We start from the raw sequence: 218,796 nt of genomic DNA, 5'->3' as shown, positions 1-218,796 counted from the left end.
CTGCCTATGTCTCTGCCTCTCTCTCGGTGTCTCCCATGAATAAAGAAATAAAATCTTAAAAAAAAAAAACTCACCCACCCAATACATGTTTGTTTATTGAACGCATATAGTGTGCTATACCCTGTAGCAGGCACTGTAGTTCTAAAAATGGAAAGTCTGAACTGAGTTACCAATCCATTCACAATGTACAGGTGACTCAGCCCTGTAAACAAATTATCACAAAGTTGTACCTGGGAAGGACAAAAAGAATAAGGTTCAAAGGCACACAGGGAGGGAGGGAGTGATTAATTTAGCCAGGTTGGCCGGCAAGTCAGAGAAGAGAGGAAAGTGATTCCGGAAGGACCAGGGCAGAGACAGCATCTCAGAAAGAAGTTTCCTAGAATATATGGAACAGAGACTAAAACACTGCAGCACAATGTGGAAACTACCAGCCACCCCCACCCCACCCCTGGGGGGTAGGGGACCTAGTGAGGGTTTTAAGCTGGAGAGGGACATGTTCACTTGGGCCATTTTAGAAGTTTACCCTGCTAGATGTGCAGAGATGGAGAGGAGAGGATGAAATGGGAAGCAGAGCGGAGAGAGGAGCAGCTATCTAAGCCAAAAATCAAAGGGGATCTGGGACCAGGACAGATACAGTGACGGTAGAAAGGAGAAACTAATTAGGACTGGTCTCCTCAGAGCTTGAGGCTTGGATGTGAGGGACACAGGCCAGAGAGGAATGTAGAGATGGCAGCTGGTGGCAGGAAGGAGAGAGTCAGGGAACCAAGGGCCAAAGAGATATTCAGACCTACTGTGGTTCCTCTCTAAGGCTGGAAGACAGTCCTCTCTCCTCCCTTATGCTTGCTGCTGCCCAAATAAACCAAGTTTTATAAACTGAGAAAGGAAGAACTGTTGGGCAGCAGGTGTAGGAAATATTGGCTCTGTGATGGGCTTGACGCGTCCTTGCCGGTGTCTCTCTTGATCCTCAAGCAACCCGACCGCCTTGCAGCACTGGGAGGAGTACTTAGACCTGCAAGTAGCAGAATGTGTGAGTCACACTGGCCTTAAGCCATGAAGACATTTGAAAATCTGACATAACAAGAGTCCTGGAGAAAGGAGGTGCCCCTGTTAGCTGCGGTAGCTCAAGGATGTCAACTAAGGATCCAGTTGTTTTGTGGCTTCCTAATCCCCATCCTCGGCCCAGTGGCTTTTCACCCTTAAGCTGGTCAGTGCACAGTGCTTTCCTCTCTTGGCTTTTATTTTTTACTTTTTTATATTTATTTTTTAATTTTTATTTATTTATTTGAGAGAGAGAATGAATGGGGTGCGGGGAGGCACAGAGAGAGAGGGAGCTCTCCGCTGAGCAAGAAGCCTGATGGTAGACTGGATCCCAGGACCCTGAGATCATGACCTGAGCTTAACCAACCAAGTCACCCAGATGCCCCTAGATTTATTTTTTTATTTTTAAGTCATCTCTACACACAACCTGGGGCTCGAACTCACAACCTCAAGATCAAGAGTCGCCTACTCCACTGACTGAGCCACCCAGGGGCCCCATCTTGGCTTTTGTCTTTAACTGGGCTGCAAAGTCCTTCCCAAGAGCCTGCTCCCAGACTTATTCCATGCCAAACTGGTTGCGTGCTCATTTTAGAACCAAATACGGTTTTTCTCTGAGGCTCTGTCCCTTCCTTGTAGTTGTTGCTGCCCAAATAAAATCAGGTCTTACAGAGAAGAAAGAAGAGGTAAGAGGTAGATAGTGGTCTTAAGTCATATTTCCTGCCTTCAAGACACAGGCAGAGAGGATGGGGGCAAAAAAAAAAAAAAAAAAAAAAAGAAATGACCCAAGTCAGCTTCCTCCTAAATAGCTCTTGATATCGTTTACCATGAGAAAGAAAACAAAAAGGCCTTATCTATGCAAGGCACTTGCCAGGATATAACTGGTCTGTTTAAGTTCCTTATGGAAAACCTGCTGGGAATGGATCCCTTCGTGGGGCTTTGGCCTACGGGTCGAGTATCAGCTGTGTCATTACCGGAGTATAAAATGAAGCTGTTTCCTGACCCCTTTGTGTAAGCACAGCCCCACGTGCAGCCCTCAGAGAGCACTGATGTTCATTGTGGGCCAGGGTGCAGCTTTATGTGATGAGGAAGGATCTGGAGCTACCTGGGGCATCCCAGACTTCTTCATGTCTCAAGTCTCAAAGTCTCACATATCTTTGGAATTACTAGGAAAGGACAACATTGGACAAGATCTCTGATTTCTTGGGAGTCTGATGGAAGAATCCTGATTTTTGTGTTATCTCAGGTGGGTAAACTGCAATGCGATTATCTTTATTTGACAGATGAAGAAGTGGCAGCTTGCCCACACTCACCTAGTGAGCAATGAGCCCACCAGGCCAGGAAACAGGGCTCAGGGACTTGCGGCCAGAGCATGCTGCTGACTGGTTGGCATTACCCATTACCCAAGATAGGGGTGTCAGCACATGGCCTCCCTCGTCTCTGAACAGTTTTATGACATACAGAACATAATTCTGTTGCATTCTGGTATCAATCTATCTATTGAGGCCAAAGGCTAATATCAAACAGCAGAACATTCTTTCTACTTAATTGCCAGGATTTCAGCTGGATTTTCTTTCTTTTTTTTTTTTTTAACCAAGCAGCAGCAATATACCATAAATATCCAGTTGAAGATATCTTTTCTGTTGGGGAGCATACTTAAATATTTGTGGGGACCAGGAAAAAGTGTCAGTAGCAATGGGGACATTGAAGTCACCAGAGAGAAAAGAGATACCACAATGAGATTGGGACGGGATGGGGACGCCTGGGTGGCTCAGCAGTTGAGTGTCTGCCTTCAGCCCAGGGCGTGATCCTGGAGTTCCGGGATCGAGTCCCGCGTAGGGCTCCCTGCATGGAGCCTGCTTCTCCCTCTGCCTGTGTCTCTGCCTCTCTCCTTCTGTGTGTCTCATGAATAAGTAAATAAAATCTTAAAAAAAAAAAAAGATTGGGAGGGAATGAACGTGAGAGCAAAGGGAAAAATCAGCCTCATAAAGTTTAGTTTCAGAGGCAGAAGGGAAAATAAGAAGCAGACCTACTTAGAACTGGATTAATCCAGTTTCTGTTGCTGGGAAATGAGTAGAGATGGGCAAAGTTAAATGAAATGTGTTCACATCAGCAGCCTGGTCTATATTTACTTTCCTGTAACCAGAGAGGCAGCATGTCCTAGGGATGTGGACTCTGAAACCCAGCCTGCTGTTTTGAATCACATTTCTAGACATGACATGCTTTTTCGTGGAAGGTCATATTTAGATCCCTGCAGCAGAGTTGCAGCAACTGCTCAGTCTCAGTGGCTTCTTTCAGAGGCTCCGAACATGTGGGGCAGATCATTCCAGCTCCTGACTATCCTTGGATCCCTAATACTATTTTTATGAACATGACAACAGCCTTGATAATGGGGTGTAAACTAGACTAATTTTGGTTATTTGTCTTATTCCTGATTGCATCAGAATAGGATGTGAGCCAGCTAATAATGAGAGTACAACTGGACGGTTAAAATAGAGTGAAAAGGGGAAAAAGTCGCAAATGTGGCAAAAATCTAAAAACTGTTTAACTTCCTCAGCATCCAGGGATGGAGACTTGAGGAGGTTCGCTGCTCTGCCAGGAGTCGTCTCCTCCCTCTCCCTCTGCCCCTACCACTACTGAGCTCGACATGTCTTTCTCTCCTCTCTATCAAATAGGTAAACAAAAACTTTTTAAAAAAGTGAATAAAAATAAAAACTGTTTAAGCTCCACCGTAATTATAGGAATGTAAATCTAATTTGAAAAATGAGGCACCATTTATTAAATAATCAAAAGTGAAGTCAAATTATCAAATTTATGAGAGGTAGACTTCAGGAAAATAGCAATACAGAAAGTGCCAGTAAATATTTAAGTTGGTTCAGTTCTCTGAGTAATTGCTAACATTTACTGAGCATTTGCTCCGTATCAGGCACTGTTTCGATGAGTATTCATCTAATCTTCACTTAACTCTCGGAGGTAGATTATGTCCCTATTGGCATCTCGATTTTCCAGATAAGGAAACTTTGTCCCAATAAACAAATGGAAGAGTTCAGCAAATTGTCCAAGGTCTTGAAACAAGGAAGTGACCAAGCTGTGATTCAAACCAGGCAGATGGATTTCAAAGGCCCTGTTCTTAACTAATACTCTCTACCAGCAGGACTCCTTTACATTCTTTCAGATTAGTGAGCCTTTCATGATAAAAACACTCAACAAACCCAAAGCTAATATGCTCAACAATAAGAGAGGAAAAACTTTACCCCTAAAATCAGGAACAAGGTAAGGATGCCTACTTTCACCACTTGTTAGTCAACAACACTGTATAGGAAGTCCTAGCCAGAGCAATTATGGAAGAAAAAGAAGCAAAGGGGGATCCCTGGGTGGCGCAGCGGTTTGGCGCCTGCCTTTGGCCCAGGGCACGATCCTGGAGACCCGGGATCGAATCCCACGTCGGGCTCCCGGTGCATGGAGCCTGCTTCTCCCTCTGCCTGTGTCTCTGCTCTGCCTCTCTCTCTCTCTCTGTGACTATCATAAATTAAAAAAAAAAAAAAAAAAAAAAAGAAGCAAAGGCATCCAAATTAGAAAAGAGGAAGGAAAAAAAAAAAAGGAATAAAAGCAAAAGAGGAAGTAAATTATATATATATTTTAAGATTTATTTATTTATTTATTTTAGAGAGAAACAGACAGAGTGTGTGCAAGGGGGTGAGGGGCAGAGGGAGAGAGATTCTCAGGCAGACTCCATGCTGAGCACGGAGCCTGACGCAGGGCTCCATCTCACAACCTTGAGATCACTACCCTGAGCCAAAACCAAGAGTCAGACGCTAAACTGGACTGTGCAGCCCAGGTGCCCCAGTGAAATTATCTTTATTAACAGATAGCATCATATATAGAATATCCCAAAGAAGACACACACAAAAACCTATTAGAGCTAATTAATGGATTTAGCAAAATCATCATATAGAAGATCAACACGTAGAAATCAGTTGTATTTCTATGTATTGGCGATGAACAATCTGAAAATAAAATTTTTCAAAAAAACAATTCCAGTAATAACAGCACCAGAAAGAATAAAATACTTGGGAATAAATTCAGCCAAGTTGGTGTAATACTTATGCACCGAACACCACAAAATGTTGCTGAAAGAAAATTAAGATCTAAATATATGGAAAAGACATTCTGGGTTCATGGATTACAAGACTTAATACTGTTAAAATGGTAAGGCTGCCCATTGTAATCTACAGATTCATTGCAAGCTCTGGGAAAATCCTAATGCTCTTTTCTGCAGAAATTGACCAGGTGATTGTAAAATTGATACAGAATTGCAAGGGGCTCTGAATAGCCAAAACAATCTTGAAAAGGAAAAACAAAGCTGGAGGACTCCTATTTCCCAATTTCAAAGCTATGGGAATCAAGACAGTGTGGTACTGGAATAAGGACAGATATATATATAGAGAGAGAGATCATTGGAATAGTACTGAGAGAGTCCAGAAAGAAGTCCAAAGATCTCTGGTCAATTGACTTTCAACAAAGTGCCAAGACCATTCAGTGGAGAAAAGAAGTTTCTTTTACAAATGGTGCTGGTAGAACTGGGTATCCACATGCAAAAGGGTGAAGTTAGACCCCTACCTCACACAATATACAAAAAGTAACTCAAAATGGCTAATAGATCTAAATATGAAAGCTAAAACTAAAAACTCTCAGAAGAAAACATAGGGGCAAATCTTCATAAGTTTGGATTTGGCAAGATATTCCTAGAAATGATACCAAAAACACAAGTGACAAAAGAGAAACCAAACCAATGGACTTAATCAAAATTAAAACTTCTGTACATCAAAAAACACTACCAGGGACACCTGGGTGGCTCAGCTGTTGAGCGTCTGCTTTTGGCTCAGGGTGTGATCCCGGGATCTGGGATCAAGTCCCACATCGGGCTCCCTGCATGGAGCCTGCTTCTCCTGCTTGTGTCTCTGCCTCTCTCTTTCTGTCTTTCATGAATAAATAAATAAATAAAATATTAAAAGAAAGACTATCAAGAAAGATGACAACCTACAAAATTGGAGAAAATATTTGTAAATCATCTATCTATCTGATAAAGGTCTGGTATCTGGAATATAGAAAACTATTAAAACTCTGTAACAAAAAGATAATCCAACTCTGAAATGAAAGGCAACCCAATTTAAAAATGAGCAGAGAATTTGAATAGACATTTCTGGAAAGAAGACATACAAATGGCCAGTAAGCACATAAAAAGATGCTCATCACTAATCAGTAGGGAAATGCAAATCAAAACCACAAATGAGATGCCACTTCACACCCAGTAGAATGACAATAATAAAAAAAAAAAAGGGAAAAAAAAAAAGGGAGACAACCAGTGTGGAAGACAAGGAGAAATTGGAACCATCCTACATTACAGGTAAGAATGTTAGATGATGCAGCTGCTCTGGAAAAGTTTGTCAGTTCCCTCCAAAATTAAACATAAAGGGGCACCTGGGTGGCTTGATTTAAGCTCAAGTCAAGATCTCAGGGTCCTGAGATGGAGCCCTGCATCCAGCTCCACCCTGGGTGTGAAGCTTGCTTAAGATTTTCTCACTCTCCCTCTCTTCTGCACCCCACCTCCAGCTCATATATGCAGTCTCTCTCTAAACAAACAAACAAAAAAATTAAATGTAGAATTATCATATGATCCACTAATTCTAGGTTTCATAGTCCAAAGAACTCAAAACACACATTCCAACAAATCCTTGCATACAAATGTTCATAACATTACTATTCACAGGGATGGAAAAAACCCCAATCCATCTACTGATGAATGGATAAACAAAATGTGGTATATTGGTCGTACAACAGAATATAAAAAGGAATGAAGTACTGATTCATGCTACCTTGTGGGTAAACCCCAAAAACATTGTGCTAAGTGAAAGAAGGCAGATGCTTTTTTTTTTTTAAGAATTTATTTATTCATGAGAGACACATTTTTTTTTTTAAACATTTCTTTTTTTTTTAATTTTTTAAATTTATTTATGATAGTCACACAGAGAGAGAGGCAGAGACACAGGCAGAGGGAGAAGCAGGCTCCATGCACCGGAAGCCCGACGTGGGATTCGATCCCGGGTCTCCAGGATCACGCCCTGGGCCAAAGGCAGGCGCTAAACCGCTGCGCCACCCAGGGATCCCCATGAGAGACACATTAAGAGAGGCAGAGACACAGGTAGAGGGACAAGCAGGCTCCTTGCGGGAGCCTGATGTGAGACTCCTTCCCAGGACCCCGGGATAATGACCTGAGCCGAAGACAGTCGCTCAACTGCTGAACCACCCAGACGTCCTCCTTAACCTCAATTTTTAAAATGTGTTCATTTAAGGAAGTACTGAGGATGCGCATCAGCTCTTATTTACACGGATTATATCTATCAATTTTTGTTGTGTTAGGAATCAAAACTGGGAAATGTAAAATATCTTTAGGTATTCATTTTAAAATAAAAACGAAAACAAAAACAAAACAAAGCAAAAAACAAAAACGAATATGTAGAAATAAATATGGAAAAATTTAAAATAACAGCAAAATGATTTTATGGAAAATAGCTACATTTTCCACAACAGAGATTAGTGAAAAGAGTAATATTGCTTTACATTTTTAAAAACCTCTTGAATGCCTGGCTTAATGGAAGACAGCAGGATTCTCTCTTCTGCTTTCAACCTATTAAAATACCCCACTGTGGTCGATGATGAGCTGGCATGTATTCTGAATCTGAAGTTGATGATTACTCCTTCAGCTCTAGAATTACTCTGAGACCTGAGAAATACCCGAATCTTTACAGGAGCTTCAGGGCTTACGTTCCTTCGAGGCAGATAAAGTGGCGACTTTTAAACAGAAAGTTGGTGTGTGGCAAGATGGGATCCGAGTGAAAAAAGTTCAGATGTATATGGGGATGTGCACCGGGGCCAAACATTAAAAGAGGAAAAGTTAAAAAAATAAAATAAAATAAAATACTCCACTGTCAGGCAACTTTATATTTTTTTTTCTTTTTAAGAATATTTTATTTACTTATTCATGAGAGATACACAGAGAGAGGCAGAAGGAGAAGCAGGCTCCAAGCAGGGAGTCTGATCCTGGGATGGCGGGATTATGACCTGAGCCAAAGGCAGAAGCTCAACTGCTGAGCCACTCAGGCGTCCCAGACATTATCCTAACTTCTGTTCTACTGCCGTGCCAGCCTGGCAAACCTGAGTCTAGATCGACCCAAGGATACCTCTTTTCCAAGCCTTCCTTGGGTTAGCTGCACTCTTTCCTTTGCAGACATCACATTTCTAATGATGACCCATCTCTCCTATACCTCTCCTTTGTCAGGCAACTTTAGAAGAACCTCAGCGTGTGCTCCTGAGGCAATGAATAATAAATGTGAAGAAGGTAAATTATGTCTTTGCCTTACTGTGAAAGTAGTTTTGACCTCACAGAACCCCTGGAAGGGTCCCCCAAGAACCCCAGGGGCCCCAATCATATTTTAAAACCTGCCGCTGAATGCTGTATAGGAAGGGACAACTTCACAGGCATGGGACCAGCACAATCACACAGGGACCTTATGCTTGGACCAATCACACAGCCCTAAATTTGGGGTTTTATGTTCTACGATCCTCATCTTTAAATTCCTAAGAATTTTTTTTTAAGATTTTATTTATTTATTCATGAGAGACACAGAGAGAGAGAGGCAGAGACACAGGCAGAGGGAGAACCAGGCTCCATGCAGGGAGCCCAACTTGGGACTCAATCCCAGGTCTCTAGGATCACGCCCTGGGCTGAAGGCAGCACTAAACCACTGAGCTACCCAGGCTGCCCAAATTCCTAAGAATTTTATCTTTGATTTATGTTTTGTAGGTGAAGACCAATGGGACAATGGGGCATTGCACTGAGATTCAGAGCCTTGGCTCATGCACTGCCCCACCTCCTGCTGCCTCCCTGCTTCCCAGGGACCAACTCAAGCCACCTGTTCCTCACCCCCTGATGCCCCGGGCTTTACCTGGCCTCCCCTCCCTGCTTCTGCCCAGCAACCACTGTCACCCTCATCCATGGTGGGGGCCTTGGCTTAGAATGGAAAGGATCCCAGTCAGGCACATACACCCTATGGTGATTCAGGGGAAGGCCTGGTGGCAGCTGACCCCACCCAAGAGTGGAAATGCTGTGTTGCATTAAGCAGACAATTCACAAGGCAAATCCCTCACCCATCCCCAGACGTATTACCTACCAAGTCCTGGCATGAAGGCTGCAGTGCCTTTGAGTGCCCATCTCTGTGGCTTGGGGAGCAGATCTATGGGAGGGGAACATCCCTGGCATCACTCAGGGGCCTGGCTGGAAGGAAAATGCCAGCAGCTGGTATGGTCCTTATATATTGCCAGGGGATGGGCCCTGGGGGCACCGGGAGGGGGGCACTCAGCCTGTTTGTATCCCTGTGTCTAGAGGATAGGCAAATTAAATAGTAAATAGAAAACAGCAGGACAGGTGGAGAGGGGATAAAAGGGAAAGACAAGAAAAATTTTTAAAGTTTTTAATATTAGTAACTTAGTGGTTTTTGGACCAGGGCCTGCATTTTCATTTTTTAGGGGGCTATAAATCATGCAGCTGGTCCTGTATAGAGTCTCTGAGGAAATAATTAAGAAGACACCAGAGTGTTCCTGTCCATGTCCTAATAAACCTACAAAAGTAAATCATCCTAAGCAAATTCATTGAGAGGGAGAAAAAAACTACAAATAAAGGTATGTAGATATATTTCTTATTATAATAAAAAATACCATCTAAATGATTAGTAATAGACAAATCACTGAGAAAAGTTAGTTTTTCCTTTACCTTCCAAAATCTGCTCCTCTCCTGAGTTTCTTTCTTTCATCTCTGTCCACTGAGGGGAACTAGAAATAGTAACCAACCCAGAATAAATGAGCTTCCTTAGAGGACAGATTCTGGTTTCTAAATATATTTCTCCTAAAGGGAACTGAGGTTCCTTAGAGAAAAGGCTGATTCCAGTTCTGGGACAGCAGATGTACATCTTGACATACTACAAAGCAAGGAAGCTCTCAAAGACTACTGCCCTTGTGTCCTACGATTCAGAAACCCAGTGCTTTGAGCAATGACTGACAATGAAAATGCCTAGACACCAAAACCAAAAACAAGTCCATGGAGATAGATGGAAAGGTGACCATGGAGCAGTGTTCATTGTCTGCATACTTTCTGTACTTGAAACTTGATGGCAAGGACTGTGATTCATCTTCTAAAATTTATTTATTTATTTTAGAGAGAGAGAGTAGGGAGGAGGAGCAGAGGGAGAGTCTTTTTTTTTTTTTCAGAGGGAGAGTCTTAAGCAGACTCTGAGCTAAGCATGGAGCCCAATGTGGGGCTCTATCTCACAACCTTGAGATCATGACCTGAGCTAAAACCAAGAGTTGAACACTTAATCGAATGTGTCACCCAGGCGCCCCAAGACTACTATTCATCTTCTAGATCGAAACCTTGTGGAACACCTGGGTGGCTCGGCGGTTGGGCGTCTGCCTTCGGCTCGGCATTATCCCGGGATCCAGGATTGAGTCCCACATTGGTTTCCTTGCAGGGAGCCTGCTTCTCCTTCTGCCTGTGTCTCTGCCTCTCTCTGTGTGTCTCTCGTGAATAAATAAATAAGATCTTTAAAAACAAACAAACAAACAAACAAAACTTGCACATGATTATTGATGGCTGGATGATGAATAAATTGACAAAGTAAGAGAAACAATTAAATTGTTATACTCATGAATAAAGGGATGATGGTGGGGAGTTGCAATGTCAGGAGGTTTCTTCTCAAATTCTATTCAAATACTTAGAAAAATTCCTAAAACTAACTCTTTTCAGCAGCAATGAAAGCTTACAAGTTGGAAAAAGTGAAGAAAAATAAACAAAAGAGAGGAAGAGAGCTGCAAATTTATTCATACTATCATCAGAAGTGCTGAAGAAATACAGCTCCTTTATTTATTTTTAAGTGATTTGGTCTTTCCAGATCCCACTGATCAGATGACAAGGAAACAAATGTGTTCTAGTCTCTTCCAGGACAATTAGTCCAAGCCAGGAATGTGACCGATCCCCCTAAGTCAGGCTGCCTCAGAGGCAAAATGACTCAGTTCATCACCCACCCACCTCTCCAGATTATGTCTAGTAGCATTTGGGTTCAAGGAAGGGGCCCCATGTAACCTCAAGGTATTGTTGCCTCATACTGGCCCTTCAATATGTGTGAGCCGGTGACCACTGAAGTGCAACTAGCCTGGGCCCTGGCTTCTGGTGCCCATAGCTGAACCCTGTGCTTGTTGTAACCTAGAGTCCAGTCTTACTTCTCTTGGTTAGAGCCTGAGGGTTGCTCTCCAGCTGGCTCCGCCTCGTCTTGGTTTTCACTGACCTGTGGGCTCCACTGAATCACTACCACATTGTCCACCTGGCCCCTGACCAGGAGATCTAGGCAGTGGGGTCACCTTACCCTCATCCCTTTAGATCCATGGCAGGGCTGTTGGCTCTCAATCTTGCATTCCTGGGGGCTAAAAGAAGCTCGGGAGTGAACACCACATCTTCTCCCTAGCCACACTAATTTTAAATCATTCACCTTGATAAAGAGGCCAAACATTCACCCTTTCCTGCTCTGGGAAGATAAGCTTCCTGTTTTAGAGAGAGAAGGCTTGTAGCCATTATGTAAGAGGGAAATAAAACACCACCATTTATTGTGTGCAAAACCTTGTCACCAATACTCAGGCAAACAAAAACTAATCTAAGAAAAATGACAGTGAAAAGCAGGAAGAGCCTGAGGAAAATTTCTTGACAAAACCATCCTGAAGAAATGCAAGAATTTGGAGAATAAATATCCAATATTTTTTGGAAAATTCTAATGGAGTCCAGTCGTCACTGGAACCTGCACAAATCCTAAGTATATTGTTCAGTGAATTTTCTTTTTTTTTTTTTAAAGATTTTATTTATTTTATTCATGACAGAGAGAAAGAGAGAGAGAGAGGCAGAGACACAGGCAGAGGGAAAAGCAGGCTCTGTGCAGGAAGCCGGACGTGGGACTTGATCCCAGGTCTCCAGGATCACACCCTGGGCCAAAGGCGGCACTAAAACACTGACCCGCCCCCCCCCCGGGCTGTCCCAGTGAATTTTCAAAATGGGTTCTACACCCCTTTAGTTACACCTAGACCTAGAAACAGAATAACAACAGCCCCCAGAAGCCCACCCCATATCATTTCCATTGCTTGGCTTCTCACACCAAAGATTCATTTCTTGGTTCTGATCTTTACATATGCAGGATTATACATCACATACTCTTCGGGGTCTGGCTCTTTTTATTCATATTATGTTTGTGAAATGCATCTATTCTGTAACATGTATTGATTTATTTTGTGTATATTTTCATTGTATTAATATGCCATAATTCATATTTCTGTTCTACTGAAGATGAACACTAGCCTCTAGCTTTTATTACAAATAATACTCCTCTGAATATTTTTGGGCATGTCTTTTGGTAAACGTGTACATATCTCCATTGGAATTATCCCTAGGAGTCAAATCTCTAGGTCATAGATTATAGGTGTGTTCATCTTTGAGAAATAATGTCAAACTCTTTTCCAAAATGATTGCATCAGGGATCCCTGGGTGGCGCAGCGGTTTAGTGCCTGCCTTTGGTCCAGGGCAAGATCCTGGAGACCTGAAATCGAATCCCACATCGGGATCCCGGTGCATGGAGCCTGCTTCTCCATCTGCCTATGTCTCTGCCCCCCTCTCTCTCTCTCTCTCTCTCTGTGACTATCATAAATAAATAAAAATTAAAAAAAAAACAAAAAAAACAAAATGATTGCATCAATTTACATTCCCATCAGGACAGTATGAGCATTCTAATTGTTCTACGTCCTTGCCAACACTTGTTATCAGCCATTTAATTTTTTGCCACTATGGTCCCGGTGTAGTTTTAGTTTACATTTGTAGTTTTAATTTACATTTCTCTAGTTATGGTGATGTTGAAAAACTTTGCATGCGTTTTTGACATTTTGCATTACCTTATTAATGAAGTGCCTATTCAAATATGTTGCCCATTTTGTATTCATTTGGCCCTTTCTCTTATCAATTTACACATTTGGGTTGGTAGTCCTTTGTCAGATATACATAGTGTAAATATATTTTCCTAATCCATGGCTTACTTTTTATTCTCTTTATTGCCATCTTTGATAAACAGGGTTTCTTCATTTTAATATAATCCAATTTATTAATTTTTCTTTGGTGAGTGAAATGCTCTTTATTTCCTTTTTGCAACATTTTTGTCTGTTCCAGTATGTACTCCTATGTTGTTGGTTTTTTTAAAGATTTTATTTATTTATTTGACAGATAGAGAGCACAAGCAGGAGGAGCAGCAGACCAAGGGAAAGGGAGAAGCAGGTTCCCCACTCGCTGAGCAGGGAGCCCAATGCAGGGCTTGATCCCAGGATCCCAAGATCATGACCTAATCCAGAGGCAGACACATCACCAACTGAGTCACCCAGGCACTCCTCCTATGTTTTTGACTTAGGATTTTTTGGAGGGAGCCTTTTACACTTATATCTGGAATAGATTTTTTGTATCATGTGAGGGCCACCATTTGTAAAAGAAAAAAGAGGACTTGTATCTAAGAACAATAGCCCAGGGTTTAAAAAAAAATTATAAAAAGTTCATAGGGGCGCCCAGTTGGCTCAATTGGTTAAGCATCTGCCATCAGCTAGAGTCATGGCCTCAGGTCCTGGGATCAAGCCCCACGTCAGTCTCCTTGCTCAGTGGGGTGTCTGTTTTCCCTCTCCCTCTGTTCCTCCTGCCCCCTGCTCCTGCTCTCTTTCTGTCAAATAAATAAATAAATCTTTTTTTAAAAAATGAAAAGTTCAAAGGGATCCCTGGGTGGCGCAGCGGTTTGGTGCCTGCCTTTGGCCCAGGGCGCGATCCTGGAGACCCGGGATCGAATCCCACATCGGGCTCCCGGTGCATGGAGCCTGCTTCTCCCTCTGCCTGTGTCTCTGCCTCTCTCTCTCTCTCTCTCTCTCTGTGACTATCATAAATAAATAAAAATTAAAAAAAATTAAAAAAAAAAAAAAATGAAAAGTTCAAAAAATAAAAAATGAAAAGTTCCTAAAAGATGTATGAAGTCTTCATCAGAAAAATTATTACAGCATATAAATAAGCTGTCCTCAGAATGCCCTGACTTGGATTTCTACTTGATTAACAACTCTAGCTTCCCTGTACGCTCTTCTTTATTGAACAAGCCCCTGTACATTAGTCAACTAAAAACCTAATTTGGTTCTGTTCTACTGGCCCAGGATAATGCGTGCTCTAATGGGGTCAGAGAAAGGGGGTGACATTTTGACATAAGATGATGGACTCAGGGAGTCCATGAGAGTTTTGCAGGATCTGGGGTTCCTAAAAAAAATGGTGGGAGGGACTCCTAGGTGGCTCAGGGGTTTAGTGCCTGCCTTTGGCCCAGGATGTGATCCTGGGGTCCCTGGATCAAGTCCCATATCGGCCTCCCTTCATGGAGCCTGCTTCTCCCTCTGTGTCTCTGCCTCTCTCTGTGTGTGTCTCTCATGAATAAATACATAAAATCTTTAAAAGAAAAGAAAAGAAAAATGGTGGGAAAGCAATAAAGATAAACCATGTGTTGGGCCCTGAAGACAGATGTTGAAATTAAGAAACCAGGGCTATTTGAAGTTACACCCATCAGCTTTCCCGTTATTCATCTCCCAGAAACCTGGATTAAGGGAATGTTCCTGCCTGTGGGGACCTACGAGACAGGAGAGGTCCACAGGTAAGGGGCAGACATCATCTCCTATTCTCACCCAGGAGCCAGAAACGTCAGTGCCAGGAATCTGCTCAGGAGCGAGTGGACCCAGGTGGGGACACAGTAACAGTGTGTATGGGTCATTCAGCAATCAGTGAGGTCCAGAAGAATGGCTGGGAGGCCACGTAGGGAAGAAAACTTTCCTTCTACAAGAAAACGAGGCGTGTCTGAGGAAGAGCTGTGGTCTCTCTCTCCTCTTCCCCAAGAGGGTTTGGCCTCCAGGGACGGAGCACAGATGTAGAGGAAAGGGCATGGATCCATGGAGCCTCCAGGTGGCCCACCACCGCTCGGAGCCTCAGACCCAGGTGCCCAGGGAAACATCCTGTTGGATGGAGTCTGAGACCCAGGAGCGGAAGGGACAGAGGGGGAGGATGGGAGCTGAGCAGCCCTGGTCTGTGCGGAAAGCAGAACGTGGCAGATCTGGGACAGAGGAGGTCAGCATGGTGAGGGCCCAGGTGTGGAAAGATGGTAGAAAAAAGCCAGCTGCTTGGGGCCAGGGGGGTCCCTCTCTCTCTCTGCTCCCTAATTCCTGGAGGCATGCCTCCAGGAACACCTCAGAAGCCAGCAACCCTAAATGGGGAGGGCGACCTCCTGTAGGTTTTTAGGGCCTGGGCCAAGCACGCCTCTGAAATGTGTTGATATGCAATTGGAAACAGGTGAAGTGTAGGAAGAAAGTCACTGGGTCATCTCAGAGATCTTCAAACTGATTCTCTGCTCTGTGTTCGGGCTATTGTGAAGTTTGGTGAAGGTTGGAACCGGTTTGAAATTTGCAAGAGGGACAACTTCCGGTCCTTCTGACTCTTACCCACCCCGCTTCTTCCCTGGAGCTCAAACTCCGGTCACAGGCATAGTTACAGCCTTCTGAGCCCAGGGTATGATTTCACATGCTTATCAGCCTCTGCAGGACACGTGAATCTTTTTCTGCCTTTAGCTTCTTGACCTTAGCTTCTATTTATACCTATAATGCTCATCCTTTCAAATAGAGGGTAATCCAATAGCAGCTACGTTTTTGTGCTCTCCTGGAATATAAAAATGCAAAGGACATAATAATTGCCTTTTATATTTTTTAAATGTCTTCTTTTTCTTGGCATTAAATTAATCTCCAAAATAGATCTCTTCCTCCTTCTTTCTCCTGCCTGCCTTTCTAGAGTTTTACTATTTTTTTTTTTTTTTTGCCAATAGGTCTTTTTCTTATAAGTCCTCACATTTGTTCTAATTATAAACTAGCACACATGGTGACATATATTACTTTCCTAGGCTGAATTCCAGAAAGCAATGACAAGCAAAGAAAGAAGAGCTCCATAAGTAAGCTGAATTTAGTCTTGGGCATGGCAAATTGCCTTTGCTGCTGCATTTTTTTTTTTAATCCAAAAAAGAAATGTTGTTTCTAGCTGAGCAGGTCCTAGTGGGTTTCCCCCTCCTACTAAATTATTAGCTTCTTTGGGGCAAGTAAAACCTTCTAATCATCTTTACAATCTCATGTTTAGTGCCTTACACCTAGGGGCATGTCTGAGTGTGGAAGTGAATTGAGTTACATTTAGTCGAATAAATGGTGATACCTAATAGCAGCTCAGAAAAAATCAAAGAAATAAACCACCTTATGGTATGGACAGGCTATTGTCCTTGCCATAGCTTACTGGTTAGCTAACTCAAAAATTGTATGTAGTCAAATCTCATATTTTTGCTTAAAAAACAACAACAGGGATCCCTGGGTGGCGCAGCGGTTTGGCGCCTGCCTTTGGCCCAGGGCGCGATCCTGGAGACCCGGGATCGAATCCCACATCGGGCATCCCGGTGCATGGAGCCTGCTTATCCCTCTGCCTGTGTCTCTGCCTCTCTCTCTCTCTCTCTCTCTATCATAAATAAATGAAAATTGAAAAAAAAAAAAAAAACCAACAACAAATGACACTTTCTTACTCTCAAATAAAAAGGTAAGGCACCCACCTGGGTGCCTCAGTGGATGAGTGTCTGCCTTTGCCTCAGGTCGTGATCCTGGGGTCCTGGGATTGAGTCCTACATCGGGCTCCCCATAGGGAACCTGCTTCTCTCTCTGCCTATGTCTCTGCCTCTCTCTGTGTCTCTCATGAATAAATAAATTAAATGTTTTTTTTTTTTTTAAGTAGGGAGAAAAATCACTCACACTGAAAAATACCACATTAATAACAGTGTTTTGTAAACTTTTGGTCTTTTAAATACATAATGCTGAAATTTAAACAAGATGGTGCACTCTGAGCTCATAGGGCAAGATGGGATGCTACACACCTTGTTCTGGAACCTGCTTTGGCACTCAGCATTACGGGTTGAGAACATTCTCTCATATCAGTAAATACTCTTCAATAGGCATTTATTACTCCATTACATGATTGATTGTTCAGTAATTTACCTAACCAATTATCCATCTAGGTTGTTTTCATTTTTTACAAGTATAATGTTTTGATATCCTTGTTGTTGATTTAAATTCTGTTACCCGGCTCTTCTTTCTTCAGGATATGTTACCATATGTAAAATTGCTAAAACAAGAGATACGGAGATTTTAAACTGTAGACACACATTTCTGAATCACTCTTTTTTTTTAAGTTTATTTTTTTTTATTTGAGAGAGAGCATGGGGGGGCGGTGGAGGGGAAACAGAGAGACTCACTGAGGAGTCTGCTTCTGGGGCTCAATCCCAGGACCTTGAGATGAGGACCAGATATAAAGGATTCTTTATATCTGAAGGATACTTCCCTTTTCATAAAATCATAAATTATACAATCATTTTTCTTTGTCTTTTTACTTCTATGGATATTATGTTTTATTTGTAGATGAACAGAACTTTAACATTATTATGCCAGTGTTTTTATTTTATGGATTTAGTCTTTGGTGTTCTATTTGGAAAGGCATTCCCCACCTCAAAACCAGATCATTTCACTTGTGCTTTATTCTGGTTCTTTTATGTCTTACTGTTGTTCTTTCTCTTCTTTGTTATTGTCATCTTTTATGCAGAGATTTATTCTTTTCAGGTACAAAGTGAAATACAATCTAGCTCCAATAGGATATATATATATATATATATATATATATATATATATATATATATAATTGAGCCTGTTTCTGGACTTCTTAGTGTGCTGTATTTTTTATTTCTGTATCAGTGATGTATACTAGATAATATTTATTGAGCACTTACCTTCTTACCAGGCTGTTCTAAATGTTTTCCATATATTAATTCAGTTAACTGTCACGTTGAGTCCATGCAGAGGCAGATTTATCATGAAACTAATGAAGTTTAAGCTTTAGGGCCCTTCAATTGCACCAACCTCTTCCAAGACCCCAGGAGGGGCTCTAGCAAAATATTCACACAATGTTGTATTTTTATAAAATTTGCAGAGTAATATATTGCAATGACAATTGGTTAAGACTGCTGTTTCTGACAAATCTTCCATCAGAATCCCCCTGTATTGCTAGGAAGCACTGGAGTGGCCTCTGGCATTAAGGAGAAGCTGAGTCAGGAATACATTCAGTTAGGTTTAGTAGGATTTCCTCATATGGTTACCAGTCACTTTTGCTTGGTGCCCACTATGGAAATAGCTTCCACAAATACTCCTCCTGCCTGTTGTGCTAACTTACCCAGCATCACGATACAAAAGTATTGAGCCAGAACTCTTGTTCTTTTTTTTTTTTTTAAGATTTTATTTTTGGGGCACCTGGGTGGTTCAGGGGTTGAGTGTCTGCCTTTGCCTCAGGTCGTGATCCTGGGGTCCTGCGATTGAGTCCTGCATCTGGCTCCTTCTCCCTCTGCCTGTGTCTCTGCCTCTCTCTTTGTGTCTCTCATGAATAAATAAATAAAACATTAAAAAAAAAGACTTTATTTTTAAGTAATCTCTACACCCAACGTGGTGCTATTACAATATAAATGGATCCCACTAGGACCCATCTCCAGAAGTATATGGGTAGTGGAGGGAAACAAGGTTAAAAATATATAGTGATAGAAACTAGTGTGTGCAATATTTTCTAGTCCATCAAAGTGTAAAATTTGGTTCCTATGAACACATGGTCAAAAAAAGAAGTCCTCTCCTCAAAAATAGTCTTGATAATTCATCATTACACTTACAGATAATCATACTCTTTTGAAACAGGAATCACACAAAATAACATTTATTGGAATGCCTGTGTTTGTGGGGCACAACACTGTTGCAATACTATTTAAGGGTGGATTGTAGCTTGTACAGAAAAGCAACACCACAGAGGGTTAAAAGGGTTTCCCACATTTCACAATAACCCTGAAAATGTGCATATTTTCATCAATAAGTTCTGAAAATCAAGAAACTTTGCTAAACAGCCAATAATAGATTTTTTTGCTCCTGCTGGGGGGAAAAACACAAGTAGTTTTTCTGTTTTTTCTCTAGAAAATGACATACCAAAATCATTCTCATGTGAAGAGATCATCAAAGAGTATGAAGCCATAATGAGGGGGGTAGTATTATAGAAATATTTTAGCAGTTACCTGATTTAAAAAAAAAAGATTATGTTATTTTCTGGGTTTGTGCTGTTTGTGATATTTTTCAGCTTTTATTTATTTATTTGTTTGTTTATTTTTAAAGATTTTATTTATTTATTCATGAGAGACACACACAGAGAGAGAGAGAGAGAGAGGCAGAGACACAGGCAGAGCGAGAAGCAGGCTCCATGCAGGGAGCCTGATGTGGGAATTGATCCTGGGACTCCAGAATCAGGCCCTGGGCCGAAGGCAGGTGCTCAACCACTGAGCCACCTCATCATCTGCCCTGCTGTAATTTGCTATTAAACACAAATTATTTAGCTATTAATTTGTTCATAGTATTTTTTCAGGTCCAGAACCTCCATTTGTCCCCTTTTCATGGATTCTGATTCTCTGGTGAGATTCTCCATCTTCTATTTTCCTCATCAATATCAAGCATGGTTTGTTTGCTTTTTAAGATTTTATATATATATATATATATATATATATATATATATATATATATATATGCCTCATAACTTTTATTTTTTCCCTAACAACATTGTAGAAGAAAAAACTTGTTGAGTCTCTGGATGATATATCTTGATTAATATGATTTAGTCTTCTTATGGCGCTTGTACAGAGCACCTTAAACATGTCAAAGGTTGGTTGTAGTTAATTCATTTTTCTTTTTTTTCAAAGGTTTTATTTATTTATTCATGAGAGACACAGAGAGAGAGAGGCAGAGACACAGGCAGATAGAGAAGCAGGCTCCCTGCAGGGAGCCTGAGGTGGGACTCTATCTCGGATCCCGGGACTACGCCCTGAGCCAAAGGCAGATACTCAACCACTGAGCCACCCAGGCATCCTGCTAATTCATTTTTCTCTTACTAACTACTGTGTCATCCTTACTTCTAGGGCATGGCCCTTTGAGATCTCAACCAAAAGTCCCTTGTGTTTACTAAGGCTCCTCCCTCTTGGTGGCACTTGAACTACAAGCTCAGATCCCCTGACGATGTGCAGCCTATGTGAAGCCTCTAGGTCTCTCTTAGCATCCTGATGTGGTTGTTTCTCTGTGTACATGTCCCACTTAGAAGCTATCCAATAGCATGACATTCATTTGTAGGAAGATTTGGAGGTTCACTTCTCTGTAGTTCTCTTCTTTTTTTTTTTTTTTAAGATTTTATTTATTTATTTGATGAGGAGAGAGAGGACAAGCAGGGGGAGGGCAGAGGGAGAGGAAAAGGGAGAAGCAGGCTCCCTGTGGAGCAGGGAGCCTGACGTGGGGCTAAATCATAGGACCCCGGGTATCATGACCAGAGCCAAAGGAAGATGCTTCACCAATGGAACCACACAGGCACCCCTCTGTGGTTCCCTTCTTTCCAGGACTTTGCCCAACTACTTCTGGCAGCTTCCTACTCCATCACCCAGGGTTGTTTCTGATTGAGAACAAGCAATGAATCAGAGATTGTCCTCAGGGACATAGCAGGAGTCAATCTCACGAGTTTCCCTGAAGGAAGATATTTTCAGGTTTTGCCTGTGTTATTTTTTAATACTGACAAAGACTGCACTTGCCCAAACCTTAGGCTTTCTTCTGAGTGTTCTTCTCGACTGGGCCTCGGCTTGGGCTCCAGGCCTTTCTTGGGTTTGCCTGACTCATCTCAGCAAGAATCTTGTGAAGTTAGATTAGTGACAATACCCTCACCCTTTTTCTGCTTACTCTCCATATCTGATCATGTTCCTTCTCCCCCACCCTTGGTATCTGAACATGTTGGCTTGCCTTCATCAAGAATCCTGAATTTGGGGGACACCCGGGTGGCTCAGTGGTTGAGTGGCTGCCTTCAGCTCAGGTCGAGATCCTGGGGTCCTGGGATAGAATCCCACATCAGGCTCCCTATAGGGAGCCTACTTCTCTCTCTGCTTATGTCTCTGCCTCTCTCTGTGTGTCTCTCATGAATAAATAAATAACATAGTTTTTTAAAAAAATCCTGAATTCGCTGAACATGAATGCCCCCACCGTGATGTCTCCTCTTGGCCACTTCCCATCTACTGCTCCTCCTGCCTACCACCTGCTGCACTTTGCTGGTTGGTTGCAAATCCCCAGCTGTTATTGGCACCCTGGGTGTGGAGCCTGATTACTCTCCCCTATTGCAACAGACTTGAATGAAGTCTAACCATTTTATACAAGTGTTAAAAAAAAAAAAAGTTTTTGTTCTGTATTTCTAAGAATTTCCCATTTCATTTAGGTAATCCAATTTTGGGGCCATATGATTGTTCATATTACTATTTTTTTATATACCATAATTTATTTTTTACTTTTTAAAATTTAAATTGAATTAATTAACATATAGTATATTACTAGGTTCAGAGGTAGAATTCAGTGTTGATTCTTCAGTTGCCTGTAACACCCAGTGCTCATCACATCATGTGCCCTCCTGAACGCCCATCCTTCCACCCTCCTCTCCTCCAGCGACCCTCAGTTTCCTATAGTTCAGACTGTCTTAGGGTTTGTCCATAGTACTCTCTTTAACCCTTTTATAACTTCTGTAACATGGGTAATAACATCCCTGCTTTCATTTCTGATTTAGTAATTCAAACCTTCTCTCTTTTAGTCCCTCTAGCTAAAGGTTTATCAATTTTGTTGATCTTTTCAAAGAACCAACCTTTGGTTTTATTGATTTTCCGTACTGTTTTCCTATTCTCTGTTTCATTTTTTTTTCTCTTTTCTCTGTTTCATTTATCAGTGCTCCAACTTTAGTATTTCCTTCCTTCTGCTAGCTTTAAGCTTAATTTCTTCTTCTAGTTCTGTAATTGTAAAGTTGGGTTGTTGATTTGAAATTGCTCATTTTTTTTTAACTGTACCCATTTATGGCTGTAAATTTCTCCCTTAGCACTTGCTTTCACCGTGTCCCATAAGTTTTGTCATATTGTGTTTTCATCTTCATTTGTCTCTAAGTATTTTCTAATTTCCCTGGTGATTTTTCCTTTGACCCATTGGTTGTTTAAAAGTATGTTGTTTCATTTCCACAATTTTGAGGGTCTTCCAGTTTTCCTTTTGATTTCTAACTTCATCGTGTTGGGGCCCCAGGAGATGTTTTATATAACATCTATTTAAATCTCCTGGGACTTAATCTCTGTTCTAACCTATGGTCTATCCTGGAAAATGTCCCATGTGCCCTTGGTAAGAATGTGTATGCTATTGTCGCGTAGAGAGTGCTATTATGTTTGTAGGACCTTGGTGGTCTGTTGCATTAAGTCCTCTAGTTCCTTATTTATCTTCTGTTTGTCCTATCCATTATTATGCATAGGATATTTAAATCTTCAACCATTGTTGTAGAACTATTTCCTCCTTCATTTCCATCAGTTTTTGGTTTGTAAGTTTTCAGCTATTATTTCTTCAAATATTCTCTCTGCTGCTTTCTCTCTTTCATCTTCCAGGGCCCCCACAATGTGTAGGTTGGTCTGTTTTAGGGTGTCTGGTATCTCCTTTAGGCTCTGTTTGCTTTTCCTCTCTTTCTTCATTCTGTTCTCTACCTCAATAATTTCTATGGTCTCATCTTCAAGTTTGCAGATTCTTTCTTCCTTCTGCTCAAATTTGCCTTTGAATACCTCTAGGGCATTTTTCACGTAGTTATTGTACTTTTCAGCTCCAGAAATTGTGGGGTGTTTTTTGTTTGTTTCTTTTTAGGTTTTCTATCTTTTCATTGACATTTCCATTCTGTTCATACATCATTTTCTTGGTCTCTTCCATATTTTCCTTAAATTCTCTGAACAACTGTCAGACAGTTATTTTAGGGGCACCTGGGTGGCTCAGTGGGTTATCATAATACCAGGGTCCTGGCATGGAGCCCCATCATTGGCATGGGCATTGGCATTGGGGAGCCTGCTTCTCCCTCTCCCTCTGCCCCTCCCTCTACTTGTGGTCCCTGTCAAATAAATAAAATCTTAAAAAAAGTGGGGGGGACAGTTATTTTAAAGTTTGCCTTGTATATCTGCTGATGAAGTTTTGGAATATAGGTGAAGTCTGGAGCTGATGGCCAAGAATTCTTGAGACGTCTTTGGTGCAAAATGGTGGCTTTATTAAAGCACAGGGACAGGATCTATGGACAGACAGATCAATCAAGAGTTGCCACCCCAGGTCTATGAGGGGTGATTGATTATATACCTGGAAGTTGGGAGGGTTTTGGGGATAGCGTACTAAGGAATTTTGGAAGCAAGTTTTCCAGGACCTTGAGGAGGTTAGCTATTGTTGGGGAAAGGTCACTTATTACTGGCTAATAAGACCTGAGTCATGAGACCCTTCAGATGTGTATCGGGGTGCGCTATGTGCTTGGGGGATGATCACCAACACATATCCTGGTGGGTAGAGATAAAGGAAATTTCTAAAGGAATTTTTATATGTTAAAGTAGACTTACAGGCTCCTGGGGGTTGGGCTAAGATTGCCTTCTGCCCTTAGCAGAGTATGAACATCGAGGCAGTTGAGTCCGTTGAGGGATGTCCCTTGCCTAAATTGTCAAGGAATTGTCAATGTGCTGCCCCAAGCTAAATAAAGCCTTGTCCTCAGCTTGCCCTGTGTTCCCCTATCATCTGCCACTAGATCTTCTTCAAGGACTGTTTCTGCTTATTTTTTCCCTTTGAATGGACCATACTTTCCTGTTTCTTTGTATGCCTTGCAACTTTTTGTTGAACATGGGACATTTAAATCTAGTAATATGGTAACTCTGGAAATCAGATTCTCCTGCTTCCCTGGGGTTTGCTGCTTTTTTGTTATTGTTTTGTTTTTTTTATTGCTGTAGGATTATTTTCTCTATGCCAAGGATCAGCCTGAGGTGTAAATTTAAGGTCTTCACTCAGCCTTTCCTTGGGTATGGATGATCATTTTCTAATTTGCCCCAATATGCAGCTTTTTTTAAAAAAAATATTTTATTTATTTATTCACAAGAGACACAGAGGAGAGGCAGAGACATAAACAGAGGGAGAGGCGGGCTCCCGGCATGGAGCCCAATGTGGGACTTGATCCCGGGACCAGGGGACCACAATCACACCCTGAGCCAAAAACAGATGCTCAACTGCTGAGCCACCCAAGCGTCTGCAGTTGTTTTTCTATTGCAGTAGTTTTTAATGTCTGACTCCCAAAAGGGGAAAACGTAAGAAAATGGAGGGTGAATTGGGTGCTGGTCCTTTAAATACAGTGGAAGTCATTTCTGCTGGAGGAAGGAAGTGCTTGCAACAAAGGAAGAAATGCAAAGACGACCTGCTGCCTGCCTCTTTGGATTGTGATTGCAAGCAAGAATCCACGCCCAGAGCCCGGATATTCTGAGAACAGGTTCCTTTTGCCCACTGTGGCTCCTCCAGACGGTGTGCTTGGTGCTCCATGAACATGGGTGCAGCTGCCTGCCTTCCATGTGGCTGGGGATGAGGGATGGGTAGCTGCTTCTGTGCAAAGATCTGAAATTGACAGAAATTGACAGTGACGTACTGTCCAAATCTTCCCCTAGAAGTTACTGCTTTCAACAGGCTCCAGGCCTCCAAAATAGCCCCACCACACAGATCCCGCCAGCAGCTGCTATCTAGGAGGGGAGCTAGATTCCCGGGTGCTTCCTCCTCTGCCACCTTCCCAGAATCCTCTACTTCATTTAATTTTTACTATTTCCAGTTGCGCAGAAAGAGTGGCTTGGGCTATACTTTAGCCTTGAACTCAGCTTTCGTTGCATTCCGCAAGTTTTGAAACGCCGTGTCCTCAGATTTCCTGCGATTAAATTATGATCATTGCTCAGTACCAGATAATATAGCCTCTATTTTTGCTCTGGTACACTTGAGTGGTTGTGGGGTTTTTTGTTGTTGTTGTTTTGTTTTTAGATTTAAGATACTGTTAATTTTTAGCAATGGATTATAAGACATTTTAAAAAAGATTCCATGAGTCCACAGTGATACAGAGACAACAGAGAGGAAGAATGGGGGCTGCTGAGCAGAGAGGAGTCCAAGCTCTGCTACCCTGCGGAGGAGGGGACATTATAAGGGAAGGGGGGGGAAATCCTGTCGTCCCCTCCCCCGTGCTCCTGTGGCCAAGTCCTCGGCGCCCCCCCCCCCCCCCCCGCCCGTTTGCAGGCGGGGAAAGTCCTGGAGGGACAGCCTAGGGACCTGCCCCTGGGACACGTGGGAGGCACTGCAGCTGATGAGGGCAGGCTGTGGGTCGGGGTGCGCAGGGGCGTGCACAGGGCCTCGGGAACCCCCGCCCACCGCTCAGGGCTTCGAGCTTCGGGGGCTCGGCTCCGGCGGTCGCGCGCGCGCCGGGCAGCCGTGGGCGGGGCGGAGCGGAGCGGGGCGGGGCCAGAGAGGCGCGCGCCGGGCAGCCGTGGGCGGGGCGGGGCGGGGCGCGGCCGCCGGAAGCGCCTTTCCCGGAAGGCACCCAGGCGGCGCCGGCCTCCGGGGCGGCCTCGGTGATGGCTGCTGGGCGGCGGGAGCTCTCTGCCTAGCCCGAGTTGCCGCGCCGCTGGAGGATGGCCTCGCTCGGGCCGGCCGCTGCGGGCGAGCAGGTCCCGGGGGCCGAGGCGGAACCGGGCGCCGCGGGGCCTCCGCCGCCGCCGCCGCCGCCGCCGCCGTCCTCTCTGGGGCCCCTGCTCCCCCTGCAGCGGGAGCCGCTGTACAACTGGCAGGCGACCAAGGCGTCGCTGAAGGAGCGCTTCGCCTTCCTCTTCAACTCGGAGCTGCTGAGCGATGTGCGCTTCGTGCTGGGCAAGGGCCGCGGCGCGGCGGCGGCCGGGGGCCCGCAGCGCATCCCCGCGCACCGCTTCGTGCTGGCGGCCGGCAGCGCCGTCTTCGACGCCATGTTCAACGGCGGCATGGCCACCACGTCGGCCGAGATCGAGCTGCCCGACGTGGAGCCCGCCGCCTTCCTGGCGCTGCTGAGGTGAGCGGCCCCCCGCGGCCCTCTCCCGCGGGTCCGGGCCTCAGTTTCCTCCCGGCGGCCGGGCACCGTCCCGTGTCCGCGTCCGCTGGGCGAGCGCCCTCCTGGTCGGGTCCGGCCCCCGACTGTCGCCGACCTTCGGGATCGGAGCACCGGTGGGCTGCGGTGTGGACCAGCTTGTCCCGAGGGCCCATTCGCCAAGTTTTACTTGTCCTTTTCTTGGGGACCGGCGGGGGGTGGGGGTCGGGGAGCGGAGAACTCTCGTAGGACCCATTTTTTGCGTTATAAATTCCGACTCCTTTTTCGTTAGCCTCTGCCTCGGTTGTCAGGACCCAGGGAGGCAGGACCAAAACAGGTAGGTGTGGCCTTTCTGCAGACAAGGTCACATCTGCTTAAAAACAAACCCAGCCGCCAGTGTTGAGGAGTTTGCTTTTGGCTCATCGGAGAATGCTACACGGGCTTCTGATTCATTCTAGTTCACGGAAGGGAGCTAATCGTTTGGCATTATTAGCTTGCATTCACAGAAGTCCGGTTGGGGAAGTGTAGGTATTGTTTTTTTATACTTCCCCATTTGGGATTGGGGTCCAGAAAAGTCAAGCGACTGGCCAAGGTAACAGCAGCCTCGGAAGGAAGACCGTGAGTGCTTCATTCCATCTAGAGGGTGCCTGACAACAGTGTCTTCCTAAACTAGCAGAGTCTTGGGTGGTGCTGAGCCAAAAAAACAGGTCGTGAACAGATACCTAGTCCGTCCACAGCTCGATCAGGAAGATTAGTGGGAAACAATACAAAGATAAAAGAAGTAGAAAAGGAATACTAAAGTCCCATAAGGGATCCCTGGGTGGCGCAGCGGTTTGGCGCCTGCCTTTGGCCCAGGGCGCGATCCTGGAGACCCGGGATCGAATCCCACGTCGGGCTCCTGGTGCATGGAGCCTGCTTCTCCCTCTGCCTATGTCTCTGCCTCTCTCTCTCTCTCTCTCTCTGTGACTACCATAAATAAATAAAAAATATTAAAAAAAAAAGTTTAAAGTCCCATAAAAAGTGGGCAAAAGGCAGGGTAGATAACTCACTTAAAGAAAAGATAGAGCTGGGCAGCCCGGGTGGCTCAGCGGTTTAGCGGCCCAGGGCTTGATCCTGGAGACCCTGGATCGAGTCGCACGTCGGGCTCCCTGCATGGAGCTTGCTTCTCCCTCTGCCTGTGTCTCTGCCTCTCTCTCTGTGTCTCATGAATAAAAAAAAAAAAGATACAGCCGATTAACAAAGAATGTTTAACCTCAGTGAGTAAAGAAATAGAAATTAAAAGCAAACCCTTTCCTCCCAGTATTTTAAAGATAATATTGGAAAAGCTAAGATAATATTGGAAAAGCCTTCTCTGATAAAGGTGGTGGCAGAACAGTTTGGCACTATAGATGCCCTGCCTCCCCCCCCCCCCCCCCCCCCCCGTGTTCAGGTACTGAAAAAAATGTGTATAAAAATATTTACAGCTGGGTTATTTATAGTAGTAAGGAAGCAGTTAGCTGGAGGGAATGGTTAGATAAACAATGATAGTACTTTAGATGCAGTATAATGCTACTGAGCAGGAGACTGATGAGGACGAGGTAATATTAACATGGGAAATGTGTATAATAGCCCTGGAAACTGTGCTGTGGATAAAATTGTGAAGAGTAAGGGAACAAACATATACCTAGAGATGTGGATAGGAGAAAGTATACCAAAATGCTAACCAGAGCTTTATTGGAGTGGTGAGATGATACTGCCTTTTTCTTCCTCTTTTCTCTTTGTTTCCCATAATCTATGCAATTTAGTTAAATTACATTTATAAAGAGAGAGGGAAAAAAAAGGCTCAAAAGCTAGGATCGAGGTCATTCTCATTTTGGTTTGAGGTCATTGACAGGAGGATTGGTTATAGCTTGTTTAGATTTTCTAGACTGTATTTTAAAGCGATTGTTGGTGTACCTGCATTGTAATATCCTTGAGTGCTTGTTAAATTTATAGATCCCTTCCTCCCTCTTTGAAATATTGTAATGTTTGGAGATGGGACCTTGAGAGCGTTTTTAATACTCTCTGTAAATACTAGTACCGACTAAATATGAGAGCCACTGATCTAAAAATACTGTCCAGTTTTTTCCTTTAAAATTAGGGATTGGGGGATCCCTGGGTGGCACAGCGGTTTGGCGCCTGCCTTTGGCCCAGAGCGCGATCCTGGAGACCCGGGATCGAATCCCACGTCGGGCTCCCAGTGCATGGAGCCTGCTTCTCCCTCTGCCTATGTCTCTGCCTCTCTCTCTCTCTGTGACTATCATAAATAAATTTAAAAAAATTAAAAAAAAATAAAATTAGGGATTGGGGACACCAGGTTGTGATCTCTGGGTCCTGGGATCAAGCCCTACATGGGGCTCCCTGCTCGGGGGGAGGGGGGGGACTGCTTCTCCCTCTGCCTCCCACTTGTGCTCTCTCGCTCACTGTCTCTCAAAAAAAAAATCTTAAAAAAAATAAAAACAGATTGGTAGAATAAGAATGCAGAGGGAAAAATGCTTAGTAGATATTTTTACTGAAGCTGTTAATCAGTCAATGCTTTCTATCAATAGAAAATAAGTAGGTTAATTTTAAAGTCTTTGAAATTTTTCTATGTTCAGTGTGGTCATTGTATTTGTCCTTCCTCAGATTCCAGTCATTGTTCTGTTCTGAAATGATATCTGGACTGATTGTTACATGATATCTGGACCAAAAGGTATTGGTGGCCGGGAAAGCATAGATGCTGTCCTTACTTATTCTTGTGTGACAAACAGATGTCTCATAGTTAGTACTTGCTGAGTGGGGAAAACTGGTTAGCTTGGGCCTATTTTCATTATGTTTACAAATCGAGTCAGTTAGCGTTATAAAAAAATGCTTGTTTTGATCTGCCTGACCTTAAAGTGATGTTCTTCAGTTCATTTGAGAAACACCGTGCATGCCTTCCTTGTGCCAGCCACTGTTTTAGATGTTGGATACAGCAGTGAAGAAGAAAAAGTCCCTGCCCTCATGTAGTTTAAAATCTAGTAAGGAAAAACAAAGATATAATGTCAAGTATTGATAAGTATTTTATTTGTTTATTTATTTTTATTTATTTTAAAAAAGATTTTATTTACTGATTCATGAGAGACACAGAGAGAGGCAGAGACACAGCAGAGGGAGAAGCAGGCTCCCTGTGGGGATCCCGATGTGGGACTCAATCCCAGGACCCCGGGATCTTGACCTGAATCAAAGGCAGATGGTCAACCTCTGAGCCACTCAGGTGTCTCTGATAAGTATTTTAAAGAAAAATGATCACGCTGTGAGGGAAGGAGCATTCTCACCAAGGCAAAGCGTGTCTAAGGTCCTTAATTTCTCCTGTTGAATGAACTGCAAGAGTAAAGCAGTGTGATTTGAGCAGAATGAATAAGGGGGGAAGTGGTGGAAGAGGTCAGAAAGACAGGCTGGACAAGGTTGTACAGGGCTGGATAGCCTGTGGAGAGACTGATATATGGTGGGAAGCATTTGGAAAGTTTTCAGTGGGGAGGTGATAGGATCTGATTTACATTTTTAAAAACTCATTCTGGCAGTTTGGAGATTAGACTGCAGAGGAAGTAAAATGAGGAGCAGCAAGTTGAATTAACAGGCTTTTGCAGTAGTCCAGGCAAGAAAAATGATAGTGGGTTATATATACCAGAATGGGAGTGACTGGGATAAAAGGTGATCACATTGTGAATATATGATTGACCTTTGAACGACATGAGTTTGAACCACATGGGCACACATACATGTGGATTTTTTCCAACAAGTACAGTACAGTAAATATTTTCCTTTATGATTTTCTTAATAACATTTTCTTTTTTCTAGCTCACTCAATTGTAAGAATACAGTATATAATAATACAACATACAAAATAATGTATTAATTGACTATGTTATCAGTATGTCTTCTGGTCAACAGTAGGCTATTAGTAAAGTTTTTGGGGAGTCAAAAGTTATATGCAGGTTTTCACCTTTGTGGAGGGAGGGGGATAGGGAGTGGAGGCCATGTCCCTAATCCCTGTGCTATTCAAAGGTCAACTGTATTTTGTAAAGGTAGAACCAAGATGTCTAAGATGTTCAAGGAGGGCTGTAGAGTACAGCCATAAATATGAACCCGGAGTTTAGGGAAGAGAACATAGATTTGAGAGCTAAAAGTGGATGATTTTTAAAACATGAGACCAAATGAGATTATCTGGGGAGGGAATGCAGATTGTGAACAGAGGCACCAGGATGAGCCCTGGGGGCCTCCACCAAGGGGAGATGTAGAAGGGGAACAGAATAAAATGAGACTGAGACACAGCTGGCAGTGCAATTAATAGAAGCAAGGAGACTGGGATCTTGAAAGTCAAGGTGAAGAAAGTGTTTCAACCGAGGGGGAGCTGTCAGCTGTGTTAAATGCTGCTGAGAGTTGGGTGAAATGAGGCTATTGGTAACCCTGGCAAGAGTGGCAAATGGATTGGAGTAGATTGGGGATGGAATAGGACGTGAGGCGGGGAGGGGGGGGGGCAGCTAGTGTAAACAATCATCTCTGCAGCAGATGTATTGCAGAAAGGAAGAGAAATGGAGTGGTGGCTGGAAGGGACATGATTAACTGTTCCTCAGGATTCTGTCTTCAGCTGCCTTCTTCCTTTCTCCTATTAACTCATGGCCTTACATACTTCCCTAGCTATATTGCCAGACTTCCACTCAGTTTTGTCTTATTTTTTAAAAAACATTATTTGAGAGAGAGACAACACGCAGTGATGGAGCGGGCAAGGGAGAGGGAGAAGCAGACTCCCTGCTAAGCAGGGAGCCTGACGGGGGGTGAAGGTGGGGGTGGTGGTGCTCCAATCCAGGACCCTGGGATCATGATGTGAACTGAAGGCAGACCCTCAACCATCTGAGCCACTCAGGTGCTCCTCTACTCAGTTTTAGAACCCTACTTCCAATCTGACATTCACAAAATGAAAGTCTAATATCCATACACATGAACATATAAATAAAAATAAGGTGACATTTAACAGGTATTTACTGTTCCTAAGTACCTTCTGTGCTCTTAAATTCCCACAGTCTCAGGGACGCCTGGGTGGGTCAAAGGTTGCGAATCTGCCTTCAACCCAGGGTGTGATGCTGGAGTCCTGGGATCGAGTCCCACATCAGGCTCCCTGCATGGAGCCTGCTTCTCCCTCTGCCTCTCTCTGTGTCTCTCATGAATAAATAAATAAAATCTTAAAAAAAAAAAAAATTCCCACAGTCTCTGAGCAGGTACTCATTTATTTATTTATTTAAATTTTATTTTTAAGTCATCTCTATACCAAAGTGGGGCTCAAATTCATAATCCTGGGATCAAGAGTCCCCTGCTCCACCGACTCAGCCAGCCAAGCATCCTGAACAGGCACTCTTATTATTACACTCATTTTCAATCAGCTTTTGCCACAGTAATGCTATAAAGTGCCCCAAAATTTGGGGACTTAGGAAACAATCATTTATTCTTGCTAGTGACTATTCTTAGTGCATCAGTTGGGTGACTGACAAGCTGTGACTCCAAGCTGTAGTGTCCTTCCTGTCCTGTTCTGTGTGTTTCTTATCCTTCGTGGACTATTTGTGAGGGTTCTCCCTCTTCTTAATTTGCTTTCCTGCATGGCTTCAACCAAACTGTGCCTTTACTCTCAGCTCTCCTCATTTTACACTTTGCTAGCCAGTTCTCTTTCTGATGGTGTCCCTTCTGCCACGTTCTTTGAGTTAGAGGGAGTCACACAGGGCCAACCCAGTTGATTATGGGGCAGGTTTCTATAAGGCCATGGACAGGGATCCCTGGGTGGCGCAGCGGTTTGGCGCCTGCCTTTGGCCCAGGGCACGATCCTGGAGACCCAGGATCGAATCCCACATCAGGCTCCCGGTGCATGGAGCCTGCTTCTCCCTCTGCCTGTGTCTCTGCCTCTCTCTCTTTCTCTCTGTGACTATCATAAATAAATAAAAAATTAAAAAAAAAAAAAAAAGGCCATGGACAATAGAAGGCATGATTTACTGGGGCCATCTTCAGAGATGAGTTATCATACTGTGCCTGATATATAATTCTGTTATAATTGTAACATTTTAATCATTTCATTGCTAACCCTGTGGGCAGAGCTATCTTACCCATGTTTGTATTTCTCAGACCTGTCACAGTGCCCAGTATTTTTTTTTTTTTTTAAGGATTTTATTTATTTATTCATGAGAGAGACAGAGAGGAAGAGGCAAAGACACAGGCAGAGGGAGAAACAGGGCCCACGCAGGGAGCCTGATGTGGGACTTGATCCTGGGACTCTGGGATCACGTCCTGAGCCGAAGGCAGATGCTCAACCGCTGAGCCACCCAGGCATCCCAGTGCCCGGTATTATATAGTTGCTCAGTACATGTTTTTGAGTAAAATGAATGAGTCAGTAGTGATAAAAAGGTTCTTATGTGTGATCTTGTGGCTTTTCTTATTTAAAGTGAAGTTTTCACCATAGCTTTTTAAAATTTTTGCTTAATTATAATCTAAATTTTATCTTTTAGAAAACCATTAGTCTTTGGTGTGAGGGGAATAGGAATAGTTTAATGGCATAATTTCTCTTGTGCTCCTGTCCTTAAATGTAGTAAATGAAGGCTGAAATGTGCATTTTAAAATGCAAAGAATTGGGGTGCCTGGGTGGCTCAGTTGGTTAAGCACCTGCCTCTTGATTTTAGCTCAGGTTGTGTGATCTCAGGGTCTTGGGATCAGCTCGTGCTTTGGGCTCCACGCTCGGTGGGGAGTCTGCTTGGGGTTCTCTATCTCCATCTTCCTCTGCTTCTCCAGGCCACACACACTCTCTCTCCCCCTCTCTTAAATTAATGCATAAACCTTAAAAAAAAAAAGAATTATGGTAATATGATTGATTTTTAGTTATATTTTGTAAACTTTGGCTTATTTTTTATTCTAGAAATTTTAATAGAATGTAAGAAAACATATAAGTAAAATATGAACCAAGATGGTTCCTGGATTTTTAAGTAGTCTATTTCCACATTAAAAGTGAATGTGGGGGGCACCTGGGTGGCTCAGTCAGTTAAGTCTTTGCCTCTGGCTCAGGTCATGATCCCAGGGTCCTGGGATCGAGTCCTGTATCGGGCTCCCTGCGGGGTACCTACTTCTCCCTCTGCCTATGTCTCTGCCTTTCTCTGCCACTCATGAATAAATAAATAAAATCTTTAGAAAAATCCCTTGATATAAACCAAAGGTATATTACCAAAGTGTAGCTTAATAACAGCAGTTTGAATGGGGGTGTGTGTGTGTGTGTGTCTATCTCAAATATAATAATCTAAAAACCCATTCTCTCTTGTTCCTGGCATTTTCTTCCCACTCTCTTGTCATTGTTTAGTCGTATTTTAAGAAGAAATTTCTCTAGGACGTTTTTGCAGATCTCTCTGACAAACCTCCCAGATACTTGTAGAACCACATACTTCAACTTTGTGGTGCTTGCCTTCTCGTCTACTCACGTACAAAGGCAAATGGTGATAAAGGCCCCACATTTCTGCTCTTTATTTTATAACTCTAGTGATTTTTACCTGAAAAAAAATGAAGGCAGATATAAAGATTCTTCCTACTTTGCCCTTTAAATGAAGATGTCACAGGTTTCTAATTCAAGAAGGGACCTGAGCATGCAGTAAGCCTTCTTTCCCAATTTAAGTGACTAAGAAAATACAAAAGAATAAATCCAAAAGAATGAAGGGGGAAAGGGAGATGGGCACAAAGCCAGCAGTGTGAAAGAGGGATAGAGTCCCTGAGAGTGTTGATGATGGGAGGGAGGGGATGATGGCAGGGGTGGGTGGGGGGGTGAGAGGGACAGAATCCAGGGCTCCGTGAACATGAACCGTGAACCGTAGTGGAGGTGGGAGCTGTCTTCCCTGGAAGAAACCCCTGCCCCTCAGGTTCTAGGCCAGGCTTGTAGGGAGGTGGGTGAGATGAGAAGGTGGAGCTAAAACGTGGGAATTAAAAGCTTGCTTTTAGATTGCATCCTCACCCAGCTCTTGCAGACTAACTCTCATGACTTCCTCCTGACAGGCTCCTCTTTGAATAAGCTGAACAAACTGTCTGGGAGAGCTTAGGGACTATAGTGTCATGGCATTAAGGGTCCCTAACCTAGAGGGTGGTTTCCTATTCTCACCCTAGGTACCAGTCAGCAAGCCTCCCACATACACAGAGCTCCCAGCCAGCCTGTCCATTTTAGGGATGGTTTAGCTGGAAAACAGGCCCATCTACACAGCGGCAAAGAAAACCAAGACCAGCTACTGGAATAATGAACTGGAGACAACCATTGATCATTTAGCATATGAGGGGAATGGGAACTTGAAGACAAAGACCAAGAGTAGCTGGTCCTGGAGGAAACAGATAATTCAGGGAAAAGAAAGGAACCTTAAAAACTTGGTTAATATCATCTTGGAGACTTGAGAACATTTTTTTGCACCCATGAAACTGAGACATGGTGCTGCGGAGAAAAAAAAGGAATGACTAAGAAAGCAACAAGAATTCTTAGAAATGTGCGCATGTGTTGCTGGGGGGGGGGGGGCGGGGTGGGAATAGAAGGCCAGAAGATGACAGCACAGACATCTGAAACATAGAGGAAAATAGGAAAAAATGAAGCAATATAAAAATAAGCAGCTAACACTTGCTGAGGCTAAGTATTTGTCAGGCGCTATTTCAGTTTATGCTAATCTCCAAGAGAGCATGATGGAGATACTGTTACTGTCGTTTCAGAAAGGAATATAAGGATGATAGCTTGTTTAAAGTCACAGAGCTGGCAGTGAGGGGACAGACTCAAACTTGAGCCATCTTTTCCTGAGACCACAGAGGTGAAAACAGCTCTCACCTGGCTGGCTTGCCAGGCTAGCCCTGGATGCAGGCCCAGGCCCAGAAATGGTGTGTTCCATGGTAGTCAGCTTTGTGTCTTTCCCACCACCTTCATGCAGGTAACAGCATCTGCCTTCCTCATGGGAAGATTAAATGGATTGGCGTCTCACAGGGTATGCACTCAACAAACGCTGATTTTTCTCTCTCTCCTTTTTGTTCATCTCCCTCCCCCTGACTACAAGTGACTGTGCCTTACTTGGTTTTTAATTCCCTGTACTCATCACAAAGTGTGGCATATAACTTTAGGGTAAATATTGTGAGGGCAATACAGATGGTTGACTTAGGTTTCTAAAAGGTTTTGGGGAAAAAAAAGTTTTAAAACGGTGTGATCCTGAAAATCAGCAAGCCTCACGTCAAAGGCTAAGCTAAAGAGGAGAATGATAATGAGCATTCTCCACTAGAGAGAGTTGTAAGCTCGGTGATGTTATTCGAGGAGCACAGGCTTCTGGTTAGGGCAACAGGTTGGGGGATGTAATGGGCCAGGGTTTCTTGTGTGGTGATAATGAACACAGGAATGAGAGAAGAGGAAGTTGAAAGGTAGAGGGTAGCAACAGGAAATAGAACTTCTTTCTTCACTCCCTTCAGTGTAAAAAAGGATTTGAAAGATGTTAATGGGTTTTCTTATTTTATGACTTGGGTCCTAGGAATATACATATAATAAGTAGTGTTTTTAGTATCACAAAAACGCCATTTTTAGAAAGATTTATTTATTTTAGAGAGTGTGTGCATTAGCAGGGGGAGGGGCAGACAGAGAGCCAGAATCCCAAGCAGACTCCCTTCTGAGCACAGAGCCCAGTGCAGGGCTGGATCTCACGACCCTGAGATCAGGATCTGAGCTGAAATCAGAGAGGGATGCTCAACCAACTGAGCCACCTAGGTGCCAAGCAGAATGCGATTCATGTTCTTCATGCCATTCACCCCCCTTGGCTTTCCTGCATATAGTTGAGAACTGAGCAGTACACACAGGGTCTCTGAAGAGCCACAAAAAAGGCCTAGAATTGATATGCAGAAGCTCCAGGATAATTCAACTAGAACTGCCCAGGCTTTCCCTGAAGCATCTTATACCTCATTTGCAGTAGAACTGCAATCAGATAGAACTGCTATCAGATAGAACTGCTGATCTATCTAGTGATCCACAGTTAGAAGCAGCTCACTGGGAGGAGGCAGTATTGGATGGGTTCTGAGGGAAAATTGGACCGAAATACCCAAAAAGCACAAAACCTAAATACCCAAAAAGCACATGGGTCATTTAAGATATTATTAAATTGTTTTATTCCTCCAAAGACCCAGTTTGCTAGTCTTTGGGTATTATGCTAATTTGAGAATAACAATGAAAGGTTAAAAGATGCCCAGAATACCATTATCAGCAAATAATGACTGTTTTGACATCTAGAAATGGAAACTTCAGCTCTCTGTAGATTTGTTTAAATGAACATTCTTTGAAGGAGAAGTAAGTGAATCACTGCTGTCCTAAGCTGCTGTTGGGTGCCGAAAGACCTCTGAAAATTTTGCTTAAGAGAGATGGGTCTGTCTTGTGGTCTTCAGTTCTGTCGGTAAAATGGGGACACTACCCATCTCTCAGGATTGAGTAAGCATAAATATGAAATGATATATATGTGCAAATGCCCTGTAGCCCTGCAAAGTCTGATATCAATTTCAGGTGGTTTTTCAGTTTGCTCATTATCTTTTAAAATATTTCTCAGAGGTTTCACTCTGATGGATTGCTTATCTAAATTATTAACGGCTATTTCTATACTTTCCCATTTGCTTTCCAGATTTCTATATTCTGATGAAGTTCAAATTGGCCCAGAGACCGTTATGACCACTCTTTACACTGCTAAAAAATATGCAGTCCCAGCCCTGGAAGCACATTGTGTGGAATTTCTCACGAAACATCTTAGGGCAGATAATGCCTTTATGTTACTTACTCAGGTAAGTAAATATAGCTAAGGTGTGTATCATCGTAGTTTTAAAAATTGCATATAACTACATATGAGTATTAACATATTCCCTGGAGAATTGTACATCATTAAAGTGTGTGTAATTATTTTTATAGTACCATTCAGGGAAATATATTAGATTCATATGCTTTTAGAACAGAAAAGCAAATTAGAGTTAATACATTACCATATAGGTGAAAAAAGTGAAGCCTTATGTAAGTAGGCTGTTCTGACACAGAGCTATACAGTTGTGTACAATTGGAGTTGGAATTAGGATCCAGTGTTGTGCCTGGTAGGATTTGAGAGTATGATAGCATGAGATTTTCTAGACATCTTTGATCTCAATTTTTGTTGGGTCTGGAATAAAGATTGAGGTTTCAAGTCCAGAAGAGTTGTAACATATACTATCTTTGGAAGCTTGGAGGAGTGAGAATTTAAGGTTTATATGGAATGTTCTTTCTCTAATATTTAAAAGTTTTCACTAAATACAGTGTATGTATAGAGAAGTACACATTATCGTAAGTACACAATCTGATGGATTTTTACAAACTGAACACATCTATGGAACCATTAGGCAGTCTTTACCATATTACTTGGCATTTATTAAATGCCTGTAATCTGAGCTTTGTACTTTGGATATAAATAAATCACTATTTTTCTTTTTAGACAAAGTTATAATGCCCTTATACGAATTGTTTTAAAAATTCTAAGCTAGGGCAGCCCCAGTGGGGTAGTGGGATGTGATCCTGGGGTGTGATCCTGGAGTCCCAGGATCGAGTCCCACATCAGGCTCCCTGCATGGAGCCTGCTTCTCCCTCTGCCTGTGTCTCTGCCTCTCTCTCTCTCTCTCTCTCTCTCTCTCTCTCTCTCTGTGTCTCTATGAATAAATAAATAAAATCTTAAAAAAAAAATTTCTAAGCTAGCCTATAGCCATGTGTTAAGGGTTGAATTGTGTCTCCAAAATGTATGTGTTAAAATCCTAATTCCCAGTACGTCAGACTGTGATCTTATTTGGAGATAGGGTCTATACAGAGGTAAGCAAGTTAAAATGAGGAGAAGAAAAAGTTCTAAGGCTGATAATGTGGAATCCTATTGACTGTTTGTTCTGGAACCAGTCACAGATGTCCCCTAGCTCAACCCTTTCATTTTCCAAGTGGTAAGACTAAAACCTGGGCTGACGAACTACCTGCATAAAGGCTTACAACAGGCTAGCTGGGGCCAGAGCCCAGAGCTCAGGTTTTCCGCCCTGCGTCTGTTCTGTCAGACGGAGAATGTCTGATGGCACTTTGTGTTGTTGAGGTTTTTTTCCCCCATCTTTTGCCATCATCCATCTTTTGCCATTTGTAGTAATGGGAGAAAAACATGCTAATGTCACCTCTTGGACATAATCACAGAACCCCATGTCTGCATATAGTATGCCTGACGCTAAGCTAGTCGCTTTGCATGTATTACCAACATTTACTCTGCATTACAACTCTGGGATGTTATTTACTGTTATACCTGTTTTAAAGATGAGGAAATGGAAGCTTAGGGAAATACCTTACTTAATGTTAGACAGCAAGTGGTAAAACTAAGATCCCAATGTTCAACCAGTTGTTGTTAAGGTGTGGTGCTACTGATGGTGGTGATAATAGCAGAATGTACTGAGTGATGATTATGTGCCAGCACTTTGTGTTTATTCGTTCATTTAATCTTCTGTAGTAACTTTGGGAGGCATAAGTGTTCTGGGTGAAAGTTTTCTTATTGTCCCCATTTTATAGATAAGGAGATAGAAGTAGAGAAACGTGAAATAATTTGACCAAGGTCCTAGAACTATTTAGGCAGTGTCTTTCTGCATTTTTTCCTCTTTTGAATTTGTGATGAAAATCTAATATGGAAATTGATATTAAAAGATTCTTTATTGTCCAACAGTTTTAAGGTATGTGGAGAGGATCACTTAATTACTTTAATTTAAAAGTTTATTGAAAAATTTGGAAACCAATAAATTAAACTATGATAAAGTACAAACAGTTCAGCAGGTCCAAGGTGTGGCCTGAAAGTGTACATTTCTCATGGGCTTTCAGATGATGCCAGTGCTTCTGGACCACACTTTGAGTAGTAAGGGTTAACAGATGTCACCATGAGAACAAAAAGGAACCTTTTAGTGCCTTGTTGGTCAGGGAACCCAGTATTATTTTACATTTTTCCATTGGTGGGGTCATGTGAATCAGCCCACAGATTGTCATGTGAACCACTTATTCCTGCCAAGTGAGTCATTTGAACTGAACATGTTCATTTACTTGAGAGGACCGATGCCAGCCTCACACTAAAACAAAAGGCTAGTATGCTGTACCATCATGAATTATACAGGGAAAAAACACATTTTATGAAGTAATACAATCATGGTGATATTTTTTCAGAGATAATGCCAGACTCAAACTAAATTTTGAGAAAAATGTATTTTATTTTACTCTAAGTAGCAGCAATAGATTTCATAGGAAACTTGATATTGCCTGTGTAATCTGAGGAGGAGTACCTGAGATATTGTATTCTGAATAATTAACAATTTTTATAAAAACTGTTTTTCCTGGAATGAAAAAATACAGTTTTGTGTGAACACTAAAAATATAATTGAGTTGGCCCATTAAAATACTTACTGATATTAGAATTTCACTTGATGAAAGTGTACTTTTCATATTTTAAAAATGCATGAACTATGATCCTAGATTGGATCCTGTTCCAAAAGGAAATGTATTACAAAAAACACCGAGTCCACGGTTGCCTGGGTGGTGCAGTTAGTTAAGTGACTGACTCTTGGTTTTTGGCTCAGGTCATGATCTCAGGGTCATGAAATTGAGTGCCAGGTCAGCTCTGCTCTCAGCGTGGAATCTGCTTAGGTTTGTTTCTCTCTCTCCCTTTACCCCACCTCCCTGTTTGTGTGCACGTGCATGTTTGTTCACTCTCTCTTTTTATTTTTTATTTTTTAAAATATTTTATTTATTCGAGAGAGAGAGAGAGAGAAAGAGAGAGAGAGAGGCACAGGCACAGGCAGAGGGAGAAGCAGGCTCCATGCAGGGAGCCCGATGTGGGACTTGATCCCGGGTCTCCAGGGTCAGGCCCTGGGCTGAAGGCGGCACCAACCCACTGAGCCACCTGGGCTGCCCTCACTCTTTTTAAAGATTTTTAAATTTTTATTTATTCATGAGAGACACAGAGAGGCAGAGACATAGGCAGAGGGAGAAGCAGACTCCCCATGGGAAGCGTGATGTAGGACTTGATCCCGGGACTCAGGGATCACTCCCTGAGCCGAAAGTAGATGCTCAACCACTTAGCCACCCAGGCGTCCCTATTTCTGCCTCAAACAACGTTGGGTCAGTTGGCAAAATTGAAATATAGTAGATTAGATAAAAATATTATATGGTTATTTAATAAAGTTAATTACTGTGGGTTATAAGAATATTCTGATTCTTAGGAAATACATACTGAGGTATTTAAGAGTAAGGACAACGATGTGTGTAATATATTACTGAATAGTTTACTTCAAATACACAGACACTATACGTTACCTATTTTCTTACATGTCATTATCCCTTTCATAAATATATATATAAAAAACGTGTGTGTGTGCCTCTATTATGTATATAGAGAGAGTGCACATGATAAAATAGAGGCAAAATATTAGATAAATAATATTTAGGTGGGTAAATCTGGGTAAAGGAGATATGGGTGTTCTTTTCACTTGCAGCTTTTCTGTAAATTTGAAATTCTTTTTTTTTGAAATTATTTCTCAATTTTAAAAATTTAAAATTACAAGGAATAGAGTTAATTTTAGCCTACTAAATACAGGTGATATATTTTTTGTGGAAAAATTTGACTAAACAAATTAATATAAGCCCAATGTATAGAGATTCCTGGGTGGCTCAGCGGTTTAGCGCCTGCCTTTGGCCCAGGGCGTGATCCTGGAGACCCGGGATCGAATCCCACATCGGGCTCCCGGTGCATGGAGCCTGCTTCTCCCTCTGCCTGTGTCTCTGCCTCTCTCTCTCTCTCTCTCTCTGTGACTATCATAAATAAATAAATTAAAAAAAAAAAAAAAGCCCAATGTATAATCTAAGAAGAGCATTTTCAAACATAATTTTAAGAAATACTGACTTAAAATACATATTTTATGTATGTAAGTATATATCATGTATAATATATATCTTTTATTTATTATTTAAAAGATTATTTGAGAGAGAGCAGAGTTAGCTAGAGAGAGAACATGAGTGGGGAGGGGAGGGAAGAGGGAGAAGCAGACTCTCAGTTGAGCAGGGAGCCTGATGTAGGACTCAATCCCAGAACCCATGACCTGAGCTGAAGGCAGACACTTCACCGACTGAGCCAGCCAGGCATTCCTATTTTATTTTTTTTATAAAGATTTTATTTATTTATTTTAGAGGGACAGAGCAAGCAGGAGGGTGGTGGCAGAGGAAGATGAATCTCAGGCAGACTCCCCACTGAGTGTGGAGCTTGATGTGGGGCATGATCTCACAATCTTGAGATCATGACCTGAGCCAAAGTCAAGTCAGATATTTAACTGACCGAATCACCCAGGTGCCCCTATATATATCTGTTTTAAATTTAATCTGGTGTGTTTATTGCCCTCATCTCTCCCCCATAATACACAAGATAACTGTATAGTTTAGGGACATTTATTATTTGTTCAGTAGCATCTGAGTTACTGAATCCCTTGCAAATGAATTTTACTTCACAAGTAAATGAAGAGTCATCAGCCAGGCCAAGTAATGGTTAATTAATTGATAGTATTCTCAGCAGGTTTCTGTATGACGTAGTGTGAATACTTTGTGCATTTTGTCTTTGTCCATACTATTAAATGGAAATAGACCTGATCCTAGGCCAGTGTGAAAGCTTGGTCATTGGCATACCTATCATTGCATGTTTTTTCAGCGTGTTACAGGTATTTATTTATTTATTTATTTATTTATTTATTTATTTATCTATCTATCTATCTATCTATCTATCTATCTATCTATCTTTCTATCAAGGTTTTATTTACTTCTTTGATAGAGAGCACAAGCAGGGGGAACAGCAGAGGGAAAGGGAGGAGCAGACCTCCTTGAGCAAAGAGCCTGAAAAAGGGCACCATCCCAAAACACTGGGATCGTGACTTGAGCTGAAGACAGACACTCAACTGACTAAGCCACCCAGGCACCCCCAGTGTTATGGTTTTTTAAATCTCATTTGAAGTTGGGTTCTCTACCCCTTTCCTCCATGCCTGGGTTTAAACTTGTTTTTGTTTATTTTGAAGAATGAGTGAACCAGGGCACTGGTTCATTGATTGGGCAGTGGGATAGGGAGAGAGAGAATCTTAAGCAGGCTCCATGCCCAGCATGGAGTGCACTGTGGGACTCAGTCTCACAACCCTGATAACATGTCTTATGCCAGAATCAAGAGTCAGACACTTAACTGACTGAGCCACCCAGTTGCCCCTAAACTTTTTTTTAAAAAAAATTATAGTATGCATCCTAATTAATCACATATTATAAGCTTACTTCTGACTTCTTAAAGCCTAGATTAGCTTTATTGCAATCCTACGGTATATTTTTGCTCAATTTCTACTATGGTTTTTGCTTATCACGTGAGATTCATTCATATTATTGTGTATGGTTGTAGATCACTCTCATTGTAGAATATTCTGTCCTGTGACTATTTGCTTTTCTAGTTTTTACTAGAAATTGGGCCTAGTTTTTACTTAGGTACTCAGAACTTTCATACTCTAAAATTCTTTTTTTTTTTTTTTAATTTTTATTTATTTATGATAGTCACACAGAGAGAGAGAGAGGCAGAGACACAGGCAGAGGGAGAAGCAGGCTCCATGCACCGGGAGCCCGACGTGGGATTTGATCCCGGGTCTCCAGGATCACGCCCTGGGCCAAAGGCAGGCGCCAAACTGCTGCGCCACCCAGGGATCCCCATACTCTAAAATTCTTGTACATCATTCTCTCCCTCTAGTCAAGACAGAAAATGGAAAAAAAAAATCTAATGTTTGTACTGGTATGTTTGACAATTGATATCGTTTAGTGAAAATATCCTAAAACTTGCATTTAAGTAATGGCTTCACAACACAACTAGTTAGATCACGTTAGGCAAGTCAGCACACCTTTCTGGAAAATGGGATAATAATGTCTGCCTTATCTAACCTAGAGTGTTTGTTAAGGATCAAAATAATGTATAAGAAACCAGGCTCTGTGTGTGTGTGTGTGTGTATGAGCATATGGTAAGAAAAATAACAAAGTTATCAGTGGTAATGTGAATTTGTTGTTAGCAGGACATCTGTGCTTTTACCTTTTCATTTCTGATGTGGAATGGAGAATATATACACATTAAAATGGTTAAGTAGGTGTTTTTACATGATTAGCAATTATAACTCTTTACAGTATTAACTTTGAATATGTATAGTCTGAAAGTAAAATAACTATGAAAGTAAAATAACTGTCTTTTTGTATGTTTAGGCTCGATTGTTTGATGAACCTCAGCTTGCTAGTCTTTGTCTAGACACAATAGACAAAAGCACAATGGATGCAATAAGCGCAGAGGGCTTTACCGACATTGATATAGGTAAGTCCACCATTGTTCAGGTCATGCCACCTAAGTGCAGTAATGCCTTACTAGTCAGCCTTTCTGCTGGACAGGCTGTTATTATAAAGTGGTGGCTTTTCCAAATTTGGTAAGTCTATCTCTAAGAGTTTTGCTTTCTTTATTTTGGTGACATATTCCTAAAAGTCATAACTACTTTATCACCTTTTAAAAAATGTCAAATCAAATTCATTGATTATATACCATGTGCATGGATAGGAGGGTCTTTTAAGAAATACAGAGAGTAAGATGTGATTTTTCTTTTTTTTTTTTTTTTAAACATTTTATTTAATTTTTATTTATTTATGATAGTCACAGAGAGAGAGAGAGGCAGAGACATAGGCAGAGTGAGAAGGAGGTTCCATGCACCAAGAGCCCGACGTGGGATTCGATCCTGGGTCTCCAGTATCGCGCCCTGGGCCAAAGGCAGGCGCCAAACTGCTGCGCCATCCAGGGATCCCAGATGTGATTTTTCTTAAGGAAACTATAATCTTATTAGAGAATCAAGGAACACATATTGAAAGTTAAATGTTAAGACACTAATAGAAAATTCTGGATAGCATACAGCAAAATGTGATTTTGCTTTTTTTGAGCTAAATATATAGAAAATAATTACTATGCAAATCCAAAACATGGAAATATTACCTCAGATTGAGTAGCATTAAGAAAGTCTTGACAGGGCAGCCCGGGTGGCTCAGCGGTTTAGTGCCGCCTTCGGCCCAGGGTGTGATCCTGGAGACCCGGGATCGAGTCCCACATCAGGCTTCCTGCATGAAGCCTGCTTCTCCCTCTGCCTGTGTCTCTGCCTCTCTCTCTCTCTCTCTCTCTCTCTCTGTGTGTGTGTGTGTGTGTGTGTCTCTCTCATGAATAAATAAAGTCTTTAAAAAAAAAAAAGTCTTGACAAGGGAGATTCTGATCTGGGCTGTAAAGAATGGGTAGTATTTGGATAACGAAGAGGGGAGGGCATGAGAAGCAGGTGGATCCCAGGAAGAAGTGGGTGTAAGAGGTGGGGGTGTGCGCAGGTTAAAGCCTGGCTGCACAGGACCGGCTGAGGACAGGCTGAGGAGTCTGACTTTTATTATTGGAGGAGAGTAGGGAGAGCTGACCTAGGCCTGTGACCTTAAGTATCTCTTCGTCATGATGAACACAAAATGTATATTAGATATCTATGATTATTTCTTATCATCTCTCTTGCTGGCAGACAGGAAAGAGTATGGCAGGGAAAACACCCCCATTTTGAGAGCTTTGGCCTTGAAGTGGCACCCGCTTTTCGCTCTTTACTGTCTTGAATTCAGTCACATGATCCCACGTACCTTCAGAGGAGTACCTTCAGAGGATGGTCATGAGGAAGAAAAGCAGCACTCACTGCGTCCTCTGTCTATACCTGACCTAGTCCCCTGCCCTCCTCCTTGTCAATCCCTGCTCTTCACACACACTGGCCAGGGTTATTTATCTTTAAGCCTTTGTGTTTACTGTTCCCCTGAATCTGCATGTGTCTTCCTCCTCTTAATTATTCTGATACCAAGTTAAATGAGACTTGAGACAGGCCATCTCGGACCTTAAAAGTAGATACCATAAAAGTAGATACCATGTTCCCCTAAATATCCCTGTGCTGTTACTCTGATTTCCTCATAATACCTTTCACTATTTGAAATTCCTTTTTTTTTTTTTTAATTTTTATTTATGATAGGCACACAGTGAGAGAGAGAGAGGCAGAGACAGAGGCAGAGGGAGAAGCAGGCTCTATGCACCGGGAGCCTGACGTGGGATTTGATCCCGGGTCTCCAGGATCGCACCCTGGGCCAAAGGCAGGCGCTAAACCGCTGCGCCACCCAGGGATCCCTATTTGAAATTCTTTTTTTTTTTTTTTTTTGAAATTCTTAAATAGGTGTTTGTCTATGTGTGTTTATGATGATTGTCTACCTCCCCCACCTAGACTGTAAAATTTTTTTAAGACTTTATTTCTCAGTAATCTCTACACCCATCATGGGGCTTGAACTACAACCCCAAGATCCAGAGTCCTGTGATTACTAACGGAGCCAGCCAGGCACTCCTGATTGTAAATTCTTTGAAGGCAGGGACTTTGTCTTGTTTACCACTGTATCTCTAGCACTGAAGACAATAGAACCTAGTACCTGTTCAGTTAATATTTGCTGACCAACTGGACTGTGTCTAGAATGTTGCCTTTCCTTTCCACCTTGGCTAGTTCTCCTTCAGTCTTAACATCTTGGCTCAAATTATACTTCTGCAGTGACTCCTTTCTTAAGAACTGACGTCCCACCCTCTTCCTTGATGTTTAGCATTTTCTGTCATAACATCTCATAGTGTGCCTGTCTGTTGCACAGTATGTGGGGAAGGATTTATACTCATTCTGCATTAATGATCCTGAAGGGCAGGGGCTGGATTCCTCCCCAGTGTACATAACAGGCCATTGACTGGATGTTTGAGAGCCCAAGCACTGCCCACATTGCTAAGGAAACAGTACTTAATCCTAATTTTCTCCCCCTTAAGGGGTTACCAGGTACTCCATTTGTGCTTCAGTTTGTGTTTGAAATACTGCTTGTAGGTAGATGACTTTCTCCTGGAAACTGTTTTGTAAATGGCCCCCAGGTCAGGCATGGTGCCTTTGGAACCTGGGATTCTTGAGGTAGGTGCCTAGTACAGGGTCAGTGCTCTCCAAATATTTGTTGATTTGACTCACAGTTACTTATGTTAAAATCTTCACAAAACATAATCTTAGAGGTTTTTATGATCTTTATTGAGCTCTCAGCTGCCAATAGGAGACCTATGTGTGTTTTCCACATCACAGTCTAGTTTGCCTCAAATGCACTTGTTGGGGTGCTTGGGTGCCTCAGCGGTTGAGCGTCTGCCTTCAGTTCAGGACGTGATCCTGGGTCCAGGGATTGAGTTCTGCATCAGGTTTCCTATAAGGAGCCTGCTTCTCCCTCCATATCTCTGTGTCTCTGTGCCTCTTATGAATAAATAAAAACATTTTTTTTATGTGCTTATTAAAAATTGGGGTTGAGGGGGATCCCTGGGTGGCTCGGCGGTTTGGCGCCTGCCTTCGGCCCAGGGCATGATCCTGGAGTCCTGGAATCGAGTCCGACGCCGGGCTCCCTGCAGGGAGCCTGCTTCTCCTCTGTCTGTGTCTCTGCCTCTCTCTCTCTGTCTCTCATGGATAAATAAATAAAATCTTAACAAAAAAAAATTGGGGTTGAAAGAGAAGTCCAAGAGTTGAGAGAAAGCTGGGCCAGGCTTCAGGAGCCCTTACAGATTTATAGTTTTAGATTTTGGGGAAGTTTTTTTCTCCTCTGGGATTTGAATATATGTTCTGGATGGATGTGCTTACTATTCTTCCAAGCAGAAATACACAGTTTCTCTCTCAGAGCTTTTTTGCTAAAGGAAGAAGATAATATGTCATGATGATAGGAAAACGAATTTACATTATGCCAAAGGTAGTATAATAAGCTTTTTATATCCCCTGCTGATATTTTAAGTTTGTGTTTATCTTTAGCAAAGTTTATTAGCATATAGAATAGAGATGTGTAGATCCAAGGTTGTCTGTTTTTCCATTGAATGATTAATTTTGGTCAGTGGATAGTCCTAATCCTCCTACAAGTATTAAGGCATATTGGTTTACATTCATTTACCTATGAAAAAGTTTTCGGAGCCTTAGTTTATATTCATTTGCTCAGCTACAAGAGAAGGAAGAAAGTGATTTAAAAAATCATGTATAATATTTCATTTTTAACATATTGTTGAGCCTCTACTGTGTTCTGAGGACTGAGACATCTTTGCTGGAATGATAGCTGTGGTTTGATATTGTCCAAATATTTGGCTGTAGTATGAATGTATAGACCATTATGGAATACAAATTTTTTTAAATAAAATTTTCTTAGGGGCACCTGAGTGTCTCAGTGGTTGACTGTCTGCCTTTGACTCAGGTCATGATCCCGGGATTCTGGGATTGAGTCCTGCATTGGGCTGTCTGCAAGTAGTCTGCTTCTATCTCTGCCTGGGTCTCTGTCTCTATCTCTCATGAATAAATAAAATCTTAAGTAAATAAATAAAATTTTCTTAGATGTGTAATACTGGGTAATTTAAGTATATTTAATGTCTTCATTGATTTCTGCTGTATATAAGTATGGCATCCTTATTTTTATTTGAATCTTAGAATTATTAGTGCTCATTATTATGACTATCAGTTATGGTATAGTGAAGCCCTCAGGCCTCTAAAGTGGTTTTTTTTGTATGGTTTTTTGTTTTGTTTTTAAAGATTGATTTATTTTGGATGGAGGTGGGAGGCAAGAGCAGAGAGGAGGGGTAGAGGGAGACCGGGGTTGGGGGGTTCCTCAGGCTGACTCCCTCCTGAGTGCAGAGCCTGACTCAGTGCTGGATCCCTTGAACCTGAGATCATGACTTGAGCTGAAACCAAGGGTCGGAACTCAACTGACTGAGCCACCCAGGCACCCCTGTGTGTTTATTTTTTAATCTTCCTCTTTGTGTAAAAGACTCTTGACTATAGTGCTTTTCAGGCATCTCCATCTACTTTTCACAGATTTCCTCTCTTCTCTGCTTCTGTTTGGTTGCAGCCTGTCTTTTTATTCTAGTCTGTTCGCCTATAAGGCCACCTCTCTGGACTTCTGGTTCTGGTCTACTATAGAAGCTGAGCTGATTTTAATTTTGCCTTCTGGTAAAAGAAGGACTCTGAGTGAGGGCCTGAGTTTCGGGCATGACATTTATACTTGGGATGTCAGAGAGTTCAAACTTAAGATGTCCCAAATTTAACTCCAGATCTCACCTCTCACCATCCCCCAGAACCTCCTCCGTAGGCTTTCCTGTCTCAGTTGATTGACACCACTGTCATCCATCCATTGCTTAGACTAGAAGCCCAGGAATTACCCTTGACCCGCAACACCCCCCTTCTGCCCCCGTCACCCTCTATATTCAGTCTCTGAGGACATCAGAGTGAGTCATCCTTTAGAACGTATCCTGAAGCTGAGTGTTTATCACCTCATCCTTCTGGTCCCAGCCATCTTCACCTCTGACTTGGATCAGAGCAGGAGCCTGCTCAGTCTCCTCTCTACTCTTACCTCTGGTAGGCTCTCTTCTCAACACAGCTGCCAGTGTGATCGTTTTACAACATAAAATGTCACAGCCCCACATCTTCCACAGGTTTGTTCCCCTTTCCACTCAGAGTAGAAGGCAAATGATCTATAGGGTACTATAGGATTATATGCCGTTTCCCCAACCATTTCTGGCCTCATCACCTACCACTTTCCCTCTTGCTCACTGCACTCTAGCCATACTGGCCTCCCTCTTGCACACTGCACTGTAGCCACACTGGCTGGTCCTCAGAGTTGCCAGGCACACTTTCGTGTGAGGGCCTTCACATGGTCGGTCCTGGAGCACTGCCTCTCGCGAGGCCTCTGTTTGGCTGATGGCCCCCCACCCCCACCCCAAACAAGTCTTAGCTCAGATGAGCCACCAAAACTGCATTTATGACTCCTTATCCTGCTATTTGTTCTATACTTATTTTCTAACGTACTAAATTTATTTATGTTTAATGTTCTCCCCCCATTAGAATATAAGCTCCATGAAGGCAAGGAATTTTTAACTTTTTGTTCAGTGATATATCTTCAGCATCTAAAATGGTGACTGACCCATAAAGAGTGCTTAATGAAGGGGGCATCTGAGTGTCTGCCTTTGGCTCAGGTCATGATCCTGGGATTGAGTCCTGCATTGGACTCCCCGCAGGAAGTCTGGTTCTTCCTCTGCCTATGTCTCTCTTTCTCTGTGTCTCTCATGAATAAATGAATAAAATCTTTATTTTTAAAAAAGTACTTAATAAGGAATATTTAGGGAATGAATGCATGGTTATCTGTAGACTTTATACATTTATATTACTAATTTGAAGCCGCTTTCTCTGACAGTTACTATTAATCTTACTCTGGATATTTGAGTTTGCTTAATAAATGGCATGAATATACAAGGAGATGCTATACCTAAGTTTCCATGTATAATAAGGAATAAGTTGAATGTTAACCTTATAGCAATTTTTTTAAATAAAACTGCCATTTAATTCTTTTCATTCTTTAATATTTTTAAGTATAGAGTTTTAAGTATCTAGCCTGTTTTTTGTTGAAATTTGAAAACTTAATATAAACTTGTTTGTGTTTTTTGTTAAAGAGCAAAATATTCCTAATTTGATTTATTTTTGTATTTTACTTGTAGACACACTCTGTGCGGTTCTAGAAAGAGACACACTTAGTATTAGAGAAAGTCGACTTTTTGGAGCTGTTGTACGATGGGCAGAAGCAGAATGTCAAAGACAACAATTACCTGTGACTTTTGGAAACAAACAGAAAGTTCTGGGAAAAGCACTGTCCTTGATCCGGTTTCCACTGATGACTATTGAGGAGTTTGCAGCAGGTAAGGCTATAACCTGACCAAAATCTGTGTAAAACAAATAGGCAGTCAGCTAGCCTCCCTGTGCAGGAGGAGAAGCAGCTGGTATTCATTGCGTTCTAGTTACACAATATATGAATGTGGGTATGTGCATGTAATTTCATTTATGTCTCCTGGTAGCCCTTCAGGATAACATTATAGGATATTTATTTCGATATGTGTATTAGGTTCTTTTTGTTGGTTTGTTTGAGTAGAGGCACACACAGGTTACATTAGTTTCAGGTGTACAACATGGTGATTCTGTTCTATAAGGTTATGTGCTCACCACCAGTGTAGCCACCACCTGTCACCATACAAGGCTGTTACAGTATCATTGACTGTATTCCCTGTGCTGTGCCTTTTTATTCCTGTGAATTAACTCATCCCTGGAAGTCTGGACCTCCCACACCCCTTCACCCATTTTGCCTATCCTCCCCTCTGGCAACCACCAGTTTCTGTGTTTGTGGGTCTGATCCTACCTTTTGTTTGTTTATTCTTTTGTTTTTATTTTGTTTTTTTAGATTTCCACACATATGAGTGAACATAGGTTATATTTTTAAAATACCATGTATATTTTGTATAGTTTGTATAACTATACAAAAATCATGTATTTTGGGACATCTGGCTAGTTCAGCAATTGAGTGCCTGCCTTCGGTCCAGGGTGTGATCCTGGAGTCCCAGGATGGAGTCCCACATCAAGCTCCCTGCATGGAGCCTGCTTCTCCCTCTGCCTGTGTCTCTGCCTCTCTCTCTGTGTCTCTCATGAATAAATAAATAAAATCTTTAAAAATCTTTTAGCCATTTTGACAGATGTGAGTGATGTTGAGCATCTTTTCATGTGTCTGTTGGCCATCTGGATGTCATTTTTGGAGAAATGTTCATGTCTTCTGTTTTTGAACGTATATAAAGGAAATTATATGTACAGTATGTGTTCTTTTGTGTATGGCTTTTTTCTCTTAACATGTCTTAGATTCATCCCAGTGGTTGTGTGTGACAGTAGCTCATTCTTTTTCATTGTTGTATAATCTGTTGTATGAATGTGCCATGATTCATTTATGCATTTAACTCTTGCTGAACATCTGGGTTATTTCTGTTTGGGGGCCATTAAGAACATTCTTATACATGTCACTTAGGGTGCATATGTAAACATTTCTGTTGAGTATTATACAAGTGGAATCGTTATGTCATAGAGTGTGCATGTAGTCAACATTAGATCTTACCAAATAGTTACCCAAAGTGATTATATCAGTTCATGCTCAACTGCCAAGTTAAGAGAGTTAAGAGTACATTCTAGTTGTCCCACATCCTCTGCAAAACTTGGTATTGTCAGTTTTTGTAGTTTTAGTCATATAGTAGGATGAGGACATACTTTATTGTGGTTTTAATTTTTTGTGTTTCTGACAATTAATGATGCTGATTGTGCCAATAACTGGATATCCTCCTTCATGAGATAATTTTTCTTTTAAAAAAATTATTATGGAAGTATAGTAGATATACAGTGCTATCCTAGTTTGAGGTGTATGACATAGTGTTTCAACTATTCTGTAAAAGTATAGTCACCATCTATCACCAATTAATGTTGTTATAATATTATTGGGTATATTCTCTATGCCGTTCTTCTCATCTCCATGACTTATTTTATAACTGAAAGTTTGTACTTCTTAATCCCCTCTACCTACTTTGCTCATCCCCCTCAACGACTTCCCCTCTGGCAACAGTTTGTTCTCTGTATTTAAGAGCTTGTTTATTTTGTTTGTTTGTTCATTAGTTTTTTAGTTTCCACATATATATGAAACCATATGGTATATGTCTTTCACTGTTTGACTTCACTTTAACATAATATCCTCTAGCTCTATCCATGTTGTTTCAAATGGCAAGATCTCATTCTTTTTTATGAATAATATTCCATTGTAATGTGTACCACATTTTCTTTATCTTTTTGTGTATTGATGGACACTTGGGTTGCTTCTATATCTTGGCTTTTGATAAAAAGAAAATCTTAATTTTAATGAAGTTACTTTTTTTTATTTTTATTTTTTTTTATTTTTTTTATTTTTTTTTTTTATTGGTGTTCAATTTACTAACATACAGAATAACACCCAGTGCCCGTCACCCATTCACTCCCACCCCCCGCCCTCCTCCCCTTCTACCACCCCTAGTTCGTTTCCCAGAGTTAGCAGTCTTTATGTTCTGTCTCCCTTTCTGATATTTCCCACCCATTTCTTCTCCCTTCCCTTATTTTCCCTTTCACTATTATTTATATTCCCCAAATGAATGAGAACATATAATGTTTGTCCTTCTCCGACTGACTTACTTCACTCAGCATAATACCCTCCAGTTCCATCCACGTTGAAGCAAATGGTGGGTATTTGTCATTTCTAATAGCTGAGTAATATTCCATTGTATACATAAACCACATCTTCTTTATCCATTCATCTTTCGTTGGACACCGAGGCTCCTTCCACAGTTTGGCTATAGTGGCCATTGCTGCTAGAAACATCGGGGTGCAGGTGTCCCGGCGTTTCATTGCATTTGTATCTTTGGGGTAAATCCCCAACAGTGCAATTGCTGGGTCGTAGGGCAGGTCTATTTTTAACTGTTTGAGGAACCTCCACACAGTTTTCCAGAGTGGCTGCACCAGTTCACATTCCCACCAACAGTGTAAGAGGGTTCCCTTTTCTCCGCATCCTCTCCAACATTTGTTGTTTCCTGCCTTGTTAATTTTCCCCATTCTCACTGGTGTGAGGTAGTATCTCATTGTAGTTTTGATTTGTATTTCCCTGATGGCAAGTGATGCAGAGCATTTTCTCATATGCATGTTGGCCATGTCTATGTCTTCCTCTGTGAGATTTCTGTTCATGTCTTTTGCCCATTTCATGATTGGATTGTTTGTTTCTTTGGTGTTGAGTTTAATAAGTTCTTTATAGATCTTGGAAACTAGCCCTTTATCTGATATGTCATTTGCAAATATCTTCTCCCATTCTGTAGGTTGTCTTTGAGTTTTGTTGACTGTATCCTTTGCTGTGCAAAAGCTTCTTATCTTGATGAAGTCCCAATAGTTCATTTTTGCTTTTGTTTCTTTTGCCTTCGTGGATGTATCTTGCAAGAAGTTACTATGGCCGAGTTCAAAAAGGGTGTTGCCTGTGTTCTTCTCTAGGATTTTGATGGAATCTTGTCTCACATTTAGATCTTTCATCCATTTTGAGTTTATCTTTGTGTATGGTGAAAGAGAGTGGTCTAGTTTCATTCTTCTGCATGTGGATGTCCAATTTTCCCAGCACCATTTATTGAAGAGACTGTCTTTCTTCCAATGGATAGTCTTTCCTCCTTTATCGAATATTAGTTGCCCATAAAGTTCAGGGTCCACTTCTGGATTCTCTATTCTGTTCCACTGATCTATGTGTCTGTTTTTGTGCCAGTACCACACTGCCTTGATGACCACAGCTTTGTAGTACAACCTGAAATCTGGCATTGTGATGCCCCCAGATATGGTTTTCTTTTTTAAAATTCCCCTGGCTATTCGGGGTCTTTTCTGATTCCACACAAATCTTAAAATAATTTGTTCTGACTCTCTGAAGAAAGTCCATGGTATTTTGATAGGGATTGCATTAAACGTGTATATTGCCCTGGGTAACATTGACATTTTCACAATATTAATTCTGCCAATCCATGAGCATGGAATATTTTTCCATCTCTTTGTGTCTTCCTCAATTTCTTTCAGAAGTGTTCTATAGTTTTGAGGGTATAGATCCTTTACATCTTTGGTGAGGTTTATTCCTAGGTATCTTATGCTTTTGGGTGCAATTGTAAATGGGATTGACTCCTTAATTTCTCTTTCTTCAGTCTCATTGTTTGTGTATAGAAATGCCACTGACTTCTGGGCATTGATTTTGTATCCTGCCACGCTACCGAATTGCTGTATGAGTTCTAGCAATCTTGGGGTGGAGACTTTTGGGTTTTCTATGTAGAGTATCATGTCATCGGCGAAGAGGGTGAAGTTACTTTATCAATCTTTTTCTTTAGTAAGGCGAAGGCTTTCTGTGCCCCCCCCCTTTTTTTTCTCTTTCTGTGTCCTCTTTAAGAAGCTTGACATCCTCAAAATGATTAAGATATTGTCTTAGGTTCTCTTCAAGGAGTTTTATTGATTTACATTTAATGTTTAGATCTATAAACCAACTGTATTTTTGTTTTCTATATTGTTTTCTCACACATATATATGGTGTGAGGTAGAGGTTAAGGTTCATTTTTTTTTCCCCATATAGCTACATATTAAAAAACTATCCTTGCCCTGTACATTGCTGGACAAATTTTTTGTAAATCAGGTCATTTTGTTTGAATGAATATGTTTCTGGAGTTCTGTTCTATTCCAATGTTATATTTATTTATTCTTTTACCAATTCTGCATAACTTCACACTAAATCTTGGTATCTGGTAGTAAAAATTCTCCAGCTTTGTTCTTCTTCAAAATTATGTAGGCTAATTTTGGTCTTTTTGCATTTTTCGTATAAATAAAATTTGTATTCAGCTTCTCAGTTTTTACCTTCCAAAATCATGAGATTTTGATAGGGATTGCATTGAATCTATAGATTGGTGAGGAGATAATTGACATTTTGATGGTATTGAGTCTTCCAAACCATGAAACACTTATTTAAGTCCTTTAAAATTTCTCTCAGTAATATTTTGAGTTTTCTGGTAGCAGTCTTGTATGCTTCTTAGTAGGTTTATTGCCTAGGTATTTGATTTTTAAATGCTACTATAAGTTATTGGTTTTTTATCTTTGTTTTTTAAAAGATTTTATTTATTTGAGAGAGATAGAGAGAACACAAGTAGGGGGAGAGGGAGAAGCAGACTCCCCACTGAGCAGGGAGCCTGATGTGGGGCTCCATCCCAGGACCGTGGGATCATGACCTAAGCCAAAGGCAGACATTTAACTGGCTGAGCCATCCAGGCACCCCATGATTGTTTTTTTTTTTTATTTTTTATTTATTTATGATAGTCACAGAGAGAGAGAGAGAGAGAGGCAGAGACATAGGCAGAGGGATAAGCAGGCTCCATGCACCGGGAGCCTGATGTGGGATTCGATCCTGGGTCTCCAGGATCGCGCCCTGGGCCAAAGGCAGGCGCCAAACCGCTGCGCCACCCAGGGATCCCCCATGATTGTTTTTTTAAATGTCTGTGTTGGAACTGGTGGTGGATAAAAATACAGTTGATTTTCCTATATTGACCTTGTATCTAGTGACCTTGCTAAATTCACTAATTCTAATAATTTATTTGTAGATCACTGTACATAGTACACATGTACAATCATGCCATCTGCAAACAATAATAATTGTACTTCCTTTCTAATCTTTAGACATTTTATTTCTTTTTCTTGCCTTATTATATGGTCTAGGACCTCTGGCATATTGGTGAATAGAAGTACTGATAGTGAACATCTTTGTTTCATTCCAGTCTTACACAGAAACAGAAAGCTCTAAGTATTTCCTCACAGAGTATGTTTGCTGTGAATATTTTGTAGATACCTTTTATTAGATTAAGGATGCTTCCTTCTATTACTAGTCTGCTGAGGGTTTTATCATTAACTTTATCAATTACTTCTCTTATTTTCAGATAGTGATACAGTAATTTTCCCCTTTATTTTCTTTTTTAAAATATGTAATTGATTTTATTAAGGAATGCATGAATTGGGCAGCATCCCATCTAGCAAGTAGAGAGATGCTCTTTGTTTTGTTTTCCTAATATGGTGAACAACACTGATTTTCCAAATTAAACCTATTTTGGATTCCTTATATAAGCCAGACTTAGTTGTCTTGCTTTATCCTATGTAACCAAATCCAATTTGCTGAATTTATAAAAATATTTTTATGACTACTACATGAGAGAAATTAGCCTATAATTTTTCCTTTCTTGTAATGAAATTGTGAGATTTTGATTACCAAGTTTATGCTGGTCTCATACAAAAGTTAATGTTTCTTTTTTTAGCGTTCAAGAGTTTAAGATTGGTGTTGTTTTTTCCTGAAATGTTTAGGAAAATTAACCAGCGAGGTTATCTGAATCTGAAGTTTTCTTTGTTGAGGATTTTGTTCGTTTGTGGTTGTTTTTTAAAGATTGATTGATTTGAGAGAGAGCACTATTAACACTTACGTTCTGTTAGATTAACATCAAATGGATTTAGAAATCTTTAAAATTAAATACATACTAAAATTTTTCTGCCTCATTGTTACTTTACATTTTCTGGATTTGAATTCACATGATTATGTGGAGTATTACCAAATGTTGTATTGAAATCAAGGTGCTTTTCCTAGGTTATATTTTTATTTCTGCAGGTCCCGCTCAGTCTGGAATTTTGTCCGATCGTGAGGTGGTAAATCTCTTTCTTCATTTTACTGTCAACCCTAAACCACGAGTTGAATATATCGATCGGCCCCGATGCTGCCTGCGGGGGAAAGAGTGCTGCATCAACAGGTTCCAGCAGGTGGAGAGCCGCTGGGGTTACAGTGGCACAAGCGACCGCATCAGGTAGCTTCTTCACCACAAGTGCGGGCTCCCTTCTCTGTATTGCAGAAGATCTTTGACCACATTTTAGTTTCAACTTTGTTTAATACATCTCTGAGTTACTACAACAGTCAAGAGTCAGGGAGGTACAGCTATCTCCTCACTGGACCATGAGTGAGAGGACCTCTCAGGAAACAAGTGAAGGTAGAAGGGCTGGGGGGGTGGTTTCCTACGGCCTGGGTTCTGTTTGGACTGCCACCGCTGGCCAGTGGGCTCTGCACCTTGAATCAAACACTTGCTATTATAGCGTTTAACTTGAGCTTTTTCTTTGCATGGGATACTGCACAGGGGATATAGCTCCATGTATGCTACGAAAGCTGAAATGGCTAAAAAAAAAATCCAAGAATTTTGAAAGATGCATGGATATAATCCTGTTGAGCAATTTATCTTTGCTCTACTGTGTTTTCTTTAGGTTAAATGTAAAAATAAAATAAGTACCAGTTTTCATAAAATAGACCTTTTGGATTTTTACTTACTTAATGGCACTTTAGCATCAAACTAGGAACTTAATAAAACAAATTTGTTAAAAAAAACAATTCTGAGGGGGAGGACTTATAAATGACTGGGTGAAAATGGAAATAAATGCATTTGTGGACTATTTGATAATCAGTCACAATGAGAATGTTTTATATGTAAACTTATGAGATGAGGCCAAAGTATCACACAAAAGAACAGTAATAATCTAGTTTTAATAGAGTAGAAATAAATGATTTAAGCATTGAACTCAAATAGCTGGAAAATGAATAGCGAAAGAACAATAGAAATGAGAAGAAAAATTAGATAAATGTAGGAATTAATGAATTTAAAACAGTAGAATTAAACGCATAAGCTGTTTCCTTAAAATAATCAACAAAATAAATAAACCTCAAAGATAGTAAAGGAAAAAAACATACATTTAGAAATAATAATTGGAATAAATCATTCACTAAGGCAATTTTTTTTTAATTCTGAGCTTACCCTGTGCTAATAAATTGAACATCTTGATGGAATGGATCATTTTATAGGCAAATATAAATTATCAAAATTGACTGAAGAAGAAAGCCTGAATAGACCAATGGAAGGAATTAAAAGTTATCAAAGAACTGTCCCTTCACAAGGTGGTTTTTACAGGTGAGTTTTATCAAAACTTCAAGGAACAAGTCATTTCCTTGAGCATTAAAAGAAGAAAATACTTTTGGTTAATTATTGAAAGAAGCATAACCCTTATACAGCAGTCTGATGAGACCAAAACTTTTCTAGGTCTGTCTCTTTGATCCAGAAGAACTTCGACATAAGATATCAGTGTCTTGAATCTAGCAGTACCTCAGAAAAATAGTACTATGTGAGCAAACTGGGTTTATTTGAAGATTGAAAAAAAATGACTTAGTTTTAGGAAATGTATTAATATCTATTCATCACAGTAGCAGATCAAAGAAGAAAAGGAATTTGATTGGTTCAATAGTTGTCAGGAAGACTTGATAAAAATTTCACTTTCATTCCAGATATAACTGTTAATAGATGGGGTCTAGAAAAATTCTTTCACGTGATAGACTATCAAAACCTCAAATAATGAGGCTGGCCAACCTTGCTGTGTTTCAGGAGTATTCTTATGATTCTGGGTGATGTGATTTGTTTATGTTTGTCATAAAAGATAAGGAAATTCGAGCCTTGAATACTGGAAAGGAAGATGTCTTTCATTATTTTTGCAGATAACATTATCTACATTAGTACCAGTTTTCTCTTTTTTATAATAAAATATTTTGTATTCCCTCTTTACCTGATGAAATTCATAGATCATATACTTCACACATTATTTTTAATCAACATGATGACCTAGTTGTAATGTAATGAAGCAGTGTTACTGAGATAAAATACATACTTCAAATGTAGGCACTTGGGCAGGACCACACTAGAAGATAGTCTGTGTACACACCAGCATGCTGAGACAGCCATCGTGGCAGGGGACAGGTGTATCATATTAATGTGTCAAAAACCAGGAGCATTGGTGCTGCCAATCGTGTCATTTTTTTAAAGGTTTCAAATAAAACAAAGTACAGTCAGTCATATTTATTATTTTCCAGATTTGCGACTCACCTATTCACTAAAATTTATTTGTACTCTCAAAATCGATACTTGCAGGGCTTTCTTAAGTCATAGGAAAGATTATAGTTGCCTGGGAAGTATTTTCCGACTTGAGATCACAAGAAGATACTCTCTGCCTTATTTCAGCTTTCCTGTAGAAATGGGGACAGTTGAGGGCCATGCAATATAGGGCAGGACACTGGCCCTGGGGTCATTTGGGCAATGTGAATCCTAACTCTCCACCATTGGTGGGGGGCCTCAGGCAAAGTCACTTAACACTTCTGAACCTTTGTTTTCTCTTTTGTAAAATAAAGATAATGGAATTTACTAGGATAGAGTTGTTTTTAGGATTTAAGATTATAATCTCTGTGAGGTTGTGCGTGTGTGTGTGTGTGTGTGTGTGTGTGTGAGAGAGAGAGAGAGAGAGAGAGAGAGAGAGAGAGAGATTGAGAGAGAGAGATAATACACACATGTTCCCCCCCTAGGAGCAGTGGTTTAGTATTTGTGGCAACTTTATAGAATATAATTGCTACAAATAACAAGAATTCACTATAAAATACTTTCTATTTATATGGTAATCACCTCTTGTAAAGGTCAGTGAATATTAAAATTGCCTTAAAAAATCTTTGGTTTATGCTGAAACAGTGTGTGATGTTTGAGATTTGAAGAACCCCCTGCTCTGCAGAGAACAGAGTTGGATCTAATCCCCTGATTTCTTTCTGTGCAGAGACATAAGATACATCCTCTGTAGAAGTAATCTTGCTTTATAACAACAACAAAAATCTTTGGTTTGTACATAAAGTAGAATTAGGTTGAACTCTTGTAGTTTTTCACCTATGTGAATTCTGATAGGATATTTGAAAGTTGCTTTGGATCCTTTGTTTTGGGAGACTGTCATAATCATTGCAGTAAATCTGGTGCCCCTGGCTCCCTGCCAGTAGTGCCCCTAAACCTTTGTGAAAACAGAGCATGGTCTTCTTTTTTTTTTTTTTTAATTTTTTATTTATTTATGATAGTCACAGAGAGAGAGAGGCGCAGAGACACAGGCAGAGGGAGAAACAGGCTCCATGCACCGGGAGCCCGACGTGGGATTCGATCCCGGGTCTCCAGGATCACGCTCTGGGCCAAAGGCAGGCGCCAAACCGCTGCGCCACCCAAGGATCCCGAGCATGGTCTTCTTGAGGATAGAATTCCTTTTGAGAACAATGGATTCATCTGGATAACCTCAGGATTAATAAAAATCTGTTAGAACCAATAAAAGAGAATAGTGGCCACTTGTGAAATGTATATGCAAAGACCAGTGATGTTCCCATGTGTCATCAGAATTCAGTTATAGGAACACCTGGGTGACTCAGTGGTTGAGTGTCTGCCTTTGGCTCAGGGCATGATCCCAGTCCCGGGATCAAGTTCCAATCAGGCTCCTTTGGGGAGCCTCCTTCTCCCTCTGCCTGTGTCTCTGCCTCTCTCTGTGTGTCTCTCATGAACAAATGGATGAAATCTTAAAAAAAGAATTTAGTTACAGAGATGGATGATGGCGAGGGTTGAAAGTCCTCAATTCCACTGAACTGCACACTTAATAATGATTAAGTTGGTTGTACATTTTGTTGTATATTTTGCCACAATAAAAAGATAAAATTTTAAAATGTTTAGATTTTCAGTTATAATATTAAATAAAAAAGATCCCATTTATTGTTGTGACAATGTAAAGGAGCAGGAATAAATCCAGTAAGAAACACAGACTTAGGGCATCCCAGGTGGCTCAGTGGTTTAGCACCGCCTTCAGCACAGTGCGTGATCTTGGAGATCCAGGATCGAGTCCCGTGTCGGGCTTCTTACATGGAGCCTGCTTCTCCCTCTGCCTCTGCCTCTGCCTCTCTCTGTGTCTTATCATGAATAAATAAATAAAATCTTAAAAAAAAAAAGAAAGAAAGAAAAGAAACACAGACTCATACCTTTATGAAGAACTAGAGAACTTTGGAATCAATCTTTCCAGGCTAACTGGGTATGTTATGCAGTTCCTTTCCAAAGTCACTTGTGTTTGGTACGGAGGAGCGGCTTGGGAAAATTATTCTAAAATTAATCTGGAAGACTAAATGTTTCTCTTTTTAGAAGAGCAGTATGGGGGCGCCTGGGTGGCTCAGTCAGTTGAGCATCTGCCTTCACATTCAGGTCATGACCTGATCCCCAGGTCCTGGGATTGAGCCCTGAGTCGGGGCTCCCTGCTCAGCGGGGAGCCTGGTTCTTTCTCCCCTGTGTATATTCTCTCTCTCTCTCTGTGTCAAATAAATAAAATCTTTAAAAAAAAAAAAAAGTATGGATTGAATGTGAAAAGTATTATAAAGTTAAAATAAGTGTTGCATGGAACATGCTACAGAGTTCAGAAACCAGTCTAACATAAATGAGCATTTAAAATATAAGGGAAGGAATTTAGAAGGCGAAAAAAGGATTAACTGCTGGGAAAATAAGGTTAGATCCTTTTTTATCCCATCTACCAATATTTGTATAAAGTTAAATTTTAACATTAAAAAAATGAAATCATGAGAATGCTAGAGGAGGTGAATGTTACGATGTGGGTGAGATAGGTCTCTTTAAATTTTGCAGAGATCATAATTTGACTGTAGATAATCCAAAATTTTTATTTGCAAAGCCACCATAAAGTTGATAAATAAATGACAAACAGGATGCTTTCTGTAGTGAATATTTAATGACAAAGCACAGCTGTATAACATGGCCTTTCAAATCCACATGAAAAAGACATCAGCAGAGAAAAATGGGAAAAGAACATGAGTATTTCTTATTAAAGAGAAAATCCAGTAGACAGTAAGCATATGAGCAAATGTTTTAACTCCCTGGTAATCAAAGAAACGTAAATAGAATTTGTCAGTCATCAGTTTCTTGGTGGCACAAAGAAATGAAAATACTCAGGATTACTGAGTGTGACATAGAGTCGATCTTTGTTTCCTGTGGGATGGAAAGTGTGCTAGTCTTTGCGGAAAGCAATTTGATAATGTTTATCTAAAGCCTTAAGAACATGCCTTTCATTTTTCTCAGCAATTGTACTTCTAGGAATTTATTCTAAGGACATAATTGAGGCCCTACAAGATTGTTCATATGGCAATATTGTATAACAAAAACTGCAAATAACCTAGATTATCCAACAACGAGGAATTAAATACAGTAATTGTTTACCTTTTAAAATTAAAAGGAAGTTGCAAATATATATATACATTTTTTGAGATGATTTTTAAAATAACATGGTCATAGAAAATAACTCTTCTTTTCCCATTGTTAAAAAGTAGAACTAAAAGTCTGAAAAGAGAATGCACCAAAAGATAAATGGGGGCTATCTTTGGATTTAGAAATGCTTTAAAATTACTTTGTTTGCTTAGCTGCATTTTCTAAATTTTTTTTTACAGAGAATATATTAACTTTTTAAAATAAACTGTAAATGATATATTTTAAAAATTTTAAGGTGGTCCTTGGACTGTACTGAGAGGTTGACATAGTATTAAGAGCATTGGCTTTTTGATCCAAGCAGTCCTGTACTTGTGTCCCAGACTTTTTGATATAGGCAAGTTTATTTCTCTTAAACCTCAGTTTCTTTTTTTTTTTTTTTAAACCTCGGTTTCTTGAACTATAACTGAAGATAATAAACACAATACTGTTACTTAGTTTATAGAGCTGTTATGATGATTAAAGGAAATAATTCACTTAAAAACCCAAAGCCCAGCACCCGGGACAGGAAGTAACTGGTGTGGTAGTGAGAACAATGATCACTCAAGTTGCTACAGAAGACGATTAGAGTCCCTGCTTTACGTTCACAGATCATCTCTGATCAGTCTCCCAGGGCTGTTTGTACTTACTGTCAGTTTTATACATTCATAAAATGGAGTGAGGTGGGTCTGTTTCTTGACTTGCCCATTGTTTTTGTGCGAAACCTCATCCTGATCCACCTGCATAAATTAGGTCCTGGCCACAGCACTGCACCACCAGTGTTCTGTGTGGCAGCCTGCTTTCTTCCCTGCTCCAATCACTGCCCGTAATTACTGATGGAGTCCTTTGCTCACTTGCCTGTTACTAGTGTCCTCCATTAGGCTATGGGTGCAGTGTGGGCAGACTGGCCTGTTGACCATTATTTCCCTGGTGCCAGGCCCACTACCTGAACCTGACAGGCTCTGAGTTAGGTATGCCTCAAGCTGTTAAGTTGTAGTTTGGGCTGTTGGGCTTTGGGCCTAATGATGGACACGTTTGTGTTCATGAAGATATGCAAACATATTTAGACTAATATACCATTAAAATTACCAATATAACAAAAATGGGTATTTAGGTTAAATTTTCTTTGACTCTCAAGAATTATAGTAGAGAAAAATTCTATTTAAAAGTGTTAGCATTAAGTTAAATTTACTAGAGTTTTGGTAAACAGAGGACACCTCCAAGGATGTCACATTTATGACAGTTCTCCTTTTTATGGGCAAAATTAGATATTCCAGGTAACACTTAAAAAAGTTTTATAAGCCTTCAGACTATGAATACTTACTGAATTATGTGTATTATTTTGTATTTGGCTTCATTCTCTCAGGTTCACAGTTAATAGAAGAATCTCTATAGTCGGATTTGGTTTATATGGATCTATTCATGGTCCCACGGATTATCAAGTGAATATACAGGTACACTTTCTTCCTCACTATATATCATCTCGAAATATAACCAATGTGATATTACAATAAGATCTCATTTTAACAAAATCCAGGTTTCAGTAGAATTATCAAAGCCATCAGAAAGCCAGAACATTTTTGTTTTATAGCCGATCAAAGAGGAGTTTTAAGGGAATTGGGGTCCTTCACAGAAGCATTAGCATATAAAGAGCTCTCCTTTCTCCAGGAATACTTCTGCCGGGCATTCCTGTTGTGCATTGGCTGTCTTAAAACATCCACCTGCTGTTTTTCACAGCACTTGGAACTTTAGCCCTTGAAACTGTCTAATTTCTCAAAACTAAACACCTTCTGATTTCTGGTTGTTGGACTCTGCCCTGCCTCATTCTTGAGATGTGTTCCACCTCAGTTAGGTACCTCTCATTCCCTTCCAGTAAACCAGTGTTCTTCCACTATCGTGATTACACACCCAATTAGTAAAATCGTATTTGAAACACATCTATGAAGTGGACTTGTATTTACAAACTATGCACATGCAATGCAATACTGAATTTTGATAATTTTGCATAAGAAAACAATAGAAATGAGAAGAGGAAGTAAACAGTGTTTGAAAACTTTTATTAAAATAACTGCCTGGGATCCCTGGGTGGCGCAGCGGTTTGGCACCTGCCTTTGGCCCAGGGCGCGGTCCTGGAGACCCGGGATCGAATCCCACGTCGGGCTCCCGGTGCATGGAGCCTGCTTCTCCCTCTGCCTGTGTCTCTGCCCCTCTCTCTGTGTGTATGACTATCATAAATAAATAAAAATTAAAAAAAAATAACTGCCTTCCCTAAAATGTTATTAATACATTAGTTTTAATAGTGAAAACCTTGGTGACCTTTGTGTTCAGAATGCATCATTAGTTTTCCAAATATGGAACGATTCAGAGGTCTGATTGGATGATAGCTGAAAAAGATTCCTCACCACCTCACAAAGACACCTTGCTACGAATGTAAGAACCACATTATTGGCTTTGCTCGTGACATGCTCATAGTCTAATCCTGTTTGCTACAGTTATAGCGGAACTCGGTTGGGGTACCTGGGAGGTGCAGTCAGACCCCCAACTCTTGGTTTTGGCTCGGGTCGTGACATGGAGTCCATCCCATGTTGGGCTCAGTGCAGAGTCTGCTTGAGAGTCTTCCTCTCTGCCCTTGCCGCTCAGGCTCTCAAATAAATCTTAAAAAAAATTCAGCTGATGGGTGCCTATCTGGCTCTGTCAGAAGAGTATGCAACTCTCGATCTCGAGGTTGTGACTTTGAGCCCCTCCTTGGGCATAGAGATTATTTGAATAAATATTTTTTGAATAAGAAATCAGCTGATAAATTTACATCACTGATGTAAATTTGTTACTCTTACAAACCAGTTAATGACATTTTAAATATTTTTAACAAATTGAGGTTCAAAACCCACTGAAATTATTTATTTGAAAGATTTCAATGGTTAGAAAATTTTATTTTTCTTGTGTTAAGTACAGTAAAGCCATAGCAAACCTCTGAGGGGTATAAAGGCTTTTCATGAGCACTCCCCATTTCACTTTATAAGTAGTGTTAAGATCCTATCCCAGGAGGATCCGTGAACCCACTTAAGCAGGCTGTATAATCTGCAGACCCAAGAGAGGGCATCAGGGATATAGGTATATTGAAATGGTAGAATAATAAAAACTGAGTAAAATGAGTAGAAATAGGACTTGTGTTTATTTTCTTCCCCCAGTGGCTAGCGTCACGCCCCCTCCAGATCCACCACCAGGCAGATCCTCCTCGGTTTGAGTCTCAGCTCCACCACCTCGAGCTGCGATCGTGGGCAAATAATGTAGTGTGTCTCAGCCTCAGTTTCCTTGTCTGCTGTGGCAGCCGTGGTGCCCACCGTATAGCTTTGTGATGGGATGCACTTGAAGTGTTTGCAACATGATCTGCCACTGGTGTTGCTGGAGTTTCTAATAGGTGCTCAATTGGGCAGCAAAATTGGAGTTTCTAATGGGATTCCTACAGCCGCCTTAGGAGGAAGGCAAAGCAGGGTTTCCACCAAATGAAACAACTGGGGCTCAGGGAAGTGTGGCAGTTTGCTGTGGATTATACTGCCACAGCCAGAACCTGGGGCTTACTACTTTACCCCAGGACACCAGCATGCTGGGTCTTTAAGTTTTTTATGGATCTGTGATCTATGTATAGAAAAGTGCACGTATTTCTAAGCAGTACGTGTGTTTCACTTTTCACAAACTGAACACACTTGTGCAGCCAGCAGCCAGATCAAGGAACAAGATGTTTGAGCGCCCTGGGAGTCTCCCTGTGATCTCTTCTGGTCACTATCCCTGCAGAGATGACCACTGTCCTCACCTCACACAGCATCTACTGGTTTGGTCTTTTTTACCATTCCTGTTTTTATCTGATGTATGCAAAAAAGGCAGGTCTGTGAGCCTCCGCCTCTGCACCTGCTGCCCCCTCAAATGGACCTTTGTAACCCGGGGTGGGCTCTAACTGGAGCTTTTAAAGCTCTCCTCTGTGCGGCCTAACCCCTTCCTGACAAGATAAAATTCTCCTCCACTGAACTGCTTGACCTTATGCATAGCCCTTACTACAAATGCTGTACTGAGTTGTCACTGTACATAGGTCTAGTGGCTGGAAGTTCCTTGAGGGTGAGTCCTTCAGTGCCTGGCACAGATGATGGAACAAAATTGAAAACACAAGGTTTTCACATTTTTGATATATGCATACTTGAATACTGCATTTCAGGTCATTTTAATTCAGTAAATAACATTTAGACATAGGAAATGGCTCTGCAAATTTTCTAGCGGCAAGACTAGCAAGGCGCAAAGGCCCATTTTCCACAGTATCTAAAATCCAAGCGTTCTAAAACCAGTTCCCCGAACTGTGTGTCTTCCGCCGAGCTCATGAGCTAGCATCCTCCCCACTCCTGACTGCCTGTTAGAGCTGTCTCTGGGGGTGAGAAGAATTACACGGCAGAGACACAGCCGCTGTTTTAAGGGCTCTGTATTTTCTGAAACTTTAGTTACATCAACTGAAGTGTATCTTCTCTTTGAAACATTTCAGATCATCGAATATGAAAAAAAACAGACCCTGGGACAAAACGATACTGGATTCAGTTGCGATGGAACTGCTAACACATTCAGGGTGATGTTCAAAGAACCTATAGAGATCCTGCCCAACGTGTGCTACACAGCATGCGCAACACTCAAAGTAAGGGTCTTCCAGGATGTTCCAGGGGGTGAACTGGTGGGTTTCTTCTTGCATGTCACAGCAATTTTCCACAGAAGCTGAGAGTCACTGACAGTAAAACCTTTAGGATGAGGAGAAAGACGGAAGCTGGGAGCTAAGACATAGCCCTTTGAGCAGGAGATTAATGTTTGACAGGAGATAATTATTAAAACCATTTCACAGGATGCCTGGGTGGCTCAGCAGTTAACCGTCTGCCTTTGGCTCAGGGTGTGATCCTGGAATCCCAGGATCAAATCCCACATCAGGCTCCCTGCATGGAGCCTGCTTCTCCCTCTGCCTGCGTCTCTGCCTCTCTCTGTGTCTCTCATGAATAGGTAAATAAAATCTTTAAAAAAATAAAACCATTTCACTCTTGTCTAAAAGCTGACCTCTACAGTCAGTATTTTTAATCATTAACTGGCTTTAATGATTTTAAATGATTTAAAATTTAATGATTTAATGATTTTCTGCTACTTTAAAGTAGCAGAAACTTTATTTTCCATTAAATGGCTTAACATAAAATTTCATATAAGAACTATAATGAAATATAATAGATCATTAATCTAATTAAAACACATTAAATTGCTTATTAAGTGAAAATGACTAATGAACCTTTTGTTCTCATTTAGGGTCCAGATTCCCACTATGGCACAAAAGGATTGAAGAAAGTCGTGCATGAGACACCTGCTGCTAGCAAGACTGTTTTTTTCTTTTTCAGCTCCCCTGGCAATAATAATGGCACTTCAATAGAAGATGGACAAATACCAGAAATAATATTTTATACATAATTTAGCATTCTCATACATCTTGGCTAAATAGTACCATACTGTCTAATCTCAAAGGCATAAAAAACTGGCCACAAAAAAATAGTTTGAGCGTCATGAATATTTATAATTGTAAGATAAGAAACATTTTAGTTTCTTAGAGGAGATGAAGAATGTTGATTTAAATCTCTGCATGGTTTAAAAGCAGAATTTCCATTTTCTTATAACCTTAAGGGAAAAGAGAACTGGATTCTCTTTTTAAAGAGAACTTAAAAAAAAAAACCATGCGGTTCTTTCAGCTTTATCTTGTATAATTTTGTAGATAGCTGACTCACGGTCTTTCAACAGTTTATAGAAAGATCCTTGTTTCAGACAGCTGGTAGTGTTGTTGCCTTAACTGTTGTGAAGATCAGAGGAGTTGGACTTACCGGCTTATGTATTCTGAAGGTTACATGAGCTGAGATGGGTCAGTGTTCCTGCAGAATTCTCATTAATTCCCATAACTAATTTCAGAAAATTAAGAAAATTGACTTTATATTTGGAGTTTTGAAGTAATCAGTTGTTAGCATTTGGAATATTGCTAAAGTTGGCCTAATAAAATGCCCAAGAAAATTTTCCATGTATTTACAAAAAAGGATATTTTATAATAGTATATAGTCATGTGTTACATAGTACGGTTTTAAAATATAAATGGAGTTTGTATAGATTCACAATAATATGGCATAAACAGAGAATATAAAGGTATAGTCTAGACTGGATTCTGTATCACTAAAGTGCAGCACTGTACTTGTATATCTGTATGGGGGATGCTCCTGAGAATGCCCAAGATTGAGATGGCGCTGGTGGTGGTGGCCAGGCGATAATATTACAGAACAAGAAACAATAAAATACTGACCTTTCTAACAGCTACTTTGAAATTTTAAAGATATCCAACAGAATCACTCCTGCTGAAAGTATACTTTCTGTCACCTACACAGTTCTACCTGAGGGAAGATGAGTTTCATATTTATGGCCTCTCGTGTCACAGGTGCAGCTGTATTAGGAGGGGATAGGAAGTATGCCTGGTAGAATAACATTTACGTACTTTTTTATAAAGCAGAATTTTTATATAAATACTTTTTTCCCTTGAAAGTGATTATCTTGTAAAAAAATAAAACTTATGTGTAATGAAGTTGTATCAAATAGTTTGGTGAGATTGTTAAAAATCACAGTTCTTTTAAGTAACAATGTAAAAAGAATTGAGGTTTTCTAAATAATAGTAATTAGGACAAAAAAATTCTCATCCAAAATCGTACTTCCTTTTATATTTTCAAGAAGGTAGTGAGGTGTGTTGGTGGCAGAGGTCTCAGAATAGCTGAAGAAGGGGCATTTTTCTCTGGTAACATCGTCTTAGGGCTCTAAACCTCAGTTAACTGGAACATCTATGGGGTGTGTGGCTCTGGTTAACTAAAGATTAACCAGCAAACACTCTGTAGTAACTTATGGGAAGTACTCGTACCTTACAAAGTATGGTGTGCCCTGGGTCAGTTCATGTGTTTTTGACATTCGAAGCCTTTTGGATGCTTCTCATGTGTGTTGTACTGAAGGATGATTGTAACTGAAGGTAGCTGTAGAGGGTGTAAGGACTGGAACTGTTGACTGATGTGGACATCCCCTGGAATTTGAAAAAAAATAAATACCTATTATCCTTTTATTTTATTATTATTATTTTTTGTCATTGTCTTTTCTTCTGAAAGCTGAGTGTAAGACACCGTTTTGGAATAAGGGTTCTAGTTAAGTGAGGTTTAATTTTACATTTAGGAAGTACTGCCACACAAATGATGCCTGGCTGCTGCCTTAGGGCCATAGAGCAGGAACCTCTGCTGCTTGATCTCTTTTGGGGCCTCAGGTTTTCCCCCTTGTGCTGCCCTCAGGAGGGCGAAGGGAGACTACTCCGGTCTTGACTCTGCGACCAGTGTTCCTAACAGCCTGAGTGTCGCCGCGTGAGGCGCCGACGCGGCCGGGATGAGGTACGTGGTTAGGAGGCCCACCTCCCAGGCAGATTCCGTGGTCGAGAAGGTGCGTCTTGGGGAGCAGGGCTGAGCCCCGGGCTCGCTCCCCGGCTGCACTCCCGAAGGTCCCGGAGATGATGGCTCTGGCCCCCGCCCTCATGCCCCACGTCGGCGGCGGGCGCCCACCTCCGGCCCCACCGGCCGCGCCGCAACACACGGGGCTGCCCGCCTCCAGCTTCGTCTCCTGCCGTTCCGCACGTCAGAATGGCACTTCCTGTCCTGGACAGCGGGCGGCCCTCGGCGCCGGCACCGGGCGGGGGCTCCTGGCCCTGGGCTAGCCGCGCCGCTCACTGCGACCCTTTACTCGCGAGAGCAGAGAAGACCAGCGGTAGCACGGCCTTCCTCCCGGCTGGGTGCGGCGAGGGGTGCGGTAGGGGTAGGGCCGTCACTGCCCGGACGGATCCCGGCCCAGCTCTCCAGCCTTCCGGGACGAGCCGCCACGCTCCCGCCGGCCGCGGGGTCGCCCTCGAGCCGGAGCGGGGGCGCGAGGCTGCCAGGCCGCTCCCGCCCGCCGCGTGCGCAGGCGCAGAGGGCTCTTCCGGCGCCGCTCCGCCGCCGCCCGGCTCCCCCGCGGGGATGCTGCGGCTGGGCCGCGGGCTGAGGCGGCTCCTGTCGGCACGCGGGGCGCGAGCCTCCGCGGGGCTCCCCCTGGGCGCCGAGATGCCCAAGAAGGCTGGTGCGACGAACAAGGCCAGTGCGAGCCCCGTGGCAGGGGGAGGGGGGGAGGCGCGCGGGAGAGAGGCGGGGCGCGGGGGCTGCTGCGGCCTTCCGCCGCCCTCTGGCCGGTGACTGGAGCCGGCGGCTGTGGCACGGCTCCCGTCCCCTCCGCTCCCCCGGACGCACACCTCCGGCCCGGTGGCTCGCGGCGTTGGTCAGCGCGTGCTGCGGAGGTGCGAGGACGGGGAGCCCGGGCCGATCGGGCGGATCGGAGGGCTTCGTGGAGAACTGATTCCCAACGCTTGGGAAACCTCTCCCGGTGGCCAGAAATCCCCGCGCGCGACTGGCTCGTCTTGGTTAACGCGAAAGGGAGCCACACGTGTGGGAAGGTATCCTCTAGCCCGTCAAGTTGTCGAGTGGTGGTTGTCGTTCTAGGGGAAGAGCCAGGAGCCAGAGAGACCACCTCCTTCCTTAGGCCCTGTGACGGTGGATCCCAGAGGTAGTGTCACCATAGCCATCCGCGCCAAGCCAGGGTCCAAACAAAACGCTGTGACAGGTATATGTGGACATGAGGTGGGAGTCACGGGGGCCCCCTCCATCCTCCCTCTGCCTGGGGTAGCTCAGAGTTGATCCGTCCAGTTGGTCTACTTCTCGCACGTGGGATTAGACGCTTCCCCATTTTAAAATTCTAGATTCTAATGTAAAGGTGTAAATCCAGTGTCAAAAGTGAACATACGATGCTGAAAGCATACCAAGTATGCTTTCTAAAATACGGTATTTTAGAAAGAGCACATGTAGACAGATGGGTAGCCTAGAATTAACTAGTTTGTCCTATTTCAGAGCTAGAGGCATTGGCCAGAGAAAGAGAGAAGAGACAATTGGTTGAGTTTAATGACCATCGACCCAAGGAGGAAGGGAAAACCTGGTATCTGAGAGCTCTGGTCTGGGCCCAGTTCTCTCTGTGGGGTGGGGTACTGGACTAAGAGGCTTTCAGTCCGTTCCCTGGAGCCCAAAGGTGCCTCAGAGATCTCTTAGGTGGGACGCCGGTCGGTCAACAGGCAGGGCTCCAGAGGAGCTGTGTTTCCATCTATTGTACATGTTGGGAGTCCAAGGGAACTTGTGTGGGGGTGGGGTTGGGGATGGTATTCTAGGTGGGGAAAGAAGTTTGAGGACCATTGATCTGAATTGTTGTGAGGGTCTTTCTCTTTTCTCTTTTTATACTTTGAAAACAAGACCTGAGAATTCTCAGGATTGCGGTGTTGGGCCTCATTTGTGCTAGTGGCCATATTAGCTTGGCTGTGTGTGGGCTGCACCCACCGTGGCCAGCGTTTTCTGAGGAGTCCCAGTGAACAGTCTGCTTTCGGCATATGTCATGTGTCATTAAATCCCAGGTGCCATCAGCCAGGAGGTACACAAGTATTTTGTGTACTGGCAAGACAATCCACATGAATGCTTTCTTCCCACCTATTGAGAGACACAGTAGGTGCATTTGAAAGGTACTGAAGTGTGGAAAATGGGGACATCTTAGAACTGGAATTGGTGACAGGACAGGAGGTAGGCTGTTGTGCCACCTAGTGCTTGTGTATTCTGTGGCCGCGTCATTCAGGTGGACAGGGTGTAAGTTTGTGAAAATGGCTGTGTGACCCCACATGGGGACCAGCTTATGCTCACTTGCAAGCTCCTTTGAGTACATATTTCTCTTTCTCCAGAATAACCATGGAGAACTAGAACTAGGTTGTGCCAAGTGCTATGTAAATGTTTAAATGCTGTATTATAAAAGCATTAAGAAGCATTCCACATAAGCTCAATCTAGCTCAGTACTCCTTTTCCTGATGACAGAACCTGTGAATTTGCCCATTCACACCCAGCTCCTGGTCCTGCCTTGGGGCTCTCTCTTCCTATCAATTGGGCAATTTCTAGTTGCCTAAGGCACGGGACACTAGGCCTGTCTTGGTCCACAGGGCAGGGTAAATGTCGGTTTTCTCTGGCTTTGTTTCCTGAAATGGTGGAGGCATATTTATCATGTTTATGTTCCCTCAAGTGGGAGTAGTTTACTTGCTCATTTCTTCATGCAGTAGTTATCAGTGAAAAACCCACTCTGTGCCAGGCAACTGCAAACCCTTTTACAAAATATCCTTGCTCCTTAAGGATACAGTCCTCACTGATTTCATTCCAGACGTGACAGCAGAAGCCGTGAGCGTGGCCATCGCAGCTCCCCCATCAGAAGGAGAGGCTAATGCCGAGCTCTGTCGGTACCTTTCCAAGGTCCTGGAGCTCAGGAAGAGTGATGTGGTTTTGGATAAGGTAGGTCTCTCTCTCTGGAAACAGCTTCGATAATTACACATTAGCCATTCTTTTATAAAAATGGATTCTTTTCCAAGTAGTTGAAAAATTAGGTTTTTTTTTAAACTCTCATTTAATCACTAAAATGTGTGAGTTTTGTGTAGTCTTCATTCCTGATGCCCTGATCCTTACTTGGACTGACCATGTTCTGTACGTGTTCTTTAGCTACCGTTTCGAGCATTTTCTTTCTACATGTATCCCTGTACCTGCTGTCAGATTGATCTTGCTTGTCTCTTCCTTCAAGTCATCACTATACTGACAAATCTGAAAGGGTTCCTTTAGGAAGAGAGAAAGCCAGATGAAATCATTAGTATTACGAATTTTCTGTAAGTGTGGGTATCAGAATCACCTGGGAATGATGTCTGAAACACACATTCCTGGGCATCACTCTAGACTTACTGAAACATTATTTGCAGGAGTGAGATCCAACTATGCTTCTAGAGATACACTCTTTAGATCAGGTTCCAGTGGGCATTCAGAGTCTTTGGTTAAAAGGCTGCATCTAAAAATTTCTCCCATTGGGCCACTTCCCTCAATATATCTCCCGCCTGTGGCAGGTCATTTCTGATTCTCTGTCGGTGCACACACTCTGACATTTGCCTGAAAGGCACTTCCCACTCTTCTACCCCTATAGATAATCCTTGCTCAGATCTTACCTCCTTTAAAGGATGTTTTAAAATGAAACCCTAGGCTCAGTTGGTTGTGGAATTACAGCATTTGTGCTTTTTTTTTTTTTTTTTTGGAGTTTTCAGAAATATGTAACAGAACAGCAATTTGTTCTATATTTGGAATTATTTTTATACAAAGTTTATATAAAACCCCAGTGTTTGGTAATTTACAAATAATTTTTCACTTTTAATTTAAACAAAGAAGTACTTAAAAATACAATATTCTACATCTGGACTCTCTTCATTTTGAAATTTTAATGCCAGTTTTTATTACAGAAATCTATGTATGAAGGTAAAAACCCTGCAGAGTTGTACACATTAGTAGTAAGGTGGAATCTAAGAGAATCTTCAGTTAGACCAGAAATCCAGAAATGACCGAGAGAAAGCAATAGCTTAGTCCACCTGTGGCAGCCCCCTAAAGACACAGCTGTGATGGATGCAGCTGAGCTCTGCTGTCTCTAATAGCACTAAAATGTTCAGTGGGTCATCCTGACACCATTTTTTCCTTTTGGTCCAGGGTGGTAAATCTCGTGAAAAAGTGGTGAAGCTATTAGCATCCACAACTGCTGAAGAGATCTTGGAGAAATTAAAGCAACAAGTCGAGAAGAAATAAAAGCAAGTTATGAGAAATACATTCTTGAGAAGCTTTTTAAATTGCTATTAGTGAAGAGGCTGTTAAGTAGGAAAATATATTTCAGTGCATGGAAGAATATGAAAAAAAATTAAGAATAGGACTCAAAAAAGAAGCAGGAATTTTAAAAGTACTTCTGTTCAATTCAGGTTCTAACATCCCTGACCCCAGAGAGGTTGGAACATTAGTCCAATCTCATCGCGCTACACAGGAACAGCTGGAAGGGATCTTTAAGCCCCTTTCATCCTGTGGTGGGGCTTCCAGAAGTTGAGAGACTTGTTCAGGATCACATCGTACAGGATGGCAGCTAGAACCAAGACCCTTTGACTCCTGGCTGAATGCAGTTTATCCTGATTGTAAATGAAGATTATTTCCACAGCACTTCCAGTGTTCTGAGGATTCCCTTCTCTAGAGTTTACAAGTGACAGAAGAAAACCCGTCACACTGTTTTGTGGTCTTACTTTATATTTTAAAAGGCTTATCTAAATACAAAAATGCTTTTTTTGTCTTTTTAAAACTCTATGGAGCATTTTGTGAAAAAGTAAATAGTAATCAGGACTTATAATTTAATGTTAAGTATTTTGGGGAAGTCACTGAATTTTCATCCTCATTGGATTGTAACTTACAGTCTTCAAACTGGTAGTTCTTATGAATCTCCAAAGATCCTTAAAAGAAGCAGGCCTGGAAGCTACTTTCAGTATTTGTAAAGGCCTATCAGAAATCATATCTACAAAAAAAAATTTTTTTAAATCATATCTACATTAAAGCTTCAGAAGCTAATAATAAATACTTTGTTTTTAAATATCCAATGCAAATTATAGTGACTTGGGCAGATAAATAAGTTCATTATCTTTGCTGATCAGAATCAAAGCTGATGTGTGCTTTTGTCTAAGTATGTGAGAAAATGTACTGGTAGACAAAATGTTTAAAAATACAAAATCTCAAAAAAATAAAAATACAAAATCTCCAAGAAGGACCAATAATAAAAACTACTGATGGTGAAAGAGCTGGGAAACAGTCATCTAGTACAAGTCTTACTCTGTTGATAGGAACCAAGGACAAGAGTCACCTGGATTACCCAAGATCACAGCCAACACTAACGACAGAACATGAGTTATGCTCACTGCCTTCTTTTCTAACCATCAAGCCATACCGCCTCCAAATGTGCTTCTGTAGTACCTGGTCTTGGCTTCAAAACTTTTCCTACTCTTTCCCTATACATTCCAATGTGTTAGCTCTAAAGGCATTTTACTTATGTTTTTTGGATCACGGTTAAGATGCTTTCCTTGACAAGAGAAACCCAGCTCTATCTGGCTTATACAATAAAGGAATTTGCCCAATACCTGGCAAGTTCAGAGGTAGGGTTTACTTAGGGATTAGTCTGATGCAGCAGCTCAGTAATGTCATAAAGGATCCCTTTCTTTCCTTCCCCTGACTCACTAGCTTGCAATGCCAGTTTCATCCTTAGGTCCCACTTCCTTCACAGAGGCAAAAAGGCAACAGCTCTAGGCTTCATGTCCACGTTACCCCCTCCAGCAGGAAAAGAGGCCACTCAGAAAAGCTCTGCTATTTTCCAAAAGCTCTCAGCTTCTCCCCACTCCTTTGGTGTCTAGGGGGTGGGGAGAAGCAGATGTAGGTGGCAACTTTGCAATGTTTAAAGTTCCAACAGCTAAAAACTTAGACTTCAGGAGGCAGTTCTCTGGGCTGTGGGCTGCCAGCATACCCTCCCTCCCCCTTTTATAGATTCCAGGGATTTGGTTAAGTAGTTTCCTGAGCTGTAATACAGAATATAAATTTAAAAACCCATTGTGACCCCAACTACAGATTTTTATTTTTTTGATTTTATTTTTTAAAGATTTTGTTTACCTATTCATGAAAGATACAGAGAGGCAGAGACAAAGGCAGAGGGAGAAGCAGGCTCCCTGTGGGGAGCTGGACGTGGGACTCATTCCCAAGACCCTGGGATCACAACATGAGCCGAAGGCAGATGCTCAACCACTGAGACACCCAGATGTCCCCCAACTATAGGTTTTTAAAATGTAACTAGAGACTAAAATTTTTAAGAAGCTAGATTTTCAATTTACATCCAAGAGGTGGCACCATAACGCAACAGCAGAAAGCCACACAATTTGAAGGGACTAACCAGTTCCTTTTGAAGTGAGTAGTACTAGTAGGAAATGTCTTCTGTAGTACCTACCAGTGTCACAGATCCTTCTTGTCTGGTCTTGGAGACATTTCTTAGGCTTATCCCCTCATTCCTTGAGTTCAGTGTGGGCCAGTGAGGTGGTAAACACCCTGGGTACTTGGAGGTCCCAGCTCAGTACCTCAGTGGAGTCAGCATGGCCCCGAATGTCTCCTTTCATTCTGCAGCTTTCAGAAATCCCATTTAGTTGGTGTTTTTGAAAATGCAATCAGGCTGAAAAATTGGCAAGGGATTTATTTCTAAACACAATGCCAGGTTATTAATTCGAGTGAAGGACACACCTGCCAAATAGACTGTATAGTGGGATCCTCTAGTGAGTACATTCTGTTGCTTTGGGAAATCTCTTCAAGAAGCCAGTCATCATTTGAAGATGCTTGGATTCAGAACCCAGGAAATTAGGGGGTGGGGCAGAGGAGCTATGACCATCTGAGATAGACTCTATCTCATCATCCCTTCTCCTGGGATAACACTGGATGTGGACACTTCCTGGCACAGGAGCTCCCCTTCTCTAGGCTTGGGAAAGACCACCAACTTCTGCCCACACATGTGTTCCTCTGACAGTCTTTCTTATTCAATTGATAGTTTTCAGCATTTTGTAATCCTTTTCTAGCTGTGTGCCCCAGGGCCCAGCCAATCCCCTTGTATGGGCAAACAGTCTGGGCACACTTGGCAGCACAGTTTATAAACTCAGTGGTCATTTCTACATGAAACTCCTCCAGAAGTGGTTTTACTATCACATTGGCTTTCCGATTGTTTCAGAGCCTTCCGTTTCCCTAGAGATACGTTGGGGGGTTGGAGAACTGTGGAGAATAAGGGAGTCAAGTCAACAGAACTCCAGGCCTTTAGTCCTCTTCCCAAACTGTGCTGTCATTATGGTAGCTGCTAGGCACATGTGGTTACTGAGCACTTGAAATGTGGCTACTCAAACTTTTAAAAAAATAAAAAGCATAATGGAAATAAAGGCCATGTTGCAAACAACAAAGAAGAAGCTGAAAATATGACAATCTGGAGGCCAGGATAGAGAAAGGTGAGCAAAGAAAGAAAATGACAAGGCTAAGTCAGGCAAAGGGAAGTCAACACAGACATAATTGAGATTCTGAAAAAGAACCCCCAAAACTGAACAAAGATTACAAGATATAATCAAGAAAATACTGAAAAAAAAAAAAAAAGATTTTAAAGAATAAGAAGTGCAGTGTCCCGGGGCGGGGGTGGGGGGGAACACTGACAAAGAATGATTGACAAGGAGATAAAACCTAGTAAAGGTCTCTGATTTCAAAAGCAAAAAAGCCCATGGCCATCTAGACAAACAGCTGACGTCCTAGGAAGGAAGAGGGGAGACAGGTACATGTACATTCGTATGTTACTAATGGGAATGTGAATTACTAAGTGTTAGTTAGAAAATATGACAATAAAAATACAGGGTTTTTGTGTGTGTGTGTGTTTAAAGATTTTATTTATGAGAGAGAGAGAGGGCAAGTAGTGGGCAGGGGCAGAGGGAGAGAGAGAGAAGCAGACTCCCTGAGGAGCAAGAAGCTTGATGCTGGAGCTTGAACCCAAGATCCCAGGATCATGACCAGAGCCAAAGGCAGTCACTTAATTGACTGAGCTACCCAGTGGCCCCAAAATACAGATGTTTTAACCTAATACTACTTTGGAGAATACCTCATAGAACACATAAAAATGTGAAAAAGGCAAAAAAGGGAACACTAATTGTCTACCTATAGAAGAACAGAAAATCCATTCTATAGAGTATTAGGCTGTTAATTTTTCATCTATAGTTACTGACCTGGAGTGATGTCTATTATATTATGAGCAAAAAATAATATATGTGTGTGTATATATTTATATGTACAATCTCACTTTAGTAAAAAAGGAAAAATACAAATGTATATAAAGTTTACAGTTCTTTGTGTTGGCATGGTAAAAGAGAAGCATGCACAACAGGCTATAATTGCAGGGTGAGTGCAGATTCTTCCTACTGGTGGTGCTTCACTTTTATAATGTTCATTATTTTGTATGCACACCAAACATACATTTTAAAATGAGCAAACACTCAAGTGAAAAAGCTCTGGGCTTTAGCAATTAGAGCAGCTTTATTTATGTAATTCAGACAAAGGCTGGAGATCCTTTAGGGAGTTAAAGGCACTGGCAGTGGAAAAAAACCATGAGATCATCATCACATCATCCCCTGAAGCTGTCTCAGGAGAAGTCACTGAAACCCAGAGAAACTGGTTTTTAATACATGGTTTTAATACTGGTTTTTCTAACTGGTAATTAATACATGGGGCTTTGTGTGTCCCTTAGGGACAGGAATGAAAACACCAACTAACCCATCAGCCCATGGAGACACTGGGGAAGGACCTGTGAGCTGCATTTCTTGTACCCAAGTCAGCCCAGAGGTCCCCCCACATCCCACTCTACTTCTGGAGGCACAGCTGATACCCATGATGCATACTTTCTGTAAATGCTTTCACTTAATTCTGCAAGGGGCAGTCAGATTAGATGTTAGCAGTTTTGGCGGAAAACCTGTCCTCTTCATTAACCTGTTCTCCCATACCATCCTATAAATCTTAAAATATGGGGGGTATTACCCACAGCTTATCTTCACTTTCCCAGTCTGAGGGCATTGGTAACCAATTCCTCAGATAAGAATGTTTCTCAGGCACCTGGCAGCCTCAGCAGTGGTACAGGAATTGAAGCTATGTAGCCCTACTGATGAGCCCAGCTAGCCAGCAGGACCCAGGCCATTCTTTCCCAGAAAGACCATGGGTTCAGGGATCTCTGCTACTGTCCTTATTTTCCTCAAAAGCTGGTCCTAGTAGAGGTCTAGACTTCTGGAAAGGAGGAGATGCTTGCTCAAGGCTACCTTGGAGTCCAGTGGTATAATCTATTTGAATCTACTTGTTGGGGATACAAAAACTAGAAGGCAAAGGCCAGGGGCATAGGTTTCCTTAACAGCCAAAACTGTGTTTGGGTTGAATGAATCAAACAGGATAGGTCTAGGAAAAATTTTTAAGGAGTTAAAATAACGGTCTTCAGAAACAGTGTGGTGCTTTTATTAGAATCCAGAATTAATGTTATCAGTAGTATTCAGGGCAGAAGATCATTTCCTTCCATTTTAGTATTCTAAACTAAAAGCTGATATTTCATAACTCTTAATTCTATCATCAAGTTCTAGATTTTCCTTTAGGCACCAATTAGCAAAGGGAAAATTACATCCTGTCTGTTGAGCATTATAAGGAATGCAAATTTGAAAACCAAAATCATTCTAGAAATCTCACAAGATGTCTTTTTCCTGTCTGGTTTCAAGAGTTCAAACTATCCTTAGAGCTGTGACCCATGGTTATGAATACTTTAGATAACCTCAAATCCTTCTAGCACTCAAGAAAGAAAAAAAACAAACCCTTCTATCTTAAGTCTCAAAAGGATATTAACCTGGCTATTAACATCATCAGCATTTGACATTTTTAAATCAGTGCCAATTTCCAAACAGCAAATGCTACTAATTTTAGCTCAATATTTACATAAATTTTCTTTGATATTTGAAATGTTATATTTTGAAGGATATAGTTTCTTCTTTTGCTAATTCATATACTAATTCATGTAAGAATCACAAATCTTTACTCTCAAAGTCTCCTGCCCTACCTTATCTTCTATCAGTTACTCGACATCCTTTAGATCTACACTGTGCTTTACAATTTAGAAATTCCCTCTCATTGGTCAACAGATGTTTATATGGTACCAGTTATGTGCCACTGGGGGGTTAATAGTCAGAAACTCTAGTTTCTATCGTAAGCACTTGTATGTTTGGTCACTTACGTTTATCAGGACCCTGTGAAGACTGGCAGGGTGAGTATTAGCCTCATTTTTACAGGAGAGCAAATAAGCTCCTGTTTAACTAATTTTTCTCAAGGTCATACACTTAGTAAGGACAGGAGTGGAAGCCAGGACTCCTTATGCTTAATGCTTTAGGCTATTACAACAGACTATTTGAGGTTAGTTACATTTGACACTATTTTAACTTTCTTTTAAATTATCCTTAATTTTTTAAAAATGTTACTTTGTCTTTCCCACATAAAGCAGAAACCATGACTTTTACTTCCTCTCAGTTTTTAGCATATAGGGGTGAGTCTAATGGTGACTTTTTTTTTTTTTTTTTTTTTTTTATGATAGTCACACAGAGAGAGAGAGAGGCAGAGACACAGGCAGAGGGAGAAGCAGGCTCCATGCACCGGGAGCCTGACGTGGGATTTGATCCTGGGTCTCCAGGATCACGCCCTGGGCCAAAGGCAGGCACCAAACCGCTGCGCCACCCAGGGATCCCAATGGTGACTATTTAAAAACCAACAAAAAACCACCACCACAGAGGCTACTCATGCAGAATGCAGAAATAATTCATACTCAAAGGACTCTTATATTTTCAAGTAGGGCTGATACTCAAGCCATCTGTGATCATACTGTATCAGGATTAAAATATTTAAATACTGCAGGAAAATAACCTTTCCTTGAGGCTTCCTGAGACCCATCCCTCACTCCAACCCTGCCCCATGTACCCATGGGTCCCCCTAATTAGTGCGAGTAGCTGGCACAGCAGAGGACCTTCAGGATCCTGTTCTGAAGCTGTGGCCAGCTACTATCCCAGCAAGTCAGTACTGTGCTTTATTGGTTGACAAGATATTTTTAAGATCTTGGGGTACAGTGAAGCCATTCTTAATTCTCTAGGCTATCTATAGTATCAAGATAAAGATGTAACAGCACTATGCCTACTGATGTAATTAGAGGGGTACAGGGAAAACCCTTATCTTACTGTTAAAATTTTATGTACCTCTTAGTGTGAAGACCTGATTTATTAGATCCTTTCCAATCAAACAACTACCTGAAAGGATTGCTCTTCAGGAAGGGGAGTGGAGAGGAGAGCTGGATCCCAAGCATGGAAAAGTAGTGCCTGGAGAAGTCAACCTCAAGGCTTAGAGTGGAGTGCTAAGAGAGAAGGCAGCAGAAGGCAGATTTAGGAAGTTGCCTTTATATTCTTTTTCCCTATGATGACATTTCTACTCTTAATACTACTCTTAAGCCAAATAAGCCTTTTCAACAGATTTGAAGGAAAAGTGCAAAAAAAAAAAAAAAAAAAAAAAAAAGCCAGAAGGTTCATCATATTAATGGATGCTCTAACTGCCAAAACTCGAGAAATTGCTTAATCTTGTATTTTATTTGAATTACACCATTATAATGGCCATTAAAGTGATCTGGAATAAAATGATCAGTCTACAAGGAAGTTATAGCATCACTATACTTATACAAGAGGAAGCAGCAAAAGTGCACATTTGGAAGTGAATATAATACCGTACAATCAAGTCATTGGTACATTAAATACCAGAAAAATCAGTAGTCAGAATGCAGCATTATATACATACTACAGGAAAGGAAGGGGCAACATTTACACAGACTTTTGTATAACATGTGAATTCTGATCTGCTTCGTTTAAGTTAGCAAAAGCCTTACAGTTTGCAATGAAATGACTGTGTGCCCCAATCTCACCACCACTAGACACTGAAACTGAGGAGGGTCCCTTCCTCAGTTTACCGCTTTGTTCTTGATATCCCTCTAAAAAAGAGAACAAAGCGATTGTGGAGCTGACTCATACCTGGAATAAGTAATGATAAAGTACCATGGTCATGACAACAAAAGCCAAAAGAAGCATCTACAACTGTTTTACCTTTAACTGCTGATGTTACGTACAATACAAGTAAGCATAGTTGTACATTCATGAGTTGACTGTACCAACCTCTGTAAAAATTTAGGAATGAGCACATCTGAGTATATGGATACTTCCTTACCTTACGAAGTAGAATCAAGCATTTTCTACTTCAAAGTTTTTATTTCTGTGTAAAACAAAGAACTCCTGGAGGTCAAACAAGGAAAACAGACACCAAATTCAAAGCACTATTAAGCCAGGAAACAGAAGAATCTGAGGTAGAAGTCAGGCAATATAATCCACAACCTTTTAGGGGCATACTGAACCATCACATCTCCGGTAAGATTTCATTTTTTTTTTTTAAAGTCACAAGTCCCAAAAAGTTAATAATCCATTCTCTGAAATCATGTAAAACTATGACCAACAGAAGATACAAACTTTTGTCATGTTAACAGAGGAAATGGTTTTACTAAGAGCGGCTGACATTCCATCAATAGTAACCATAGGGAGGCCGCTGGTTGTAACCATAGTGTCCATACTGGTGGGGGTAGTAAGGTTCTTGTCTGTGCTGTGGGTAATTGCTACCCCAGGATCGTCCATGCCACTGATTGGATCGATTGTCACTTGGCCACCCCCGTCTGCTATCCCTACCTCGAAACTGTCTGTTATCTTGCAACCTATAACAAAAAACAAAGAGATTTTTATACTTCTTCTTTAAGTAACACAAATGACAAATCTATTCCAGTGCATTTTATTTCTCAGTCTAATACTCTGTAAATAAGAGAGTAAAAAACATTTTTCTCTGCAGAATGTTATATACAGCCCCAGTTGTTCAAAACTTCCCTAAGATTTAAATCATTCTTCCAGTATTATACTGGATACACTTTGCAGAGAAATAGGAAGATCACAACACAAAACTCACAAAATGATAGTTTTGAATCAAACAATTCTATTGGATTATACAAAAACAGTATGGTCATTTATTCCTTTTATCTACTTTGAATTATTAAGTAGATGAAATTTCCGTTGTATAACTTTCTAAAGTAAAACCAAAGATAATGCCTTCTTTATGGAATCCAGCACAAGTTTTGTAGAAGATTCTAGGTTTGTATAGCATATTTGCAGAGAAAATAAAATGTTAGTCCACAGAAGGAACATTTTAAGAAAGAACATTAAAACACATACACAATTGAACAAGGGAAAAAATAAACAGTGCTGACAAAATATTAAAGCAAAATGTATCAGCCACTCACTGTGTGTAGGCAGGTACCAGGCACGAGGTATACTATACTTAACAGAAACACTGGTCCCTGCCCTCACTGGCCTTATGGGCTCACAGATTAAAGCTGTCCTCTCCCACATCAGGTATCTGCATGTCTCCTGAAGTAATACATACCGATTGCCTCTGTTTCTCTGGTTCCCACCAGCTCTGCTATTCCATTCCTCAATGATTGGAGGGGACTCAGGAGGGCGTTTCAGGTATTCCTGGTACTCTTTGTCATCTTCTGTGAATCTACTGGCAAACATCTCTTCAAAATTGGGAACAGCTTCAGAAGTGTCTGTCATTCTGAAATTCTGTACAGTTTTTAATGTTTTTGTGAGAATTCTTAAAAAAAAAAAAAAAAAAAAAGACTGTGTCACCAGACAGTGAAAAACTAAGAAATGACTAATTTTAGGCAAGGTATTCATAAAAGTCTTTGTATACTTTTAAACCATTTTAAGTTTTAAACATTCAATTCTGTAATATATGCATTGTGCTAACTGGTGCCTGAGATACAAAGATGAACAATAGGTCATGGTCTCAAAAAAAAAAAAAAAAAAAAAAAGGTCATGGTCTCTATCCCCAAAGAGCTCTCAGTCTAGTCTGAGACAGATGCGGTATAAATACGAAGAGAGAAACAGTGAATGTCAAGAAACAAAGCTGGAGGGCAGCCCGGGTGGCTTAGCGGTTTAGCGCTGCCTTCCGCCCAGGGCGTGATCCTGGAGACCCGGGATTGAGTCCCGTCTCCCTGCGTGGAGCCTGCTTCTCCCTCTGCCTGTATCTCTGCCTCTCTCTTTCTATCTCTCTTTCTCTGTGTGTCTTATGAATGCATAAATAAAATCTTAAAAAAAAATAAACAAAGCTGGAAAAATAGGCAGGGACTGAACTGTGAAAAACTGTGTTCAATGTAAACAACTCTGCACTTATCCTGGTAGGAAAGGGGGAGTCCTAAACCTAAGTGGTTTAAGCAGAGAAACCTAAAGAGCAAACTATCAGGAAGGACCACTTTTCTAACAGGTAGAGAAGAGATTAGTGAGGACAGACCAAAGGCAGATTACTGTGGTACTGGAGGGCTCAATCTGCGGCAATAACCCTGAGCACAGTTTTCTAAGAACTCCAGGAAACATTAATTCGATATTGGGAGAAGAGAGGAGAATAAAGGATAACTTCCAGGCTTCTAGCCAAATAACTGGATGTGCTGCGGTGCCATAGGTACCACAGAAAGAAGCGTGGGTGAGGATACTGTCTGAAGTTAGTTATGGTCTGTCCATCCACATGGAGGGCCAACTCCAAGTTACCTATCTGGAACTGAGGACTCAGGTGATGATAAATGTGGGCGACATCGGCAATTTGTTGGTGGCTAATGCTATAAGAATGGATGAGATTCCTCAGGAAGAATGTGGAATGAGAAGAGTATGAAGGAACAGAATCCTCAACACGGACCTATGAGGAAGCTGGAGATAAAGAAGGGGGAAAACAACACACACAAATAAGAACCAGGAGAGCTCCCCACAGAAGGCAAGAGGATAGTATGGTCCTCTGTGTTAAATGGCACAATGATAGAACCAAGAAGAGAAAATTAGAGTTAGCCATTAGGAGGTGATTATTTTAGAGTACTAGGGATTGAAGCAGGACTGTAGTTCATTAAGAAGTAACTGGAAGGTAAGAAGTAGAAATCTACAGATTACAGACTAGGCTTTCAAGAAGCTTTGCTGAACATGAGGGAAAAAAAAGGGCAGGAGCCAAGGGGTTGCTGGGAGATTATCTCCAGTTTTTCCCAGGACAGTGTACCTGAGGTTGTTTATAGAAAAAGAAAACCAGTAAAAAAGACTGAAAATACAGGAGAGACATGAAAATGGAAAGGCAAATAGACATTTAAATGAACAGCTACTAGCTACTGAAGTTGAGGGTACTTTAAAGGCATCCAGTGTACTCTGCTCTGTAACAAAATGAAAAATATATAACTATATAACTATAGATACTGTCTAAGGGCCAAAAACACCCTGAAACCTGTTCTCAGCTGGGTTCCCCAGGCCAAGTATGGATTCATTCAGGTAGTATTTCTGCACCCACATCCTGAGAGAGAAATATGTGGCTTAGGCTACAAGAGGGCTCATCCTTGAGAAGCCAGGGAACAGAGAGTTCACTCACTTCGTCTTTATCTAGGACCTGGAAGCCCGCTCAACCAGGACTCTGTAGGCAGGCCCCCCCACCCCCTTGTCTGCCCTGGCCAAGCAGCCGTCAGTGCTCCCATCCCTGCCTCTCCTAACTCAAACTTCATCTTTCTGCTCTCTGCCTCAAGACTCCTAAAGCCTATGTTCTGATTTGGGACATATGTATCATCACACTAAAACTTTAAAACCAAATCTTTCCCTCCTGTCTGACATCCTAAAATCATTTTTCTTCCCATATTACTTCAATTTACAGTAAAAGCCTTTGACAAAGACACATGATGGCCAAAGACAGCTTCTTCATTAGTTTTTCCTCCAAATTCCTCAAAACATAGGCCAATATTTATACTCTTGCCCTCGTCCCAACAAAACTAAACCAGGAGTATTGTGTGGATGCAAGAAGCACTACCCAGAAATTTTCTCCTTGAGGCTACTGCCCTCAGGCTTTCAGGATGTCCAGGATCGGCAAACTGATGTCAAACCCTCAAAGCCAAGAGATGATGGGTCATAAATTCAGCTAAGGAAGATCATGCCAGGATCTAGAAGAATCCCAGGAATCTGCACAAGGACGACCCATATCCTCCCACCCCCGACGGGGAACGAAGAGTATAAGGCACACAACAATGCTCCTCTGTTGTTACATGTTCTCCGCGATGCCGTCCCGCAAGTGGACAGACACCTTCATCAGCTCATCAGTGAGAATGAGATTTAAACAGAATTCTGGCGCATCTGAGCTTTACTCACCCCAGCAATCTGAGGCAGCTGCAACGTGTAATGTTTATGTTGTTTCGATCTGTGGGAGAGAAAAAAAACCCACTTGATTCCCTTGAAGAAAACCCTCAATAGGTGTGTGTGTGGGGGGGGGCGGTGGCTGGATCTCGGTGCCCCGCGGGGCCTCCCAAACCAGCACGCCCCTCGGAGCGCGGAGGGGAACCGGGCACGTTCTCTCTGTGGAAGGGGAGGAGGAAGGGCTCAGCCCTCCGGACTCGTCCCGCAGCACTTCTAGTTTATAAGTTATATCGCACGCAACTCCGGTGCGGGGGACCGACGCCGGACACCGCTGCTCTGGAGACGCCCCAGGCCGCCCCCAGGGCCCGGCCCGGCTGCTCCCTCCCGGAGCGCCTCCGCGCCCCAGACGCCAGGGCAGGCGCAGGCCGAGGGGTCCCCTCTCCGTGCGGCCCTTCGGCTCCTCGCTCCCCGAGGCCCCCCTCGGGCAGCAGGCCCGCCGCACACGCAGGAGCACCCACCTCTGGCCCACACCGCGGCCAAAGGATCCGCCACTACTTCAGCTCTCCAAGGAAACGGAGCCACCCCGGCGGCAGGCCGACATTCGCCCGACTTCCGCTTCCGGCGGGCAAGCGCGGGGGCGGGCCTGCCGGGTCTCGCGAGATGACGGGCGCGCAGTGCGAGTCCCTCCGCGTCTTTGGAGGGCCGGAGGGGGCTGCGTGCGGAGTGTGGCTGGCGGCTCGCGGCTCGCGGCTCGCGGGACGGGCGATGCCCTGTGTGCGCCCTCAGCCCGCGCGCCCCGGGCGGGACACGGCGTCGGGGTGTGTGTGTATGTGTGTGTGTGTGCGCGGTGCCCCCTGGCTGGGCGCCGGGGACCGGTGGGGACGAGTGGGGAGCGTTCAGGAAGAGGGCGGCGGTGGCGGCGGGCACGAGCGCGGGGCTTCCAGCCCGGCCGGCCGCGGAGGAGCGTGTCGGAGGGAGCGGTCGGCGCTCAGCTGCCCCTGGGCGGGCGCACCGCGCGGGATCCCCAAACGGTGCGCCCCCTCTTGTTGGCACGCCCGCCAGCCCCCCTGGAAGCCGGAGGCCCGTAATTGATGCCATTCCACCCCTCTCCGTTTACTGCCCACCCCCCCCACCCCCCACCCGTGGTCAAGTTCTGTCGAGTCCGCCTGTGCGGGAATCTGGCGTCCGTGCCCTCTGCGTACCCGCTGCCCGCACCTCCCCCAGGCGGTTCTCAGCATCCCCTGAACAGAGCAGGCGCGCTGCTTTCCGCTCAGATGTCCTTCCTGCAGCATCCCCGGCTTGCCAGCTGCCAGCGCAGCGGTGATCAGAAATCTGCACCTGTAGGCTCACGGCCACATTGATAACTTGGATTCAAAACTCTTTTTTTTCTGCTGTCCCCCTTCCTCCCTTCCCGTGGGGTGGCCAGACCGTGTGAAGCACCTCCTGCACGAGTTACCGTTCCCTTCCTAGAGCGTGCTCCTCCTTTCTCTTTGGAGTTGCCTTCCCGCCCCATCTTCTTAAGATGTTAAAAATCTGTCCTTTAAAGTCAGATCAAGTGGCCTCTCCATCTAGAAATAAGTTGTCTTTCCTACCGAATGTCCATTATACTTTTCTGGGCCATTCTTCATGCATTCATTCATTCGGTTAGTACTGCTTTCTATTTTTGAACTAAAATTGTGTACAACTCTTCCCCCAATAGACTGTAAGCAGACCTTCATCATTTCTGCATCCTAGAATGTGTCACATCATGCTTTCCACAAAGGGAGAACTCGGTGAATATGGAATCGATGTGGAGCTGTGGACATTCCAAGCCATGTTTTAGAAACACTGACCCAGCCAAGGCGAATAGGACAGTAGGGAGGAGGAGCTCTGGTAGTCTCCATGTTGGATAGTAAAGGTGAGAAGGTAAACAGCAAGGTTACAATAACTGAGTAGCACACTCCTTAGTAACAGAGTGGATGGTGGGGGGAAAAGGATTAGAAGGAATCAGGGAAGACTGCAGCCCTGTAAGCCTGGGAAATTGGAACTGAGATGGGATAGCCATAGCGTGAGTTGGTTTTATTTATTTAAAGTTTTTTTTAAAGATTTTATTTATTCATTCATGAGACACACACACACACACACACACAGAGGAAGAGACACAGGCAGAGGGAGAAGCAGACTCCATGCAGGGAGCCTGATGTGGGACCCGTCCCGGGTCTCCAGGATCACACCCTGGGCTGAAGGCAGCACTAAACCGCTGAGCCACCCAGGCTGCCCTAAAGATTTATTTATTTGGGCACCTGGGTGGCTCAGTAGTCGAACATTTGCCTTTGGCTCAGGTGGTGATCCTGGAGTCCTGGGATTGAGTCCCTGCATCCCTCTGCCTATGTCTCTGCCTCTCTTGAATAAATAAATAAAATCTTTTAAAAAATTTATTTACTTGGGAGAGAGAAAGTGCAAATGGGGGAGGGGCAGAGAGAGAGAGACAGAGACAGAGAATCCCAAGCCAACTCCGTCAAGCACGGAGCTGACAGCTGGATCCAACAACCCTGAGATCAGGACCTGAGCAGAAACCAAGAGTAGGAGGCTTAAACCACTGAGCCACCCGTGCGCCCCCTAGGGCGAATTGATTTTGAAGCAGAAATGAACTCCATGCTCCAAAAGATCTGTAGAATTTGAAAGGGTATATTAGGAATACAGGACTAAAGCTGGAGAAAAGAGAGGTTATGCCTAAATATGTAAATGTATGAGTCATCCGTGAAGAAACAACAGTTGAAACCATCAGTGTATATGATCTACCCAAAGGAGAAAGTATTTATAGAGAAGAGCAGAAGGCCAAGGCCTACGCCTCAGGAAATACCCATATTTAGGAGGCAGGAATAGGAAATACAAACTTGAAGAGATTAAATACATGGCAGCAGTGTAACACTTGAAAAACTCATAAGACTGCTTCCCCACCTGGTATGAGGAGTCAGGGGGGATAGCTGGAAAAGAGGATGGTTGAAGACCAGTTTGCTGGCTTCCTTATGAGTTTCTTATGGCTTTATTTCCAGGTGATGAGGAATTGCATAGGAAAGAGTTTACTTCTTTAATATCATAAGTACTTAGGAGCTCCTATGCTTCTGAGAGTTTCTGTGAACTCTAGGTATTTGGGTTTTTTGTGGGTTTTTTTTTTTAAGATTTATTTATTTATGATAAACCTAGAGAAAGAGAGAGAGAGAGGCAGAGACACAGGAGGAGGGAGAAGCAGGCTCCATGCCAGGAGCCCGACGTGGGACTCGATCCCGGGACTCCAGGATCGTGCCCCCGGCCAAAGGCAGGCACCAAACTGCTGAGCCACCCAGGGATCCCCAACTCTAGGTATTTGAACCAATTTTCATTTTTTTTTTTTTTTTTTTTTTTTTATTTATTTTTTTTTATTTTATTTTTTTTATTGGTGTTCAATTTACTAACATACAGAATAATACCCAGTGCCCGTCACCCATTCACTCCCACCCCCCGCCCTCCTCCCCTTCTACCACCCCTAGTTCGTTTCCCAGAGTTAGCAGTCTTTACGTTCTGTCTCCCTTTCTGATATTTCCCACACATTTCTTCTCCCTTCCCTTATTTTCCCTTTCACTATTATTTATATTCCCCAAATGAATGAGAACATATAATGTTTGTCCTTCTCCGACTGACTTACTTCACTCAGCATAATACCCTCCAGTTCCATCCACGTTGAAGCAAATGGTGGGTATTTGTCATTTCTAATAGCTGAGTAATATTCCATTGTATACATAAACCACATCTTCTTTATCCATTCATCTTTCGTTGGACACCGAGGCTCCTTCCACAGTTTGGCTATAGTGGCCATTGCTGCTAGAAACATCGGGGTGCAGGTGTCCCGGCGTTTCATTGCATTTGTATCTTTGGGGTAAATCCCCAACAGTGCAATTGCTGGGTCGTAGGGCAGGTATATTTTTAACTGTTTGAGGAACCTCCACACAGTTTTCCAGAGTGGCTGCACCAGTTCACATTCCCACCAACAGTGTAAGAGGGTTCCCTTTTCTCCGCATCCTCTCCAACATTTGTGGTTTCCTGCCTTGTTAATTTTCCCCATTCTCACTGGTGTGAGGTGGTATCTCATTGTAGTTTTGATTTGTATTTCCCTGATGGCAAGTGATGCAGAGCATTTTCTCATATGCATGTTGGCCGTATCTATGTCTTCCTCTGTGAGATTTCTGTTCATGTCTTTTGCCCATTTCATGATTGGATTGTTTGTTTCTTTGGTGTTGAGTTTAATAAGTTCTTTATAGATCTTGGAAACTAGCCCTTTATCTGATATGTCATTTGCAAATATCTTCTCCCATTCTGTAGGTTGTCTTTGAGTTTTGTTGACTGTATCCTTTGCTGTACAAAAGCTTCTTATCTTGATGAAGTCCCAATAGTTCATTTTTGCTTTTGTTTCTTTTGCCTTTGTGGATGTATCTTGCAAGAAGTTACTATGGCCGAGTTCAAAAAGGGTGTTGCCTGTGTTCTTCTCTAGGGTTTTGATGGAATCTTGTCTCACATTTAGATCTTTCATCCATTTTGAGTTTATCTTTGTGTATGGTGAAAGAGAGTGGTCTAGTTTCATTCTTCTGCATGTGGATGTCCAATTTTCCCAGCACCATTTATTGAAGAGACTGTCTTTCTTCCAATGGATAGTCTTTCCTCCTTTATCGAATATTAGTTGCCCATAAAGTTCAGGGTCCACTTCTGGATTCTCTATTCTGTTCCACTGATCTATGTGTCTGTTTTTGTGCCAGTACCACACTGTCTTGATGACCACAGCTTTGTAGTACAATCTGAAATCTGGCATTGTGATGCCCCCAGATATGGTTTTCTTTTTTAAAATTCCCCTGGCTATTCGGGGTCTTTTCTGATTCCACACAAATCTTAAAATAATTTGTTCTAACTCTCTGAAGAAAGTCCATGGTATTTTGATAGGGATTGCATTAAACGTGTATATTGCCCTGGGTAACATTGACATTTTCACAATATTAATTCTGCCAATCCATGAGCATGGAATATTTTTCCATCTCTTTGTGTCTTCCTCAATTTCTTTCAGAAGTGTTCTATAGTTTTGAGGGTATAGATCCTTTACATCTTTGGTGAGGTTTATTCCTAGGTATCTTATGCTTTTGGGTGCAATTGTAAATGGGATTGACTCCTTAATTTCTCTTTCTTCAGTCTCATTGTTAGTGTATAGAAATGCCACTGACTTCTGGGCATTGATTTTGTATCCTGCCACGCTACCGAATTGCTGTATGAGTTCTAGCAATCTTGGGGTGGAGACTTTTGGGTTTTCTATGTAGAGTATCATGTCATCGGCGAAGAGAGAGAGTTTGACTTCTTCTTTGCCAATTTGAATGCCTTTAATGTCTTTTTGTTGTCTGATTGCTGAGGCTAGGACTTCCAGTACTATGTTGAATAGCAGTGGTGAGAGTGGACATCCCTGTCTTGTTCCTGATCTTAGGGGAAAGGCTCCCAGTGCTTCCCCATTGAGAATGATATTTGCTGTGGGCTTTTCATAGATGGCTTTTAAGATGTCGAGGAATGTTCCCTCTATCCCTACCCTCTGAAGAGTTTTAATCAGGAATGGATGCTGTATTTTGTCAAATGCTTTCTCTGCATCCAATGAGAGGATCATATGGTTCTTGGTTTTTCTCTTGCTGATATGATGAATCACATTGATTGTTTTACGGGTGTTGAACCAGCCTTGTGTCCCAGGGATAAATCCTACTTGGTCATGGTGAATAATTTTCTTAATGTACTGTTGGATCCTATTGGCCAGTATCTTGTTGAGAATTTTTGCATCCATGTTCATCAGGGATATTGGTCTGTAATTCTCCTTTTTGGCGGGGTCTTTGTCTGGCTTTGGAATTAAGGTGATGCTGGCTTCATAGAACGAATTTGGAAGTACTCCATCTCTTTCTATCTTTCCAAACAGCTTTAGGAGAATAGGTATGATTTCTTCTTTAAACGTTTGATAAAATTCTCCTGGGAAGCCATCTGGCCCTGGACTCTTGTGTCTTGGGAGGTTTTTGATGACTGCTTCAATTTCCTCCCTGGTTATTGGCCTGTTCAGGTTTTCTATTTCTTCCTGTTCCAGTTTTGGTAGTTTGTGGCTTTCCAGGAATGCGTCCATTTCTTCTAGATTGCCTAATTTATTGGCGTATAGCTGTTCATAATATGTTTTTAAAATCGTTTGTATTTCCTTGGTGTTGGTAGTGATCTCTCCTTTCTCATTCATGATTTTATTAATTTGAGTCTTCTCTCTCTTCTTTTTAATAAGGCTGGCTAATGGTTTATCTATCTTATTAATTCTTTCAAAGAACCAACTCCTGGTTCTGTTGATCTGTTCCACAGTTCTTCTGGTCTCGATTTCGTTGAGTTCTGCTCGAATCTTTATTAACTCCCTTCTTCTCTTGGGTGTAGGATCTATTTGCTGTTTTTTCTCTAGCTCCTTTATGTGTAAGGTTAGCTTTTGTATTTGAGTTCTTTCCAGTTTTTGAATGGATGCTTGTATTGCGATGTATTTCCCCCTTAGGACTGCTTTTGCTGCATCCCAAAGATTTTGAACGGTTGTATCTTCATTCTCATTAGTTTCCATGAATCTTTTTAATTCTTCCTTAATTTCCTGGTTGACCCTTTTATCTTTTAGCAGGATGGTCCTTAACCTCCATGTGTTTGAGGTCCTTCCAAACTTCTTGTTGTGATTTAGTTCTAATTTCAAGGCATTATGGTCCGAGAATATGCAGGGGACAATCCCAATCTTTTGGTATCGGTTCAGACCCGATTTGTGACCCAATATGTGGTCTATTCTGGAGAAAGTTCCGTGTGCGCTTGAGAAGAATGTGTATTCAGTTGAGTTTGGATGTAAAGTTCTGTAGATATCTGTGAAATCCATCTGGTCCAGTGTATCATTTAAAGCTCTCGTTTCTTTGGAGATGTTTTGCTTAGAAGACCTATCGAGTATAGAAAGAGCTAGATTGAAGTCACCAAGTATAAGTGTATTATTATCTAAGTATTTCTTCACTTTGGTTAATAATTGATTTATATATTTGGCAGCTCCCACATTCGGAGCATATATATTGAGGATTGTTAAGTCCTCTTGTTGAATAGATCCTTTAAGTATGATATAGTGTCCCTCTTCATCTCTCACTACAGTCTTTGGGGTAAATTTTAGTTTATCTGATATAAGGATGGCTACCCCTGCTTTCTTTTGAGGACCATTCGAATGGTAAATGGTTCTCCAACCTTTTATTTTCAGGCTGTAGGTGTCCTTCTGTCTAAAATGAGTCTCTTGTAGACAGCAAATAGATGGGTCCTGCTTTTTTATCCAGTCTGAAACCCTGCGCCTTTTGATGGGGTCATTAAGCCCGTTCACATTCAGCGTTACTATTGAGAGATATGAGTTTAGTGTCATCATGATATCTATTCAGTGTTTGTTTTTGTGGACTGTTCCACTGAACTTCTTCTTAAAGGGGAATTTTAAGAGTCCCCCTTAAAATTTCTTGCAGAGCTGGTTTGGAGGTCACATATTCTTTTAGTTGCTGCCTGTCTTGGAAGCTCTTTATCTCTCCTTCCATTTTGAATGAGAGCCTTGCTGGATAAAGTATTCTTGGTTGCATGTTCTTCTCATTTAGGACCCTGAATATATCCTGCCAGCCCTTTCTGGCCTGCCAGGTCTCTGTGGAGAGGTCTGCTGTTACCCTAATACTCCTCCCCATAAAAGTCAGGGATTTCTTGTCTCTTGCTGCTTTAAGGATCTTCTCCTTATCTTTGGAATTTGCAAGCTTCACAATTAAATGTCGAGGTGTTGAACGGTTTTTATTGATTTTAGGGGGGGATCTCTCTATTTCCTGGATCTGAATGCCTGTTTCCCTTCCCAGATTAGGAAAGTTTTCAGCTAGAATTTGTTCAAATACATATTCTGGCCCTCTGTCCCTTTCGGCGCCCTCGGGAACCCCAATTAAACGTAGGTTTTTCTTCCTCAGGCTGTCGTTTATTTCCCTTAATCTATCTTCATGGTCTTTTAATTGTTTGTCTCTTTTTTCCTCAGTTTCCCTCTTTGCTATCAACTTGTCTTCTAGGTCACTCACTCGTTCTTCCACCTCGTTAACCCTCGTCGTTAGGACTTCTAGTTTGGATTGCATCTCATTCAATTGATTTTTAATTTCTGCCTGATTAGCTCTAAATTCTGCAGTCATGAAGTCTCTTGAGTCCTTTATACTTTTTTCTAGAGCCACCAGTAGCTGTATAATAGTGCTTCTGAATTGGCTTTCTGACATTGAATTGTAATCCAGATTTTGTAACTCTGTGGGAGAGAGGACTGTTTCTGATTCTTTCTTTTGAGGTGAGGTTTTCCTTCTAGTCATTTTGCTCAGTGCAGAGTGGCCAAAAGCAAATTGTATTGGGAAAAAGAGAAAAAGAGAGGAGAGAAAGAAGGAAAGAAAAGAGAAAGAGAAAAAAAAAAAGGAAGAAAAAGAAAAAAAAAACGAAAAAAAAAAAAAAAAGAAGAAAAAGAGAAAGAAAAAGAAAGGAGAAAAAAGGGGGTGGGGGAAGGAAACAAATCAAAAAGCAAAACAAAACAAAAACAACAACAACAACAACAAAAAAAAAGAACCACCGGGGAGTATCTTCTGATTCTGTGTTCTTTAAGTCCCTTGGCTTCTCCTGGAAGTTGTCCGTCTAGCTGGTCTTCTGGGGGAGGGGCCTGCTGTGCTGATTTTCAGGTGTTAGCAGTTGGAGCTGCTGTGCCCCTGCCTGGTGCAGGGCTCAGTGGGGGTTGTTTACCCCGTGAGGCCGCAGGAGGAACAGCCCCAGTGGCGGGGCAGCTCTGGAAACCTGGATTCAGCTCCGGCAGGAACTCCGTCTGCAGGGCCTGGAGGCTCCGGGCGGGGCCGCTGATCTGCTCAGCTGGGGCAGGAGCGTCCTCGCTGTCCTGGGCCCTCCCGGCCTCTGCCTGTCCCGGGGGAGGCGGGATCCTGGGCTGTGTCCCGGCGCCCTGTGCTCCGGAGCCTGCGCTGTTGGATTCGCGCTCCCGGGCCGCGCAGCCCCTGGAACCGCGCAGGCCCCTCCGCACGGAGCCTCTTCCTCTGCCCGAGCCCCTCCGAGCTGCTCCCGGGGCCGCGCAGCCCCCTCCGCGGAGCCGCCGCCCGAGCCCCTTCAGCTGCTCCGGGTCCCGCCGGGTCCCGCCGGGTCCCGCCGTGCGCGCTGCAGCCCTTAGGGAGCTCGGCGCACTCTCCTGGGCGCGCAGTTGCTGTTACTATCCCCGGGAGCCCGAGGGCATCCCCGCCCTCCTGGGTCCTGCTCCAACTCCCCGCGAGCCCCTTTCCCCCGGGAAGGTCGGTGCAGCTCCTGCTCCTCCGGGACGGGGCTCTCCTGTCCTGGGGACACTCGCCCCAGCCTCAGCCCGGCTCCTCGCGGGGCCCCTCCCCCTTGGAGGCCTTTGTTCCTTTATGTCTTTTTCCCCGTCTTCCTACCTGGATAGAAGCGCGAACTCTTCTCACTGTAGCATTCCAGCTGGTCTCTCTTTAAATCTCAGGCCGAATTCATAGATTTTCAGGATAATTTGAAGGTTTTCTAGGTAGTTTGGTGGAGACAGGTGATTTGGAGACCCTACTCTTCCGCCATCTTGCTCCTCCCCCCCATATTTTATAATCTGAACCAATTTTCAAATGAAACTTTCTGCCCATTAGCTTTTTTATATTCTTTTTTTTGTCTTTTTTTTTTTTTTTTTTTTTTTTAAGATTTATTGGGGCACCTGAGTGGCTCAGTTGGTGATGTGTCCAGTTGGTGAAGTGTCTGCCTTTGGCTCAGGTCATGATCTCAGGGTTCTGGGCTACAGTCCCAGGTTGGGCTCCCTGCTCAGTGGGGAGTCTGCTTCTCCTTCTTACTACCATGCCCCAGCTTGTGCTTTTTCTCTTGCTATCTCTCTCAAATAAAATCTTTAAAAAAATTATTTTTTAAAAGATTTATTTACCCTCCCTAGAGAAAGAGAGAGAGTGGATGGGTTGGGTGGGGAGACGGAGAGAATCTCAAGCAGACTCCCCACTGAGCACAGAGCCTAATGCAGGGCTACTAGATCCCACCACCAGGATATCACAACCTGAGTTGAAACCAAGAATCAGCTGAATAGTAATGTCCTTGGGCCTGTGGATACGTCTGGAAAAGATTGCCTTGTGTTAGTTGACTTTTTTTCTCTTACTGGTGTTATATCTCAGTGTTTTATCTTCAACCAACTCTGTAAATTAAACTAATTTTACCCATAATTTCAAGGCTCACATCAACCAAGTGATCTAGAGGCAAAACATAGCAACAGACGTCCCGGGCTAATCCTAGAAGCTAAAGACTCCTACTTTCAGCAGCTGTGAGTGACCTTGGATAAAGACCACTTTCAAGATGGTGAAACTGGGGTTCAAGAGGTTATGCAATTGTTTCAAGGGCCCAGCTGGTAAGTGGCAGCAGGGTTTGGATCAAGGCTGTGATATTCACAAAGCCTCGCTCTTCTCCACAGTGGAACACATTTTCCTCTTTCCCTTCCATACTCCACAAATCCTGCCGCACAACACAGACTCCCCACATCTGGGGACTCCGCTCCTGCAGCCTCCCCACCAAAAAATGCAACCAGGACAACATACCTATTGCCTCACATTCCTTGCCGTTTAAAGAATTTCTTGAAGGTGTATCTCACAGGCAGGACCTGCATCTTAGGGCTGGTTCCCAACTGAAAGGAAGGCTGGGTAAGTGAGCTTTTAGTTTCCTTTTGATAGAGACAGGACTCAAGATGGTAAATCCTCTAAACAGAAGAAGGATATTCAAAAGATGCTGGCAGACAAGGAATAGTGAGTTATCCACTGCACTCTGATTTATGACATCCCATTTTGCCTTGTGTTATGGCTCCTAGCATACATAAAATCAATATTGATGTACTGAAAAGGATTATCTGGTTGAATGCTTTTTTACTTTATTTTTTTATTTTTATTATTTTTTAAAGATTTTGTTTTTTTATTTGAGAGACAGATAGAGCGTGAGTAGGGGGAGAGGGGCAAAGGGAGAAGCAAACTCCTGCTGAGCAGGGAGCCCAATGCAGGGACTCCATCCCAGGAACCTGGGATCACGACCTGAGCTGAAGGCAGACGCCTCATTGACTGGGCCACCCAGGTAGGTGCCCCTACTTTTTTTTTTTTTTCTTTAAACTAATGCTGTGGGAGAGGAAATGACTTCTCTAAGATCACAGAATTGGTCAATGGCAGAACTGGAACTAGAACCTTCAGACACACTTCACTGATTTAACCGATGTCTTTTGAAAAACCTCTTAGGTGCCAGGCACTGTTTTAAACCCTGAAAACATCAGGGAATAAGGATGAAAGCTCCTGGCCTCTTCCTCAGCCATGCAGCATTCATCCTGTCCACCATTCCCACGGCCTAAGCTGCTCTCAGGGACGCAGCCTGCAGACAGGGAGACCTGGAGATCATCTGCCCTGAATGTGTGACTGAACCCCACTGAAGCCTTCAGCAAACTTCTGAGAGCCGGCAGGCAGTGTGCAAATCCACTTGTCTTGTGGCCTCCCAGGACCAGCCTCAGATGGAAGCTCCCATGTATATTAAATGTGCCCCCCAGCCATGATATGGAGCAGCCCCCCTCTTCCGTTGGTCCCTCCCTGCCTTCAGTGCTAGGGGGCTGGGGGCGGGGCAGTTTGTGAACCAGTGGTCGTCCTGCAAGTCACCATGTCCCCAGGCGTACTTTCCTTGCCTTGTTCTCTGTTCCACTGATGAAGCTGACACTTGGGCCTCCATTCCCTGGACTTCTCACTCCCAGACCTACAGTGTGCCTGTGCCCCCACTTCCCCCTTGGGTATTCCAGGGTCTTAGGGCCATTGTATCTTTGGTCAGCGCACACCCTGCTCTTCTGGCCTGTGCTCCTGCCGTCATTCCTTGCATCTCCTCCATTTGCAAACTCACCCCCACCCCTGCCACGGAAACTTGCTCAAGTTTCTCAGTTTCAGAACAAAACTGATACCTTGCCCTCTGGCCTGTGTCCTCTGAACACCTCAGATCTGCTGTCCCCACCCAGTGGACCGTTCACCCATGTGAGACTGCACGGCCCCATCTTCTGCCCCCAGACAGGCCGCTGAACCCCTGTCTGGCTCAGACTCAACCCCCACTGGCTGAAACTGCCCTGGCAGAGTTTGACCTGGGGCCAAATGCCTAAGACCTTTGGTGATTTATTCTATATCCATGCAGTGTTTGACGCTGTTGTCTCCTTGCTCCTCCTTTGTTTCTAGGTTTCTCATGATGCTCTTGGCCCCAGGTCACTGTCTCTCCTCTACTCCATCTCCTTGGCCAACTCCTCTGTCTCCTGCTCGTCCCTAAATGTTAGGGTCCAGTGGCCCCGTCTGTACCCTCCTAGTGCCACTCACGCACTCTGTTACTCTATGGCTCCAGCTCTGTGCTGATGACTCAGAGGTGGGTATCTCTAGCCAGCCTTCCTATCTAAGCTCGAGACTCATGAATACCCCTGCCTATTAGAAATTTCTATCTGCTGGTCTGGCCGACATCTCCAGCACATGTCCCCAGGTGCATTCATCTTCCTTTCTGCGCCCATTCATCTGCTCTGTCTCTGTTTTAGAGAATGCATCCTCCCAGTTACCCACACAGAAGCTGGTGGTCATCCTGGACTCCTCTCCCTCTCTCACCCCACCCACGTCCCGTGGACCCAGCTCCTGCCTATCTCTTCAAACAGAGAGCCTCCTCTTCCCTTCTGCCATGATTCTGACCTTCATCCCTTCCCAGGCAGCCCAGGTGACAGCCTCTAACTGGTCCCCCCAGACACTTCTCCACCCTACTAGTAAGTGTTCTTCTTTGTTATGAAACATACAGAAAAGAATTGATGATAATATAACCAATTCTTGTGAGCCAGTCAGCTCAGAGTAGATTCTTTCTAAAACCCAAGCCTGATTATACCTGTCCCTTGGTGGATCCACCTTTCAGGGGTTCCTAATTACTTCTAGCATACACTCTAGGAATTGCTGCCTTGGCAAGACTTAGTTCTGTCCTACCTGTCCAGCCCCATCTCCTGCCAGTCTCTCTAAGAGAACTAAACACCCGGCCATATCAAACTACTTCAAGTTCCCAAAGACTTTGTGTTGTGTTGTACACATGCTGTTCCTTGTGTTTGCAGTGCCCTCCCTTCTTTGGTCTACTTGGTAAACCTAAGCCTATTATGTCACCTTCGGGTGGCCTTTCAGTGATACACCTCCTCTCTTTCTCTGCCTCCAAGGACAACTGATGACTTCTCCCTGTATATCTCTAAAATATAGAGCCACGTCTGCCTAAATTATAAATTCCTTGAGGGCAAGGCTTTCTCTGTCACATCTTTGGCAATTGACTCTGGTGACCTGATATAATAGTGCTCAGTAAATGTTTACTGATCTGACCCCTACCTTCCTCTTCTGTTTTCTATTTGAGTAATCTTTTCCCATTTACTTTCTCCCCTGATCCATAAACCCAGACTCCTCCTGCCCCACTCTTGTGCACAGCATGTGGGTTCCTCGGACACACCTTTATCCTGGTACTCACCTCACTTGGTAGAACCTACCCATTTTCCCTGCTAGAGTGTGGGTGCTGGGAGCCCCGGGACCCTCTGTGTTAACTCTGCCTCCTGAATACCTAAGCACCAGAGCCAATGCTCAAGGCAAGGAAGGAGACGTTTGTGAACCCACAAGTAAAGGAATGAGGCTTGCTGGCTTCTATCTAAGTCCTCCAACTCCAAAACCGTATGACTTGAGCTTCCGAAAATGGTGACATAATCTGGACGTCTCCTCCCAGCAGATGGTCAGAACAGTTGAAACACCAATTCAAACAGCTGGCAGATAGAAAGGTAAACATTTAAGATAGTGGGTAAGAACGAAGGTGAATTCTCCAGCAGGATCGGGAACATTGGCCAAACAGTGTCTCCGTGGGGTCACAGGCACCCCTTCGCACCCGGTGGTGAGCTTCATATGTTCTGTCCAGTGATCCACGTGCCTCAAGAGCTTCTCAGAAAGGTGTTTGACAGCTTTGCTATGACTCAACCCCCACTGGCTAGAAATGAGCTAGAAGGCACATTATTTCTAGGGAGCATTTGGTTTGCTTTCACTTTGGTTTGCTCATTTTTGTGAACTCTAACACAAAGTTTTAGTTATTTAACGTTTTATTTCTGTTCAGTTAGAACTCTAGAAAAAAAAACCCTCTACTTTCTTAGGGCTCGTAACCTTGCTTAATTTTCCCCCTCCATAAGCATTTATCCTTATGCAGCACATTTCTAGCCTAAATGTTGGGGGGAATGGACAGAAGTGAAAAAATGCGGAACACAAATCTTAGGATCTAAGCAAAGAGTCAAGCAGATGATAGTCAGGATGTGGCATATGCATTATGTAGAACAGCACAAGGTAATCCTGTGGAGTGCAGGGAAAGGTCATTCCAGCTAGATTACCTAAGGGTAGACAGACTCTAGGGTGAGGAAAAACTCAGAGCAAAGTGAGCTTAACCAGAATAAATTTAGGGGAAGGTGTGCGTGCTCACATGCACATACCCCATGTATGGATTGCCAGATGTGAGACCCTGTGAGGGATCTGGTTTTGGGTGTGGAGGGTGGAGACTGGCCACTCTAGGTTGAATACTTTTCAGAGAAAGACTCCAAGACTGTTCTGCTTCCCTTCCACTCCCCAAATCACAGAGCTCTTTACTACTCTCTTTCCCAAGACTCCTGAGACTGCTGCATAACGTCACTCCTGTTATATTTGGGATGTGAGTTGTGATCTCTGCTGACTTGGGACAATGCTTGTCTCTCTTTGACTTCAGCATATTCCAATTAGATGTTGTTGACTCTGTTCTCCCTCCTGGCAGGTAAGAGTCTGAGCCCTCCCATGGGTGGGTGGAGAGCTGTTGCTCTATGGGGATCTTGAGCATTTTTAGGTAGAAAGAGCATTGGCTTTCCGTGTAGGCCAGCCAGAGTGCCTTTAGCCAATAATGAGGCTTGGTTTCCTTATTTCTAAAATGAGACGATAATGATTATTATCCTCCACTGCCAAGATTACAAGGATGGAGAAATGTTAGCTGGTCTCTCCTCTCCTTCCCCACTGTTTTCCAAACCAAAGCGAGACATTCTGACTTGGCTGGTTTGAGCAGGGAGAGGTTCTGATGCAAACATTTTGCAATAGCCCTGTGAAAACAGTCATGTCAAAATCATGTCAAAATACTATCGCTGTCAACTGAGCACTGGCTACACGCCGGGAACCATGCTTTCTATCTACATTATCTCATTTATGCTCATGATAACCCACCTTGGTACATAACCCCCTTGTATAAACAAGCCTTGGATATGAGAGACAACTTGCCCAAGGTTACATAAGCAAGCAGAAGTGAGATCTGAATCCACTTTCTCCTCCCAGAGACCTGAAGGACAACACATCTGAGCTGGAGTTTTGAGAAATAGCTATATGACAGGCCAGTTGTGATGGCCCTCTGTGGTTGAGAAATGAGAATCCAGATGTTTGTGGCATTGGCGAAGCAAGCACTATTTGCTTTCACATGAAATATTGCTTGAGCCAGAACGTGGAGTCTGTCGAGTATCAAGGGGCAGCTGAGATTCAATTCATAGTTACTCTTACTGTGGTTTATCTCTGAAGCAGGGATAAAGCAATGCCAGAGACATAGATGAGGCAAGGAGTCCAGGGGGCTTCCTGATGCTTGCCTCTTCTGTATCCCATGGAGATGTGCCCACACATGGTGAGGTGTCCACCAGGTCCAAAGCATATAGAACTGTGTGTACTGCTTATCACCTAGGAACAACCTGTGCCTGCACATAAAGCCAACAGTCTGCTGCTCAGAAGCCCACATCACCTGGGCCTGAGAGCCACATCCCAGGCTGTGAACTTCCACGGTGCTTCCATGGTGCTAGAACGTACCATCTCCCTTTCCCTGCAAGACCTAACAATTTTCCGTTTATGTCTACTGAGTTTCTTTCTGTGGGCAGGCCTGGCCATGACCTACTGCAGACACACAAATACGGTTTCATTCTGTTGTAAAATCTGAAGAATCCAATTTGTATTCTTACCTAGAGGGCCACCCCATCTTTAGGTAGAAGTGCAAGAATCTGGGGATGCCTACACCCAAAATCATGTCCAACAAAGAGGCTCGGATAGAGACAGAGAGCAAACCCGTGATTGCTGGGGTTTGGGTGGGAGAGAGGGACAGATTATAAATAACCACGAAGGAGCTTTTGGAGGCCAGGGGCAACAGAAATGTCCTAAACTCAGTTAGTGGTGGTGATGGCTACACAACTCCATAACTTGGCTAAAAATCATGAGCCATTTGTGGACAATGGGTGCATTTTAGGTTATGCAAGTTATACAAGAGAGAGAGGTTGAAAGAGAGAACAAACAGCAGCTCTATCTGCTTGAATAGACAGCAAGCACTTCAGTGAAACCCCAGTATTTTGGACCACAGACCATAGAAGAGAAGATTCTGACCTAGAAAGAGTTAAGGGCAGGAGTAAATCATTAGAATCTTTGTGTCAAACATCCGACCTTGAGTAGTCTGCTTACTAATGTGTCCTCTTGGAAAGATGACAATTGTAATGTATTTTTAAAACAATTTATTTATTTTAGAGAGAGAGCAGGAGAGCATGAACAGGGGAGGGGCAGAGGGAGATGGAGAGGGAGGGTCTCAAGCAGACTCCCCACTGATGTAGAGCCCGATGGGCTCAATCCCATGACCCTGAGATCATGCCCTGAGCCAAAATGAAGATGCGGACGCTTAACTGACTGAGCCACCCAGGCGCCCCAACAATCATAATATTAATAATGCCTCTGGCAGAAATGGCTGGTTCCCTCCCGTCCCCCCCCCCCCCCCCCCCCCCGCCCTCAGCTCTCTCCTTCCACAGAGAAGGGAGGGTTTTGAGGCCCTGGTCCAGAAGCAAACTGACCTTAGCAGAGTCAGAGATTAATAGCAAGAGCCACAGTTTCTTGCTTCCAGGAATCATTTAAAAGCCATTTGAGTTTTGAAATAAATTCTCCATGGTAAGAGCTGTTGCATCTGAAGAGAAATGTCAGAGTGCGACATTCTAAGTGCCACAATCACTAAAATTTGAGAAGGGTGTCAAAGCAAAAAAAAAAAAAAAAAAAAAAAAAAAAATATATATATATATATATATATATATATATATATATATATATCGTTAGTGGCTCTGCCTCCCCAACAGCATCTGTCCATCTCCTTCTGTGTGTCTGTCCAGCTCTCTCCACCTCTACTCACCCCTCCATCCCATGCCTTTGACCTCCACCTGTTCCCCCATCTGGTGCAGATCTGAGAAAAGAGCTGGAGTCTCAGGGTTGGGGAGAAGCACTGGCCAGTGCACGCTGGAGAGCTGGGGCTACAGAAGGAGTGCATCAGCATCCCCTACATGAGCCTCCTCTACCCACCCCCGACCCCCTAATCCCCATGATCTTAATTATGCACACCTGTGGCATGATCCAGAGCCCAGGCCTCAGCTGAAAATATCCAGAAATCAGAGTTGCTTTGTTACTGAGAACTGGCTTATGCCAACCAAGCTTGTATGATCACACTAGCATGCCGATTTCTCAGTAAACCAAATGTCAGTTTATTGTTTTTTTAAGATTTTGTTTATTTATTCATGAGAGACACACACACACACACACAGAGAAACATAGGCAGAAAGAGAAGCAGGCTCCCTTTGGGGAGCCTGATGCAGGACTCCATACCAGGACCCTGGCTGGGATTACCACCTGAGCCAACGGCAGATGCTCAACCACTGAGCCACCCAGGTGTCCCCAGATGTCAGTTTATTAATTTACAATGAGAAATACATCTTCTTTCTGAATGGACCACTTCTTTCCCGTTGATTACTTAGAGCACCTGGTGCTTTTTCCTGGTGTCCGGGGATCTGAGTGCAGCTAGAGGGCCATGGGTGGTGGCCATCCACCTCTGCATCCCTGGAACACAGCTGGTACTTGATAAATATTTGCCAAACTGAGCTGAACTTTGCCAGGGGTAAGAGTTGTTCATCTTTAGCCATTTTTGGTCAAACAGGAGCTGGACCTGTTTTATTTAACTATTTTTCTGAGTCCAGTCCAGTTTGTAACCCATGAGGATCCTTGCCAATGCTGTATGGCCAGATTTACGAAGTGGCCGTTTGTTCGGGTTTGTCCTTCCACACAGCTGACTTCATTATAAAGCAAATTCATCTCAGAGGACTTACCTAGCCAGATAGCACTCTACTTCCCTCTGTGTTTTCTCTTTTCCTTTAAGTTGGAAATGAATACTGTGAAAGGAGTAGGTAATAATAGCACAGACGGCTATGAACTGTGCACTGCCCATCCCTGAAATAGATTCTTCTGTAAAAGAACAACAGTGTTGTCATTTACTGAGTTGGATGGAAAGCAGAGTTCGGAACTGAAGGCATAAAAAGACTTATGAGTCACTGGAGTCCAATTTAGCCTTGGTAGTAGTGTGAGGCCTATTATTAGGTCCATTTTCAGGGAAAACTATTGTTAGGGAAGGAAGAGTCCTGTCTATTTGTCAGAGCTCTTCTCGGGCCCTAAAACAGTTCTCCTCTCTGCCCCCCTCTCCCCTGTCAAATCCCCTGCGGATCTAGACCCCCAGAAAGGTCCCTAAGCCCTCCTGACAGCTCTGTCCACCACTCCTGCCACCTCCCCACCCCCCCGCCGGGCGAAGTGGGAAGGGTTTCTGGTGTGGGGTCTTGCTCAGAGCTCTGGGCTGCTGGAACATTCACTACTCTCTCCGCAGCCTGGGGCTCTATCCTTGACCTCCATTCATCCTCCAAGCCCTTCACAGGAATTGTGTCTATTCCTGTGGCTTCCACTACCACTTCTATGCCGGAGCCTTTGCCCGTCCAGTTATGGTGTGGGGCCCTGATGTGTGGGCTGGACATGAGTGCTCTCCCTCGAATTGCAAGTGCTATGCCCTTCTGCTGCAGGCTCCGTCCAACCCAGCAAACACTTATCTTGTATGCTCCCACACTTCTTCTGTAGTTCCTGAGGATACAGAGTTCTATTCTATTTAAATAAATGTGCAGGGTTTAATTTGTAGGGTTTTTAGTTTTATTTCACTATCCAGTGACTGTTGGAGTCCTGTTCACTGTCAGCATCTTTTCTCCTCTTCCTACCCCTGTGTTCTCCCTGAGAGGATTCATTAGTATGGTTTCTGTTTCACAGAGATAATTTTCAAATATACATATCTGGTTCCAACTGTATTACCTGTTTCATTTGGTGTATGAACTTAGACATTTCTCTGTCTCCTTAAAATAAACAGCTGTTAAGGCTTTGGTTCCTGCATCTTTATAAAGCAGAAGTGGATGCAGAGATAATTTAGTAAGTTATGGTGTATCAATGCAATGCATTTTTTTAAAAGATTTTATTTATTTATACATGAGAGACACACAGAGAGAGGCAGAGACAGACAGAGGGAGAAGGAGTCTCCCTGCAGGGAGCCCAGTGTGGGACTTGATCCTAGGATCCTGGGATCACGCTGTGAGCTGAAGGCAGATGTTCAACCACTGAGCCACTCAGGTCCCCCAATCCTGTTGAATGTTTTAATGATAAAAAAATAAAATTTAAATTAAAATCTATGTTGAATTTATTGAAAATATCCAGAATAAGTAAATTTGTAGAAACAGAAAGCAGATTAGTAGTAGCCAGGGGCTAAGAGTAAGAGGGAATAGGGGGAGTAACTGTTTAATAGGCTTTGGAGTTTCCTTTCAGGGTGATAGAAATATCCTGAAACTGGATGGTGGTGATAGTCACACAAGATTGTGAATGTACAAAATGCCACTGGGTTGTACGCTTCATTTTTTATTGAGGTATAATTGACATAATGCACTCTTGAAAGTAGTTAGGATGGTGAATTTTGTGTTATATGAATTTTACCATAATTATACATATATAATTTTACATATTATACATGATTGTATTTTGGAGTGAGTAAATGAGTGAATGAATAAAATGCCTATTTTATTTACAGACTTACATTAGATGGCCTCTCTGCATAATGAGATGTCTCCACTTTGTAGAGTTCTTTTTTTTAATTAAAAACTTTTTTAAGTCGTCTCTACTTGTAAGGCTCAAACTCATGACCTCAAGATTAGGAGTCTCAAGCTCTACCAACTGAACCAGCCAGGTGCCCCTGCTTTGTTTTAATGGGAAATTCCAAACACACACAATAGTAGAACAGTGTAGTGAGCCCCACTTACCTCTCAGCTTCAAAAATTAGCAATTCATGTCCAATCCAACTCCACTTATACACTGATCCTCTTCTCCTCTATACCTACTAGATTACTTTGAAGCAAAATATAGCTCCTGCAGTGTGGATCTCTAATAGCTAAGGACTCTATTTTAAAAATGTATTTATAATGCATTATTATCTCTAAAAAATTGGGTCATTCCTTAATATCATCAAAGGGCAGTATTCAAATACCCCAGATTGCCTCAGAGATGGCCTTTTTAGAGTTGGATTCATTGCTTTGTGGTTTTAGAGAGACCAAACTGCTTTTCCCAGAACTGACCTGGTAAGTTCATTCTCAGCCATAATGAAATCTTAAGGAAGTTAAAGTTTCTTATCTGAGGATGGCTAAAGTTGGACAGGATGCTCTTATTTTTTTAAAAGATTTTATTTATTTATTTATTCATGAGAGACACACACACACAGGGAGAGAGAGAGACAGAGAGACAGAGAGACAGAGACACAGCCAGAGGGAGAAGCAGCAGGCTCCATGCAGGGACCCCGATGCGGGACTCGATCCCGGGACCCCAGGATCACGCCCAGGGCCAAAGGCAGTTGCTAAACCACTGAGCACCCAGGGATCCCCGACAGGATGCTCTTAAAGTTCCACTTCTGCTCAGATGTTTTCTGAGGAACCCCTTTGCCTGCTGTGGCCCATGTTGCTGTATGGTGATGGATGTCAATCCTGAAATGCCAGTGAAATGATTGAAATCCTAATTTGAGAGGCCACAGTTTATCACTGGAACTCACCAGCAAGAGCGTCCCCATTCTCCCTCTTGGTTATTAGCAGAGTAGCCATGCCTCTTTGTCCAACGGGGGCATGTTCCGAGCCCCCCTGTGAATGTCTAGAACTACACAGAGCACCCAACCCCATGCATACAATGTGTTTTCCAGCACATGCATACCTGTGATCATGCACACCTGTGATCATGTATACCTGTGATCATGCATATCTATGATCATACCTATCTATGTATAAGTTAGACACAGCAGGAGATTAACAATAGCTCAGTAAAATAGAAGAATTATGACAATGTACTATAACAAAAGTTACATGAGTAACTGTCCTTCTGTCAAAATACCTTATTGTGATATTTCTTCTTTCTGCAAGGATGTGAGATGGTGAAGTGCCTACGGGAGGAGATGACATGAGGTGGGTGACATGGGCATGTGTCTGTGACCTCCTGTTAAGCTGCTGGTGACCTGGGGATGTGTCAGGAGGAGGATCATCTGCCTCTGGACCTCGAGTTGACCACAGATAACTGAAACCCCAGAAAGTGAATTGTGGGAGGGTGGGGGGGAAAGTACTGTATCTTAACCTCTCCTCATCTTTGCTTACCATGGTTCTGCATGACCATCTTCCTGACTCTGGGGCCTCCTCAGTGGCACTCGCTGACCCAAGTTGCCCACCAAGGTTGACTTGTTCTTTCCTGTTCCTCGTTCTGCACGTTTTAGTGGCCCTTCCCTTCATCCTGGGCCTGTGGCCCTGGCCAGCACCTCCGTATTGCTTCCAGATGCTCTGAGTTTTAGCACGACAGCCCTCTTGGATTCATTTTCACCCCCTCACTTACCCCTCAATTCTACTCTTCTCCCACATGTGTGGTGCCTTCCAAAGTGACTGCTAGCTTATCTGCGGGACCATCAAGCCCAGCAATGCGTGGAAGACCTCCTCCTTCAGGAGACAACACCTCTATAGCTGGATGGCAATGGCTCAGGGCATGGCTTTGTCTGTTCCTCCCCACCGCATTCTCCAGATGACAAAGCTGAGGCATCAGAGGTCAGATAACACTCCTGAGCCTAATAAGTGGGGGAGCCCAGGTAAGAATCCAGATAGCCTGCTTACTTATCTACCATTCTCTGTTGCTTAAATCTAAAAAGTGATTTTTGTGGTTACAGAAGAGGGTACATCAGAGGGAGGAGGTGTTCATCTGAGAGCAAACACAGTAGCAACTGCTTATTTCTTATACGTCAAGTTGGCTCTGGGCGATAGTATCCTTTGTTTCAGCATTTCCCAAAACATGTCCTCTGGAAAACTTAAGGTTTTGTTGTTAATAAATTAATTCAATTTAGAAAAGATAGTACATCGCATTCACTTCTTGGAGTTTCCTATCTATACTGACATAGTACTGGTGTTAGAGAGAGACAGAGGGAGAAGCCAGTAAAGAAACCTATTTCCCTGAGTTTTGTCCAAACCTATGGAGGACAGAGACTTTTCCCTTTGCTTAACACCTGTTGACATACCACGGAAACACTGCTTTATGTAAACTTTCTGGAGTGAAGATAAACACGGAGCTGTTTCAGAAATTTTGTTGTCATTTCTCTAATTTGTTTGAAAACAAAGCCTTCCTGGCATTATTAAAAGGAAGACACTCCTGAATTTCCAGCTTGCTTTGCCATAACCCACTCTGACCCATTGTACCCTGGAATGGTTGTGGGAGAGGGCGGTCATGTTTCTGTGGTGCTCAGAGGTGTGGGGGCCCCACTGGAACAACCTGAATGCAGATCAGTCTCCCGGGCCATTCAGTTGGCTTGTATCAGAAGGGCCCCAGAGTGAAATTTCAGCTGTGATGATATGGTTGGTGTCCAGTGTCTCCTCCTGTAAACAGTGACCTCAGATTTGGTAGCTATAAGCTTCCAGACTTATTTCCATGTAACGACCCAGCTGGATCTAAAGGTAGGGTATGATGTCACCAACTATCTGTAGTCATTCCCTAATTAATACCTGGCCATGACTACCTGGCTCTTTTGTTCTAAATTAAGACTATATCTCATTGTCATCCCTCAACTACGGGGAGCCAAGCCAGGGGATAGGGCTGCCAGAATTTGGGTTCATCCAGGGCCTTCGGCACAGAGGAAGAATGAGAGGCAACGTATGGGCCCTGAGGGCAGGATGGCGGATGAGGAAGGGCCAAGTGTGCGGGAGGCAGCAGGCCTGAGGGAGTCTTGGGGCCCAGGAGGCTGGGGAGGGTTTGGGAAAGTAGCCCACAGGTCTGAGTCACTCTTGGGAACATAAAGTAAGTCGGCCTGTGAGCCTTTATCTTCAAAACCCTAGGCGGCTAGGTTGGCCCCACCTTGCTGATGGAACGTTCTAGTTCATTCTTTCCCAAATTTGTCTTTCATAAGAATCACTCCAGGTGCTTATTAATATGCAGAATCCCATACCCCACCCCAGAATATACTGATTCCATCTGTTTAATGAATGCTCTCAGAGATCTGTGTGATGAGCCAAGTTTGGGGAAATATTCCTCTAGTTGTTCAAGGGATCTTACTCAGGAGTAATGGGCTTGGTCCATTCCTCCAAGTGCTTTTGTGTGTTGTCAGCTCCAGTTGTTTGGCTGGAGTTGGAACTCTCACAGAAGAGAGGACAGGGCTTCATCCTCCTCATCCTCGTCTTCTTCCAGGGTCTTAGACACCTAGCCCCTCTGGCCAGGGCCAGCTGATAGCCAGATATCAGGCCCCATCTAGAATAAGTTTCTGTTTTCTCTCTCTTTGGGGGTCAGTCTTCTCCCTCTTGTTTTATTTATTTATTTATTTATTTGTTTGTTTATTTTTTATATATTTTTAAAGATTTTATTTATTTATTCATGAGAGACACAGAGAGAGGCAGAGACATAGGCAGAGGGAGAAGCAGGCTCCCTGTGGGGAGCCTGATGCAGGACTCCATCCCAGGACCCCATCCCAGGACCCCAGGATCACACCCTGAGCCAAAGGCAGACACTCAACCACTGAGCCACCCAGGTGTCCCCTCCCCTTTGGTTTAATAAGAAGTAATTTTAGAAGAGGTGATTTGATGAGCTATTGGTGCCTGTTTGGTATCTTTTTTATTACATGTCTTGTCTGCTTTAGATAGTCAAGAGTATTTATAGGGCACATATTATGTGTAGAACAAGGAATAAAGAATAGGTTAAACATGTCCCTTTTCTCTGGGCATTAAAAGATTTGTTTGGATTTGGAATAATGAAAAAGTTCTGGAGATGGCATGACACTTGAATGTACTTAATTTCATGGAAACTGTACACTTAAAAATGATTAAAATGATAAATTTCATCTTACATATATTTTGCCACAATTAGGAAACAAACCAAAACCAACTTGTTTAGGAGGCGATATACCCAAGTAACCACCAAAGAGGACATTTCCAAAGTGATACACCAGCAAATGTAAAGAAGCGTGTGAATTTAGAGAGATCCTTGAGTAAAGAAAACCAAACACTCAGGCAGCTTCTGTGTTGGTTTTGAAGGAGGTGAGATTGGGGGATGTTTGCAAGTGAAAGAGGTCACACAGAAAAAAGCAGAATTTCTATAAGGGAGGCTTGTCAAGGAGGCAGCCAGCACCCTAACCACTAGTCTGGGGCCGGGAAGTGTTTGCTGAGTGAATGAGAGGATAATGGATGGCAGAGGAAACCATGGCAGGGAGGTCTCCTTGGCTGGGTGGCCTCTTGCTTCAAGGGAGTAGAGAGGTATTATCTTGATTTTTTATTTTCTAAAAAAATAAAGATAAAAATAAAATAAAGGGACTTTCTGCTATCTGGGATTGTAATGCTGATGTTAGGAGAAAGGAATTGGAGACCCCCGCCCCCCATCACCCCACTCCTAGGGGTGAGTTGTCCGAGAGATGGTTAGAAATGGCCAGAAAAGGTGAACTCATTTCTGGACCAACCCACCTGATCATGCATCTCTGCTCAGCATGGAAAAGAGCTTGGAGCAGAAGCCAGCTCTTGCTGGGAGCCCAGCACAGACAAGGGCTTTGTGAAACTCACAGAGCCAAACCCCACTGGGCAGCAATGTGAGACAGGAGGTTTTTAGGAAAGCTGTGACTTATCACAAGGACCCTGGATTTGCAGGGGGACCTCACTTAGAACAATTGGTGGATGAGCTGAGCTTTATTAGAGGCAACAGCCCCCCAGATGGGACTGGGGTAGGGACTAGGAGTGGGGCTGTGTGTCTGATCAGCTACCCATGCCAGCCGAGCCATCTGTGGCTAGTCTGGTATGTAGTAGGTGTTCAGTGACTGTTTGCTACTGATATGAATTGAAAACCCACTCGTTTCTATTTTGTAGGATTTGCTTTTTATTTGTTTTCATTTTCTAGTAAAGAGTTGTTTCTCTCTCTCTCTCTCTCTGTCTCTCTCTCTCTCTCTCTCTCTCTGTCTCATCTAAGGTATTTGATTCAGCTAAATCAAGCCCATGGGGCTTGACCCACATCTAGAACAGCTGGCCCCTGGGTGCTGAGGGCCACTCTTTCATTGTCCAGGCTGCCCTCCCTGCCCTGTTGATTCTATGTCCTCCATAGCCCCACCTCTGCTCCATCGGCGCCAGTCTGCTCCTCCTGGAGTCCTGTCTCGGGGATGGCCCCAAGTCCCCCTTCTGTGTCCCATCCCCACAGTCTCTGAGCTTACTGAACATCTTTCACTCGTCCCTGGTATCTAGCATTTCAGCAAGTCCAAGATCACACCCACCATCTCTCCTCTCTGCTCTGTGGCTGCCCTCCTTCCGGGCTTCCATGTACCCTGGAGAGGCATCACCATCTACACCATGTCTCTAGTTAGAAACCTTCTTAACCATCCTCAATTGAGTTTGCCTCAGACATGGCTCTGGAGCCTCACCTCACCTGTCTGAGCCTGCCCCATTCGAGCTATTCTAGATGTGCAAACGGGTGCCTCTCGGTTCTGGGGCTGCTGCCAGTCAGAGACAACTAACCATGTGAGCCCAGCCTCTCCGGAGAGAGCTGGTGAGCTTTTGGATGAATTCCTTCCACCCCATATTAGAGGAGGCACCATACCTCCTCACCCCACCATTTCCTTGGGTTTCTTAGTTCCTCTCTGGAGCCCTAAGTCTCAAGAAAGCCCAAGCAACAAGCTAGGGTGTGTTCTTTTCTGTCCCTTCCTGTGCCCAAAGTCCTGGGGCTCCGTGCCTTGCCGTACTGCTCTTTTGGCATCACGAGCCTTAGAGCAGTGGTTCATAACCTTGGCTGCACATAGGGATCACCTGGGGAGTTTACAGGATTGCTGATGCTCGGGCACCACCCAGGCCAATTAAGTTGTCCTCTCTGTAGGTGGAGTGCTGGCACTGGCATTTTGTCAAGGCTCTCTAGGTGATTTTGATCTTCAGCCAAGGTTGGGAACGGCTGGTTTACAGCATGTTTTTCTACTCTTTCTGTCTTGGGGTCTCAGAATTGTGCATTCTCCAGCTCCCCAGGCTGGGTCTTTCAAGTTCTTCTCCAGGAGTAGCTTAATTGGAATGGTTCGATCATATCTTTGATTTTCATCTAACAATTCATCCATCTACTCTGTGCCGGGCACTGGGAAACAAATATAATTGTGTGTGTTCATGGGGGGGCATCTATTATCTTTGGCCACTCCCCCCACATCTGTTTAGTTTGATCGTCCCAACTCTTGATTTTCCTATGGCTGTCTCCTCCAGTCCTGACCCCAGTCCATGATCCTATGTGAGGAGCTGCCTCCACACCTCACTTGGGGCTGCATGTGACCCCTAACTAAGCCTGTCAGGGCACATCATCCCTTTGGCCACAGGTATGCGCTCAGGGATGAGCTCGAGCCCCCAGGCAGGGCACTCAGACTAAGTACAGCTCAATTCTGGGACTGTGGCTTAAATCATTGGGGAATTTACTTATTTCTTGGTACATATGAATGTGGGACCAGAGCTGGGAAGAGAGGCTACCTAAGAACAGAGCCTAGACAGAGCCAAAAGACCAAGGGAGGGACCAAGGGGTCCTCCTTGTGGTGCCTGCCCCCAAAGATCACTGTCTTACAGGGAGACTCACCTGCTGAATCATCCCAAAGGCACAAGAAAGGTGATAGGGTGCTAGCTCAGGGCAACCTGAGGTGCTTGCAGTTAGTTAGGCTGCCCATCTAGTCATTTCCAGTTTTGCCTGTCGTAGCTGAACATCATAGCTGAACGTTACTGAGAGATGGCCAGGGAGGTCCAGCCTCTCTTCTGGTTTGTTGGATTGTTGACAGACCCCTCTGCCCAGAAGCCACAAGAACTCCCTGTCCTCCCTTATTTCAGGCTCCCATCCCTTACTGGAGGCTAATCAAGCCACCTCCTCTCCCTTCCCAGCCTTGGCTGAAACCTATCCTAACAAAACTCAGCCCGCAGTCTCTACCTCTCTAGGCCACTCTCCCTACTGGTGCCAGAGGATCTAAGATACTAATCTGATCATGCTTCAAAACTTGTACTTACTCCCTGTGGCCCTCAGAGTCAGGTCCACACTTCTTAACATGCCCCAAGATCTTTTGGTGTGGTCCTACCTTACCTCTCAGGCCTGGCCACTTCCTACGACACAGTATTGAGCCAACCACATGGACATATCCCCATGGTCCCATATCCATCTGGTGTCATCTTAAAGAGATGGCCCCTCATCTTCTCTGACCCTCAGATGACCTGCAGAGAAATCCTGATGCTATGGAGAGTTTGGGACAGAGTTTGCCAAGTGTTACCATGAGCTGTTTCATACAGTTTCAGATTCCTCATGCTGACTCTACTAAATGTTAATATGTTGACTATATAAACAGGATTTAACAGTCTTCATTTAGTTATAGTAAAGAATGAAAATTTCACCCCAGTTCCATCATGAGAGCCAGTAATAATAATAGTATTTATCATGTACTAAGAAAGTACTATTCCGGGCAGCCTGGGTGGCTCAGCGATTTAGCACTGCCTTCGGCCCAGGGCGTGATCCTGGAGACCCGGGATTGAGTACCACGTCGGGCTCCCTTCATGGAGCCTGCTTCTCCCTCTGTCTGTGTCTCTGCCTCTCTCTCTCTCTGTCTCTCTGTCTCTCAAGAATAAATAAATAAAATCTTAAAAAAAAAAAAAAGAAAAAGTACTATTCCGGGGACTGAGCTAAGCACTTTCCATGTATCATCTCATTTAAGCTTTCAAAAGACTTGATTGTGAGGATCACAGGGAGCAAGCTCATGTTCTAGTGAGGTCTCCTCTCTCGACAGGTGAGCAAACAGAGAGGTTGGAAAGCTTGCCCACCATCACCGAGATGGTCCATGGCACAGCAGCTTACAGCCCAGCTCTCTCTGTCTCTAGCCTTGATGCTCCATATTCCTTCTGCTTGCTGTGCCGGGAGCTAGAACTTTCATGTTCTGAGCATCCAGGCCTTGTCCACGCGCAGAAATTGTTTTAGCTAACCAGAGTCCTGACGCCATGAGAATGGCAACCTGGATTTACTGTCCGAACTTAACTTTATATCAAAACACACACCTGGTCCCTCACCTAGTCCTGTGGAGTCTACCTCTGAACACATGTCTGCTCCGTAGTCCACTTTCCTTCAGCTCCACCCTTGTCTTCTGTCTGGACTTCTGCTGAGCCTCTTAAACAGTTTTTACTCCTACCCCCTTCTTATCTCTCCTCCCAGTAACCAGAGTGATCTTTAAAAAAGACAAACCAGGCTCATGGTCCATTGACAGATGAATGGATAAAGAAGATGTGGCATATTTATACACCAGAATACTACTCAGCCATCAAAAAATGAAATCTTGCCATTTGCAATGATGTGGATGGAACTAAAGGGTATTATGCTAAGTAAAATAAGTCAATCAGAGAAAGACAAGTATCATATGTTCTCACTTATGTGGGATTTAAGAAACAAAACAGTGGAACATAGGGGAAGAGAGGAAAAAATAAAACAAGATGAAATCAGAGAGGAAGACAAACCATAAGAGACTCCTAATCATAGGAAACAAACTGAAGGTTGCTGGAAGGGAGAGGAGTGGGGGGATGGGGTCACTGGGGGATGGACATTAAGGAGGGCATGTGATGTGATGAACACTGGGTGTTACATTCAACTGATGAATCACTGAACTCTGCCTCTGAAACCAATAATACATTATATATTAATCATTAAATGTAAATTTTAAAAAGACATTTAATTAATCATAAAAAAAAAAGGTAAAAAGGTAAACCAGATCCTAGCATTCCCCACCTGCCAGTGCACTTGAACAAATCCCAATCCTTAGCCAGACCTGGGGCCCCTGGATTCCCCCCTTCTCATCTCGTGCCTCATGAAACTCACCACATTTGAACCATCCTGACCTTCCAGTTCTTCTGACCTTCCCACTTCTCCCTCATGGCAGTGTCTCTGACATCCCCTCTGCCCAGGACCTCTTTCTTCTGCACCATCCCTGGCCAGGGCCTCTTTAGAGGCCATTCCTGCCCACCTTTCTCAACCTAAATTAGGACTCTTTCATTCACATACATCACAGTTTATGTATTGTGTGATTATTTGATTAACAGTTTCCACCCAACATTATAATTCTGTGCTGGAAGGATTGTGTCTTTTTTGCTGAGCACTTTATCTCTCATGCCCAGCACAGCATCAGACACATAATAGGTGATCGATATTTGCCAAAAGAATAAATATTTTTCTATGTCACTACGTAGTCTTCACAAATATAACCTAGTAGCTGCACAACACCTGATAGTTATTCATTGCATTATGGCTTTAAAGAGGCATTTGTTTCATACGTCAAGGACTGATCTTGTATGGTCAGAAGAAAAAAGGTGGTTGAAGTCCCTGGATCAGCAGTATCAGAAATATGAACACACTAATAGTAATACCATACATGTACATGTTAAGCCTCATCTTGCTGTTGAGAAAAAAAATAGAGATTACAGGTTTTGAAATCAATGTAGTGGGTTGTGAGCAGCACTGCTTTTAAAAATAGAACAGAAGGGAAAATGTTGAATGCTTTGCAGGTGAGAGGAAAAGAATTGTTCTGTATAACTTTTATATATATATATATATATATATATATATATATATATAACTTTTGTTTCCATTTTATATAGATAGGTATCTGCAGAGCAAGTTGAAGCAGGACCTGGGTTGTGGTGTCAGATGTATTTCTCACTGCAAGTTGCAGCTGCGTTGAAAAGCACGGATACTAACCCATGGCTTACTCTGGGAGTCGTGCACACCATTTCAGGCCCCAGGTATCACCAGATCAGTTACTTGTTCAGAGCTCTGCAAGCTCACCTTCCTAACATGGCCAATGGTGAGATGGAGTGCAGAATTTGGTTTATAGGAGACACTCAGGGTACCTTTCTTTTTCAATAAACTTCTTATTTCAGACCAATTTTAGATTTGCAGAAAAGTGCCAAAGATACTGCCCAGAGCTCTCACATACCCCTCACCAAGCATCCCCCATTGTCAGCGTCTGATGTTACCACAGGACACCACACAAGAAGCTGGTACTAGTGCATTGCTAGTAACTGAACCCCAGACTTTATTTGGACCTCAACAGGTTTTCCTTTTTCTCTTCCAGGACTGAGTCCAGGATTTCATGTGCACTCAGTCATCATATCTCCTGGGTCTCCTCTGGTCTGTGACAATTTCTTGGTCTTTCTTTTTCGTGACCTTGGTGGAGGAGTACTGGTCAGGTATTTTGTAGAATGTTCCTGAATGTGGATTTGTCTGGTGTGTTTCTCGTGATTCGACTGGGGTTATGGGGTTGGGGGAAGAAAACATCACACAGGTCAAGTTCACGGCTCATCACACCGTATCAGAGGTGCGTGGCACCAACATGGCTCATCACTGGTGATGTTAACCTGATTGGTCAGTGCAGGGTCTGCCAGGTTCCTCCACTGTGGAGTTGTCATTTTTTCCTGTCCATACTCTATTCTTTTTTTTTTTTTAGATTTATTTATTTATTTATTCATAGACACAGAGGGAGAGAGGCAGAGACACAGGGAGAGGGAGACGCAGGCTCCATGCAGGGAGCCCGATGTGGGACTCGATCCTGGGTCTCCAGGATCACACCCCAGGCTGCAGGCAGCGCCAAGCCGCTGCGCCACCGGGGCTGCCCCCATACTCTATTCTTTAGAAGCAAATCACTAGGACCCTGAGACCTCCTCTCAAGGCAGTGGGGGAGTGGGGGCGTGTCACACTCTACCTCCTGGGTTGGGGAGCAACTACACATCTTATTTGGAATTCTTCGGTTGGGAAGATTTGCCTCTTCTCCACTTACTTAATACCTAAAGTACGGACTGATGTGTATTTACTTCTTTTTTTTACAATAAATTTATTTTTTATTGGTGTTCAATTTGCCAACATGCAGAATAACACCCAGTGCTCATCCCGTCAAGTGCCCCCCTCAGTGCCCGTCACCCATTCACCTCCACCCCCCGCCCTCCTCCCCTTCCCCCACCCCTAGTTCGTTTCCCAGAGTTAGAGGAGTCTTTATGTTCTGTCTCCCTTTCTGATATTTTCCACACATTTCTTCTCCCTTCCCTTATATTCCCTTTCACTATTATTTATATTCCCCAAATGAATGAGAACATATATGTTTGTCTTTCTCCGATTGACTTATTTCACTCAGCATAATACCCTCCAGTTCCATCCATGTTGAAGCAAATGGTTGGTATTTGTCATTTCTAATGGCTGAGTAATATTTCTTATGTTGCATCATGATCCTAATCAGTGTCATTTATCTCATTGCTCAAACTTCTCCAGCTTTGGCCATCAGGAGCTCCTGCAGTGAGCGCCTGTGTCCCCATCCTTTTGTTTTTTTCGGGCACTTTCTTACTTTCTGGGAACACCAACATGCTTTAGTTCATCCCCCTGCACCTCCGGAGAGGCAGCATCCAATCTGGGCCTTGAGTTGGGGTTGGAAGAGGAAGGAAGCCCCTCTCCACAGCTCCCCCAAAGCTGATGGAAAGGAGGGGAATCTGTTTCCAAATCTTGTCTGGCCCATGCTTTTCCTTTTCTTTCCCCTCACCCTGTAGGGAGGGCCTTTGTCCAGAGGGACAGCCACTTTACTCACGGAATGTCGAGCCTTACGTGGGCTCATACCTCCAGCATCGCTTTGCTTCCCACATACTGTGGGAAGCAGCCCAAGTGATTCACCAGCTCCACCTGTCTCGCCTCACTGCTTCCTCCCAAGGTAAATGGGTGTGCCTTCCCACCAGTGGAACAGAAATAAATTCTTGTTCAGGATTTGGGAGACTGCTTGGCCGTGCTGCACCGTGAATCTGTCTGATACCCCCACTCCAGCTGAGCTGACTGCTGCCTTGGACACTGCTGAGGACAACCCCCACCCCCACCCCTGGTCTTTGGAATTCAGTTTATGATAGATAGGTTTCCTCCAGCACCAAGCACCAGCCCTGCCTCTGAACAGACTCATTTGTGCTTACAGACCCTGGCCAATTTTGTGTGTCTGTGGCCTGGCTTCTGCTAGTTCATTCATTCAACAGGTATTTATGGAGGGCTTTAGGCACAGTTTCAGGCACTGGAGATACAATGATGAGCGAAAATATAGGGCTTCACAGAGTTTGCAGATGTGCCTGGGAGACATATTAAACTAATAATTTTGCAAATATATATTGCAAACAATAAGTGTGATGAAGTATGGGAGCTCTCAGTTTGTCTAGGGCATTAAGTAAAGGTTCCACAAGGAAGTGATGGTTTAGCTGAGATCTGAAGAATGAGTAGGAATTGACTAGGGGTGATACAGATAGGAGAGGAGAAAATCTTCCCAGAGGGAGAGACTCACATGTGCAAAGGTCCTGGGGCTGATAGGAGGATGGTCAGTTGGCTAAGGGCAGGAAGAGAAGGAGAGAGAAAAGGCCAGAGAAGGCAGTGGAAGAGTGATGGGGTAGGGTCTTGAGGCATGTTTAGTATGTTGGTCTTTATCCTAAGGATGGTGGGAAGGAAGCCACTGAAGGATTTTAAGAAGAGTGGCATGGTCAGGTTTGTAATTGAGAGAATTACCACAGTGTGAAGTACAGGGGGTGGGTGCTCCTCCCCACCCCAGGAGACCTTGCTGGTTAATAGATAAACCTATGGTCTCAGAAGAGAGGACAGTAGGTTCAAGATGGTGGCCCTACTTCGTATGCTTGTTCCTTTACTTCTTCTTTCTTCTTTCTTCTTTCTTCTTTCTTCTTCTTTTTTAAATGTCCTGAAGTGGCAGGTTTATGTGGGCAGTGTGTTCTCAGCAGAAGATGATCTGGTTGGTGGGAGGCCCTCAGGGGCAGATTAGCTTCGTCCCAGTGCCAGCCTTTGGTAGGGAATCAGAACATGATGTGTGGACGGGGAATTCAGGGATGCTCTTTAGTTTTTCTTTTTGCCATCTCTGTTTCCCTTGCTCTAAGAATAAAACCAAGCTTAATTAAGCCTCCTTAGAAGCTATTAGTCTCTAATCGGGAGCCCAGTCCCATCTTCACGGGGGAAGAGCCCAGAACACCTGCCGCAGGTGCAGGATCCTTCCTGCCACGTTGGCTTTCCGGAATCTCCTGGCGGCGGGTACCCTGAGCCACCGAGCCTGGCAATGGGCAGCAAAAGGAGGGTGGGCTTCGGGGGAGGGGCATGGCCGTGCCCATCTCAGGTCCTGGAGGCCTGACCTCGGGTCCGCAAGCGTGACCTTGGGCTCCTCACTCCCCCTGCCGGGGCCTCAGTTCCTCATCTGCGACCGCAGGGCGGCCCCCAAAGTCCCTCCCGCTGCGAGCGCGACTCGGGTCCAGCGGGCGGGACGCTCGCCCCCGGCGGCCAGGAGCGGGGGCGCGCCCACACCGCCCGCCGCGGGAAGGGGCGGCGGGGGGCGGGCGCCGCGGCCGGAGGCCCCCCGAGGTTACGTAAGGAGCGGGCGCGGGGCGGGGCGGGGCGGGGCCGGAGCGCGGCCGCCCAGCCCCCGCCGCCCAGCCCCCGCCCAGCCCCCGCCCGCCCGCGCCTGGCGGCGGCGGCACCGCGTACCCCGCGCAATGGAGCGGCGCCGGGGCTGAGCCGGGCGCGCACGGGCCGCCGCATGTGCGGCGCGGGGAGCGGCTGCGGAGCGCTCTGGGAGCAAGCGCCGGGGGGCCCGTCGGAGCGGCGGCCGGAGCAGCGCCCGAGATGGGGTGAGTGAGCCAGCGCCCGCCGGAGGGGCCGCCAGGCGGCCCCGGCTCCGAGCCTCGGGGGCCGGCGCCCTCCGCGCGCGCCCTCCCGCCGCACGGGGGCCGGGGCCGGGGCCGGGGCCGGGGCCGGGGCCGGGGGCGAGCGCGGGGCGGCGCCTGCCAGCCCGGGGGGGCCCGACCCCGCGCCCTCCGCCCCCGGCACGGGCGGCCCGGCCTGGGCGCGGACTTTCGGCCCCCCTCCTCCGAGCTGGCCCCCGGGGCGCGGCGGGGACGGGGACGGGGACCCTGGCCGGGCTCCCGCGGTCCCCGGGCGCGACCAACTCCGGGGCCTGTGTTTGTGAGTGTGAGAAGCAGCTTGTCGTCCTCCACGACAGAATGGAAATAGAAGTTTTCCTGGAAAGGAAGCAGACCAAATAATCGTGCCCCCCCCCCCCCCCCCCCCCGAGCGTAGGAATAGTGGACTTTGACTCTGCTTCCAGACGGAGGAGGGTGAGGAGTCTGGAAGGAGCCGGGTGAGGAGTAAGATGCTCAGGGGACAAGTTAAAACACTCTGTGCAAGTGACTAATGCTCCAGTCTATAAAGTAATTTAAAAAGCAGGATAGATTTCTCTTTGGCGTCTCCGCGAGCAGCAGGCGCTGTGAGTCAGGGAGCCACTGTACTAACACGGTTAACTCCTTACACCTGCTCACCCGCCGGGAGCACGTGGTGACGATTTCCTGGAACAGTTCATTATGCCCATTTTACAGATGAGGAAACTGATGCTTTAAGTGGTTCGGTGACTATCCCCAGGTTGGGCAGCTGATGAGCGTTCGTAGAAGGACATTTGTGCCTCAGCAGAGGGGAAGCCCCAGCCTGACAGGGACCCTGGGGTGGTGGGGGTGTGGGCCCTGAACCAGAGTTCCTGAATTGTCCCCTGCTGCTGTGCTTAGCGGCCTTCAAATGGCCCTCCTCCTGACCCTAAGACTTCTGCTGGGTGGGTCTAGAGGTCGTTCTTTTCTCTATGGGGTTGGGGAGGAGTGGAAAGGGGTGAGATTGTCCTGGTGGCCTGACCTAGCTCCCATGGTCAGTGGCTCTCTTGTACCTCACTCCACATAAATTTCTGGAGTCATCTTCTCCAGCGAATATTGTCTGTGGGGTCTGCAAGTGTCAGAAGGAACCAGAGGCAGGTGGAGAGGAATTTCGCTGAAGGAAAGTGTGAGGGCTCCACACCTCCATGAGTAGAGCAGAGGGACCGAGAGATTGGCTTAAGACATTGGTGCCAGTCCAGGAGATTTCACACATAGAGCAACTATGGGTGATTTTTACCAGAGGCACACTGGTTGGAAAGCAGGTTTTCTGTAACATTTCCAGTGACCTCTGCAGGAGGAACCTTTGTGCAGTGGGAACCTTTGAGATTCTCAGATTTCATACTTAAAAAAATGTACGAGGTGGGGGCAGTGGGAAGGAGTTGGCTAATGTAGGTCTCAATATGGAAGATCAAAGGGATCTGGTAATTTTAACTCTGTGCCCCCCCCCCCCCACAGACAGCACAAACACACTTGCGTGATCAAAAACGAATATTGAAACTCTGTGGTTGAGATCAAATAGTTCTGTGGAAATGAAAATGTTTACTAGTAAAAGCTTGAAGAAAATGTCAGAAGGTAATGTTTGTTTGTGGAGCATCAGGGAGGAGTAGCTCAGGGAGCTTGTTGAAAGGGAATGTGGCTTTCCTGTCGTTTTAGCATCACTCGGTACATGTGTGTTACTCCCTTCTTGTAGGTGAGGGCTGGTTTGTAACTCCTGCCTGCTTCTGCCAGCTTCACTGTACCCACGTCTTCTGTGATTCATGTGAACATACAAACCATGGCTGTAAATTGAGATGGAGCCGGGGCTGGATGAGCAGTTGAGACAGAGGGTGGAGGGAGCCATCTCAACCTAAAATAGTACCAATGTCATCCTCCCCGAGAGTTGAGTAGGATGAGGGGGAAGAACAGAAGGGCAGCCAGGAGGGATCCTCACTGTGGTCCTGTAGCCCTGTTACGGCTCGACTGTGCAGACATGGCTGAGACTTAAGGGGGGGGAAAACCCCTGAGTTTACTTCTTCCTCACTTAAGATGCTTATCCTCTCTCACACATTCACTTTCTGCTTCTCTTCTGTGAAGTGTTTTTGCATTAAGCCTGTGGTTTCCCCAGTAAGTTTGTTTTCTCTGCCTGAGGAAGAGGCCGCTGGTGCAGACCTTCTCACATCTCAGACCTCTCGTCTCCTCACATATACCTGCCTCCCTTTGCTGACAGAACAGGTCCCTCCACAGACTGAGGAAAGCCTCGTCTTCCTACCACCTGCACTACCCTGGTGGCTTTCTTCCCACCTGGCTCAGTGGCTGGCCAGGCCTTCGTCTTGTCACCCGGCCAGGACCATCCATCCCACCCCTCTCACCTCATCAGGCACCATCTCTCTCTCCTCCTTCCACCTCCTGGGTTTTCCCAGCAGTGTACACTAGGGCTTGGCTCAGTGCCGTCCAGGAGACCTTTCCTCACCCATGAGACCGTCTGTGTCTGCGTGGCCCCATATGGCTGCCACCTGCCACGAGTGGCTGTTGGGCACCTGAAATGTGGCTCGTGTGACCAAGGACCTGAATTTTTAATTTAATTGGAATGGAAAAGCCACATGTGGGTGGTGGCTGCCATATTGGAGAGCAGAGCTCTAGCTTCTGTCACTTTATGGCTCTCTGCTGCTTCTCTGCTCCTTTTCACCTGAAGATGACTCAGAAGATCCACCCCAAACCCACCGTCCCCGTTGGCTCTCTTCTCCTGCCATTCGTTAACCCCCATGCTCTGCTGTCCCACCCCAAGTGCAGGTCCCTGGGAACCTGCATGGGGCCAGATGGCTGTCCTTGTGTTAATCCCTCGGCTGTGTTCCTATCCACTGGCCACCCTCTCTTCCCACTGCCCTCCAGCTTCTAACTACCACACTCCCCCTGCTTCTCTGCTCCCCTTCCTGATGGTTCCTCTCCAGTCTCCCTGCTCTTGCTCCTCTGACCACTGCATCATGGGGCCACTCAGGGACTAGACTGGCTTCCTTCGTGTGGTTGACACTCTCTTCCCAGGTAATATGATCCACCCCCCCCCACCCCCCCCCCCCCCCCCGCCCCGCTGGTGATTCCCATGGTTTTATTTCCAACACGGCGCTTCTGGGGGCTTCCAATTCTTGTTCATGAACGGAGCTCTTGATAACCCTTCCAGCTCTTCCCTTCCCTCCGTCTTCTCTGTCCCAGTCAGTGGCCCCACTACCCACCCTCTTGCTAGGAGTGGTCCTTGCTTCTCCTCTTCCTCACCCTCCATGTCCAGGCTGTCCTAGGGTTCTACCTCTAGGTGTCCATGTGTCCTGAGGATCTTGGGTCCCACTCTGGTCCTGGCCACCCTTGCCTCCTTCCTGGACCAACTTCCTCAGCTTCTGCCCTGGGTATCTCCAGTCCATTCCCTACCCGGGAGCCCGAGTGCCTGGCTTTCAAAATTGCAGATCAGAATCATATCATCCTCTTCCTTGAACACCCATCAGCACCAGGGGCTGGCCTATACCTCATCTCCCAACTTCCCTTGTCACTCCGGCCATCCCTCACTGCCTTCTGCTAACGTGAGCCTCATTGCTATTCTTGTTCTGCCTGAGGATCTTTGAACTTGCCCTTCCCTTTGCCTGGGATGCTCTTGCCTTGGCTCTGCAAATACCTTCCTCCTGCTTTGGATTCCGGCATCAGGGTCACCTGCAGAGTCTTTCCTGACCCCCACCTTTACTTGCTAGCATAGCCACAGCTTTTTTTCTACAGTTGCTCACTGCAGCACACATGTAATCATTTGGGCTTTGTTTACTTAATTATAATCCGTCTTCCCCAATAGCATCCCACAAAGATAGGGTCTTACCTCTTTCTCCAGTGTTTCTCAACACTTAGCACAGTGACAGGCACCAAATAGGCCCCCAGTATTTTTTGATTGAGTTAATGCTTGACTGTGGTGGGTGGCCTTGCTTGGATGCCGGCCTGGAAGTTGTGATAATTTTTGGATTACCTTTTATATAGCTTGCTTAATTGAGGGTTGCAAGGGCCAAGAGAGAAAGAAATCACATTTGGATGCAATTTTCTTTTAACGCTAAAGCAAGCCACTTAGCTTTTAGTAGGACTTGGGTTAATTCTCAAGCTGTCAGCTGTCATCCGAGTACTGGGGTTGTAAATTATCTTTTTACCCGCCTGCAAAAGGTAACAAAAGCCGGCTTGCCTGCTGTTGTGACTTTTAGCTGATTTTGTCAGTGTTTACAAACAAGATCTACTGTAGTTCTGCTTGGCTTCGGTTTACACCCCTTGATTTTGTCCAGCCAAGATTACGTTGCAGGGTGTGGTGGGCACAGTTGAAGTTATCTGACACCCAGGGCATTCTTTCGGTAATCTAGACTGGTTAGCTTTCTCTTGCTGTTCATTACTTCCTCTCTAACTTTCCATTCCTCCTGCAAAGGACTTTGCTCTGGGGTTCATGTTGACTAAAACAGGTAACATTTCTCAGATGCCTTGAGGGAACTTGTCTTTCTGGGTCCTGCCTTGGGTTTTCTAAACTTCACTTCCTAAGGTTCCTTCGATCTGTTCATCTCTAAGGCATTTGGAGGGTCTTTTGGGAACACAGGATGAGCAGACCTTCTAGGTCACTCCTGCCTTTACAGAGTTTGTGTTTTAGAATCAGAGATAAGCCACATATAGAAGTTCCAGTTTTAGTATGAGTTGAAACAAAATGTTGCCCTTCAAAAATGTTAGAGGCAGTGCCGGCCTATTTGGGGCACTTAGGACAGATGCCCTGGTATGCCATAGGGAGTGCCAGGGGGCTGTTAGCATTTAGGATCACCCTCATTATGTAGGCAGCCTTAGCATCTCCCTTTGTGCAAGAGTTGGAAAAAAAAAAAAAACCCACCATAGTATTTGGAATGGGGTAGGCACTGAATAGATATGTATGGAATGAATGAATGAATGAATGAATGAATAGGAATGAGTGAAGACTCTTTGGGTTGACTTTCACTTTGGGGAGAGGCCATCATTCTTGTAGGCTACAGCACCGAAACCCCTCGCCCTTGAGAGTTTTCTGATGGGGTCAAGGGCACATTTGCTGCTCCTACACGGTCCTTTAGAGGAAAACTCAGAGCAGAGCAGGTGGTTTGTTTTTGTCAAGTGGGTGTTGTGATTTGTGTAAATCACTAGCTTTCTTTTCTGCAGTGGCTCCTGGGGAACTTAGAGTTAAATATGTGTTCAGTCTTAGCAAAATTTATCAGACCTCATCCATCACCTTTATTCTTTGCTCCATCTTACAGCCCTCCCTTGTTCGCCTTTTCTCTTGCTCATCTACCACTTATTTTTTTTAAACAAAATGAAAATAGCTTTGCTTTTTTCTAATTATAAAAATGCTACATGTTCATACAAAAACATAGCAGCATAGAGAAGGAAGTGAAAATTACTTGTTATCCCATGTCTCAGGGATGACCTCCCTCAGTAATCAAGTGTCTGTCTGCAGACTTCTTGTCTATGTATGTCCCGGTGTCTAGATGTAGGTCTACCTGGAACAAATGTATTTTTAACAAAATGGAATCATACCCTACATCTGTTTTGAAATGTAAGTTTTGTAACTTAAAATACCTTGAGTGGACATCTTTTCATGCCAGTAACTATAAATACACATCAGTATTTAAATCCACACCTACTTCTGATTCTTCATTTTGCTAAATTTTATGCATCTTTGAAAGCTTGCTTGAATCCCCTCTAGAATAAGGCAGGGTATTTGGGGGGAAAAAAGACATTTTGACAATTCCTTAAAGCAATTGGTTGCTCTAAATGAATTACCGAAGGAAAGAAATGGTAGAGAAACCAGGATCACAATTAACATTGGGTAATTTGTGGCAACTGTGTAATTTTGGGTGAGTCACTGCTTCTTAGTGAATCTTGGTAGGAACATCAAGGATTCATCACTGTTGCTAAGGGTGGTTGGTGGACTAGGACCCAGCTGCTCAGATTGTTTCTCCTCGTTTGGAAATATCGGGGCAGAGTGATTCTCCTTTCAGACCAGGACAAGAATGTTCTCTGCAAGCAGAAAGCACCCATGCCCACCCCTGAGTGCCCTTTCTGCTTCAAAGCCCTTTGTCTGGTGGGTACCATAGCCCCTCCTTCAGAGAATCGCCTTGGCAAGAGGGTTGGCAAGGACGTATATATGGGAAGGACATTGTATTCCCTGCCTTAGTTATGAGGCAATTAAAACGCACACACACAAAACCTGGATAAATCCTGTGACATGTCACCTCTGCCAGCATAGGCATCTAAAATCTTTGGAAAAATCTACCTTTGGTACATGGAGTGGGGATGCGAAGCACTTGAAAAACTTTACATTTCTCCAAAAAAGCAGTGAACACAAAACTAATATAACATTGTATGTCAATTGTACTTCAATAATTTTTATAACAGTGTAAAAAAGGTGAACAGCAGTCCAGAAACTGGCTTACGATAGACGAGAAAGCATTTTATCAGAAATCTCAGATGCCAAATCCTGACCTTATAGATCTTGAGAGTTAGACTGTTTTTTTCCCCAGTGTGTCTGCATTTCTAGATATTGTACAGTGCTTATGGGCCAGGAGGTGAACACTGGTGTCATGAGCCAGTTTCCTAGTGGGGTGTGCTTGTGTGGGAAGCACCGGGTTGGGAGCCTCTGCTAAACTACGATGAAGTCTCCAGTAGTTCTGCCACCGGGTGCTGTTAGTCATATGGTATCATTCTGGTAGAATTTATTTAAATTATATTTCAAATTAGCTTGTTAGAATAAAAATATGCTTGTGGGGAACACATTTAGACATTTGTCAACGATTCGAGAGATTTAAGGAAAAAAAAAACATTTTTATTCACAAGCCTGGTTGATAGTCATATTATTATTCCTCTGGGGAACTGGGGACTGTGGCATCGCCACCAGCCAAAGCGGTTAGCCTGAGAGGTGTGCAGTGTGCAGGTGTCTCCCAGCCGAATGGAAGCTGGATCCCAGCTAAGGGAGCGGCTCTTGCAGACCCCTTTCTCTTGACCTTGCCCCAGGGAGGTCACAAGTAAGGGCAGCAGAGGCTCTTTGTCCTCTGGCTCTGGGGGGGAGCTCTCATCTGTGGATTATTGGGCTGGGGGTGTCCACAGGGGCCCAATTAGTGAGGAATATCCCAGATCCTGCTGCCTGGGTATCGGATTCCTTCTGGGATCTTTAATTGGGAAAGCTTTTAGTGGAGTTGTTCAGATATATGGAGAGAAGGAGAGTTGCTTTGACTTCTGTTGCCTTGGGGGAGGAGGGGACCAGAAGGTCCTCATGGGGAAAAGGAATGGAGCCTGATCTGGGAGGCTCCAAGGGGCTGGAAGAGGAGCTCTAGCAGAGCCAGCTTCCTTGCCTATTTCGCTCGTGCAGATTGAGGAAGAACTGTCTGACGCCCCTAGAGACTAGAGGTAGAACTGGCCGTCTCACCTGGTGGCCAGTTTACGGACGTGGATGGAGGAGGATGGTTAAGTACAGTTGAACCCAGCCCCCTCAGCTGTGTGAGCTTGAAGCAGTCCTTTTCTCTCTGACTTCACTGTCTTCATCTGTTAAATACACAGTGAGGTAACTGAGCAGGGAATGTGTGTAAAGTGTTTAGCACAATGCCTGGCACAGAAGTAATGTGTGAATGGTGGCCAGGTTTATCACCATTGTCATTGTCATCACCATCCTCTCTGCTTTGGGTGGGGTTTGGAGGGAGACCCCTGAAGGACCTTCTGGAATATGCTGTCAGGGATGTTCCATTCCCTTGTCTTGGATCCTCTCGGGTACCCCACCCCTACCCCTGCCTTGGTCCTCTGCTGCTTGCTGCCACTCCTGAGCAGCACCAGAGTCAGTTCCCTGTCATCAGACAACCCTGACAATATGAAGCCTTGCTCACACCACAAAACCTGTCAGGTGATGTGGGTGGACGGTCACTGGCCAGAGGTGGAAGGTGAGGAGAGCCGACTGACCCACGTTTGTCAACAAGACCAGTCTTCTGTCCCAACCTGTTGTTGACACAGGGAGGTATTAGTAGAGATTTCTCCCCGATCTGGGCATCAGACTAAGAATTTATGTTGCTGGTCAGAGAACCCTTCATTCACTCGATTTTTGATCTATTTATTCACTCATTCATTCAAGAAATGCGAGAGACCATCTGCTGTGTGTCCAGCGCTGGTTTGGGTGCCAGAAACACAGTGATAAAAGTCTGGGGCCCCACGAACGAGGCTTAAAGTCCAGTGGGTGAAGGTGGACATCAGACAGACATTGCCTAATGGATTCACTTGGGGAATATGGGGCCAGGGACTTTGTGGACTGTGCATCAGTAGGTTTCAGGACCTCACATTCATTTCACGGCCCTCACCCGTTCCTAGGGGTCTGAACTCCTTTCTCATCACCCCAATCGCTTCATCAGTTCTTGTACCTTTCTTGAGCATCTGACCAGTGACCACCACCGAGCCATTGAGTGCCATCTCTGGGCTAGGCACCAGGAAGACAGGTTATATAACAGGATCCCTGCCCTCCTGAGGGAAAAGGAGGGTGGGAGGTCAAGAGGGCAGTGAGAGAAACGCTGTTGTTGAAATATGAACAAGGATAAAGTGCTTCTTTCTGCAAGAGGTGTGAGGAGGCTTCTTGAAGGAGGTGACCTTTTAACTGGGTCTTGAAGGATGGGCAGGAGTTTCCCGGGCAGATGAGGAAGAGTTTGGATGGGGTGGGTGGAAGATATTTAGAGCTGCCCATGCCCATGGGAAGTGGTGAAGCATGGAGGTTGAGCCCAGAGACCCTGGACTCAGTCCTGGCTTCCCGTGCACCTGGCTGTATGACCTGGAGCAAGACACTGACCTCCTTTGAACTTCAGTTTCCTCATCTGTGAAATGTGAATGATAACAGTACTGACATCATAGGGTCATCATGAGGAGTCGAGGAAACGCATGTTTTGATGTACCTTAGCTATCTAGTGGGCAGGGAGGTGAGGGAGAGTGTGAAGGTCATGGACAGCTCAGGAGCACAGAAGGTGGGAAAAATATAGCCTCTGTGCCTCGGTGCTGGGACTCAATCCTGTGGGTGGCTGGGAGCCTGCCAGAGGTGAGGCCACGGTGAGGGGAGCAGTTGGTCCTGGTACCAAAGAAAGAGGCCTGGAGGAGGCAGTGCTAGGCAGTGAGCTCGGGGAGCAGGAAAAGATGGGGTGCTGTATACCAGGGAATTTGGACTCCAGTCTGTAGACTATGAGAGAGCACTTTCAGGCCTAAGGACGAGAGTAATACTTGGAGCCAGATGGTTATTCTGGAGGCAGTAGCAAAGGGGGCAGCGTGGAGAGTTAATGGACCATGCTGGGAGCAGAGGGGTGGAGGGGAGAGGACATGGCACAGGTCTAAACCTGGCCCTGTTCAGTAAGGGATCCGACGTGGTCTCCAGGAATCCTCGAAATACAAGAAAACGGATGATATATAAAAGGCACCTCGCTGGTGCCTCCCACCCCACCAGGAGGGCTGGGGAGTCTTTCCTATAGCATCACTAAATTGAGCCACAAAGAAACTATCACTTCATTAGGCGTTAGCAGGTTGGAGTTACTGTGTCTGTACAATATCACACTGACTCTCACAGCACCCACTTTCTTGGTTGGGAGACTGGCCTGGAGAGATTCAGGGATACGTTTGGATTCCCTCAGGAAGGCAGAGTTTGGGAATACAGCTTGAGTCTGTTTGGGAGCAAAACCCCTGTTCTTCAGATGCACTGTACAAGTCATGTGGTCAGTGGACGCACAGCTCTTGACTGCTGGGATGAGACCAAGGAAGAACCTGGGTTGCCAACAGTTCAGATGTTTCTCAGCTGTGTGACTGATGCCATGGGATGAGGTTGGGATTACAAGGGAGGTGCAGTTTTTGGGGAGACAATTGTGAGAGCTTAGTTTTAGGTGAATATGCTGAATGTCCACCCCATGTCTTCCATGGGGTGGCCTCTGTTAGTAGGAATTCGGCTCTGGCACTCAGCAGTCAGGATGGAACCAGAAGTATGGGTTTAGGAGCCATCACCTTTGGATTTGGTCTCCCATGGAGAGGACAGGCCTGGAAGATGACAGTGCAGCTCTGGATAAGGGTGGCAGTTGAAGGAATTGAGAAGAAGCCTGTGGATGGGACAGAGGCCAGAAGAGTCTGAGGAGAGCAGAGGTGAAAGGTGTCTCGGGAGCCAGAGGAGAGGAGTTGAGCTGGGTGGCTGCTCTTGGGATCAAAGCCTCAGAAAGCTTGGAGAAAGGTGAGGACCCAAGTACCGCAGTGTGTGTGTGTTTGGGGGGGGGGGTGTCAGGGCATGGATGGGTGGATTTTTTTTTTTTTTTTTTATGATAGTCACAGAGAGAGAGAGAGAGAGGCAGACACAGGCAGAGGGAGAAGCAGGCTCCAGGCACCGGGAGCCCGATGTGGGATTCGATCCCGGGTCTCCAGGATCGCGCCCCGGGCCAAAGACAGGGGCCAAACCACTGCGCCACCCAGGGATCCCTGGATGGATGGATTTTAAGGGGAGCTCGGTGTAAGGCTCCAGTCCATTTTAGGCCTTTCAAGGAAGGGGGTATATGGGGAGGAGTAGACACACTGGCTGAAGACGAAGGGGAGCTTGTGAGTCAATCAGGGTCTGACTTTGTCTCGTAAGTTGAGCATGTTGGGAACTGAGGGCAAAGAAAAGAGATTGAAGATTACCAGAGAAGGTGAGAGGCAGTGAGCTGGAGGCTGGAGGGAACTGGAGCAAGAGCCTCAGGGGAGGAGGAAGCCTCCAGAGGGGCCCGGGGAGTTGTCCTCCAAGAAGGTGAGTTGCAGGAATAGAGGCTTTCTGAGGCTGTGGCGGGAAGGGGAATGAGGAGCTGGATAAGGTGGCTTTTCCTTCTCAGTGTGAGCTAAAGAACTGCTCTGAGGACCAGAGGTATATCAGGAAGAAATAAATGGTTTGGTGCATCTGGTTGTGGAGGTCGGGGCAGGGAGTTAGCTGGGGGCAGGCACACACTTGTGAGTGACCTTGGGGGCCCAGTTGGAGTCTGAAGGTGCCAGTCGCCACAGCTAAAAACTCACCAAGTGACTGGGGAGCAGGAGCAGAGGCAAGTGGTCCCAGACCCAGGTGGGGGGCATTCAGAGCCGGCTGCCCTGGCTGGGCTCTGAGTGTCCTGCCGTCCACAGCAGAGGGAGGTACGCTGTGTGGGAGGAGGGGGAGCCTGCTCAGTCACCTTTCTGCCCTCACTCCTACGGGCAGCCAGTCATTGTTCTGTTTTTGATAATTCTTCCAGACCCTTTCTAAAAAATACATTAAAATTCTTGCCAGCATGACCCCTTTGAGTAATGAGATCTGTAAGTTTATTAACCTCTGTGAGAAGTGGATTTCCTTGCTCCACGGGAGCAGATAATCTCTGGGAGGGATGGACATTAATGTGCTGACCTGGAGGGTGAGCGCGACGCCTGAGGGCAGAGGCAGGGTGGTGGTGGCAGCTCATTGGTGCTCCCCGCCCCCGCCTGGCTTACCAGGTGGCTGGTTGCTGCTGCACTTCACTCCCCAGTCAGCCCTGCTCAGGGAGTCTCCCCGGGGCCCAAAGTCGAGGTGCTCAGAGAAATCCTGTCTCTTTGGATGAGTCTAATTCTTTAAGTGGGGGAGAGGAGGAGATGGGAGCATTGAATCTTGTGCAGACGAGAATACCTAGACTGTGTGTTCATTCACAAAGGCCTGAGAACCCACTAGAGTTGGCACGGGTGTTGGGATACTTGTTCTCCGACCATGTTGAAACATGTCCTCTCTCATCCCAGTGTTGGTCTTCACGTGTGCACACGTACTGAACAGTTGACATAAGCTACTTGCGAGGCATCCAGCTTAGTTGCAATGTTCTGTGACTTCAGCCTCATCAGTTTGGCATTTCAAGCCTGCTGTAACCTAGCCCGACCTGCCTGTCTTCTGGGTACCCTGAGTACTTGGCCTGTGCCCCTGTGTATCATTTATCACATAATACATTTCATTATAATGCAGTGTTCTGTCCAACATGTCATAATCTGCGTCTCCCCGCTTCCTTGTCAACCAGACCAGTGCAGCCCAGTAGAAATATCACTGCCACATATGGGATTTTTCGTGTTCTAAGGTCCACATTGAAAAAGCAAAAAAGAAACAGGTGAAATAAGTTTTAATGTGTTTTAAGCCAGCATATCCCAAATATCATCGTTTCAACGTGTGATTGATAGTGAGTAAACCAGACACCTCCCTCTTACTGTGGCATTTACATTTTAGTGAAGAAGACAGATGCCATGCGTCCCCTCGCGACATCCAGTTGCCAGTAGCTTCACAAAATGACCTGCAGGTCATGCTCCATGGGGATGATGCAAGCGCTGAGGCGGACTCTAGAATGCGTGGCTCAGAGGAGGTGCCTCTCTGAAGACGTGACATTTAAGCTGCTGCCTTATGTGACGAACGGGAACAGAGCATTCCCGGTGGAGGGAAGGGCAGGTGTTCAGAGTGGACAGAAGCTGCCGGGAGTGTGAGGAGTTGCCATCAGTGGGATGGAATGGTTTTTCCAGGGATGTGACACAGTCCTCCTGAAGTTTTGGGAAGATTACCCTGGGCTCCGTAGAGACTGGATAGGAAGGGGGCAAGAAATGGAGCAGGTGTGAGGCTCCTGGGCTCTAGATGACAGAGATTGCTGTCTGAGGCCCAGAAGGTCACAGGAGTGGAGGAGAGGGAGTGGAGCGGGCAGATTCCATGGAGCTTGGAGATGGCTTTGCCAGGACTTTCCACGGGACCAGATGTAGGGTAAGGGATGAGGGAGAGGGAGGAAGCAGGAGGACTCCTTTGGTGTCTGGTTTAAGCACCCAATCGATTTGGGGAAGCCTGGAGGAGGAGCAGGTCAGGAGCGAGGGTGGGGAGTCAAGGTCAAGAAGAATCCACATGTCAAGCTTGAGGCAATGAGTGGAGTGGGGAAGAAAGCAATTAACTCTGTGTGTAGGGCTCAGCAGAAGTCAGGATAGGGCAGGGTCATGACGAAGAGAGGGTAGGCAGAGGAGGACAGGGCTGGGGGTGGAGCCTGGAATCCCACACATCTCCACCTCCATGGTGGTACAGGATGGGAGCCAGCCAAGAAGAGGGGAGCCAGCCAAGAAGACAGGGGAGCAGTGGTGGGGAGGGAGGAGGAACCGGGCTGGTGGCATCAGGATGGTTGATGAAGTGTCTTAGGTGGAGGGCTTGGGTGTCCACTGTTGCTCTGCTGGGAAGTGACCTCTGACCTCTGGCTAGGAACTGGGTCAGTGGTAGGTGGAGCCAGGAGCCACCTGGTTGGTCAGGAAGGGAGGCTGGGAAGTGGGGAGGAAGCAGGGAGTAGGACAAGGACACGAGAAGCTGCTGGAGAAGGGAAGATGTGTTTAAGAGAGGAGGAGCCCAGGGATCCCTGGGTGGCGCAGCGGTTTGGCGCCTGCCTTTGGCCCAGGGCACGATCCTGGAGACCCGGGATCGAATCCCACGTCGGGCTCCCGGTGCATGGAGCCTGCTTCTCCCTCTGCCTGTGTCTCTGCCTCTCTCTCTCTCTCTCTCTCTCTCTCTGTGACTATCATAAATAAATAAAAATTAAAAAAAAAAAAAAAAAAAAGAAGAGAGGAGGAGCCCAGCACAGGTGGATGCTGACAGGGATGCTGCCTGAGAGAAGGCGAGTGACCGAGGAGATGGCAGAGGTGGGGTTCAACACCAGGGGAAGGGCTGTCCCTTGTTGGGGGAGACACCCTGTCATGGGAAGGAGGCCACCATAGGGGCAGACATAGGCAGGTTTGGATGTGGTGGAAGATGCATGAGCTCGGGTCGCGGCTGCTGTTGTCCCCACAAAGTATGGGGCAGGAGCAGGGTCGTGAGCTGAGAGCAGGGTGGAGGGAGGGGTGTGGGAAGCTTGAGGAGAAGGTGTGGATCCTCTGGGAGTGGGTGGCAAGCCTTCTAGAGAACCCTAAGCTTGTGGGCCACTGCAGAGTGACAGTTTGAGGTCAGAGAACATGAATTTAAATGAAACTTGTCCACCCACCTTTGTGGTGTCACCTAGTGGCTTGGGTGTGGGTCTGGAGGGGATGGATGGCAGGGGCCCCAGGTTGGGGGTTCGCCAGGCTGGGGAGGTAGGGTGTTCACGCAGAGTGGGAAGCAGTGACAGACCCAGGGGATTGGGTAGGGTCCGTGGAGGAAGAGAGGGAAGCCAAGAAGTGGCTGGTGGAGAGCGAGTGGAGGTGTCTGAGGTGGGCCATCCATCAGCAAGGGAGCTGGAAGGATGGGCCATGGGGGTGGGCAGGCAGCCAGGGACTGGAGAGTCACATTGGAGGGAGTGCTTTCTTGGAGTTGAAGGATTCCGTGGATGGCCGTGGGAGAGCGCCACTGAAGGGGTGCAGGGTAGAAGGCATTGCAGCAGAGGACGAGGACTGAGTCCAGGGCACTGGGAGTTGTCCAGGTGCATGGCGACAGTGACAGGAGGTAGGCAGAGAGCGAAGCTTGGCCTGGAGCTGAAGCCCCTGAGTCGTGGCAGGAACGGACTTGGAGGCTGGTGAACACGGGTGGAAGGCAGCTGGCTGGGATGGCCTAGCCTCCAAGGGTGCGGTGAGAACCACCTCCTGGTGCCACAGGCACCCCATCACCCTGTCTCCCTGTGTTCTGCCTTCATGGGAGCCGAGAAGGGTAGGGCTGCGTATGTGGCAGGCCCTGCAGGCCTCAGGACCCGCCTGGTTTCAGGGAAGGCGTGAAGGTGAAGGGAACACCTGGTTGGGCTGCTGGTGCCTGCGGATCTAAGCACAGATTTCAGCGAGTCCCTGGAGGCGTGGACAGGGCAGGGAAGAACCTGGAGCCCAGGTGAAGCCCAGCGGCCAGGAAGGTGTGGTCTCTCGGCTCTCCCGAGAAGAGGTGGGGAACTTTCATGTCTTGGGGTGTGGTGATGGAGCACATCTCTCCAAGTATGTGAGACTCAGGGCCTCCCAGTTGCAGGTGAGCTCTGTGAGTCAGCCCTGGTGATGTGTCCATCCCAAATGCCACCAGAAACTTGGAAGACCTTCATTGAAGCATGTGATAGCTGTAATAAAATAAAGGAGGCGATGGGTCTGCTTTGCTGTGCAGCTAGAATATTTGATTCTGGCACAGAATGCATCCAAATTGAGGTGTGTGGAAGGCTGTCTGGAGGAGGGACCATCAGGGCGGGAGGGACCTGGACACATTCTGCGAGGGACGTTTCCAGTTTTGTTTTTATATTTTACTGTTTATTTATTTAAGTAATCTCTACCTCCAACATGGGGCTCAAACTCACAACCCTGAGATCAAGAGTCACATGCTCCACCGACTGAGCCAGCCAGGCGCCTCCCCACCCCCAGCAACTCCATGAGGATGGTTTGAAGGAGGGTGTCTTAAGGAGTGGCTTCTCCGAGCAGTTCAAGGGTCTGTGAACACGCCTCCCCCAAACTGCACAGAGAATCCTGTGCATATGCTTTTCTGGGGGCAATATCCATAGTTTTTATCAGATTTTCAAAAGGGTCTTTAACCTGAAAGAGATTAGAACCACTGTTGAAAATACTTGGGGTGCATTTAGCTGGAGAGGAAAAGCCGGGCCCAGGAGGTGAGGGTGTGGGGAGAAGAGAGAGCGGTTTCCATTCACATGACCAGCTATTTGATGTTGGGCTCACTCTGTGTGGACTCAACTGCTGGAACCAGAGTTAGGGAGAAGGAGGCATAGGGAGCCTGGTTTTGGCTCTGTTGGTACCTGAGGGAACTTGCAAGCACCTGTCCCAGGTGGGATATGCACAGGTGTCAAGTGACAGAAGGGGGGCCCCCCCGGTGAGGCCAGCAGGAACTCTGTCCAGATCTTCTTGTTCTGAGGAGTAAACAACTTGGGGTATTGCTGGGTTTTCTCTGTCCTTGGGGAGAGCATCTCATAGGCTGAGCTTTGCTGAGGAAATGGAACCCTCCAGATACTCAGGTGTGTGGCTCTGGGCTGCAGGGGCCCTGGAAAACCTGCCTGGCTTTGCCGAGACTGAGAATTAAATATCACCTTGGAGAGTGGGCCCTCTGTCTGCTGCAGGGCCTCGACTGACTCCTCTGTGATGTGAGAAGTATGTTCCTTACGGTGTTGCCAAAGTATGTTCCTTATGGTGTTAGGTCCTCCCTGCATGTCATTCGGGGTGGTGAGCCTGCCTCATGGGCCATCTGTCCCCCACCTGCATGGTCTATGGGTCTGTGGCACTGGGTTCCCTTCTACCATGTGGAGTTGGGTGGCTCGTGGGTTGAACACAGTTTTCTCTCTTAGGGGGGCCTCGTATGCCCCCGCACCCAATGCGTTCCAAGGGATGGCTGGGGCTCCTACCTTACTTTGGCACCAACAGAATCAGATCTGCTAAATTTAAAAGTGGCTCCCATGAGACAAAAGTGATGATTAATCGAGTTTAGCTTTGTCAGAGCTTCCTCTTTTTTTTTTTTTTTTTAATGTTTTGTTTTCTACTCTCAATCTTTTTTTCTAAAAGCAGGCATGCCTCACCAAGGTTGGAATATTCTGGAAAACTGGAATTGGAATCCCACAGTCTGATTGAAAGCCATATCACTTGCTTTAAGGGAGGAAGCTAAAAAAAAACCACTCCTTGGCTTCTCCCATGAATTTTAAATGTTCTGAAAACGTTGCCCATAAAGGAAACAATGTCTCATTCCTTAAATAATTAAGTAGAGTATACTGAGAAAGGGGTATCACCCAGGTCAGGTCACACTGTAGCCTCTGGGGGCCTCTTTCTCAAGGGGAGAGCTTGAGTGGGTGCCTGAAGAGGTTATCTTCAGGAAAATTGATGCAGCTTCAGACAGCCGCCTCTCAGGCATTTGGTGAAATTGGCGCAACCCTGGAAATGTCATGAAGGAAGGTGAAGATGGCATGCATCTTCCTCTGGGAGGCTACATCCATCAGTTGTTTGCTTTTGCCTGGTGAACTCTCTGTCACGTGACTGTCCATGAGTGAGGACAGTGGCCTCGGGCCAAATCCGTATCCTCGCAACCGCTATAGTATTGGCACTGGTTTCTGGATGTACTTGGTAGAAATTTCTGGAGAATGTGTGTAGGGAAGAGAAGGCTACTTTATCTTCTGGCAGAAAACCCTCTTGCCGGGAGCAATGGTGGTATCTCGGTACTGGCTGATCATTTCTCAGCCACCTGCCCGTTCTGGGATGAGGTGGGACCCTCCTCACTGCGGTCGCAGAATGGTATGTGCTGGACAGACATAGGGTCATGCCAGACCGGCGTTATGGTGTCTTCCTCTGCTTCTGTAGAAGAGTGAGTTTGGCCAGGGCAAGGGAACTGAATGTATTGATTATTGACACGTATTATTTCATTGATTACTGATATATATTATTTCATGTAAGCTTTATGACTTGCGGTTGAGGAAACGGGTGTTCAGAGAGCGTCAGTTCTTGGCTTGGCTGATACCTCCGGGACACGGGCTGGCAGCCGATCTCCGTGTTGTCTGGCTCTGAGGTCCACGCTCCGTAGGACTTGCGCGGTTCCATGAGAAAAACGATGCTTGTTTCAGAAGAGCAACTTGCAGTCTGATCTTTCACTTAGAAAGACGTGCCTCAGGGAAGTTCTGTCAGTACACCTTTAAAAGGGAAGGGTTCATAGCAGGGATTTGCTCTGATGGGCACACACGGCTATTCGAACGTCTGTCTGAACGGTCCACAGATTTCTTCCGCCCGGGATCTCCTGAGCCGTTCTCTAGTTTTTCCTTCCTCATCCTTCCACCGCCCAGCTTTGCCCGGGTCCTTTCCCTCAGGTTTCAGTAGAGGCTCTCAGAACGACAGGATTCTTCAGTCTCGTTGAACTGTACATTGTGATCATATCTACTGAGACATTTTCCAGATCATGCAATGGGAATCTAAATCTTTGAAAAGTAAACTTGTTAGTCCCTGGGTCTGTGTCTGATCAGTTATATAGTTATTAATCTTGACAGGAGCAGGGCTGGTAAGCTCTCCAAAGCCCACGTTGCTCACCCTCTTCTTGGCGATGACTCAGAATCTCTCATATTTGTCACTGGTTCACACTTTAGGTGGTTGCCTGCATTGTTTGCCTCAAAGATGCATGAGTACCCACTTTTCCTTTTCCTTTTCCTTTTCCCTTTCCCTTTCCTTTTCCTTCTAGTGTTCTAGCTGCATTGTTGTAGCTGGGGTGCTCCTGGCTGTAACAGGACTTGCCCCTTAGGAACCTAAGTGGACAGGTGGGAAGGTGCCTTAGTGATGTGGTTTTCAGGACTGGTTTTCCAGTCAAACAGCACTTTATCTCCTGTAGCAGTTGAGGGTTTCAAGCCCCTTCATCCTAGGGAAGCGGTTGGACTGAATCTAAAGTAGTGAAATTTGGTGCTCTCCATGCATCTTATTATAAACATTGTTTGGTTTACATATGTGTGTCTTTCCCTGGAGCAAATGTCTTGCTCATTGATGGTTAAACTAACCTGGTGAATGGTGAGTGCAGCTTGAAGAGGAAGTCACAGGCTGGAATGATGATCTGAAGCCTGGATGGGGTCTTGTCATGTGTGTTTTGCTGGAAGAAGTTCATGGTTGAGGGTCTTCTAGGTCACCTGTTTTTAGAATGAAAAATTTCAAGTGGTCTCTGGAGCTGTTCTTGGTAACAGGTAATACCAGTGTCCCCTTATCTATAGGATCACGTTTGCACGGCAGAAGCAGAAACCACTGCATGTTCTCCTGTCTCTGTGTCCAGGGGCTTCAAGTTGTGTGCTTGGGCTTATCAGAGTCAATAGCTTAATATAGGTTACCTGTGTCAAGGTGGCAGCCAGCAGAGTGGGGGTGGGGGGGAGCTGAATTCTGAATAGATGTTACTTTTTTTTTTTTAATTTTTATTTATTTATGATAGAGAGAGAGAGAGAGAGAGGCAGAGACATAGGCAGAGGGAGAAGCAGGCTCCATGCACCGGGAGCCCGACGTGGGATTCGATCCCGGGTCTCCAGGATCACACCCTGGGCCAAAGGCAGGCGCCAAACCGCTGCGCCACCCAGGGATCCCTAGATGTTACTTTCTACCTCTGTTTCTCCACTCGCCTATTTAAGCCATATTTACTGAGTACCTCCAGGGGTGATGAAGACGGGTGTGCCCCGTCCTTGTAGAGCTTATAGTACAGCAGGGAAAATGGATGTTGGTTATCATTCATTCATTCATTCATTCATTCATCCAACAAGGATTTGTTGAGTGTCTGTTGCACTGGGAGCTGTTCATGTATTGAAGATATCTGTAACCAGACAAGAACTTGCCTTCACGAAGCTTACATTCAAATGACACAGACAACAAATTAAAATATAACAAGTAAGTAAGTTTTATCATGTAAGGGAGGAAAACTTTCCCCCTCCTCCCTTTTTGGTTCTTTGGCTGGTCTAATAATTAAATGTACACAGAACAGATTAACGAGAGAAAAATGTAATTACATGTGGGAGCCCTGAGGATCTGAGGCTCAGGGAAGTGACTAAAGCAAGCAACTCTTTTCCCTTTTAGACAAAGAAACAATAAATTCATGAAGAATTAGAGAGACAGGTTTAGGCTCAGTATGCTCAATTAGTGAGGAAGTAACAGGGTTTGGTGATACAACTTTCTCAGCCTTGAATTCCCTGTCTCTGGTGATGAGGAAGACCTCTGCCCTCTTGGTCCCAGGAGGATACCTTTCTATGGAAGATTTACCTCCTGCTTTCAGGGGGACAAAGGAGAGTCAAATTATTCCTCTTGTACCTGCCATTTTTAAAGTAACTTTAATTCAAAATAGTATGCCAAAATGTTGTATTTTGGGGTGACATTTTGTGTTCCCCCTCCTTGGCATGCCGGGAGGTGGTAAGTGCTGTGGGAAACAGGAAAAGGTGTTTGGAAGTATGTGCTGGGGCGGGGGTCAGTTGCAAAGGGGGAAGCAGGATGTGAAGACTATGGATAGGTTGGAGTTACAAATAAATGACAGGTTATGATAGAGGGTTGAGGGGAGGAAGAAGTATGAGCACCTGGGGATGGGGGGAGGATCATCCATGTGTGTATTGAAGTGATTGAGACTCAAGACAGGAGTCGTGTAGGAGGGAGGGACTGTGGCCTGGGAGCTAAAATCATCAAGAAATGAAGGGGAGTGATACGGGGGTTGCTGGTTGACAGCAGCGGAGATGGGGTAGTGAATGATGGTCTGATGACAAGAGATTGAAAGCTGGGGAGTTTTAGCAGAGAGGGAAGAGAGTTGTCTGGAGGGGCGGTGAGGAACCGGTAGTCCAGGGATGTGAAGTGCTCCAAAGGGGAGTTACAGTGGGGGTACTGGCCCAGGTTGGACAGGCTGGGATACTGTATTATATGATGAGTATGTATTTGGTCTTCATCCCATTCCTGGCACAGAGCTCATAAAACCTTTGGAATTTCTCGAGAGCCAGGAAGGTGTCTTTTGTTATGTTAATGAGGTGGCTTTTGGAAAGCACCTGAGGGAGGGGACCAGTTGACAGGGGAGCCAGCCCTGTGACTAGAGGCTTGGAACGTGCAGTCCCAGCTTCCTCTGTGGAGGGGAGAGGGGCTGGAGTTTGAATCAGTTGCCAGTCGTCGATGATTTAATCATTCATGCCTACATAATGAAGCCTCCATAAAACTCCAAAAGGACAGGGTTCGGAGAGCTTCTACGTTGGTAGACACGTGGAGATCCTGGGAGAATGGCTCACTCAGAGGCTGCAGAAGCTCCTCATCCCGTACCCATGGCTCACCCCGTGCATCTCTTCTATCCGCTGGTCCTGAGTTCCGTCCTTTCATAATAAACTGAGGCTCTTATAAGTACAGTGTTTCTCTGAGTTTGTGAGCTGCTCTAGCAGGTTAATGGAACCCAAGGAGGAAACTTCAGATGTAGAACTGGTAAGTCAGAAGCTCAGGGGACAGTTGTCTCAGGGAATTGCTTGGTGGTATGAGGGGGAAACCACACATTAGAATTGGGTGTAACACCTTAGCTCCCTGAAGAGGCATCCCTGAGAGGGTGGCAGGTGGGTGGGTGTGGTCCAAAGGCCATCAAGAAGGAACAGGAACTTTCTAGGGCTATACTCAGGAGGAGGCCTACTTCATGTGGGTGGAGGGCAGGGGGGACATGGAGTTTGGGAGAAGAAGGGAGCTTCCCAAGGTGTTTGTTTACTGCTATGGGAAGAAGAGACCCATTTTGGTAGTTGGAGGCTGCAGAGAGATCGTGGGGCCATGGGGAGGTGTTCTGTGGCCACCTAGGAGGCAGGTGGTTGAAACACCAGGAGAGCCTCATCTTACTGATCTAGTGGTTCGTTGGTCAGCACAGTCCAAACAGGCCTGAGAGGTACCATTCAGGGTTGTGAGTCCTTGGATAGGAATTTGAAGGTCTGAGGAACTCAGGTTGAATTTTTTGGACTCTGCTGACTGTTGGGATGTTGGGAAGGGCTGTGGGGATGCTGAAGGAAGATAGCCTACGTGAGAGATAGGTAAGGATGAGCCTGTTTGCTCAGAGACCCGTCAAGCTCCTCAAGAGAGCCTTGACCTGACCGTGGTGATCAGAGAAGGAAGAGTGGCCGAAGTGGTCTAGGGAGCACAGATGGAGGACATCTCTGGGGACCAGCGTGAAGGGCACCTGAAGCACTCACTGTGTGTTGGGCTCAGGCAGCTTCGGTGATTGTCACTTAATGGCTGTGACCTTGGGCAAGTTCCTTTATCTTTTTCCCTTTTCTGTTTTCCTCTGTGAAATGAAGACTCGGATGCTGATTTCTCAAGGTTGGTGAGAAAATCAGGTGAGATTCAGATGTCAGTGCCCAGCAGGATGGCAGCACACAGCTGCTGACCCACACATGCTAAAACCTCCAGGAAGCACCTTTTCAGAGGTACAGCTGGGAATGGGTGGGGAATGGTGACTTTACTGTAGGACTATGGAAAGGCATTTCCTATGGAGAAAACAGATACGGGGTGGGGGGTGGGGCATGAATTTCACTGGAGATGTAAATGTGCACAGAAACCTGCAAATCTTGGAGAAGATAAAAATGAAGTAGGGAGAAGTGTACACACAGCCATCTGGCCCTTTGGAGGGGACAGGCGATGTGTCTTTGGTACAGGGGAACAAGCACAGGCTGTTCTGGGGCCAGACTCTGGGCCGCACACATGGGCCCCAGCTGTCTGACACCTGCTGGCTGCCTCATTCTGCTAAAAGTCAAGCATCAGACCTTTTTCTGGAAGAGAGAAGAAACCGTGGAAGATCCAGTACTGCAGTCCCCCACTTGATGCATTATAACCTGTAGCCCACACAGCAACCAGAGAGTGATAGGAAAACACGTCACTCTTCTGTAAGGCTTTTATTTCTAGCTGTTGCAGGCCTGCTGGTACTCTACATTTTTCTTCCAAACCTGAAGAAGGATAAAGTATTTGCTAGGTGTTTGCTCCCACCCCTATTGTTATCTTTCCATGCACCCTGCTCTTTCACTCCTTTGTTGAGAACTGTTTATGAGGTGCCAGGCTCTGGCTGTCACATGGCACAGAAGGCGTAGTCCATGGCCCTCAAGCTCGCCGTGGCAGAGTTGCGCTTTCAGGCCAGGCAGGGCACATTGGGAAAGGTCATTCATGCAGCACGCTGGCATAAAGGGAGGAGGTGCTGGTTGGGGAGCCATAAACTGGGCTTCTGATTATCCTGCTGCAGCCTGAGCTCGGAGGGTCAGTAGATCTGAGTAGGACTGCGCGCGCCTGTATGTACGTGTGTACATGTGGGGAGAAAGCATTACCTGGCAGCTCTGCTGTTGAGTTTCCACTGCTGGCTGACAGGGATCTGCTTGCTTACACCATGGAACTGCTAGGATCCCACTAGCTGGCAGCTTGTCACCCTGGGCCCTCGGCTACTTAAGTTCAACTCAGAGCTTCTGGCTTCAACTTTGAGCACTTCTCTCTCGAGGTTGTGTGGGAACTCTGGAGATGAAGACTGATCCTTGCCCAAGGGGGCTTACCCCAGCTTGGGGGTGACAGCTCACCAATAGGTGCCCAAAGACAAGACAGGATAGAAGGGCCCCAGAGGAAGTACAGAGAGCTGGGCTCCCAGGAGAGAATGCAGTCCGGTGGTGGAACTGGGTGCCTGACGAAAGGGCTGAGGAGTTTGCACTTTGCCTTGAAGGGTGTGGGATTCTGACCAGGGAGGGGGTGGATCTGAGCAAGAAGCATGCTGGGAGGAGGGCACAGCTTTCCTGAAAGCACCGATAGGGGCTGAACAGGGACTTCTGTTTTTGTGAAGCCTGGAGGTTGGGTCTAGGGATTGTTGAGGAGGAGACCACAAAGTCAGGTGGAAACAAAGGCTGGGTGAGGCCTCAAATCTCAACCCCCAGGGGGCCACCTTCAGACCCCATTTGTGAATAGCTGGACAGGGTGGACGCCTGTGGTTGGTTTGAATGGGGTGGGGTCAACAAGGGGATCGGGTGCAAAAAAGGCTCCCTTCAACTCGAGTCACTCGTTTGAGGTGTGCGAGGGCTAACTTTCCATGGACCGTGGCCTCTCGCTCCTTCCGAGCCAGCATATGCCTAGTGTTGTAAGGCTCTGTAGCGCTGTGGGCACAGACTATTTTTGTGCTCCTTTAAATGCCTGTGTTTATTTTTAAACTTGAGCCTTTGTAAAGCAGGGATGTATCATGCAGGCTTTGCTTTTGAGTAAAAAGGTTCTCTCGGACTGATGGAATCAGCGAAAGATGTTCTCGACATAAAGTTGCCCATGCTTTTCATTGAATGCCTCAGTGCATGTATTCAGCGTTATGGGGAAGGCCACAGAAGTACTTTGCTTTTCTAAAAAATCCTGGAAAGAGGAAACCTGCATGGAGTTTGCCAGTTCCTTCACACGTACTGGCGGATCTGTGTCTTGAGCAGCGGTGCTCAGACCAGGAGGGTCTGCACGTGTCAGAGGTGGGACAAGGTGGGATGTAAGTCTGAATCCTGCCCAACTACCCACCCCAACTCCCACCAAGAGGAGCCATGGACAGGGGGCTTAGAATAGAATGTTTGCTGTCTCTTAAGCATATGCAAGTTGTAACTGAAAAATTAATGAGAGTAACCGAGAGTCCAAGATGGAAGATTCAGCACATGTGCTTATTTATGCCTTCCCTCCCCGGAACCCATTAAAATGTTAATAAAGCCATTACTAAGAGCATAATCCTACAACAGCAAGGTGAACGGTGGGAATTATCAGCAGCTGAGAGATTGCAGCAAATTTCCAGATGATAGAAAGCAGGCAGGGGAAATGGTGATGCCAACAATGTGTCAGAGGAGCCCAGAGTGCAGCGTTGGGACTCTGGGGTAGCAGTGGGGCCAGTCTGCCCTGCAGCACTCCGGAGAGCCTCTGGACCAAGCCCACAGGTCCACCTAGGGTGGGACAGAAGGGGTACTAACAGTTGGAACTTCAACTGAAGCTCCTAGAGGCAGGGGCGAGGCTGGGAGGAGGGTGCCAGTATTGCAGAATAAAGTCTACACTGGTCTGGCCACCCAGTGTGGGTGGTTGGTGTTTGGAGCTGTGGTATGAGTATGATCAGCCAGGGCGAGAATATGGAGTGCTGGAGCATTGAGGAGTCAGCAAGAGGAAGAGCCAGCAAAATGAACTTCTCATCAGATAAAGTGGTTGCAGGACAGTAGCAGTAAAGCAATGCTCTGAGGGAAAATAATTTGTTAACTATTGAAAAAAAATTTCATATCCAGTGTGGTCAACTGAAAAATGCCCCCCTTAGATATTTGGTCCCAAATCTCTGCAAACCTGCAAATGTGACCGTGTATGGTAAAAGGGTCTTTGCAGATGGGATTAGATTACAGTAAGGGTCTTAAATTGGGGTGATCCCTGTGAGCCCTAAATGCAATTACAGGTGCCCTTGTGAGGCAGAAGCAGAAGACGGAAGGGGATGTCAGGACTTCAGCAGAGAGTGGTTTGAAGATGCTAAGCTGTGGTTTCCAGATGAGGAGGCTGGAGACGGATCCTTCCCCAGAGCCTTGGGAGAGAGCACAGCTCTCCTGGCACAGTTGTTTAAAACCACCAAGTTAGTGTGGATCCTTTGCAGCAGCTCTAGGAAACTGGCGGAGCTTGCCAAACCAATTGAGCATAAAGGCAGTTACAGATGTGCAGGTTCTTAGGGGTTACTTCCTACTCATTTTGAGGGTCCACACCAGTAAGACGAGGATGTCTCTGAAGGAGACAGTTGGGGGTATGGGTGCCTTCCAGGAGTCCAGAGACAAGAACTCTCAGACAGATGGCTGTGAGCGGGCCACCCAGTGTATTTTGGAACTGGAGAGTCACTGGCTCCAAGAATAATATCTTTGGGACAGACTAGAATGGATTCCAGACGATGGACAGAACAAACAAGATGATGGAAGACACTAGGGTGATAGGATGGACTCTTTCTTTTACTCAATAGGAAAAAGAAGGCAATATAAAAACTCCACAAAAAAATAAAAACAATCACAAGCACATAATATTCAAAATAGGAGGCACACTAAGGTAACACTTGCTTTTATTTTTTAATTTTTAAAAAAAATTAAACTCTATGCCCAACATGGAGCTTGGACTCATCGCTCGAAGGTCAAGAGTTGCATGCTCTACCACCCACTGAGCCAGCCAGGTACCCCTATACTGCTGCTTTTTAAACAGTTGAGGGAGCATTCATGAAAAGCTTCTCTCTGACCTTGATGCCAGGAGCTTTTTCTTTGAGGAGCACTTGGCTCTGGACATTGAAACTGTCCGGAAAGAAATATGATCCCGGCACATTTCTTGGGTCCTCAAGGAACAGTATTTGTGTAATCCTAATAACGTGCTTTTTCTTAGGTGGATACACAGTACTCTTGTGTTCAGTTACTGACTTAACTCCTCCTGGTAGCGGACGTTCCATTATATTTCTGGTTCACCTTTTTGTAAGTAATGCTGGAATCTGCAGTCTGGGTGATCCGTGAAGCCTCTTTGTTGAAGAGCTGGAGAACTGAATCGTTCCCCTAGTAATGTATAATTATGTACGGAGGGGGCCGGGACCTCACATGTGAGAGTGATGACCTAGTTCGGAAGGGGGGTGGCTCATCTAGACCAACCCCGTTACGGTTTCGGGCACCAGGCCAGCCTGACCTGGGGTCCCCAGGTCTTGTACTGCTGAGCGGCCTGGTGCTGCTGTCCTGGGCAGGGGCCTGTAGGCAGGAGGGCGTGTTGGGTGGCTGACTTGCAGGTCCAGGGCACATGGGAGAAACCCGAGCTTGTTTATGTACTGACAGAAAGGATCTAGACACAGCAAGAGGCTATTCTAATCAAATTGGCGTTTCCTAATCTTTTTCTAATGTCACAACACATAGCACATATTAGTATGGTATGCAGGTAGATGGACGAGACCACTCATGGTCCGAGTGACCCACAGGCCACTCCAGTTGCCCCAGGCTTAGCTCTGTACACAGAAGCTTGGGGAGAACCTCTTGCTCCCAGCCCAGAGCTGTCTGTGCAATTGAGAAAAAGACACTCCTTTCCCTAGATACCTTCCGGATATCTGCCATGTGCCAGGTATTGGACAGGAGTATGCAGATCTTTTAGGAACACCCAGAGCTGGACACCCTCAGACTGTGTGTGATATAGCCATTTGCAGGCGGGCTCAGCCCACCTGTGGCCCATTTGAGGAGGATGCATGCAAGGAAGCTGGGAGATGCATGAGCCCAGGCTGTGAAGTGCATGAGCTCCCTGGTTTCTGGTTTGCTCATGGAGCCGATAGTGGGAGTCCATAAACTAGGGCTGCTAGGGAGCCTGCAAGCAGGTGAGGTGCAGGTGCTGAGTTTAGCAGAGGCACCTGGACTGCAGGTGCACTCAGGGGGTCCTCACATACAGATGCGAGTGTGTAGGAACTTGACACTACAGATGCGAGTGTGTAGGAATAGTTCTTGATGAAGAGGCAGGAACAAGTGAGCTCCCTGCTTTTGTGGGGCCTGGGACTGAAGTGGAATGGAAATGAGACCCTGGTAGGAGGGGCATCTGTGCACATGGTGTCCTGTCCCAACAAGATCTTGCTGCCCTAGATGATCCCTGGCAGAGACCTCTGGCTGCCTTCCCTGAGCCCCAGGACGTGCCAGCTCTGTGCTCAGTGCTCACCTGCTGTTCCCGACAGAGAGTGCAGTCTGGGAGTGTGGTACTGCATTCATCCTTCTGCTCCTGGGGCCAAGCGTTGGATTTTTCAAGGACTCTTATGAGTGCAGACAGAGGGCCAGAGTCTGATGTGTGAGTGGTGTGAGGCTCCAGCAGCCCTGCCAGCTCCTGGCCCCAGCTTTCCTGCAGGGACTCTCCAGGATGCCCACCCTATACTGTTCCACAGTGTCTGGTCCACCTGGGACCCAGCTGGCCCTGTCCTGCAGGGCTCAGGCCTCACCCACTGGCCCAGGGCTGCCCCCAGGGGCTGAAGGCGGCCTGTGTTGGGGCCCCACCCCTGTCCCTTTGAACTAGATGAGTGCTTGACAGTTGTGGGAAATAACAGGAGTTTTTCCTTGCTGGGCACAGGTGATAGAATTGCCACATTACATCAAAGCCAAATAATTTTGTTTAGCAAATATTTTGGACCTACTGTGTGCATGAGACTGCAGTGAATAAAGGGCTGGAGGGAGGTGCACAGTTTCCCTGTGTCCCAGTAAATGCACACGGCTCTAGAACAATGGGCTTACCTTTATGTACTAGGTTTCCTCCTTGAGACTTCCAGTGCTTCGGCCTGGTAATGTTAAATTTTGAACGTGTCACTTCTCCCTTATGCATGTACTACTGGTCCTTGTTCCTGCCCCCACTGGACAGATTCCCCTCCCTCCCTCCCTCCCCCGCCCCAACCCTCCAGTGCTTGTACCTCTTGGGCACAAAGGGAAATGGCAGTCCAGCTGTTCCCACCCAGGGGCCTGGGAAAGCGGGGACAGGTGTCCTCGCTGTTTCATTCTTTCCCCAAGACAAAGGGCAGTTGTTCTGCTCTCAGACTACTCGAGCTGGCAGCTAATGTACCCCTCTGCCTTTGGCTGGAATCCTATCAGTTCTTAAGGCCACCTTGGTAAAATCCTGCTGATTAGAAAGCTAGTTGGCAGTTATAGGTGACTTTGATCAATAAAGAAAAGAGAAAACAAATTATTCTTTCATAAATACCACCTGGAAGGCCAAAGTCTTTCAATAAATGGGGTCTACAGGGAAGATACAAATAATAAATTACTACCTGGTCACGAGGTTGGAAACCAGTGGCTTAACTGTGAGGTAGAATCAAACCCAAATAATAACTCATACTGAGGGCTCTGGCTTTTTCTAGATCAGCCCATGGTTTGGAGATCTCCAGCCAAGCACCTGAGTGCTCAGGGCCAGGGACAGGGGGACCTTGTGAGTTCAGTTCCTTTGATGCCAAGTCCCCATCTGGTTCCTGTCATGTCTGTCCCCTTGCTATCTAAACTTTTTTTTTTAATCACTTAAAAGTGATTTAAGTACAAGAAACTGTACATACACAAATAATCTTATTTCTCCACCACCAGTAGCATGCAAAAGTGTACATATTTTGATTACCAAGAGTTGGAAATAAAAGACCTGGAGTCTATACTAGGAAGCTGAGATATTTTGGTATTACTTGTTTTTTATGGTAACTAGACTTTGCATGCAATTTAAAGATGCTTATTTCTGGCTCTAGGGCTTCCCTTAGTTAATGGTTATATAAACCTAATAATTCATCTGTTTTAATCATTAAACCTGTTTTGTTTAAAAAAACACATACAACTTAATGAATTTGGAGATAAGTACACACCCATGAAACGGTCACCACAATCTCTGCCATAAACATTTCTATTCCCCCTGAAAGCTTCCTCCTGCCCTCTGCATCATTATCTGCATGTGCGTGTGCATGGAGAAACACCATAAGATCTACCCTCTGCAAATTTCTACATATATAGTGTCACATTGTTAAGTATAGGCACTATGCTGTAGAAAGTTCTCGAGAGGACCTGCCTCTCCCTCTGTCCGCTGTGGTGTCGGGGCCCTCTCAGACCTGTCTTATTTGGTCCATGTGATTGTACATTATTTGACCTTTAACTTGGGAAGCAAGAGACATGGGCCACTCCCTTGTCCAGATACCATTCCGTGTTGCATGCATTCCATAAACCTGTTCTCTTTCCTGCCAGACAAACCCCCAGCTGCAAGGTCACCATTGCATACTCATCCCATGCACACAGGTAGGGAGCACCCTGGAGCCTCAGGCAGTGGCGGTGGCTTGTTTGCTGGGATATTCTTAGTGCTTAGCTCAGCCCTCTTAGTGTAGTAGAAGTTTGTTAAGTAAGTATGTATCTATATTAGTGTACATGTTTATAAGAATAAGAGCAGGGCAGCCCAGGTGGCTCAGCGGTTTGGCACTGCTTTCAGCCCAGGGTGTGATCCTGGACTCCGGGGATCGAATCCCACATCAGGCTCCCTGCATGGAGCCTGCTTCTCCGTCTGTGTCTCTGCCTCTCTCTCTCTCTCTGTGTGTGTGTGTCTCTCATGAATAAATAAATAAAATTAAAAAAAATAGCATAGCATGATGCTATTTCGTAACCTTATCTTTTCTCTTAATACCATGTCCTTAACATCCACAGTCCTAGTGTTGGCTAGCTTTTGTGGGAATTCTGGAACTTAAGAGGTTCCCCCCCCCCTTTTTTTTGTTGTTTGCTTTGTTTTTGCTGAAGCAAGAGATTTTGGGTGACATCCAAGTCCTCCAGGGTCTAGCTAGTTCTGTTTAGAGAATCTGGGACTCTGACACTCTTGGTGGTCCCTTATTTTGTCACTTCTGGGTATAAATCATTGAACTGAAATGAAGCAGAGAATAAATCATAACAGATAAAGAAGAAACACCTTTCCACATTAGTAAGTATGCATTTATAGTTTTTAAAGGCTGAATGGTATTTACTGCATGTATATATGGTGCTTTATTTAGCAAGTGCCTCACTCTGGAGCCGTTAGATTATTTACAAGATTTTTGTGTATATGTGTGTTTCTTTCCATTTTCCAAAAATCACTCTTCAGTGGCTGTTCTTTTGCCTAACTATCTTTGTGCACCCTTGTCTTAACCCCTGAGTAGATTCCTAGAGGCAGAATTGTTGGCTTCAGGAGTGGACAGTTTTAAAGCTCTGGCTACGTGGTGATAAATTACGTCCCAGAGAATTCCATCAAATTTTACCCATTTGTAGCGTACAAGAGAGCAATGTATTCCACTCTAGCAGACTGGATTTCTTAAAATATTTTTGTTCTGGTAAAACATACATAAGATGTACTATCTTAACCATTTTCAGGTGTGCAGTTCAGGGGCCTTCATTATGCTCACATTGTTAACACGACCATTACCACACCCCATGGCAAGCAATTCATTTTTTTCCATCCTTTCCAATTTGATGCTGAAAGGCTCTCTCATTGATTTAGTTCACAGTGTCCCTTTTACTGAGAAGGTATAACTTTAATCCTCGTCCGTAGTCCTGTGGAACCATTAAATGCTGTGGACCATCCCGCCTGGAAACTGTGCTCCCAGGCTTCAGTGTTAGCCCTCTTCTCTGTTCTTCTCTCATCCCCCTCTGCTTGCCCAGCCTCCCCACCTCCTGTGCTTCACCTGCCTGCTCAGTGTGTGCCCTTTGCAGTTTCTTCTGTGCCTTTCAGCTGTTCTCTAGATTGAGATGCTCTTCCCGCCACGTCCTCCTGAGGTCATCATTTCCTCCTTGCCCCCCAGGAGCTGTGCCTAGCCCTCTGCTGTTGTGGTAAAATATTCTTAACATAAAGTTCTCCATTTTAACTGTTTCTAAATGTATTCACAATTCAGTGGCATCCAGAACATTCACACTGCTGTGCACCTGTCACCACCCTCCACCTCCAGATCCTTTTCATCTTCCCAAACAGAATCTCTGTCCTCACTAAGCAGTAACACCCCGTTCCCCACGCCCCCAGCTCTGGATAATCACCATTCTACTTTCCGTCTCTATGAATTTGACTGTTCGATTCACGGAAGTGGAATCATACAGTTTTTATCCTTGTGTGTCTGGCTTATTTCATTTAGCGTATTTTCAGGGTTCATCTGTGTTGTAGCACATATCAAAATTTCATCCCTTTTATCTCTAAATGCTGTTCCATTATATGTCTAGCCACGTCTGTTGGTGGACACTTAGGTTGTTTCAGCCTTTTGGCAATGGTGAACCATGCTGCTGTGAACAGTAGTGTACAAGTATCTGTTTGAGTTCCTGCTCTCAACTCTTTGGGGTATGTGCCTTGACATGGGGTTGCTGGTCCTCTGATAATTCTATGTTTAACTTTTGAGGGACCAACAAACTTTTTTCCACAAGCCCTGCATACTTTCTGAATAAATGACAAAAGAGAGATAGTACCTGAGACCTCCCAGAACACGAGGCTGAGGGACTGTGCTGTGTACAGTCCCTATACCTGGGAGTCTGGACAAAGGGTCCAGGCAGGGGACTGGGGCAAGAACTATTTCCTAAGGCTTGGAGAGCTGGACTGTGTGGTTGCTTGTCTGCCTATCCATAGATGACTCTTCTGAGCATGGCTTCTGTGGCTGTAAGGAAGGTGGCCTCACAGTGCTACTTGGGATGAGATACCAAAAGTGAGGGCAGTGGCAGAGATATGAGGACCAGGAGGGCCTTGGGCTCTGGGCTGGGGTTATCAGGTCAGGCTGTTGGACCCTGCTGGCAGGCACCACAGGCCAGGAGCAGCCAGGGAGTTTCCAGTTGCACAAAAGAGGTATTAAAAGGATCTGGAGCTCTCCTCTCCTTGTAGTTCAGGCTTCTGCAGGATGGTCAAAGTAACTTAGAGACAAAGTAAGAAAAGTGGGATGCCCTGTGGGCATTGGGGGCCTCTCTAAGCACCCCCCCCAGGGCACAGAGATGCAGAGTTGTCACTGTCCAGGCCACTCCAGACAAGCTGAGAATGGCAGAACCCAGGAGGACATCTTCCTAGCCTTGAAATGTGGCCCACCCAACAGTCTGTAGGTTTGCTTGTGTCTTCCAAGATTGCCTTATGTAAAAACCATTGGCTGCGTTATTTACCAAATTCCTTTCTTGCCTCTCCCTAAACTCCATCTCTCTGTGTTTTTCTGTGTTTTTAAAAGCATGAAAAAAAATTCTCCTGTTAATAAAATATTTTGAAATAAGCGGTCTGGTTCCTCCTCCTCGGCAGCAGCAACCAAGGAAGGTAGTGGAAACACAGAGTAGGCACACATTTGTCAATTTGGGGTGTGGGTCACCTTCAGTTAGGTCCTAGAGTATGCTAAGTACCTAGGGAGGATGTGGACAGATCGGAACCCTCCTGCACTACCGGTGGGAATGCAGAGTCGTGCAGCCTTTTGGAAATCAGTCTGGCAGATTTTCAGCAAACCTACCCTGTGACCCAGCAATTCCACTCCTAGGTATGTACCCAAGAGCCAAGAAAACACATGTTCACATTACGGTAATACACAAATGATTCATAGCAGTATTATTTATAATAGCCAAAAGGTGGAAACCATACAAATGTTTGTCCCTTGATGAATGGAGAAACAAAATGTAGTGTATCCATACCATGGACTAATGTTCAGCCACAAAAACCAATGGAACATCAAGACACGCTGTAACATAGAGGAAGCCAGAAAATGCTGTGCTCAGTGAAAAAAGCCAGACCCAGAATGCCACATAGTATATGATTGCATTGATGTCACATGTCCAGAACAGGCAAATCCATGGAGACAGAACACGTATCAGTGGTTACCTGGAGCTGGTGGAGGAGAAATGGGAGTGAGTGCTGATGAGTATGGGATTTGAAGGGTGATGAAAATGCTCTGAAATTAAATAGTGGTGGTGCTGCACAATTCTGTGAATAAACTAAAACTCACAGAATTGTGTGCTTTACAAGAGGGAGTTTTATGTGTCTGAATTATAACTCAATAACGTAAAAACTGTCCATTGTTTATGTGAAGTTTAAGTTGAGCCAGAAATTCTGTAGTGTGGATGTGTGTGTGTGTGTGTGAGAGAGAGAGAGAGTGCACACGCACATGTGCATGCCAAATCTGGCAACTCTATACTTGCCACCTGTTTTTGTAAATAAAGTTTTTTTGTAATGCATAAAAAGATCAAATAACCCAAGAGACCAATTTTTAGTATAAATGAAAACATCACTGGTGCTCTTGTGAGGTATGTCTGCACCTTTGGTTTTCTTTTACACCTTTTGCAATTGAGTTGGCAAGTTACCAGCCTCTTCCCAACATGCGTTTTTAATTTTGAACAAAAGTCCTAGGAAAAGAAGAATAGCTTTTCTCCCGCAAAACCCGAATTCAGAGTGTTAGCCATACACTTAAATGGGGGTTGGCTTCCTGAACCTGTACTAGAATCCCCTGGCTGCCACCTGGGAACCTAAAGGGAAGAATGAGCCACGAAACCAATTTGCCAGTAGAGGAGAAAACAAATCTCAGACTATTGAATTTTTTAGACTTTGAAACAAAAATTTATTTTTTTTTTTTTTTTTTTTTTTTTTTGAAACAAAAATTTAAATTATGACTGTGCATAGTTATTCTTTTTGAAGATTTTTTGTTTTAATTTGATGATCTTAGGAGAGGCAGCTAGATCCTGTCTGGGCAAGTTGAGCTAAGATGGAAAAGGAATTGTCTTCCCTGCAGTGGCATCTCTGTCTATAATTAGTGTATTATAACATTCCTTTAACAGGTTGCTGTTAATAACCAGCATTTTGCACACATTACCACGTGGACTCTTCACAGTTGCCTGGGCTGGTTATTTTCAGAGTGAAGTGACCTGCTCCTAGGTCACACAGGTGGGGCGAGCATCCCTAACTCCAGGGTCAGGACGTGGTTCCTCCCTGACTCGTAAAGATGAGAGACAGCCCCATTTGAAGGAGTTCTTCCACTAATTCAGCTTTGTCCCTGCCAGGAAGAAAGTGCCCAGAAAGAAGCAGAAGGTAAAATCAAACCCCATTGTGTCTCTGAGACAAGCGAGGACTCAAATCTTTTTTTTTTTTTTTAAGATTTTATTTATTCATGAGAGAGAAAGAGAGGCACAGAGACCTAGGCAGAGAAAGGAGGAGGCTCCCCGTGGGGAGGCCGATGTGGGACTCGATCCCAGGACCTAGAGATCACTACCTGACCCAAAGGCAGACGCTCAGGCACTGAGCCACCCAGGTGCCCCTACTCTTAAATCTTTTTAGGGCATCATTCAGACATCTGTCCCAGAAAAGGTAGAGGAGCAACATGGTAGCTTTCAATAGGATATGAAGCCAAATGATTTTCAGCCGTAGTGATTCTGAGGACTTTCTTGAGTTTCAAGACTCTTTCCTGGCTCCTCTTCCCGTCATGGTGCTGGGCGCCTCCCTGCGTTCAGGTATCCATCTTCTGCTTTCTCCCCTGGTCTCTCTGAGTAGTGTCATCCACCCAGCGGACTCCCCAAGGAAGTCTAACCTCACAGAGTTACCTCGAGAAGTGATCCCATCTGCCTTCCAGCACCTCCACTAGACGGTCTGTAGGCAGGGCTTGCTTAGCATGATGCAGACTTCTCAACAGCCGCAGTGGGGAAACTTAGTCACTGGGTCTTTTTTTTCCCTGTTCTCGTCACATTTGATCTTTAAACAAAAACCAAAGTCGTTTTATTGCAATTTAACTCAGGTAGGCACGGTGCAACTCAGTTTTATGAAATATACAATTCATTGATTTTTTTTTAATCAGAACTTGTGCAACCATCAACACAGTCTAATTTTAGAACATTTTTATCCCTCCTCAAAGAAACCCAGAACCCATTAGCAGTCACCCTGCATTCTCCTCATTTTGCTATAGATGAATACAAAAGCCCTCAGCATTTAAAATTGAGAACATTATTTTTCCAGTCCTTTAAGAAAAATCACATCTGTTGTGATTGGGCATAATGTTGCCAAGTCATAGCCTCATATCAGGTGTGGCATAAAGTCTTCTATATTTTGTTTTCATTGCAGTGTAATATGAAACTCTGTGCACAGATGTATTATAGCAAGAAGAAGAGCACAAACTGCTCCTTTGGCAATATTTTGTGCTCTCCTGAATTAGCTGTCCCAGGATTCATTAATCGTTATGACTTGGGCAGCTTGCCACCTGGCTTTTTAGAAATCGTCACTTGGGATGTATTCTGATTCTTGGCTTGGTGTTCACAGTACACGAATCATAGAACTCTGCTTTTTTGTTTAAAACTCCTTTTTTTAAAATCATAGGTTCAGATAGAAGGAGTTTTGATAGCGTAAATGCTCAATATGCTACATATGGAATAAAATCATGAATACATGTGAAAATCCTAAGACAGTATATCTTCCACAGGCACAACGTGAACAGAAGGTGCCATCGAGGTGATGGCCAGTTTGCAAGTGGAGATCATACGCTCCTGTGCAGCTCCAATGACAAGAGCTGGTGCATTTCACAGCTCCCAGGTGATTTCCAGCAGTCTTGGATAGAGAATACCATTTCTTTTTCTTTTTAAAAAAAGATTTTATTTATTCATTAGAGAGAGATTTATTCATTAGAGAGAATGAATTTATCCATTCATCTTTATTTATTCATCAAGTGGAGGGAGGAGTAGAAGGAGAGGGAGAAGCAGACTCCATCGCTGAGCAGGGAGCCTGACACGGGTCTGCATCCCAGGACCCTGAGATCATGACCTGAGCCAAAGTCAGATGTGTAACTGACTCAGCCACCCAGGTGCTCTGAAAATAGCCTTAAAAAAATTTTTTTTTCACCTATTCATGAAAGACACACAGAGGCAGAGACATAGGCAGAGGGAGAAGCAGGCTCCCTCTGGGAGCCCAAGGTGGGACTCGATCCCAGGATCCTGGGATCATGACCTGAGCCAGAGGCAGAGGCTCAACCACTGAACCACTCAGGTGCCCTGAAAATACTAAGAGACAGAGAGAGATGGCAGAGACACAGGCAGAGAGAGAAGTAGGCTCCATGCAGGGAGCCCGATGTGGGACTCAGTCTGGGGATTTCAAGATCATGCCCTGGGCCAAAGGCAGGAGCTCAACCACTGAGCCACCCTGGCATCCCTTAAAATACCATTTCTTAAAGATGATGTTACATAATTAAGAAAACAACTATCCAAATGCATTTAACATTTTTTCCTACAATGTGTGTTTCTTGGAATGTATTTGAAGAGAAAATAGCTTTGACATAAACTTTCCATGGAGCACAGTTGGGAGATAGTGGCCCCCAAGGTAGAGACTGGTTTCCTTAGTGTGGCATCCTGAGTCCGTGGGTATCTAGCTTGGGCCTACCTTCTGGCTTCATCTCTTGTCCCCTCTCCCATAGCTACGTTAGCTGGCTTGTCTCCGAGCACATCTTCTGCATCTGGAGAGCCACTTCCCCCTCACCTACCAAGCCCAGAAGATTGGTTGGGCAAAGGAAAGATAGATGTATGTGTGGAGGAGGGAGAGAGGGTCTAGATAGGAATAGAGGGGTGCCGTATGAATATGGGGTGACATTGCAGTATTACTGGTGAGGTGGGTTTTTTAAAAAAGTTTTTATTTAAATTCCAGTTAAAAATAAAAAATAAAAATAAAATAAAATAAAATAAAATAAAATAAAACAAATTCCAGTTAACATGCAGTGTAATATTAGTTTCAGGTATACAATATAGTGATTCAACACTTCCATACATCCCCAGGTGCTCATCACAACAGGTGCTTCCTTCATCCCCATCACCTGTTTCCCCCATCCTCCCCTTCTGCTGACCAGCAGTGTGTTCTCTAGAGTTAGGAATATGTTTTTTGGTTCATCTCTTTTTTTGTTAGTTTTCTTAAATTCCACACGAGTGAAATCATATGGTATTTATCTTTCTTGTACTGATTTATTTCATTTAGACCATAATACTCTCTAGTTCCATCCATGTCATTGCAAATGGCAAGATTTTATTCCTTTTTTATAAATTCCTTTTTTATTTATTATAAAATAAAAAGTATAAATTTCATTCCTTTTTATAGCTGAATAATATTCCATTGTGTATATGTACCACATCTTCATCTATTCATCTATCGATGGACACGGGCTATTTCCATAATTTGGCTAATGTGAATAAAGCTGCTATAAATATCAGAGTGCATGTATCCCTTTGAATTAGTGTTTTTGTATACATTGAGTAAATACCCAGTAGTATGATTGTTGGATCATAGGGTAGTTCTATTTTTAATTTTTGGAGGAACTCCTGTACTGTTTTCCAGAATGGCTGCTCCAGTTTGCATTCCCACCAACAGTGCAAGAGGGCTCCCCTTTCTCTGCATCCTCACCATCACCTGTTGTTTCCTGTGTTGATTTTAGCCATTCTGACAGGTGTGAGGTGGTATTTCTTTGTGATTTGATTTACATTTCCCTGATGATGAGTCATGTTGACTATCTGATGTCTTCTTTGGAAGAATGTCTGTTCATTTCTTCTGCCCATTTTAAAATCAGATTCATTTTTGGAGTGTTGAATTTTAGGAGTTCTTAATATATTTTGGATTCTAACCCTTTATCAGATATGTCATGTACAAATATCTTCTCCAATTCTGGAGGTTGCCTTTTAGCATTGATAGTTTCCTTTGTTGTGCAGAAAGAAACTTTTAAAATTTTGGTGTAGTACCAATAGTTCATTTTTACTTTTGTTTCCCTTCCCTCAGGGGACAAATCTAGAAAAATATTGCTACAGCTGATGTCAGAGAACTTACTGCCTTTGCTCTTTAGGATTTTTATGGTTTCAGGTCTCATATTTAGGTCTTTAATCCATTTTCAGTTTATTTTTGTATATGGTAAAAAAGAATGATGGTTCAGTTTCATTCTTTTGCATGTTGCTATCCAGTTTTTCCAGCACCATTTGTGGAGGAGACGGTCTTTTTCCCATTGGATATTCTTTCCTGCTTTGTCAAAGATTAATTGACTATATATAATTGTGGGTTCATTTCTAGGTTCTCTGTTTCCGTTGATCTGTGTATCTGTTTTTTTAAATCTTTTTTTTTTTTAAGATTTTATTTATTCACGATAGAGAGAGAGAGGCAGAGACACAGGCAGGGGGAGAAGCAGGCTCCACGCCGGGAGCCTGACGCGAGACTCAATCCCGGGACCCCAGGATCGTGCCCTGGGCCAAAGGCAGGCGCCAAACCGCTGAGCCACCCAGGGATCCCCTGTGTATCTGTTTTTATGCCAGTACCGGACTGTTTCGATGACTACAGCTTTGTGACATAGCTGCAAATCAGGAATTGTGATGCCTCCAGCTCCACTTTTCTTTTTAAACATTGCTTTGGCTATTCAGGGTCTTTTGTGGTTCCATACAGATTTTAGGATTGTTTGTCCTAGCTCTGTGAAAAATGCTGTTGATATTTTGATAGAAATTGCATTAAATGTGTAGATGGCTTTGGACAATATAGGTGTTTTAACAAGATTTGTTCTTCTACTCCATGAGCGTGGAATGTCTTTCCATTTCTTTGTAATTTCAATTTCTTTCATCAGTGTTATATAGTTTTCAGAGAGGTGGGTTTGTTTTTTAATCAGTTCTTTAACCAGATTCATTTCTGGTGTATCATCATTTTTGTCAATTTTGCGTAAAACTGCAAGATTTTATTTATTCATGAGAGAGACAGAGAGAGAGAGAGAGAGAGAGAGAGAGGCAGAGATACAGGCAGAGCGAGAAGCAGGCTCCATGCAGGGAGCCCGACGTGGGACTCGATCCCGGGTCCCCAGGATCAGGCCCCAGGCCGAAGGCGGCGCTAAACCGCTGAGCCACCCGGGCTGCCCACATATGATATATTTTTAAAGTTATGTATATACAGGAAAGTGCATACATAAATTACAAGTGTACACCTCAGTGAGTTTTCACAAAGTGAACACAACCGAGTAAGCATCACTCAGATGAAGATATTGAATATTACGCCAGAAGTTTCCCTCATGTCTCTCAGTTATCACCCTGGTGAGTTTGTTTTATTCTCTCTCTCTCTGTCTCTCTTTTTAAAAGTTAGTATCTTTTATTCATGAGAGACACAGAGAGAGGGGCAGAGACACGGGCAGAGGGAGAAGCAGGCTCCTTCAGGGAGCCCGATATGGGACTGCATCCCAGGACCTGCCCTAAGCTGAAAGCAGACGCTCAACCATTGAGCCACCTAGGCGTCCATTATTTTCTCTCGGTCCTGCCCTTGGTCTTGTCCTCCCATAACCTGTTTTCTTATTCTGCGTCCTCAGAGAAGCTCCCACCGTACCCCTTGCTAGTCTTTACCCTTCATATCAGATTTGCTTCTCAGAAACCCTGTCTCTTGCCCTCCTCACCGTTGGGATCCCCCCCACTGCTCGGGACCACCACCCCACTTGGAGACTCCTGACCCTTTCCCAGAGCACAGGGGACTGGATCAGATGGCCCCTCTGGGGCAGCCCACAGCTGTGAATCAGTCCTGGAACTTCATCAACCCTGCATCATAGGGGGACCCACGGCAAATGAGTGTACGGAGAGCTCCTGAGAAACTGTCAAGCCCTCTGGGATATGAGGCAGCGTCATTAAGAAAGGCCATCAGCATTCATCAGAGTCACTTGTCTCCTTCCATTCTCTGATGTTAGTGTGACCCAAAACAGAGAATCCCGTTAGTGGAGGAGGAGAGTTTGTGACAAATATGACTTATATGAGGTCTCTCGTTTATCAGTTGTGTTAACCTAGGCAGTTTTGGGGCAGGCAGAAGTAACTTTAATAGAATGGGCCTGCTGTGACCCACTTGGCTGTGCTCAGACCAGGCGAGGAGACAGGCTTCTGGCTAAGGACCAGAGGGGCAGGTCCCCCCACCCCAGGAGTTGCTAATCCCTTGTTGTAATGGGGTATGTGGACCTACTCCCGTGCCCCCTGCTGATCAGTACCACCTGCATTGTGCACTTAATTCCTCTGGCTTCTATTTCTAACTGTTCTGTTCCATTAATTTACTTCTTCGCTCAATACTTCCTCGTTTCATGTGCTATAACTCTACAGTTATGTATTTCAGCATCTGACAGGGCTAAATCTTTTTTTTTAATAATAAATTTATTTTTTGTTGGTGTTCAATATACCAACATACAGAATAACACCCAGTGCTCATCCCGTCAAGTGACCCCCTCAGTGCCCGTCACCCATTCACCCCCACCCCCGGCCCTCCTCCCCTTCCATCACCTCTAGTTCGTTTCCCAGAGTTAGGAGTCTTTATGTTCTGTCTCCCTTTCTGATATTTTCCACACATTTCTTCTCCCTTACCTTCTATTCCCTTTCACTATTATTTATATTCCCCAAATGAATGAGAACATACAATGTTTGTCCTTCTCCAATTGACTTATTTCACTCAGCATGATACCTTCCAGTTCCATCCACATTGAAGCAAATGGTGGGTATTTGTTGTTTCTAATGGCTGAGGAATATTCCATTGTATACATAGACCACATCTTCTTTATCCATTCATCTTTCGATGGACACTGAGGCTCCTTCCACAGTTTGGCTATTGTGGACATTGCTGCTAGAAACATCGGGGTGCAGGTGTCCCGGCGTTTCATTGCATCTGAATCTTTGGGGTAAATCCCCAGCAGTGCAATTGCTGGGTCGTAGGGCAGGTCTATTTTTAACTCTTTGAGGAACCTCCACACAGTTTTCCAGAGTGGCTGCACCAGTTCACATTCCCACCAACAGTGTAATAGGGTTCCCTTTTCTCCACATCCTCTCCAACATTTGTGGCTTCCTGCTTTGTTAATTTCCTTATTTATTTATTTATTTATTTATTTATTTATTTATTTATTTTAATTTTTTTTTCTTTGTTAATTTTCTGACAGGGCTAAATCTGATTGCTCTTCATTTTCAGAATTTTCTTAGTTATCTTCATAGGGTGAGTTTCCCACGTGAATAATCCTGTCTAATTCTAAACATATTCTTGTTGATATTGTGATAAATGTATGCATTAACATAGGGGTTCTCGACATCTTTATATGGACTTTTCTTATTTAAGAACAGAATGTGTGTTATTTATTAAAGTTTGTTTTTCTGTGCCTTTAGAAATTCTTACCTTAATATTCTTAATATATATCTTGCACACTTCAACAGATTTCTAGAAATGGTGTCTTTTTGGTTGCTGCTGTTAATGGGATCTTTAAAAATCCATTATATCAACTATGAGGTTGTTTGTGTATATAGGAAGGCTGTTGATTTTATTTTTTGTTAATTTTATAACTAGTCATCTTACTGAATGTAATTATTCATAATTGCTTTTTCAGTTGATTTTCCTGGGTGTTTTAGGTGTGCCATTGTATTATCTTTAACAACTTTATTATGTTCTATTTATTATATATATTATAATATGTTATATTTATTATATAACATAATAAGAGATTGGTATGAAAGTAGAACCACAATACACTCATAGGTTAGATCCTTTGCATGGAAGAATGTACTAGAAGAACCTTTTACCCATTATCTCCTTTTTTACCCACTCTGTGTCTAGGCTTTGGAGATTTGACCCTGATAGCTGAGGGCCTTATTAACCATCTAGAACAAGGGCTAGGAGCCAGGTGAGCCCATACTGCTGGTCCCTGTGCCAGACACAAGGGCCTGTGTTTTAGGGGCACAGATGAGACATCTCAGGATGCTGTGACTGGACTTGAAGGACAAATAGGAGCTCTTCTGGCCAGCGAAGGGGGAGGACATTTAGGCTCAAGGCAGGGCATGTGCATGGACATTTGGGAATGTAAGTGATTTGGAAGTGCTGGCAGGAGAACAGCAGGGCCCTCTGGTGAGGAGCAAGGCCAGGTGGTCAGGGCTGGTGGGCCATTCTAACACACCTGGGGGCTAGAGCCAGGGAAGGCCTTTGCAATGGGTGGGCTGTGCCTTATCATCTATCTAGTTTGAGAGCAAGCATTTCTCTTGGTGCTGTGTGATTGATGTTTGGAGGCTTTCAAGACTCAAGGTAGATAAACTAGTTAGGGCATCCTATGAGACTCTGAAACACTTCTTAAATAGCTCTAAAATAATATCTGGATGGTTTGTGTTCATTCAAGTCAGAAGTAGGAATAATAATTGTGAGGTTTTACAGATTCATATCAGAAAAAGCCTGGAGCTGAGCATTGCAATTGCAAGTGAAGGATTATGATAAATTAAAACATCATTTTTCTCTTTTTTTTTTTTCTTGCAAAAAGTAGTCATGCCAGTTCTTTGCAGAATTATCTTTCACGGAGCCAGGAATCGTTCAGAGCAGGAGTGGTGTCTCTGCTGAGTGGGTTTCATATTCCAAACATACATATGTTGCACAGAGTGTCTAATTATTCTTGGAGACAATTACTGTCAGGTTCCAAAATGTGTTCAATGAGCAGCAATTGGTGTTTATTCAGCTCTAAAAAGGCTATGCGAGGGAACAGTAGGTTATATTGTCTGCCTAAAGAAACGTTTTGCCATCCGGAAACATCTGCTTTCTATTTAAAGCACTGGAGAAGGATTGGGAGTATTTTTGAAATACACTCCCTAAGCATCAAACACCAAAGAAAGGAGAATAAAATTGGGTATGAAGGTAGTTTCTGTTCTCTGATACAGACTGGCTTCAGCTTTTCCCTGCTGGGCGGGAAAGGCGGCCTCCTGGGTTGGAAAGTTCTGCTTCTCTTGAATTTTTCTATTTATACTGATTTGCACACTTATAGGAACTGACTTCTGGTGTCCTAGTTCTAGCATTTTTGCTTTTTTCAGGTGAGACAAGATGATCTCCCAGAGCTAGGGTCTGCATTTCTGAATTTTGTGGTGAGGTTTGTAGACTTCTCTGATTTTGCCCATCAAGATGTAAGGATCTGGGGTACACAGTAAACTTTCTATGAAGGTCAATGTATCAGTTATCTTTTGCTGGGTAAATTGCCACAAACTTCCCAGCTTAAAACCCTTTCTCTGGGTCAAGAGTCTAGCGTGGCTTAGCTGGGTCCTCTGCTTTTGGGTCTTTTATGAAGTGTCATTAAGGTATAAACGAGGGCTGGGATCTCATCTGAGGTCTCAACTGTGGAAAGATCTGACCTCCAAGTTTCCAAGTGGTTGTTGGAGGAATTTCAGTTCCCCAGGGGGTGTTGAACAGAGGGCCTCAGTTTCCCTCTGGCTGTTGGCTGAAGGCCACTCTCAGTTCCTGCAAATGTGGGTCTCCCAGCATGGCAACATGCCTCACCAAAGCTGTGAAGAGAGTCAAGAGAATCTGCTAGCAAGACAGACATTAATGTTCCGTGGAACTTACTTGCACGATGACATCCTATCACCTTTGCTGTATTCTTTCAGTTAAAAGCAAGTCACAGGTCCCCCCAACCACTACCACCATACTCAAGGGGAGGGGATTATGTAAGGGCATAATTACCGGGAGGTGGGGATCATTGGAAACCACATCAAAAACTGCCTCTTACAGACAGCTATTATTTTAGAAAGAGAGCATAGCATAATGATTAAGAGGGAGGGTGACCATGTCACTTAGAACTGATTTCACATGTCAGATCTGCCACTTACTGTGTAAGCCACAGCAGGTCCTTGGGCTCTCTGAGCCCCCATTTCCCCACCTGTACACCTCTCCCAAAGGATCATTATGATCCTAAAGGAGAGGTCACGTGTAAAGCCTGGCAGATGGGAAGTAGTCAGTAAATATTAACTACTGGCTTTTTAAAAATCCTTTTTTCCTCTCTTCTTTAAATACCATTAGATTTTTGAAGTTTAGAAGAATTAATTAGAATTCCCCACTGGCCTCAGATGTGGTTATTCACATGGAAATCTCAGTACTCTGAGTAGTTTCCTGGGCACAGAGCTGCTATCAGACCGGCCCTGCGTTGGCCAGGACCAAGGAATGCAGGTCCTTGGTCTTCCGTGGTGCTCGTCCTCAGAAGGGGTGGGACTCCCCGCAGCTCCCCTTCCAGGGCTCGGGGCCTCTCTCCACACTGGAGCAGCCACTTGGCCTGCGAGACCTGACCATGGTACCCCAGGGCTGCTGCCACGGAAGGTCCACTGTGTTCTTCCGACATCCTTCATTTCTGGATAGGGCCCCCAGGGCGACTCACCATCACTTGGGTCCATTCCCATAGCAGAGCAGACAGATTAGCAGATGGGGTGTCTTCATGTCTATATGTTCACCTTGACCTGAATCGAGCCACGCAGATGACTCTTGGCTTTTGCTTAGCCCTGGTCAGGAACCTCCACCCTCTCGTCTCCTGGTCCTTCCTGCCATGTCTCCGTTCATTCCACTTTCCTTACTTTCTTTGTCCTGCAGGCCTCAGGGACACAGGGTGCTTGCAGTAGGTCATTGCTTGGCCACACAAGCTTCCCACCCCCCAGTCTCTACCCAGAGTGCTCTCTTCTGCCTCACCGTGTACCTACCCACTCTTTGCACCCCAAAATCATGTTCTTGGCCACAGACATAGTCCCCTTTGGGCTATGGAAGGAAGTTCTGGAGTTATTCAAAGTTAGCTGTGTCTTTCTAGAGGAAAGATGCTGGCTGTAGGGTCACTTCTTCCACCTTTTTTCTAGATCATCTGATCATGTCTACTGTGGGTATCTCCCTTGCTTCTTTGAAGATAAAATCACCTGGAACTCTTGTTAAAAACAGAGCTACCCAGGCCCCTCCCTGGACAGCCAAGTTCCTGGGGGGAGAGGGAGGTTGGGGCCCAGGAACTTGTATTTTTATTGAGTGCCCCAGCTAATTTCTATCAGAGGTTTAGAGAGCACTGGGCTAAGGGCACTAAATCCCAGACCCAGTTCCTCTTCCTCAGTGTGGAGTACATAAGGGAAGGTGTGAAAGCCAGGCCCCTTCCCCAGCGAGGGCTCCTGCCTGATCCATGGGCCCCTGCCCTGCTTGTCCATGCTCTGGGCAAGGGAGGCAGAGAGACTAAGTGCCATGCAATTATTATTATTTGTTTTATTGAGGCATAATTAGCCTGTAACATTGCGTTAGTTTTAGGTACACACCATGATTTGCTATTTGTTTACATTGCAGAATTTCTTTAAAAATCTTTTCCGCAGTTACTGTCCTTTCAATCAGCCTCTCCTCTTGCATATGCAGGAGAATTCCATGTGAGCAAGTGTTTTCCTTTATGGTGTTGTACTTAGATGATTAGCAAAATATGGTGCCTGGGCTGGCAGTGGCACAGCTGGGGGATCCAGATGTCCGACTTCCCCATGTGGACTTGTTGAGGACAGCTTGCAGCCATGTGCACACAGGCTCCCCCTTGGGCTGGTCCCTCTGGACAACAGATGCAGGGAATTACATCCAGGGTGTTCCTGTTGTTTCTACATCCTGTCACCCTGCTGCTGGAAGGGTGTCAATTTAGGATTGGGTGGGTGGGTGAACCTAATCATGGTTCAGGAAAGATAAACGTCCTGGTAATCACATCCCCAGAGGCACTTGTCCTGCCTGGGATCTAGAAGGAAAGTTTCGGGGGAGCAAGGAATGCTTCTGTTGGTTCTTCTGGAAAGCTGGCCTCTTGAATCTGCTGCATTGAGGGAGCACAAATGGCATGCCCTTGGCTTGTATTCTTCTGGAAGAGTAGTCATGAAAAAGTTTCTGCACTTGTCTTGTGGCCACAGTTGAAGGTTGATGCTGATATTTGTGGCGATACTCAGTATTCTTTGCATGAGGGTCAAATAATAAATTGCTTTTCTAGGAAGAAGTTTCTCTCCTAAGAAAGCACTTTCTTTCCAGTAATGAGCCTTTTCTAGGCAGAACAGGCTCAAAGACTGCTCCATCTAGAGACCACAACACTTAAAATTCACCTTCTCCTATTGATTTTTTTTTTTTTGTATCCACTTGGTGTTTTTTCGTCACTCCTTTTGATGTCGTAAGGATTTTAAAACTTAATTTGAGTTACTGTTTGGTTTTGTTTTTATCTCTAATAAATGCATATTAAATCTGTAGCGTTTTGTGAGTAATGGGGCTACTTTTACATCCTGGTGGTTCCATTTCCCTCATGTTATCTTATCTGGAACACTTAAAGGATTTTTGAGCCAGTTTGTCCGAAGACACTCTTTAAAATTAAGTATGTTTCTTAATGAGTTTGTGTTTCATTTTATGTTACTTTATGAAGTAGATACCTTAAAATATGAAATCCAGTGTAATCCATTACAATTTTTTTAATCCATCTTCCTTATTTCTTGACACTTATTGTCACGATCAAAATAATTCCCTGCTTGCCAGGAAGAAACCTGAATAGTGTGCCCATTTGGTTGACGATCACATTAAGAATTGACAGGCATGCAGAACAAAAGAGCAACAACCGTACAGAGGCAAGAATAGCAAAAGAGATGGATTTCCTGAATTAAACTCCTAAACCTCAAAAGATTTTTAAGTGGAAACATAAAACTTGAAGGCTCAGTCAATTACGAATGAACACATCATTGTAAAAGGCTGTGAATTTGAGAAATACTTCCTAGAAATATAATACAAAGTTGCAAATGGATTGCAAAATCCTAAAATTGTGGCAGAGTCCTCCAAAAATAAATGTATCACAAAGTCCCAAGAATGCCCACAGGATGTCAGAACAGGACCAGGACACTGGACAGGAAGCAAGACTGCTGGACAAAGCAGCATTTACAGCAGATCGATTGTTCGGCCAGTTGCCCCCAGCTTGCGTGTGTTGGGTTTCTGTAACTCCTGTGCTGGCATCTCTTTGCTCCCTTTTCTTATTTTAATTATCCTCATGCATATGTATCTCTCCCCAGGAGCTATTAAGATCTTTGGGGGCAGCAGGGGGTGCTGGAAATCATAAATGATGCATGAAGTCACGTTCAGTCAGCTCACGCGCCCTCTCTCCTCCTGCAGAGAACAGCCCATCTTCACCACGCGGGCGCACGTCTTCCAGATCGACCCCAGCACCAAAAAGAACTGGGTGCCTGCGAGCAAGCAGGCAGTCACCGTTTCCTACTTCTACGATGTCACCAGGAATAGCTATCGCATCATCAGTGTGGATGGAGCCAAGGTACCACCCCAGGGGCTAATGTTAACATTCCCAGACACTTCCTTCTCGTTAAAAACAGTACAATCCGGGGGCACCTGGGTGGTTCAGTCCATTAAGCATCCAACTCTTGGTTTTGGCTCAGGTCATGATCTCATGGGTTGTGGGACCGAGCCCCACATCAGGCTCCAAGCTCAGTGCAGAGTCTACTTCAGATTCTTTTTACCTCTCTCTCCTGCTCACATATACACAAACACTCTCTCTCTCTCAAATAAAATAAAATCTTTTTTCTTTTTTAAGATTTTTATTTATTCATGAGGGACAGAGAGAGAGAGAGAGAGAGAGAGAGAGGCAGAGACACAGGCAGAGGGAGAAGCAGGCTCCATGCAGAGAGCCCGGCGTGGGACTCGATCCTTGGTCTCCAGGATCATCAGGCCCTGGGCTGAAGGCGGCACTAAACCGCTGAGCCACCCGGGCTGCCCCAAATAAATGAAATCTTTTTTTTTTTTTTTAAATAAATGAAATCTTAACAAAAAAGCTGTACAATATGTTTGAAAGTGGAGGGGAAGAGATGCACCCGAATCCTGCCGCCTTAACACAGATCTTACTGTTGTGATCATGATGCTGGTATAATCATACACTCTGCCTTTTTTTTTTTTTTTCATTTAAACTTATTGTAAATGGAAAAAAAAATTTCCCTGTTACCATATTGTCTTTGTAACTAGCATTTTAATGCCTGTGTAGTAGTTCTACCAAGGCCTATAATGTTCTTAATCTCTCCCCTTATGGTCGCATATGTCAGTGGCTTCCGTTTTTTTTTTTTTTTTTTTACTGTATAGATAATGAGCATCTTTATACAACAAATACTCTCATTCATTCATCACATAACTAATTGCTTTCTTTGGGCTATTTCCTTAGGATAGATTCCTGGAAGGAATACTGTTGGTCGAGATATTAACTATTTATTCATGGCATATGGTGGATGTGACCAAATTGCTTTCCCAAGAGTCTGTTCTTCCAGCATGCATGAGAATGCCAGCGTATTGCACCCTTACCAGCACTGGCTGTTATATCTAATCTGGTTTTGGTGTTAATTATTCCTGGAAGTCAAATTTTTTTAAAAAGATTTTAGAGAATTTCTTGAAATAAAATTTTTTTCAGGTACTTGTATTATTCCACTGTCTTCCTTGATATTTTTGCCACATTGCTATGGGGGTAGAATAAAGAAGGATGTCAACAGAAGTATCACCAAGTTAACAAAAAAAAAGTTAGACTTGATGCTTTATAATTTCTTTTCTGTCTTTAATCTATGTTCATCCCACTGGACAGTTTACGATTTACATTATATGCTGTCACCAGGAATTCAGCGTATCTGTGTCACCTGACTGGCTCAGTCGGTGGAGCATGCAACTCTTGATCTTGGGATTGTGAGTTCAAGCCCCATTTTGGAGATAGTTTACTTTAGATAGATAAATAAACAAAGTCACTTATGAAAAAATAAAATGAAATTTAGTGTATCTGAAGCTGAATTCCCCGATTTTCCCTCTAAACCACCTCCCCAGTTTTTATTCCCAATCAATCTGGGCTAAAAAAAAAAAAAAAAGGAAAGAAAAAGCACAAATTCATCCTTTTTTTTTTTTAAGTTGGTCAAATGAGCTTGCTTTTGAAGTGCCTCACAGTTATGCCTAATATTTTGTTTTAAGGCCATAACTTGTCTTGAAAGTCTTTTTTTTATTGAAGTATAATTAACATATAGTAGTGTTATATTAGTTTTAGGTGTTATATTAGTTTCAGTGTTATATTAGTTTCCAACGTCTTGATTCAGCAACTCCATATATTACTCCTGCTTATCACGAGAAGTGTAGCCACCATCTGTCACCAAATATTTTTACAGTATTATTGACAACATCCCCTATGCTGTGCTTTTCATCCCTATGACTTATTTATTTTACAGCTGGAAGTTTGTACCTCTTAATTGCCCATATATATCTCATCCATTCCTCCTGCCTGCTTCCTGTCTGACAACCATTGGTTTTTCCCTTTTTTTGTTTGTTTTGTTTTCAGATTCCACATACGAGTGAAATCATATAGTGTTTGTCTTTGTCTGACTTCTTTCACTCAGCATAATACCCTCTAGGTCCATCCATGTTGTCACCAATGGTGAGATCTCATTCTTTCATATGCCTGAGTTATATTCCATTGTGCATATATGCCACATGCTCTTTATCCATCCATCTATGGATAGACACTTGGGTTGCTTCCCATACATATCTTGGCTATTGTAAATAATGCTCAGTAAACGTAGGGGTACATATCTTTTTGAATTAGTGTTTCTATTTTCTTTGGGTAAATACCCTGTAGTGGATTACTGGATTGTATGGTAATTTTATTTTTAATTTTTTGAGGAACTTCCATACTGTTTTCCACAGTGGCTGCACTAATTTACGTTCATACCAACAGTACATGAGGGTCCCCTTTTCTCATATCCTTGCCAACACCTGTTATTTCTTGGCTTTTTTCCCCCAAAGATTGATTGATTAGAGAGAGAGCATTCATGTGTGTGCATGCGAGTGGGGGTGGGGGGCAAAGGGAGAGAATCCCAAGCAGACTCTCCACTGAGCTTGGAGCCAGATGCAGGGCTTAATCCCACGACCCTGAGATCATGACCTGAGCTGAAATCAAGAGTGGGACGCTTAATGGACTGAACCACCCACACACCCCTCTTGTCTTTTTAAAGATTTTATTTAAAATCAGAGAGAGAAGGAGAGGGAGAAGCAGGCTCCCTGTGGAGAGCCTGAAATGGGACTCCATCCCAGGAGCCCAGGATCACACCCTGAGCCAAAGGCAGACCCTCAACCACCCAGGCATCCCTCTCTTTTTAATGCTAACCATTCTGACAGGTGTGATGTGCTATCTCACCATGGTTTTAATTTGCATTTTGCCCACTGAGGAGGGATGTTAAGCACCTTTTCACTGACTTGAAGTTCTTAGTAGTCTTGTGACCGGCCTCCCCCTCCTGCCTATAGTCTGTCCCCCCTCCTGGCTCTGCCTGTAGTCCACATCCTGAAGGGTGAGAAGCAGGGGATGGGGGTTGGGCAGTATAATGGGGCCTGATTGGAGGCTCCCTGCTCCTCTGGAGCCACAGAGCAGAAGGCACAGAGATGCCTCCATCAGAAGGTCCTCTGAGAAAGCTGTGAGAGCCTGTCGGTGCCTTCTGATCTCCTGACGAGGCTCCTTGTCCTAAGACAAAATTGCCCTTTGCGGCCGTGTTCTCTCAGCCTCATAGAAACTGCAGATGAGATTGGCTGGGCCCCGACGTCCTCTGTGACTTCCACCTAGTTGCCACAACCCTTCCCCCTACTCAAGAAGGGAGCCCCAAAGTTCTCACTTCACAGTTGAGATCAAGGACAGGCAGTTACCCGGCCACATTCACACTGCCAGTAGGCTTGGCAGGCTGGCACTGTGGCTAGTTCCTAGGACACCAGTTTCCTAGCGCTTGGGTTGGAGCAGGCCGTTCCCTGGCTGGTAGAGGAGCGTGTCCTGACATGGTGCCTTGCAGGCAGGGTGTCATCTTCTGTGTTCAGATGGCAATAGCTGGTCTGGCAAATATGTCTAAAGGGAGGCAGAGGCTGGTTTTCTCCTCTAAACAAGCAGGATAAGACATTGGCAGGATTCTGGTGAGTGCTGAGGAAGTGTGAACATGCCTGGGACTTGGTAGGTAGGCAGCTCATGTTTGCTGAGTGAATATTGGAAAGGTGCCTTTATTATTATTATTATTATTGTTACTGTTTTTCTTCTGGGAGATGTGGTGATACCACAGGTATCTCTGGGCTTGGACTGAAATCACGTACTTCTTCCAGGATGTTCTGACAGGGGTGGTGAATCCAACTGACCTGCTTCCTCTTATCTGTAGATGCTATCAGTTCATCTGCCCTCAAGCTGGGTTTGCACGTTTGTGAGTTGAGTTATTCAAGGTTATATTGGGCTTAAATACAGATAAAATGACTTTCTTTCTTTCTTTCTTTCTTTCTTTCTTTCTTCCTTTCTTCCTTTCTTCCTTTCTTCCTTTCTTCCTTTCTTCCTTTCTTCCTTTTCTTCCTTTCTTCCTTCTTCTTTCTTTCTTTTTTTTTTTTCAAAGATTTATTCATTTATGATAGACCGAGAGAGAGAGAGGCAGAGACACAGGCAGAGGGAGAAGCAGGCTCCATGCCAGGAGCCCGATGCGGGACTCAATCCCGGGACTCCAGGATCGTGCCCTATGCCAAAGGCAGGTGCCGAACCGCTGAGCCACCCAGGGATCCCCAATAAAATGACTTTCTTTGAGAAAGTGCTTTATTCCTATTAGCTGGACTTTTAATAATTTGTCATAGTGTCAGCCACTGTATCACGCCACTCTGCATAAAGACTGCGACAGTGTGGCAGGGTGTGAGCCAAGCAAGCCAGCTACGAGAGGTCAGATGGGTATGGGGTGGGGGTTGCTGACCCCCTCACCACAGAATAGAACCAATTCACAGTCAGTGTGTGGGGGACCCATTGAGTTATGGACTCACAGAGTGGGAACCTGGCAGTGGGGCACCCTGGAATTCAGAATTGGAGCCAAGGATCTTGTGCATCCCTCCTGGTATTCCTGAAATCTGCCCAGGATTCCCATTTTACTGTGGCGGCATAGGAGCTGTGACAGGTCCTAGCTGTACAAAAGGAGGTGCCCTGGGGGAGTAGGAGGGCCAGTGTGGTGGGGACATAGGAACTTTAGTCATTGAATCACCGGGACTGGTACTCAGGGCAGGGATGGGGGGGCAGATTTCCCGCCAGGAGAGCTGTAGCACGGGACACCAGATAGTGGTCATCACATTGTTTTAAACCTTTGATCCCAAATGTGGATCTGAACTGAGGTGGCCAATGGTCAGGCATTTTTAGCCTTTGGAACTATGTCTTGGCACATGGGTTGCAACTCTGACCTTGGGCAGGTCCAGAGCCTGGATCCTGCCCCTCTCTTTTGGCCTGGCCAAGTCAAGTGCATGACCTTGAATGTCGTCTTAATGCTGCTCAGCCAGCTATCCCTCCTGGGGCAGGAGGCCGTCATGGGCCGAGATGGGAAGCCCTGCTCTGCCCCTCCCAGATGAAGGAGTAGATAGGCTTCATGATAAGTTGCTGGTGTAGAAGGGATTTGGAGGTCACTGTGAGGAGAGGCCATAGCAGACTGAGCCGCTGAGTCAACTGCAGGCAGTCCACAGCACACAGGCTCCCCATAAAGGGAGAGGCACAGCCAGCAGCTCCGGCAGCTGTCGTCCCACACCAGGGCCCAGCAAGTTCCTAGGCCCTGTCCAAGCATTTGTCATGCTGTACTTGGGTAAAGATGCAGAAGGCCTGTCCTTCCCCTAAGAGCAGTTGGCGCTGTTCATCACAGAAGAAACCTGTGCCCAGACCTGTTCTTTCTTCTGAAACACTAGGCATTTTCTTCTTCCCCAGGAAAAGACTTCATGTCTCAGCCCCACCTACAACTAAAGGCAGGGCTGGGCAGGAATCCTGTGGTCATTGTCTCAGCATTGCTTGAACTTCAGGGGGGCTGTGTGGATCCTTTTCTGTGCATGGGGCACCAGGGCACTGCCCTCTCTGAGGGCTGGGGACTGGGCCCAGCTCACCTTTGGAGTTCTAGCAGAAAGCCAGACGGGGCTGCAGCACAGAGGCAGGTGACATAGTCAGTGGGTGACAAGGCCAGACCTGGCCACATCCTCTCCAGCCTGTGGCAGGTGCGCTGTGTCCACAGAACAGCGGGCATGGGTGGGGTCAGTGTCAGGAGGGAACCAGGACTGAAACCTCAGACTAACCCCACCCCGCCGTATGTGGACAGGTGAGAGCCATGTGAGGGCATCTCCCAGCTTTCTAGAGCACCTACCTAAGCCATTCTATCGCCACCAGCTAAATGCCAGCAGTCAGATGATTTGTGGTGAGTCTTTGGGCAGAACAGCCAACTCTACCATATATGAACATTCCCTTCCTTGAGCATTTATTAACTGAGCTGCCAGGGCACTTGGTTTCATTGTGCGATTGGCACTCTTTACAGACCCATCTCAGACCCACCTCTTTGGGTGGTAGTGCCTTGCCAGTGGGCGCGACTTGTTGGGAGCAGGTGTTTCTCCCCTGTGCTCTGGAAGGCTCTGCCGCCCTTGGGTCTGTTATTTATAGGATCACAGATTTATAGGATCCTCCCTCTTTGTGGGAAGAACCCTCCGAGGTCATCCATTCTACAAATACTTAGCAGCCCCATGGTGTAGCCAGGACCACCTGATCGTGACTGGGGGATGCAAGCATTTCAGACCCTGACTGGGTGTTTTCTTCTGGGAATGTGAAATTGTTCTTAAGAGCGCAGCCGGGTCCCTTCTTCCCGTCATTGTGGTTTCTTTTTTTGGATCAAATAGAGCACCTTATGTTAAGGGAACGAGCATATGGAAGGGTCTCGGCGCACAGTAGGTTTTCAATGGATATTTGGTTTCTTTTCTTCCCTCGTTATGGTTTAAAAGAAAAGGGGGAAAAAAGCATCTATTAATTGCTACTCTAGAAGTAGGCAGCATGTCTGTCAACTGCTGTCACTCAATCCCAGCCTCTTGTAGAAAACGTTTAGATCCTTCCAACTTCCATCTCCTGGGATCTGGGAATGGCTTTCCCTAGAGAGAAACCAGGGCTGTCTCCCATTTTGTATGCCACGCAGTGCCCTCTGGAGTCCAGAGCAAGGCTGGAGACTGGAGGGGCCAAGCTGTCGCTTCTTCTAAGTAACTCTTGCTGATTGTGTGCATTTTCTGAGAACTTGGTCCCAGCCATCCACAGGAGCTGGGGCTTTTATTAGGGAGGCTTTTTCATTTTTTTCTATGCAAGTGGCAGAAATAGGTCACAAAAGAGGAAAGGGGTGTGTATAGGAGACAGGAGCTCCCGTTGCAGCCTATTCCCCAGGATGCATTATGTGAAGCATCCTTCTGGGCTTCTGGCCTTCAGCTCCCCCTAGACTCACCATCATTGCCCCCCTCCCATGGAGGCACTGCTGACTCATCTGCAGCATTTACCACCCACAGAACACCCTCCATCTCATCACCCAGGACCTCATTAGTCTTGTTCTGTCTGGATTGTCCTCACTGCCCCCTGCACTCCTTCCCCTGCTCTTCCTTGGTGCTGCCTCTTCTCTTGTTCCTCTGTTACCTCCTGCTGGGGACACCCTCCGCTCCTGCCACCCCATAGTCTGCTAAGCCCTCCATGTCCCCTGGGGCCAGAACCTATAGGCCCAGCCCCCTCCTCTGTCCCCAACAAATTTTCCAGTGTCCCTGAGTGCAGGGCTCCCCACCTTGTATTTTCAGAAACCTCTGCTCACAGAGATTAGCCTCCCTGACAACTTTGTCATACTTACTACCAACTGTCTGTTACTAAAGTGAAAATTCCTGTACCTGCCCGCCCGGTTGAGGAATCTCCTTCAGAAGTCCCTTAATGGGCCTGTCTCTAATTATATGCCCCTCAAAAGGTTACCACTCTCTCGAAGTTTGTATTAAGTGATCCTTTAATTTTCTTTATGGTTTTGCCATCTGAGTGTATCCCTAAACCAGAGGTTGGCAAAATTTTTCTCTAAAGGGCCTTATGGTAATTTTTTTTTTAATGAACTGCACAGTCCTTGTTGAGCTATTCAGCGTTTCTCTTCAGGCAAGAAAACAGCTGTAGACTAATATATAAATGAATGGATGTGGATGTGTGCAATAAAAGTTTGTTTACAAAAACAGATAAGGCCACAGGCTGGATTTGGTTTGCGGGCTATAGTTTCTTGACTCTGGCCCTAAATAATACATGATTTAGTTTTGCCTATTTCGAACCTTATATAAATACAATCCCACTGGTGACCCATACTGTGTATCTCCTTTTGTGACTTCCTTTTTAATTTTTTTGCTTAATGTTGGATTCTCCCCTAGTTTTATTCAGGAATAATTGATATATATCACTGTACAAGCTTATGGCATACAGCATGATGGTTTGATTTATATACATTGTGAAATGAATTCCACAGTAGGTTCAGCTAACATCCATCATCTCCTATGGATTCCATGAAGAGAAAACAAGTTTTTCCTTGTGATGAGAACTCTTAGGATCTACTCTCTTGACTTTCCTGTGTAGCGCACGGCAGTGTTAGCTGTAGCCCTCGTGTTATATATTCCATCCTCAGTATTTATCTATCTTACAGCAGGAAGTTTGTACCTTGGGCCACCTGCCAGCATTGTGTTTAGGATTCATCCCTCTTGGGCAGCCCTGGTGGCTCAGCGGTTTAGCGTGGCCTACAGCCCAGGGAGTGATCCTGGAGAACCGGGATCGAGTCCCACGTCAGGCTCCCTGCATGGAGCCTGCTTCTCCCTCTGCCTTTGTCTCTGCCTCTCTCTCTCTCTCTCTCTCTCTCTCTCTCCCCCCTCTCTGTGTATTCTCATGAATAAATAAATAAAATATTAAAAAAAAAAAAAAGGATTCATCCCTCTTGATGCCTATAGCCTTGGTTCATTTTCACTGTGGGATAGTATTTTGTTAGATGAATAGACCAGTATATACATTCTGCTGGTGGTGGACATTTGTGTTTGCAAACACTGCCACTGAAAACGTTCTTGTTTATTTCTCCTGATACACCTGTGCAAAGATTTCTCTCGTGTGTGTACTTAGTGGTGGATTTGCTGGGTTGATAGGGAATGTGCATTTCTTACTTTATCAGGGAAAGCCACACTGTTTTTCAAAACGACTTTACCAATCTCTGAGGGTTCCCCTTGTCCCGTATCCTTGCCCCAATTGGTATCACCAGACCTATTGTGAGTTTGGTGAGTATATAATGCTGATGGCAGTGCACTTTCCATATTGCCAGTGAAATTGAGGTGGAACTTATGTCCATCAGGCTCCTGAGAGAGGGCTCCATTCATCGGCCCAGCGCTGAGCCCCTCTTGGGTGCCACGTCCTCTGCACACCCCAGGAGGTCTCTCCTACCCTACAGCTGCACCAGGCACTCCCACCGCAGACCCGAGCACACGGAACTTTTCATGGATATCCACCTTCTTTCACTCCCTCACACAGGCTGAGGAGCATGAAAGACTCTCATGAGAAACAGAAGTACAAGAGCAGGTAGCCAGAAATGATCTGGGCGCCTGAGAGGAACACACCCGGAAGGAGCTTGCCCTTGGAAGCCTCTGTCTGCCCAGGAGACTGGTCAGCACAGGATGAGCTTCCCATATTAGTGGGAAGTGCAGGATGGGGGCTTTGGGATTGGTCATGTTTGACAGCTTGATTGCTCTCACTGTCAGTCTTGCTGCTTCTGATAAGGTCAGTGCCCTGGATGTCCTGGGAGAATAGCCAGCTGCTTGTCTCTCTCATAGAAATGGGCTTACCAGTATGGCCTGGAAATGGTTTAGACCTGCCATATCCGGTGAATTTTAGCAACATAATAGGTAACATAGAAGTGAATGATGGCTTTCCTTCCCCTATCTTCCTCTGTTCTGAATTCAGAAAGTTCTGGAAGTCCCAGAGCCTTGGGTAAGCTGTCAGGAGACAACTGGGACATTGCACAGTACAGGGAACCAGCCTGATTGCAAGAGTGGCACATTGAGGGGAGAGGGCTTTCCTCTTTCTCCCTCCCGGCTGACTCCCAGCTTGGGGGATGCTCTAGGCCATGTTTGTTAAATGCCAGATACCTTGATGCTGGTGACAGAGTGAGGGTCACTGTGCTGAACCAGAAGTAGGGCAGTCCTGTGGCAGAGCAGGCCTGTCAGTAGGGAATGAGGGGACATTACCTCCCACTGTAATGTCCTTATGGAGAGTTCCTGGAGGAGCAGAAATTTGTGCTGTAAGAGTGAATGGACCTTCTGTTTGTCCTTGGTCTGTGGTGGTGAGTGCCCAGTGCAGGTGGGTGGGTAAGAGGAACACCTGAGGTGGGGGTGAGGAAGGGACCCAGGGGACGGGGGTGGTTTAATTTGGGGCAGGTGAATGGAGAGAATAAGGTGGGGGGGGCAGTTTCAGGAACTAAATTACAGGCTGGGTGTTCTGATACCTCCCCACTGACATACTTGAGCATGGGCAACAGAAGGGGAGGGATGAACTGGGCAGTTGGTTAGAGGTCTGGGATCTTTGCTCCAGGTGGGTACTGGGGGATCTGAGGAATATCTGCAGCTGATTGGAGCCAGCCCCTGGAAGTCCTGCTAATAAGCCAGATTGGTACCTCAAAGTAGTTTTGCTTCTTGGTATAAACAGCAACCCATGAAAGGTTGCATGCTTCCCACAGCAGAAAGTGTCATGTACTACTGAGACATGTAGTACATTACATCTCTTGGAACGTTCCCAGAGTCAGCACTTCCGCTTTTGAGTAAATTATCTACATGCCGGCAGGCAGCGGTCCTTCTGGTGGCCAAACACAGAACCCAGGTGATGACAATTGAAAGGCATCGGAGAGGGGTGCCTGGGTGGCTTAGTGGGTGAAACATCTGTACTAGGCTCCGGTCATGATCTCGGGGTTCTTGGGATTGAGCTTAGCAGGGAGTCTACTTCTCCCTCCGCCCCTTCCCCTGCTCATGCTGTTTCCCTCTCTCAAATAAATAAAATAGAGAGAGAAGAAGGGAAGGAAGGAGAAGGAAAGAAGAAAGAGAAAGGGAAGGAAGGAAAGAAAGACTGGCATGCATGCATCAGAAGACCATAGAAACACCATGGACATGAGGGACTGAAATTCCAGAGAGACAAGGACCACTCAGAGATGACAGTGACAGTGGGATTTGGCAGCTCTTTTCTGTGTTGGGCCTGGCTGCCAGCCAGGGCTGCTGGGGGAAGAAGGAAGCTGCTGAGCAGGCGGCCGTGCCCATGGCCAGAGGGGCAGCCCTGGAGGCTGGGGGACCTTCAGACCACACCTGGACTCTCCACAAGACAGTGGCTGACTTGCAGGTGCATGCCCATCTGAAGAGGTAGACTGGATGCTTCTGTAAGATTGAGTAAAATTTCCCTCCTATTTGCAGTGCTTAGAAAGCAAAGACCTGCCAAAGGGTCTGGTAAGAACAGCAAAGGCACGAAAATGCCAGAGGGCACAGGGAATTGATGCTGGGCATCCATGTGCCACCCTCTCTGGGGGGGGGGGAGGGGCACTCGCTGATGTGAAGAGGAGCTGGAAGCTGAAACTCCGTGCTTGGCCCCTGGGAAGAGACAGACCAGCAGAGATTTTGGAGCTCGAGTGACAGAATTGGGGATGAATGGCCCCAGACACATGGCCAGTTTCTCCTTCAGGGCTTGCCAAATTTGAAGGTTAAAATTTGGAAAGCGGGGATCCCTGGGTGGCGCAGCGGTTTGGCGCCTGCCTTTGGCCCGGGGCGCGATTCTGGAGACCCGGGATCGAATCCCACATCGGGCTCCCGGTGCATGGAGCCTGCTTCTCTCTCTGCCTGTGTCTCTGCCTCTCTCTCTCTCTCTCTGTGACTATCATAAATAAATAAAAATTTTAAAAAAAATTAAAAATAAAATAAAATAAAATAAAATAAAATTTGGAAAGCTATGGGGGTGCGCCTGGGTGGCTCAGTGGTTGAGTGTCTGCCTTCAGCTCAGGGAGTGATCCTGAGGTCCTGGGATCGAGTCCCACATCAGGCTCCCTGCAGGGAGCCTGCTTCTCCCTCTGCCTATGTCTCTGCCTCTCTCTGTGTCTCTCATGAATAAATAAATAAAATCTTATAAAAAATTTGGAAAGCTACAGAGCAAAGCTGAGGAACTCTGATAAATAGAACTGACTCTCCTAAAGTCTTTTGGGGAAGAGGACATAAAGACCTGTCAGGCTCGCAGTTGAAAGCCCTAGAAAACAGTGTGAAGCAGAGGTGAGCTGAGCCTTACCAGCTCTGACACTGGGCCCTGACCCAGCTCCATCCTTGAATGCACTAGGGATTTCCTGAATTCCCTACCTGCCCAAAGGACAAAGGGGAAAAGTTTCTTCTGTAGGTAGTAATGTCATATGGAACCCTCACAAGTTCTTTCATACCCATTTGCCACCATACAGTGAAAAATGACTAGACACCCAGAAAGACAAAACCAAATGCTTAGAGTCACGAGAAGCAAAACCCAGATGAGGAGAAGCAGATTCCAGCATAATCCAGACATTAGGGTCAGCATCAAGGATTTTTAAAGAGCTATGATTAATATATCCAAGTAAATAGAGAGGAAAATGGACAAAGTAGATGACAAGGAGGATAGCTCCCAAAGGCTTAGAATTTTTTTAAAGAATCAAAGGGACATTCTAGAACTAAATATATATATATAGAGAGAGAGATTAATATAATATATAATATACATAATACTATATATAATATAAATATAAATATAATTATATTAATAAATTATAATATATATGTATATATACACACAACGTCTAAAATTAGGAGTTCAGGGGCACCTGGGTGGCTCAGTCAGTAAAGCATCTGCCTTTGGCTCAGGTCATGATCCTGAGGTCCTGGGATCAAGTCCTGCATTGGGCTCCCTATTCAGCGGGGAGCCTGCTTCTCCTTCTCCCTCTACTGCTCTCCCCACTCATGCGTGCTCTCTCTCTCTCTCTGTCTCAAATACATAAATAAAATCTAAAAAAAAAAAAAGAGTCAATGACTAGGTTTAGCAGCAGATTGGATGTATCAGTAGCCAGGATGTGAACTGGAGGATAGACCAATAGAAAATATCCAGATTAGAAACAGAGAGAACCAAGAATCAGGGAGTGAAAAGCTGGTAAAAATGTAAGCCATGTTGGATGCACTCTGGTCTAGCATATGTGTACTTGGAGTCTCAGAAGAGAGGAGACAGCAGAAGTGATAGTCATAGAATGGTTGAGAAATTTTCTTTTTTCCTTCTTTAAAGATTTAATTTATTTATTCATTAGAGACACACAGAGGTAGAGACACAGGCAGAGGGAGAATCAGACTCTCTGTGGGGAGCCCAATGTGAGACTGGAGCCCAGGACCCCGGGATCACTCCCTGAGCCAAAGGCAGACACTGAACCACGGAGCCACCCAGGCGCCCTGATTGAGAATTTTTCAAAAAAAAAAAAAAAAAAAAAGATAAGAAAATTGAGTCAACAGGTTTGAGAAGCTCATGAACTGTTACAGATTTAGCTCTTGAGACCAGTTACTCATTGCCTTGTAAGTAGTACATACACTATATTCCTTTTAGCCACACTAGTTGTGTGGCCTTGAATGTGTCATTTCACTTTGTTGAACCTCAGTTTTTCCATCTATGAAAATGGGAATGAGATAGAAGACTGTATGAAAAAGTGCCTTAGGAACTATTACATCCTAAAGGAATACCAGGGGTCCTCACCTTTGGTGTTCCAGCCTGCCAGACTCCGGGACAGTGTGTTTGGGGCCAGCTTCACAGGTGTGTTCTATACTCAGTCTCTCCCTCTCAATAGGGCTTTGGGGAAGGGATGTGGAGGCTAACTAGAGGCATAGGTCTGCTGTGAAGGAGCATGAAGACTTCCATCCCAGGATCCTGGTAATTCAGAGGTGACGGGGGTTGGCTTTCTGGGATCATGTGATCCACTGTGATCCAGTGCCCAGCCACACACCTGCCCTAGGCCTGCCTTGATTCCACCTTAACCCATCCCGCATGGGGCTGAGCCAGCCCCTGCCAGCCTCCAAGGTCCGAGAAACATTCTACACTTGCCCCTGGTTTAGGTCTGCATTTCACACACCCTGCTCCTCTGCCCCCATCTCTGAGAGTGTTAGGTGACAACAGGCAGAGCTCTTGACCGACCAACCATGCTTGCATCCAGCTATCTAAAAAATGCTTGATAACGTGTCTTAACTCCTGTGGACTTTGTTATTATAGGAGTTATCATAGTCAAAGGGAAAGAACCCAGTGTGCAGTGGAGGCATCTGTACTTTCCAGATGGGCAAGAAGAAGGGAGGTCATCTTGCACAAAATGAGAAGCACATTATATACAAGTTCCACAAGCAGGTTTCTGGTCAGACAACCTGAGTTTTATCTCTAGGCCCTGCTCCTTACCAGGTCATTGTCTCCTTCTGTGAAGTGGAGGGGCAAGGGGTAGCCCCTCCTTGAAGGCTTCTGTGGGCTGATAGAAGGAAAGTTCTCAAGATGTGCTAGATAAATAGTAATTACTGCTGTTAGTATTAACATCCAGAAATTATTTTGCCAAGTAAACAGGGTTTATACTTGAGCTAATGCTAATTTTCTAAGGAGAAAATTCAGTAGGCATGTTCACTTATACGTGGCAATGATACCTCTGTTTCTAGAGGCACCTCTAACTTCCTGCCTGGCAAAGATAAGAATCTGTGTCCAGAAGACTGTCCAGAATCTGTCCAGCAAAATAATTAAAGTTCCTACCAAGGAGGGCAGCCCGGGTGACTCAGCTGTTTAGCACCACCTTCAGCCCAGGGCCTGAACATGGAGACCCAGGATCGAGACCCACATCAGGCTCCCTGCATGGGAGAGCCTGCTTCTCCCTCTGCCTGTGTCTCTGCCTCTCTCTCTCTCTCTCTCTCTCTCTCTTATGAATACATAAATAAAATCTTTAAAAAAAAAAGTTCCTACCAAGGAAACAGAGGCCATGCCAGTTAGTGTCTTTTCTTCCCTGCTTTATCAGAAGTGTTCAGAGTTGACTTTTGAGAATGAGCATTTCCTTAATAAAACCGCCAGTAGATTCATCCTTGAGAATATTTACAGGCACACTTCAGTGATACTATGGCTTCGGTTCCAGACCACTACAATAAAGTAAATGTCACAGTGAACCGCATCAAGGGAGTGTTTTGGTTTCCTAAGTATATATAATAGTTACATTTATACCATGCTGTAGTCTGTTGAGTGTGCAATAGCATTAGTTTGAAAAAAGTACGTCTTAATTAAAAAATGCTTTATTGCTAAAAATGCTATTATCTGAGCTCTCCGTGAGTTGCAGTCAGTGATCACAGATCACCATCACAAATAGAGTAACTGAAAACGTTTGAAATATTACAAGAATAATCCAAACGTGATACTGAGACACAAACTGAGCAAAAAATGCTGTTGGGAAAATGGTGCCGATAGACTTGCTTGACAGCAGGGTTGCCACAAACCTTCAATTTGTAAAAAACAAACAAACAAAAAACCGAATTATCGAAACACCTGGATGGCTTAGTGGTTGAGCATCTGCCTTCGGCTCAGGGCATGATCCCATTCCAGGGGATCGAGTCCCACATTGGGTTCCCTGCAGGGAGCCTGCTTCTCCCTCTGCCTATGTCCCTGCCTCTCTGTCTCTCTGTCTCTCATGAATAAATAAAATCTTTTAAAAAAAACCTAAAACAGCGAATTCTCAGTGGCGTGTGATAAAGTGAAGTGCGACAGAGTGAGCTGTGCCCAAGCTTAGAATGCTACTGCTTCTGCTCAGAGCATCACACATGGTTTGATGGGGAAGTAAGCCACTCTTGCCTGTTAGCAAACATCCCTTTTTTTCCAGGGGCATTTTTCATGAGTATTTCTCAGAGTCTTAGGGCTTTGAAGGATTTCTGCCAGAATGAGCCTGTCATTGATATTTACTAATGCTTATCATTTATTTGGTGATTTATTTACATGTCTCTACCCTCTTCCTGCAACTGCAACAAGAAGATCGGGAATCCTGACTTGTTCATCTCTTGTCTTTGGTTAACAGAATGCCTGACAAGTAAATGTTCTCTGTAAATGTTGAATGCATGAACATGCCATGTGCTGGATATCTCTTCCAACTTCTTTCTCCATCCTTCCTACCATGCTGTGGTCTCCGAGAGGCTGACCTGCAGAGTCCAGCACTTGGTGCATGGGGCCTCTGGCTTCTGATTGGGTCTGGCCAGGGGCAGGAGACCACAGGGGAGGAGTGAGGGTCTCTGTTCCCCACGCTCCCCTCCTGGGGAAAGCCATGCATGTACCCATATATCAAGGCAGTCTGCTGTCTGTGACTCTGGTCCTCCATAATCTGTAACCTCTTCCTCCCCTCATCCTTTTAGGCCAAGGAGGGGGTAACATTAAGCGCCAAGTCCCTATACCATCACTTATGGCTTCTCTACAACCAGCTCATACATGTACCATTACTTTCTTTGTAAATTAACCCTTCACAAATGATCCTGATTGGAATATACCTTTTCTTTTGTTTTTAAGATTTTATTTATTTATTCATGAGAGACACACAGAGAGAGGCAGAGACACAGGCAGCAGGAGAAGCAGGCTCTCTGAGGGGAGCCTGATGTGGGACTGGATTCCAGGACCCCGGGATCACAACTTGAGCCAAAGGCAGATGCTCAACCGCTGAGCCACCCAGGTGCCCCATACCTTTTCCTTCTTGTCAGGAAACAGCAAATCCCAATTGCTGGTGGAGATTTTAAGTTGTTTGAGCTGGACACGGTGGCTCCAGGTGCTTAGAAGAGTGCATAGCACAGTGTCTCAGAGAGTGTGGGGCAGGGCTAAATGGCCATGAAGGGCCGTTGGAGGTACGGAGAGCTTTGAGGAAATAAATAGCAGTTTGGGAAACTATTCTCTCCTTAGGGCATGCTTTCTCCCACTAGCTGTAAGGTCTATTTTAGAATGACTGTCTGTTTTTAACTCAATTACACCTTATCGTGGTCATGTATTGGACTCGGCATAGGATGTGCCAGGAGGTCCCAGGGGCAAGTGTAGCAGTGCCAGGATGCACATGATAGGTGCTTGCTGTGCCAAGCTTGTAAGGAGCTCCATGGGTGGCACATTCAGGGTTTCACTTTCTGTTCTTTGGCTCTTTCCTGCAGGTGATTATAAACAGCACCATCACACCCAACATGACCTTCACCAAAACGTCACAGAAGTTTGGGCAGTGGGCTGACAGCAGAGCCAACACGGTGTTTGGCCTGGGGTTTTCCTCGGAGCAGCACCTGACCAAGGTAATGAGGGTCTCTCATCGGATGCTCTGTCCCTCGGTGCCTGGATGCCAAGGGCCTGAGTGGTGCCACTGGTGAGCAGGATTCCTCTCCAGCCCTTCTGGTGCCGTAGGGCTGCCCAGCCAGGTGACCCCTTAGAAAGCCCAGGTCCCTTGAAATGGTGGTGTCGTTGGGGAAGGAAGGCTTATGTGACACCTGCTCCTGCAGAGCCTAAGACCGCAGCCCCAGCAAACCACCCTGCCGGTGGTTCCTTTCCTGTGTGTGTCACCCTGAGCCCAGTGTGCACCTGCCAGCCCTTGGCATCAGTGACCCTCTGACTGGAGCCTGTAAGCAGAGGGAGGTGCTGCTGCATACTTACAGCAAGCACTTCCTGCCCTGGAGTCCCTGCACCCCTTAAAATGTCACACAGCATTTGCTGTGCATGTTGCTTTTCTTTTTTCTGGGGAAGGTATTCATAACTTTGATTCTCTCAAGGGCTTAACACACACACTCTGTATACAGTCAGAAAGGTGTTAAGAGTGGATCAGGACTGACCACAGGCTTGGAGAGCCCCAAGGTCTGCGGGGACAAACTGACCATCTCTGAGAGGCCTCGCCTCGTCCAGCTGATTAACAGACCCAGAGCTTGTTTGAGTGAGTAGGTTTCCTCATAGGATGCTGGAAGAGCTCCAAGACTGGCTGGTTTACATGACACAGGAACTTACTGGAAGGATGTCAGAGGGTCCCAGAGAATCCTAGGGAGAATTGAAAGGGAAGGCCCAGAGCCAGTCTGGCTCAGGAAACTTGGCTTAAGGAGTGTTTCTCTCTAGACCATGGCCCTGAACATATTTATTGAGCTCTCGCTGGGCCAACGGTATGCTAGGTGCTAAGGATGCAGGGCCGTGGTCCATTCTGAGAGGCATTTACGAAATTCCAGACTCCTGGGGACTTGACAGGGTCACTTACGATGGACTTGACTGCTTGGGTTCCCTGTGTATACAGATGACAGCTTGCAAAGAGGGGCCATTAAGACAAGTCAGGACGCCACCCTGCAGGGGCCTGCGGATCTGCACCTCACATCTGTCCAGAGTGCGTGGATGTGCTGTGTGCGTACACACACATACACACTTTGGCACGCACGCACATACAAGCTCGGACATGTATGCACACAGTTACATGCTTGGGTACACATACACGCTTAGACACACATGTTTGGGCACACAGGCACCTACACAGGCACATACATGCTTGGGCTCAAAGGCCTGCAGTCCATGGATCCAGCCATCCTACCTCCACAGAAATGAGCCCCTGATGGAGGACACCCCACAGACTCTTCTCTTCCTCAGGTACTTCCATGTGGACATCACCTCCTAAGAAGCCCCAGAGACCCAAAATGGCCTGGTGGCACTCTAAGCATCCTTCTCATGCCACTTGCTCACAGAAGTATCCTTTTCTAGAGACTAACCCCCCCCCCCCCCCCAGGGGCACATGGGTGGCTCAGTTGGTGAAGCATCTACCTTCAGCTCAGGTTATGATCTAAGGGTCCTGGGATCAAGCCCCATGTCCCGTCTCCCTGCTCAGTGGCGAGCCTGCTTTTCCCTCTCCTGCTCCTCTCCCAACTTGTGCTCTTGCTCTCAAATAAAATCTTTAAAAAAATAATACATAAAACCTTCCCTTCAGTTCACCAGGGCCCTGAAACAGGGAAGGTAACAGGATTCTTGACTCTGGGCCATTGGGTATAATTGTGGGAAACGATGTCCCTTGGTCCCCAGACTTGTGCGCTGTACCCCTGAGGGGAAGCACCACATCCCACCAGCCTGGAGAGTGTGTGTTCCAGCAGCAGCACAGCAGAGTTCTATAAGGTGGGAAGACCGAGAATCCCAGGGTTATCAGACCCTTGCTTCCTTTCATTTGTGGAGAAGTGAGTCTGCTGGCTTGAGGCTGTGCTACGTGGCACAAAGGACGTTAAGCAAGTCTCTGAGTGGTGGGGCTGGCACAGCCATGACAGACCATGGAGCCTATCAAGGGAGGATGAGTCCCATTTGCTCTGGATGAAGGTGCCCAATGCAGTTATCTTTGTACCAAGCCGGTAATCACTTAGGGGTATGATGCAGAATTGGGGCTCACTCACTCTTGTTTGTGGTTGGCACTCAGCGGGTCAGAGATCCAGTGGCCATGGAGAGCAGGAGCAAGGATGGTCAAGGTCACACGGTACCTTTCTCCCTGACCCCCAGACCGGTGTGTCCTGGAAGGCTTTGGAACAGGCACTGTGCTGCCCGTGGGAGAAGGACCCGGTGTCCATAGGGCAGCCCTTCCTGCCCTGGTTTGAAGGATTCTCTTTGGTGCCAAGATGAGGGGTTCAGAGGAACATTGTCTAGTCCATTCAGGCTGTTATGACAAAATACCACACACTGGGTGGCTTATACACAACAAAGTTGGTTTCTCAGGGCTCTGGAAGCTGGAAGTCTGAGATCAGGGTGCCAGCATGGCTAGCATCAGAGGAAGGCCCACTTTCCAGTTATATGCTGGCAGTTTCTCACTGTGCCCTTATGTGGTGGATGGAGAGCCCTCGGGTCTCTTATGAGGCCACCAGTCCCATTTCTAAGGGCTCCACCCGCGTGACCTTATCCCCTCTCAGTGGCCCCACCTCCTAATGCATCACATTGGGGGTTAGGATTTCAACATATGAATTTGAGGGGGATGCGGACTTTCAGCCAGTTGCAAGCATTCACATGGAATGTGAGTATTTTCAGACTTCGGTTCCTCTGGCCCCCCTGTGTTCCGCTGATGCAGCTCTTCCCAAATCTCTTTGTCACTAACCTTCTGACTCTGCTGTTTCCTGATCCCTACCCAGGCAGCTGGGCCCCTGACCATTTCCTCAGGGCTCAGAGTGGACCCTGCCACCAGGCTACCTGCGCCATGCATGCTGGACAAGGAGATGTTCCAGGTCATGCCCACGGGGAGGACTTCCCTTTTCTGTCATCCTCCACGTAGCAGGAACCGCACGAGCAAACCCATGGCACCTTGTCATGAGAGAGACTGTTCTGTTAATGGGGTCTGTGGGCTCTGGGGTGGGCAAGGCTATGGCCAGAGGCCAGCCCTGGACTTGAGACTGTGGCCTGTGGAGGACCTTTTTTTTTAAGATTTTATTTTTATTTATTCATGAGAGATGCAGAGGGAGAAGCAGGCCCCCTGCAAGGAGCTTGATGCCGGACTCAATCCCAGGATCCCGGGATCATGACCTGAGCTGAAGGCAGATGCTCAACACTGAGCCACCCAGGTGCCCTCTGTGGAGGATTTTAAGCCAAGAAAGAGAACGATCAGATTTGCATTGTAGCTTGATTTGTCCAACCTCAAGGCAGACTGGGCTGTTCTGGGACCAGGGATGCCTAAGTCAGAGCTGGAGGCCCTCGGGAACCGCCATGGGGCTGAACTGGCAGGACTCAGTATGTGGATGTGAGACACAGGAACTCTAGGGTGAGGCGGGCTGGAGGGTGGACAGCTGGAGCTGCTGTTTTGTGAAATGAGGAAGAACAAGGGCTGTGAGAATCAGAATTGATGTGAAGTGGAAGCAGGTATGATGGTGGTTTGTTGAACCAATGATACCAGCACCACTGTCCGAAGCGAGCAGCAGGGATTGGGCACCTTTTCCCTCTGAAGCAGTGCCTGGTGGGGACAAGGATGGGGAGGGGTCCTCCTGAGCCCCTCCATGGTTCCTCCCCATGGCGGAGGAGGCAGGGGTGTCCTCCTCACACCTCCAGGGAAGCCCCATGGAGATGCAGAGGCTCCATCAGAGGCAAGGCCCTGCGGCCGTGAGGTCACTTCCTCCCATGCAGCCCAAGGCTCCAGGCCTTCCAGAAGCCCCAGCCATTTGACAGAATCAGCTCTCAGCTGCCTGGAACAATTTCTCCAACCTCGGGAGGAATCAGAGGAGCTAGGAAGGATAAACAGGAAACGTTTTGATGAAAAGAACCTAAAGAAGGGAGAACTGAACACAAAAATCATGGTTAGAGGTCACTTCCTTCCAGCTCCAAGAACTGAGGAGACCTCAGGCCTTGCTGTGTGCATGGGCAGCCTCTCCTGGTTCTCTCCAGCGGAAGGGAATGTTCTGTTGTTCGGGAGGAGTGCCCTCCTTCGTGAGTCACCCAGGCTTCTCTGGCAGCGCTGGAGTCTCCGCTGTATGGCCATGACCTGCCGTTGTCACAAAGACTCATCAAATAAGCCCTTAGATGTCGCCTTTGTTCAAAGTGTTTCAAGTCAACTTTCCCCTTCTCTGTGACAGGGACGATTAGCCACACACTGATGAATTACCCTGAAGTGAGGCTGGCAGCCTCGACAAGTGGCAATTAGCTGGCAGAGAGGAGCTCAAGCCCGAAGCCTCCCAGGGCATGTGGCTGAGGGGATGGCTGGGGCTACGTGTTCCGGACACCACCAAACAGCCACCCACGGTCCCAAAAGAGGGATCAGTAATCACAGCCTGTAAGGAGGCTAGAAAAGGAACGCCAGTGTGGCTATTTTCATTTAAGAATGCTTTATATACACATCTCTCCCTACCTTCCAGAAGGGAAAATAGATACCTTGGTCTTCACTGCTCCTATTACGAGGACCACCCCACACCACCAGCCCAGACGTAGTATGGGGACTGTCCGCCCGCTGGCAGGGACATGGTGCCTCGGTGAAGGAGCTTGCATTCTGAGAAGAGGAAGAACTTCTGAAAAGAGATGAAAGGAAGGAGATCCAAATGTTAAGAGTGAGCCAGTTGTTAAATGGAGGTTCTTTCTGGCAGCTGACCTTGGGGTGTCACTGTTTCAAGTTTGGCTCCCTGTCATTTATCACAGACAGAAGGAAGTACATCCTGCCACAAAGGGGATGATCATGTTGCTAGTGCTCTGTGATCAGTTCTTCTAAATCCTCTCTCTCAGACACACAGATACACATGGCATTGGCTGTTGACCCATTTTAATTATTTCATCTGTAATCCAAATTTACATCCTGAAGTTCACCTCATCAAGTCTGTGTAGTTGTAACAACATTGCTCTGTCTTCCACCTTTCTGATTTAAGGGCCATTGTTTTTAAGTGGGGGATATTAATCATTCTTTTGATATGTTTCAGTGAGAATGCTTTGGGCTGCAGGTAATGGAACTAATCACAGTGCTGAGGCAAATAGACTTATTCTTTTCATACACAAAAGAAATCCAAAGGAAGGCCGCTGCCAGCATTGATAATGGTGGCCCCATGATGTTGGGTGTGAGGGCTCTGCATGTTTGTTTCTTTTATTGGCCTGTTCCTCATGTTGCTAAGATGGCTTCTCAAGCTCTGTCCATCACGTCTGCATTCATGGCAAGAGGGAGAGGGCAGAAGCTACCTCCTTGTGAGCTCCCTTGGCAGACTTCTCCTTCCAACAGTCAGTCTTGGGTCCCTGGGCCACCTTCCAATGAGGGGTAGGGGGTGGGGCAGAGAGAATTAGGTTGCCATGACCGGTTTACACTAGTTCTTATTTTCTCCCAGCTAGGATATTTCCTGCTTCAGTCAAATTTGAAATTTTGTTAAGCCAGGAGAAAATAAATGGATTTTGAATAAGCAAATCGTGTCTGCCACGGGGTCTTCAATACACAAGACCAAAAAAATCCACAAATAAAACAATAGTCTTTCATTTTCTAGCAGGATAATGGTGAAAAAGATGATGATTTTAATTTTTTTATAGATTATTACTCCAAGTTTAAAAATTGCAGAAAATGATCCTAATAAGTAAAAACATCAGAATTTGGCATACATTTCAGAAACCTTTATGCTTTGAATATCCTTTGATCTGTTGGTCTCATTTATTGGCATCTATTCTTAGGAAATAATTATAACTGAGCACAGAGATTTAACTGTAAGAATTTTCCTTGCAGCATCATTTGTAATAGCAAAAACAAAAATCCAAGAACACCAGCCAAATGCCCAGCAGTAAGCAATTAGGTGAAATAAACTCCAGTATATCCTTTAGGGTACTATACTACAAGGCAATTCAGATGCTATAGTAGAAGGTCATATAATTGCATGGAAATATTAATGTCACACTGTTAATTTCAAAAGTGACTATAAAATAAAGTGTACCATATCATTCTACTTTGAAAAGAAGTATGTGTCATGGGGCACCTGGGTGGCTCAGTCAGTTGAGTGTCTGACTCTTGATTTCAGCTCAGGTCATGAGATCGAGCCCTGTCTCTGGCTCCGCATTGAGTTTGGAGTCTGTTTGGGATTCTTTCTCTCACTCTGCACCTCCCCCTGCTTTCTCTCTCTCTCTCTGAATTAATAAAATCTTTTAAAAAAATGTGTGATGAACGCATATACACAGATAGAAAACTATTCAAAATTTATGTGGTCAGTGCGTATCACTGGGTGATAGGACTACAGGTTTAAGAACTATTTTTTTCCAAGCTACAATGTCTAAATTCACAAGCATATGTGCTTTTTTTTATATATATAACGGGAAGATTTTAAAACTAAAGACTTGGAGTCAGGGGATTTTTCATCAAAGGACAATCCTCTGGTACTTCTTGGTTGCTGCTGGGTTTCCATTGTTATAGATAAAGCTAGGATTAGCATTTTTGTATTGAAGCCTTTTTTCTTTTTTTTCATGTTCTCCATTTTTTTCATAGAATTGTTTCCCAGAAGTGATATCACTAGGTCAGTGGGTATGAATGCTTTTTTTCACTGATGATCCACATTTCCAAATTGCTTCTCTGTGGGGCTGCACTGCCACACAATGTGCCTGGAAATATCTTGCCCACATTGGGTATTATAATTGTATTTAATGTTTGCTAATTTAGCAAGCAAAGAATAGTACCTCATTATTTTGATTTGCATTTCCAGCGGGACTGAGCAATCGTTTTTATCAGTTGCTTGCTTACTGTGTTTTTTTTATTTGTGAATTTTGCCATGTATTTGTTGGGTTTTTTCATATTTTCCTTTTCTGTGTGCACAAACTCTTCCTCTACTAAAGATAATGGCCCTTTTTCTATGATACCAGCCTATCTATGCATAGTCCTCCCCAGGTGGTTGTTTCCCTTCTGATTTAGTGGGGTTTTTTCCCTGTTGTGTGATCAAGTCTGTCATTCCTATGATTTTTCTTTTATTTCTTCCAAGTTTAGAATATTACCCTCTCACCCTTCAAGCAGAAGTTAAATAAATGTTCAATTCTGTTTGCATCCATATTTTTAAAAAACACACTTACCCCTTTACCTCATTGAAAACTGATCATGAAAAAAAAAAAAAAAAGAAAGAAAACTGATCATGCTGCATGTTTGCAGTAAAGATTTAAACTCCTTTGCCTCTTCTTACTAAGGTTGTGTCAGTCATCTTCCCCACCAGTGTAAGATTCCTCCTTTATCACAGGCTAATGTTGACATAAACAGTAGGACCTCTTTCTATTGTGCATCTACTGGTACCACATGTTTTAGGGGATTTTTTTAATTTAAAATTTATCTGATAGGGCGTATCCTACCTACTTCATTACATTTTAAGCTTATTTTTTGAAATTTTCTTTTTTATTCTTACCCATTTGAAGGCAAAACCAAATCCTCTACAAACTCAGAATTTCTCTGAAGACAGAAGCCAAATCTTCCTTAATTATTTCGGGGTCCCCAGCTCAGTCACTGGCGCATAGCGATAACTAGTTCATGTTTCTGAATGGATGAATTCACCCTTTGATATGTCTCTTTTACTAAACATTGTGGTTTCCAGGCTTTAGCTTTTATTTTACTTGCAGAAGGCCAGAGATGCTACAGTTCTCTCTCTTGACCCCTTGCCACCAACCCAGCAAAGCCCCATGTTTTCTCCTCCAGTGGCCCACAGAGGCAGCATTGTTACCACATCGTATAGATGAGGCCGAGGCTCAGAGTGGTTCACTTGCCTGCACTTGAAAGGCTGGTAAGGGTCAGAGTTGGGCCACTTACCTAAGCTGGCCGCTAAGCAGGTAGGTCTTAAGACACTATCATCCAGTGCTGGTGTCAGATGTCCTGTGTTCTATCCCAGTGTAACATTGGCGGTTACAAAAGCCACCTGTCCCCATTTGTGTACCAAGCACCCAGGGGTTGCTGTGAGTGTGTATGTAGTGAGATGAGACACCTCAGCCACTCTGCTCTGCTCATCCCTGGGAGCCAAGGAGACGTGTCCTTTCCCCTTTTCTGGGCTATTCTAGGCTGTTATTACTGATATGGCACCATCACCTTGCAGTCCTATAGGGATGTGTGTTCAGGTGTGTGTATGACAGCTGCTCCTGGTCTTCTTATAACTCTCGAGAAGGACAGTTACTCAGTGGAACTGAGGAGAGCTGTACAATCAGAACGAGTCGAGCCCCCCACTCCACATCTGATATTTTGTGTCTCAGGCCTTGTCTTTGCCTAAAAGATCCCCATGGCCTGTTTTGAGCTGAAACTTGTGTAAGTAATTTTCATTTAAAGAGGGAGTGAATACAGTTCCAGTTTAATTTTAAGGTCATGGGACTTCTCTTTGCAACTGGAAAATCTAATCCGTAAAGACTTAGCAACTGCTATGGGCAAGACTCTAGGCATCCTTGTTGGCACAAGAGGGTAACTGGGTGTGTGGAAGACAGATCTGGGCACAAGTTCGAGTTTACCCTTTATTTTTTATTTATTTGTTTATTTTTATTTTTTATTTATTTATTTATTTATTTATTTTTTATGATAGAGAGGCAGAGACATAGGCAGAGGGAGGAGAAGCAGGCTTCATGCACCAGGAGCCCAACGTGGGATTCGATCCCGGGTCTCCAGGATCGCGCCCTGGGCCAAAGGCAGGCGCTAAACCGCTGTGCCACCCAGGGATCCCAAGTTTACCCTTTATTAGCTGTGTGATCATGGGTACTTTCTCATCTGGAAACCAGAGATGAGAATCCCCATCCTACAGGATGCTGGTGAGAAGCCAAAGAGAGAAGGTGCGTCAAGAAGTCATTAAACTGGGCAGCCCTGGTGGCGCAGCGGTTTAGTGCTGCCTGCAGCCTGGGGTGTGATCCTGGAGACCTGGGATCGAGTCCCATGTCGGGCTCCTGCATGGAGCCTGCTTCTCCCTCTGCCTGTGTCTCTGCTTCTCTCTCTCTCTCTCTCTCTCTCTCTCTGTCTCTCATGAATAAATAAAATCTTAAAAAAAAGAAAAGAAGTCATTAAACTCCTTAGCATATAGATCTGGTTGTCCTGAGGGTCCAGGGGGAAGAGGGTGGTAAGTATGCCTACCAGGGCCAGGACTGTAGGGCCACCAGGGAGCCATCATGAGGGGTGTCCAGAGACAAGCAAGAAGCCATTGGAGTTGAAAGCTTATGCCCTAGGCTGAGAGTCTCCAAGAGTAGAACCAAGATCTTCACCAGTTAGGGATGTTCAGGGTGAGGTACAAGACAGAGGGAACAGAGGCCCAAGCTCTGTCCAGAAGTGACTTGTTCTGTCAGAGCCGGGCAGAATTTTAGGTACTGACTTGCTTGCCAGTGTCCTCTGTTGCTCAACTCGTGGCCTTCTGGGGGGCAGAGCAGCCTGCGATAGCTGCACAGTGTACATGGCCCAGCCCAGGATGGTGGGAATATGTGTTCACTGAAGGAACAACTGGTGCTTGGACCATGTTTGTTGACTGAATGAGTGTGACACTGGCTAATGACATTTCCAGTCTAGTTGAAAAGCAACTTCAAACAAGACCCATGAGAGAAAGGAATCCTGACAGGGACATGAAGGACCCGTGAAGAAGAGAGCACTTCTGGTTTGGGTGGCCTGACAAACATGGAGACGCTTGCAGGGAGAGAGGCATCCCTGATCTTACAGAGTATGGTGTGGGTGAGGCTGTTAGCAAGGGTGTCTGCTACAGTTTTCTGCAAATCGTATTTGACTTTTCATTGGTACTGGGCCCAAAAACATTTATTTCTTTTTCTTTTTTCTTTTTTTCCCAAAAACATTTAAACTAAGACCTTTAGAAATCAAATCTTTTAATGTCTTAGTAAGATTGAAAGGCCTCTATGTGCCTGCCCAGAATCTCTTCTGGGATAATGTTCATGTTCTGGGAGTTGCCCTGCCTAGTTCCTAGGTAGAGCCGGTCAGGTGAGCTTAGGAAGCAGAGGGTTGGGGCTGTGAATACTCCCAGACACTTAACCACAGTTCCTCCCAGAGTGCATTCTCACTTGTCTAGCAGAAGAAGAGCTGCCCCACTCTTAGACTAGACCTGTGCCTTTGACATGGTTTGTTTCCAAGTGGCTGAGGGGGGTGGGGGGAGCTATGGGTCTGGAACCCAGAGTTCATTCATTCACCGAACAAACTTATTTGTGCCTGCTTTCTGCCGGTATTGGGTAGGATGCCAAGAGGAAAGGCGTGGACCATGCTGTAAAGGAGTTTCTGACATGATGTGTTTACTTTCAGGGCCCCCTCAAAGGAAGCAGGGTGGGGAGGGGCTTTGTGCGTCCCTGCTGGACCGCACGTGTTTCAAACAAGTACTGTGATTTTCCTCTGACAGCTGTGGGATGTTTAAATATGAAGCCCCGTGGCTGTGGCTTTATTTATGGTCCTGCAGGAGCAACACAGGCCAGAATGGAAGGGCTGACCTTTTCTGCTTCTGCCAGATGCTTTGTTCACCGGTGTCTGTCATCTGGCAAGGTTTTCCAAAGCGGACCACTGTTGCCTGTGTCATGGAGATACTCAGGGGGTAGCCCATGCCCAGAAATTAATGCATTCTCAGCAAAAGCCATAGAACTGTCGGTAGCCTTGCAACTTGCTGGCTCTTTGTGTTTCTCAGCAACCACATTTAGCTCTCTCTTGCTTTGTAATGCCAGCATTATCTATCACAGAATGTTCTCTGCTTGAACAATGTATTTGCTAATTAAAAATCAGTTGCCTTGTCAGTGACTATAAGGCAGTGATTGATTTGATTACCTCTGGCATTTGAAGAGTGTTTTATAATGAAAATATTAAAACGTTTCTTTAAAGTAGAAAGCATCATATAATAAACACCCATATACATATCACCAGATTTAACCCTCATTAACATTTGCTACATTTCTTCATCTATTTTATTGTTGTTGAAGTGCTTCCAGGTACATTGCAGACATCAAGACATTTCAGTATCTATCTCTAAAAAAATAATGACATTTCCCTCATGACCATAACATCATTGGCATTTCTTTTTTAAAAAAAGGTTTTATTCATTTTGGAGAGTGAGCACGTGCAGGGAGGGGCAGAGGGAGAGAGAATCTGAAGCAAACTGAGCACAGAGCCAGATGTGGGGCTTGATCCCATGACCCTGAGATCTTGACCTAAACTGAAAAACCAAGAGCCAGATGATCAACCAATTGAAGCCACCCAGGTGCCCTAGTTGCTCCTCAAGGAGTCTTTTACAGATGGTCTTTTCAGCACAGAATATAGTCATAGGCTCCATGTTCCCTTTTGCTGTTTTGCATTTTGCTATTTTATATCTTAAGCTTTCATTAAAATAATTTTTTAAAGATTTTATGTATTTATTTGACAGAGCCAGAGAGCACAAGTGGGGGTGGGAAGCAGAGGGAGAGGGAGAAGCAGGCTCCCCGCTGAGCAGGGAGCCTGACCTGAGGCTCCCAGGACCCTAGGATCATGACCTGAGCTGAAGGCAGATGCTTAACTGACTGAGCACCCAGGTACCCCTATAGCTTAAGCCTTTAAAATCAAGAACAGTTCCTTCTCCCCAGCTCTTCAGATCTTGTTTTTTTTTTTTTTTTTTAAGATTTTATTTATTTATTCATGCGAGACACAGCAAGAGAGGCAGAGACGTAGACAGAGGGAGAAGCAGGCTCCCTGCAGGGAGTGCAACGTGGGACTCATCCCAGGACCCCAGGATCACACCCTGAGCCAAAGGCAGATGCTCAACCACTGAGCCACCCAGGCATCCCTTGTTGGTTTCCATCATATTGTATGAGTTCTTGGATCCTTTGTAGAGATGATCAAGTTTTTCATGGATCCCTTCTGTGGTACAGCTACATTGATGTTCTTACATTTGTATGAGTTACCGTTCACTGGAGGTACTTGCTTTTAGTACTTGCTTTAGCATTATTAAACTAGCTTCAGCAACTTAAAAAATGATTCAGGAAAAAAAAATGATTCAGATCTGGGGCACGTGGGTGGCACATGGGTGGTTAAGCATCCGACTCTTAGTTTCAGCTCAGGTGATGATCTCAGGGTCCTGGGATCAATACCTGTGTCAGGTTCCATGCTCAAGGGGGAATCTGCTTGAGATTCTCTCCCTCGCTCTGCCCCTCTCCCAGGCACATGTGTTCTCTCTCTGTCTCTCAAATCTTAAAAGAGCTTCAGATATGATCTGGGCTGGTAGTATCCTGGAAGAAGTATTCCTTATGTTCCTTTCTTTTCAATCTCAAATAAAATTATTCTTCTGGATTTATACAGAGTTTGTTGACTTAAAATGAATGCAAAGCAATGAAGGTGAGCTCTGAGGACCAGCAGTGTGTAACAGTGAGAACAACCTCAATAACTCTTGTTCATCATCTTCAGTTTGCAGAGAAATTCCAGGAGGTGAAAGAAGCTGCCAAACTAGCCAGAGACAAGTCCCAGGAGAAAATCGAGACCTCAAGCAATCATTCCCAAGTAAGTAATTTGTTCACAAAACTGAGTGTGATCAGTAATTGGGACTCTTCATTCCTTGTCACTTTTTAAAAAAATTTTTATTTATTTATGAGAGAGAGAGAGAGAGGCAGAGACACAGGCAGAGGGAGAAGCAGGCTCCATGCCCTGGGAACCCGAAGTGGGACTCGATCCCAGGTCTCCAGGATTGCGCCCTGGGCCAAAGGCAGGCGCTAAACCGCTGTGCCACCCAGGGATCCCACCTTGTCACTTTTGACAAGAAATAGGGACTACCCGCAGAAGGGCATTCTGAAGGCTTTTTTTGACTGTTAGCCTGCCCCCACTGAGGTGGATCTGACATGTTTTTATGAGACTCTTGAGTTTTCCAGATGTGCTCATGTATTTTTGACAGAAAGCAGTTGATGAGATTAGAATTGCTACATGCCTAAGAGCAATGGCTGCTAAGAGGCATTCTTTGTTGCTGTGTTTCAATACCAGAGACGAGGCAATGTGTTTCCTTTCTGTGCTGGCAGGTGAGTCTACAGGACAAATACAGGTGCCTCGTGGCCACAAGACAAAAAACTTGGTAATTATAGAGAGCCCTTGTCTCTGTTTCCCTGTTTTAACAAAGTCAGGTGGGAGATAGTATTCTAACAGCTCTGGTTTAGCAAAGGAGATACGGCTTTGTCAGAAATTGAGCATTTTGCCTATTTAAAAGTGTGATGATTGACTAAAAGGAATCTATTTTAGCCCAAAGTAAAAATACCTGCATTCTTGATGTCTAGTTTGATAGGTGTAGTGGGAGGTGGAAGGCTTAACCGGGCAGCGAGGTTCTGTGCAGAGAGACAAGCAAAAGGAGACATAGAGGGAAAGATTTGGGGTGAGGAATAAGCACCGTGCAGCAGCCAGACAACCCAGATGGCTGGGAGCGAGGTGCACTGTGGGAGGAATGAGAGATGCCCTTGGAGATCCTGCAGAAGACTTGGAAATCTTCATTACTGGTTTATTATTTAGTATTCATTTATTCAATTATTATTGGGTAGTTTGGGCAGACATTGGAGGCGCTGCATGATTGTTTCTCTGGAATTGACATGAGGGTTGCATGCAGGTGGTGAGGAAGTCAGGGAGCAGCCAACAGGGAGTAGATTGGCAAGGACGCAGCCACAGGACTTAATAAAGAGTAAGGGATGGATGCCGGGGACAGCCTGTAGGCAGAGAACCAGGAAGCTGGGCATCTTGAGCTGTCAAGACTGACATTCTCGACTTGACCAGCAGCCTGGAAGAAGTAAGAGCTGAAGCGTTGGCTGTCCCAAAAAGCAGTGGGGAGAGGAGGGCAAAGCTAGAGCCTTGGGAAATGCACCAGCTATGGGAAAGGAGCCAGTGAAGAGCAGAGAAGAAGAACCTTCCCCATTGCTGAACCCAATGAGGTTCGTGTCCATGCTGCAGAGCAGAGGGCTCTGGGTTTGTCCGCTGCTGTGGCTGACCCTGAGGACCAGAGATTTCCCAGCGCCTGTCCTGGCTCATCCTATAGAAGATGCCCCATGTGAATTCATGGAAGTGAATTCGACTTAAGGTGGACAGGAGGAGCTTTCCTGAATCTTTCTAAGGAATCTTTAAGAGATACTGTTAATTTCATGTACTAATAATTACCATACCGAGTAATTGCTGAGAACCTATAAAATTGGACACTGGAAATAATCTGAAGAGTTTCTAATACAAAATCTTCTTCTGAATGCCACATTTTATAGCAATACCTTTAAACTTTAATCAGAAGTTCTTTATATAAGGTTTTTGTTTTTGTTTTTTTAAGATTTTTAAAATTTATTTATTCATGAGAGACACAGAGAGAGAGGCAGAGACATAGGTAAAGGGAGAAGCAGGCTCCATGCAGGGAGCCCGATGTGGGACTCAATCCAGGAACTCTAGGATCATGCCCTGGGCTGAAGGCAAATGCTAAACCACTGAGCCACCCCGGGCGTTCCAGGTTTTTGTTTTAATGTTTATTTCTCCCAAAAAAGTTTTTTATTTTTTATTTATTTTTTTAAAGAGGTATTTGTACATTTGAAATAAAGATCATGTGCATGGAAGGAGGGGCAGAGGGAGAGGGAGAATCTTAAGCAGGCTCAGAGCCCAACCTGGGACTTGGTCTCATGATCCTGAGATCATGACCTCAGCCAGAATTAAGATTCAGATGCTCAACCAACCCAGGCACCCCCTCCCAAAAGTATTTTAAACCCTAAAAAAAATCAACTATACCCATAAGGTGCTATTTTATGTGTATTAATTATATATCAATTTTCTCTAATCTTTAGTTTTTATTTTATTTTTTAAAAGATTTTATATATTTATTCATGAGAGACACAGAAATAGAGGCAGAGACACAGGCAGAGGGAGAAGCAGACCCCTCGTGGGGAGCCTGATGCGGGACTCGATCCCGGAACCCCGGGACCAGGCTCTGAGCCTAAGGCAGACACCCAACCACTGAGCCACCCAGGCAGCCCTAATCTTTAGTTTTTAATTTATTTTCCTGATGTCTCCCCAGATGTAGAGATCACTGTACATTTTTCTTTTAATTTTTATTAGAAATCATATGATTGCTTGCTTTCCTGAATCTCTTAGGGAGTGAACACTTTGCCAGTTTTTCCAACTATTTGAAGACCTTAAACATTTTATATGGGTCTTACCCTGAACGCAAAAGCAATATGTATTTATGGCAGAAATCAAAACTATGCCATACTTTAAAGAAGAGAGTAAGAATCTCCTGCTTTCTTACCACACACAGATATTTTGCTATTGTTCTGGTGTGTATCTTCCTGATAGAGTTTTCTAGTATAGTTTTATATTTCTCTTTTTAACTTTTTCGTTAATATGTCATGACCATTTCCCTGTGTTTTCAAATATCCCTTTTCAAAACTTTTTTTTTTAAGATTTTATTTATTTATTCAGGAGAGACACAGAGAGAGGCAGAGACATAGAGGGAGAAGCAGGCTCCCTAAGGGGAGCCCAATGTGTGGGACTCAATCCCCAGACCAAGGATCATGCCCTGAGCCAAAGGTAGACGCTCAACCGCTGAGCCACCCAGGCGTCCCTCAAAACTGTCTTAATGTCTAGACAGTATTCTAGTATTTGTCTGCATCACAACTTATCCCATTAACCTATACTTTGGGACATTGACGTGGTTTCTCATTTTCACTCATAAGTGACACTGTGATGAACATCCTTGTACCTCTTTGTGCATTTGGTAATTTCTACAGGATAAGTTCTTGAAGTGGAAGTATTGAGTTAAAAGGCAGGGACATATTAAAAGCTTTTGATAAATACTGCAGATGTAGCCTACAGGAATGTATGATCATAACTCCCACCAGCAGGACTGAGGGCGATATTTCCTCCCACACTCTTACCAGCAAAGCTTTGTTGACTTGACAGAAGAAAAATGTATTCTGTTGCTTTTTTCATTTTGTCTCTTTACCAGTGAGATTAAATATTTTTTGTGTCTACTGATTCTTCTATAAATGTCAATTTTGTATTTTTCCCCTTTAAAAAAAATTAAGTGGTAATCTTTTTGCATTGATTTTTTATATTTGAGAGAAAGCATGAGCACAAGCAGGGGGAGGGGCAGAGGGAGAAGCAGGTTCACCACTGAAGCAGGAAGCCTGATGTGGGACTCTGTCCCAGGACCGCTTTTCGTGTTCATTTCTAAGAATTTTATTTTTTAATTTTTTTTAAGATTTTATTTTTATTTATTAATGAGAGACAGAGAGAGAGAGAGGCAGGGACACAGGCAGAGGGAGAAGCAGGTTCCGTCCGGGGAGCCTGATGTGGCACTTGGTCCCTGGACCACAGGATCGTGACCTGAGCCAAAGACAGATGCTCAACTACTGAGCCACCCAGGTATCCCGAAGGATTTTATTTTTTAATTTGTGTGAATGTATTCATAGCTAGGCAGAGTTATATAATGAACCTCGACAGGACACATAGGTCAGCTTTAACTATTAGGAATTTATAACCAATTGTTTCATCTGTGCCCCCCTTCCCCCTCAATTTTATTTTATTTTTTAAAGATTTTATTCATTTATTCATGAGAGACAGAGAGAGAGAAAGAGGCAGAGGCAGAGACAGAGAGACACAGGCAGAGGGAGAAGCAGGCTCCATGCAGGGAGCCCGACATTGGACTGGATCTGGGGTCTCCAGGATCAGGTCCCGGGCTGAAGGTGGTGCTAAATCGCTGAGCCACCCGGGCTGCCCCTCCCCCTCAATTTTAAAGCAAATCCCAGACATCTTATCATTTCATTGGTAGATATGTCAGTGTGTGGCTATAATAGATAAGGCCTGGAGGGTTTTTCAGTACTGGAAAGGTATTAACACCTTGTTTTTCATATATGCAAATATTCAGCAGCAGATACTTTCCCCAAGTTTCTGTGTGCATTTTTAATTTTATTTATGGCATCTGTGGTTTGTTTGTTTTTTTACAGTGCAGAAATGTAAAGTTAGTCAAATGTATGCATCATTCCCTTCCTGTTTTTTCCTTTGCCTTTATGTTTACTGGAAGCTAAATAAGATCTAAGATCTTACCTGAGAGCAGATGAGATTTCACCTCCCTGTGGCATGACATATTACAGAAAATATTTCAGAATATTCATAATAATGCTAAGTAGCAGTGGAGGCCGCACACATCCACATCTGATTCCTGTTTACTTAATGAGCATTGCTCTCTCCGTGGCCCCGGGGTTTGGAGTTGTTCCAGCTGCTAATACTTTTTCCTCGTTCACTCTCTCTTGCTCCCTGTTGTAAATCCTCCTCCCCCTTTAATCCGTGGCTTCTGTGTTAAGTAAGAGAGACCAGGTATCCAAGCTTTATCAGGTATCAGGTTTATCTGTAAAGTTGAGTAAAAAAAGACAAAACCAGGGCCCCAGGTGTGCTCTTGTCAGTAAAATACACAGACTTTTCTGAGCTTCCTGTGGACTCCTCTGGGTCTTTTCCTTTGTTTTTTGTTTTTTTTTTTTGTTTGTTTGGTTTTTGTTTTGTTTTTTATACTAAGTTTCAGAGGCAGAACTAGGTGATTAATAGTCTGGCCATGCTAGTCTTTACAGCACTCAGGTCTGATGAGTTGGTCCTCCCCCACTCCCGCACATGCTCCTTCCTCATGCCTGGTTTGCTGCTCCTGTGAGCAATAATGTGTGAAGGTGATTCACTTTGGCCAGGAATCTGGGTGTGAAACCCCATCTCCTACTCAGGCATCCAGTGTCAACGGGACGGACGATGAAAAGGCCTCTCATGTGGGTCCTGCTGACACACACCTCAAGTCTGAGAACGACAAGCTGAAGATTGCCCTGACACAGAGGTAAGTGTGTTTAAACTCCAGATGGTATTCGCTCTGAGTGTAGTGCCTCCCTCGGCCTTTCCCACCAGGCGGGGTTTCACAAGGAGACTCGGTCTTGCTCCAAGTGTCCAGTCCTGTCTCCGGGCCAAAGAAGGCCAGCTGGTTTTGTGGAGGTTCTGTCTGGCCGACCAGACCAGGGGTGTGTGTGAGACTACAGGGTACATGAAGGAGGTGTGTTTGTACATGGATAAGTGTGAGAGAGATGCGTCCCCATGCTTGTGTTTTGGTTTGGTTTTTTGAGGAGCCAAATGTCTTATTTATAGATAATAAGATTGAATCTTGAATATCCAAGAAAAACCTGTAAAACCCTAACAAACTATTAAAAAGAATATAACCTCTCACAAAAATCAACAGCTTTTCTTTTTTTTTTAATAAAGATTTTATTTATTTATTCATGAGACATGGAGGGGGGGGCAGAGACACAGGCAGAGGAGAAGCAGGCTCCATGCAGGGAGCCCGACATGGGACTCGATCCCGGGTCTCCAGGATCACACCCTGGGCTGAAGGCAGCACTAAACCACTGAGCCACCCGGGCTGCCCCCAACAGTTTTTCTGTGTACCAACACACATCCCATAGAATATGTGTTTGAAGAAGAGATTTCATTACGATATGAACTAGAACCATAAAATACAGAAAACTTAAGAAGGGCATGGTATCTCTGTGAAGAAAGCTTTAAAATGTTCTCAAGGACCATAAATAACTAATTTAACAAACAGAAAGATACATTCTATTGGGAGGTGGTAAGAATGCCTTCATATTTTAAAAAGGGTCTCTCCTAAATTGACATATAAATTTAACATCCTTGTAATAACATCAACACAATTTAGTTTTTAATGACCCGCACAGGCCATGCTTATGTTTTCTTCCCCTGAGACTGTGGCCCATTTCCTGATGGTGGGGCTGGCCCTGTGACGGTGCTCATTGCTGCTGTCCTTGGGAATCATCCTGGTCCCCCCGGGCAGGGGTTTGGCCAGCTTTCCCCCAGCCATTCTGTGGCTGAGAAGCTGCTCTCCCCAACTTGCCCCATTAAAGAGCTGGATCATATTAACTCCATTTTACAGATGAGGAAACTGAGTCCCGGAGGGTAGAGTGAGTCTATGCCTAAGGTCACATGGCTAGTCAGTTTCTCCACCATATTGCCTGCTTTTCACTCTTCTGTTGTTTAAGCCACAAGATGTTGCCTGGATAAAAACATTTCACCCCTAAAAATAAATGTTTTTAAATCCCAACTTAATGAACAAGTGAATTATAGGAACGAGCGTGAAGTCATTTCCCTAAATCAGTTTAAATTCTCCATCAACAGCTCTGAAATTAATCAGATTACATTTTACTTTTTTTTTTTTTGCTTGTGGTGTTTGAAACTGAAAGCTTATATTTCTAGTCACGTTCCTACATCTTTGAGGCTGTGGGGATGGAAGGAAGATAACACAGATAATCGAGATGCAGTTCTATTTACTTACCCCACCCTCACCCCCAAAACAGCCTGCCGAGACAGAAGTGACTTCAGCCAGGCAGGATCAATTAGAAGCGGGACACTGCACAGGGCATATCCTGCGTGTCCTGCACAGCTCTGCCCACGGCCACCTGCAGCTCCCTGCTTGCGTGGGCTGCAAAGCCAGGAGACAGCGGCATGTGAAAGCCAAGCCCCTGAGGGGACCCTGATTCCAGTTTGTTTCTGGAAACTTCTTTGTGGAGCACATAGGATGGAAGGCAGACTCGAGGTTGTTTTTGTCCAGGGGAGGTGTCCAGTAGACCTGTGGTCCTTCCTTGCCCCTGAGGAGATGGAGGTTCAGCCAGGGCACCCTCGCATGCTGTCGCTGTCCCCTCTGCCCTCTGATCTCCAGCTCTGGATTCCTCCACAGGCTTGGGAGGTGCCCACTGTCACCTGGAGCCAGGCTGTCTCTCACACCTGGGGTCTTGGGGTGTCCGGGATGGCCAAAAGGGCCTATAGCTTTCATGAGATCCTTGGAGTCCCACTGCAGAGCATGTGTCCTGGGGGCTTGTGTCAGGAAGGGACACAACAGAGGGTTCTGGGGCAGGGACCAGTAGGAAGGAAGGGGGTCCTCTCCACATCCTGTGTCTTTGCTCTTAGCTTCAGGGCTCCTCCTTCTCCATGAGTTTGGTTCTTTCCTAAAGCAATTCTTTAAGAAAATAGCCTGGCAAGGTGACACATGGGCACTAGAGAGGCACCAGCCCTTCTTGGCATTTGATCTTAGTAGCTGGCCTCTCGGGGTGAGGGATGGGGGGGCAGGCATGTGGCCCCCCCAGAGGCAGGTGGGTGGGGTGGGATGGCACTTAGGGGTTGCGCTGGGGGGTGGCAGGTGGGCGTTGGTCGGGAGGGGGTGGCAGGTGGGTGTCGGGCGGGGGTGTGGCAGGTGGGGGTAGAGCCGGGTGGACGGCACCCACCCACCGGGTGACCACCTGGGCCACCCCATAGTGCTGCCAATGTGAAGAAATGGGAGATTGAGCTGCAGACCCTGCGAGAGAGCAATGCCCGGCTGAGCACAGCGCTGCAGGAGTCGGCCGCCAGCGTGGAGCAGTGGAAGAGGCAGTTCTCCATCTGCCGTGATGAAAACGACCGGCTCCGGAACAAGGTGGGTGTCAGGGTGGGCCTGGGTCCGGGGTCCCTGTTGGGCTTCTCCCTCCCTGTGGTGGGAGGAAGCCTCGCTGCTACTCCCCTTGCAGCCCTCCGCCTACCTCCCCACTTTCTCTGTGGGAGCACAGCCAAGGGAGCCACGTCTTGGAGTTGCTATTGCAAAGGGGAAGGTGAGCACATGGGAGAGTCAGCCTCATCCCTCTGATGCTAGCTGTGGGGGGTCCTTCCTGGATGGTGGCCTCCTTTGGCCTTTTCTGTGGTTCCCAGATCCTCTGTTGAGAAAGGGGGATCCAGAGGGTGAGCAAGGAAAACGGATTGAGAACATGGTGAGGAGCGTTCACGTGGAAACCCTGCTAGCATGCATATCCCAATGTCTGAGAATCTGCATTCAGAGGCTGGACGGGGAATGTGGCCTCTGAGTATGAGCCGCATGGGTGCTCACTGCCATCCCGTGCCCTCTGCTCTCTGACCGCCACATCCAGGCAGTTCATCAACAGCCTTCCCGGTAGTTAGTCTCTCACGCTGTCTGTGGTCAGGCTGAGTTGATGAGGTCATTGTGGGGTGGCCACAGAATCCCCAGCTGAGACCCTGGGGGTCTCTGTGTGGCCGGGTGTGGATGGGCAGCACATTTATCCAGCAGGCCGTGGACAGCGGCCGCCGCATGAGTGCAGGATTTCAGGGAGACACATCACCCTGAGATGGGCATGCACTCTCTCTTGCCCCCCCCCCCCCCACCATTTGTAACCTGCCCACTCGGCCTGAATGGAGCCATGGGAGACCACTCTCCCATTTCCCCACCTTGCTTTGGTACAGATGGCACATAAAAGTGCCTCTTGTCCTTTTTTCATTTCAGTGCCTTAAGTGCTGACAGCGAGGGCACCAGGCCAGGTGCTGACTGTGCATTCCCTCCCGAGGGCTGGCCGATCTGTCTGCCAGAGGGATCGATTGCCCTATCCTCTTTCCAAGCAGAGAGCTGGGTTTCTCACTTTGCGTGAATGTGATGGGGTGGGGAGATTGGGGGAGAGGAAGCACACCCCATAGAGTTCGCCACCTGAGGGGAGCATCTGCTTCCCTGTCCAGGAAGCATTGGGAGCTTGATTTCCAGGGCACAAGGTAGAAGCTGGTGGACTCCCCACGAGTTCCCATGGCTGGGGGGGTCCAAGTCCTGAGGGCTGGTGCACAGCCACCCCTGAAAGTGACCTTATCGTGACCAGCCAGCACCCTTCAGCTCGAGGACTGCTGCTTGCCTGTGGGACCCCATCAGTGTGCTGCTTTTGTGTTCCTGTGGGTCCTATTCCACTCTGCACACATGTGCTGGCCGCTGGGAAACACTGTCACACAGCAAGGCCCTTCTGAGGTCTCAGGCTTGGGAAGGGGAGAAGAAGGCACTCTGGGGACTTGCCAGTACAGTCTGCCACTCTCTTCTCTCCGGGAGAAGGCTCACAGGCCAGGCCCTTCCTGCGTGCATCAGTCAAGAAAGGTCACCCTGATTTAAAGCGTTTGAAATGTCATTGCATCTCATTTGGTGGCCACTGTCCCACAGAGTTGATTGGTTCCCTTCCCTGCTGTCTTAAACCTTTGAGATGAAATAGAATAATTCAGGACATGACCAAATGATGTAAAAAAAAAAAAATCATTATGGGGAGAAGCAGATAGATTCATGGGACAGCTGGCCCCTACTCGTGATGAATCCTTTAAAGCGAACCTGAAGTTCCTGTCCCGAGGTGGTGAGAGAAAATCCGAAGCCCAGCATGTCCTGCAGCCAGATTTTGTGACTGCCGGGGCTCTGCTGCTGTGAAGCAGGGTCTCTCGTGCCAGCAGGGCGGGCAGCCCCACGGGGGGGCCACATGGAGTTTGTTCACAGCCCCAAGGAACAACATGTGAGTGGGTTAGTTCATGGTTTATCTTAAAAGACAGCGTCAACAGGCGGGCTGATCTTTTGTTTAATGACCAAAGTAAACCAGCATCCCTGCTTCAGCGTGTGGTGTCTGTTAAAGATTGACGAGCTGGAAGAGCAGTGCAGCGAGATCAACAGAGAGAAAGAGAGGAACACCCAGCTGAAGAGGAGAATCGAGGACCTGGAGTCCGAACTGCGGGAGAAGGAGACGGTGAGTAGAGGCGCCTGCAGGCCTCATGCACCCAGGACATGGCAGGTGTCTGAGGGGCAGGTGACCGGACCTGGGGGCAGCTGCCTGGACATCAGCACCGGCCCAGCCGAGAGCTGTACTGAGCTCAAAGCTGAGGGGGAGCTGGATATATATGAAACGCTCAGAAACTTCTATAGGTGCTCTATCGTCAGAAGAGGAGTTGTGCTGTCCTGCTCATGCAGCCAGAGCCCCGGCCAGGCAGACATTTTGTTTTCTGGCAAGGATGGGTGGCAGGACAGCTAAGTGCACAGATGCTGGAGACCGTGGGCAAAGCACCAAATGTCCCTGCCTCAGTTTCCCTACCTGGAAGTTGGGGATCATAAGAATCCCTGTCTCTTTGTGGTGGTGTGGTGATGTATAAACTTCACATGGCAATGCCCGTAACACAGCCCGTAGAATTACCTGTGTGCTGATTATTAACTCCACCACTTTTGTTATTATTGAGGAGGGTACAGACACCAAGAGCTGGTGTGCACACAGATTGTTTCAAGAAGGCATTTTATCGCCTTTTATCGACTCCTTTTCACATTCTTTTTTGAATTTCTGTCCCCTGTAGGAGTTGAAAGACCTCCGCAAACAAAGTGAAATCATACCTCAGCTCATGTCAGAGTGTGAATACGTCTCAGAGAAGTTAGAGGTAAGGGTGGGGGGCACACCTGCCTTGGCTCCGACCTGGAGGCATCCATGGTGTTACTCGTTTCTCTGGGGCTTCCCCCTTTCACACCTCTGCTGGTAAAGAAGAGCGACTTTCTAGTCATGAAAAACCAGCAGTAACCGCACACCAGATGCCGTCTCTGCCTCCTGGGTGCACACTCAGCTGTGTTTGTCTAATGGTTTTTCCACTTCTACAAAGGTGTCCTGTGCATAGTGATAGTGCAGGGACTATGTCCCGCCCACAGAAGTCTCCACAGAGCCTTGGGGCGGTGAGGAGCCGGGCAGAGGGGAGGGTAGAGAGCATAAGACCCCGGAGCTAGTCCATCTTGCCACTCCACAGCCACTGACTTTGAACATGACCTTGGGCAGCGCCCCTTCCTGGCCTCAGATTCTCAGAGAAGAGTTTCCACGTCCTCTTTCACTTCCTCCTCCTTCAGGAGCGTTTTTTTCAGGTGTGTGAACCTAGTACTAGTCACTGGTTCCTGGACGGCTGTTCAGAACAGTCTGATCATCATGTCCAGAAAGTGAGGCTCTCACTGAAGAGCACGGGCTTGCACGTCATTTATGAACTCACAGCCACCTTAGGAGGCCTGAGGAGGAGCTTGAGGGTCTCCCTGGTCACACCATGTGATCCTGGGGCCTAGACTACTGTCCCTGAGGCTGGCGCAGCCTGTCCCTCCTCACTGAGCCAGAGGCTGGCCTGGGGCCAGGGAGGCCTTGGCCTCTATGTGGAACCAGGGAGACAAGTCACTGCCCCATTTGTCCTGTTTCTGTCTCCTGGAATGGAACTAACACGTGGCCTCAGCTGACTGTTCTGGGCCTGAGGCCGAAAAACCCCTTGTGCTGGGTCTATAGACTTTCTCTGCCCGGGGCTTTGCGAGAGGGCCCAGTTGCATCAGGCTCCCCTGGGCAGAACCCGAGCTCTGCATTCTCTGCAGGGCGGTCCTTCATCAGGCCAGACCCTGGTCACGTGCCCTGCCTGTTAGCACCTCTGCTGGGGAATGGGCAGGAGGGGGGACACCCCAGAAGGCTCTGAACTCTGTGCTGCCACCCAGGGTGGCAGGCTTGGACACTGGGAGGTGCAGATCTGGGAGAGAGGCCAGCTGGGGCGTGGCTGGTCTCCATGGATGCCCCCCACCCCAGCCCCAGACCCTTCTCCATTTCTCCATTTCTCCATTTCTCCATTTGTCTCCCTCCAGGCGGCAGAGAGAGACAATCAGAACCTGGAGGACAAAGTGCGTTCCCTAAAGACGGACATTGAGGAGAGTAAGTACCGCCAGCGCCACCTGAAGGTGGAGCTGAAGAGCTTCCTGGAGGTGCTGGACGGGAAGATCGATGACCTGCACGACTTCCGCCGCGGCCTCTCCAAGCTGGGGGCCGACAGCTAGGGCCACGGGGCAGAGGGCGGGAGCGTCTGTCTGTCCGTCCGCGCAGGTGCGGGTCGTCGTGTGTGCACCCCGGTGGCGCTGTCCCCTCTCACCTCCCCGGCCTGGCCAGGCTGCCGAGCCCGGGACGATGCTGACTCAGGAACCTTGCGCTCGGTCTCCCTTCGACTTTTACGCGGTCAGGGCAGGGACGTTTGTATCTCTCTCAAGGGCTGTTGCAACCATACCAACTGAACAGAGCATTTTCTAATCCAAATACAAACACCCTTTACACCTCCTTTTTTTTTGAAAGAGCGTTCAGAGTGTTTGAACGTTCAGTGGGCACCAGCACGTGGGACACGTAGCAGCTTCCCTCCCGTAAGAACCAAGATGTTTGCAAGTGCCACGTAGCAGAGGCTCGTCCAGAGAAAGAAGACAAGTCTCTGGTGGGCGCACAGGGATCGCCTGCGTCCACTCTGCCCCCCTTCCTCCCGCCTCCAGTTTGTAGGGTTGCGACAATGTTCCTTTCCTGGGTTTTAATTTCTAAGCGGATGATTGTGCTGTGGGAACAGCGTGCAGTGAGGGTGCTTAGCACAGTGCCTGGCACAAAGTAGGTGCTTAATAAATATTTGTTCAATTCAACATATAAACAGCACTTAGTGTGTTAATCAACCCCCCACCCCCAGCAGCCTCTATCGGACTCTGTTTAATAATCCATCATCTTGCCGTGTTAGGTGATTATCAGACAGGCGTTCATTGTGTGTGGTCAAGGTACCGGATGGGCTCGGGTGGCCCCAGGGCAGGGCAGGTGGCAGTGGAAACAGCAGGAGCTGGTCTGAGGTCCCTCACTAGCCCATCCATGGTGCTGTGCCCCTGGGTGCCTTCAAACCGGGACCACTCTTCTCCAGGCTGGGGATCTAGGATAGGACCCTGTGTTGGGACTGGATGACTAAAGAATCACACAAGCCCATGAGGGAGAGTTTGCTCAAACTGGCTGAGCCATGGCCTTAGTGACATAGGAGCTCTGCCTCTGTCTTTCTCCGTTCCTGCTAAGGTAAGGGCCAGAGCCATAACGCTCCCTTCTCTTACTGAGTTTCTCAGTGGGTGCCCTGCATGGGGCAAAATGGCTTGAATCGCCGGTCATAGGCATTTCTAAATGCCTTTTGGGGTGGTGGAGGCTTTGGTGCCTCCTTCTTACCCCCTCTTACCTGCTTTGAGAAACCACCAAGAGAACATCCCTTTCTAGAAAGAGTTTCTAGAATTCCCCCCTGGTGAATTTGGATGAACAATAAAACAGCCTGACGAGGCAGGTGGGACACACAGATGCCTCCCTGGCCCCAGGATGAATCCTGCCGTTGAGACCACATCTCTGAGCAGAGAGGTCTCATTGAAATGAGAGAAGGCCAGTCATCCAGAGCAGCAAGGCAGCTCAGGGGTGGGGGGGACCCACAGGCTGAGTGCGTCGGCTTTGCCTGAGCATACTGGGCCCGTGGCTGACAAAGTGGAGAGCATGGTCACCTCTCGGTGACTTGAGATAGGGTGCTGCTGGCCTGCCTTTTCCCCAGAGCTCCAGATGGGCCTCAGGACAGTTGGTAGCAGCTCCCTACTGGTCCAGAGAGCCAGGCTGGCCGTGGTCCGGCCCCGTGGCCCAGCAATGGCTATAGGGGGTTCTTCTCAGGCCAGATCAGACCACCCATCAGCAGACCAGGCCTAGGGCTGTCTGGGAGCAGTGCTCACTGGGATCTCAAACTTGAGCTTGAGTCTTATGGTGTCTGCCACCTGTCTGTTGGGTGACTTACTGATCTGGAAGGAACCATCTTGACTGACCAGAGCACACTCAGGTGGCATATTCATAGGATAATAGAGTTGCCAAAGCCCTTCATGCACTCCATAGCAGTGATGGTGAGAAACATTGGCAGAAGTAGCGCCATGACCATGGTGGGCTGCTGTGTCCCTCTGTGGTTGAGACCCATGATATCTACTCACCTGTCCCTGGGGAGTTTGGAAGCACCTTGCGGGTAGTAGGTGAGGATGCATGATGTGGCCTCGTGGGTTGCAGCCCAGGAGCTAAGAGCAGGGTGGGCTCCTCTAAGGGAGCTTGGGTTCAGCAGGGAAAGCACCACAGCTGTACAAAACCACTGGCCTTTCACTTCTGCTTTTCTCTGAAGATCTTAATGCTTTTTCATTGACTTTATTTAAAAAAGATAGCCCTGGGGGCAACCTGGAGGGTCCATGGAGAGACTACCCATCTGACAGCTCCTGGCACCGTGAAGGTGGGCTCCACAGAATGAAAATGACCCACTAAATTCACCCCGTGTTTCGCCTGAGCCAGGTTGACATGCCCTCACCTACCGGGACATGTAGCTCCACCACTGGAGCCGAGCATGGGCAGCAGGTGTGCCTCTCACTTGTGAACCTGCCAGCCGTGCTTCTGGAGGATCTAGAGCCAGGACTGCATTTCCTTTCCAGGTCATGTCTCCTGATTTTGACATGCACAGGGCTGGCCGCCCGGACCTGGATTAGCTTTTGTCCTACATCTGTGAAACCTGGGGCCAAAGGGGGGTGACATGAAAGAAACATGGAACCCCTTCATAACAGGCCCTAAAAATAACTACTCCTGGGGCGCCTGGGTAGTTCCATCAGTGAGGTGGCCACCTCTTGATTTCGGCTCAGGTTATGGTCTCGGTCCTGGGATCGAGCCCCGTGATGGGCTCCCTGCTCAGCATGCTTCAGGATTGTCTCTGTCCCTCTGTGCCTCCCCCCACTCACCACTCTCTCTTTCTCCCTCTAAAATAAATAAAGATTTTCTAAGTAAAGACTCAGCTGGGTGCATCACAAAATCGAGAGGTGAGTGGAGAAATCTTCCTAGCGCCCAGGGAATGTAGACCCCAAGTGACAGGTTGGGACAGTGTGGTCATGCCTCAGAGGGAGAGCAAGCCAGTGTCCACGCAAGACCTGGAGCTTGGGTGGCACGTAGTCCCACACTTTCCTGTGTGCTCTCACAATAAACTTCAGGTGGGTGAGAGGGCTGGTCAGAGTTATTCCCCATTTTGCAGATGGGAAGCAGAGACAGACGGTGACACACCGTCACCCAGCTAGCGAGCAGCCTTGTCGGCTGTGCATCTGGCTCTCCTGGCTGTTGGTCTGGTGTCTTTCTGTGGGCCATGCCACCGTTCTCCCTTTGTGACCTTTAGATGCCAGGAAAAGAATTCTCTGATGTCCTGATGAGAGCACATTGCAGCTATATTCTTTTAATATATGTCCACAGCAAGTGATGATTTGTAAGCAAGCGACCTAGAATTACATTTACATTCATTATAGACAAGAGGTTCCATTTTTGAGTGGCTCTGGCTTTGCAAGGATCTTTCCAAGAGTGTTGGTTAAAACCGTGTTCTGAGAGACCAGCTTTGTGAAACACAAACACTTCAAGTTCTTTACTGGTGGCTTTAGCAGAAGTAGAGCGGTTTGTCCAAAACAAGCGGGAAGGCCCGAGATGGCAGGGCGGTGAGCAGAGTTGTGGCTGGGAGGTTGTCCAGCCGCTCCACATCCCCTTCCCAGACAGGAGCCAGCCCTGGGGGAGGAGCAGGCCAGCCCAGTACTTAGAGTGGGTTGAGCAGGACCTGACTTGACCCCCAGAGGACTGTCCGGGTGGGCGTTTGGTCTCCAGCTTGCAGGCTCCCTGTGGACTTTCCAGACTTGGGCAGCTCATGAGCATCACCCTGAGGATGGTGCTGCCTGGCTGGTTTGTACTGCATTGGACGTGAAGCTTGAGTCAGAGGTAGAACAGAGTGTATGGTTCAGGCACTCCCTGGAGGTACTGCCATCTGCCCATTTTAAAGGACTGCTTTTCTGTAGAAGTGAGGGGCAGTGTTGGATGAGAGCCAGCCACAGGGCATGCCGGGGACCATCCTGGGGCACCCCACATGTGGCCAGGCACACCCTTGGAAGGAAAGCAGCCATGAGATGACTTAGCAAAGGCGTTTGAAAAGGCTGCCCTATAAGAAGGAGCTGGCCATGCTCTTTGCTAATCACTGAAAGTGGGTCGTTTGTATTGCTGGTCCTTCTGGAAGTTATGACTCTTTTATTTCTTTGAGATAGTCACTGGATTTTGAAGCGCTGACAATTTAAACTAGAAGCTTGCAAATCCGTGTCTGTATACCTTTTTAAATGATATGCATGGTTTAAAAGGAGCCTAATTCTGAGTACGTGGTTTCTCCAAAAGAAATATTACATATTCTGGGGTTGGTGGGGGTGGCATCACGGAGAGGGAATCCTGTACAGAAATGTATGTTCTTCACATGTCTTTGTCTTTTCCATACACCTGTCTCAAGGATGTGGGCTTTTCTGGTTCCTCTTTAAACACAAGCCAGGCAAGAAGGCGACTTTGGTAATGATTTGGCAGCTGGGTGGAATGTTCTGGTGAACTCAGGAGTTGCGAGTGCGTGCGTGTGTGTTTGAAAAAGTGGGAGAAACTATAAGGAACGGTTTTAAATTAAAAAAAAAAATCTATATACCTAAGAACAGTCCTTAATAATCCTGGTGGTGACGTTACGTGTTCTGGAATCCGCTGAGGAGAAGATGAGTTTGCGAGTCTTTTGTTTCAAGTGGAATTGTACAGTGCCCTACTCTCTTTGATGATGCAGAGCCTTGTGAAAAGTGGTCCCCCAGGCCACACAGACCCCTGGCGCCCCTGGCAGGAGCCCAGAGAAACCACAGTGGAGGCCAGACTGTGGGACGTTTTAGCAGATGATTGACAGATCTGATGATCTGCAGCTGTTATGGGGAATGTGTTACTGTTTTTACCCTGCTGTACCACTTTTAATATAAAGTCCTGATTTTAAATAAATTGGTGTATCAAGGTCTTGTGATAGAACAGCCCATAGGCATTTCTTATATCAAATGTAAGAATTTAATGATTAGTATGAGGTGGTCAAGTGGGACTCTCCCAGGGTACTAGGGTGTGTTTTTTTTTCCTTTTTAAATGCATTTTTGGTACGTAAATAATATATACATTTTTTAAAAAAGAAACTACAGATGAGTGAAAAGGAAAAAATTACCTGCTATTAGACCATCTGATTATAACCACTGTTAACATACTGATATATAGCTTTTCGGACTTTTTTCTATGCATCTGTATTTATTTTATTACTTTTTTCATGAAATTATGAAATTATAACAATTCTGTTATACACAGTTTTATAACTTTTTTCCCTTGTGATAGTATATTTGTGACTATGTTTCTGTATCACTGAAGATGTAATTTCATCATTTTTAGTATCTGCATAGATTTGTCCCTTGGGTACGTGGGCGGTTCCTGATTTTTTTACTGTCACAGTCAAGGATATGATGAAATCCTTCATTCTAATGTCTTTATAAACTTTTCAGAAAATTTATAATTATCTACGTAGGATAATTTCTAAAATTGGACTTGCTGGCTCAGAAGTTTAGTAGGCAGTACACCTGCTGCTCTGTGTCTCCTCCTGGGCACACAGGAGCCTCCTTGACATTCTGGCCGATGAAACATGGGCAGAAGTGACCTGAGAAACTCCCAGGCCGAGATCGTGAGATGCTCGTGACCAGTTTTCCAGGTTCTGCGCCCTTGCCTCCATGCGGGGCGTCCTAGCCATGGAGACTTTGTCAGCCTGGGTCCTTGAGTGGCTGCAGAAGAACCTCCTTCTCCCTTCACAACACCCGCCCGCCTGCCCACACAGACATGGAGTGTGGATAAGCAAGAAACCTCCGGTGGCACGCCATTGGGGTTTCAGGGTTAATTTGTCACTGCAGCGTGACATGTTCTATTCTAATGAGGGTACACATATTTTTAGGACTTTTAATATATATTGCCTCAAATTGCCTTCCAGAAGACCGATACCAAATTCTACTCCCACCAGCAATGTGTAAGAATGTCCTCCTTACCCTGTAATTACTGGTGTTACCCGGGGGTTTGGGGGCTAGTTTTGATACGCATTTTTTTGATTAAAGTGTGACCTTCACTAGCAAAAATACTTATTGGACTATATTCTTTTGTACTTTACCTATTCATCTCCTCTGGTCACTTTTCTCATAAGATGTGTAGCTGTCTTGATGATTTCTAAGAACCTCCTTTCCCTATAAATACCGTAAAAAAAAAAAAAAGTGTGTATGGCTTTTTTAAATGTTTAGACATTTAAACAGTTTTTTCTTTTTATTCAAACCTATCTTTTCCTTCATGCCTGCTACCTTTGCACTCAGGCTTATGAAGATCTTTCGGATTCCAATTGCAAGATTGTATAGTCACCAGTATTTATTCTTATACTTTCATTGTTTTTAAACAGTTAAGTCTGTGGTGGTGGGGGGGTGAAATAGGCAAAGGGGATGAAGAGCACACATATGGTGATGAGCACTGGGGGATATTTAGAATTGTTTGATTCCTGTGTTGTACACCTGAAACTAATAGAACACTGTATCAACTATACTGGAATTTAAAAAATAAAGAGACCAATGAATAAATAATAAAAATGAAAAAAAATGTTATCTATGATCCATCTGAAATTTTTTTCGGAATTGGGAAATCTTTCTCTACTGATAGGAAATTCCATTTTTATTATATACCGAATCTTTTTTTTTTAATTTTATTTTTTTGAGAGAGAGTACACAAGCAAGGGGGAGGGGCAGAGGGAGAAGCAGACTCCCCACTGAGCAGGGAGCCCAAAGCAGGACTCAATCCTGTGATCCTGTGATCATGACCCGAGGTGAAGACAGACACTTTACCAACTGAGCCACCCAGGTGCCCTGCACCCAGTCCTTCTATATCATTAAGTGTGCTTCTGAGCATTCTCTTGTGTATGTTCTGACGCTGGTCCCACTCTGTTGGCCATCACACATTTAGACAAAATGTCTCCATTAGTTAAACTTTTTCAAAAAAATGTTAGTACTTTTTATATTACTATTTCTAAAAGAAATTTGGGATCATTTTGTAATGTTTAGAGGAATCAGAAATTGGATCATGTAAAAATTGATGGCTTACTCTAACTTTTCAGAGAGAAGTAACATCTTTATGATATTAACTTTGATTGCAGTACATTAATAAAGTATTATGTTCCTCCATATATTTTTTTCTAGTATCAGTAATTTTTGTAGTTGTGCTCACTAGTGTAAATGAGCCCCCTTGTTCATTATAGTTTCCAACTGCTTATTGTCCATATAAAATATTACTTTTTTTAAGTATTACTTTTTTTAATGAAAATCAGACTCACTGATTTTTATTTAAAGTATTATATGAGTTATATAAATGTACACATTAGTGGAAAACAGACCAAAAGTGCCCCATAATGAAAATACCCTCTGCCCTGAGATAGTCAACAATTGGTGCAAATTCTTCAAATTTTTTTTTTCTAAAAATGTTTTTCTCTTTTATCATTTTGACCACCTGCTACAACTCTTCCACTACTTGTATTTTTTACTTGGCAATAGGGCTTGGGCATCTTTCTGTGTCAGGACATATCAATCTACCTCATCCTTAACTCTACATAGTGGTGTATACTGGTTTATTTAATGGAGCAACTGGTGGTTTATTTTGTACCTAGACAATTACTGAGTATTCTGTTGTTCTGGTGGTTTTGCTATTGTTCATTCTTTTGCCTGTCTCAGGTAGCTAATAGTTCTGGGTGGTGATGATAGTTTTACCTCCACATTTTCTTCCTTATCACATTGACCAGCACTTTTGGAAGAACGTTAAGTAACACATATATCATTGTGCCGGCGTTGTACAATCTTTACGTATATATAAAAAAAAGATTTTTTTTTTTACTTAGCAAAAATACTACTAGTGTTTTACTAAAAGTACAGATTTGACTTAGTGTAAGATATTCTTAATATTTTAATTTCTATATTAAAATTCTGTCTTTCTAGTTTGCTGAAAGCTTTATCAGTAGTGGATGTTGAAATTTATTAAATTCCTTTTTTTTCACATCTGTCAAGATGATTAAATGGTTTTTTTTTTTTTTGAGGTGATTGAATGGTTTTTATCATAACCTAAGATGAATCATTTTCATAGACGTGCTAATGTCTAAACCCTTTCTGCATTTCTAAAAACTACTGGCTTAGTAATGGTATATTATTCTTTTCATATAGATCTCTACTCAATGTTAATAGTGGTTATTTATGGTGGGTTAGTTTAGGGTAGATTTTTATTTTGTGTTCTTACCGAATTTTCTGATTTTTCCAGAAGTCTCACATATTACTTGTATAATAAAAAGAGCTTTAAAATAAAAAAAATTCTGAATTTGGTTTGCTCCTATCTTGGGAATTTTTCATATGTTAGGGTGGATAGTTGTGTAATTTTTTTCTCTGCTTTGTCAGGTACTGGTGTTGGGTTTATGTTAACTTCTTTAAAAAAAAACAACAACAAGAACTTGGGGAGCTCTTGCTCTCTCTTTTCTATGCCCTAGAAACAGTTTAAATAATATTTAGAATTTTTTGTTCCTTCAAGTTTTTATAACCTGTGTAAAACTGTCCACGTCTAGTGCCTTTTTAGGAAATAATTCCCTGACACTTTTTTTTTTATTAACTCTCTTTTGTTTTTAATTTTAACTCTATTCTGTGAGTTTTGGCCCATTTAAGTTTGCTAAATAATGATTCCGTTAAGATTTTCAGATTTACCAGCATGGAGTATTCTCCTTTCTCATTTATAATATTATATGTCTGTGTTTTCCTTTTATCCTGATTAGTTTTTCCAGAATTAGTCTATTTTATCAGTCTTTTCAAAGAACCTAAACCCAAATTTACCCTTTCACAATTTTATTATTTTGTTATTGTTATTTCCTTAATTTTTTCACCTTCTCAAGTTGACTGCCATTTTAGCTTTGTCTTGTTGTTGTTGTTGTTTTTAAGATTTTATTTATTCATGAGAGACACAGAGAGAGAGGCAGAGACATAGGCAGAGGGAGAAACAGGCTCCCTGTGGGGAGCTTGATGCAGGGCTCAATCCCAGGACCCCCGGGATCACGACCAGAGGTGAAGGCAGATGCCCAACCACTGAGCCACCCAGGCTTCCCAAGCTTTGTCTTGTTTAATGATGGACACAGTTACTAGCAGTTGTAAGGCCGTGACTTCTCTTCTGAATATTTCTTTATCCATTTCCCTTGCATTTTTAAGTAGAGTGTTTTAAGTTATAAATAATTTGTAATTTCAGATCTAACTTAATTTTTCACTGGAAAGTTATGTGAAATTATGTTCTTAACTTTCCAGATAGTTTATTTGCTACTATTGTTTTTAATATTTGTTAATCATTTTGAGTTTAACCGCTTTGCTGTCCAAGAGGGTATGGCCTGTACAATTTCTGCATTTTGGAGTTTATTGCTCTCTTCTTGGGACTGAACAACACTTGTCAATTTTAATAAATATTCCCAGGAAACTGGAAAAGAAGGTGTATGTCTGAAGGGAACAAAATTCAGTCTATCTGTATTAATTTGACCTTATTAATTATATTATAGACTGTTAATTTTTACTCGATCCATTAAAGACTAAGGAAAGTGTGTGTCTCCCACTACTGTTGAATTTCTGTCTATTTCTCTTGTGTATCTAATGATTTTTTCTTTATGGTTTGAGTATGATGTTATTTGGCAAATTATCTTTTTATATTTAAGGGGAAGAAAATGTCCGTTTGAAGACTTGTATATCTTTGTGAATTTTACCTGATTTTGTTGTAACAGAGTTGTTTATGTAGAAATACACAATTCAGTAAAATGTTTGTGTCTGTTTTTAAGTCCACAAAAATCTTTCAGGATTTCAAAAATCCTTTGTGTCTTAAGGTATTTTAGAAGCTCTTCATCACCCCAAGGGTAAGTTGATGTTCTCTGGGGTCACTTCCTGAGCTAAAGCAAGGCTGGCAGTGTGGGTTGAGGCCCATACACTTTTGGTGGAACAGCATAAGAGTTTTCGAGTATACCAACATTTCCAGTTTCTGCTTTGGGGCAACCCAACCTGTGGTTGGGTATGCTTAAGGGACACCTGCCCTTTAGGTGGTGACATTTTGTCAATACCAGACCTGTTCTCAACCCAACCAGTTTCTTCTGCAGGCCTAGCCTTCTGAGCAGAAGGCAGCAGGGTGTATGCTTGCATTCCTGGCTGTTGGGGGAAAGTTAATCCCAGAGACTTATTCTACTGGAAAAGATTTTTCCAGAGCTGTTTGAACAGATATTCACATGACAAAGTCTGCATCAGGCAGACAGCAACTTCTCCCAAACACATGTAGGAGGTGTGAATCTCAGCCCACCGCTCAGGAGTGGAGAAAGTA

General features: G+C 44.9%; 4 protein-coding genes, 1 long non-coding RNA gene and 1 other non-coding gene across 15 annotated transcripts; 4 read left to right on the top strand and 2 right to left on the bottom strand.

The window, feature by feature from the left end:
• Window positions 1-7,743: 7,743 nt before the first annotated feature.
• On the top strand, window positions 7,744-7,822 carry LOC112654204 (small nucleolar RNA SNORD45). Its single transcript, XR_003132866.1, has one exon. It is a non-coding gene; the product is annotated as a small nucleolar RNA SNORD45 (small nucleolar RNA).
• Window positions 7,823-25,744: 17,922 nt separating this feature from the next.
• BTBD1 (BTB domain containing 1) lies at window positions 25,745-69,141 on the top strand. The gene is made up of 8 exons (XM_025436879.3): window positions 25,745-26,242; window positions 36,928-37,084; window positions 43,584-43,689; window positions 49,942-50,139; window positions 56,481-56,673; window positions 63,350-63,437; window positions 66,509-66,655; window positions 67,303-69,141. The coding sequence occupies exons 1-8, from the start codon at window positions 25,833-25,835 to the stop codon at window positions 67,459-67,461; spliced, it is 1,458 nt and encodes a 485-aa protein (XP_025292664.1). The 5' UTR covers window positions 25,745-25,832; the 3' UTR covers window positions 67,462-69,141.
• LOC118354236 (uncharacterized) lies at window positions 66,434-69,753 on the bottom strand. Of its 2 annotated transcripts, none has more exons than XR_004814348.2 (3): window positions 69,615-69,753; window positions 68,936-69,091; window positions 66,434-66,755 (listed from the first exon to the last, which is right to left on the bottom strand). It is a non-coding gene; the product is annotated as an uncharacterized LOC118354236 (long non-coding RNA). The 2 variants fall into 2 exon arrangements; XR_004814347.2 differs by lacking the exon at window positions 69,615-69,753 and adding an exon at window positions 69,468-69,608.
• On the top strand, window positions 69,691-74,808 carry C3H15orf40 (chromosome 3 C15orf40 homolog). 2 transcript variants are annotated; one of them, XM_025436901.3, is made up of 4 exons: window positions 70,021-70,178; window positions 70,581-70,701; window positions 72,322-72,449; window positions 73,674-74,808. In XM_025436901.3, the coding sequence occupies exons 1-4, from the start codon at window positions 70,065-70,067 to the stop codon at window positions 73,767-73,769; spliced, it is 459 nt and encodes a 152-aa protein (XP_025292686.1). In that variant the 5' UTR covers window positions 70,021-70,064; the 3' UTR covers window positions 73,770-74,808. The 2 variants fall into 2 exon arrangements, with proteins under 2 accessions (XP_048964461.1, XP_025292686.1); XM_049108504.1 differs by lacking the exons at window positions 70,581-70,701; window positions 73,674-74,808 and having other exon boundaries at window positions 69,691-70,178; window positions 72,322-72,455.
• A 6,372-nt stretch (window positions 74,809-81,180) lies between these two features.
• Window positions 81,181-86,662, bottom strand: RAMAC (RNA guanine-7 methyltransferase activating subunit). Of its 4 annotated transcripts, none has more exons than XM_025436897.3 (4): window positions 86,365-86,662; window positions 85,862-85,910; window positions 83,082-83,291; window positions 81,181-82,362 (listed from the first exon to the last, which is right to left on the bottom strand). In XM_025436897.3, the coding sequence occupies exons 3-4, from the start codon at window positions 83,249-83,251 to the stop codon at window positions 82,176-82,178; spliced, it is 357 nt and encodes a 118-aa protein (XP_025292682.1). In that variant the 5' UTR covers window positions 83,252-83,291; window positions 85,862-85,910; window positions 86,365-86,662; the 3' UTR covers window positions 81,181-82,175. The 4 variants fall into 4 exon arrangements, with proteins under 4 accessions (XP_025292682.1, XP_025292684.1, XP_025292683.1 ...); XM_025436899.3 differs by having other exon boundaries at window positions 83,082-83,260; window positions 86,365-86,506; XM_025436898.3 differs by lacking the exons at window positions 85,862-85,910; window positions 86,365-86,662 and adding an exon at window positions 84,245-84,362.
• A 710-nt stretch (window positions 86,663-87,372) lies between these two features.
• Window positions 87,373-218,246, top strand: HOMER2 (homer scaffold protein 2). 5 transcript variants are annotated; one of them, XM_049108502.1, is made up of 12 exons: window positions 87,373-87,743; window positions 96,134-96,308; window positions 107,268-107,309; window positions 107,772-107,974; window positions 166,800-166,956; window positions 183,693-183,824; window positions 196,310-196,402; window positions 201,580-201,719; window positions 204,197-204,353; window positions 206,353-206,463; window positions 207,059-207,139; window positions 208,356-218,246. In XM_049108502.1, the coding sequence occupies exons 6-12, from the start codon at window positions 183,723-183,725 to the stop codon at window positions 208,542-208,544; spliced, it is 873 nt and encodes a 290-aa protein (XP_048964459.1). In that variant the 5' UTR covers window positions 87,373-87,743; window positions 96,134-96,308; window positions 107,268-107,309; window positions 107,772-107,974; window positions 166,800-166,956; window positions 183,693-183,722; the 3' UTR covers window positions 208,545-218,246. The 5 variants fall into 5 exon arrangements, with proteins under 5 accessions (XP_048964459.1, XP_048964460.1, XP_025292679.1 ...); XM_049108503.1 differs by lacking the exons at window positions 87,373-87,743; window positions 96,134-96,308 and having other exon boundaries at window positions 104,692-107,309; XM_025436894.3 differs by lacking the exons at window positions 87,373-87,743; window positions 96,134-96,308; window positions 107,268-107,309; window positions 107,772-107,974 and adding an exon at window positions 119,835-120,017 and having other exon boundaries at window positions 201,613-201,719.
• The last annotated feature ends 550 nt before the right edge of the window (window positions 218,247-218,796 follow it).

This window comes from Canis lupus, chromosome 3 (assembly GCF_003254725.2).
Source record: "Canis lupus dingo isolate Sandy chromosome 3, ASM325472v2, whole genome shotgun sequence".
NCBI classification, from domain to species: Eukaryota; Metazoa; Chordata; class Mammalia; order Carnivora; family Canidae; genus Canis; species Canis lupus.
The sequence above is the reverse complement of the archived record's forward strand: the minus strand, read 5'-3'. Positions and strand labels throughout refer to the sequence as shown.

Excerpts from the sequence above, each read along its gene's own strand:
- BTBD1 (XM_025436879.3), top strand. The coding sequence starts at position 25,833 with ATGGCCTCGCTCGGGCCGGCCGCTGCGGGCGAGCAGGTCCCGGGGGCC. Across the intron at positions 37,085-43,583 it reads CCTTTATGTTACTTACTCAG|GCTCGATTGTTTGATGAACC; the intron begins GTAAGTAAATAT and ends TTGTATGTTTAG. Across the intron at positions 43,690-49,941 it reads CTTTACCGACATTGATATAG|ACACACTCTGTGCGGTTCTA; the intron begins GTAAGTCCACCA and ends TTTTACTTGTAG.
- C3H15orf40 (XM_049108504.1), top strand. The coding sequence starts at position 69,693 with ATGGCACTTCCTGTCCTGGACAGCGGGCGGCCCTCGGCGCCGGCACCG.
- RAMAC (XM_025436897.3), bottom strand. The coding sequence starts at position 83,251 with ATGACAGACACTTCTGAAGCTGTTCCCAATTTTGAAGAGATGTTTGCC. Across the intron at positions 82,363-83,081 it reads CAGAGAAACAGAGGCAATCG|GTTGCAAGATAACAGACAGT; the intron begins GTATGTATTACT and ends TTTTTGTTATAG.
- HOMER2 (XM_025436893.3), top strand. Across the intron at positions 166,957-183,692 it reads TCAGTGTGGATGGAGCCAAG|GTGATTATAAACAGCACCAT; the intron begins GTACCACCCCAG and ends TCTTTCCTGCAG. Across the intron at positions 206,464-207,058 it reads AACTGCGGGAGAAGGAGACG|GAGTTGAAAGACCTCCGCAA; the intron begins GTGAGTAGAGGC and ends TGTCCCCTGTAG.